The 243,793-nt window shown below is 43.4% G+C and overlaps 1 protein-coding gene across 1 annotated transcript; it reads right to left on the bottom strand.

Annotated features, from left to right (window-relative positions):
* Nucleotides 1-418: 418 nt before the first annotated feature.
* LOC146067773 (one cut domain family member 2-like) lies at nucleotides 419-130,697 on the bottom strand. Its single transcript, XM_083179204.1, has 2 exons — nucleotides 129,399-130,697; nucleotides 419-2,752 (listed from the first exon to the last, which is right to left on the bottom strand). Exons 1-2 carry the CDS (start codon nucleotides 130,426-130,428, stop codon nucleotides 2,460-2,462), a joined length of 1,323 nt encoding a protein of 440 aa, XP_083035330.1. The 5' UTR covers nucleotides 130,429-130,697; the 3' UTR covers nucleotides 419-2,459.
* Between the last annotated feature and the right edge of the window lie 113,096 nt (nucleotides 130,698-243,793).

Genomic DNA, 243,793 nt, shown 5'->3' with positions numbered 1-243,793 from the left:
CTGTATATAAATGACATTGTTACATATTATTTTGTGTTCACTTTCACAGTACAATTTGTACCTTTTCTCATTTTATAAACACACTACAAAATAGTTATATACTATGGGTGAAATTTAATAGGATGAGTGATTCAGAAAGTGAGAGATTTGGTAAGAAATCTCCAGGTTTTTTTAAAAGAGGAAATCATTTCCACTGCAAAACCAGTTTGATTTTGATGAGTAAATGATTGCGGCTTTAAAAACACTGGAGATTTCTTACCAAATCTCTCACTTTTTGAATCTCTCATCCTATTAAATTACACCCAATATGTTTAGTGGTTTGTGTACCCATATTTTATTGAATTGTAAACAAATCTAGTCAAGAGAAAATGAATTCAGGCTTCTATGAAAACTACACTGAAAAAAATTCTTATACCCAAACAATCCGGCTTTTTTATTTTAGTAATATTAAAAATGTCAGGATCTGATTGGTTGATTTGGGTGACAACATATTTTGCTGTGCACCTATTTTAATAAATGATAAATGTATGTTTTTCTGTGCCTAAGATTGTGCTCTAATCAGCAGTTGTATAACATCACCCTGTACAGTGACAAACATTTGTATATCACTAGATTATGTTGCAGTATGAGGACACTTTTAGAAATAGAAGATAAAATTAAATACAAAAAAACCCTGTGGATAACCAAAAATAAACATATGAAACACATATTTCAGAAAAGTGCATTTCAGCACAGACCAGGCAAGGGGTGGGGGGAAATCTTTGGTATCAGTGTGATATTTCTAATCACAGAATGAAAACTCAAGTGAGGTAGCCTTTTCTATGAGGTTCTCACTAGAAATGTCTTTAATGTCATTTTCTTACAGCTGGAGCAGTGTACAAGCAAAACGTCATTGGCTTGCTCCAGGAACCAATACTTTCATCTCTTTGTCTGGTTGTCACATCAATCTTCATGTTAATATCATCAGTGTCTTGAATAACTTAAGAGAACTTTAAAAGAGAATTTTGTTTTCTCATGGGAAAGATGTATATACATATGCATTTTGGAGTCAGATTTTCCATCTTTCTCTATTATTATTTTAATGTTTATCATCCTTCTATTTGCAGTTTGGTAATCAGTAGTAATCTGATGTACTGTGTATAAGAAGAAAACAAAATAAAGCAAAAAAACCTATTCAAGTACTGTACCTTTCACCAAAGAAGGTTGATTTTTACTTCTTCATTTTCCATGTTTTTTTATGTTTCATTGTATATATAGTATATACTTTTTTTTTCCTTCAAGGTGCCTACTTGCCGAGTGCACAATTTACCTTATCTTAAAATGAAGAGAAGAGTTTGAAAACCCACAATTGAGATTTTTTTTTATATTTTTATATATATATATATTTATATTACCCGCATCATTTAATAAAGTCTGTTCATGTTTTATTTCAAATGTAAGACCCACCGCTCACCTCAAAGTGGTAAAGATGATTAAGATCTCTGTCATCTATGACTAGGACAGGGAATTAGGCCAAGAGGGAATTTTTTAAATGTATACTTTGCCTATAGAATCCAGCCTCAAAGAAGAACTGAAAAACGATGAGTCCTTTCTTGTAACGCATGACCTTAAGGAGACCAGGGGTGAAATTAACCATTTCTTTGGTATAGTACCATCTTCCATGGAAAGCTTTAAGGCAGTTGTTGTTGTTGGCACAAAAATTACCATCATCTTGCACTGAAATCCACCAGTTTGTTTTCTTTTTGCTTGAGCCCTGTTTTGTATTATTGTTGTGTTTGTTTTATGAAACAAGAGAACTGAAAATCCTTAAATCCTTAAATTATTCTCTGTACTCATTGTCAGTTTTAGAAAAAGATCTGAAGTTATTTCTTTGCTGCTCATCTTTTCCATTAAGTAATAATAATTGAAAAATCTGAGATTTCGAGGATGAATGGATATCAGGAGATTTGTCACAACCCTATGAAAATGTGCTTGTACAACGTTTGACTTGTGAAAGTCATATCCATATAGTCTCCCCTCCTGATTTCATCCATTCAGAAATTTACATTACTGTTGGGCCTGTACTACCTCTATTTGAAATAAACTGATATTTTATGTCTTAAAAATTCACTTGGTGCCTTTTAACGTAACACAATTGCATAATTTTTTTGGTAGTGATTTTTATGAAATACATGTAGCCATCCATGGTTCCTTTTTACTTCTTAGCTTCTGTAGAGCATACTTAATAGTATTGAATATGGTTGTTTTGTGATAAAAAATAAAGTTGTTTTTTTAAAAGGCAGATTGTAAATAAAAACAAAATTACTGAGCTATGTTTAGGTCATCAGGAAATATGATTTTATGATTGCTACCTAACTATTTTATTTATGTCTTCTTAATCTTTCACTGTTTGTTTTTTGGTTATGTATGGTGGTTGCAACTGGGAATTTCATTTCATGATGTAAAGATTTGGAAACAGCTCATGCTTTGGAGAAAGTGCTAGTGGACGCTGAAGACATTCCAGGATTGACTCCAGGCTCTTCTTGCCATCGGTTCATGCACCGCCGGCGTGCATTCATGAAGAAGTTACTGACCGTGTTGAGCTCTAAGCCGAGTTGCTGGGAAATTGTTATTTGCATCTCTTTTGAAGGACGCTTATTCTCTTTAAAGATGGCAATTAGTGTGCGTCGTTGAAGATCTGTAAAAACAAGCCGCTGCTTCTTAGGCTGAAGATTGCGGTCCTTTTGTTGTTCTTGTTCTTTGCGTTTACATGCTGAAAAAAATATAAAGAGAATCAGATATAAGAGATGTGATATTGAGTGTTCAAAACACTTTCCTGGATTTAAAAAAAAAAAAATGTATGTGAAAGAGTTACAATATCACTGTACAGATAACCTTTAGTTCTATAGAGTCATTGTTTTCGCTCAGGTCATGATGTCCTTCATTCTTTTGATTGGCTACCTTTATAATTATATATATATATATATATATATATATATATATATATATATATATATATATATATATATATATATATATATATATATATATATATATATATATATATATATATATATATATATAGTCCAGGAATCCACACACAAGGTGTAGAAAGGAGAGCACTCTCCAATCACAAATATAATTTTGTGAAAATCCAAATGAGTTAAATAATGAAATAAAGAGACATCACAATCCTTGGAGGTAAAGGTGATATAATAGTATGATAGCCCCGACGTTTCGGTCCAAATCAAGGACCATTATCAAGGAGCATTGTCATCAAAGTATACAGGTAGTCAGCGATGAGGTAATCTCTGCCTTGTAGGACAGGACAAGATCAGCTAGCTGATCTTGTCCTGTCCTACAAGGCAGAGATTACCTCATCGCTGACTACCTGTATACTTTGATGACAATGCTCCTTGATAATGGTCCTTGATTTGGACCGAAACGTCGGGGCTATCATACTATTATATCACCTTTACCTCCAAGGATTGTGATGTCTCTTTATTTCATTATTTAACTCATTTGGATTTTCACAAAATTATATTTGTGATTGGAGAGTGCTCTCCTTTCTACACCTTGTGTGTGGATTCCTGGACTATTTTTAAGTACCAGCCTTTTGGCCGGTGCTTTTGGTTGGGCACCCCACTGTTGCTACTTTGGGTGAGAGTGCGGTCATTTGTATCTGTATATATATATATATATATATATATATATGAGACAGGTAGTTGGTCTGGCACTCGTGTAATTATCCAGGGGTATTGCTGTGGTGCCTTCTCAGGTAACAAGCAAAGTTGCTCCAATATAATAGTGGGAAGGAAGCGGCACTCTCCAGACTGGTTTCAGAAGTATAAAAAGCCTTTATTCCAAATAAATAAAGGCTTTTTATACTTCTGAAACCAGTCTGGAGAGTGCCGCTTCCTTCCCACTATTATATATATATATATATATATATATATATATATATATATATATATATATATATATATATATATATATATATATATATTCCGTTAAGCAATTTTTTTTTTATGAGAGCAACTACTGGTATTTGATGTAGATATGCAATAAGGTCACGTCATTTTGATAAGTGGTCAGGTTGTTGAAGAATAATGCATCAAAGTCATGAATTTTTTTCAGCCGAAAAAGCACTGAGTGAGGGGTGCACACTTTTTCTGTTTGGTTTGAAACTTGCAGCCCTACCCAATATTTTTCTGACAAATTCAGTTCTTTCTAAATAATGTATCACAAATGTTTATTGCATCCCAAAAGCATACACTTTTGCAGTAAGCTTTTAGGCATAAATTAAACCGTCAGAATACAGTAAACATTAGAGCAGGAATGGGGAACCTTTGGCTCTCTAGCTGTTGAACTACACATCCCAGCATGCCCTGCTACAGTTTTGCTATTTGGCCAGCACTGCTTTGAAGGCAGAGAGGACAGTGCCGGATGAGAGGGAGAGATTGAAGAGATGGTCTAGATGGGAACAGGAAGAGGGAGAGAGGAAAGAGAAGAGCGGGCAGGGAATTGAGTTAGATGGGAAGGTGATGGGGGGGGGGGTATGAATGAGGGCCATGACATCCTCACCAGATACATGGGAGAAAGATGTCAGAGTGGGTAAGAGGGAGGAGGAGGGATTGTAGGGGAGAAGAGGTGATTGGTTGGTCTGGTGGGATGTGATGTTCTGAAGTATGGAATCAATTTTGGATGCAAACTAAGTGTCAAACTCAACAGCAGAGAATGAGGAGGGGAGATAGAGAAGGCAGAAGAAGTATATCTGTATGCACATGCATGTGTATATGGGATGTGTTCAGAATCCCAAGAGACAGGATGTGGCAGTCACAATATCAGCACTGGCATCCCGACTACAGTCAGGAGACTGGCATTGGAATGCTGGCATTTATTAGGGTGCTGCCACTGTTGTCCTGTCTGCTGGCATCCCAAACGTAAATTTGCGGGGATTGGTACAGATTGAGCATTTATAATCATTGCTGGCGTATCATCAGCCATCTGGTGGCTGGGGCCTGGAGCACAGGTTGACATGCGAGCATCTCACACGTTCGCGGGTCCAATGCCTGGAGCGACATGCCTTAATGGTTAGGTAGGGTTATACTGCGGGAAGGGAGGGTTAGATACTTAGAAGTTGGGGTAGGGTGGGACTGAGTTTGGAGGACTAGTGATATGCAAGGGTAGGGTACGGGGGTTAGGCAATAGTGAGGAGGGTTAGGGTCAGGCCGGTGATTTTTGTACACAGGAGGCTGGCTTTACACCTGTAAAAAACACAAGTATAATTAAATTCGCCACACGCGGCACGCTCGCACGTGCAATTTTACAAATACCTTCCCCATCTGTATGTGTTATATGTGATTTTATATTTCGCTTGTTACTATAAAATCAATTAAAAGTTAGATTTTAGGACTCTATTTCTTCCACTGGTGCACCACACCAAGACAAATCTTTTTCCTCTCCTCTCTTTGTGAATTATCCCATTTGTCAGTGGTAGCACACCCCTGAATTATACGAGACACAAGGCTGTCATAACTACAGACGGGGTCACCCTTGTATCTACCCAACACAATTGTAGGATACACGACCTTGTGCGATTGTACCCAAAACCCATTATCTTTAACTATGTCAATTATCCTATTCATTGTTATGAACCATTCACCAACTGTTATTTTATTGCAGAACTATATATATATATATATATATATATATATATATATATATATATATATATATATATATATATATATATATATATATATACATAACAATGAATAGGATAAGGAAATTGACATAGTTAAAGATAGTTATGTCCTCCATGGTGCAAGCCACGTCCCATGGCAAAGGCCACACACCCTATGTAGACCACACAACATTACCAGCATTGAACACATCTCCTGAAGCAATGCACAATAGGCCCCTTTAATATTTCAGCTCCTGGCACATGTGGACATTGATCTGGCACTGCCTGTTTGGGCTTATATTGGGAAAACCCTTCAAAAATGTAAGAAGAGGCTTGTTGGTCAGCATTATGTACTGCCCTTGTAAGGGGAAATAGTGCACAAACTGTTGATTTACATTTTGTGGAAATTAGACACAATCTAGCAACTCTAAATTACCATTTGATTGATCATTTCCCCCTACTTCTTTACTCATGGAGGGGACAGAGGTTTGATTCTGTTAAAGAGAGAAGTCCAAGTGATCCATTAGTTAGATATGATTACTCCCTGTGGTCTTCACAAAATGATACTATTACCTGGTTTTTATTGATGATAAGTATTATGTATAAGCAGCTGTAACAGATGTAATACAATGTAGATTTATTGCTGCTGTTGATATTTTGCTACTATTATGTTTTTCTAGTTACAGTATATGCTAATAACTTCCGTGTTATATGGTTATATTTTAAAGTGTATAGCCTTTATTATGGTGGCTGTCATGGTGTTTGTAACAGTCACTGACTTGCGTCAAGCATATACGTGGTGACATCATATTTTGCGCCCCGGACCAGAGCTGAATTCCTGCTTGCAAAGCTGTACACATGGGTGCTACAGAGGTAAAAAATAAAATCTTTGTCAATTTTTTGTGTCCTCAAGACAATCATAAGGTATGTACACGGTAAAGACTTGGCAACTGCCGATATCAAATTGATATTGGCAGCTGATGGGGTAGCGGCATCCCTGGGACAGCATGCATGGTGTGTGTGTGTGTGTGTGTGTGGGGGGGGGGGGGGGGGTACAGATCTTCAGGATCGAATTTGGATCAAGTGCCGCATAGCATGGTAGGATTTCCACTATTTGCTATGCAATTATGCAATTTTGACTATATAGTAAAAATCTGTGGCACAAATCGCACCATTTGTATACAGCATTACAGTGATTAAAACAGTGATATTTTGACACTGTTAGAGTGCACGGTCTCATAAACATATCCACAACAGACCAGAAAAGACCATCACACCAAATTTAATGTAAAATAAATATTATTGATTGCCGTTATTCATCTCAGTATAGGTCAATGGTTCTACCGTCACAAGTTAATATAGTGCATTGTAAACAAGCAAAATAGGTGTAAAAAAGCATATGTTCAAAACTCAGCATCATAAATACAGTACTTGCAAATTTCTTCATAGGAACCAATTTCAACATTTAACAAGCACGTACTCGTGGCAAATCTACCATAAACATGTTTTGGTGCAATTCCTGCAAACTGACTGCCCCATGAGGAATTTGCAGTCATGCATCGAAACAGTCTGTCAAGCTATTTTGGTCAGGAAATAGGTCGTTTTTCGCAGCATACTGTACATAATCTTGGTAAGGTAAAGCAAAATTGATTAATATTTAGTTGGCCAGCCTTTGGACTAGAGCACAGCCACAGAGCTCAGGCACTGATGAAACCAGGTTCTCTAGAAGTGTGGAGAGATGAATCTATGCTAGGTTGTAATAAGAGCTTCAGTTAGCTTCCTTTATGTTGTGGGCTTCTACTTTAAGATCTCATACCCAAACGTATGTCACAAATTTGTCTTTTTGTTAAGATTGGGAGTCTCAAACCAGTTCAGTAACCAGTAATGTAAAACAAATCTTCAAAACCTTTGATCTGTGGCATTGCGCATTGTCACGTTGAAATACATAATTTTTTTTTTATCTGGAAACAACACTTTAACAGGGGAAAACATTCTTGTATCAAGTGTTGTGGTTTGTTTTGCCATAGTAATAATTTCTTGTACAATGTGATTTGGAGATGAATTCATATAGTGTGGCGAGCGCAGCGAGCCACCGAGCCCGAAGCATGGTGAGCGGATGCGGAATACATGTCACGTAATCCTGCTGTGCTCGCCACGCTTCGGGCTCGGTGGCTCGCTGCGCTCGCCACACTATATAAAGTCAACTCCACGCTGACGTGGATAGTGGGGGTATGAAAAGGTCAGGAGGACGCGTTCCGCTGCGGTCGCCACGCTTCGGGGTTGGTGGATAGTGGGGGGATGCCTAGAATCTCATTGCATCTTATAGAAGTGTAAAGTAATATAGTAAAGTAAATGGCATCGCAGGGGCGAAAGCCAACCGATAGTGTAAATTATGATACAGTGGAATAAATTAAGTGTTTAGAATAATAGGCAATTACAAATCGATAAAAGATCATATCAACACAGAAGGGTGAACAGGTTTTAGGAGAGAGAGAGCAAATGAAAACAGAAACCCCCTACATCTTATGAGGGCAGACAATCATGATCAGTGAAGTCTGAGGGGATCAAGTTTAAAACATTGAAAAAAATTATTTTATACCTCGAATATTGAATAGGATGTATACCAAACCAGTATTCCAGAATCTCACAAATCAGGAGTAAACAGCCTATGGTGAATGATATATACAACTAAGTTTCTATCATAAATACAGATACAAATCCAGAGAACACAATGGGGTTGCTTACATACCGTGAAATAGAGTACTTCTATGAAGATAGTTAGCTCAAAATGAGCTCAAAATATATGGCCTTTAGTCCAGCCAACTATATATAAATAATTATTTTTTTTTAACAAACGACCTTCCACCAGACAAGACTCTGACACAGTTGTGGGGAACAGAAGTCTGTTTACTTCCACAGCACATGAAACAGGTATTTTCCACAGCAAACTGACCAGGTTCCTTAACCAGGCACTGGTCCACAAACAGCATACACGATCACAGGCTCCCTGTCTCTAGCCCACTGGCCCACCACCCTCCATCACCTGGCCACTTGCTGGAATCAGGAGCCCTGAGCCCTTGTACTAACGAGCTTTAAGAAAGTTTAACACATGTGCTTGATTGCTGGAAGTGCTTGCTCCTACACCTGGACTGGATCTGTATGGATGGGATCTCAGGTATGAAATTGCAGGCTATTTCTCATAGTCTTAAACCCAAGTAGTTTTGGCCTGGAAAAACTAAACAACTGTGCTTACATTCATCATATTTAGTATTAACCCTTTAAGTGCCAAAATCTCTGTAAGAGATATGCAAAATATCCACTAAATATGCCAGCATCGCTCACATTTGTTAAATAATAAAAAAAAATTGCCAGCATTCCTTCTTTGGGGATGCTGGCATTGGTATTCAGTCCACTGACATCCTGACCGCCGGTCATCTGTATGTATCCCATGTGATGCACCACTTTAGTCACTTTAGTTAGACAAGTTGATCAGTTGGATGTTTGATGGAAAGTTGGTATGGTGTGTGACTAGTCTTAGATTAGTCTTCCCTATTAGCAAAGTTCTTTCTACGGCAGATAAATAAAACCCAATGGTGCTTACATTTTGTCTGCCTAAATCTATATTTGCTTACCAAAAATATTAGGCTAGGGCCGGCTCTGATTATTATTAAATACAAATCTGGAATATAGTTCAGTAAAAGTTTTTAGAAATCAGATCAAGTTTTTATAACTAGTGCTCTATCTGTACTTCTTTTATACCAAAAAGGCAGGTCGCACCCAAGATTTAAGACCCGGCTCTAAGCCAGGTGTGCCCCGGCTCGTGACCCCTTTTAGACTCACCAGCCGACTCTGCATAATGCCGGGGGGTCACCAGGGGCGGATCCTAGGCTGGTGCTGGGAGATGAGAGCATCTCCCAGCATGGCTTTTCCAATTCAGTGAATGGGTCGCATTGACCCCGGTTACCTGTACACTGCCCCACTACTGGGTCCTCACCATGTTCCACCCTGGTCAGAACATGTTTTTTTTTTCAGTGCCCCATTTACACCGGTGCTGACCCGGGTCCACATTCAAAAACCCGGGTTTTTACCTTGATGTAATAGGTGTATCACTGAATAGAAGAACAAAAGACTTCTGTAGAACAAATATGTTTTTATTGGCAATCTTCATTGAGAGTTTTCCCTCTAATGATAATCATATAAGGCATTGGTTTCCAAACTGTGTGCCGTGGCACCCTGGGATGCCTGGGAGCACTTAAGGGATGCCTTAACTGACGCTAAGTATAACATAAATATATGTTACATATTTATTTCTAAATTTTTCAGTAAGAAACTTTTTGATACTAGGGAGCCATTATTTAAAAAAAGTTTGGGAACCACTGATATAAGGACTTATGTGATGTTTTCATGACTGTGTGTATACCTATGCTCTAATTCATGGATGCAGTGTGTGCGGTCAAGAGGGGTCCACTCTGCACATGCTACAACAATTTATTCTGCACCTACCTTTTCCAAATCCAGCAGCAGTAGCACTACAAAGTCACCAGGAAATTGGTGCCATTTTCTTAAGCCCCGTACACACGGGGGAGATATATTGCTCAGCCATATATGGCTGAGCATATATGGCTGAGCAATATATTGCTCAGTTTCTCCTTCTCATCAGCGACCAGAGATGGTCGCTGATGAAAAAGAAACTGCCGGGGGAGCCCGGCAGTGGTAATCAGCTGGTCGCAGGAGCATGTTCCTGCGACCAGCGATCACTACAAGGGTAAAAACGGGAGCGCGCACTCGGCGATATATCGCCGGTGCACACTCCGATAGTGGGCAATATGGTCGCTTAGCCCCCGTGTGTATGCACCTTTAGGCTTTTGTGCATGTGCAGTAAGCAGGGCCAGCGCTACCCGCTCAGCACAGCCTGCAAAGCAGGTAGGCGTCGGCCCTTAGAGGCGCTTCCTCCCCTCCTTCAATACTGTAGCTCCGGGCTGCCAGCTGCTGCAGCCTGCGTGTCAAAGAATATGACAGGCAGCGGCGCCGGCAGCAGGCTTAGCCCACCAGAGAACTAGACGGACGGAAGCTCCCCACAGCAGGGCCACATGTCCCAGTCCTGCTGAGTGACGCTTCCCGCCTCCTGTCCGGCGGACCTTGTTGGGTTACAGTGCTGGCACTGGGAGACCTTGCGATTCCCTTCCGGAGTGTGAAGCAGGGCAGGTGAGGTGACATAATGACGTTCTCGCCGCACACACATGCCGGTTTTTAATGAAGGCTAACTCAGAGACGCAGGACACACTGCGGGAGCCAGTATACATAGTCAGAGACGCCACGCTGGCAGGCACTGTTGTGTGACAGTATGTATAACAAAGGTACATGCCACTGTAAATAAAGGGGTAATTACCCAGGGCCAGAATGGTGGTCCACTGTACTAGTTCCTGTGGCCTTCCCCCTACGTGAGAGGCACCATCTGTATCAATACAGACTTGGCAGCTGGCACAACTCTAGGCATTATATGCAAACAATACAATGGTTGGCATTATGGCTAAGGGGTGCTACTATGGGCATTATGTGCAACTGTCTCTACTCTGGGCATTATGCATAAGCAGCACTTCCCTGGCCATTATACATAAGCAGGGCTAATCTGGGCATTATGCGTAAGCGTCTTTACTGTGGGCATTATACATAATTTTCGCTACTCTGGGCACTACGCGTAAGTGGCACTGCTGTATGCCTTTTACATAAGCAATGCTATTCTGGGCATTATGCATAATTGTCGCTACTATGGGCATTATGTGAAAGCTGTTCTACTGTGGACATTATGCATAAACATCGCTATTGTTGGCATTATGCATATGTGGCGCTACTGTGGGTATTATTTGTAAGCGGCATTACTGTTTTTGTTATGTGTGAGTGGCATTACTGTGTGCATTTTGTGTATGGGGCACTACTCTAGATTGGTTGGTTGTTTATCACTCAAAAACACAGAGAAAGAAATGTCCTTTTGTTTAGGTGCACCAAAAGATATTAAAAATGAGCTTTCATTTGACAATTTTTTAAAAACTGCGAAAATATTAAAACCTACATACAAACAGTGATAAACGTCAGACAATACTGGTGTTTAAAATAAAGGTGGTAGGCAAGTGGCACACTGAGTTTTACTTGATAGTCAGGTATTAGTATGTCTCTTAACAGCGTGACACATGGGGCCTTATTCTGGTCTGTGTGTACTTTCCCGCACTCTTTCGGATGGCGTTTTTTAGCCGTCTGCGCATGCGTGGGCAATGCTATGCGCATGTGCCACGCAAGGTCTCCGTACTTGTTCTCACTAATACCGTACAGAAATGTGCACCGCATTCACTCGGGAAATATGGGCGGATTATGGGCTTCATTCGGAACTACACAGGGGCGTAGTTTCAAAGTGGGCTAAACTGGGCGTAAACATGGGTGTACACGAGGGAGTGCACTTATTATGGTACGCGTACATTCAGACAGCACGCCGAATGCACGCAAACAAAAAGGCAGGAAACATGCGGTCTTCATAAGCAAGTATTGCTTTGCGGACATCACTCGGTCATGCGCTAGGCATTCGGAACGCCCAATCAGTACGGGCGCAACTCAACCAATTTCAGCTGAATACAATGCACTCCACTCCTTTACTCATTACTCATTAATTACACTCTTCTCATTGCATAACCAATGGGCGTAAAGGGGCAAGAAAGAATGTTTTGAACTTAGCATGATGTAAGGGTTAATCTAAAGTGGTAGTAAAGTGTTTAATTATCAATTTGAGAAATAATAGATGACCAATAAAAACAATCCCTTTTTAATGAGGTTGCCTAATTGCATAAGTGGGTCATGTTACAGATTTCGGTGTTCAGATAATAGTGGTGAATTGTGCGTAAATACACCGCATCGGTGCGTACGGGCAGGTTCCCGTCTGTTCTGACGCGGTAAGACCGTGCATACGCTGTAAGACCGTGCAGAATATGTGTGTGTCCACCGCACATGCAAAGGTTTGGATGTCGTCCGTAAACACGCCCTCTTCTTAAAGAGTGAGTCGGTCCGAATGCGGAGGACCGGTGGGCGTTTTTTCCAGGGGACACCCAGTGCTGCACCCCTAAGTGGGGAATGTGTGTTACTGGTCCTGGCAGGGGGTACTGGAGCTTGGGGAGGACACTCCATGAGCTGGAAGGGGTGCAAGTGCAGGCTCAGGTGGGCAGGGGGGATGGCTATGCAATATCGGGTAGGTTAGGTGTCCGGATGTGGTGTTGGGTAGGGAGTGTGTGCCTGAGACCTGGACTCAGTTGCAGGCTCCTGTCCGTCACTACTGCGACTCCCAGTGTCCGGTCAGTTGGCTGTTTGGTGCCGCGGTCTCTTCACTGGCTGCCGCCGGCAGGGTCTGGCACTCCACACTCCATCTTCTGCCAGGGGGCGTGCTAGTGTAGGCGCCACGCTAGTGCGGGTGCCACAGCTGCCCATCCGGTCTTCTGGCTGCCACTCAGGTCTGCTCCCCCTACACGCGCCGTCCGTCTCTCCCTCCTTCGGCTGTCGGCAGGGTCTAGCTGCTCCTCTTCCCTCTCAGGCTCACCGTTCAGGCGACCTTCTGCATGCGGCTCCTCCCCCCCCCCCCCCAGGCACTACTACTTCCGGCCTCCCGTCCCTTCGCGCGCCCTGGCCTGTTTATCAATCCAGGGTCAATAGAAAGGTGCAGCCGGACGTCACAGCGCCGACCAAACGCCTTTGGCGCGACTATTCAGGCTGTCAGGTCCTTCTATTATGCTAAGTGGGTTACTTAGCATCCATCTAGTGTTGGTTCCCTGCAGGGTACCTCGAGGCACCCCAGGCTGGGGTGCCACATAACCCTCACTCGAGTATAAGCTGAGGTGGGATTTTTCAGCACAAAAAATGTGTATAGGGGGGTCCTCTATTTTTATCATTAATCTTGTGCAACTGGCATTCCTTTCTTGTTGTGTTGTTTATCACTCTCTATTTTATCACTTTTGAAGCTTAGTGCATCTGGCGCAGTATCTCTCACACACACTATGCACACACACTATGCTGCCAGCAAGAGAGGAGGGCTCCAAGACAGAGACTACATTGAGACCCCCTCCTCTCTTGATATTTCCCTTTGTGAGTTAGACATAACTGTATATAGAACAGTAGATGACAGCATTTAACGTAACTCAACTGCAATAATCATATTTACATTAAAAATGTTATTTAATTTTCTCAAATGTAAGACTGCCCATTACTATATCTATTGCTCCTCCCTTAATTCCCCACATTTAACACAGTTACAATCTATTTGATTTTTTTTGTACGGAAGAAAATGTATTTACATTATCCTCACCTACTCACTACCCACAATGCAGTTTGTTCCTGCAGGCAAAGGATTGAAAAATAAAACATCCTTATTTTCATAGACATCAGTCCAAGCCAGTGGTTTTAGTGTACTTAGGTACACATATAAAGAGCTGTCGAATTACAGTACATATGTTTGTGTAAGAAAATATATTTTGGATTATAAAAAGGTCTTTTCAATGATCAGTCATTGTTCCTGCATTTTGCTGATGCTGCACAACCGATTTCTCTCTCCATCCGTCTTATTACAGCTGCGTACAAAGAAAATCAATCACACTTCAGCCAGATATACTTACAGAAGAATCTGGGATGTGATGCTTGCATGCGTACATCTGCTGATTAGCCACGTGAAGCAGAACAAAATCACATATTAATCCATATATTTAGCTTCCCATATTTGTAATACTGTGGTTTACATATGCAATTTTTTAATATTTGTAATACTGTGGTTTACATATGCTATATTTTTTTACTGTATATTACAAAACCAATCTGACAGTCTATCTAGTGGTATATACGTGTTGTGCATAGCTTTGATCAAACATTATGACACTATAGAGATACAGGTCCTGATTGCTGATTGAGAGATGGGTGCAGTGCCTTAAAAAGTGATAAAGTACAAACCATACTTGCCTACTCTCCCGGGATAACGGGAGGCTCCTGAAAACTAGAGATGAGCGGGTCCGGATCTTTCAGTTCCGAACCCACCCGAACATCGCGATCCGAGGCGGGATCCGAGCGAATTCGGGAGTTCCCGCCTAATTCCGGACCGAAAACGAAGCAAAACGTCATCATTGCGCTGTCGGTCTCTCGCGGGATCTGGATTTTATATAAGACACACGCGCGCCCCGCCATCTTCACTCCATTATAGGAGAGGGAAGAGGGTGGTTATGCTCTGTGCTCTGTGCTGTGCACTTTTGTTTGGTGCTGCAGTGCTCACTTGATTAGAGTTTGCATGCAGGGGCTGCGGACTGTGCACAAGTCCAGTGTACAGGGGCTGTGTTCAGTGTGACAGGGGCTGTGTCCAGTGTACAGGGGTTGTGTCCAGTCTACAGGGGTTGTGTCCAGTCTACAGGGGATGTGTCCAGTGTACAGGGGTTGTGTGCAGGGGCTGTGTCCAGTGTACAGGGGTTGGGTCCAGTGTACAGGGGCTGTGTGCAGGGGCTGTGTCCAGTGTACAGGGGTTGTGTCCAGTGTACATGGGGTTATGTCCAGTGTACAGGGGCTGTGTACAGGGGTTGTGTCCAGTGTACAGGGGTTGCATCCAGTGTAAAGTAAGAGAAATAAATAAAAGGGTACTTCTGTACAATCACAGCTCCCACGATGGGCATCGTATACGGAAAAATCGCATTGCATGCGATCTGATGCGACGCAATGTCATTTTTCACTGAAATTATGGACATGAGTTGAAATCATGTAAAATGCACCCCAAATTAGAATAGAAAGTGTGGCGAGCGCAGCAAGCCACCAAGCCCGAAGCGTGGCGAGGGGACGCGGATACCTGTGAAGCCCGCGAGGGGACACGGATACCTGTGAAGGTATCCGCGTCCGCTCGCCACGCTTCGCGCTCGCCACACTTTCTATACTCAACTCCACGCCGACGTGGATAGTGGGGGTATGAAAAGGTCGTAGGACGCGTACCGCCGCCGCTCGCCACGTTTCGGGTTGGCGTTGATAGTGGGGGTGGTACAGTGTGAAAAATGACATTTGGGGTGCATTTTACATGATTTCAAGTCATGTCCATAATTTCAGTGAACAATTACATCGCATCGCATCAGATCGCATGCGATCTCATGCAATCGTATGCGTTGCAATCGTATGCGTTGCGATCGCATGCGATTTTTAACAAAAATGCATAAAAACACGGTACAATTGCATCGCATGCCATCACATGCCACTACATATGGCATGCGATGGCATGCGATGGGAGCCGTGATAGTACACAAGTACCAATAAAAGTAATAAATAAAATAAAAACACATTATTGGAGAGTGATGGAGGAGGAAATAGTGGGAGATCAGCAACCTGATAGAAGTGCTGAAGCTGCTACCACTAGTCATGACAATGATTGGTTTATTAAACTGTGCATGTCCTGTATAAGGGTGGGTGGGAGGGCCCAAGGACAATTTCTCTTTTTTTGGGGTATTTTATTAAACTGCCACCCTGTCTGCCCCTGCAGTGCCGCTCTGCTTCCAAGATGTGCCAGGTTGGAAGTGTAAGGTCCACATGTATGTGATGCCCACTGCTGTCTCTTAGCTCAGTCATCCAGCTACCTCGGTATAACCTTTTGGCCCAACTACAGTAAATGAAAACAATTTTGTGAGCTGTGAAGTGATCAAAATTGACTAGAAATGAGTGGAAACTAATGTTATTGAGGTTAATAATACTTTAGGGGCAAAAACAGGCCCGAGTTCTGTTATTTTAGCCATTTTTAGCATTTTTTCATAAAATTCCAGATCCAAAACCAAAACCCGCAAGGGTGGTTTTACCAAAAACAATCCAGATCCAAAACATGAAGGGAGATCCAGATCCAAAACTAAAACCCCGAAAAAGTGGCCGCCGCACATCTCTACTGAAAACCGGGTCACCCTCCTGCCCCCCAGGAAGGTAGGCAAGTCTCCCACTTTCCCCACGCAGCCCCCTTACCCGCTGCACCAAGTCCGGGATTTTACGGGTCCATAGCAAAGGGGTGGGGCTAAAATTACAAGAATTACATAATTTTGCATCTGCGGTAAGAAGCCCATAGGCTTCTGCAGGTAATGGCCAGCTTTTGCCGGCAATTCCCTCTGCATCGCTGACACTGCGGAGGGGCAATAGACAATAGAGAAATGTGGTAAAATCCTTGATAAAGGGTTTTTTACTGCATTTCTGGTTTAGAGCATCCCACCAATTGTCTTTATTAAAAATACAACATGTAATAATGAACATGAGTTAATACTACACAGTGTATATTTCCAGATTTGTAAACACTACTGAAAAGTCAGCTTTTTCATCATCTCCCTATTCCCTCTGTTTAGTTATCAGTTGCCTAATACTAATAGTATTTACTGTTGATATTAGAACTTCAGGAATAAACTTACTTTCCATTTCAGGCAATTGTTCATGTTCTGTCTTTGTAAATGTGTCTTTATATATTGATTTCCCTATATTCAACTAATGCCTACCAAGTGACTTCTTGTATTTGACAAAAGCAAATTTGGCAGGTTTTATTCCAAATATCTCTTATTACTTAATTTAGCCACATGGTTTTCTTTTTTATCGCAAGAGCTCCTGCAGCCATAAGATACTTGTTTAATATTTAAAAAAAAAAAACGAAAACATTTCTTAGCTGATTCCATTGGCAGCTCCTACCTGCTTGTAGGATGGAGCCTGAAACTACCCATGCCCATAAAGGAGAAGAGGAGACAATCAGGTCTGGCCAGCCAGGTCCCTGCATCTGCGCAAAGAATCTGTGTGGTGGGGCTGTGTATTTGCAAAACACTGGCTGCTACGGACTGCATCCGCTGTGGTTTATAGAAGCTGGGTAGGGCTGAGGATAATCTAACCCTTGCCTGGCAGTCTCGGAGGGAGAAAACACCTTACCCTGGGGCTGCCTGTCATATTTGTGATATTACTTACAATAGGAAGTCGCTGCCAGTCGCAGCAAATCCAGTGCAGTTATGGCTCAATGAGATGGTGAAATTTACTGGGAGGGCTGCAATATAGCCCATAGGCAGGGCCGGCGCTAACCGCTCAGCAAAGGATGCGGTGCAGGGAGGCGCCGGGCAGTAGAGGCGCTCTTCCTCTGCACCCTGCTTGTTACTGTGTGCTGCTGTGTGCTGACTGCCATTGCACCTGTAACACTGCCTGATAGGCAGCAGCGGCGCCGACAGTGAAACCCCTCAGTCCGGCAGCTGATCTCCTGTCCCTCCCTCCCAGCAGCACAGCCGCAAGGGGTTTCTGTGCAGTGTGTGACTGTGTGCACACTCAACCTGAATCTCTGTCCAGCGAGGGGGGGGGGCTGACACTGCAACCCCCCCAGCTACATTCTGTTCCTACACATGAAGACAAGACACTCTTCTCCTGCACTCCGGTTACTAATCCCTCCCCCTTCTACATGATGATGCACGGGGAGCTGCTGCTAGACAATCACAACACCGAAAGTTTAACCTTTCATACCCTGGATTTCTACAGTGAGGTACACGTACACACACACATATATATATATATATATATATATATATATATATATATATATATATATAATATATAGAGGTAGGTAAGCCCCACACTCGTAGTAGAAATATTAGCGGCACTCACAAGACTTGGTTGCAGGAAAATTAACAACTTTAATCCGACATGTTCCGGGGATAAATCCCCGTCATCAGGGAGCAAAGTACAACTGATCACAGATAGCATATAAGTACAAAGACACGCCCCAGGATACACCTCCACCAATCAAGACACTGCAGGCGTCAGGCACCACCACCTGTCGCAGCACGCATATGAACATGTCCATCAGCCCGGCACCACAAGCAAGACGCCCCAAGGCACCAGCAGCGCAAGCAATAAATTAAAAATACTGGCCAAAAGGAAAGTACAAGTATATTAAAAAGATACACCCACTGCAACATTTGTAACAACAATACAGTTACTGTAGTTTAAATTACAATAAATTCATAAGTAAATGCTTCAATATATAACAAAACAAATCCACAGACTGATATACCTAGATCATAATAGATAAACAAATAAAGTTGAACATAGAATACGTGCATTATCGAGGTGGACATCTCACAGGAAGCAATGTAAGCCCAGTTTCTCATTTAATCCTTTTGGGGACAATGTATCCAATTTCATTATCCATCTATTCTCCATGCGAAGCAATAATTTACTTCTATCTCCTCCACGTTTTAATGGGGGTAAATGGTCAATTAATTTAGTGCGCAAACTGGCCATGATGTGCCCAGCTTGGGCACAATGTCGGGTTAATGGCTGATCACTGGTGCCAGTAGCAATAGCTGCCCGAATGGCTGTTCTATGATTGTCCATTCGTATCAGTTTTTCCCACATAAAGATAACCGTAGAGACAGAATATTACATAAACCATAAATTTAGTGGTGCTGGTGATGACATGATTAATGTAGAACGTCCTTCCAGTGTATGGGTGCACAACATGGTTACCCATTAAAAGGGAACTACACGTCGTGCATCCAATACAACGGTAACTACCATTTGGTTTAGAAAGAAAATGTAGTGTTTTGATGTTAGTAGTAAATTCTGACACATCAATTTTGACCAAATGATCACAGAGATTTAGGCCACGTGAATAAGCAGGCATCAGTCTGGAATTTGAAAGTGCAGGGATATCCTTATCAGTACTAATAATAGGCCAAAACTTTTCATGCGCTTACTGATGTCATTGCTCCATGTACTGAACTTGTTGATCCAGGGAACCACACATTTGTCAGAATTCATATTTGATTTCCTATTATCAACCAGGCAATCTGATCTATCAATGGGCAATATGTTATCTTTAGCAATCTCCAAATCTTTCATCACATAGCCTTGTGCAACAAAATGTAAATAATTTTGTCCAAGGCTGCTACAGTCTCTACAGGGTCACTGGTAATACCCTCAACATTTGCAAATACGGTAGACCGCGTTGCAATTATAAAGGATGGCAGCTGCTATGCAATAGAACTGAGTTACGGTCAGTTTCCTTGGTATACAAGCTAGTGCCAATATTCCCATTAGAATGGTAAATCTTAACATCAAGGAAATTAACCGCCTCAGTGCTGGCAGTGTATGTAAAATTTAATGGCATGTCCAGTACAGTTATGCCGATCAAGTATATCAGTTAGAGTTTGTAGGGGCCCAGCCCAGACAAACAATAGATTGTCTATGAACCGAACAAATTAAAGTAAATGACTGCTTGTGATTAATGGAGAAAATTAATTAGTCTCAACCGCCCACATAAAGCTATTGGCATACGATGGGGCCACATTCGACCCCATCGCACAACCAAGCAACTGGACATAGTATTGATCATTAAATAAAAAATAATTCCTGTTGAGTACCAATTTTAACAAAGATAGAAAAAAAGGTATAGATGTCCCTTTAAATCTTGGATTATCAGTAATCATCCTCTCCACCGCATCCATCTCTGCATCATGGGGATGCATGTGTAGATGCTGACAACGTCAGCACTGACCAAACACAAATCTTGATTAACAGCTCCAATGTCCTGCAATTTAAAGAGGAAGTCATTGGTGTCCTTCAAATAGGATGGGGTACCCTGGACACAAGGATTCAAAAGGCTATCCAGGTACACAGAGATTGGTTGAAATAGGGACCCCTTGGCAGGTATTATAGGTCTGCCAGGAGGGTCATCCAATCTCTTGTGCACCTTGGGTAGCATATAGAATAAGGGTGTCACTGGAAACTGTACTGATAATGCTTTACATAATTCACTTGAAATGACACCATCATTCAATGCTGCATTTAATATACCACCAAGTTCATGTTTATAGATAGGCATAGGATCACAATAAAGATGTGCATACACATTAGTATCATTTAACTGCCGCTGATAATTTTTAAAGTATTTATCAACAGATTGTAAAACCACAGCACCCCCCTTATAAGCAGAACGGACTACTATGTCCCTTCTGCTTTTCAGAGACTTTAAAGCCACCTTCTCCTCATAGGTCAAATTAGAGTATTGCAAATCATTGCAAGCATCGGGGGCTGTCAATAAAAGTCTTGAAAATGTCTTAATTGATGGTGATATAGACAGAGGGTCGAATGTAGATGGTTGTGCAATTTTACGCGCAATGATTGGGGAATTTTATCCTTTATACCGTTGGTATAAAGGAAAGACCCTTAGATAACACAGATTGTTCAGGTACAGTCAAGGGAGTATCAGATAAATCCCAGTTGGACATTTATCGTGTCACGTTGGCGCGACCACTCCCTTTGACATTGTCAAGTCAGATGCTTGGTTCCATAGGGAGAGGTATCAGCAGTAGAAAGAAAGAAGTAATAATGCCACTGTATAGGTCATTGGTACGACCTCACCTAGAGTATTGTGTTCAGTTCTGGAGGCCATATCTCCAGAAGGATATAAATACATTAGAGATTGTACAAAGAAGAGCAACTAAAATGGTGCATGGCCTACATCACAAAACGTACCAGGAAAGACTAAAATATCTTTATATGTATACTTTAGAGCAGAGAAGGGAAAGGGGGGACATGATAGAAACTTTCAAATATATCAAGGGTTTTAACAAGGTACAGGTGGGAGACATTCTTTACAGGAAGAGGAGCAACAGAACACGAGGACATGCACTGAAACTAGAGGGAGGAAGGTTCAGGGGAAATGTGAGGAAGAATTACTTCCCAGCTGATGAAGCCGCTGACCGAGTAAACAGGCGGAGAAACGCGTATTTGGGAGCCTCGCATATAGCAGCCCGGAAGCAATCCAGCCCAGTGCCGCAGTGAGTGTACACACGGTATTAACTGTGTAAACAGCCTAAAGTTCCATTGGACGGACACCACCTGGAGCCGGTCCCTTTCATTAAAGGTCGACCATCCAAAGGATTACAATTCAACATCTGGCTCAGATAAAGGGAGGAAGTCCAATAGGACACTGCAGTATGAACCTGTGAAAAATCTGTTCACTACCAACGGCCCTTGGGACTGGTAACTATATAGCCTCAACTTTCGAAATTGCCTCTATGATATGACTCAATCTGAAAAATTAAGCCTCAGAAAGCTAATTATCAGCTTTGCCTAAATATCGATACTGTATGTTATGTGTAGTATGTTATGTGTGTCTAGGTAAATGTCATTTTTATGATGAATTATATGTATTTTTAATAAATTTATGCTTATTCCAATTGGATCTGAATGAATAATTGTGTTCTTTAGCTAAGCAGCGCCACCTAGGGATACCAGTTCGCTGGTGCCCAATATTTATCTATCTTGTTCTCTGAGAGGTACACAATTCCTCTGAATAGGAGGCTGCAGCTTGGTTAAAGGACTAAAAAATAATAATTTTGTTTACATTTATCTACTGTGGGAACCAGCGCTTTTGAGTGTCCCTAGTGGCCACATCTATATTACTTCACAGAAAGAGTAGTAGATAAGTGGAATAGCCTACCATCAGAGGTGGTAGACGAAAATACAGTAGTACAATTGAAACATGCTTGGGACAAGCATATTGATATCCTTACAAAAAATAATGGTTTGAGGTAACATGTTTAAAAAAAGGGGCAGACTAGATGGGCCAAGTGGTTCTTTTCTGCCGTCAAATTCTATGTTTCTATGTATAATGTGTTATAGGCATTGCGGTGTTTGACATAATGTGTAAAAGGCATTACAGTGTTTGGCATAATGTGTAATAGGCATTACGGTGTGTGGCATAATGTGTAATGGCATTACAGTGTGTGGCATAATGTGAAATAGGCATTACGTTGTGTGGCATAATGTGTAATATGCATTACGGTGTGCACTATCGGCGCGCACTATCCCTGTTTTCATTGTGTGGGGGTTGGTCACCAATTCCTTTTCTGGCACTGGGCACCAAAGTGTCTAGATACAGCATTGCTGTTACTGGGCACATTATAAGTATAAGAGGCACTACTACTATGGGCATTATACACCCTTTTTTTCAACATGCGCCTTCAGAAAGCAGTATCTCTTTGTAAAGTATGGGAGGGAGCAAAGTTATAGTTTGCAGGAGGGTGCCAAACACCCTAGCATCAGCCCTGCCCATAGGTAAAATGTGTCACTGGAGGATTCTGTTACAGACTATGGTATAGATGTAGCAGGCATTGAAAAGTGTTTCCCATATATCAGAAGTTGACCATGTACCATCTGCCCAAATAATCTTACAATTTAAGAAGTTTTGGGAAAACTTGATGTATAAGGTATTTGTTCAGTATGATCCAAAATAGGCCCTTTCAGAAGATCACCTTGCTCACATTTTGCACAACAGTACTCATGCTTGAATGGATGCTCAAGAGTGCATACACAGCACAAGATCTATTGGGTACATTTAACTATAAATATGGCACATAACTGTTGGCATAAAAAAACTGTGGGGAACCTCAGGCCCGGGGGCCGTATGCGGCCCTAGTAGCCAGTCTGAGTGGCCCTCCTACCCACCCGGCAGCTTTTCTGGGAGTCAAGTACAGGGGAATTCTCGTGAGAGGTCGGTAGTTCTTACGAGATTCCTCTTAATTAACAGCAACCGGAGACTGACAGTCCTATTCAGCAGCAGCTGCCGGAGCGTGGGACGGCTGCAGCAGGACAATTTGTAAGAGACATTTTTACATATGGCCCCCGAAGGATTTTTCCACCATACAATTGGCCCTTGGCACCCCTGCTGTACAGAGATAAAAGCGGTATTCAATCCTGGACGCTATTTGTCAGAAATGCTCGGGGATTGTCGAATTCACAGACGTTTTTCAACAATCTGCTGCTGTTCGCACGGACATGCCCACTTTCCACACTCGACAGCCAGAACATTGAATTCCTACTGTCGAGTTACAGTCCAACTGAGGGGAAACACGCCAAAATTCCAACTGTCTGGACGTTCTAACAGTATAAATCCCTGATTGAATACCCCCCTTGGTTTGTGCGTACCTGAATTAGACCTGTCTTTGGTGCAAAATATGCATCTGAAAACAGGCAAAATTACACTTGAAGTCTCATCTGCATTGCCCGAAATTTCCAGTGTCATGTCCTTGCTGAACCTAATGCTTTAATACAGTGCAGGTTTGAAAAATACATTTGCAATCTCTAAACCTCTAACAATCTCTAGTAAAAACTGTGGACTGCATCACACAACAAAACGTCTGTAACAGCAGAAAATGGTACAGTAATGCTGCCCATCCTGTGCGCTGGTTCGTGTCCAGTGAACTCTAAACATGCAAAATATTAGAAAACAAAATGAAACTAAAATTGCGACACCAGATGATGCTACTATCAATATTAAAATCCATATGCAGGCCATCTTCATTGTTCATTGTAAAAACCCCAGCAATTTTTATAACAACTCAAAGGAATACCCTTTATTTGGGTTCTTGTTTTATAAAATTGCCTTCCCTTCCTTCCTCTTTGTTAAAAGTATCATTGTACACTTTGTCCATTGCACAGTTCTGTGTTTATTGAAGAGTTCTTGACAATGAAAGTCAATGAGTCTTGAGAATGGTGTGCTGCATCCTTATAATAGGGTGGTAATATGCTACAAGTCCCCTAGACAAATAATACCTCCCATGGAGATATCTATGGACCATTTATAGATGACCTGATGGTTTTTTTCTATCTGCTCTGCCAGATTCACCAAGTCACTATTATATTCGCAAAACCACCTTCTGCTTTCTTGTTTTCAAAATGTTAGCAATATTGCTACTGCATTTGTCTGTAATATAACTGGCAATTTTCGACACATTTCAGTTAAGTGCAGGCGATTTGCTGAAAATACAATGACTTGCTAAATGCTTTCAAAAGATTACCCACTGTCCATAAGTGGGTAGTTTAACCACTGCAGTCTGTACATGAGTGAATATACACAAAGAGGTGTTTTCTTTTTAATAACCATAACCAGACCCTTATTCCTTTGCTTTTTAAATATATTGATTATGTTTTTATTTATCCCGCTGGAGAGGGTCATTCCCCAGATTCAGGTTTATTATCATTTCTATCTCTGGTACATAAAGACATTTGGAAAATGGCCAATGTGTATACTTCAGACAATATATTTTGTTCACTATTTGTTTCATTATTGGTGCTTTTAAGTAAAAATAAAGTGCTATTTTTGGTTTTGTTTTTTATTTGTTTTTAATGCCTGCATTGTACTTATTAGTTAGCCATTGTGTAAACATTTATTTTGCAAAACAAACATCATCTTGGTGCTGTCATTTGAGTCTAATTTTGTTTTCTAATTTTTGTATTGTTCAGTATGATGTATGATGTTAGACTGCTTAGATTTACTATCTGAGATAACTGAGGTTTTTTTTTTTGACTGTTGATAGGTGTAATTTGGAAATTACTTAGCTGTTGTCCTCCACTATTTAATGATCTGCAATTTGAGAACGTCTCATTTTTGTTTTCTCATCTTTACAGACCACAGACCACATTTTTGTCTCTGTGTCTCCGGAGAGTGATTTTCCAATGATGGCAGAGAATTTGCCTGCAACGCATTTGTGGTGTCGTCTTAAAGATCCATTCTATTGACAGGCTTGTGGGCCCAGCCAGCCATGTGTGTGAAGATAGATTTTCCTATCCCACACTGTTCTGTTTACAAATGTCCCCAGATTTTCAAATGTGGATTGCTCCTGGTCTATAACATAACTTATCAAGTGCAGACAAGCTTGAGATTTAATAGAGTGTTCTTCACTCATCCTTTTCATGTACTTCTTGCACTGTATGCAAGACTTTCCAGTCAACCTTCTTACAAAAAAAATCAATAACACATTTCTTAGAATATAAAGTATAAACATTCAGGAAATGTTATGAACAAAAACCATTAAAAAAATCAGAAGGTACACCATAAATGATAATAAGTACATAAAACATAAATACTACATCATTATTTATAGCTCAGTATATCCGGTACTTTCATATTTAGGACAAAAATAATCCATATTTCACTATTAAAAACAAATGTAGTTTTTTGTGACAAAATATGTATTCAACTCAATAGCTAATTCGTCTGTAAAAATTCTAATCCCACAGCTGGAGCATCAGAACTGAATAACTATGGCAAGAGTGTCAACCTTTTGGTTTTTATTAGTTTTCATTGTACTATGTTTATTTAATACTAAGATTTTTATCTAACACATTACACTTTATGAATTCTAAGGGGCTGGATATGTTGTTATCTAAAGGGGCAGGGAGTTAATTCAGGAGTTGATGTATCAAGCAGCTAAAAAAAAGTTGATTAGTGGACCAGTGGAGAAGTTACCCATAGCAACCAATCAACCTATAATTTTATAGAACGTACTTGAAAGTTGAATTAGTTTCCAAGGACAACTTCTTCATTGGTCCAATTCTCCATTGTTTTCACTGAATACACCAACCCCTTATGAAGTGCAGCTATCTGTTATAAGTGCAGCCTAGGGGATGGTCACCCAAAACAATTGAGTTAGCTTCCATTCGCTATAGAGAGAACCTAATTTTCTCAAACAATGAAATCACTGCATTAGAAATAGCATGCTTAAAATCACATAATGTTTAATGCTTTTCAGCAGAAGTGGACATATAATTATAATAAGTAATGGAGATTGTGAGGAATGTGTTCAGCTCTTTTAGCTCATAGTCATCTGTGTTTTAAGAGCGTTGGGGGCTTGAGTGCGGATTTCCATGCTGGCACATATGCATTAGCTATAGCCAATCAACCAGAATAACCCCCAAAGACTCTTGTAGTGTGCCATTGTTTGTAGAATCTATGGACAGACATGGCTGCTGCCAACATTTCTAAGCAATAGCAGCAGTCATTAACAAATATTAAAGCTATACCTACACAGATTGTTGGGCCTTCATAAATAGACCCCTATATCTTAATGGAGAATTATGATCACATCTATTGATTGCCTCAAGTTTTAAGATGTGGTGTCTTATGTTTGTTAAAACTATTTTCATTATTCCTATTACTACTACTACTAGTACTACAGCCACACACCACAGTAACTCATAGGAATGATGCCTCCCTCAGGATATTGGCAGCTAACTTTTGTTAGTATAAAATAAACCTGAAACAAAGCTTATAGGAGCAGATAACTGATAAGACAATCAAACTTTTCCATTATCAATACCTTTACAATTATGTAAAGAATACAGTTGCCAATGCCATATTCTCAGAAAGCTGACCAGCTAAATGAGCCAAACATTTTCAGAAATCATAAAGCAATCAAGATTGCAAAACAAAGCACAATTCCTTCTTTGTGAAGATCCCTGCATCCATTAACAGGTAACTCTGTGGTCACTGATTATTTCCAAATACTAATTTATAAACTTAGATAGAGTCATTATTGATTTACAAATTGTGGAAGAAACTCCCAAACGCATGGCCAGGGTAATTGTATTTGGATACAAAGACAACAAATGAATTAGCTTTATAGCCTATAAAAGCTTTTCTCAAACCTGAACTATGTTTTATGTACTTATCTGTATTTTTTCTCAATATTAGTCAAACCATCCTCACCCTTTAAATTTCTGAGAATTCTCCTACTTGAACCCATCCATCAACTTGGGCCTGGTACTGACCCCTGAGTCATCCTGGATCAGCATAACCTCGGCTTTAGGCAGCAAAAAGTTTTTATTACTTTTAATACCTTTTCTTCCAGGCTTTCTGAAGTTGATACCAACTGGAGAAAGAAAGAGACAGAAAGAGAAAGAAAAGGCAGTGGGGCAGACAAATTGAGGGGCCTAAAATATCTTCATAATAAAAGTAATAGACAGTCTTCCCAGCAGCGTAACAAATATAGGCTTTCTGTTACTGGCATCAGCAGTCACTCAATGTCTCTCTGTATCCCGTGCCTCTAGGGACTGTATATTGCCTGTTACAGTATATCATTTTCTATATTATCTGCATTACATGTTTAGGCTATAGTTTATTCCTCTCTGCTTTACCCATGCCCTGACAAAATTAATACTATGAAATGGCTGCTGCCTCTAATCGTACAGACATAGAAAATAATATATAGCAAAGTGTAGTCACTGAAGATGCTGTAAAAAGGTAGTTTTTTATTTATATGCTAACCATCTAAAATATATATATATTTTTTATTATTATTAAATTCATGTATTGCATGTACTGCAGTCTTATATGCATGTTTTTGATTAACTAATAGTCTTAATATTATGTTTTTTTTTTCATTAGCTAAATTAAATTGAGCCTGGTTTCAGAGTTTCTGTCATACTACACTGCTATAATATTTTTTATTCTTATTTATATGCTCATGTGTAACAACAGATATATAACGTAGATTATTCCAACATTGTTAAGCTGGGTACACACTAGGATCTATGATGTCCCATCCGGCAGATCAGACCAACATATAGTTTATCTTGAAGCATATCGGCACTGTGTATTCCCAATGTGCAGAAAATATCTCCAACGATGCATGCTACAACATCCCGTGATGCTCCGCGACCCCTCACCCCCCCTCCCCGCTTTGTCAATTTACTGAGACTGGGTCCCAACGCCTTTATAATTGGCTGGGGTAATGCAGACTCTATTGTGTAACCAGTTTAAATCATACATTTGTAAGTTACTTTGTTTTAGTTAATCAGTTGTTCATATTACTGCAAGCCATTTATAAAGCTTATTAACAAGAACACCATATCCCTCTATGTTGAAACCTAGAAATCTCAGAAATTCTATCTTCTCTTTCTTTCTTTCTTTCTTTCTTTCTTTCTTTCTTTCTTTCTTTCTTTCTTTCTTTCTTTCTTTTTCTCTTTCTTTCTTTTTCTCTTCCTTCCTTCCTCTCTTTTTTGTTTCTCACTCCCCTCACTCTCTCTCTCTTAGTAGTTCAAGTGGTGGGGAGGGGGCTTTTTCAAGATTTAGCTATGGGGCTCAAAAAGTTCTAGTCATGCCTCTGATAGTATGTAAATAAATATTGTACCAATCTATGTATTTGTATAAGAGATAGAATAACATGATATCTTTATTTATAACAAACAGTGCAAGTGCAAATCCCAACACTTCCTGGTCCCTACATAACATGCCAAGTTTACTCTTACTTTATTTATTGCTGCAGAATAACATATGTCTTAGCATCGTATATGGTATAAATGCATGTTAGTTGAGCAAATATATTTATTGTGACCTTTTAGTACTTTCAGACCAACCCATGGTGCTAGAATAGTAATCGAGAATAGATGACCTACTAGTTATGTTTGCACACATTTAATATGTGAAATAGTGATTGAGTAACAAACATAAAACGTCATAACAGATAAAATAGATTAGTACACTCAGCTTAGCTTTCAACAGGTTAGATATCACTGGGATTTGAGGATAACTGCAAAATAATCAGACACATTAACAGTCACCAAATAAATTACATATTTTTACATGTCTCAATGTAGGTTTGGTGATAGTATGACTTATTCATTGGAGTTTTCCCTTTGTGCAGCCAGATATGCTTAGTGTGCTTCTAAAAGTCTTTCTTGACATTATCTAAGTGAAATACTGGAGCAAAAATTGCAATTTTACAGCACAGACCCTTGAATGGCCCTGGTTGTTAAAATGGTATAAGACAGACTCACTGAAGTCCCTTATGATTTTAGAGTAGTGACTCAGGCAACTAAGACACTGGGCAACTGGGTTCTGATATAATCATTGAAGAGTTACAGATGATAAGGTTAGATGTAGGGGTGTACATGGCGTGCGATTTTGGCAGGCAATTTTGTCTAGATAGTTAAAATTGCATATAAGGTTATCCAAAATAGCAGAGTGTTTCCCCTACAGCCTATAGCGATGCGCAGCCCGCTTTGTCAATATCAATTAATAAAATGGACTGTGCAGGCAAGGCAAATTTTACTAAATCAAGGAACATAGACAAAATCTTCAGTGCATCTAGTCAAAATCACCAATGAATCTGATCAAACTTGCTTAGTCAATATAACTTAAATATGGGCAAAAAATGCATTGTGTATACATGCCTTTTGTCTAACAGTGAATGAATCCCCTTTAAAAAGTAAAGGCGCAGAATAGGCTCTGTGGGTCAAGGTATACCAACAGAAGGTCTGATTGGGATCCTATTCCCCCTAAAACCAGGCCAGATTCCAACTAGAACACATCAAATTGGTTCCATTCCTATAAATGCAAGGGGTGTCCGAATGCATAACTGGTCAGACAAACAACAGACCAATAGAATGTATATATAAAATCTACACCGAATAGCATCATTCTTTTTTTTTCTTTGCCATGTAAACCTCTCTCTCTCAAGTAGCAGGCAGTGTATGTCCCGAAATTGCCAATTGCTTTTGTCTGGAAGAATGGTAAAGACAGTGGAAGACAAAGCTGCAGTGAACCAAGGTTTCGGGAAGATTCTCTGCAGCCATCTGAGGATGATCCTGCAAGATCCATTAGCAAAATCGACCTGGGTATAACTCTAACTCAGTATCACTGTGCTCTGCAGAGCATTAATGTTAAAATGTACATTACCATGAACAAATGAAAGGCAGTTTGGTTATCTGGACAACCAAAAATATGTTGTTATGACTCTTTCCCTTTTGTCCATAATGTAGGGGGGTCCGCAGGAGAAAAGACACCTATGCTGACTTATTTTGGTAGCAGGCTCCTCCCTTCTGCATCCCAGGATACTTCAGTTAATTTTAGGTGCCCACAGGAGTGGGTGCTGTGCAGACTGCAGCTGTTTTCTTTTGTTTTTTTTTCTGGCATAAGATAGATAGGATATTTTTTATTTTATTAACAATAGTTAGTGCAGGTTTTTTGCCAGTGTGGGACTTCTGTTAGAAGTCCCTACACACTGAGAGCGCAGCAGAGGCTGACAGAATCACGTCCTGTCAGCACTCTGTGTGCAGAGGGAAGCGGGCTGCTCCCTCTACACAGCGCGTAACCTCCGCTGAAGAGAGGTTCTCCTGGTCTCTGGGGGGTTCAGAACCGGATCCCTACAGAGGGGGATTGTAGGGGACGACCCCCCCCGATGGTGGCTGCCATCTTGAAGGGCTTATGAGCTGAAATCCCTATAAGGGAGGTGAAGCTCATTACAGGACGTCCAGCTTTGCTGGACCCCTCCAAGTGATCACTAGAAAAAGGGGAGGCACAGGAGGTAGGAGAAACACCACAGGGCACAGCTGAAGGATGAAAAGGCGCCTTTTTGACTGTATCCCCCGGAGAATCAAGAGATTGGTCTATGCCTGCTGCTGGTACTGGCGCCATTCCTCCCTGCTGCTGCAGAGATCAGGCAAGGCTGAAAGCTATCTTTTCACAGTACAGAAGGAAAAAGTTTCTCCATTTGGACAGCGCTGTCCACGCTGATCGCTGAGATCTCTGCAGCAGATAAGTACACTTGTGCACTGTGATTGTATCAAGACTGAAGGTTGTAGTCCTGCTGCTGTGAGTGAGAGAGCGCCTGTCTTGTTAGTTCACTGCAGGTTTTGTGGTGTCAAATTTACATGTAAACAGATGGACCAAGGGGATTTTTGCCCCTTTGCGAGTCTGTCCCCAGTGGAGTGCAGCCCCAGAGGCCTGAGCAGTCTGAACCTGCATGGGCAGCCGAGTTGGGAAGGTCTATGAATGCCTTAGTTAAGGCTTTAGATAGACAGAGAGATGACCTATTAAAATCTCCTGGTTGGTTTTCGTCCTCATAGACGTCTGGGGGATCTGTGGCCCCATCTCAGGAGGACCCGTTGATGTTGCAAGTCATGCAGGACACTGCTCAGGGTGTCCATAAATTAAATGCATTCATGGAGCAGTTTACCAAGTCCTCTAAAGATATTTCTCCTAGACACCCTTTATCCACACCTGCGCTGTTAAATATTGATTCAGATGAGGAGGGAGTGTATACAAAGGATGCCACTTGGGACCAGTCAGAGGAATTTGAACCTGCTGTTCCTTGAATTGAGGATTTGATTAATGCAGTTAAGCAGACGTTAAACTTGTCTGAGGAGGATAAGGTTGCTACACATTGTGTTTTTAAGAAGGTTCGCCGGGATACTGTGATGTTTCCTTCGTCTGAGGGTATGGTTTCCTTGTTAGGTGAGGCTTGGAAGTCTCCTGACAAGAAGCTTCTTATGTCAAAGAAGTTTGCTAACATGTATCCAATGCCGAATCAATATGTAAAGTTCTGGTAAAAAAATCCCCTTAGTAGATGAACCTGTGGCCAGACTTTCAAAGGCGACGGCATTACCAGTTCAAGGCGGTGCGGCCTTTAAAGATCTGATGGATAAAAAGGTAGAAGGATGCCTTAAGGCGATATTTGAAGTAGTGGGTTTTACTCTTCGCCCCATTATTGCCTCTGCTTGGGTCTCCAAGGCTATGATCAAATTGGCTTAGGCCTTAGGAAGTCAGCTCCAGCCTGATTCGAAAGCTTTCACACTTGCAGGGAAGCTCAGGTGTGCGGCGGAATATATCTGCGAGGCTGGGGAAGTTAGGGCTAGGATGGCATCAAAAGTATCAGCCACTTCTATATTTGCAAGAAAAGCCCTCTGGCTTAAAGCTTGGGAGGCAGACGGCGAACCCAAGTCTCTTGAGACATTGGCTTTCAAGGGAGAGCTTCTGTTTGGATCAGAGCTTGAAACCATCATTAAACAGGCCACAGGTGGGAAGAGTACTTTCCTTCCTACTACTTCAAACCATTCAGGAACCAAGTTTTGGGTTTTTGAGCTGTTCTTTCGCTCCTCCTTTCGAGGGGGGTTGCCAACAGAGGACAGGCTGGGAGAGGTAAGTTCCCAGCCAGTAAAGGAAGGGCTCCCAGATCCTGTTTTGGGGCTTTTGCCAAGAACAGGGATCCAAGGGAGAGAATTAGTCCTCTGCAAGATGGGGTGGAGGCTCCCCGTTCTGGGCTCAGAGTGGGGGTCACCTCCTGCAGTTTCGGAACAAGTGGAGCAATGCCACTTCGGATCCCTGGGTTTATACCATAATTTCCCAGGGTTACAAGATCAATTTCGAGGGTCTCCCTCCAAGAAGATTTCTCCCTACTCCTTTGCAGCTAGAAGCCCGCATGCAACAGGCTCTATTGGGAGCAACAGCGTCCCTTATAGAGAAATGGGTACTGGTCCCGGTACCTCAGGAGGAGAGGAAGTAAGGATTATATTCAATTATTTTCCTGGTCCCCAAACCAGACAGATCCTTCCGACCTATTCTAAATGTAATATCTTTAAATCTGCATCTTTGGGTGGATCATTTTCGCATGGAGTCTCTTCGGTCAGTGCTGTTAAGCATGGAACCAGGAGAGTTTCTGTCATAGGTGGACATCCAAGATGCCTATTTGCATGTACCTATCTTCAAAGAACATCAGTCGTTACTATGGTTCGCGATAGGGGAAACCCATTTGCAGTTCCAGGCTCTGCCGTTTGGTCTAGCCACAGCGCCGTGGGTCTTTGCAAAATGGATGGCGGTCATGGCAGCAGCCCTCTGGCTGAAAGGAATTGTAATTATCCCTTACCTCGATGACCTTATATTCAAGGCAGAGTCAGCCGATAGATTACAGGATCATTTGGCGGTTGCGACAAAGTTTCTTCGGGATCAGGGCTGGTTACTAAATTTACCGAAGTCCCATTTGATTCCCACTCAGAGACTTCAGTTTCTGGGGGTAATTTTGGACACACACTTGCACCGTGTGTTCCTACCAGAATCCAAGGCAGTGGACATTCGTCATCTGTTAAGGTTGATTCTGCAGTGTCCAAACCCCACTGTTTGGCAGGGAGTGAAACTTTTAGGAAAGATGGTAGCAACTTTCGAGACTCTGCACTTTGCGAGGTTCCACTCGAGAATTTTTCAGTAGAACATTCTCTCGTGTTGGTCAGGGAACCCAAAGACCATGAAACAAGAAAGGTTGTTACTGTCTCAGGAGACAAGGGAGTCATTGATTTGGTAGACGGATCTAGAAACGCTGCAGTTGGGATGTTCCCTTTGCTCATGGGAGTGGCTGGTTGTGATGACAGACGCCAGTCTCAAGGGCTGGGGGGCAGTGGTCTTGCATTTGAGACTACAGGGTCTTTGGTCCAGAGAAGAATCCAGTCTGCCAATCAATATACTGGAACTCTGTGCTGTTTGGAACACTTTGCTGCAGGCAGAAGATCTCCTGAAAGGATCTCCAGTGTGAGTACAGTCGGACAATGCCACGGCTGTGGCTTACTTAAATCATCAAGGCGGAACTTGCAGTAAGTTAGCATTGCTGGAAGTCTCGAGGATTTTCAGGTGGGCAGAGGTGAACATTCCTGCCCTATCGGCCGTGTTCATTCCAGGGATCCGGAACATAGAAGCAGATTTCCTCAGCAGGGAGAAACTGTTGGAGGGGGAATGGGCGCTTCATCTGGAAGTCTTTCAGGAGTTAGTGTCTCGCTGGGGGTTCCAGAAATAGACCTGATGGCATCCAGGAACAATTGTCAGGTGACCAGGTTCTGCTCTCGGACCAGGGATGCGACAGCTTGGGCAGTGGATGCCATGACAGTGCCATGGCATTTCAACCTTTTTTATTTGGTTCCACCATTCCCCATGATTCCGAGGGTACTAAAGAGAGTAAGCTCCCCCAAAGTACAAACCATTCTGATTGCACCAGACTGGCCCAGAAAGGTTGTGGTATTCGGACATACGGAGGTTGTTGATGGACTCGTGGCACCTTCCTCTTCGGCAGGACTTACTCAGACAAAGACCATTTCTACACCTGACCTAGCTCATCTCAATTTGACGGCCTGGCATATGAAACCTCCCTATTAAGAAGAAAAGGTTTTTAAGAAGTGGTCATCCAGACTATGCTTAGGGCTCGAAAGCCAGTATCGGCTGCAAATTACTATCAGGTCTGGAAGATCTATATCAGGTGGTGTGGGCATCAGAGAATACACACTTCCAGGTTCAAGTTATCAAGGCTGTCGGATTTTCTTCACAATAGTTTTTCTGCAGGGTTCAGTTTGCAGTCTTTCAAGGTGCAACTTTCTGGGTTGTCTATTTTCTTTCAGAAGAGGTTAGCCCTGTTACCTGAAGTTCAGACTTTTTTACAGGGAGTTATGAAGATTAAACCCCCATATATGCAGCCGGTGGCACCGTGGGATTTGTCTTTGGTTTTGTCGGTGTTACAAAACCCTCCTTTTGAACCTTTAAAATCAGCCAACCTTAAATTTGTTTCTTGGAAACTTGCCTTTTTGATGGCTATTGCCTCTGCCAGACGTGTTTCAGAATTAGGAGCATTGTCATGCAAGGCTCCGATTTTTCATGAAGATAGGGCTGTGCTTCGAACAGTGCCTAAGTTTCTGCCTAAGGTACTGTAGTGTCTTCTTTTCATTTAAATCAGGACATTGTACTCCCAGTGTTTTCCCCTCCTGAAGGGGCGAGGAATAGGGACAAGTTGAAAAAGATGGAAGTTGTTCGCACCTTGCGAATATACGTTGAAAGGGTAAAGGATTTCCGCAAAACAGATTTGCTTTTAGTTCTGTATGATGTACATAAGAGAGGGTGGCCAGCTTCAAAACAGACCATCGCAAGGTGGTTAAGATCAATAATTGCTTTTGCCTACACTAATGCTGGCCACACATCAGACCAACTTTCCTCCAACCATCCAACTAGTTGCTTGGATGGAATAAAAATCTGGTACTGGATTGGAGCACATGACAATCAGAAATGTGCTCACAAACCCAGAAAAATAGACAAAGACATTCAGTCAAATTGTTTAAATCAAACAGGTTCAACTACAGTACCGTGTCTGAGTGACAGTTTTTGTCCTTTTCCAGATTTTGGGAGAAAATTTCTGAAGTAAATATTACATTTGCTCCCATCCAGTACCATATTTTTATTCCATTCAAGCAACTAGTTGGATGGTTGGAGGAAAGTTGGTCTGATGTGTGGCCAGCATAAGGTAGGTACACCGGTTCCTTGTCGGATAAATGCCCATACCACCGGGTCAGTTGCCTCCTCTTGGGCTGTGCGTCATGGGGCTACGGCGGAACAGTTGTGCAGGGCTGCCACTTGGTCCTCTGTTCATACCTTTAATAAATTCTTTAGGTTCCATGAGTTCGCGTCAGAGGACGTTTCATTTGGACAAGCAGTGATGAGAACTAGTCTAGTCTGGTCTAAGCGTACCCTCCCAAAGGACCAGCTCTTGAACATCCCAAGGTCAAGCTGTGTCACCAGGATGGATGAAAGATAAAAGGGGATTTTTGTATGAACTTACCGCTCGGACCCCTTTCTCTGAGTCCATCCTGGTGACACAGCGATCCCTCCCTTACGCTCAGTGAATTATACAGTTCATGTTTTGTCATGTTATTGGTTATATGTATTGTGCAAATAAGATGTTCAGGCGTTGTACTGAGCGATGTATCCAAGTGTGCTTTACAAGTTGAACTGAAGTATCCTGGGATGCAGAAGGGATGCAGAAGGGAGCCTGCTACCAACAGAAGTCAGCATAGGTGCCTTTGCTACTGCGGATCCTCCTATATCCCAAGGTCAAGCTGTGTCACCAGGATGGACTCAGAGAAAGTGGTTTGAACGGTAAGTTTTTACAAAAATCCCCTTTTCTACATGAACTCTCATTAACCATATATATCAGTGTACAATGTAACTAGGGATATCCTCCTGTTTTCCAGTCTTGATCTCCTGAACGGAACAGTTGGAAAAAAGCAAAAACTTACTTCTGGTTCTACCTGTGATATTGATTACAAATGCCTAAAAAATCACTGTGAAAGTAAAAAAAGGTGGAAGTATGGATGCCGCCATTCCATGTGCTGTATTATTTTAAATATAGACCAAGAAGCCAGAAAGTGTAAAGGCAAACTTTAAATACACCAATAAATCCTCAGGTTGTATCAAACAGTAAAAGCTAAGAGTCAAAGCTATTAATTAAATAGCAAATCAATGCTCTTTTATTATTTACAAACAGCTGAAACTATAGCCCAGGAATCTTCAGAGCGTATTTACATAGTTAACAATAAAAGCATTATAATTTGTTTATAAATGTTTGTAAATAATGCACATTATTTTATTTTTATCATCCGTGGTTTATTTATTCAAGAAAATATGCGAAACTAATATTGATTGGTAGTGTAGGCTTCAATGAATAGTCTGTCTTGGTTTATTTTAAAAGATGCATTAAACAATTGAAGCTTACATTATATTTAGACATTTTTTTTTTTATTATTTTTAATTTTTATTTACACACTTTTTGATTTTTGATTTTATGATGTTTATCTTATATCTGTGGCATACATCATTTATTTTGTATTCCATATTTTAATTTAGTTTTAAAGTTAAAGTAAATTAAATTACATTTTTAAAGGTAATTAATCCTAAAAGGGGTGAAACTACTGTAGTATAAATAATTAATTTGTAGAAGATTGATTATAGCTGTGCATTTCTATGGGTTTTAAAACATTTGTATAATTTGCACAATTTATATATGTTTTCCTTGGAAACAGTATCTCAGTAATATGCACAGTTCCAAACACTACAATGTAATTTCCAGAAACAAATGTGCACTGAGAAGCATGAATGTAAGGAAAACAGGCATAGGCTGAGCCTAGGAGAGTGGTAACATTGGGACAGATAAAGTACCAGCCAATCAGCTCCTAAGTGCCATGTTATAGGCTGTGTCTGAAAAATGACAGACGCAGACTGGGTACTTTATCTCTCGACAAATCATCAGTCTACAAGGCTTGGTACATCTCCCTCATACTGAGGTAAAATATATTTTATTCAAGATAAATACATTGATTCAATGAAAGCTAACTTACTGATAATATTAATAAGTAGAGATGATAAGCTCAGATCTACTTGAATTTACCCAGATTTACTCGGCTCTCAAAACAGTGTTTTGGCTATCGGCTCTCAAGGTTTGGATAGCCAATAAAATAATTCTGGGTAATTTTGAACTTGTGCTCATTTTGTGGAAAAAAATCTCGAATTATAAGTATATTTATTAACCAAACTACTGACCTAAATAAATGGAAAATATACTGCAATATTCCCTCTATCGACCAATCCTAAACTTGTTTAACATTATTAGTGTTAACACAGAAGTGTGTGTCCTTACAATAAAGTCATTCATATTCTGGACTGGTCTTATAGTTGCTTTTAGTAAGAGTTAAAAAATGTTGGGTCCCTTCTAGGATATGCTAACCATATTGGTGTCAGAGGTGGAAGGGAGGGAAGTAGTGTTGATGTACAAGATCTCACATAGCAGAGTTTGGAAAAAGAACTCCTGTAGATGAAAGATATCTAAACTGATAGAACTGGAATATCAAGTAAGTGTGGGGGAGTTCTACTCTAAATGTTATTAAAATGGGACTTACTTCTTTTAGTTCGATGCAGCCTCCGGCACTCCTGCCACGCCCGTTGGGGTTTGTACACTCCGGTGCCCTCCTAAGGGACTATAGTGGACCCAGTAACATGCAGAAATAATCCAGCGGCACTCGAAGACTTTAAGCAAAAAAGCAATGACGTGTATTATCAAGCAAACACTTCAATGTTTCCCCTTCATCAGGATGATGAAGGAGAAACTCTCCCCGAAACGTTAAAGTGTTTGCTTAATAATACAGTTAATTGTTTTTTTGCAAAAAGTATATATATATAAAGCAAGGTGTGTGTTGAACTGGCACTCCCCCAGCTGGTCAGGGACCCAGGTGCCTTCCGGAACAGTTGTGCAGGAGAAGCATATGTGAGTCTGATATATATATATATATATATATATGGACCTGAGGAAATTGATCAGTAAAGATCAATGAAACGTTGTCTGAACGCAGTTGTCTAAAGAGTGTTTTTTCAAAGTCGCGTGGAGTGCTACTCCCATCCCCCTTTGCCTGTATTATCCATACCAGGAGTGGGCACCCAGCGCAGGTGATTTCTACACAGGGAGAGCCGGATCCCCACCCAATTTGTATATATATATATATATATATATATATATATATATATATATATATATATATATATAGGAGTAGGCAAAGAAGCAGACAGCGGCACTCTGGGAATTTTCAAAAACGTGTATTAGTGCATACTGCACTGTTCACCTTGACAAAGGGGTACCTTATGCCCCGAAACGTTGGTATGCTATTTTTGCATTAATATACTTTTTTGAAAATTCCCAGAGTGCCGCTGTCTGCTTCTTTGCCTACTCCTATATATATATATATATATATATATATATATATATATATATATATAAGACTCCCATGTCCATTATTTTGTTTTAGCATGCTTAAATTAAACGAAGGGAATACAATAGTAAAAAAAGCTTTTATCTTGGACTGATTTACAATTGGTGGCAAATGCAGATACAATGACACCACAAACAGGCAGCAATATTGTACTGCACTGAGCCTTCAAATCATAACGACCCTCCAGGGGTATATTGCATTGTATAATGCTTTATAAATGAATATAATAATAATCTCACACATTTCCAGCAAGATTTTTTTTAAAGCTGCCAAACTACTGTGCTGTTGTTACTATGGTGAAGGCCTAGCTCAAAATCAATAAATATATTACATTTTTTATTAATGCAGCCAATCTGCAATTTACTGATAGCTATTTTTCCCAGTAAGGTAATCACAGCATTATCTTTGCAACAAGAATTTTAGGCAGATTGGAAATCTACCAAAATGAATTTGGATTCTACAGACAATAAACAGACATGTGATATATATATATATAAATCTAATCAATATTAAGGACTTATAAGAGGGAAACATAATTCAGAGAGAGGTCATGCTCTTTGAGTCGGGCACTCTCACAAGGAAACAGGGAGGGGAGACATATTCCACAGAAAATATAGTTGATTGTGAAATAGTCTTCACTCTAAGCGGAAAGAGACTGCAAAGAAGTCCAGTCTATCTATCTATCTATCTATCTATCTATCTATCTATCTATCTATCTATCTATCTATCTATCTATCTCTCTCTCTATCTATCTCTCTCTCTCTATCTATCTATCTACTGTATGTAAGTAAAGTTAAAATGTTTTTTAGTCACATATCCTATAGCAATATATATATATATATATATATATATATATATATATATATATATATAACTTCCTATTTATCTATTTATCGATCAATCTATCATTCTGTATATCCATCTTCTGTCAATCTTTGCAAACATATTTTAGAAAATGCAAAACAAGAACATGTACTGTATGTGTGTGTGTATGTATGTGTGTGTGTGTGTGTGTGTGTGTGTGTGTGTGTGTTTGTGTGAACGTGTGTGTGCATGTATCACAAATGAAGACTTTGCTTTATCAAGCTCCTGACAAGGGGGAAGGGTAGTGAGGAAACGCAGAGAAAAGCAAAGAAGAGAATCAATAATGCCTAGGCCTGTCAATTTTATTGATACCCCCTGGAGAAGCGTTAACTACATGTTTGATATTACTGGCACACTGGACTGATAATTACGTGTCTTGGGGTTGTTAAGACTTGGCCAGAGATAATGAGATATGGGCATCCTGAGAAAGTCGTTCTAGAGGCGGGAAAGAGAAGGCTTTATTTCTGTCATATATATGGGAAGCTAATTATTTTATCTAGCATCAGAAATATTAGCTGCTTACATATGTATCCACAAAGTATGGCAGTATTATCGCACTGCAAAGAAATTACCACTTTGCACTGACATTGTATATTCCTGGTTAAGTGTTGTGGAATATAATGAAGCGCACAGCTATATAACTGTTTGACAATTAGATTTCAGTGTTATGATGATGGGGGTTATTTTGATTCACTCAGAAAGGCACAATCACTCTGTAATGGACAAAACCATATGTACTGCAGGTGGGGCTGATGTAACATGTGCAGATAGAGTTAGATTTGGGTGTTTTATTGTTTCTGTGCAGGGTAAATACTGGATGCTTTATTTTTACACTGCAATATAGATATCAGTTAGAAGTACACCCCCCCACACCCAAATCTAATTGTCTCTGCACATGTTACATCAGCCCCACCTGCAGTGCACATGGTTTTGTCCATTAGAGAGTGATTGTGCCTTTCTGAGTGATACAAAATAACCCCTGATATAAAGAAGTCATCATTAAGCTGTTATTAAACCTAGAAAGGCAATATTTAATAAATACCTGCACAGGGCCGGTGCAAGGGTGTCTGGTGCCCTCCTGCAAAATCTATATTTGCGCCCTTCCTCTCCTAAAGGGACAGCGCACAAAAATAAAGGCTGTGTTATCAAGGAATGATCATAGCCCAGTTTAATTACATCTTACAGTGCCCATGATTCAGAATACACCACATAGTAGTGTCCCTTGTACAAAATACCCGCAGTAGTAGTGCCCCTTAAACACCATGCCCACAGTGGTGCCACTAAAATACCCACAATAGTCCCCTTTATACATAACACCCACAGTAGCGCCCATTACACATAAAATGCACAGTGGTAATGCACCTTATACACATAATGCCCTCAATAGTAGTGGCGTAAGGTGTGAAGAGAGCAGAAGAGGAATAAGAAAGGGGATCCACGAGAAGGGGAAATGTGAGAGGAACAGTGAGTTGTGAGGGGAACAAGGGAAAAGTGGCTGCTGTTGGAAAACGGACGGAGAATAGAAATGATAGATGGGGTACAAGGAAAAAAGATAGAAGGGAGAAATCCAGATGCTGGGCAGAAAAAGGGTAGGATGGCCATATACTGGGCAGAGAGAGGGGGAGGGGTAGCCATATGCTGGGCAGAGAGAGGTGGGACAGATGTGGGGAGAGATGATGGGGAGTAAGTGGGGGGACAGATGTTGGGTAGAGGGGGCAGTTGCTGGGCAGAGAGGGATGGGGGAAATGTGATATGCAGAGAGAGGGGAAGAGATGATGTGCAGGCTGAGGGGCAGATACTGGGCAGAGGGGCAGATGGGGACAGATGCTGGGGAGATACTGATAGGGGGGTAAAGATTATGGGCAGGAAGATGGGAGCAGATGCTGGGAAGGTAGAAGTGGACAGATGCAGGGGAGAGGGGGGCGGATGCCAGAAAGGGGCAGATGCTGGGGAGAGATTGGGCGTGCAGTTGTGGGGAGGGGGCAAATGCTGGGGAGAGAGGGATTGGGGAAAGATGATGGACAGGGAGAGGGGTCCAGATGATGGACAGGGAAAGGGGATGCAAATGCTGGGCAGATAGAGGGGGGAAGATATGCTGGGCAGAGAGAGAGGGGGAGATATGCTGGGCAGAGAAGGGGGTATGCTGGGCAGAGAAAGAGGGGGAGATATGCTGGGCAGAGAGGGGGGATATGCTGGGCAGAGAGAGAGGGAGATATGCTGGGCAAATATATGCTGGGGAGAGAGAGGGGGAGATATGCTGGGCATAGGAGGGGCAGATACTGAGTAGGGAGAGGGGGGACAGAAGGTGGGCAGGGAGAGGGGAGACATATGGTGGGCAGGTAGAGGAGGGGAGCAGATGCTGGGCAGGGAGAGGGGGACAGATTGTAGGCAGGGAGAGGGGGGGACAGATGGTGGGCAGGGAGAGGGGGACAGATGGTGGGCAGGGAGAGGGGGACAGATTCTGCGCAGGGAGAGGGGGGCAGATGGTGGAGAGGCGGGACAGATGGTGGGCAGGGAGAGGGGGGACAGATGATGGGCAGAGAGTGGGGGGCAGAGAGAGGGGGAGAAATGCTGGACAGGCAAGGGGTGGTAGAGGTAGAGAAAAGCTGCACAGACAGTGGAAGCAGGGGACACACTCACAGACAGCCTCAGGTCCATGCTCTGCCTGTGAGATCCTCCGTGTTCCATGGAGCTCCTCCAATCGGGTTCTCTCATATTCAGCATGTGCCGAGCTCCTCCAATCACAGCTCGGCACATGCTGTCCTGGCCCTGATGATGACATGAGTGGGGAGGGGCTCGGCACCGCAGTCACCAGAGGAAGGTGCAGGCCAGGACATCCCCTGCTGCTGTAGTGCTGCTATATCACGACGTAAGTTCTCTCTCCCCTCTGCTGCCAGCGCTGCTGCTTGCTATGCTATACACTGTAACTGACAGGCGCAGCAGCAGCTGGCAGCACCTTACATCACTGCACACAGTGGCAGAGGCAGGGAAAGCGCCTAAACAGTCCAGCGCCTACCTGCTTTGCAGGCTCTGCTGAGTGGGTAGCGCCGGCCCTGTACCTGCATATACTTCACCTGTTACTATGCCTGTCAGCAGGGCCAGACTGGCCATCTGGCCCTTCTGGCAAATGCCAGAAGGGCCGATGGCCAGGTGGGCCGAATTTGTGCTCTGCAAACGGCCACCAGTCTCCGACTGGTCTGCAAAAACATGGCCACCGGCCTCCTGCACTAAGGACATTTCTAGTGCAGCAGGCCGCTACAGAGGGGGCGGCCTTCAATGGGGTGACACCCCCCGCGGTCATGTCTGAATTGGAAAAAGTTACCCAGACTGCATACCAAGATTGCATCCACCAGCGGCTGCTTGTGCGCGGCCATGGCTGCTCCACCATGGACCTTTGTGGAGCGTGTGAGTGACAGCTCACAGCTCCAGTATTCCACCAATCTCTAATACTTCTGCAGGCCAGGCAGCAGTGTGTGCGGGGACTCGTCTAGGAATAACATGTGCAGCTTGTCACCAGTAAATGCGGGTCCCAGCATCATCTGGAACCACCAGCACAGGCTGCATGAGAGGGATCCCGGGAACTGGAGGACTGCGCTGGAGGAATCTGCAGTCAGAGTGCCAGGTTAGTAGCCAGTAGCCACTACTCCCCCCTCACAGCCTGACTCTATCACCACCCCCCCCCCCCCCCTACAGCATTTACTCTAACCAAACCAACCAGCCTGTGGTGTCCTGTGATTATACAGGCTGAGCAACCTGTGGGGATCAGCATGTCGGGTCCAGTTATTATTATAATACAGGGGGAGCAGCCTGTGGGGTCCAGATTGTGTCATATTCTGGAATTGGCTTTACGGTGTGTTCCATAACGTGTAATGCCTCCTTTCCATGAGACCACGGCCCCCTTTGGCTGCGCGGATTCACCGCGCAAGGGTCCCGCCTACTACGGGTGGGCCTGTGGGTTCAAAATGCCAGGGACGATTTCTGGTCCCAGTCCAGTCCTGCCTGTCAGGCATCTTTAACACTACTGTTTATGTCGAATACTTAGCTTTTTGATGGTAATTAACTGAACTTGAGCACTATTCTCAGGCCAGAGAGCATGCTACTCACCTATTGCACAATCTTAATACATCCTTAATACAACAAGCAATTTCTCCCCTCCCCCCCCCCCCTTTGCAATGAGCATTTAACGCCCTCTTGGCAACGAGCAATTCCCCCCCCCCCCCCTGGCAATGATCAATTCCCCCCCTTTACAATGAGCATTTAACTCCCCCTTGGCGACGAGCATGCAACCCCCCTTGGCATCAAACATGAAGCCCCTGGCATCGAGCATGATGAAGCTCCTGGCATCAAGAAAGAACCCCTAGCAATGAGCATGTAGGTAAGCAGCATTTATGTGTTAAATATATAACATTATGGTTTGTTATATTGCATGTAATGGGCATCATGATGTGTGGCACAATGTGTAATGGGCATTACGGTGTATGGCCTTATGTGTAATTGGCATTACAGCGTTTACTAAAATGTGTAATGAACATAAAAATGAATAGTGCATTACATAGAGGATAAACTGAGTTATCATGTACAAAAAAAAATGTTCAAATGTGTTCACAAATATAAAACTTATAGCCATGGAGGCATTACTTTTCAATCCAGTCTCGTACATGCCTCAGTTTCTCTCTAGGGGCCTTATTTTGGTTCATTCTTTCTGACAAAATCCTTCTTAGATGGGCAAAACCATGTGCACTGCAGGTGGGGCAGATGTAACATGTGCAGAGAGAATTATATTTGGGTGTTGTTTTACTTCAAAGTGAGATCTATATTGCAGTGTAAAAATAAAGCAGTCAGTATTTTCCCTGCACAGAAACAAAATTACTCACCCAAATCTAATTCTCTCTGCACATGTTACATCTGCCCCCCCTGCAGTGCACATGGTTTTGTCCATCTAAGAAGGATTTTGTCAGAAAGAATGAACCAAAATAAGGCCCTAGGTCACTAAGCTATATAATAGAGAAAACGCAATCCAAATTTATCCACTGAATAATGCCAGAAACAACAGACAGATAAACAGACAGGCAAAATTTTTGAAATATATAGAAATATGTTTCTATGTACAGACACAACCATTAGTTTTATTATAGGAATAGATAGACAAATTGTGACAAATCTGTAAAAAGCATAAAGAACCAACTAAAATACATAGATATGACATATGAGTTTGTTTTGGCAACTTTTAGCTAGTGTATTCTTATGAAGACATCAGTTTTTGCAAACAATTCAATGAAAAGACTGAAGTAAACTGTTTGGAATAACGTAAAGTATACAGCTCAATTGTCTATGAACTAATGCTTCAATATATCTCAATGAAAGCAAGGTTTAGTAGGTAAATTGAAAGAAGAATCCTTACATGATGACAGAGTAGGGTCTAGTTACCGCTCTTCGAGTCACAGCATCAATACCATCGAGCAATCCTGACAGAGCAAACCAGACAAGCCAGCTGCAGTTGCCAGGCCTCTTCAGTGGATAGAAGAAAATGAATTACAAATACTAAAAATCTAATGTGGTGAATTATTGTACTTCTTATGGCTGATAATTATAATGGAGTGATAAAATTTTAAAGCATATATTATAATCAGTTATTATTTAGCAGCTGAAAATGCCACAAATATGATCCAAGCCATATTCAAAGGATTATAGCTCTACCACTACATAATCTTCAGAAACATTACTGCCATACAGTATATGGGCCGTACAATAGCACAAGTTCATATGTTATGTTGAACTCTGTAACTTTGCTAGAATTACTATCCCCAAGACTATAGCCAGTATGTCAATCCCAGGGACAATTGACGCAATGGTCTATGGGGATCAGCTGTCTTTGGGGGGCAACATGGAAGGAGGAAAGATAGACAGCTGTGATCAGACTTTTGTAGGCATTTGCTGCACTTCCTTTATTGCTTCCCAAAGCCAGAAAAAGCTAAGACACGAAGCAGAGCTTTCCCCTTCATCCAATAGCATACCACTCAACATGACACATTCCAGAAGTTACACAATGCTCTTTTCCTGGACGTTCTTGCAAGTGACAGTTGCAGAGGTGTGGCTGAAGCAAAGTCCAAAATTCAAATAGAGGAGCCACCCCCCAACTGCCAAACAACAAAGTGTGTGGCTCCCCTATGTTAATTTTGGACTGTACTACATCCCATCCTCTGCAACTGCAACTGAAAAGGAAGTCCAGGAGCAGAGCATTGTGTCCCTCCTGAAATGTGTAATGTTGGCATGTATGCGTAAGTAAGAATGTACTGTATGTGCCCGTGAGTACCTCCTGCAGAGGAACATGATAAAAATACCATTAATATATTGTATCATCACTAACTGTGTTGCTTCCTTTACTGGGCTTCATGTCTAAGCTCCAAGACAGTATAATAGAAAGTGGCTGGGGGACATGATGGTGTTGCTAAGACAGTGCATCCAAGCACCCTGTAAGAATTTCTGCCACTGCCTGGTAGTATCATAAGGGCCTGATTCAGACCTGTTTGCTAGGCTGCATACATTTGCAGCCTAGTGAATAGGTCAGCACTGCCTCATCAAATGCCTGTTCCCCTGTCACCCACTCCCCCTTCACTAGAATGCGAGGAGATGTGTTTGCTAGCGAGGGATTTGTATGAGAACTTCCGCTGAATGTCCAATAAAGGGCCGGTGCTGAAGTCATGTGATGTCAGCCACCCGCCTCGTACAGGCATTGACCCACCTGCGTTCCCAGGGTAATGCTCAGCTCTTCCATGGGGATGCCCAAAAAATGGGATATTCTTATGATGTTACTGGTTAGTATAAAATGTTCTCCAATAAAGTTTTCGTTACATAATAATGCAATGTTATTTTTACTACAACAGCTATGCTTCCATAGCAGATAATGTGATTAATGTATATATAAGAGGGTATAAACACATTCATTGTTGCACAAAGTTCTGTAAATACATAAGTACTATAATTGTTTACACTAGTTTAATTATGGCTACCTGGTATGTGTTCCTTTATCTTGTAGACAAACCCTTATTCTCACACACCTTTCTCCAGGCACCAGAAATGAGGGATTAATAACTTGACTTTAAGGACTTGTCTGCAACTTATCAGCTAAATGAGTCTTCTCAAACTAAACCAAAGGTCACTTTCTGCAATTCCTCCATACACTACTAGCTCTCACTCTCCCTCTTTCTCTCTCTCTCCCCCTCCCCCCCCCCCCTCTCCTATGGTCCTCATAAAAAAAAACATAGAATGTCAAAGAAAATAAGAACAGCTTGTCCCACCCATTTTGCTCTTAGCTCCAATTAAAGCTACTATTGCGCCCTCTGCCTTATTCATTCAGGATTTACTTAATTGTACAGGTTTTACCTCCCGACAATGATTATAAAGGTTTTCCTGAACAAACAGTTCTCTAAGGATCCTGCTGCCAACAACCAATTTCTTTCGTAAACTTAGTGGGAACAATATATATTACTTTATCCATGCACAACTTGCAGTCTCTCTTTGATTTTTAAGTACTTGGGCTAGGTAATAATGGCCTAATGTCGGAAATAGCACAGATATCTCCTGCAAAAGGTTAAATAGGGCAACTCTTCACAATCTTATAGGGCAACTATCTGGGCCTTATGTGCCATGATCCAAAAAGACATAGATTGGTTTCATTATATGACACCAGTTTTCAGATGTTGTCAACAGTCTTTGGCAATATAGATGCATCCTCACAGAAGACATTCCCACATCATGCTTCATCCAGAGCTGCCATCACAAGTTGAAGAGCACTGAACTGACAAAATAGGCAGGGCCCCCATTCACCTTCTCAAAGCCCTGCCATCAGACTTCTGGTATTCGCCGCACTGACCAAACTACTCTATTTCACTTCAAGGGAAATGGGAACTTCGTTTATAACAAATTATGCTTGATAGACTCCAGGGGTGAAATTTAATAGGATGAGAGATTCAGAGAGTGAGAGATTTGGTGTAAATGATTGCCGATTTAAAAAAAAACTGGAGGGGTGACATTTATTGAGATGCAAAAATGTGATTTGTGCGATTTTTTTGACATAAACGGGCAAAATCGCACTTTCAAAAATTTGCATTTTTAATGAGATGCGGAAAAACGTTTTTTGCCGTGAAATCACACATTGTGATTTTTAGTCGCGCCGGAACTCGGACTCAGATGTTTTCCCATTGAAAATTATTCAAATCGCATATTTAATAAGATGTAAATTCGGGAAAATGCGTAGAAAAATCGCCACACATGCAGACCAGGTTCTGACAGGTGAATTGTCCAGAACCCTGCACAGATCATTGAGATTTTTTTTTAAATGGCGTGGGGTCCCCCCTCCTGAGCATAACCAGCCCCGGGCTCATTGAGCCGGACCTGGTTCTAAAAATATGGGGGACAAAAAGCATAGGGGTCCCCTGTATTTCTGAAACCAGACCCGGATTTTCCTGTGGCTTTATCCTGTGCAGATAACAGCTTCTTTGGCGCTGGCTTTCTCCTGCGCAGATAACAGATAAAAGCCGGCTTTCTCCTGCGCAGATAACAGCTGGCTCTGCAGGAGGGAGCCCAGCGCTGGACCCTGGGTTGGTAAGTATATTGATGTAAAAGTGACCTGTTTGTGTGTGTAATAAAGTTATACTTTTCTGTGTGTGTGTCTTTTATTTTAACATTCTTTTTACAGGTGAACTACAAGTCCCAGCGGGCCCATTAATGCCCCGCATGCTGGGACTTGTGGTTCTCCAAGTCCCAGTATGCGGGGGGAGGCCTGCTGGCACATGTAGTTCACCTGTATAAAGCTGATGTTAGGAGAGACTGGTTTAACCCTATCAGGCCGGCGTCCAATGCCCTGGGACGCCAGTGACAACCCCGGGCTTCCGCCCTGGATGGGTGAAGCCTGGGGGGGACCCCTTTATTGGGGGGGTCCCCACACCTCCAGGTACCACTTCCTAGGCTGATCAGCCACGGTGCTCATGTTTCAGCCTTTGAACCTTATGTAAAAAGCATCCCCCGGCTGTGGCATGACACGGCTGTGGCTGGTTATGCTCAGGAGGGGGGACCTCATGGCATTTTTTTTTTAACACAAATTCGCACATTTCCTCAAATTCGCACATTTTCATGCCTAAAAATCGCACATTTTCATGCCTAAAAATCGCACATTATCGCACGTAATCTGACTTTTTTGCCCTCATTAAATATGCGAATTCACGGCAAAAGATGCGATTTTAAAAGTGCGATAAGGTGCGATTTCAAAATGTTACTAAAAATAGCATCTTATTTACTGTTACCTGAGATTTCTTACCAAATCTCTCACTTTCTGATTCTCTCATCCAGATTGGAGTCCTGAAATTCCCTTCTAAAGGTGGCACTGACTCCATCCTTCGCCGAAGTATTTTATAAAATAACAGTGTCAAACGTGTGCATTATCAGGTGTATTTAAAAAAATTTAAAAAGTATATATTTGCAGCAATAATGACCAAAGTACCTGCAAAGCTCTTTATTAATACACAACTAAGATAATAAATATCTGATTTTAATGGGGGTATATTTCCTGAAGGACGATTTTGATCGATTTTTTTTCAATTTCAGTTCTTAGCAGATGTTGGGCTTCCAGTGTTAGAACACCTAGTTACTAACATTTAAACATTGATTTAAAAAAAATATCTGTTAGTAAATGTTTAATCGATCTGAAACTGATCAAAATTTGGTAAAACATTTGGTAAATACAGTATACTCCAGTGACTCCAGTGTGCCCAGTGGCATAACTACTGTCTACTTGGGGGAGCAAGCGGCAGTGGTGTCTGTGTGGGCGCACAGAGCAATAGCGAACAGAGCTGGCTATTGGCTACTTTTTGGCAGGGGGGAGTAAAATTTATAGTTACCCCACTGAGTGTGCCTTTATTACACTTGCTGTAGTAGAGGAAATCTGCCTACTAGATAGTTTATGGGTTGCAGTGTGTGGCACATGCTTAAGAAGCAGTATGAGTTTCAGCAGCTCCACTTGTTGGGCAGAACACAGAAATTAAATGGATTTGTTTGCCTTTAAAGCTTTACAAAATTGTAATAAAAAGGTATTAGAAAATAACTAATCTAATAATGAAATTGGAGGCATTACTACTGGTTGAATTCAGGTTCATTCACAAAACACATTTGGGGCCTGATTCTGGTTCACTTGCAAAAGCAAATTCTCTCTCTAACTGACAAAACCATGTGCACTGCAGGTGAGGCAGATGTAAAATATGCAGAGAGTTACATTCGGGTGAGTTATTTTACACTACAACATAGATATTAGATTGAAGTACACACCGCACCCCAGTCTAAATCTCTATGCACGTTACACCTGCCCCACCTGCAGTGCACATGGTTTTATCGATTAGCAAACCAAATGTGCTTTGAGAATGAACCTGAATCACCCCTAAGTGTCATTTGTACTGTAGCTTATATTACAAACAAAAAGAAGAGCTACATGGAGAGGAACATGCCACCCTGTGATGCACTACATTAAACTAGAGATCAATGCAGTGCAATTTCAGACCATTATGTTTTAAGAAGTTTGTAAATGAATGAATGTGATTCAGGCTATATATAAGGACTTTACATGCTACACACAGAAACAGAGGGCCTAACTCATGGTTGAACACAGATGAATTACATTAGAACTGCTAATCATTAAGTGACATTGCTGCCCAGGAAAGAAGATAGAAGCCTAGGGGGGACTCCTTTATTGGGGATCCCCACTCCCCCAGGAACCCCATCCAGGGCTGACCAGCCAGGGGGTGATATGATGGCTAGGGGACCTAGTATAAAAAGTGTTCCCCGATGCGCATTCGCATCTGCGCACGCATCTGCGTTCCTTACACACTCACTGGTGTGTCCTGCGGCGCAGGCCCCTGTCCTGTGTCATCCCTGGGTACTCTCCATGGCAGGATCTGAGTGGCATTTCCCTAAACTCTTGCCAGTGTCCCACGCTGGTCCCAGGCTGGGCTCACGCCACATGGGCGCTGCCATGACACCTGCAATCACATGACTCTGTTGTCCAATGATTCTCCTGTGACCTTGAGACTGACCTGTGCATTGACCCATGTGACCAAAGGTGTGCACAGTTATTTCCTGGACTTAATTGCTGCTGCGGCTTGCAGCCAATCACAGGCCACAGGAGTAACCACTCCTCAGCTTTCCAAAGCTCCAGGTTCCTGTCCAGAGTCCCTGTGGTTAGGATGCCCATACACTGCTGCGATGTCTCTCAGCAGTGTTTGGACACCCGATACCCTGGCAAGCTGCCAGGACCTTCCCGGTGGCAGGGACGCATGCGTCCCTGCTTTCCGCCTCCCTCGCCGCCAGGAGGGAGGTCCCAGGAGGGAGGTCCCAGGATGGGTGGTCGGATGGGCAGCACCACCCGGTCGGGTCCGATGCACACAGGACAGCGCATCAGACCCGACGGCATGTCAGGGAGAGGCAATTTGGTCCGATTTAATGGGCCGATTGGTCGCAATCGGCTGAAATCTGACCAAATCGCCTCAGTGTATGGGCACCTTGACCCTGTGCAATCTGCTTCTGCTATCTGCTGATGTTAAGGCTCCCTGGTCTCTCCACCTGCCAGGTTACCTTCCTTGCGGTGTACCATCTCCAGCTCCCAAGGGACAGAGTACTACAGCAGAGTTTGCTACTGCCCTTAATGGACCATACCATCTTCAACTCCCAAGTCGACTCAGGCGTCAACTCTGCAGTTCCTGTATACTCCATGTCGGTTCCCAAGCAGTCAACTGTCGACACGACACGGCTCCCAGGCCGCCAACTCCCGTGTCGACTCCCAGGTCATCGACTTTCCTCCTGCTCCCAGGCCATCTACAGTCCGCATCGACTCCCAGGTCGTCAAAACCCTTCCGGCTCCCAGGCCGTCTACAGTCTGTGACGACTCCCCGGTTGTCAACATTCCTCCGGCTCCCAGGCCGTCAACCTCCCTCCGGCTTCCAGGCCATCAACACTCCGTGTTGGCTTCCAGGCCGTTGATTGCTCATCAACTCCCAAGCCACCGTCATCTCTCTGGCCTCCCAGGCCAACGCAGATCAAGTTCCAAGTTCCAAGCTCACTGCCACTAGTCACTATCAATCTCCTGTGACTGTTAGCTATGGGGAACTCAGGTCAGAGGGCCGCAACCTCACCACCGAATGCATCACAGTCCAAACCTTCTTGCGGGGGTCTCTGGTGAAAACCGTTGGACCGTCATCTCGTCAACTCCCCACCTAGCTGTGCTCGCAGTGCCAGTAATACTCATATGAACTGTCCATATCTAAAGCCTCCCGTGTTCCAGTTCCCAGCATCCACCACTGGCCCACTGCTGTGATTTGGTGAAATTTTTTTAGCTGCCTAAAAAAATCGTACAATGTTAAATGGTGCAATATAGTTAGATCAGTGTCCACGGGTTTCTCACCCTCATTTACATACGTAAGTGGGGAAACACGTCAGTTTATTCATCTTTGGCTCACTGTTATATTTACCAGTGGATTGCAATCCAGATACAGCAGCACGACCCCAGTGACTCTGGTAGTATCTGAATCAACACCGTTCATCACTGGCGGCTGTACACATATCTCATCATTATACAGTAGTTTAACTTTTACACAAACAATTAGGTTTGTGTACAAGTACAACCAGGGCCGGTGCTAGGGTGTTCGGCGCCCCCCTGCAAACTAAAAACTTGCGCCCTCAATGCCTGCTGAAGGCACATGATGAAAAAACACATAATGGGCTTAGTAGCAGCAACACCATATGTAGATATGCCCTGTGTTAGAAAATGAATTGGTAGCCACCCACCCCACCCGCACCCCCCCACACACACACACAGACACCAAAACCAGTAATAGTGTGCACCGTAGGTGCGCGGCAAAATTTACACCGTAATTTACACTGTAAATCCTATTACACATGATTGCCACACACCGTAGTGCCCATAACACATGTCACACACCATAATTCCTATTGCATGTTATAACCCACTGTAATGCCTATTACAAATTATGCCACAACCGTAATGCCTATTACATATTATTACAAGCACTCAGCAAGTGGTTATTACCAGACAACCTACCCCTACCCCCTTTCCCAGCAGTTTTGGGGTTGGTGGCAGACAGCCCAGTACACCTACCCCAGGCAGTGAAGAGAAAGCAGGGCTGGTCCATGCTGTAGCTGCAGCTCCAGGGGTGTCCAGCGCATGTCACACAGGCAGCGCAAAGCACAGCAACATTGCAGCTGCCCCAGCGGTGTCCAGGCTATTGCTGAAAATACTGGTAACTGGGACACTCGCGGTGGGGAAGACCCGATTAAGCGATAGCCGATGCGGTAGTCAGATCTGCGTTGTTGCTGTGCTTCCGGCACCGCTGTCTCTATGACAGGCGCAGTACAGGAGGCCCCGTGTCCCGGCAGAAGCAGAGTGGTAGTGCAGGGAGAAGCTTGAGCGCCTCTTCAGTCCGGCGCCTCCCTGCACCGCAGGAGCCGCTGAGTGGGTAGCGCCGGCCCTGAGTACAACTCTGTATCAGCACCATTGTTTGCCATTGAGATCTTTCATACTTATGTTATACTTTAGTCATATTTGCCGTAAAAATCTATGTTTATATTTACCATATATACTCGGGTATAAGCCTACTTTTTCAGAACATTTTTTATGCTGAAAAAGGCCCCCTTGGCTTATACTCGAGTGAGGGTCCCACTTGAGTCAATAAGTTTTCCCAGTTTTTTTGTTGTAAAATTAGGTGTCTCGGCTTATATTCGGGTCGACTTATACTCGAGTATAAACAGTATATGTATAACCTTACATAATTTTTAACAATAAAAATATAGGGGGTATTCAATCTTGATTGCTATTTCTGCTGGGGGAAATACTGTATGTATAGTATATTATGTTACTACATACATTGCATATTTTGTTACTGTACATATTACACATATTTTTGACAGAACTAATCTGAAGCTTGGCAAATTACACATTGATTACTGAATACTGGCTCGATCTATTACTGCACACAATACAAGATTTAAAGGTTTGTGAGTCAAGAAATGTGATTCATGGGTTGTTGCGAGGACGCAAAGCCTTTTTTTCTCACCAAAGGACTTGGATATTATAAGTCCCCAAAAGTAGCAGACATTTGGCTTTGGTCTATACTATCAATTGGACATCTTTTTATCTCAAATATGGCTCCATGCGTAAAATAACCACAACGATAATATTTTAACCATTGTCAATGTGCGTTTGGCATGCCATCAATATTTATCTCATGATTACTTGTCCTCACATGCGGTGGCTTTTTCAGCAACAATACCTTTATGCATATTACACATGAGTGTGAGTTGGGTAAAGGTTCAGCTCATTATGGGAGTGGTTTTATTACAGCTTTAATACTTCTGAAAACTTCCCTAGATCTGTTCGGAGACTTCCATAGGATTTCTAAAGGACAGTTTTAATGATATTAGTTATCTTTCTGTATCAATTGGACAATATTGGACTTTGTTGATGTCACTTGATAACAGTGACACAGATACAGATAAGAAGACATGTCCCCTCACTACCATTATTTATTTAGACAGGTATTTGGAATAATATATATTTACACTTTCAACCTCGAGAGGGCCTAATATCTCACAAGCCCTCCTGACCACAGTCTAACAATATATCATGCCCTATCATGCCCTTAGCTCATGCTACCTCCCTCTTGTACGCAGAGGCACTAATATCAGCTAGTAGTGAGAGTTGGATAGGCTATAGGTTTTATAGATCAAACCATAAAAGCAATTATCTGGGTACTGTTACAGTTTAAGTGCAGATTTGTATATTTTAGCAATGTTAGTAAATGACCAGGGCTAGCTCAAGGAGTGTTCGAGCAGAGCTGCCGCATGAAAGCACCACCCCTTATAGGGTCAGTACAGCTGCCAACACCCAAGACCGTAGACTGTCATGGGTGTTTGCCTTACTTTTAGACATCGTAGGGAAAGGGTCCATTACTTGATGTGTTTCTTACTATATATGGATGGATTATGATTTCTTACTGTTGCAATAAGTGATGATAAGGTATTATAAATATAGGGTCTAATACCTAATAATAAATATGCCACCTGGTGTGAGAGAGAGAGAGAGAGAGAGAGAGAGAGAGAGAGAGAGAGAGAGAAGGTATTAAAATGTATGTATAATAACCATTTTCCACCAACAAAACACTCTAACTATTCAACTTCCCTTCCCAACCACAGCAGGGCAGAAGCTGCTGCAGCAGCCAGAGCAGGTCTCCAACTATCCACCTACCCTACCCAACCACAGCAGGGCAGGAGCTGCTGCAGCAGCCAGACCAAGTCTGGAAATATCCACCTTCCCTTCTCAACCACAGCAGGGCAGAAGATGCAAGATGCTGCAGCAGCCAGAGCAAGTCTCTAACTATCCACCTTCTCTTCCCAATGACAGCAAAGCAGAAGCTGCTGCAGAAGGCACAGCAAGTCTCCAACTATCCACCTTCCTTTCCCAACCACAGCAGAGCAGGAGCTGCTGAAGCAGCCAGAGCAAGTCTCCAACTATTCACCTTCCCTTCCCAACCACAGCAGGTACAGAAGATCCCGAAAACCCTCAATGAATAAGCAAACAATCAAGAGAAAAAATAACTAAATGGGGATCAATCCCACATGAATTTCACAATGATATCTACAGTGTTCATTTCACAGACCACTCTGCCGATAAGTCGCTTATTAATTTCAGTTTGTGAAAAGTTTTATGAAGTGAAAATGTTTTTAATTGAATGGACATTTTAGTGGGCCTTTAAGAGTCCACTTAAGGAAGTCTGTTTATTGTGTTGTATTAAGAAAGTCATAAGCTTTCCAATGACATATCACAATGCATGAAAACAACAGAAATAGCATGGACCCTTATGACAGCACCCTTAAGGGCTTTTCCGATTAAACCCATCTTCGAACTCAGATTGTCCCTTAAGATGGTAAGGTAGTGTACAAAGTTTGAAGACGATTAGTTAAAGCATTCAAGAGTTATTGTGGAACATCTATACACACACACACAACACACACACACACACACACAATCATAGTTAACTTTTGATATTATATTTATATTATATATATATATATATATATATATATATATATATATATTTACACACACATGATCTACAAAATATTACTTAGTAGTATATTTTTATAGCATTTAAAAGAACATTAATTGGATTTTTACAGATCACTACTATTTATTTCTGTTTTTTTTTGTAGCCTTCTTTAATATAAAGATTTTAAAGCATTTTCCTTGAGAAACTGAACATACCGTTTTCGGCAAACTTAGGCTGCGGTCCTCTCAATAGGTTCAACTATATTTGAATGTAAAGCTAGATAGATATACAAATAATGTATCCACTTGGGTTTATGCTACTGACCATCACAAAGGTTAAAATCTCTGACATTCATCTGCAGAATCTGCCTGTTTCCCAAAGCACAGGAATTCTGCAGGTCTTTAATGAGTCAACTGGATAGGTCTATAAATCGCCATCCCCCTGCCCACCACCCTTATTTTGATGTACTGCACATCCTTAGTTGTCTGTGTAATAACATTTTCCAAGAGGTGGTTGGGGAGTTCTGTTTGCTTGATCACAGTTAAGGCTGAGGCTATGCTGGATACTGAGTGAGGATAGAGAGGGGGTGGGTTTGTCTCTCTGCAAAGCTTCGGTAGAAATCAATACAGATTCAGTTCAAGCCAGCTATAGATCAGGTCTCTGAGCAGCTGGCTGTATATAAAACACAAGGAAAAAAAAAAAAATCAGAAATCAACATATTTAGTCTTTAGCTCTCTTTTGCAAGTGTTCACTTTCTTAAAACCATGCTACATTTGTGCTTTTACACACAAAATTGTCTACTGATTAAAATGTATATTTAAATTTTGATGCAAAATACACCTTAGTAAGTTATTCATATCATAGAATGTATAGACACAAGTCAAAACCAGTGTTGCCATCAAGAGGAAGCACTTGGAAGGGTGCTGGCTGTAGATAACAGATGCCCAGATCACGAACAGAGGTACTATATTCACTTTGTATAAAAGTGTATATCAAAAATACGCATTCCGCCAGAGGTCTCACGCAGAATAGGAGACCATGCAGCTATGTAATCCACACACACTGCAACAGCTGTGGCACATCCAAGAGACACTGGATCTGCACCTAGCAGCAAACCTTCCCCTCTCTCACTCACTGTCCTTTTCCCCCACCCCCTTCTCTCACACTCCACCCTTTCTCTCTCCCTCTCTCTCACCCACTGCAATACCCGGTACCCATCTCCTGTGAGCCTAGCTCCCAATTTTTCCCTCTTTCCTGTCACTCTCTGTCCAAGACATCAACTTGTGGCCTTGTGGGCTGATTTTGAGCAGCCAGTTCGGATAAGTTTCAGCAGCAGCACTGATCTGAGGCGAGCCCTCTCCCTCCTGGGCGTCACCTTGCATAATTTGAATATGATGTCCATAGACATGCGCATGGGGGTGCCGTGAGTGCACAGGCACCTCCTAATGACCCCCCGCAAGATTGCCGACGTCACCGTACATTTTTTTTCTTACTAAAGTTCGGCGCACCCCCTGCCGTGGACGTTGCACAGTGGGGGAGGGGCGGGGGCGTTGGAGATGTTGTTTTTCCGGGAGGGGGGGGGGAACGATCTCTCCCCGGCACTGCTTCCCAAGCACTGTCAAAGCCGTCACAGCAGCCGGCGCAGGCTGCATGAGAGAGACCAGGGCCAGCCGCTCGCTGCAGCAGACCTCACCTCATCCCACCCAGCTCCTGCGCCATGATGTACCTATCAGAAGGGGACCTGAAAAGATAGAGGTGATGTGTGATATGAGGATGGGGGCAGAGAGGGAGTTATGGTTATGGGATCATGGATGTGTCCAGCCAGTTCCAGTGCGCCCAGTCCGCTGCCCCATTAAGTCAATGGCAAGTGCAGTGCTACTGTGCTCCAGGCTCCAGCCCTGTCGCAGATTCCTCCTGAGCCCTCCGAGCATGTAATCCCCCATGGCATCAAGCATGAAGGCCCTAGCATCAAGCTTTAAAGCCCTGGCATCAAGCATGAAACCCATAGCAATTAAGATGTAGGTAAGCAACACTTATGTGGCATCACATGTAATAGCCATTGCAGTGTGTGGTATAATATGTAATGGGCATTACAACATGTGGCATAATGTGTAATGGGCATCACGGTGTGTGTGGCATAATGTGTAATGGGCATCACATGCGAGGTGTAATGTGTAATGGGCATCACGGAGTGAGGTGTAATGGGCATCACAGTGTGAGGCGTAATGTGTAATGGGCATAACGGATTGTTTTGTAGTATGTAATGGGCATCACGGTGTGTGCCATACTGTGTAATGGGCATTACGATGTGAGTCATAATATGTAATGGGCATAATGGTGTGTTCCATAATGTATAAAGGGCAGTGTAATTACTCCTTTTTGTGATGCCACGCTTTCTTTCCAGTAGGCCACACCCCCTTTTCGCTGCACAGCTTCGCCGTGCAAGGGTCCCGCCTACTACAGGTGGGCCTGTATGCTCAAAAAGCCAGGGCCGATTTCTGGTCCCAGTCCGGCCCTGGTTATGAGGCCACACCCACTGTTTCGGAATCACATGCAAAAACAACCTTTCCTGTCATGGTACTCGGGGGGAGTACCATGACAGGAAAGGGTGTTTTTACACGTGATTCCGAAACAGTGGGTAAACCTAACCAGGCTCAGATCACATAAACCTAACCAGGCTCAGATCTAGGACAAAATTACATGGGTGCTGTTTGTCCTAGATCTGAGCCTGGTTAGGTTTATGTGAATGTTAAGTTTTTGTGTATTTTATGTACAGTACATAACATTTTGCCATAAAGAAACATTTTGTAGTGATATTTCATTAGTGATAATGTTACCAGTAATTGTGACTATAATATGATTTATTGTGAAATTAAGGTACACGTAAGTCTAATTTAATTTATTGCAATGATATTACTGCTCCATTCAAGTTTTCACCTTGGAACAGGTAGATTTATTATTTAAGTCTTGTGCACATACAGACACATCACAATGAAGACAGCTGCAACATCTGTATACTGAGGTAACTGAGGCTGGGCTAGGGGATCATATAACACTCACCCACACAGCCCAAATGTTTGAAACTGGTTTACGATTTACACACCAATCTATGTCCCAGCGCTGTTGTATCTTTGCCCACAAAATGCACAGCTTCGACCCCTCTATAAGGTATAATTAGGACAAAAACAAACTACAGTTATAAGCATAAACATGAGTATTCCAGTAAGTTTAAAGTCCAGTGTAAAATTGCACTTTGTTAAGGTGAAAGCCTCTCTTTTGTGAGGGGTTGGCAGCTAGGGGATGACATGACAGATGGCATTTTACTCATCCTTTTGGTAGCAATAGCTGATACCAATCCTTGTGTTGGACAGTCTGATGAGCAAGTCACTGATGGCTTCTGCAGCTGCCTCTCTATCCAGACGGGGCAACTCATATTGGAAAGTAGTTTTGAACCCATTATGCATGCACTAATATTGGCCAAAGGGCTACAGTGAGCTGACTGGCTAAGCTAAGCAACAGAACAGCAGCCTATATACGTGGCACAAGAATATAGTGGAACAGCAGTGGCAGACAGTATGGCAGTTTAATAAACTATGCAACCCTGTATAATGCATTGCCATTAGAGATGTGCAGTTTGATTTTTCTGAAATATGAACATGCCTGAAATTAGGGGTTATAAATTAAATTGAGACACAGGGTGAAATGTAATAGGATGAGAGATTCAGAAAGTGAAAGATTTGGTAAGAAATCTCCAGGTTTTTTAAATGGCAATCATTTACACTTCAAAATCAAACTGGATGTGCAGTATGAATGATTGCCGCTTTAAAAAAAACTGGAGATTTCTTACCAAATCTCTCTCTTTCTGAATCTCTCATCCTATTACATTTCACCCACAGTTTGGATTCATTTTCAGGCTCTGATTGGAATCAAGAACTGACTTTTGTCAGTTCAGAACTCACGAGAACTCTTTCACCAAGAGGACACTTACCATTCCCTCACCCTATCAAGCATAGAACCAATAAATAATGTTATTTGTTAATACACACTCTCCATGCTTAATCATTTCTGGCCATACACACCATACAATCGACAGATCACCAGATAATCGGTTTCTATTAAAACCAGTTAGAGCGTATAGTGGGACACCACACATCCAATAGTTACCTTAGTTACCAGTGAGTGCGCAGTTCATACCCATCCTCGCTAGTTCACCAACGGGTATAAACAGAGCCCTGAATTTGCTGCACAACCCCACATTAAATTGAGTACAGCGCAATACCACCCCCATCTCTCAAGACATTTTTTTAAGAACCATGCACAGATCTCAATGATCATCACCAAAAATCGTCAGGTCAAAATTTTTGCTGCAAAAAGTGCGATTTTTACCACAATTTGTGCAATTTTGCTATAGCATAATAGGTGTTTTAAGAGAGGAGGAGGCCCAGCTGCAGCCTCCTCCATCCTTGCCCCTCCTCTCTGCTGGAAGTGGAGCTGCACAGTGTTATAGAGGGCTTAGACTCTATGGTGGCAGCCATTTTTCTATAAAATTTCTGCAGCACAGAAAGGTAACTGTGCGGTGTGGGCCCCTAGGGACTTAGGAGGCCCATATGCTCATATGCTGCATACACTGCACCCATTATAAATACATTACTGACTTGTCATGCAAGACGTATGCATAACCTCTTGAGCAGTAATGCTAAACCTGACACTTTAAGGGCCTCGAGTGTGGTCTGCCAACATTCCAATAGACTGCATTAACCTTAATAAGCAACAAATGAAAACAATATAGACACACAGGCCTCCTCTCCAATATGCTAATCCCTTCCATCTTCCTTCTGCATATCTGGGCACCCGTGAATAATAAAATTATTTTTGAATGAAATAATATATGTGTAGTTATTTTATATAACACATAAACAACTAAAGAAAATCTCTCAGTGTTTAAATCTGATCTGTCAGAAATGTTCTCACAAAAACAATGCTTTGGAATTATGTGTAGGGACTGACAATCAAACAAGTGGAAAAAAATATTTGTAAGATGTGTTCAGAATAGATTGTTTATTCAATAAAAGTAGTATGTACAAAGGGGCAGAATTTAAATTTGCAATTAAATTCAAGGTCAATTAAGAAAAATGGCCTAAAAGCTTTTAGATCAAAAATGCTGCTTAAATGAATTAATTAGATGGAGAATGGAGTGCTGACTGCTATGGCAGCTATAATTCCAAATGCTAAATGGAATATTTAATTTCAATTCTGTTCTGTAGAACAAACCTGTAGCTAAATACCCTAAATCCGATAACAGTTTAAAAAAAATGGTACTTGTGAGTTATCCGGACGCCCGATTTCAAAATCGGGTCGGATCGGGCACATCGCATCGCATCGCATGCGACCATCGGATGCGATGCGATGCGATGACCCGATTTTTCCATAGGAATCAATGTTAAAATGGACTGAGTCCATTTTAACATGGAATTCAATGGGAAAAAGGGGTCCTTTTCATACCCCTACTATCCAAGTGGGCATGGAGTTGGATATAAACCTGTGGCGAGCGTAGCGAGCCACCGAGCCCGAAGCGTGGCGAGCGTAGCGAGCCCCGCGAGGGGACACGGAATACCGTCCCCTCGCGGGGCTCGCTTCGCTCGCCACGCTTCGGGCTCGGTGGCTCGCTACGCTCGCCACAGGTTTATATCCAACTCCATGCCCACTTGGATAGTAGGGGTATGAAAAGGACCCCTTTTTCCATAGGAATCATTTTAACATTGATTCCTATGGAAAAATCGGGTCATCGCATCCGATGGTCGCATGCGATGCGATGCGATGCGATGCGATATCGCATCGCATCGCATCTGATTGTATGCCTTAACTTAAGGCATACAATCAAAAAATCGGGCGTCCAGATAACTCACAAGTACCAAAAAAATAAAATAAAAAATACAGCTTTACATCTTGAGTAATCAGACAAGCATAAGGGCAGATTTACTAAACCTTGTGAGAGTGATAAAGTGGAGAGAGATAAAGTACCTACCAATCAACTTCCAACTGTCCCTTTACAGGCCCTTTACAAAATTACACTTTTGGGTCTGTTGATAGTTTATCTCTTTCCAGTTTCCAGTTTATCACTCTCAAAAGCTTTTATATACAGTATATAGCTTTAAAATCTTTCCCCTTCCTCTGTGTGAGATAACTACATCAGGTTTCATTTGATTTATGCCCCTTTCAGACCGCACTTTTAAAACGGTAAATTGCCGTTTTTTTACCGTTTTAAAACGGTAATGTGTGCGGTCTGAAAGGTCCAGTCCCACTTAACCGGTTAGAAAATGCCGTTTTTTCTAACCGGTTAAAATGCAGGGTCCTACCCGTTTCTGAACCGGTATTTTAGCGCAAAAATCGGCTCAGAAACGGTATTTAGGACCCAGCCAATGAGCTGGGTCCTAAATTCAGCACAGTGAATACTTAATGAGCGCTCATTAAGTATTCACAGCACTGGAGCCCCCCCCGCGCGTGTCGACACCCCCCGCGCGCGTGTCGACGCCCCCCGCGCGTGTCGACGGCCCCCCCGCGTGTCGACCCCCCGCGCGTGTCGGCGCCCCCCCCCCCCGTGTCGACTTACCCCGTGCCGGTATCTCCGTTGTGGTTCCCGGCACTGCAGCTCAGTATGCTCGGAAAGCACTTATGAAAAAAGTGTCTTTCAGAAAATGGCTGCCCCCCATACGGAAGACAGTTTTTTTAAACAGGGTTTCCTATGGGGCAGCCATTTTCTGGAAGACACTTTTTCCATAAGTGCTTTCCGAGCATACTGAGCTGCAGTCCACAACGGAGGTACCGGCACGGGGTAAGTCGACACGGGGGGGGGCGCCGACACGCGGGGTGGGGTGGGGGGGCGTCGACACGCGCGGGGGGCGTCGACATGCGCGGGGGGCGTCGACATGCGCGGGGGGCGTCGACATGCTCTCGGTCGACACGCGAGGGGGGGCGGGAGCTGCACGGAGGGGAGGGCTGAAGGCTGCACTGGCTTTGACCCTGTATTTGGAAAGTTTCCAAAAACGGGTCTGCCAGTGTCAAAAAATCGGCACTTAAACGGTAATATACCGTTTAAGTGCTGCGGTGTGAAAGGGGTTTTATCTGGCAGACCCGTTTTTGGAAACGTTTCCAAATACAGGGTCAAAGCCAGTTATGCGGTCTGAAAGCAGCATTAGTCACTGGTGTGGCCAGAAGTACTTGACGTTGAGGAGCATATGTATTAAGCCTTGTCGAGAGATAACATGGAGAGGGATAAACTACCAAACCAAACAGCTCCATTGCAGTTAGGATCGGATTGACATTACCAGGAGCATGGTAACGCCCTGATCAGCAACCTGTTACCCCTGGTTGCGGTGTACCAGGGTTAAAAAATAAACCTAAGTAAGCTTGTTCACCGGGCACTGTCTATAGCTGCTGTTCGTGCAGGGTGTGTTAGTACCCTCTATTAAACATGAATATGAGAAAGGAAAGAGAACAGTGCTTGGTTTTTATGAGTATTGACACCGTTAGGTGTTTATTGATAAAATATATTGTATAAAAACCAGTAACTCCTGAGGAAGGTGTGGGGTTGCCTTAAAGCGTAGAGCCCATGGAGGGAATTTACTAAGATTCAAGGTCTATTTCAGAAGGGATGTAGCTATGAGAAACCAATCAGATACTAATACTGTAGAAGGTGCTAAATAAATAAGAAGATTCTGGTTGGTTGCCCATAGCAACATCCCAAGTGAAATAGGTACTCGCATCAGTAAATTTCCCCCCTCAGTCTTCTATCTATTGTTCCGGACCAGCAATATTGTGAGGGGTCATCTATCACCGTCACCATTTGCTAATTTGCCACCTGCGAGGACGCCTTGCTAATAGAAATAGACATTTGCAGGTGGACCATATTATCAATAACTAATACACCTCCTCCTGCAGTCTGAACAGCTCAGAAACGGTATTTGCTACAAATGATAACCACACTTGATCCCCGCCAACTAGCAAGAAAAAAACTTTTAAAATGACAATGTATGGCTTTCTATGGGTGAAACTGGTTGAATCTGAAGGTACAAAAATGGTATTGAAACTGCAATATACCTTTACAACATGCAATATGAAAGGGGTTTAACTGGCTTTTGACACATTTAAAAAAATGTTTACAAAAACGAGTTGAAAGCAGGTTTTTGCAATGTGAAACCAGCTTCAGAGAGGTACCCTACATTGTCTGGCCAGGCATGTTTTATTTTGTTTATACTAATATACTAGACTGTAAGGCTACTAATGGAACAATATTTATCGGACTGTGAAACGGTTAATTCCGAATACTAACAAATACTCTTTACTAGGCATGAGGTGCTGCACAGTCAAAAAAGTTAACATGATACTGACAGACAATTTTAAGTGTTGCTAATGCATAGGATTGTTTATATGTTTATGTATTTTCACTGGCCAGTAATATATATGGAAAATTACATTTACTGTACATGTATTATATATCTCCCCAGCACATTGTTATATATTTGTATATCTTGTTTAAGTTTTATTGAGGACTGAGCATTCCTTTTTATGAAATGCTGCAGGGGAACGAAGAAGAATTATATTTAAAATTTGATTTAGTTGGATTATAGTTGCTGGATCAAGCCCTAGATCAGGGGTGGTAAACCAATCAGAGGCAATGAGCCAAAGAATATGTTATGCTAAGAGCCGATATCATGCAGAAAAAAATCGGTATGGTCTATCTCTCACAAGGCCATGCCCCATTTTTAACATCCAATTAACAGGACTAGAAGGGGTGTATAAGTGACTAAGGGCAGTATTCAACGTGAAAATTTCTCCGTGCATGGCGAGAGATTTTTTCTCTCGCCATGCACTCGCCCTGTTCCGGAGGGCTCGCTGCCTCTCCTGCAATATGGTTAAGACTCGCCGCCACTCGCGGCGAGTCTTAACCCCTGCAGCGGAAGAGCGTCCGCGGCAGGGAGCTGGCAGGGAGCCGGGGGACGGTGGCAGCCAAGGAGATTAAAGTCTCCCTGGCTTCCCCAGAACATATGTCGAGGGGAGGTGGGCTCCCTGGGACCCAGGCAGCACAAGCTGCCCCCCCGCTATAGCCAGCGGGGGACCCAGTATTCACTGCACCCGATCGTGCATATGTAATGATCGGATGCAGTGAATATATGAATATCTAATGAGCGGCTCGAGAGCTCCGGCCCCCTGCTGGCTGCTCTGTGTAAAAAAAAAAAATGTAAAATATATATTTTTTTTAATTAAATATATATTCATGTGCTATAAGCACATGAATAAAAATAACATGCCCCTTCACAGTAAAAAAAACCTGATTTTTTTACACCAAAAAAAAAAAAAAAACCTTTTAGTTTAAAAGTTCACATTCCAGTTCTCCATGAAAAGATGGAGAATTGCTACACGGAGAGACACGGCGAAAATCACTTAAAAAGACGGCGAAAATATCACATTGAATAGGGTGGTTCACTTTTGGAGAGCAAAATGCTCCTTCCAACGCGAAAACAGCACAAACTCGCCATAAAACACTGCAAATTTTTCTCATTGAATACTGGCCGAAACCAAGGTCTCTGTCACTTTAAGAGGCACTGTCTTGCTTGGGCTAATAATCAATCACTTGTAATTTAGACAAATACATAAGTTTATTAAAATAATTATACTAAAAACATACCAGAGAAGTGTACTTCATAAAGGAAAAAGAAGAGACATACAAGACTCACAGCATATAACATATACTACAGGCAATATTTCATTTATGAGGCTTGATAGTGGCTCAAATTAAATAGAGGCTTTTGAACTGAACATGAAAGTTCTTTTGTGAGGCAATGAGAAGTTTTCAATATATTTACCAGTCCTGCATTAAAACAATCATCTCCTGTGGCTAGTAAATGGATAAGCGCTTTTCCTCAGACCCTTATTTTAACAGGGTAATGTCCAAATCAGGATCTCCATTACATTAAAGGGACTGCACTCCGGACAGATGGTTAATGGGATTGCAGCCACACTGTAGGAGAACCATAGGCACTTATTACCGCCAGCAAGGACTGGTAGACTGGAGCTCAACTCTGCAGCTTCCTCAGTTTGAGCTGTAGTCATAACATGTCACCTATTTAAAGCGTGACGGGGTACGCTTCCAAGCCTCGTTTTCATTTCTAGCCACAGGAGATGACTGTTTTAATGCAGGACTGGTAAAAATATTGAAAATTTCTCATTGCCTCACAAAAGAACTTTCCTGTTCAGTTCAAAAGCCTCTATTTAATTCGAGCCACTATCAAGCCTCAGAAAAAAAATTTAAATATATTGCCAGTAGTATATGTTATATGTTGTGAGTCTTGTATGTCTCTTCTTTTTCCTTTTAAATTGTTATGAAGTACACTTCTCTAGTATGTTTTTAGTATCATTATCATTTTAATAAACTTATATATTTGTATAAATTACAAGTGATTGATTATTAGCCCAAGCAAGACAGTGCCTCTTAAAGGCCCTTATTCTGATCGGTGCGGATATATCCGCGTGCGTTCGGCCTGCCGATGTTTTGTGTCTGCGCATGTGCAGAGGCGTCTCTGCGCATGTGCGAGCGGGGCGTACGGCCAAATCCCGCATGATATGTGAACACTCCGAACAGGGGGTGGAGAGGGGCGTAAAGGGCTATTTGGGCTCATTACCATATGCATACGCCCCGCGTTTCATGGGAGTTCCCATGAAAACGCTGGGCGTACGTATGGTAATGCGGCCGTGACGCACGTGTAGGGGGCGGACATATGACATCGCCGGATGTCAGCTGCCCGCCCAGATCCCTGCTTTTGCACGGAAAAATGTCCGTGTGGTCTGAGGTTGCGGGTGCTGGTGGAGCACACGGTCCTGCATTCGATGGTCTGCGACCATCGAATGATGGGGGAGGTTCCCTTCGATGGAGGAGGCGTATTCTGTGAAAACACGTGCGGTCCGTTCGGCCAGCTTCTTACCGCATACGGACGGATTTGGCGATCCGTATGGAAGGCGGGGTTTCGCACGCACGGTCCTGGCCGCATAATCGGCTCCGGCCGCACCGATCAGAATAAGGGCCAAAGTGACAGAGACCTTGGTTTAGTCACTTATACACCCCTTCTTGTTCCTAAAGGCACACATTCTTTTAAAGTGGCTGCAGCCTTACCTGGTGCAAATATTTGAATTTCCAAATGATTCAATTATTGGATACAGTTTAAACTTACCAGCACTCCTACGTGACCTTAGGGCCACTTTTTTGTTAATTAACAGGACTGTCCTGCTATATTCAGGACAGTTGGGAGGTATGCACTTATGCTATATAAAACCATCTAGCACCATAAAAATAGCAGCCCATTTATGCTTTGAATCATCTTTATTTTAATCCGGCAACCCATTTAATGTATATATAATACCTTGTGACACATTTATTTAATCTTAGCAACCCAAGCACTACAAAACGCCAAATGAGACATTACCATATTATTTTTGCAGCACTCAATTGCAGGCTAATCCTAGAGCTGCAGTGATTGATAACTTACAAGCCTAGGACAGAAGCTGGTCCAATAGGATGAATCACTGGAGGGAGCAGCATAAACACATTACTGAGGAGCTGAAATAAAAATGGCCACTAAAAGGGTCCTCCCTGGCATCTTCTTTTATAATTTCATACAAGCAAGAGGGCTGGGATTGCCAAGGTGGGAAAGGCAAACCTCACCTCAGAACTCAGCGGTGTGTCAGCATGGCATGGGGGCAGTTGTAAGAGCTGACAGCCACTGTTAACAGAGATGACTGATCCCAATCGGCTTAAACCCGCTGTGTGCCAGCTCCTGCTCCTGCAGCACTGCCGCTTGCCTCCTCTAACTGTATCACAGTTTTTCCAGACAAGGTCAAGTGGCCCTTGTTCTGTGTGTTTGTACAACAACTCAAAGGGAAGAAGTCAATGGAGTTCTGCAGTACTGTTTATATGCAAACAACAGCTGCTGAAGTGACTTCTTCAAGTCTTCACTCTTACAGTCAATGATGAAGAATTGCTAAAAACAAGAAAACAGGAATAGCACTTTTGATAAATGTTCCATTAATTTAATGAAACTACTAATTAATCATAGAAATCAGAAAGCAGCTGACTATGCACAAAGCATTGGCTATGTTGAAATGGCTTTAGAACCTTTTAAAGACTCACAAGGATTTAAAGACTACGATTCCCTTGTTAATAAAAGAGTTGAAAAATTTGAAAAAGAACTAGTAAACAATAAGAAACACAAGTTCATTGAGACTTTGTCTATCAAAATTAAAATGCATACTCATTATAGGAACTTTTTTCGTAACTACACCAAAATGAACAACACCAACAAATTGTTTTATTTCTGTCAATTTCAATCTAAAAATATCAGACAAAAAGTAACAGACAATCCACACAGGTTAAACTCAGTGTCATGCTGATGAACGCATTTAAAAGATCATTATCATTTAAACAAATGTTACCCTCTATCCCCATTCTATCCAAAAATAAGAGACAGATTTGAGGAGGAAAAGGAGAAAAGAGCATACAAAAGAAGGGCAAAACTCCAATAAACGCCAAAGATATCTTCACCTTGTTAAAAGAAAACACAACTCAGGCGCTTAGCCAAGGGCCACCCCTGAATTTAACATATACGATAATTTTATCGAGCTCAAAAGGTATGTGAGAACTCTTTTCCTTTTTAAAAAAAACTCTAAATCTCTAGAAAATCTGTTTATACTAGTATGTATCTTCCAAATACAGCAAACCAGGGAGATCGTAGATCTCTTAATTCACTAAGGGAGGAAATTCATTTTTCAAAGACACTTCTGCTATTTTTGATATTAACATCTGTTGTAAGGCTCATTCTGTAAATTTTTTGTGCAAAACCTCTCCTATACGCATGAAAGCTCCCTTTATTGACTGCTTTTATCATCTTAAACCTAAAAAGTTTCATGAAGTAAGAAGTAAGAAATATTTTAGGGCAGTGGTTCCCAAACTGGGTGCCTTGGGGGACTTGCAGGGGTGCTCTGGATTGGTGGTCCATGACCAATTCAAATTGTTTATAACCATATGTAATAGATAAATTGTGGACAAACGGAAGTGAATCCTGCTAATTACCACATAACTGACCCTAAGGATGAGATATAAACACTTTTTACTTAAGTTTATATTTTTCTTCTGATTTTATCAATGAGAAACTTTTGCCCTAGGGGTGCCATGAAAAGAATTCTGATACTCTGGGGTGCCGTGATTCATAAAAGTTTGGGAACCACTGTTTTAGGGGATGGCAATGTGTATGAAATTTTTCACCAGTTTTGGCTATCTATCAATGAGCTACTGGGAGGAGTCTAGGATATGGTGTGAACTGGGGGCGGATCTCATGACTTACTGCATAGATACATGTGTTTTTCATAAGGAGGTGAGGGAAAGAGAGCCTCCTGAATTTTTGCAACCAACATTTGCAATGCATTTGAAATCAAATTAACTTTTAATATCAGAGGCCAAATGTAATAGGGTGTGAGAATCAGAAAGTGAGAGACTTTGTGAGTGTTCTCCCATTTTTTGCAATGTAATTGATTTCCACTTAAAAAAATGGTAAAACTCTCCCAAAATCTTTCAATTTTCTGATTTTCACACCCTTTTACATTTAGCCCCAAGTGTGAATTTTTTGGACTTGACTATATACATAAAAGGTAATGGTATACATTCTAAATATAACCAAATTATTAGTAATTATTTTATTATGATGAGTAGCAACCAACACCCCAATCGGCTTAAAGTAGAACTGGGAAATCAAGGATTAGAAGAAATTGTACCAGCAAAGTTTATAGAACAAGTCCATGAAAAAAGGAACATTTTGTAAATAAGAGATATGATGAAAGAGAGCTTAGTAATACTCTGAACAATATTATACAAATAGAATGAAAGGAACTGCCAACAAATAAGAGAAATAAACAATATAGGCACTGTAATGTTTTGATGTCCGATCCTACTTTTATAAATATTCTACTTATGAAACCCATAGAAATTTATAAGAATGCTCTAAATCTAAACCAATTTTTAGTAAAGAGTACAATCCCACCTAAGGGCTTGACATTGATCCAGATAAGAAGAACTAAAGCTTTTTTGCCACTGCTGGTTATGTGTAGGCTGTACAAATTGCAAACATACAGTAGGAACACAATTTATACATTTGGTATCCTGCACTACAGGAAAGGAATATAGGATCAAAAATTTGATACATATAATAGCAAACATGGCTTTTATTTACTAGGAGCACCTGTGGAATATTAGCAATGGTTTTGACAACCATAAACAGTATGTTATTTGGGAAATTCTCACTATGGGAATTAAAAAAATGTACCTTTAAACTCATATTGCAGCCACGGTTTCTGTAACTATGTAATAAGCATTTCCCTGATAATTTATTTGTAGTTTGGATAATTTAAATTGTCAAAAAACCAACAATATTCATTAGATGCCTGCAATGTTCATCTTTTATTAACTTTCTAATGTCAGGGTCTGTAGAAATGCCTTCCTTCAGTTTTGCATCGGAGAGGTTAGGGAATTTGTAGAAAAGATATTTGAACATTTCTCCATGTTTTTATCAGTCCTAATTTAATATGAAGAGATGGAAGTAAAAGTTTATTTGGATCTAGTAAACTGTATTTGATTACACATTTTTTTTTCAAGCTGGCCAATTGCTTTTTTGACAATGTAATTTTTTGGCTCTGCTATCCCATTTACAGAGAAAACATGGCAATTTGGCAATTTAGTGTAACCTTGTTGCTGGCCCAGTACCGTGCATACATTTTTAAGATCTCCACATATTAACCAGTTGTATCTTGCATATTAAATCAGTTCCAAAACAGTTTTCAAATTTTCATATGTTTCTTTAAGATAGATTGAATGTGCTAATGGAATTGACGCATATGTGTTCCCATTGTGAAATAAAACAGCTTTTCGAAGAATCTGTGAATAACAGGTTGTATTCAATAGCAATTTTTTGCCTTATGCCATTGATATCTTTGCAATAAATTATATTGTCCTCCTTCATAAAAAAAAATGTGTAAATTCCTCTTCTATTTGTCAATACCAAAAATATTTATTGTCGGGATCTAATAAATTGTTTTCCTTCAAATGAGATCCAAGCTGATCGACTGCATCTTTGGGGAGTCCAAGACCCCTCACCAATTTTTTTAGTTGGTTTTGTTTCAGCAGTCACGGCATATTACCTACACATTCTGCACAAACTATTTTGCCACTCTTCGATATCATCGGATTAGGTTTGTGACTTTTTTTTTTTTATCTTTTTATTCAGCACAGTCAATATATGATACATATGTGAACATGGATGTAGTTTGTACATTAGAGAATAGAGAGTTTCCATACAAATTTCGGTACATCAATAACAATTTTTTGATTTACAAAATAAAAATTCTTACTTTGACTTCTTAGTGCAATTCATCTCATGTCTGCTGTTACATATCACATACAGATGATATATCAAGTGTTTAGTTGCTCATGTATCGGTTGCAAACATCAGAACAAATAAAACATAACAAAAAATGACAATATAATAATGCTCTCTCCCCCATGACCCCCACCCCCTCGCAACTACTTCGGCACTACTGCCCAAGATCTATTGGAGGATCTTCTGCCAGAGACCGCAGTAGAAACCATGATGTATGTTTCATGCTTTCCTGAATCTGCCTCCTAATATATATGGACAATGTGTTGATATAACTTTCCCACATTTGAAAAAAAAATTCCACTCTAGACTCCTTGCTTAGGGTCGTTTCCACCAAGTCCATTCTGAACAAATGGAATAATTTGCATTTAAATAATGGAAGAGACGGAGCGGATGTGGACGTCCACTCTTGCAGAATTGTTTTTCGGGCTGCTGCACTGATGGCCAGAAGTAGCCTTCTACCTCCTTTGCTTGCTCTTAAGTTTGGTGGGATTATCCCTAGTATTACCCACTCAGCAGTCAGTGGTACATAATTCATTAATTGAGATTCCACATACCTCCTTATTTGATTCCAGAATCCCCTTACTACCGGGCATGTCCAAAAACAATGGTAGAGATCAGCCTCCAGCTCCCCACACCTGTAACATGCGCTGGTTTCTTTGTTACCCATAAGATAACTCCTATGAGGAGATATATACGCTCTGTGATAGATATTGAGGAACATTTCAACATACATAGTTGAAGATATTGTCGTACAGGATTTGGTTAGCGCCTCAACAAGATCTTCTACTTCATAATCTGGAAACTTTGAGGTCCACTGCATCAATCCCGTCCCTGATTTGGAGTAATCCAATATAGTCCTGAAGTGCTGATAGTAACGAGTTATAGCCTTTTTTTCCAAAGGACCTTGGAGCAGCATAGTATCTATTGGATTACTCCAATCGCTATTAGAGAACCGACGGGTAACCGAACTAAGGTAGTGTTTAACCTGTAAGAAGGCCAAGGGATATCCCGCTAAACAAGGATATTTTTCTACCGCCTCCGTGTATGTCAATATTTTTTTCAATGGTCGATCCACTAGGGCACTAAGTGTGGTGATCCCGCCTGCCCTCCAAATAGGTTTGTGACTTTTTTATAAAATCACCTGTTTCTAGTTTGTTTTTCTATAGTATATTGTCAACAAATATAACAAAATACATCTACACGATTTTTATATTGTCTCAATGTCATCTTCAATTATTGAAAAGGCACAGATGAAAACTCGAGCATTAAACACATGCGTTCGTTACAAAATGCGTAGACGCACTGCTTGAGGCTGTAGTGGGGAATAGGCCAGGGGGAAGTATTATGACGTGAACTGAATCGCAGCATTCTATACCACTGACTGAATTCATTTAAGACAATGTTTTATACTAAATGTAGGCAGAATACATATATTGCTTTAATGTATATGAAAAAAAATTACATTCATAAATATATGTCTTGCAGAAAAACGTGATACGATATGTAAAATTGGGAGTAATTTTCATGTCCAACATCCAAAAATCTATAAGTATCACATAAATTCATTAAAGTAGCCCTACATTAACTAATTAGAAAGATTGTATTGCTGTTTTTTATTAATTATTTATATTCAGGACTATTATTAATTATTTGTATTGGTGACTGATTATTATAAAAAAAATGGATTACTTATGCTGTTTGACATTGAAGAAATATTGGAATATGTTTTTAATATGGATTAAGTGATCTTTAGAACTGAAACATTGGTCCCAGTGCTGACACTGTTTATACTTTTTATGTTTGTGTGTATTTTAGAAGATGCATTTAGATAGAAGATTGAACTTTGCTGTTGTGAACTATAACAGCAGGGATTTAATGGAGCGCAGGGAGGATTTTCTGTAAAAAGCCCCTCAAAGGAGGATTTTTTTAGTAAAAACACACTCAAGTGTTTTGGTTCTGTTTCAGTTTTAGGATTTCTTTCAAATTTAGAAAATTCTATAATTTGGGCCAATTTTTGTCCCTACAGCATTGTTAACATCATTAACCAGGGGACGCTCCAGAGGCTGCAGCACAGTCCAAAATTCAAATAGGGGAGCTACACCTACTGATAGTGAGTCAGATGGGAATGGCAGTTGATGGCAGTTGCTGTGCCTTCCATATTTGTATTTTGGACCGTGATGCACACCCCTCCCCTAAACTCGGGGGGGGGGCTTCCCCTGTCATTAACATTCATTTTCCATAAACTTTGACTATCTTACTGCTCACAAAAAATGCAGCGAGCTGGCTGAGTACTCTAAGTGACAGCTTTTTAAAAGAGTACAGCACATATATGACATAGCGGCAGACAGCATGGCTGTTTTAATAACCTATATGACCCCATAGAATGCTCAGATTAATCAATGACTAAATAAGACCAGGCGTGGCCTAGCAAGGGAACTCAGAGGATGTGCCTAGTGGGCCTATTATTGAGCTATTAACCGGGAGCCAGCCTTTAGAGACTTGTCTGTGTGTCTCCTGCTGCCTGCATCACACTTATGGTATGCAGCTCCACCGATGATTGTGGCCTTCCTCAGTTCAGGAAGCAGTAAACTTGCTTGTGAGCCTCTGGCTGCCTGCCTTTTACTTCCAGTGTGGAGTTTTAGAAACACTGGCTGTGGCTCCGGAGATCGGGGTCCATTCTGCTCCATAACAGCCTGTGGACACTCTCCCTTTGCTTTGGTCAAGTGTTAATCAGGGGTATGCCATGCCTCTTCCCACTCATACTGCCTGTAGCTGCCCTTTATTTATATCAGTGCATATTTTCTTCCCTTCATTGCTATCCACACTCTGCTGTGTTACATATTTTGAGCTAAGATATTTACCAAATGTGATCATGTTTTTTGTTTTTGTGTACTCCCCTCCTTCATCCAGGGTTACTGCAGCTAATGTGTTGATGGAGACACTGTCCTACTCAGAAAGTAACCTACATCTCTCATTCCTCCCCTGTAACTCCAGTGTCTGTTTCTGAGGGGAAAACCTTATGTAAGCAGTACTACAGGCCTCTGGAATTGACTCTGACTTTGATTGCCCCTCACAGATAAAACCGTTTGCCAAAGCTATCTGCTCACCTAAGATTTGACAGCAGCTATCCATGAGATGAAAACAGAATACTCTGACATTGGAGACCACATGAAGAAACTTGAACACAAGATAGAATAATTTGTGGCTTCACGCAATGATCTTATTAGTGCTCATGATCAACAACATGTAGACTTAAATACTTTTTAAATATTGCTGATATTGAGGACCATTAACAGGATAAACAGCATCAAAATACATGGGATTCCTGATTCTGTCATTGCTTTGAAATTATTGGACTACACCATGTCTCTATTCCGCAGATTTCTACCTAATGTGGCTGATAGAGACCTACTTACAGACCAAATTCATCATCTTCCTAGACCTCGATCCATCCCCTCCTCTCTCCCAAGGGGAAACTCTTATGCATCCATTTTTTCACCACTAAAGAATGCATCTTTCAGGCTGCCATATCTGCTGGAGATTCGTATATACTTGATGGACTACAGTAGTTCCCCGACATCACTGAATTTACTATTTTTAAGCAGAGATCATTTGCCCGTTTTATGGCAGCCCTTCATGCTCACGATATTCAATACCAATGGGGACTTCCAGTGAACTTGCTTATGACTCAAGATGGCTCAACCCATGTTGTGGCCTCCCTGGAGGGTGGAGTTCAGTTGTTATCAGACATGTACATTTCTGTTCAGTTACTGTCCCAACCTAAGAAAAAAACCTCCATCCTGAACCAAGTGGTCTAGAACTTGAGGTGACTGAGGGACAGATTTATTAAGCTAAGTGAAGTGATAAACTGTCTGGTTTTTATCACTGGCGAGTCAGCTCCTAACTCTGAAGTTACAGGCTTGGTTTGAAAAATGATAGGTAGGAGCTGATTGGCTGGTGATAAAAAACACTTTATCACTTCACCGAGCTTAATAAATCTACCCCTTACTCTGAGCCAATGTGTGACCCCCTTTGGACTTTATTATACTGTGTTCTTTGCTTTAAATTTTTCTATTTGATGCATGAGTTGCCGTGATGTGACCCTTATGTTCTGATTTTTTTACCTTTCTGCCACTGTTTTCTTTTGTATTATTCTCATACATATTCCCTTACTTTATTGTTTTTTATTATATCATTGCAATATGTTGCTCTTTTGATTGTTATTTAATGTATAATGTGTTTGTTCAAGATATGCCAAATAAGATGTTTCATTTGCTATTTGGGTAGTGGCACTATGCCACCTTTTTTTCCCACTTTTACTTCTACTATTGCATTTTGTTCTTTTCTCTTGCAGTAATTATGCAGGCCCAATATACATTGTGGTTGTTAACCGTTATATATGGACTAATATGTAGTGTCTCTCTGTTTCGTGATTTCTGCTACTATTTTTTCTTCCCGTGGTGCGTATTGTATAGTTGAATGTTAAGGGTTTAAATTCCCCTCATAAACCCAGGTTGGCACTGTCCACCTTCTATAAACAGAAGGCTGATATAGTGGCATTACAGGAAAACCCATGATTCCTCCTTAGGTCCTCCAGTTTTAAAAGCCCACAAATTTACTCATGGTTATTTAGTAAATTACCCGTTTAAAGTTTAATTTGTTCTTCATTCTCACTGGGCAGATAAAAATGGACATTATGTATTTTGGACTGGTATGTCGGAGGACAAGATAGTTACTATTTTTTCTATGTTTCCCCTTAACTCTGATCAAGAGTCCTTCTTATGTACGTTTTTTTCCATAATCTCTTCGCTCTTCGACTTATATGATATTTGGTGATGTCAGAATCTATCAGGTTGTGATTATACATACTTTTCACAACTTGTATTCTAGAATTAATTTAATGTTATCTTTTTGGTAATAGACTTGGCAATTATGTGTGCTACAGGCAAGGAACAGGATCACATATGTTTTTTTACCCAACTACTAAAGTTTCCAATCCCTTAGATACAGCAAGTTATTAATCCAAATGATATGATCTATCTTCTGATCCCATACACCTCAACCTTCTCCTGCATCTATAAATTCTTTCTTGATGAATGTTGATCTGCCCTCACTAACAAACAAACAGTTGGAGTTGTTGAATGCTCCCTGGTCTCCTACAGGGGTGGCAATAAAATCACCTCCCAAGATATAAAGCTCCAGTTCCAGATGGTTTTAACAACAACTTTTAGATTTACTTTCAACATCTACTGACTCCTCCTTTGCTGTTGTGTTTACAGAAGTAACTGCCCTTGGCACATTGTCGAATGAAAGGTTGGAGGCCCAATTAGTTACCCTACCCAAATTCGGAAAAGACACAATCTATTGCCACCTCCTTGCATTACTTAATGGTAATGTTGATCTACTATATATGCTAAACTAATTGCTACTTGTCTTAATGTGTCCCATCTTTAATTCATCTTGACCAGTTTGGGTCTGTGCCCGGCAGACAGGTGTCTCAGACAGGTGTCTCACAAAACCCGCAGAGTATTTAGTCTTATAGACTCCCAGTTGATAAAGGCCTAATAATGCTTTCGCTTGATGTTGACATTTTTTTGATTGTTTATGTTGGCTTTACATGCAGGAAGTTCTAATGATCTATCTCGATAGTCGAATACTGTCCTCTTTATTGGCACTATACAGCTTTGAATCTGATAGGGTGTTTGGCATTTGTTTTCTGTAAGGTACTTTCCCTATTTCCAGTGGTATGCCAGGACTGTCCTCTTTCTCCCCTGGCATCAGATGTAATGATAGCTCTCATAAACTTTGTCTGTTTGAGGACGATGCCCTCTTATTTGTTACTGACTCTCTTTCCTCACTCCCTTGTTTGCATGACATTCTAGACCAGGGCTGGGCAATACCGGCCCTCCAGATGTTAATGAACTACACATCCCAGGATGATTTGCATACGTTTTGCTATGTGGCCATGCTTAAACTGATGCAAGGCATGCTGGGATGTGTAGTTCATCAACATCTGGAGGGTCGGTGTTGCCCAGCCCTGTTCTAGACCATAACAGTGTACCATTTTACTACAAATGAAATACGATGAGGACAGACACCCTCCCGATCAATCTCACTAGCTCTGTCCCGGACCTTTTACCCATATAATTGGCAAACTGCTTACATCACTTACCTGGGATTTAACTTCCCCTCATCCACTTCCTCTGTTTTTGAAGTAAACCTTCATTCTCTTATTGAACATCTAATGTCCTTAACCCAATTTTGGCTTTCATATGATACTTAATGACTAGGGTGATTAGCTGCTTTGAAAATTCCACACGGTAACGTTTATTTTTCCCAAAACATATCTGGATAAATGTAACTGAATATTGTCTAGATATTTGAAATAATAATAGCTGTTATCTAGTGACGAAATGCTCCAGCTGCCTTAGGAACCCACAACTTGGACTCACCTTCTATTTAGAAAATTGTGTGCTTGCCTGGCAGCAAATAATAATAATAACAAGCAACATTAGCTGGTAAAGTATGGGCTTGTGGGAGGGAAAACTGAAAACCATAAACATTTCCACCAAAATTTTCAGTATTATACTTTTATTATTATTATACTTAATTATGTTTATTTGCAGCCAGGCAAGCACACATAATAATAGTAATAATAATAATAATAATAATAATAATAATAAAGAAGAATAAGAAGCCATCTTGCAAGGATGGCCTTGCAAGAGACAAACAATACAACCAAAAAGTACAGTATCATACAATGATAGTTTTCAATTATTCTTCATTAGTAATATATGCTACCAGTCAGGTACACACAAGGAAGGATAATAAGAAGCATGAGCTGGTAAACAATGGCATTATGAAAGACAAAAGACAAGACCATTAACAATGCCCCCAACAATGTAGTATTATACTACTATTATTATTATTATTATTATTATTATTATTATTATTATTATTATGTATTTGTATTATTCGTTGACAATCAAACACACACAAGTAAGGATTGTAAGAAAGAATGGCCTTGCACGAGAAGGAATATCATCAACAATGTCCCAGTAAAATACAGCCCATAATGAAAAGGATGATATCATTTTCTTTGGGACTTCCAGTCAACCCATATGTTGTACATTACAAAGGACATGCACAGTTTAGCAAACCAAGCACTTCATCATCACTTTTGGGGCTGAAGTGCTTGTTTTTTTTAGCCTCACAACACTGTCAGCTTAAAGCAGCTAACAATGTTGTTGTTAATAATTATCATACTTGATAGATGTCACTATAATCCTCATCATTCACACAATATTAGCACATCCCCACTGGAATATACCATTACAAAAGTCTCTGTACTTTGTTGTTAAACTTATCAGAAAATGTTTACCTCATAAAATGTTTGGCACATTTTAATGAACATCAGTTTCTGGCTGAAACTTAATGCCAACTAGAGGGTGGGCCGCTTAAGTACACTAAAGTGAGTTTGTACAAGATGCTCCATATTTACTTTTTCTGGCCCAGATGCTAATTTGTACTTAATCATTAAAGTAATCATTCACCATTCTAATATTCTTTACTGTATCAGATTGAATCATTGTAGACTGGTCAATAATTGTCGGATTTTTTTTTTTAGCCTGACAAGATGTTATAATGTTGTTGTTTTTCTCTGGTGCACTGATCATCACTAGTGTCCTGGAAAAGGTCAGTTTTTTCCTGGCAACAGCAATTACAGTAGAAACTAAAGCAGAAGACACTGTCTTGTCATGTGCTTCTTGAACTGACAACTTACTTCTACTAAGATCTGTGACTGTTGGAAAGAAACATTACAGGATCAAGCATGGTTGCCAAATGTAGTGATCCAGTTGCAAGATGTTGCAAAACCTTTAGTCCTGGTAGTGTCTTAACACATTACATTGGTTAAATTTCAAATGGTTTCAATAGCTTGCATAAAACAGAGAATATTCTTTACAGTGACGAATTAAGGAAATATGCTTTAGATTATGGCATTGCAAACTCTCGTTGTAGCCACTGCAATCTTTAAATATAAGTGCCAAAGTCATAGTCAGCATGTCCTGTACACACTTGCCATTTTTTAGGATATTCTGAAACACCAAGTTGATTGTGTGTGCAAAATATGGTACAAAATATTTGAAATTCACTAATGCCATACTGTCCATGCTATTTTATGAGCATTGTCATAAATGACAAATCCTGCACTGAGTCCTAGCAGGGTAAGCAATTTTGCTATCACTTTGGTGAGTTTTTCCAACAGATTGGCACCAGTATGCCTCTTAATGTAGCCAGTGATACAGAAAATAGCCTTCCTGTGAATGAACTAGCATTGTGTGTTAGGAGCTTATTCTGATCGTAGCGGCCAAACGTGCGTACGTTCGCTATTAACGTACGCTATCCGTACGCGGCCGTTGGAGTTAAGTCCACCCACAAGTCAGCCGCATACGTACGGCCAGAAACAACGTCAAAGGGGAGTGGCGTACAATTGTGCGTACGCCAACGTACACGGACGGGCCAGCCCTTACACTCCGACAACTGGCGTACAATTGAGCGTACACCACCGTTTACGGACGTCTCTCGTCCGTCTTCCCACCGACTTCTTGCGGCTATCTGAGCGTACGCCAGCTTGCACGGACGGGTCCCTATTGTTTTCAATAGAAAAGTCAGCTTATGTCACCGCTCGTGAGAGTGAGCGTACGTCCGTGTACGCTGACATACCCTTCACATATATGGACCTGCAAATCTTGCCTTTCAACTATAATTATGAAAATTAATTAATTGATTTAATTAATTAATGTGCAAAATAGTGGCCATGGGCTTAAAACATTGCTGAAACATCCTTTGTAGGTGTTAGATGTGGTTTATGTTATTGTATCCTAAATACAAAACTTATGTTTGTATTAGAGTGAACACGTTGACACATGTCGACTTGTGTAGATTGAGTGTGCTACTGTGTAAAGTCTATGAAAGCACGTAGTGAATGTGTATAACTGTTTAACAAATACCTACCTTAGCATATATAAGCAGGTCTTAAAAAGATTCTTACCTTAAATTAAACAAACCTTTAAATGTAGAGAAGTATAGAAAGATAAGCTTCCAATGTGTTTGAGTGCTGTGTGTGGCTTGCAGGTAGTGAAATCATGGTTTGGACTTAATAGACTGCAGCATTGGTTATTACATTCAGGTGTATGTGTTTGGTAGTAATCAGCGTAAATTAGCAAATCCAGGCGCACGCTGGCATGCGGTATCTGTAGGGGTGGTTTGAGATGGCGGTTGGCGGCCGCCTGTTTTGTGTCCGAAATGAACGGTGCTTTAGTCGATCGTGCGGTAGTAGCACCGCTCATTTTTGGTGCACACCCCCGTGTACGCCCATATTTACGCCCATTTTCCCTCATTATTTTGGCCGCTCCCCTCATCACGCCCCTATGCCGCCCCCAATGCCCGTACACTCGCGTATAGGTTTTTTCGCACGTTGAGACCCGTCCGTAAGCGTTGTGGTGTGTTCGCGCCTGCGCATTAGCGAATGTACGCATGCGCAGATCATAAAAAACCCCGGGACGTACGCGTACGGCCCGGCCGCACCAACCAGAATAAGGCCCTTAGTACCTGCTACTGAAGATGATACACCCACCCAGTGGGCTGTTACAGATATACAATTTTAAGCTTGATCAATTCCACTTGTCCACATATCTGTTGTTAAGTGGTTAGTCAGTAAAATGGCATTTTTAAGGCCAAGAATAACTTTTTTAACATTCTAAGAAAGATAAGGAATTGCTGCCCTGGTAACATTGAATTGAAATGGAATTTGGTAGTAGGGACACATGACCTCAACTAATTGTCTAAATCCAGATACACTGTTGATGGACATTGGATTCAGATCTACTGTAATGCCATCATGGCTTCATTCTTCCACTGTACAACACTATGGTTGCTGTCCTTCTTGGATTCTCTTGCAAATCCTGGTTTTACTGTCAATTAAGGTTTAAAACTATGGGCCAAATGTAATAGGGTGAGAGTTTCAGAAAGTGAGAGATTTTGGTAGAGTTTTCCCATGTTTTTTAAAGCAGCAATCAATTACACTGCAAAACCAGGTTGATTTTGCCATGTAATTGATTGCTGCTTTAAAAAACATGGAAAAACTCTACCAAAATCTCTCACTTTCTGAAACTCTCACCCCATTACATTTGGCCCTATGAGTCTTCTTGGTCCCTTTTTGTAATGAATATTCACCCACAGCAGCAGCAGCCCTGGCACACAAGGATTCTTCTAGGGAGGCATCAGCCTTTGAAAGCTGGTTGCAGGAGAACAACCTCTGATCATTAATAAGAAGGATGCTGATGGTGTTGTTAGTGCATATTGCTGGTCCAAACTGATAGCAGCTGATACTGAACTGCTTATTTATTTATTTATGCTAGCACTGCTTTATATTATAGATATGGTTATGATTTTATGATGTTTTAACTAACCATAAGGCTTGATAAGTGCTTGATATAAGCATGGTGTATCTGAAATAATTTTATGTTTTTATTGATGGCTGGTATACATTGTTATTTTGGGGCTAATTCAGAGTTGTTCAGATGGGCTGCGAATTCGCAGCACATCCAAAAATTAAATGATCACACACAGTACACTGTGCACATGCGCAAGCCATCAGCCTGAAGGCAGGAGGCAAAGGCTAGCCTTCTTTTTCTGCTCGCAGGGTGATTGACACTCTGCTACCATTTGGGGGTGTGTTACTGCCATTTTATGGGAAGTTAGTGGCCTGATTCTCACCATGGCTCACTCAGCTCTGTGAGCAAGGGGAAGATCTTTCTATCGTGAATGATTTCCCCCCCTGTGCGAATGGCTGCATATGTGCTTGCAGCCATGCACAAGCCAGGGAAGTGCCGGGGCGTACATTCAGCAGTGTGGCAGCTACCTGCTCACTTCGAACACTTGCAGCACAGCACACAGGTCTGAATCAGGCCCATTGTGTTATTAAAATGATATTAAAAGTAATTAAACAGTTGTTGTGTTCCAATTCCAGCAGCTCTGTTTTGATTGTATATATAGAGAGATATGTGTGTATTATTATTGATTTTTAAAGGATGTTTAAGGTTCACAGCTCTACTTATTTTGGCCTCACACAATGGAACAGATGCCTTGAGAAATGTCAGGGAAAAAATTACTCCTTATGAAAGAGGAAGATTGTTTGGTTTTATGCCATGTATAGCAATGTATTTCTTCACATCACCGACAAGAACTGCTTCCACTGGTGGCTGACTCAAATTAACACAAACAAAATGCTTCTTTAGAATTTGATCAACTTGTACTTGTTCAAGACATTTATTATCAACATCCTCATTAGCATCAGAAACTCATCATCCTGTTGCTCTTCTAGAGAGGCATTGTCCATTTCTATGTGTAAACCATCAACATCCTTACTTTTATTACTACTCATAATCACATTTGCAAAGGGTTAAAAAATTGAGGAAGGAGGCTCCTCTAAGAATACAGTATATAAATCAGAAATCTCAGACTCATGCACAGTGGTGTAACTACTGTAAGGCAGCCCCAGCAGCCACTTGGGGGAGCAAGCAGCAGCAAGGTCTGTGTGGGCACCGGCACCCGTTCGATGCACTGACATGCTGCTGCCTGCCACTTCCCACTGACTGAGCAATGGAGGCGAGTCAGCCGCAGCGCGGGTGGGGCTATGGCAGAGATGAAAAATTCCCCCACTGATCCAATTGACTGTACACAGAGCCGGCTATTGGCTACTTTGTACAGGATGGGCGGAGGGATGGGCATGCTAGGGCGACCTGGGATGCGTTGCAGTCAAGGAAGGCAGCAGTGTATGCTGTTCTCTCTTCCTCTCTCCTGCTTCAGCTTCTCCATTATGCGTGTGATGTCGTCACGTCACCTGCTGGGGAAACATGCTGAAGAGGAGCCTGGAGGGGGTGTGGGGGGGGAGTGTCATCTTTTCCCTCACACTCCCCAAAAAACAGCACACCCTTTGCAATTAATAGAAGTCTTTGACCTTTCCCAATACCCACAGCACCTCCTGCCAAGTTTCCCTCTCCTCTTCATAATAAGACCCCCCCCAATCATTCACTCTCCCCGGCCAGTACACATACACAGACCCCTTCTTTTATTACTGTATGAACGCTTGAAAACTTGCCTTACTATCATAGATGCCTCAAACGCTCCTTACCACAGACTTGTTGCTCACACTTGCTCTGGATTGCTGCGCAAACTGTCAGTCCTGGGACAGGTCTCGGAGCTCAGCATGTATCCTGCACAGTGGCCGCTGGATGGCTGTGCAGGCAGCCTGCCAGTCCTGGGAGAGGTCATGAAGCTCAGCATGCCTCCCGTTCGGTGGCCGCTGGATTGCTGCGCAGCCTGTCTGTCACCCTCTGGGACAGGTAACGAAGCACAGCATATCTCCCGCCCGTTGGCCGCTGCTGAACCAGAGCTCCATCCCTTTCCTGGAGCTCTGCTCACTCTTGTTTAATGTGAAGCAAAGTGTCTGCTCCTCACTGCTGCATGCAAGGATGCCCGTTCGGAGCTTAGCTCTGATCAAGGCAGCCAGCACCGCCCACCATCCAGGTGCCGCTGGCTCTGACTAGCAGAGAGGACATGGGACAGGGGGACAATGGTGCAGATGCACCCAGCAGGGCTAGAAACCCTGCGGCATTACTTCCACCCCTGCTAGCACAATCACTGCTGGCTGTGTGCTCTGTAGCAGCCGGTGGGAACCCCTGCAGGAGCAATGCTGTCCAAAAAAAAAAAAAAACTAGTGCTCGAAGTGAAGTGTCGGTATGTCATACCGTTGTATACCGGCCCACATATATATATGTATATAACGCATTTCCCCGATAATAAGACCTACCCCAAAAATAAGCCCTATCCTTGATTTTGGACACTGGTCCAAAATAAGCCCTACCCCAAAAATGAGCCCTATGAAAATTTCCCTAAGCCGAGTGCATGCACTAACTTCTATAACCCCATCTCCACCCCGCTAACCCCCTTCACTGCCGCCTTGCTTTTACAGGCTTCTACTGTACCGTAGAATCCGTTGCAGCTCCCGGTCCCTGGGATGCACTGCGCTGTGCGTGACATCACTGTGCACATCACGTGGCTGCTGTACACGGAGGGAGCAGTGGCACAGGCAGAAAACATGAAGAAGAACTGGAAAGTGCTATATTGTCAGTGAGGAGCAGGACTCGGGGCATGTTACTTTAAAAGGAGGAATGGGAGCTGTGTAAGAAGGACTGGGGGCATGTTACTTTATAAGAAACCCTAACCCGAAAATATAGTGTTTTTTGTTGGGGGGAAAAAATAAGACAGTATTATCGGGGAAACACGATATATATATATATATATATATATATATATATATATATATATATATATATCTATACCAACTCAGCCCGCACTCAATATACTCCAAAGCAGCTTGCTCCGGTGCCCGAATCCACAGTAACAGATACTTTCCCAATCCCCAAATGGAAATGAATGAACGGCACTCAGAGTCAACTGATGAATAGAGATGAATTGTATTCAGCAATACAGGGTTATATATATACATATAAGAGCACTTACCCCCCTCTTGCAAGCGAGGATGGAACCGGCACACGGATTTGTAGGTAAAGAAAAATATGTTTATTGTACACACATAGTTGCACAAACAGACAGCTGTTTCAACTACTTCTTAGTAGTTTTCATCAGAAAATCATCAGAAAATCATCTGATGAAAGCTACTAAGAAGTAGTTGAAACAGCTGTCTGTTTGTGCAACTATGTGTGTGTACAATAAACGTATTTTTCTTCACCTACAAATCCGTGTGCCGGTTCCATCCTCGCTTGTAAGAGGGGGGTAAGTGCTCCTATATGATATTTTATGTTCCTGGCACCGGAGCCCTTCTACATCCAAGTTGAGTGCCATCCTGTGAAACAAACGCTCTATATATATATATATTGGGCCAGAGACCCCGGCACACATGTGTAATGGCTGCCACGGCACTGAAGGGGTTAAGCCATTTTGGACAAGGGCACTTTGTACACTTCTGGAGGACGGACTTTAGCAGTCTTTCTGATGAGGAAATGAGATGCTAAACAGCCTTTTTGTTAACAGAATGTCTGTGAGTGACCACTGCACAGCAGGAAGCAGGCTTTGTGACTGTAGTTCCTGTGTAAAGGAAGTGAAGTGGGTGAAGGAATCAAAGGCCATAACATGGGACACACTGATTGACCGGATCTGCAGGGAGCAGTTCTACCACAGGTATGCCCAAGAAGTGAAGGAGTGGGTGCTAGATCGGGAGTCACCCAGTGTAAAGATGGCATCCCAGCTAGCAGACAAGTATGTGGCAATTCGGTTACAGGGGCTGAAAAGCCCAAGTTGCAGCCAACTCCAAAGGACTGTATCACCAGGGGATACCCCTCTTCAGCTCATCGCCCCCCGAAGCAAGCACCTTCCAACCTGGGTGCTCTTGGCCAGGAATCGCCCCGAAGCATCCCTGCAAGTAATCAGGGATCATCGGAGCCCCGACTGGTCAAGAAGTGCTACAGCTGTGGGAAAATAGGACATCTGAGGATGAACTGCCCCACACCACTGGTACCCCAAACTCGCGCAACTAATCCGAGTGCTGGCTTCCTTGCTTAACCCATGGAGATGAGCCCACAGAGACTGTACCACCTCCAGCCAGTCCAATGGAGTGTGGTGGGAAGCAGGGGGACTCTGCGGAGAGAGTAAACTGCATGGCCAGGCGGCCTCTACAAAAGATGTAATGCACCTGCAGCCAGTCCAAGTGGGGCCCCTGCAAGCAGAAGGGCTGAGAGACTCTGGGGCCTCAATCACTGTGGTGAGCCCCAGACTTATTGATTCTGCTGCAGTATTGCAGGGTCACACTGCCAAAGTTACAATGGAAGATGGAATGGGGCAAGAGGTCCCCATGGCAAGGATCTACCTGGATTGGGGAGCTGGACAAGAGTTGCAAGATGTTGCCGTCATGGATAGCCTCCCAACAGATGTAGTTCTGGGGAATGATCTTTGTTGTGGAATCATTATCACATATGCTAACGCCATCATCTGGAGTCAAGCTGCCAGACTACAGTCCTTACCATCGACACCAGCACAGCCCAGCCCAGAGGAACAGACTGCAGCGACCAGACAACTGCCAGCACAGCCAACCACAACATCCACCTGCCCAGAGGAAAAGACTACTTCGGCTAGATCAGCGCATCTACCCAGCATGCCTTTTGCCTCTGGTGTGCCTACATCCCCTAACAATGCAGAGGATGTGTGTGCCAGCTCGTTAAATCCTGTGGGGGTGCCCAGAGATACTCCTTTTTCTAGTGGTTTGCCAACTCCAGCGGTGAGTATGAGTGACCACACTGACCTTTACATGACTGACCCCAACCAGAATGACCCTAGAAATCCCAATCTAGATCCCCCTGTAGAGTGGCCCCTTTTAGGAGAAAGTGAGGGCCACTGGCAGGAGGTTAGGGAGGTTCAACTCTCTGACTCATCCCTGGCAGGAGTTAGGTGCTAAGCTCGCAGTTGCCTTGATGGGGTGGGGGCAGGGAGTTTGCTCTGGTGGAAAGGGTTCAGGCCCAGGGTAGTCAGGAAGGTAGAAGGGAATACACCAGACAAGATAAGTTCCCTGAGACATAGGTCCTTTGAGGAGAACATGAGGGCAGGTCTGACAGTTAGTGCCCGGGAGAAGTGACAGAGGTGCAGTGCTTGGGGGATAGTGTGGGAGGAGACAGGGGTAGGCCTAGACCAATGAAGGTATAGGCGACCAGAAGCTGTCCCCTGCCCACAAACCCCAGACCGACAGGTACTGACCTTAGAACCTGTAAGGACGGACCGGTTGTCCTGGACTCTAGTTAAGTAGTAATGCCCCTTACAGTAGAGGCTAGGAAGGGTCTTCCCAAGACAGTGGACTGTACATCTGCTTGGCATTCCAGTCACTGAAGGAGGCTCTGGTACCAGCTCCAGTGCTGATGATGCATATTTATTACCAGAACATTGTTGTAAGGACTATTGCGTCACTGCATGGACTGGGAGCCATACTGAGCCAGAAGGAGCTGTATGGGCAGGAGCATCCTGTGGCTTGTGTGAGCAGAATACTGCTATGGTGGGAGGTGGAGTATGCCACAATTGGGACACACTGGGTGCCAATTGTGTGTGCAGGGGACCAGCTTTGGCACAGATGGTGCAACTAGTACCCCACAGTGGTGAAGGAACACCTGCCTGATGAAGGTTTGCAACCTACCTTGGGGGAAACAGACAGACTGCTGTGGTCTTTCAGTGCCAATCAGAAGCGGCCCACTGCAATCTGGAGGAACTGTCTAGGCTGGAGCTAAAGTCCCCCAGGTACACCCCTGTTGACCCAAGAGACTGCGGGACCAAGAGCCAAATCGTTGGGACATGGTGCTCTGGTTTCCTGCTTGAATGGGGAAGGGGGTGTGGCCGGAGACCCCAGCACACATGTGTAATGGCTGCCACGGCACTGAAGGGGTTAAGCCATTTTGGACAAGGGCACTTTGTACATTTCTGGAGGACAGATCTTATCAGTCTTTGTGACGAGGAAATGATACGCTGAACAGCACTTTTTCTAACAGAATGTCTGTGAGTGACCACTGCACAGCAGGTAGCAGGCTTTGTGACTGTAGTTCCTGTGTAAAGGAGTTAGTAAGGAGCCCCAGCACCAAGGTATGTCCCTGCTGCTTCATTTTTTGGCACGGTGTATGTGATGTCTTGCCTTCACTGCTGCTGGAGTGAAGAAGAGCCTCCCATCAGAGGTGGTAGAGGCAAATACAGTAGTACAATTTAAACATGCTTGGGATAAGCATATTGATATCCTTACAAAAAAATAAGGATCAAATATGGTTTGAGGTAACATGTTTAAAAAAAAGGGGCAGACTAGATGGGCCAAGTGGTTCTTATCTGCCATCAAATTCTATGTTTCTATGTTTCTAAGAGCCACTAAGAGGAACAGGCATAGTGAAGACAAGGTGATAATGGGCTGAAGAGACACAGAGAGGAGGGGAAGCTGCTGGAGGGACACAGAGCATGGAGTTGCTGGAGCAAGATGAGTAGTGAGCTACTGCAATTACAGAGGCAGAGATGTATATGAAGGTCACTACTGTGGGATTATGTGTATAAAGGGCACTACCACCATGGGAATTGTATAAAGGGGCACTAAGTGGGCATTGTGTATAATGGACATTACTGTGTGGCATAACATATATAAGGGATACCACTGTGTAATGTAACATAAATAAGGGACAATAATGAGTGATGTTTAATGATTAAGGGGCGTTAATCTGTGTTGTAATGTGAATAAGGGACACTACAATGTGGTGAAATATGAATCAGGGCCACAACATGGGTGTGACATGAATAAGATTGCGCTAGAGTGTGACATAATTTTAGTTGGGTGTACTATTGTGTGACTTAACCCATACTTGTAAGACCACTGTCCATATATGAAGTATGGGATGTAGATCACAAATTTACAATTTGCAGTGGGGAGCCAAAATCATTAGCACTGGTCCTGGCTCTGCTTAATGGGGGAGTTCAGCCACCTCTCCAGGACCACTTTAAACCCTGTGCTCATTCAATTTCTGCATTCTGAAAAAAAGTGAAAACACCTCCACACAGTGGGTGAAATTTAATAAGATGGGAGATCTATTTCCCATGGGATAGTGCTATGGGCAACCAATCAGATCCTGTCTATTATCTTCTAGAACAGAGCTGGGCAACAGGCGGCCCGCGAGATGCACAGGTCTGGCCCGCCGCACTGACCTCTATCACTATGACAAGCGGCCCGACTAGCTGAGCCGCTTGTCAATTAACCGGCAGCCACGGGCTAGAAGAAGTGCACAGTGCTGCCGAAGCCTGACTGCGCCCACCGCGCACAGCATTACTGGGAGTGTGGGAGGCAACGCGGCGGCTGCTTCCCCGCCATTGGTTAGTGTGACCGCGTCCCCGCCCACACTCCCAGTAATGCTGTGCGGGGCGGGAGCGGTCGGACATCGGTGGCACTGCATTTCTTTTAGCCCTGCGGCGTGACTGACGACTGCCAGCACCGGCAGCAGAAAGTCCATGATCCTCCTGTCCTGGCTCCCCTCGCTCAGGCTCCCCGCTGACTGATGGGTGATGTTCTGATAGGGATGTAAAGGAATTGCAGTGATTAGGGGCGTGAATGGAATGTGTAGTTATTTTGGGTGATGAGAGGGTGCTCGCTAATAGGGGGTACAGTGGTGGGTAGGAAATGAGGGGGTGTGATGGGAATTTGCAGTGATGGGGATACTATGAGGGATTGCGCAGTGGAGGGATGCAATGAAGTAAGAAGCTGCTGCTGCCAGCCTATATTATGATATGTGATAGTGTGTGTGTGTGAATATATATATATATATATATAGAAAATGGTTTCTCCAAGGTAGAGACACAGGCACTCGCCACTTTATCCAAAAATCACTCGAATTTTTGGTAAAAATCAATAAAGTTTATTATTCAAAAGGGCCAACAAGGCAAAGTGGTAAGACACATCACCAAACTCCGACGTTTCGGTCCGTCAATAATGGACCTTTATCAAGGAGCCTAATAGAGCACAAAACACAATGTAAACAACAAACAGAAGCTCACACATGTTAAAGTACTCAACAGTGATGAAACAGAATATACAATTGCATGGATAAACTTACGTTTTAGGTGAGGTATAGAGTATAGAAAAGCCATCAAGGGGCTGCATGCAAACCAGCATGGAGCAGGGTTGGTAAACACTGTAGAGCGCTGGTTTGGTTTAAATAGCCCCAGAACGGATATTGGCTGCGCTGGGTCCCGCTGGGTGATCCGGTAACGTCACTTCCTGTGTGACGTTACCAGGAAGAGAGTAAGGGCTGGTGAAGCGCATAGTGCCGGAGGGCGGAAGCGGCGCTTCCGCTGGTTGGAGCGCGACGTACTGCGTGCGTTCCAGCCTGTGGAGGAGGATGGGCTTACGCATGTTAGCCGGAGGCGTGTCACTGATGGGGCTGAGAGCTGTTGATTGCTCTGTACGGCACCCGGCGTGGGAGATAGACTAGCGGGGATGACGTGTCAGTCCCTTGGAACGCATAACCCGGAAGCTTGCGTTTCAAGGTAGACAGACAGGGTGGATAGTCTATGACGTGCCTGTGGTTTGGAACGCATACCCGGAAGTATGCGTTCCAAGGCAAAATGAACGTGACAGAAGCTATATGTTCCTGGGCACGGCGCTGATAGGCACTGGTGGGGTTAGCCCACAGTGCTGGTAAATGAGGACGTCATGGGGATGTAACCTATTAGGTGTACATTTAGCGCAGATGAGCGGGTTATCAAGTACCTGGGTCAATAGCAGAGATCTATGCCTCATTAGGTGAATGAAAATTCGTTCTGTTTGGGGAAAAACTAAATAAACCAAACCCATATAAGAGAAATTAAAGAGAATAAAGGCAACCAGAGTAGTATATAAGGTCAAAGCAACACCACTGTGCAGTTATAATATTAACACACCGGTGGCTAAGTAGTGCTGACTGTAACTAAGGAAAGGTGGTATAGAGCTATAGGTGAACCCCAATATGGGGTATATGATCGCCCTCTGATGAGGGGGGCACAGAGCAGAGCTAAAGAGAGCAGAAGAAAGACAAAACAAGGAAAGACACAAGTGGAAGATATGTGACAATACAGGATATGCTTATTTCAGAAAGATGTTAAGGGGGTTATTTTCATTGAGGCCTCTCGGGGCCAATGTCCCAAGTTCATATATCCATCGGCTTTCTTTCTTTTTTAGTAGTAGTCCACGATCACCTCCCCGTGGTGGAGGGGGGACCCAGTCAATCAATCGACATCGTAGGCTAGCAACCTGATGTCCAGCCGAAAGGAAATGTCTAGGGATAGGTAAGTCAGTTTTCCCAGTTTCCAAGGCAGCACGAATAGAATTTCTGTGGTTGGCCATACGTTCCCTGAACTTCCTGGTGGTCATACCAATGTATGCCAAACCACAGGGGCAGGTGAGTAGATAGATAACGTGGTCTAGAAGACAGTGTAAACGAAAACGGATTTTAATAGCCTTACCCGATAGGGGATGTGGGAAAGATGGACCGGTCAGCATTGCATTGCAGGTGGTACAGCCGGTGCATTTGTAGCATCCAGGGCGTTGAGTGGAGAGCCAGGTTGAATTTTGCTTGGGTTCTGGTTGAATCGTTGGTCTCATAAGGAGCTGTTTCAGATTAGGACCTTTTCGATATGCCATCATAGGCTTTGCATGGCGCTGAAGTTTGAGGTGAGGATCGGAAGATATCATCGGCCAGTTATTTTGGATGCTCCTGTTGATGGTGGGGGATGCATGATTGAAAGTGTTCACAAACGTCATGCGGGGACCTTTCTTGCATTGTTTGTCATTGTTGTGGTTAAGCGCCATTTTGGTTCTAGCTTTCTTCAGACATCTGTGTAGTGTTTTGTTTGTGTATCCACGTGCCTTGAAGCGCTCGGTCATGGCCTCCAGTTGTTCTTCCATTGTCTCAAGGTTGCTATTGTTACGTATCACACGCATGTATTGTGATACCGGCAGGTTCTCCATCAAGGCCGGCGGATGCTGACTGCTTGTAGTCAGAAGGGTGTTTCTATCAGTCGGTTTCCGAAAGAGGCTTGTTTGTAGATGGTTGTCGGTAATGGAAACATATATATCAAGGAAGCTGATGGAAGTCGAGTTGATAGAGTGAGTGAAGCGGATCGGGTGGTCCAAGGCATTGAGTGTGGAGATCATCTCCAGTAACTCGGATTCGGTGCCTTGCCAGATCAGGAAAATGTCATCGATGTAACGCTTGAATATCAACATTTTGTCACCGAATCTGGGTAGAATGAACTGATCCTCGTATTCTTGCATGTATAAGCAGGCATACGATGGGGCCAAGTTGGACCCCATCGCAGTCCCTGCAATCTGCACATAGTATCTTTGTTGATGCATGAAGTGATTGCATCTGAGGATCAATGTGGCAAGTTCGACGAGGAAATCAGTCGGTGGATTGAGAGTAGATCGAGAGTCCAATTTTTTCCGCAGTACCCTGAGGCCATCATCGTGCGGTATGACAGTGTAAAGAGAGCTTACGTCCATTGTTGCGAGTAGGGGTTGGTCAATGAGGCTGATGTTCTGCAGTTGAGTGATGAAGTCACTTGAGTCGCGAACGTATGTATGCCCAGCCGTCACCAGTGGTTGCAAGAAGTGGTCGACAAAGATTGCCAGAGGTTGGAGTAGGGAGTTACGAGCAGAAATGATAGGCCTGCCCGGGGGATTGGTGTCTGATTTGTGGATCTTAGGTAATGTGTAAATGATGGGGCAAACAGGGAAAGGTACAGTGAGGAAGCTGTGGTTATCTTTGGAGATCCAGTGATGCAATAATCCTAGGTTCAAAAGGGCGTCAACCTTACGCTTAAATCCAGGGATTGGATTTTGGGGGACCTGGGTATAGGTCTGGGTGTCGGAGAGCTGACGTAGTATCTCAGCATTGTATTGTGTCCAATTCTGGATCACAACCGCGCCACCTTTGTCCGCCGGCCGGATGACTACCTCTTTGTTGCGTTTGAGTGTAGTCAGGGCTGTGCGTTCCATATCTGTAAGATTCTGGTAGGCTGGTTTCTTCTGGGTGTTCTGAATGTCAATCTCAATCATCCTGGTGAAGGTCTTGATGGATGGGTTAGCGGAGACTGGGTCGAAAGATGAAGGTGGTTTGAGTTTAGCAGTAGTGGGAATGGAAGCGGTGGTCGTGGTGTCATTGCCAAAGTGTTCTTGGAGTCTCAGCTTCCTGCCGAATTTATATAGATCGACAGTTGTTTCGAAAGCATCAAAATGGCATGTTGGGACGAACGAAAGGCCCTTAGAGAGCAAGGAAATCATTGAGGGAGTGAGGGTCATGTCAGATAAGTTGAAGATCAAATCTTCGCCTGCTTGCGTATTCTTTTTCCCAGTATTACCTCGGCGGGGGTGTGGTCTCGGCCTCTTCCCTTTCCTTGCCGGTTGTTCCTGCCTCTGGGTGCAGACGGGCCGGATTCTAGAAAATCCGATTGTGTGCCTGATTGTTCAGTATCTGAAGCCGACGTGGATGAGCCAGTATTGAAGTGATAGGGATTCCTCTGCGTCTGTCGTCTGCCTCGGTACGGGCCCTGTGTGCGGCGGGTGCTTTGGTCACCAGAGAGCCAACGATAAACGTTATGATTCTGATAGTCTGTGGTGACTGTGGCGAGTTTGTTTCTTTTAAAAGATACAAGGTCCCGCTTGTATTCCTCAATCTGGACCCTGAGCTTTTCGATTAGATTGCAGCTCTTGTCGTTTTTAATAGTTGCCAGATGGGCAATGCCAAAGGCGTCGATGTCGGTTTTAACCTTCTTCAGTTCAGAACCAACCTCCTCAACTACCAGGAGTATTAAGTCGAGGGAGCACTTGTTGAGTACTCCACACCATCGGCTGCAGAAGGTCGGGTTATTCCGGCCGATGGTGGGGACGTTGGCCACTCGGAATCCACGTGGGATATATTTCTTGCGGTGGTAGTCGGACAGGAAATGTCCGTGTAGGGTGAGGTCAGTCTCTCGTTTCTTCAATTTCAGAAGCCTCAGATACAGATCGTTCGGTGATTCGGTTGGGAGAGCATCAAACTCTAGGTGATCAAATAGGACTTTATCGGCGTCGTCATCGGTTAATGAGACGATGCCTAATTCAGCCTGGGATAGCAGCAGTTCATCCAGGAAGCCGATTCCGCCTGTAGCCATCACAGTACGGGTCCCGGGGTTTGTTGTACGGAGCAACAAGATATTTTGGATGGTACGAGATACAGAGTAATGGGATGTAACAGCAGTTATTACATTTGATGATACATGTACAGAAAAGATGAAATGAAAAGCAGAAGAGATAATACAGATAGATGCTCTGAAGCCAATCCTCTGGTTACAGAGGTGGTGATCATATATAAACACTCCAATGTGTATTTCCAATGATGCACCAGATTAACTGGGTTGCAAACTGGGTGGGTGGCAGGTCAAGGATGCCTGAGTATAACCAGAGGTATCCAATAATAATGTCAGGTTGAAGACCGCACTCTCACTATAGAGGAGATATGTCAGCGGTGGGGTGTCCTGTGATGGGGTGCAGAGATTACTCCGAACTCCGATAGATAGAAAATGGTTTCTCCAAGGTAGAGACACAGGCACTCGCCACTTTATCCAAAAATCACTCGAATTTTTGGTAAAAATCAATAAAGTTTATTATTCAAAAGGGCCAACAAGGCAAAGTGGTAAGACACATCACCAAACTCCGACGTTTCGGTCCGTCAATAATGGACCTTTATCAAGGAGCCTAATAGAGCACAAAACACAATGTAAACAACAAACAGAAGCTCACACATGTTAAAGTACTCAACAGTGATGAAACAGAATATACAATTGCATGGATAAACTTACGTTTTAGGTGAGGTATAGAGTATAGAAAAGCCATCAAGGGGCTGCATGCAAACCAGCATGGAGCAGGGTTGGTAAACACTGTAGAGCGCTGGTTTGGTTTAAATAGCCCCAGAACGGATATTGGCTGCGCTGGGTCCCGCTGGGTGATCCGGTAACGTCACTTCCTGTGTGACGTTACCAGGAAGAGAGTAAGGGCTGGTGAAGCGCATAGTGCCGGAGGGCGGAAGCGGCGCTTCCGCTGGTTGGAGCGCGACGTACTGCGTGCGTTCCAGCCTGTGGAGGAGGATGGGCTTACGCATGTTAGCCGGAGGCGTGTCACTGATGGGGCTGAGAGCTGTTGATTGCTCTGTACGGCACCCGGCGTGGGAGATAGACTAGCGGGGATGACGTGTCAGTCCCTTGGAACGCATAACCCGGAAGCTTGCGTTTCAAGGTAGACAGACAGGGTGGATAGTCTATGACGTGCCTGTGGTTTGGAACGCATACCCGGAAGTATGCGTTCCAAGGCAAAATGAACGTGACAGAAGCTATATGTTCCTGGGCACGGCGCTGATAGGCACTGGTGGGGTTAGCCCACAGTGCTGGTAAATGAGGACGTCATGGGGATGTAACCTATTAGGTGTACATTTAGCGCAGATGAGCGGGTTATCAAGTACCTGGGTCAATAGCAGAGATCTATGCCTCATTAGGTGAATGAAAATTCGTTCTGTTTGGGGAAAAACTAAATAAACCAAACCCATATAAGAGAAATTAAAGAGAATAAAGGCAACCAGAGTAGTATATAAGGTCAAAGCAACACCACTGTGCAGTTATAATATTAACACACCGGTGGCTAAGTAGTGCTGACTGTAACTAAGGAAAGGTGGTATAGAGCTATAGGTGAACCCCAATATGGGGTATATGATCGCCCTCTGATGAGGGGGGCACAGAGCAGAGCTAAAGAGAGCAGAAGAAAGACAAAACAAGGAAAGACACAAGTGGAAGATATGTGACAATACAGGATATGCTTATTTCAGAAAGATGTTAAGGGGGTTATTTTCATTGAGGCCTCTCGGGGCCAATGTCCCAAGTTCATATATCCATCGGCTTTCTTTCTTTTTTAGTAGTAGTCCACGATCACCTCCCCGTGGTGGAGGGGGGACCCAGTCAATCAATCGACATCGTAGGCTAGCAACCTGATGTCCAGCCGAAAGGAAATGTCTAGGGATAGGTAAGTCAGTTTTCCCAGTTTCCAAGGCAGCACGAATAGAATTTCTGTGGTTGGCCATACGTTCCCTGAACTTCCTGGTGGTCATACCAATGTATGCCAAACCACAGGGGCAGGTGAGTAGATAGATAACGTGGTCTAGAAGACAGTGTAAACGAAAACGGATTTTAATAGCCTTACCCGATAGGGGATGTGGGAAAGATGGACCGGTCAGCATTGCATTGCAGGTGGTACAGCCGGTGCATTTGTAGCATCCAGGGCGTTGAGTGGAGAGCCAGGTTGAATTTTGCTTGGGTTCTGGTTGAATCGTTGGTCTCATAAGGAGCTGTTTCAGATTAGGACCTTTTCGATATGCCATCATAGGCTTTGCATGGCGCTGAAGTTTGAGGTGAGGATCGGAAGATATCATCGGCCAGTTATTTTGGATGCTCCTGTTGATGGTGGGGGATGCATGATTGAAAGTGTTCACAAACGTCATGCGGGGACCTTTCTTGCATTGTTTGTCATTGTTGTGGTTAAGCGCCATTTTGGTTCTAGCTTTCTTCAGACATCTGTGTAGTGTTTTGTTTGTGTATCCACGTGCCTTGAAGCGCTCGGTCATGGCCTCCAGTTGTTCTTCCATTGTCTCAAGGTTGCTATTGTTACGTATCACACGCATGTATTGTGATACCGGCAGGTTCTCCATCAAGGCCGGCGGATGCTGACTGCTTGTAGTCAGAAGGGTGTTTCTATCAGTCGGTTTCCGAAAGAGGCTTGTTTGTAGATGGTTGTCGGTAATGGAAACATATATATCAAGGAAGCTGATGGAAGTCGAGTTGATAGAGTGAGTGAAGCGGATCGGGTGGTCCAAGGCATTGAGTGTGGAGATCATCTCCAGTAACTCGGATTCGGTGCCTTGCCAGATCAGGAAAATGTCATCGATGTAACGCTTGAATATCAACATTTTGTCACCGAATCTGGGTAGAATGAACTGATCCTCGTATTCTTGCATGTATAAGCAGGCATACGATGGGGCCAAGTTGGACCCCATCGCAGTCCCTGCAATCTGCACATAGTATCTTTGTTGATGCATGAAGTGATTGCATCTGAGGATCAATGTGGCAAGTTCGACGAGGAAATCAGTCGGTGGATTGAGAGTAGATCGAGAGTCCAATTTTTTCCGCAGTACCCTGAGGCCATCATCGTGCGGTATGACAGTGTAAAGAGAGCTTACGTCCATTGTTGCGAGTAGGGGTTGGTCAATGAGGCTGATGTTCTGCAGTTGAGTGATGAAGTCACTTGAGTCGCGAACGTATGTATGCCCAGCCGTCACCAGTGGTTGCAAGAAGTGGTCGACAAAGATTGCCAGAGGTTGGAGTAGGGAGTTACGAGCAGAAATGATAGGCCTGCCCGGGGGATTGGTGTCTGATTTGTGGATCTTAGGTAATGTGTATTTCTGCTCGTAACTCCCTACTCCAACCTCTGGCAATCTTTGTCGACCACTTCTTGCAACCACTGGTGACGGCTGGGCATACATACGTTCGCGACTCAAGTGACTTCATCACTCAACTGCAGAACATCAGCCTCATTGACCAACCCCTACTCGCAACAATGGACGTAAGCTCTCTTTACACTGTCATACCGCACGATGATGGCCTCAGGGTACTGCGGAAAAAATTGGACTCTCGATCTACTCTCAATCCACCGACTGATTTCCTCGTCGAACTTGCCACATTGATCCTCAGATGCAATCACTTCATGCATCAACAAAGATACTATGTGCAGATTGCAGGGACTGCGATGGGGTCCAACTTGGCCCCATCGTATGCCTGCTTATACATGCAAGAATACGAGGATCAGTTCATTCTACCCAGATTCGGTGACAAAATGTTGATATTCAAGCGTTACATCGATGACATTTTCCTGATCTGGCAAGGCACCGAATCCGAGTTACTGGAGATGATCTCCACACTCAATGCCTTGGACCACCCGATCCGCTTCACTCACTCTATCAACTCGACTTCCATCAGCTTCCTTGATATATATGTTTCCATTACCGACAACCATCTACAAACAAGCCTCTTTCGGAAACCGACTGATAGAAACACCCTTCTGACTACAAGCAGTCAGCATCCGCCGGCCTTGATGGAGAACCTGCCGGTATCACAATACATGCGTGTGATACGTAACAATAGCAACCTTGAGACAATGGAAGAACAACTGGAGGCCATGACCGAGCGCTTCAAGGCACGTGAATACACAAACAAAACACTACACAGATGTCTGAAGAAAGCTAGAACCAAAATGGCGCTTAACCACAACAATGACAAACAATGCAAGAAAGGTCCCCGCATGACGTTTGTGAACACTTTCAATCATGCATCCCCCACCATCAACAGGAGCATCCAAAATAACTGGCCGATGATATCTTCCGATCCTCACCTCAAACTTCAGCGCCATGCAAAGCCTATGATGGCATATCGAAAAGGTCCTAATCTGAAACAGCTCCTTATGAGACCAACGATTCAACCAGAACCCAAGCAAAATTCAACCTGGCTCTCCACTCAACGCCCTGGATGCTACAAATGCACCGGCTGTACCACCTGCAATGCAATGCTGACCGGTCCATCTTTCCCACATCCCCTATCGGGTAAGGCTATTAAAATCCGTTTTCGTTTACACTGTCTTCTAGACCACGTTATCTATCTACTCACCTGCCCCTGTGGTTTGGCATACATTGGTATGACCACCAGGAAGTTCAGGGAACGTATGGCCAACCACAGAAATTCTATTCGTGCTGCCTTGGAAACTGGGAAAACTGACTTACCTATCCCTAGACATTTCCTTTCGGCTGGACATCAGGTTGCTAGCCTACGATGTCGATTGATTGACTGGGTCCCCCCTCCACCACGGGGAGGTGATCGTGGACTACTACTAAAAAAGAAAGAAAGCCGATGGATATATGAACTTGGGACATTGGCCCCGAGAGGCCTCAATGAAAATAACCCCCTTAACATCTTTCTGAAATAAGCATATCCTGTATTGTCACATATCTTCCACTTGTGTCTTTCCTTGTTTTGTCTTTCTTCTGCTCTCTTTAGCTCTGCTCTGTGCCCCCCTCATCAGAGGGCGATCATATACCCCATATTGGGGTTCACCTATAGCTCTATACCACCTTTCCTTAGTTACAGTCAGCACTACTTAGCCACCGGTGTGTTAATATTATAACTGCACAGTGGTGTTGCTTTGACCTTATATACTACTCTGGTTGCCTTTATTCTCTTTAATTTCTCTTATATGGGTTTGGTTTATTTAGTTTTTCCCCAAACAGAACGAATTTTCATTCACCTAATGAGGCATAGATCTCTGCTATTGACCCAGGTACTTGATAACCCGCTCATCTGCGCTAAATGTACACCTAATAGGTTACATCCCCATGACGTCCTCATTTACCAGCACTGTGGGCTAACCCCACCAGTGCCTATCAGCGCCGTGCCCAGGAACATATAGCTTCTGTCACGTTCATTTTGCCTTGGAACGCATACTTCCGGGTATGCGTTCCAAACCACAGGCACGTCATAGACTATCCACCCTGTCTGTCTACCTTGAAACGCAAGCTTCCGGGTTATGCGTTCCAAGGGACTGACACGTCATCCCCGCTAGTCTATCTCCCACGCCGGGTGCCGTACAGAGCAATCAACAGCTCTCAGCCCCATCAGTGACACGCCTCCGGCTAACATGCGTAAGCCCATCCTCCTCCACAGGCTGGAACGCACGCAGTACGTCGCGCTCCAACCAGCGGAAGCGCCGCTTCCGCCCTCCGGCACTATGCGCTTCACCAGCCCTTACTCTCTTCCTGGTAACGTCACACAGGAAGTGACGTTACCGGATCACCCAGCGGGACCCAGCGCAGCCAATATCCGTTCTGGGGCTATTTAAACCAAACCAGCGCTCTACAGTGTTTACCAACCCTGCTCCATGCTGGTTTGCATGCAGCCCCTTGATGGCTTTTCTATACTCTATACCTCACCTAAAACGTAAGTTTATCCATGCAATTGTATATTCTGTTTCATCACTGTTGAGTACTTTAACATGTGTGAGCTTCTGTTTGTTGTTTACATTGTGTTTTGTGCTCTATTAGGCTCCTTGATAAAGGTCCATTATTGACGGACCGAAACGTCGGAGTTTGGTGATGTGTCTTACCACTTTGCCTTGTTGGCCCTTTTGAATAATAAACTTTATTGATTTTTACCAAAAATTCGAGTGATTTTTGGATAAAGTGGCGAGTGCCTGTGTCTCTACCTTGGAGAAACCATTTTCTATCTATCGGAGTTCGGAGTAATCTCTGCACCCCATCACAGGACACCCCACCGCTGACATATCTCCTCTATAGTGAGAGTGCGGTCTTCAACCTGACATTATTATTGGATACCTCTGGTTATACTCAGGCATCCTTGACCTGCCACCCACCCAGTTTGCAACCCAGTTAATCTGGTGCATCATTGGAAATACACATTGGAGTGTTTATATATGATCACCACCTCTGTAACCAGAGGATTGGCTTCAGAGCATCTATCTGTATTATCTCTTCTGCTTTTCATTTCATCTTTTCTGTACATGTATCATCAAATGTAATAACTGCTGTTACATCCCATTACTCTGTATCTCGTACCATCCAAAATATCTTGTTGCTCCGTACAACAAACCCCGGGACCCGTACTGTGATGGCTACAGGCGGAATCGGCTTCCTGGATGAACTGCTGCTATCCCAGGCTGAATTAGGCATCGTCTCATTAACCGATGACGACGCCGATAAAGTCCTATTTGATCACCTAGAGTTTGATGCTCTCCCAACCGAATCACCGAACGATCTGTATCTGAGGCTTCTGAAATTGAAGAAACGAGAGACTGACCTCACCCTACACGGACATTTCCTGTCCGACTACCACCGCAAGAAATATATCCCACGTGGATTCCGAGTGGCCAACGTCCCCACCATCGGCCGGAATAACCCGACCTTCTGCAGCCGATGGTGTGGAGTACTCAACAAGTGCTCCCTCGACTTAATACTCCTGGTAGTTGAGGAGGTTGGTTCTGAACTGAAGAAGGTTAAAACCGACATCGACGCCTTTGGCATTGCCCATCTGGCAACTATTAAAAACGACAAGAGCTGCAATCTAATCGAAAAGCTCAGGGTCCAGATTGAGGAATACAAGCGGGACCTTGTATCTTTTAAAAGAAACAAACTCGCCACAGTCACCACAGACTATCAGAATCATAACGTTTATCGTTGGCTCTCTGGTGACCAAAGCACCCGCCGCACACAGGGCCCGTACCGAGGCAGACGACAGACGCAGAGGAATCCCTATCACTTCAATACTGGCTCATCCACGTCGGCTTCAGATACTGAACAATCAGGCACACAATCGGATTTTCTAGAATCCGGCCCGTCTGCACCCAGAGGCAGGAACAACCGGCAAGGAAAGGGAAGAGGCCGAGACCACACCCCCGCCGAGGTAATACTGGGAAAAAGAATACGCAAGCAGGCGAAGATTTGATCTTCAACTTATCTGACATGACCCTCACTCCCTCAATGATTTCCTTGCTCTCTAAGGGCCTTTCGTTCGTCCCAACATGCCATTTTGATGCTTTCGAAACAACTGTCGATCTATATAAATTCGGCAGGAAGCTGAGACTCCAAGAACACTTTGGCAATGACACCACGACCACCGCTTCCATTCCCACTACTGCTAAACTCAAACCACCTTCATCTTTCGACCCAGTCTCCGCTAACCCATCCATCAAGACCTTCACCAGGATGATTGAGATTGACATTCAGAACACCCAGAAGAAACCAGCCTACCAGAATCTTACAGATATGGAACGCACAGCCCTGACTACACTCAAACGCAACAAAGAGGTAGTCATCCGGCCGGCGGACAAAGGTGGCGCGGTTGTGATCCAGAATTGGACACAATACAATGCTGAGATACTACGTCAGCTCTCCGACACCCAGACCTATACCCAGGTCCCCCAAAATCCAATCCCTGGATTTAAGCGTAAGGTTGACGCCCTTTTGAACCTAGGATTATTGCATCACTGGATCTCCAAAGATAACCACAGCTTCCTCACTGTACCTTTCCCTGTTTGCCCCATCATTTACACATTACCTAAGATCCACAAATCAGACACCAATCCCCCGGGCAGGCCTATCATTTCTGCTCGTAACTCCCTACTCCAACCTCTGGCAATCTTTGTCGACCACTTCTTGCAACCACTGGTGACGGCTGGGCATACATACGTTCGCGACTCAAGTGACTTCATCACTCAACTGCAGAACATCAGCCTCATTGACCAACCCCTACTCGCAACAATGGACGTAAGCTCTCTTTACACTGTCATACCGCACGATGATGGCCTCAGGGTACTGCGGAAAAAATTGGACTCTCGATCTACTCTCAATCCACCGACTGATTTCCTCGTCGAACTTGCCACATTGATCCTCAGATGCAATCACTTCATGCATCAACAAAGATACTATGTGCAGATTGCAGGGACTGCGATGGGGTCCAACTTGGCCCCATCGTATGCCTGCTTATACATGCAAGAATACGAGGATCAGTTCATTCTACCCAGATTCGGTGACAAAATGTTGATATTCAAGCGTTACATCGATGACATTTTCCTGATCTGGCAAGGCACCGAATCCGAGTTACTGGAGATGATCTCCACACTCAATGCCTTGGACCACCCGATCCGCTTCACTCACTCTATCAACTCGACTTCCATCAGCTTCCTTGATATATATGTTTCCATTACCGACAACCATCTACAAACAAGCCTCTTTCGGAAACCGACTGATAGAAACACCCTTCTGACTACAAGCAGTCAGCATCCGCCGGCCTTGATGGAGAACCTGCCGGTATCACAATACATGCGTGTGATACGTAACAATAGCAACCTTGAGACAATGGAAGAACAACTGGAGGCCATGACCGAGCGCTTCAAGGCACGTGGATACACAAACAAAACACTACACAGATGTCTGAAGAAAGCTAGAACCAAAATGGCGCTTAACCACAACAATGACAAACAATGCAAGAAAGGTCCCCGCATGACGTTTGTGAACACTTTCAATCATGCATCCCCCACCATCAACAGGAGCATCCAAAATAACTGGCCGATGATATCTTCCGATCCTCACCTCAAACTTCAGCGCCATGCAAAGCCTATGATGGCATATCGAAAAGGTCCTAATCTGAAACAGCTCCTTATGAGACCAACGATTCAACCAGAACCCAAGCAAAATTCAACCTGGCTCTCCACTCAACGCCCTGGATGCTACAAATGCACCGGCTGTACCACCTGCAATGCAATGCTGACCGGTCCATCTTTCCCACATCCCCTATCGGGTAAGGCTATTAAAATCCGTTTTCGTTTACACTGTCTTCTAGACCACGTTATCTATCTACTCACCTGCCCCTGTGGTTTGGCATACATTGGTATGACCACCAGGAAGTTCAGGGAACGTATGGCCAACCACAGAAATTCTATTCGTGCTGCCTTGGAAACTGGGAAAACTGACTTACCTATCCCTAGACATTTCCTTTCGGCTGGACATCAGGTTGCTAGCCTACGATGTCGATTGATTGACTGGGTCCCCCCTCCACCACGGGGAGGTGATCGTGGACTACTACTAAAAAAGAAAGAAAGCCGATGGATATATGAACTTGGGACATTGGCCCCGAGAGGCCTCAATGAAAATAACCCCCTTAACATCTTTCTGAAATAAGCATATCCTGTATTGTCACATATCTTCCACTTGTGTCTTTCCTTGTTTTGTCTTTCTTCTGCTCTCTTTAGCTCTGCTCTGTGCCCCCCTCATCAGAGGGCGATCATATACCCCATATTGGGGTTCACCTATAGCTCTATACCACCTTTCCTTAGTTACAGTCAGCACTACTTAGCCACCGGTGTGTTAATATTATAACTGCACAGTGGTGTTGCTTTGACCTTATATACTACTCTGGTTGCCTTTATTCTCTTTAATTTCTCTTATATGGGTTTGGTTTATTTAGTTTTTCCCCAAACAGAACGAATTTTCATTCACCTAATGAGGCATAGATCTCTGCTATTGACCCAGGTACTTGATAACCCGCTCATCTGCGCTAAATGTACACCTAATAGGTTACATCCCCATGACGTCCTCATTTACCAGCACTGTGGGCTAACCCCACCAGTGCCTATCAGCGCCGTGCCCAGGAACATATAGCTTCTGTCACGTTCATTTTGCCTTGGAACGCATACTTCCGGGTATGCGTTCCAAACCACAGGCACGTCATAGACTATCCACCCTGTCTGTCTACCTTGAAACGCAAGCTTCCGGGTTATGCGTTCCAAGGGACTGACACGTCATCCCCGCTAGTCTATCTCCCACGCCGGGTGCCGTACAGAGCAATCAACAGCTCTCAGCCCCATCAGTGACACGCCTCCGGCTAACATGCGTAAGCCCATCCTCCTCCACAGGCTGGAACGCACGCAGTACGTCGCGCTCCAACCAGCGGAAGCGCCGCTTCCGCCCTCCGGCACTATGCGCTTCACCAGCCCTTACTCTCTTCCTGGTAACGTCACACAGGAAGTGACGTTACCGGATCACCCAGCGGGACCCAGCGCAGCCAATATCCGTTCTGGGGCTATTTAAACCAAACCAGCGCTCTACAGTGTTTACCAACCCTGCTCCATGCTGGTTTGCATGCAGCCCCTTGATGGCTTTTCTATACTCTATACCTCACCTAAAACGTAAGTTTATCCATGCAATTGTATATTCTGTTTCATCACTGTTGAGTACTTTAACATGTGTGAGCTTCTGTTTGTTGTTTACATTGTGTTTTGTGCTCTATTAGGCTCCTTGATAAAGGTCCATTATTGACGGACCGAAACGTCGGAGTTTGGTGATGTGTCTTACCACTTTGCCTTGTTGGCCCTTTTGAATAATAAACTTTATTGATTTTTACCAAAAATTCGAGTGATTTTTGGATAAAGTGGCGAGTGCCTGTGTCTCTACCTTGGAGAAACCATTTTCTATCTATCGGAGTTCGGAGTAATCTCTGCACCCCATCACAGGACACCCCACCGCTGACATATCTCCTCTATAGTGAGAGTGCGGTCTTCAACCTGACATTATATATATATATATATATATAATTTTGTGTGCGGCCCTCGAATATTTAGTGGAAGTGTGAAGCGGCCCCCCACCCACAATAATTGCCCACCCCTGTTCTAGAAGGTGCTAAATAAAAAAGAAGTAGAATCTGATTGGTTGCCCATAGGAACATCACATGTGAAATAGAACTCCCATCTTATTACATTTCCCCCAGCATGTTATACGTGGCATGAGATTCTCATGGTTTTTGTTTGGCTTGTTTTTTTGTTTTTCATTTTACTTTTAACATTCTGATTATTTGTTCTTCATATATGTGTTAAGTAACTTCTGATAGTAATGGAGGTATGGTTTGCCTTTATTTCAAATGACCAGGGCCGGACTGGCCTTGTTGCACTTCTGACAAATGCCAGAAGGGGCGACGGCCCGATAGACTGGTCTGACCACATGGCAGACACAGAAGCTAAGGCTAACCATTCCCCTTTTCTGCATCCACAAATGGTGACTACATTGCTAGGGCTCTTTTACAGCCCTAATTAATCCCTGCAAGTGATATATATACACACATATATATATATATATATATATATATATATATATATATATATATATATATATATATATATCAGTCCCAGGTCGGATGTCACTCAGAGAATGTACTACAGCACCTTCATGTAAGCTATTTTTTATTTTTGTTCACTTTGTACACTTTTGAAAATAAACTCCTTTTAAATTGTAATTGGAGTTTCTTCCTTTATATTTACCACGTGGCACAGATGATTTTGGACCCTGTATGAACTATGGGACATATTGCTGTGAAAGGCTGAATTGAATCTCCGGGCAATATCCTGGTAACCCAAGGACAGGAGTTCCAAACATCATATATTGATGGGCACATTATTATTCTTCTCACGGTACGCATAACTATATATTCACCAAAATTGGAAACCCACTTATCACACTAGAGAGCGCTGTTTCTCGCCCCTTTTTTCCAGTACACATTTGAGACGTCACAACAAACGCCTTACGGAGAAACTTAGCAGCCACCTATACACAGGATTGTGATATTGGAAGAAGACTCTTCGCTGAAAATCCTTATTGGACTGTTTTAAATCAGAACATCTTTGGGTAGAAGCGCTATACAGTACCCTCTATCTATATATATATATATATATATATATATATATATATATATATATATATATATATATATATATACATACTGTATATACAATAAAAATGAATAAAATTCAAAACAGTGGTTGGTATGTGTATATTAGTGTGTGAGTGTGTGTACTACATTATTTAGCCTATGAGTTCCACTAGGCAAGGGCTGATGTGAATTAATAGCACACGACAATATGTTTGCACGGGCGTGTTATAACACCCCGACAGTCGGGTTTCCGACAGTCATTAGTGGGAACCCAGACAGCAGGGGGAGTACAGCAAAGCCCCTTGCACTGCGCTCGCCACGCTGCGGGCACAGTGGCTCACTACGCTTGACACCTATTTTATTCTACTTCTATGGGGATCATGGACCCCCCGAGGGAGAATAGCCGCTGACTGTGTGTTTTAGCAGTGGGGTTTCCGACATCGGGGTAATGACTGTCGGAATCCTGACTGCTGGTGAGTCCTCCGGCACTCGTTTGCACTGTACTGTATTTGTTATAAAGAAAGGTTAAGAATTACAAGATGATATGTTTACAAAAATGCTGATTTCCACCACCTTATATTATTTTGGATTCTAGTACAAAATTAAGTTTTGTTCCTTGTATTCTAGGATAAATGTAATCTCTAATGTAGCATTCAGGTGTATTTGGGGCAAATATAAAGCAAGCATTGTCATTTTCAGCTCAAAAACTGCACTTGTCTTGCGTAGGCTTTATAAGGAACATATTTCAATGCCATGTTTCTCCACATAATCAAGTGCATCTTTGTTTGTGTCTGGACTTAAAATGGTGGAGATATTGCTATAAGGTGGGTTCATACACATTGTGACAAATGATACATGTAGCACAAAAGACTGCCACACACCTTCGCACATGCATGCAACTCCAACTCAAGAAGCTATTGCCTCAATAGTCATCAATGTCCTCTTCTACTATATTGGGCTGATGGCTCTGATAATGTTCTGTATTAATCAAAGATTTGAGCCCATGTTGGAAGACCAAATGATGTTATGTGGCTGCATCCTGGAAATAAAACAATTCCCCAGATGTGTCATTCATAATGTATAGGTGTTTAACACAGATGTAAAATCATATTCCCCCCAACCCTGTGCATATCAGGAGTCTGAAGAACAGAAAAAACAGGCATTATGAATTAAAGATTTCCAATGGTAAAAAATCAAAGGCACATGCTGAAGGGAAACTAGATGTAAGATGGCAAATGAGAATTTAATTATTTATTGTTTTGTCATTTAATTTGTTACAATATTCCAACAAATATCCATTCTGGAGACATATAGGCCAGGACTTATCACAGGTGGGAAGTTATCATTAAGAAATGAACCTGTTTATGCACACGTTGCTAAAAATGGCCGTACAAGTGCATCATTGTTAAAAAAATAAAAGTACTTAGCTGTAAATTGCATCTATAGGTATTTTCTGTTTTTTTTTTTTCATACAATATACATACAGTAAGGATAAAAAGAAATCTAACAAATAAAATAATTGTATTCAATATATATATATATATGTATCTGCTATGTTTATCATACAGTATTTATAATTCCCTGCATTGTAGAAAGACCTTTGAGAGATGCCGCTGAGGGCATATACAAGATACAATTTACATGAAACCACAAAAGAAAAAGAAAGGCTAGATCATTTCACGTGTGCAGAGACTGAGTGATACATTTAGCGTCTTGCATGGAAAATGCAAATGAAATGATGGGAATAGAATCCCATGGGGGAGAGAGTGGTATGGAAGTTATGCTCTAAGGTGAACACGCTTTCTGGAAATACTGTAGAACTTTCTGCCCAGGGAATAGCTATAAAAGACAGCTCAAGGTTACTAGAAAAAAGTTGTGGAAGCGTGGGGGATGGAGGCTGGTACTATGCACACCCAACATGAAGATGTTCTTGCTGCAGAAAGGCAGAAAATTAGTGAGAAAATAATACCATGTAAGAAATTATAAATCCATAACGCCTTTTTGTTTTATTGTGTCATTAACCGATCTGTATAATATCTGCCAATGCAATTTTGCTGCAGGTAATGATGACAAGTCACACACGCTTGCGACAGTAATGGTGGTGTCATACAGTCGCCTTGTACTTAAAAGTGCAATATCTAATTTAAATCATTCAATTCTAGAACTTCTAAAGCTGTCACACAAGAACCTTAACCTCTCAAGCATTGTATAAAAATCGTATTTTATATTTCAATATTCCTGGCTAGGAATTTTATGTGTCTTTAAAAAAATGTTGAGATTAAACAAATCACCACACTTCTTTTTTGTGGTGTAGAAAAATAAAATTTAATAAAGTTAGAAAAAAGGTCCAATGTACTATATAACTAAATATTTTAAATGCAAAGAAGATGAATGTATTTAAAATAAGAGTATGTAATGCTTAATTATATACAAATATATTCACAATCAATAAAAATAACTCTCTTGGGTATATACAAAGGACACATGGTCATCCATTGATATTAGTGAAAGAGGAGATCCTCTTTAGTAACAGAATTTACCCTTCATAATAAGCACCACTTAAAATATTGGATTTGCTTTATAAAGACGTTGCATTGGCAAATTTGAGATTTGTTTGTTTACTTAAACTTAAAGTGTGATGATTATGTTTAAAAACCTTGCTAAAAACACATATACATATATATATATATATATATATATATATATATATATATATATATATATATATATATAGACAACAGGATAGCGGCACTCCACGGGCTTCACTCCAGTCGGAAAAAATACCAGCACACCAGGTATTTAAGTCAAAGCGACGTTTCGGATTTTACTCCTTAATCATGCAAAGAACACCAACCACAGACGCTCGGCCGGTGGACGGGGTGAGCATGACGCTGTGTACTTCTGCTATTTAGGTGAGTTAACTGTATTGCTCTGTGGTTGGTGTTCTTTGCATGATTAAGGAGTAAAATCCGAAACGTCGCTTTGACTTAAATACCTGGTGTGCTGGTATTTTTTCCGACTGGAGAGAAGCCCGTGGAGTGCCGCTATCCTGTTGTCTATAGTATTTCCATTGGTGATTGCACCCCGGCCAGTTGTTGTCTTGGAAACGGTCTGCCAGTTCGTCAGTATCTATATATATATATATATATATATATATATATATATATATATATATATATATATATATAGACCCAGGGTAGGTGCGGCACTCAGCTCTCAAGTAAAAAAACGACAATACAGTGTCACTGTATTGTCGTTTTTTTACTTGAGAGCTGAGTGCCACACCTACCCTGGGTCTGTATTCGCTGGAAATCAGCTGTGAAGGCACCAGCGCCAGCTCACCCCCGATCAGCCTGGAGTGCCGGTCCCATCATGTCCTGTATATATATATATATATATATATATATATATATATATATATATATATATATATATATATATATATATATATATATATATATATATAAAAGCAGAGGGAGAACCGTCACTCAGGGCTTACTTTGGCTGCACTAGCAACAACTTGCTCTGTTGCCATAAGACAGGAGGCTGCATGAGACACACAGCCAGCAATGTAGCAGGTGAAGGTACAAAGGCACTCGGAGACTTGATAAGGTGAAAAACAAAAACCAAGGACCAGGTTTATTCCATAAGGTGAGAAGCCTTTCTACGTTTCGGGGGTCAAGCCCCCGTCGTAAGGACACTAAGGCTGGTATGTAAATATATATATATATATATATATATATATATATATATATATATATATATATATATATGAGAAAAATATAGAGTGCGCTCTGTGATGTCCACTATCTTTTACATAGAATTTTTGGTAGACAAAACAATTTAAACTTTGTAAAAAAAGAATTTTTATTTTTCAGACACAAGCTTCATGTTTCAGTACTTCCAAATCCAAAATATATATATATAGCGATGTAATGTCCGGCACTCCCCGCTTTCTTGAAGCTCCTGTGCCCGGGTGCCTTCCCCTGTGGTAGACTCACCACCAATACAATATGGAAATAATGGGCGTCATTCCGGGACTTGCGTGGAAAATCAGTGGAAGTTTATTTTTCCTTACGGTCTACGCCGTTTCGGGATAAACCCTTCGTCAGGACCAAAGTATGGAACAAGTGCACTTGTTGGTGGTGAGTCTACGGCGTAGACCGTAAGGAAAAATAAACTTCCACTGATTTTCCACGCAAGTCCCGGAGTGACGCCCATTATTTCCATATTATATATATATATATATATATATACACACAGCATGTATACCGGCACTCCTCTTTTATAGCAGACCTTTGCAGGTAGTTAGTATGGCCGGGGTGCCTTCCCAAACTTTTTGGATATTCAGGCTGGTGTCCAAGCAAGGATCAGACGGGCTTCTCAACGTGCATAAAGTTTCTATTGAACCATATTAACATTTCAAAGCCTCTAAAAGGGCTTTTTCATCAGGATAACGTTATCAGGAAACGTTGATATGGTTCAATAAAAACTTTATGCACCTTGAGAAGCCCGTGGAGTGCTGCCTGGTCCTTGCTTGGACATCACCCTGAATATATATATATATCTGCATCCCTCTTGAGAAAGGGGTAGTGACCCCGAAACGAGCCGTTGAGGCTGATGATGCAATAAAGAAAACTACTTTTTACCGCAGTGCCGTGTTGTCTCCTGGTTCCTGGGATTCTTGCATGCTGTTTATATTTACAAAGGCACGTGGACTATTTGTTACATTGTGGTGAGTGCCGAACCGATACAAATATATATATATATATATATATATATATATATATATATATATATGTGGGTTGGATGCTCGGCACTCAGGTACTCCAGTTAAAGGTATTCGGATGCCGGGTGCCTTCCCCAATGAGATAGATACATGTAGGGTGGCAGGCGGCACTCTCGGACCTTCAGATGCGTGTGAGGTGTCTGAACAAAGACCTCACAGCCAAGTATAGGGCTTCACTCAGATCAAAAGAACTGCAAACCACACTGCAGTGGATAAATCAATGGGGCCAGATGGGATACATCCAAGGATACTAAAAGAGCTCAAAGGGGAGCTGGTAAAACCAATAACAGAATTATTCAACCAGTCACTAGCTACTGAAGTAATCCCAGAGGACTGGAAAACAGCGAATGTAGTCCCACTGCAAAAAAGTGGAAGCAAATAAGAGGTAAGCAACTATCGACCAGTGAGCCTTACATCAGTAGTAGGGAAATTGATGGAAACACTCTTAAAAGAAAGAGTTGTAGAATATCTCAAAACCAGCAATTTACAGGATCCAAAACAGCATGGGTTTACTGGGGGAAGATCATGTCAAACAAATCTTATTGACTTTTTTGACTGGGTGACTAAAGTAATAGATCAAGGTGGGGCTGTAGATGTACCTTATCTAGACTTTAGTAAGGCTTTTGACACTGTCCCACATCGCAGACTGTTAAATAAACTTGAAAGCTTGGGATTGGATTCTAAGATAGTTGAATGGATAAGAGCATGGTTGCAGGACAGTACAGTCAAAGGAGGGAAAGGTTACAAGTGGAGTACCCCAGGGATCTGTACTTGGACCGGTGCTTTTTAATATCTTTATTGGTGATATTGCAAATGGAATTGAGGGTAAAATGTGCCTTTTTGCAGATGACACAAAGGTATGCAACAGGGTAGACACACCAGGAGGGGTAAAACAAATGATTGATGATCTAGGTAGATTAGAGGAATGGTCAAGAGCATGGCAACTACAGTTTAATGCCAAAAAATGCAAAATCATGCACTTGGGTTGCAAAAATCCAAAGATTAAATATAGTATAAATGGCACTATAATGGAAACTACTGAGGAAGAGAGGGATCTAGGTGTCACTATTTCAGGGGACTTAAAGGCAGGTAGGCAATGTAACAAAGCAATGAAGAAGGCAAGTCAGATGCTTGGTTGCATAGGGAGAGGTATCAGCAGTAGAAAGAAAGAAGTAATAATGCCACTGTATAGGTCATTGTTACGACCTCATCTAGAGTATTGTGTTCAGTTCTGGAGGCCATATCTCCAGAAGGATATAAATACATTAGAGACTGTACAAAGAAGGGCAACTAAAATGGTGCATGGCCTACATCACAAAACGTACCAGGAAAGACTAAAAGATCTTAATATGTATACTTTAGAGCAGAGAAGGGAAAGGGGGGACATGATAGAAACTTTAAATATATCAAGGGTTTTAACAAGGTACAGGTGGGAGACATTCTTCACAGGAAGAGGAGCAGCAGAACACGAGGACATGCACTGAAACTAGAGGGAGGAAGATTCAGGGGAAATTTGAGGAAGAATTACTTCACAGAAAGAGTAGTAGATAAGTGGAATAGCCTCCCATCAGAGGTGGTAGAGGCAAATACATTAGTACAATTGAAACATGCTTGGGATAGGCATATTGATATCCTTACAAAAAAATAAGGATCAAATATGGTTTGAGGTAACATGTTTAAAAAAGGGGCAGACTAGATGGGCCAAGTGGTTCTTATCTGCCGTCAAATTCTATGTTTCTATGTAAGGGCCATGCTGCTCAATGCATCGGCGGCTGCTGGATCGCACCGTGTGTACACACTTTAACACTAAAAACACTTTAACCTTTAGTTATGCCCTTATGCCTTTTCAGTCTCTAGTGAGGCTCAACAGCCCAAGCGCTAGTAGCAGATCCAATGGTGAGCCACTTTAAAATAAGAACATTAGCATCGTTCAACATTCAATGTAGACCAAAAAAAAATTACAATTAATTTAAACATTTAAACCAGACTGTTTGAATTGCAAATAAAAAAATTGGGCTGCAAAGTGTCAACACACACATATGTTTGACATTATAAACATGTCATAACCCTGTCAACATCCCAACTATACACATTACATATATGCACACCAGGCTTTCTGTTAGTAAGTGTGTGGAAGGATACTGAATTACATTATCGTGATTTAAAATATATTAGCATTGTATAGCTTTAATTAACCAATGGAATAATTTACAACTATCAATTTTTATCTAGTTGGCTTATGAGTATGCATTTTACTTTAATGTGACTGCTTATACATGTGCCTATGGTTGTAAAGTTAACCACTTAGTTTAGCAAACAAATCCTAACTACCCTTATGCCATGACCCTTGGCACTGGAGAACTCTACCCGCAGGTGGGTCTACAGGTTAGTTCTATGGAAGCGTTTTGGGTTCAGTTTGATATGATTCATTTACACTGCATGGAAAATAAACCATTTTTATTGCTGTCCAAATCTCAGCTTTGGAATATGAGAGGTTTTAAATATAAAATATTTAAAGTTGGTGTGGATTTAAAGTGGAAACCCCTATAAATGGTTGGCTTAGTAGATCCACTTATACAGGAAATAATAAATTGATCTGAGTATATTATTTGCCCTTAAAGAGCAGGTCGTAAACCATAACAAAGACGTATTTCTCTTTATCCAGAAACATATCAGATTTATCCATGTTGGCCCAGTAGGTAGCTGATGTCTAGAATTTATTATTGACATCAAAAGTGTTAAAATATATGATGAAAAATACATAACTCCTGCTACATTTCTGTGGATAATGTTACAAGTGAACAGTACCATGCAAAGATATACAAAGCTCCTTTTTTATGTATCACTTAATAGTAAAATTAACTATTATATAGGGATTCTTTGTTTTCTGTATAACCTGATCACAATGTAGTCAATATATTTAATGAAATCATACAGAAATGACTTTTACCAGGGTCACAGAAGATAAACCATCTTTCACAGATTAAACACACAATTGAGATCTCTATTCTTCATATAAGATTAAATGTTCCATTCTCTAAGTTGTGTTTCTATTTTAAGATTTAATAGTAGAAATGACAGCAAGATTAGAACAAAAATAAAAGTTTGCATAAGCCATACTAGATGCATAAAAGAAAACCTTAAAAAAAAAAATCATAATCTTGAGACTACAACGAATATACATTGCTTATCTTCTGAGGAACAATGGAAGGTCACTCACATGTAAAGGTGTAGCCTGAAATATATTGGTCCTCCAATTAGTCCCAGGTGCAAGTCAATATTGGTCCCTAGTGGCTCAATAAAGATAAATAGTGAAAACATCATAGAACTGCATTGATGTACACAGTAAGTTTATAGTTATGGGTTAGTCCATAAACCTCTTCATTTCCGACAATAGCTCTTTCAACAACCCACAATTGGACTTTTGGACACTTTTTCTAACTTTATTATATTTTAATGTCTACACCGGAAAAAAAAAGTGTAGTGTGTTTTTTTAATCTCACAATTTATAATAGGCACATAAAATTCTTGGAGAAGAATGTAAAATATAATATTGATGAAACCCCTTGGATTCTTCATTCGTACACACACTTGGGGCTAGATTCAGCGGTGAACACAACTCACACTGCAACTGCTTCTTTGGAGGCAGCTGCTTTGCGATAACATGCCAATGCCAAATGAGACTCCTCCTGTATCTGACCTTCAGACATATGAGTAACCTTCTGCTTACTCAGGATGTCCGAATATTTCCATTTCAGTATCGCTGCCCATCGCCCCCACTGTAGAATTCTTTAGAAATAGACTCAAAGAACTTAAATAGAAATGTACTTGTGATTTTCTATAGGTATGGTCCCATCCTGTCTCATATAGCTACTATACAAATAACGTGTATGTTAAGGTTTTCATATATGATCTGGTCTCAATAATCAATCCAGTAGCTTATTGTGTCAAACACATAGAAGAAAACGTAATAGTAGTGCAGTTGCCCATTTATTTTCATGTGTATCTGATTTAATGGGGAATGTTAGTAGAGGCATATATATACAGTAGAGCCAATTAAAGTGCACCTGACCACCACCTTTTCTAACAGGGTTCTGATCAGATTATTTATTGGATAACAACATTTAGGGTTATGATCATAACTCTACGTTTTGGTAGAGGAAATAATCCCAGGCAGACAGTGGCTTATTTATAATGGGTGCAATGTGCACACAGGAACCTGGGTCCCAGGAGGGTCCGCACTGCGCACACTGCACCCATTGTTTAACACTTACCCCTCCGGAGTCACACAATAAAAGCAGCAGCGCTGTCAGAATTGCCAAAAAAATGGCCATGGCGCCAAGAACCACACATTTTTAGTGGAGTCTGAGCCCCCTAGTACTCAGACAGGTATGGATCATTAGGTCTACAAGAGAATGGTCGACAAGCATTGGGTCGACACCATTAGGCCAAATGCAGAAAGGTCGACATGGGTCTAGGTTGACAGGTCATTAGGTCGACAGTCAAAAAGTCTACATGGGGTTTTTCACCGTTTTTTTGCCTGAATTCGACCCAGTCAACATGGACACTAGCCCTATGTCGACCATTCTGCATGTCGACCTAATGGTGTCGACCCAATGCTTGTCAACCCAATGCTTGTCGACCTAATGACTGTATCCCAATCAGACACTACTGTGCTGTGCACGAGAGCAGTGCTGCATCAGCCAAGAGAAAGAGAGGAGGGGGCCTCCTCTTATCTTAAAGTGCCTCTGTAGGGACACCACATCTAGACCGAACCAGGTAACGGGTTTTGAAAAAATAGACAGGTTGAACTTGATGGAGGTACGACTTTATTTAACCTTACTTACTATGTTACGATGGCGGGACGGTTTACCCACATTTTCATGACCAGATGTAGCATGCAAGAAGAGCATACGTATGCTAGATTTCTGTGGGATCACAAGCTGCCCCCATCATCTTGATACCTCAAATAATAACTGTGACCATAATCTCAAAACTCAAAAGTCTAAAACAGCTTACTTGGTTTGGCTGTACATAGGAAATTAGGAAATGGGAATATAACTGAATGCTAGCCTAGATGAAGGGTGTGGTATGCAGGCCAACAGTCAGGATTCTATACCGACATCAGAATCCCGACGGGGCTTCCATCATTATGTAGCCAAAAATGTGGACACGTGTATTTAAAGTAGTTTTCCAATAGAATGCTAACAGACTGGCAGTGGATTATATGCAAACCTGCATGTCTGCTACAGAGACATGTATTTAACCCTCTAAGTGCCAAGTAAATATGTTATATTAGGTGTGAAAATCCCCAAGCAAATATTTTTATTCATTATAATGACATGTAATGTTTACCTTATATAGGAAATATAGGGCCAAATGTAATATGGTGCAAGAATCATAAAGGGCCAGATGCACTAAGATTCAAAAGAGATAAAATGGAGAGTGATAAACAGCCAGCCAATCAGCTCCTACCTGCCATGTCACATGCTGTGTTTGAAAAATATCAGGCAGGAGCTGATTGGTTGGTTGTTTATCATTTTCCATTTTATCACTTTTGAAGCTTAGTGCATCTGGCCCAAAGTGAGAGGTTTTGGGAGAGTTTTACCAAAGTTACAATAAAGTTAGTATAATCTGTTAATCCCAATCTTTAAACTATATTTTACATAGTACGGATGTTTTTTTCCATTGGTTTCATATATAGAACCCTAATATAGGTAAATTGTTTACCAGTTTTAGAGGGAACCAAAGTGTTATATCTGTACATTGCTGTATGCACATACCATTGGATATGTAGGTTAATGGGATTGGATTTATATGTATGATTACTATTAATATTATTGTTATTGTTTATTTATAAGGGTTCTGCAGCACCTAACAATACATAAATGAGCAAAAACAAAACAATGGCTAATGGGGCCCACACACAGGGATGTTTTCTGAGCGTTCTGAGAGATTCTAGATCGCTCAGAATGCTCAGTTAGCAAACAGCGATGTGTCAGCACTTTGTGCTGAGCGATCTTTAAGGGCCAGTGTTCTCCAGTGGATATTAATCACTAGTTAGATCGCTTAGAAAATACCCTGAAAACACCCTGTGTGTGTAGGCCCCAATAATGTTCAAGGCAATTTAGGACAAGTACATGATAATTAAAGGCAGTTGCATTAGTGGACAGAACAGGGGACACGGTTCGTTGACATTGCATGGAGTAAAAAAATAATTTATATATGTGTGTGTGTGTGTATATATATATAGAGAGAGAGAGAGAGAGAGAGAGAGAGAGAGAGAGAGAGAGAGAGAGAGAGAGACAAGGGACTGGCACTCCAATTGACCAGATGAGTTGTAGCTTGCTGGGGTGCCTCCTTTAGGACTGAATGCACACCCCATATAGAAGAAATAGAACAATAAGCGGCACTCCTCAGATGGTCAATGATGGTGAAAAGTAAAAGTCCTTTATTAGGCCAATGCCGTTTCGGGGTTATACCCCCATCTTCAGGGACAAACAAGTGACTTGTAAAAGGTATAAATATATAAAAGGTAAAAAGCACATGAGGAGAGAGGGCCCTGCTTGTGAGAGCTTACAGTCTAAAGGCAAATGCAGGGGGGGGGGTTCTGGTTGCACAGAAACCCCCATCCTCTTGGCAAGTGTTTCTTTCGACCCGCTCACGATGATGCGGGGGGAACGACCCGCTCACGATGTGCACCGATCCGATGGTGACCCGCACCTGGGAGTATGGTTGTTTCCAGATCCTACCTGCTGCAGGTAGGATCTGAATAACAACCGCATTGGATCGGTATCATCCACACCAGGACAGAAAAGGGCCCAATCATCACACAATCAACATCCAATCGGTCGGAATTGGATCTAGATTGATGGGATAGGATCCTTGTCATCCTGGTGTGTACCCAGCATAAGGGACAAAGCAGAGCTGCTGCACATGCCCTGTGGGAGCAGCTTATTCTACCAAGTGTGGTGTGTGTGTGTGGTGTGTAAGTTTGTGTGTGTTTGTGTGGATCTGAGCCCTCAAATATTGCATTGCATAACCTCTCTTTCTACTGGCATCTTTCCCTCACCTATACTTAAAAAACAAAACCTGGACCCTTTATCTCCCACAAGCTACCGCCCTATCTCTCTTCTCCCATTTACCTCTAAAATACTAGAACGGCTGGTTTACAGGCGTGTCACCAGCTACCTGTCTGACCACTCCATCCTTGATCCCTTCAATCTGGCTTTCGCCCACTTCACTCCACTTAGACTGCCCTAGTGAAAGTCACCAATGACCTGCTGTCAGCCAAATCCAAGGGTCACTTCTCCCTGCTTATCCTTTTGGACCTATCTGCTGCCTTTGACACTCTGGATCACCCTCTCCTCCTCCACACACTCCAAAACATTGGCCTCTCTGGCAAGGTCTTCAACTGGTTTTCCTCTTACCTCTCCAACCGTTCCTTCTCAGTCTCTGCCTCTGGATCCACCTCACCACCTTCCATCCTTCCTGTCGGGGTCCCTCAGGGTTCCGTCCTCGGCCCCCTTCTGTTCTCCCTGTACACCTCTTCTCTGGGTGCACTCATTAACTCCTTTGGCTTCCAATATCACCTCTATGCTGATGACACCCAAATCTACCTATCCTGACCTGTCCCCCACTGTTTTCTCTCAGGTTTCCAACTGCCTCTCTGCCATCTCCTCCTGGATGTCTGAGCGATTTCTAAAGCTGAATATGGACAAAACCAAACTTATTATCTTTCCCCCACCCAGAGCTATGCCCCCTACTAATATCTCTATCACTGTTAACAACACCATCATCTCCCCCGTTCCCCAACTCCACTGCCTGGGTGTCACTCTCGACTCCTCCCTCTCCTTTGCACCCCACATCCAAGCCCTGGCCCATTCTTGCGATTCCAGTAACGCAACATTGCTCGCATCAGGCCCTTTCTCTCACAAAGTGCAACTAAGCTGATCATCCACTCATTGGTCAACTCATGGCTTGACTACTGTAATACTCTCCTCACCTCAATAAAAATAATGACAGGACCCCAGCAAGGTACTGCAGAAGGTCATCACATCAAATGTGTAGTCAGCAGACAGCACATACATAGCAGTATTGCGGAGGCACAACATTATTTGAGAAGTCTTAACTAAGGATTCAAGAGATCTTTCAGACTCCTTGAATCACTTACTGAGATTAGAAAAGTCATCATCCTGATGGTCAGCAACATGGAGTCGCGATCCCATGCTGAGCAGGTCGGGACCCACTTTGGGGTCATGACCCACAGTTTGAGAACCGTTCCTATAGACCATCTGTACTGTTAAATATTAATACTGTATTCCATACTCTATCCAGTGTATAAAAACACAAATTTTCAGGGCTGTTACCACTGCCCCAGACTCCTGTACTTCAGGGCCGGATAAGGGGGGGTGGGGGCCCTCAGAGGGTCAGTACTCCTGGGCGCCCTCTATCAAGGCCAATTGTGGTGATTAATACTGTGGAAAGGGCTGAGCCAAGCATTTCCAACCCTTTTAAGAGCCATCCCATTGTGAGCTGCTAGGACATCTATAAAATGCAAGCATGGTTGAGCTCTGACAAATGTCCTGGGGTCCTGTGTACTTACAGATGGAGTACTTCCCATCTTGGCATTCAGCGCCATATCGATGGCGAGAAGGGGACGCGCGCGCACGAGAGGCGCGCGCGTCCCCTTCCGACAGCGCTTCCAGACACTCCCCCGGGTCACCGTTGGCTTGTCGGCGGTAACCCGGGGTCCCCGCCGCCTGCCCGCACCCCCCCTAACCTCCCCTAACCCTGTCCGTCTCCCTGAGGTGGAGACGGACAGGGTTTCCGTCGCGCTGGCGACGGAGACTGAGACGCGCGTGGACGTTCTGGCGATCCGCCAGCAAGGATGTAGCCTGCTACATCTGTATATGCAGACCCGGCGACAGGGGTGGTCAAGGGGGACAGTTGTGCCAGCCTCAGTGATCTGAGGGGGCCCCAGAACATATTGTGCACCGCCATGCACTCGGATGCTGTTATTTGCCCACAGCCATCTGTCAGCTCCCCTACATGCAGTGACTGTCTGGGAGCACCAGAGGAGAGAAGTGCAGAGAGATGCGGCTGCTAAGGGCTCTGCACTGGCTGTCTCTGAGTCCAATGCCCGCCACTTCCCCTGCACTGAGACGCAGTGCCGGCGCCTACACGAAATAGGGGGATGTACCTTGTGCCCCATGGACCGGCAGGACAAGTCACAGTGACCTGCCAGCAGCTTCACCTCCCAAATCCCTCACCTTCACGCGCAATTAACAAGATGTACTGCTGTCAGCTGTCAGACCCCAGCGGAGAGAGTGGGTCAATTACAGTACATACCTTTCACCAGTGCATATCCATTCCTATTGAGTATATTTTTTATATGGGCTTCCTCTCCCCACCCATGTCCTCTATCCCTGGCACAGGCCACAGCCTGTCACCCCACACTCCTTGTCCCCACTCATCCTGTCACCCCAAACACGCTACCCCTGCCCTGCTTCCGGTGGGGGCCGGGGACGCATGCGAGCTTCCATCCACCTGAGCTTCCATCCCCGGGGGAGAAGGCAACACAGGACAGGGTGAGGTGACCACACACACACAACCCCCCTCCCCCGGCAGGGACGGGTACACCGCCACGGCCCCGGCACGACCACTGCGGTGCACGGAGGAGACGGAACAGGAAACGGCACAGGACACAGCAGCAGGAGCACAGCTTGGCACCCGGCAAGTCAACCAGAGGCTCAGGACATGGTACAGGACCCGGCTGCAGGCGCACAGCTCGGCCCCCGGCATGACCTCCAGAGGCGGCGACCCCCATTGGCACCAAGCAGCAGTACCTGGCTGCGACAGTTAAGGAGATCCAGCCCGCAGGCCCCAGCTGTAGTACACCAGCATTAGCAGATTGTGGGAGCCCCCCCCCCCCAGCCCCTCCCACCACCACCGCCCATGCTGGCTCTCCCCTTGCTGGTTCTTCTACAGGAAGATGGCGCCGTAAATGGCTGCCTAGAAACTGTGCACTCAGCCATATGTAACCGTGTGTCTCCTGTGTGATAACTATACTGTCCCTGCTTATATTGTTACCTATCTGGCTGCTGCAGCGACCAGTGGCGCCGCTGATGGCTGCCTAGGCACTGTGCAGCTCAGCGGGCATGTGTTCCCCACATGTAATGTCCTAATGTAATGTATGCAATGCCCCCCCCCCATCATCCTTGATTGATGCTGCACTGTAATTCCACAAAAAAAATCCTAGTATGCGCAAGCATACTTGGCCAATAAAGTTGCTTGTGATTCTAATCTTGCTCACAGCCTGTCACTCCACACCAGGGGTGGTTTGGGAATTGAATCCAGCCCGAGAAAAATCTTGCAGCAGCCCGGGGGTGGTGGTGTATGTAATGCAGTGTATGTAATGAGTGCAGCCGGTCCTCTCCCCTCACCTGCTGCTGTTGCTCAGGTCTGGTTCGGTGTCTGGCCACATCGCCCCAGCTTTCTGCTCGGTGTCTGTGGGAGAGAAGGACCATGGTTTCAGATGCCTGGCGGAGCTCCTGCAGTGAGGCAGAGGGGGAACGGGAGCTGCTGGGTGCCTGCTGCAGCCACACTTGACGTCTCAAAAACCTCAAGCATGCGCATGCATGCGAGCAGCGGCAGCAGTAGGAAGGAGAACGGAGCCTGTGGGCAGTCGATCACGAGCTCCGCAAAGGCCCATGGGAGCTGCTGTGCGCTGTTGCGCATGTGCAGCAGCCCTCCCGCGGCCATTTTGGATTTGGGCAAAGTGCTGTGGCCACTACCCGCTGTTGCACAGTCCACGGCCGCTACCCTCTGTTGCGTGGTCCGTGGCCCAACCAGCCCAGGGGGGAGTGCGGCCAGCCCGGTTTTAATGAGTTTTGGGCCAGCCCATGGGAAATGGCCCAGTTTCCTGGCAGGTCAATCCGCCCTTGCTCCATGCTCCTTATCCCCACTCATCCTGACACCCCACACATGCTACCCTCACCTTCTTGCTCACAGCCTGTCACCCCGTGCTCCTTATCCGCACTCCTCCTGTTACCCCACACCCATCAGTGCCTAAACCGTCCTGGAGACGGCAGCTCACAGGGGTGCAGTGTTGCAGCGCAGTAAGGGTATTTGGGGAGTTAGGCCCCAGATATATAAGTGTATGGGGCCCTAAGATTTCTATTGCCGGCCCTGCTTATATGGCATATAGTTACGCTTAGAAATCAGTCACAAATATTCTTTTTTTTCTTCTGCACAAAGAACTATATGGGCCAGGGCCACCTTAATACAATCACTGAGCAGCTGAATCTATAGCTTATCTGCAGAGATGCTGTCTTGGTGCACATCCAGGTATAACACCTCAAATGTACATATAGTGGTGGCATAAACAGGCATTGCTAGGTTCTATACTGCAGTAAGACTACATAGTCATCAATCACAATCAGCCTCATAATTTGTTGGATACATGGATTATATTTGATGTAGATAAATCCTTATTTACTGATGTTTAATGAATTGATTGCCTACATGAAGCTGTGTTTCCCTTTTTGCTGTGTTTTCATATATACAGTACATGGAAAAATGGACTGGAAAAGGAATTGCCACAGACTCATTTTTGTGGATACAGTATTGCAATATACACATAGGAATCACTGGTGCTCATTGTTTGTAAATTTCTCACATTGTTTTTGGACATTCATATAAAATCTCTACCTATTGCAAATATTGTATAACATTTTTAAAAATAACAATGTAATGGTAATGTCATAGTAATGGGTACTTCGCGTAAAGGCGCCCAATCTTTTGATCGTAGTATATCTTATTTAATCGCATCACATCGCATGCAATATAGCGGTATGCGATGCATACGATGCAATTCAATTTTTAATTGTACAAACAACCTGATGGGTGCTTTCAATGTTAAAGGCACCCCGATTGGCAACGCCACCCCCACTATCAACGCCAACCCGAAGCGTGGTGAGCGCAGCGAGCCCACGAGGAGCAGCGGTACGTGTCCTCCAACCTTTTCATACCCCCACTATCCACGTTGGCGTGGAGTTGATTTTAGATAGTGTGGCAAGTGCAGCGAGCCACCGAGCCCGAAGCGTGTGCTCGCCACGCTTCAGGCTCAGTGGCTCGCTGCGTTCGCCACACTATCTAAAATCAACTCCTCGCCGATAGTGGGGGTAGATTTGCTGGCATGCAATGCTATGCGATATTTCATTGTACAAGCATTCCATCGCACGCATCGCACACCACTAAGTATGGTATGTGATGGGCGCCGTGCTAGGAAACAAGTACCTAGTAATGTAATAGTAATGTAATAGTAATGCCTTATTAAAATAAGCATTTGTACACTATATGGAACAAGGACCTGCATTTCTTCAGATTTCTTAAATACTATCTAAAATGAAAATGATCAACAATAAAAATGAAGAGGAAATCAAACTTCAAGACTTGAATATAAATAAATTGACAAAATTGTACTACAAACACATTATGCAGATTATGTGATTCCAGGTGTAGGTGTACAGTATGGGGGGCATTTACTAAGATGTGTATTTCCCTTCCCTTCACATGTGATGTTGCTATGGGCAACCGATCAGATCCTGTCTACTATCTTCTGAGGGTGCTAAATAAATAAAAAGTAGATTCTGATTGGTTGCCCAGAACACATCACATGTAAAGTAGAATTCAGATCTTAGTAAATTTCCCCCTATTATAGATGTCACAATATTAAACAGCATGCTACCTGCTATGTAACTATATAAAACCTGTACAGTACTGAATAGCTGACCTGCTGTCTTTCTTAGCATACTAATAAATACCCTATGACAGTAACTAAGCATAATATCAATGGTGACAACCAGAGGACCTGCATGATAAAGGAAAGCCAAGTCACGTGGGGACACAGTGACATATCCACTGCACAAAAAACTTTGCTTTCTTAAAAATATGATATAAAGTATTATACAATAATAATATACATGTAACATAGGATTGTATCTAATGAATCCATGCTTTCACTCACTGTACTGATGCGACCTCGGTCCATCCCCCACAGCACCATGGCACTCACTTTTTAAAAACTAAAAGCATTCAGATGCAGATCTGCTCTGACAGATTAAGGAGAATGGGGAATAATTCCAATCAATAGTGTATACATATAGGTTTACATAGAATGGGCTGGATTTATTGTGACAGTCACTCACGTTGAAGGGGCTAAGAAATCCCAAACACACACCACAGGGTCTTACCCGAACGTTACACTACATAATCTCAACAAGTGTCCTGTCCCGTCATTTTGTATCGCAGTGTATGTGTATTACAGCGAATGGGGTAATGTTGGTATATGTAATGAGAGCAGTATCTGTAACTATAAATAAAAGAGACAATTACAGTAATAGGAGATATAAAACATTTATTTTAGACAAGCATTGGAGATATTTGCTGCATCAGAGCTTTTTTTTTAGCAATTAAGATCACATTCTTAGTACACTCTAATGATGTGTGTGTGTGTGTGTGTGTGTGTGTGTGTGTGTGTGTGTGTGTGTGTGTAATAGAGAGAGGGCGATACAGTAGATGGATAGGCATATTGATATACTGTACACACATTTTACACACATATACAGTGTGACATACACACACACACACACACACACACACACACATGTGAATATATATGTGGCTGATTCATATATACTGTAAGCATGTGGTGTTTGTGTATATGTGCATAGAACCTATGAAAGGCTTGTGTGTATCCTATGAAATAGTTTTGCATAGACTTGCAGTCTAAACAATATTTGAAGAAGCCAAAGATTAAATCGATTCTCTTGACTGTGATGAATTAAGGATAGTAATTCGAATTTATTGATCCACTTCTTGCATGCCTCTCCCACCCCAAACCAATTCCTCTTTCCATATAATTACCAGTTTAAATGTGATCAGCGAATTGTATATGCAAGAGAGTATGCAGATTTCCCCATACCTTCCCTATAGCGCAGTTTTCATGATATTCCTTTACAAAAATATACATCTAAAAAAATTACATCTATACATGTTTGTGTATAGCAATATAGGATCTGTGATGTGTCTCTGTGAGCACACATCAAAACATTTTACAGTACACGCCTTTGTAGTATATAGCATTCGGTCATGTCTTTGTATATAGATTTAGTGAAAATAATTAATTCCACATCTGTTCAAAACCTAGCATAATGGGACAATTCACCCTGCAAAAGAAAATAATTTAATGACATGTAATATCATATAACATGTCCAGTTAAGATGTGTAGCTTGTGTAATGCGGATATACAGAATTGCTACTTTCTGCACTTTTATCCATTTTGGATGGGTCCTGGATATTTGCTGTGTGTGTGGGGGGGGGGGGGGGGTAATATTAGCCACAGTGTTACAAAATATTGCAACAGATGTCTATAAACAGATTACGCAGCCCTCGCTGCAGATTTATATTTCCAAACAGTGAGCAGTCTAGTAGGCAATCTCGTACAGCCATAGTTAATTATTAATATGCGGTTAATACATTTGTTTTTTATGAAGCATTGATTAATATATTAGCAAGGCATATTAAACGTACATAGGGAAATGTTGGTCAATTCTGTGGCAGCAACCCCAGAGCTGATTACACACATCCAATAGCCCAACAAATGATGTGTGTACATGTACTGCACTGTACATATAATGTCGTTAAATACTGTGTAAAAAAATATAAATACCTCTATTTGTAATTACTATAGACATGAGAATATTGGCTTCGTGTAGTTCTGTAGATTTAAATATAGAGTACAGATATCACATTAGTGGTCTCCAGACGAGTTTTATTTATATTTGTAAGCAAGATATAAAACTGAAACTGCTCAATTAGATTGAACAAGAGAGGTACTTAAACAGCCAATTGTGGCAGTGTTTAAATCTTTATTTACCAGAACCTTGTAAAGCCAGAACAATTTGCATTCTATTAACTGCTTTTCAATAGGGCATTGACTGGAACTAAAGGATGCCACTATCCTGCCCTAATTACAGCCATCTGAATTACACTAAATGCATATGAATACAGAATACACACGTTGCATCAATTTAAAAGATTAAGAGCAATCGGACCATAATCTGGAGCTAAGAAGGAAAAGATAGGACAAAAAATGGACCAAGCAACAGGGGAATGATAGGAAAAACGAGAAGAGCAGAAAACTGAGAAATCGCTTTACATTACATTGTGCTACAATTATATGGTAAGAATTCCCAAAGCTGCTGTCCATAAGGGATTTGCGCAGCTGAATATCAAATTATGACCATATACAATGACCCCATATTGTAAAACATATCAAATAAGTATTGCTGTAACATTCTGGGCCTCCATTGCGGCCATGGGACACATCAAATGTTGCCTACAGTGTACCATACCAAAATATAAGATGTATACCGATTCATTTAAATTGCGCAACAAAAATGTTAAATAAATAAATAAACAAACAAAAAATGCAGCAAACACATGGGATAGAACCGTCTTTATTTGTAAACAATACTAGTATCCTTGGGAAAAGCTGTTGTCAGACATTTGCTATTTATACAGTGACATATAAGGATATACTGTATGCATCTCCATGCATACAGTATATCGCCAACCTTTTTTGAAAATCCAAGTTTTTATGTAGGTTTTGTGATATAAATACAGATTTTAGAAATGTCTATTTTTTCTATCTGGATATTTTCTATGGCCTGCGTTTACGTGTCGCATTCATCACAGTAGAGATATTGCATACATATAATTAACTGAGAACACGCACTGATATACATGTATGTACAATCATCTCCCCTATATTATGTGCAATACAATAGAAAGTTGGGGGGAGGGGTATAACGGTGAGAATGACTAGATAGATAGATAGATAGATAGATAGATAGATAGATAGATAGATAGATAGATAGATAGATAGATAGATAGATATGTGTATACAGTAAAACCTAAAAAAGAATTAATATGAGAGAGCGAGAGCGACAGAGAAAGAAAGAGAGGGAGAGAGAGAGAGAGAGAGAGAGAGAGAGAGAGATGGAATGATCAGGACTGTGACTAGTGCTGTGATGAGATAGAGTCGGTGGGACAGAGGGACGAATCCCTAGTGGCCTTGTCTGTGTGCTATAGATAATTGATTGGATCTGCCATTTGTGAGATGAAGAGGCCTAGCACGGATCGATAGGCCTGCGAGCAGCTGAAAGAGAATCTATGAAGGAGATTCTGTTTTCCTGACACCCCCACATTTATGTCTCCCTATATGACAACCCACCAGGACTAATTGTTATTTTTTTTTTATAAAAATGTCTAAAATCCCCTCGGTGTATTCTCTTCCATGATACCAGCAGCCTGCAGGTACAGTGCCGGCCAGGTCACTGACTACTCTGTCTCTCCCTGCACACAGCTCTGTCTAGTGACAGCTTCTCTTTGTCAGGTATCCCACGTGCTTGTGGCCGTATGCCTATAGCAAGTAGCACGCTACTGACGGTTTCTATTTTACTTCCGAGCTACATCTTTAGTATTACTTATGTATTAATTATGTATTTAGTAAATGTGTCACTTCATTTATTTACTGAGTAATTCAAAACAGAAGAGCCCATAGTCTCATACTAATCACCTGGTACAGTAAATTCGTACACCTTACACTCATTTCCTTTCCATAGTCAATCGAGACCCTATAACCTGCTTTCCCAAGGTAGACTCACTTGTCGAACACTTCCACTATACAATCACATTATTGCTGCCCTTTATGCTGCATTGTAGTAAGACCAGTTGCAGATCTTAAGATGTCTGTTGTGTTTGCAAACTTGCATGCTGTGATGCTCCCCAGGAGACCTGTCCTGCCCAGTTGCTGTCTTTATATGTTGTGCAAGTGTAGTGGATATCCCAGTGTGACCCCCTGCATCCAAGGTGACAGAACAAAAGCGAGTGGTCAGCTCGGCAAATGATGTGAATAGATTGATAATAAAACGACGATTGATCATTTAACCCTTGCAAGAACTGGATCCCATGCAGATTGCCATATTGTGCAGCGATGCAACTTCCAGGTCCTTACTGACAAAACAAGTTTGAGAAGTGATCATTTTATGAGTATGAATGAGGTGTAATCTGCTGTTTACAGAGTTACCAGGGAAATCATTACCATTAGCACAGGTGATAACCGACCATATTTTACAGAATCAGTCCCAGGATGTTATTATTACAAACTCTACAGTATTGTGTTGGCTCCTGCATGACATCCTTGCTATGTATTATCAGTTTAGGTCTATAATATATACTTTGCTGCTGACAATAGTTCATCCTGCAATAACATGAAGCAAAATATCTACCAGCTGGCAAATGGGTACGATCATAGAGCAACTGTATAGCATTGTAATGTTGTCTAATGGCTGAGACGTGGCAGGTGGTCTTTCCAGAACAGATGAAAGTATATATATATATATATATATATATATATATATATATATATATATATATATATATTAGCAATAAGTGGGGCCACTCACCAGTCTCAACGTGATTCAGGTAGTTTTAATCAGGCAGCATGGCAGAAAAATCGACGTTTCGGTCCGCCTCTGGGACCTTTTTCAAGGTATAAACTGTATATAAACTTTAGGCCAGTTTGGCAGAACTTTATTCACTGCCAATGTCAGAGGAAGGCAATTTTATTTACTGGACCATGGGATCAAATACAGATTCACTAATCTGGAGTAAACATGACTGCTTATTACAATAAAGTACTGTTTAGTTGCAGTAAATATCTCTTCGGGCTATAATAGTATTGGGCTCAGTTTTGAATATTGTAACTGTAAATTGTGTAATACATTTGTATAATGACTGCCCAGGGGTCAGGCCACGCTGAGTAAGTTTAGTGTCCTTTGTCTGTTCATACTGTGATTGAATTATATAATGATTCAACTACAGGTAATGATGGTCAGGTTGTATTATGAACACGTGCAGTGAGATGGATATGCTGAGTGTAATAGTATACTGTGTTCTACAAATGTGTCAGCATCATATTCAATGACCAGGTCACATATAGCATGAGTTTTATCGCAATTAGTTGAAAACTCAATTGAATTGTGTGTCGTTGCCCATGCTGGTATATGGTATTTGTAGAGACCTCTGTGAAAACATTATTTTATGTTCCCGATGCACAGAATGTGTAGTGTATAAGTTTACACACACACACACACACACACACACACACACACACATATTTGTGAAAACAGCCATATAATAAAAGTAATATGAATCATGTCCCCGAATAGTGTATACACACTATTTCTTCAGGGGCTGGGGGTGTGTTAGTGTAAAGTAGTAACTGTGCCCTTACCTGCCAGCCTCAGAGCAGACATTCTCTGGAACTCAGGTTCTTGTAGCCACTTCCACATTCTCCGGAAGGTCTCCCGCCCAGACTTAAGCTTACTCCAAGGTTTTGGATTCCTGAGGAGGTCAGAGAGTGTACCCTGAGACCTGCACAAGATCCTTTGAGCAAAGATGGCTTGGGGTATGCTGTATCTCTTCAGCTCGGCAGTGATCCTTTGAGCAACCTCTTTAGTGTTAATCTCCTCCACTTGACCATTGCCACCAGCCTGAGAGCCAGAAGTGGATGCTTGTCTATCCCTTTCACTAAGGATTGAGCCATTGGATGAAGTGTGATGGTGCCCATGTGGATGCATTCCATTCAGAGTAGGCATCATGCCAGTTCCCGGACCACCCAGGCTCCTTGACAGGTGGTCATCACTCCTGGATAACATGGCAGTATGGGAGTCGAATCCATTCGGTGGTAACATTTTGTCATTACTTAAATGTCCACCCGGGCCATACGGGCCCAGTGACTGCTGTGAGTTGTGCAAAGTGCCCAGGCCATTGGATAGGGGCGACAGCGACTGGCCCATGGTCGCCATATCTTTGGGATAGTGGCTGTAGATATTGCCCATTGATGTTAAACCCCTGTCGTCCCTCATCAAGGTAAAGCTACCACTCACGTTCCCAGTCAACCTCTGATGGTGGTGATGGTGGTGATGGTGGTGGTGCGGGTGATGGAACTTGTCAGATACCGTGGAGATGGGTGGCAGGTGCTGGAGGGGGGTAAGGGTAGTGTAGGTGCTGCTTAGGCTCATGCCCGATGGGGACTCACATGACATATTCATGGCAGGGTGCAGCGGGCCAGCCAAGGTGTGCTCTGCTCTGTATTCCCCTCCGTCCAGGATGGAAGCCATACTAGTCACCATAGCAGGTCGCCCGTGAGAAACCAGATTCCTGTGGGAAGCCTGTCTGCTGTGCGTGGAGCTCATTAACTCTCCAGCCTGGGAATGGGACATACTGTGAATATTCCCTAAATTCTCCATTGTAAGTTCCATCTTCCTCGCAGGTTTGCTTGTGTTTGCCCCCTCCTCCTCCTCTCCTTTCTTCTCCTTTTGCTTTCCAGGCTAATTCAGATTCAAAGCTTTGCCATCGATTACCTTCCCCTTTGCAGTCAATCCTGCATGACTTGATGAGCTCTCCCTGCTCCTCTCTCTCTCTCCCTCTCTTCCTCTCCCCCCTCCTTCCTTTGGACACAATGGCTGCGTGTGATTGCTGGCTGGAGGTCCTCTCTCACTGCCCAATTGATGGTGCTAGTCCTGGCTTTGTGGTGTGTGTGTAGTGCTGAAAAGCTGCAGATAATATTGGAGCTCAGGCTCAGACCTCCTGCCAGCCTCAGTCTCACAGCAGCACAGCCTGACGTCAGCATCCCTCTGCACATCGATAAGTACCTTTCTCTTTTCAACTCCTGGTCATCACACAGTGCAGGCACCTAGGACAGGGCACCACGACCAACATCGCAGACAAGTGCTGTACATTACATTCCCAAAATTGGAGGCAAATATTGATAATAGCAGCTCCACTTGTCTGATTGCCTTTACCCCATCACACCATCTACGTTATGACAAATGAGTTCGCTTCTGTGTCACTTTGATAGATAAGTGATATATACCCTATAAAATAACATTTTTAAACATATGTAGAACAACAACACTGGTTTCAGTATATATATGTATATATATATATATATATATATATATATATATATATATATATATATATATATATATACAGTCGGGCAAAAAAGTATTTAGTCAGCCACCAATTGTGCAAGTTCTCCCACTTAAAAAGATGAGAGAGGCCTGTAATTTTCATCATAGGTATACCTCAACTATGAGAGACAAAATGAGGAAAAAAAATCCAGAAAATGACATTGTCTGATTTTTAAAGAATTTATTTGCAAATTATGGTGGAAAATAAGTATTTGGTCAAAAACAAACAAGCAAGATTTCTTGCTCTCACAGACCTGTAACTTCTTCTGTAAGAGGCTCCTCTGTCCTCCACTCGTTACCTGTATTAATGACACCTGTTTGAACTCTTTATCTATATAAAAGACACCTGTCCAACACTTCAAACAGTCACACTCCAAACTCCACTATGGCCAAGAGCAAAGAGCTGTCAAAGGACACCAGAAACAAAATTGTAGACCTGCACCAGGCTGGGAAGACTGAATCTGCAATAGGTAAGCAGCTTGGTGTGAAGAAATCAACTGTGGGAGCAATTATTAGGAAATGGAAGGCATACAAGACCACTGATAGTCTCCCTCGATCTGGGGCTCCCCGCAAGATCTCACCCCGTGGGGTCAAAATGATCACAAGAACGGTGATTAAAAATCCCAGAACCACACGGGGGGACCTAGTGAATGACCTGCTGAGAGCTGGGACCAAAGTAACAAAGGCTACCATCAGTAACACACTACGCCGCCAGGGACTCAAATCCTGCAGTGCCAGACGTGTCCCCCTGCTAAAGGCAGTACATGTGCAGGCCCGTCTGAAGTTTGCTAGAGAGCATTTGGATGATCCAGAAGAGGATTGGGAGAATGTCATATGGTCAGATGAAACCAAAATAGAACTTTTTGGTAACAACTCTACTCGTCGTGTTTGGAGGAGAAAGAATGCTGAGTTGCATCCAAAGAACACCATACCTACTGTAAAGCATGGGGGTGGAAACATCATGCTTTGGGGCTGTTTTTCTGCAAAGGGAACAGGACGACTGCTCCGTGTAAAGGAAAGAATGAATGGGGCCATGTATCGTCAGATTTTGAGTGAAAACCTCCTTCCATCAGCAAGGGCATTGAAGATGAAACGTGGCTGGGTCTTTCAGCATGACAACGATCCCAAACACACTGCCCGGGTAACAAAGGAGTGGCTTCGTAAGAAGCATTTCAAGGTCCTGGAGTGGCCGAGCCAGTCTCCAGATCTCAACCCCATAGAAAATCTTTGGAGGGAGTTGAAAGTCCGTGTTGCCCAGCGACAGCCCCAAAACATCACTGCTCTAGAGGAGATCTGCATGGAGGAATGGGCCAAAATACCAGCAACAGTTTGTGAAAACCTTGTGAAGACTTACAGAAAACGTTTGACCTCTGTCATTGCCAACAAAGGGTATATAACAAAGTACTGAGATGAACTTTTGTTATTGACCAAATACTTATTTTCCACCATAATTTGCAAATAAATTCTTTAAAAATCAGACAATGTCATTTTCTGGATTTTTTTTCCTCATTTTGTCTCTCATAGTTGAGGTATACCTATGATGAAAATTACAGGCCTCTCTCATATTTTTAAGTGGGAGAACTTGCACAATTGGTGGCTGACTAAATACTTTTTTGCCCGACTGTATATATATATATATATATATATATATATTTAGAATATACATATAGATATATACATTTATTATACATGGAGAAATAATATATAACAGCGCCATGTTATTTAAATATATTAATATGTTTTAAAAATAAAAAGTAGGGGCTGTAGGACCCCACGCCTCTATATTAATGGCCTGCGGTGGGAGCTCGCTAACTATCCCATAGATACAAACTGTGGCCATGTCAGACATCTGTCCCTCTGTAGAACCCATGTGCATCTGGGTGTTATGTTTCAGAAGGGGTTAATTGTTGACAATAAGTAGACCAGTCACTGTATTAGTGTGAAAGGTATATAAAACTGACCCTGCATACAGCCTCAGTATTATTACAACACGTCTCAAGTGCCAGGTATATACATTTCCCTAAGCTAGTACACTAATCTTTCAATAGTCAAATTAATGATCAGCTTGTTGTTGCATGAAACCCACTAATCCAGGGGTTCCCAAACTTTTTTGAATCACGGCACCCTAGTGTATCGGAATATTTTCGCGGCACCCCTAGGCCCAAAAACAATGAATTAGATTGGGTTTATATGCGATTTCTAGGGTCAGTTATGTGCTAAAGGGCAGGATTTGCTTCTGTTTGTACACATTTTATGATTGGCAGGCACCAGCACTGGTTTTGCCCATAAATAATGAACCATAAATAAAGTGAATTGGTCCTGGACCACCAACCTGGGGCACCCCTGCAAGTGTCCCGAGGCACCCCAGGGAGCCACGGCACACAGTTTGGGAACCACTGCACTAATCCATTAGCCGGAGACATTGGCTGCACGCGGGGTTACATTTGTGTAGTGTGCGTGTGTCCCTTGTAGTCATCACAGCTCTATCATATGACACACTGCACACTCCTGCTCCTGCAGGCAGGGCCTTCTTCCCCTATGCACCCTACTGTATTATGCACGTCCACTCCACACGTTTAACGTGTGTGTATGTATGTATATATATATATGTATGTATATATATAAATATATGTATGTATATATATATATATATATATATATATATATATATATATATATATATATATATATATATATATATATATATATATATATATATACATCAGTTTGAAATTGGCATTTCCTAGTTATAATACATAGAAAAACCCGTCTTTATCCTGGGACACATCCTTTGGCAAGTTTGACCATTTTTAACCACCTTAAGTCACTGTAATAGTTCGACAAATATTCATAGTCCGCCCATAGCAAATGTCTGTATAAGGTATAACCTGCGTGTAATATGCTTCCACCAGCCAGGAAGATGCATGCACAATCAATTCAAACCTCCTTTTCTATGCCTACTCAGCAGCAGGATTTGTATAATATTTTGTAACTCAATCTGCCTCCTTCTGAGACTACAACTAATATTCAAATTGATATTGAAAAATTTCCAATAATTTGTGTTTTTCCCCTAACTCCTTTAGGTCAATAGAACGCAGGCTAAAGAGTAACATTGAGCAGACTGAAATCTATAACTCGCCATTTTACAGCATCAGAAGCTCCAGCTGTAAAGAATACGTCAATACCACAAGGCTCTATCACTGGGATACCCAAAATACCACTAAATCTATCCATAGAGTTTATTTATATCAAATAATTGCAATTTTCCAATGCGATGAAGGAGGAGGTGGAAAGCTTGAATTATTTGAAATTGTTATCGAATTAGATGAATCTGTCTCTCCTATTACAAAATGTAATTTATAATGGAAAGGGAAACATTTGATTTTCCACAATGAAATGGATTTTTGCAACATTTGATATGGTCAATCTACTCTGCCTAAGCAGTATTAAGTTAAGTAGATGGAAGAGATGAGATCTAATACAAACAAACACTGGATGTATAATGCAACAGACAGATCTCATAAGATTTCCTTGTCTCTGCTGGTTATGAGCATGAAAATCATGTATAGTATTAACACGCGCAATAGACTCTTGTTTACAGTCAGAGTCAATTGTATCACTTTCACCAGTGTGTGTGTGTGTGTGTGTGGGGGGGGGGGGGGTATGTATGCATGCTTGTATGTATGTATGTATGTATGTATGTGTGTGTGTGTGTGTGTGTGTGTGTGTGTGTTTATTATGTATGGTATGTATGTATGTATGTTTGTATGTATGTATGTATGTATGTGCGTGGATAGATAGATAGATAGATAGATAGATAGATAGATAGATAGATAGATGGATAGTTATATGTATCGTTATATAATTATATGTATACACAAATAAACACGTAATCTATAATAAAGTCTAAAATCTACATTTAAAAAAAAGCTGCACATATTTACACTTTTACATTGTACGTCAATTGTAAATAGAAATCCACCACCTAATAAGACGTCTTTCTCCTGTCTTCTTATGACCCTTTTTTCACGAGTTTATAGTGTTAGCCATCACTTCTGATTTTGCATGAATCTAATGTTAAGCTGTGTTCTAGTAGTGCACTACCATATGACTGCGAGCACAAGGCTTCTGTCCCCACCACTCGTCAGAGTAAAGTACCTAATACCCTTTTCACATTGCAAAAACCTGCTTTCAACCCGTTTTTCTAAACGTGTCTTAAAACTAGTCAAAAGCCAGTTAAACCCCTTTCATATTGCATGATGTAAAGGTATATTGCAGTTTAAATACCGTTTTGTACCTTTCAGATTCAACCCGTTTCACCCATAGAAAGCCATACAATGTCATTTTAAATGTTTTTTTCCTGCTTGTGGGCGGGGATCAAGTGTGGTTATCATTTATAGCAAATACCGTTTCTGAGCTGTTCACACTGCAGGTGAAACGGCTCCGAACCGTGTAGGATCCTCCTTTTAACTCGTGTCAAATTGCCGGTTTTCTGTAACCGGTAAATTGACAATGTAGCTTTCACATTGCTGCTGGAAACGTTTTAAAGCACTAAAAAAACGGCAATATAACGTGTTACAGCTGCAATGTGAAAGGGGTATCACACATAAACATGAGTATATTCAGCGCATTTGTGCCACTTTGTACAGCGAAACCCGATACCATAAAATCATCTATTTCTGTTCAATGCATTGTCCACACACACACACACACACACACACACACACACACACACACACACACACAACACACACACACACACACACACACACACACACACACACACACACACACACACACCACCTCCTGTTGTCCTGTCTTGGGTTTTCTGTATTTATCATGAAAGCTTGATTGGTATTGAAAAACATTTAAAAAGTGCATATCCTTGAAGGTACAGAGTGTTATTATCTAAAAGCCCGATCCTTGATGGGTCTGTCCACATAATATTACTGAATTGTTCATAAAACATCTCCCTCTATCAGCCAGATCAATATGATTGGGATGGAAATGAAAGCCTCCCTCTGTGTGCAGTTCATAGCAAATGTGAAAAGCAGCTAGTCATGGCAGACAGGTGCACTGCAAGATAACATTTTAAGGAGACAAAACAGACTTTCTACCAGGTGGGGTGGCGGTGCATTGCTAAAAGGGGGACACAGGGACCTTGGAGGAATTTTGAAACAGTATCTTTCCAATCCAGTACAGAGTAATCCTGGGCTCAGATAGAAGAGGAGAATAAGCACCAGCATATCCCAAGGCTCTGGGGAAAGTTTCTCCTCAGATTTACGCAGAAAATATAATTAAAATCTATGGACTTTTAAAGATTTCCTGGTCAACCTCAAATCCTAAACTAGTCACAGGTCTTATTCAATAGGAGCGTGTGTTTGTTTACGGATTGGGAATGGGGCCAGATATGCATTAAATGTACATATGTCTGAATACATATACAAATGGATAAAAAAAAGCAGTATACTACATACATACATATGTGTGTGTGTGTAGAGAGAGTGACATATATATATATATATATATATATATATATGTGTGTGTGTGTGTGTGTGTGTGTGTGTGTGTGTGTGTGTGTGTGTATGTGCTTGTATGTCTATGTGTGTGTGTATGTATGTCTGTCTGTTTATCTATCTATCTATCTATCTATCTATTATCATAATATCTCTCACCCCCTGTTTATATTTATCACAGAACCTCAGCTCTCCGCATTTGGCCTGATGGCAATCCATAATTTGTCTAGCTCTGCTAAAATGAATGGTGCTCTTAATTTTGCTCCAGGACTGTTATTAATTGAACATCCCTACTGGAGCTTGGAAAGAGGTCCTTTTAGTAATTAGTAAAATATAATTGAGCAGTGCTAGCGTGAGTTCCCATTCTGAGACACCCCATTGCTCCTTGTTAATCAATAAAATATCATTAAGCAAAAGGCAGGGAAATGTGCTGATATACAGAGTGGGGAAGAGAGACATTAGGGAGCAGCAATGTGGGGGAGGGGGACTGGGGTGCGTAGGGGATACAATATAAACGCATCAGAGGAGAGTACATGGCCATAGGTAATGGAAGAAATAAATGTTATGCAAGTACAAAAAATAAACAAAAATAAAATGTAAATAATGCACCCCAAAATGATGCTTTATATGAAGAAACGTAGCATCCTACAGGAATTTTGCAACCTACGGTTGTCTTTATGGCTTCTGCAAATACATTTTGTAAATACTGTTACGTTAGCTGCTATCCTGTAATATTCCCTACATATTTTATTTACATTTCTACCATTCATTTGTTTTTCCTCCGTAAGTCCATTTCCTGACTCCTGTTTTTGCCTGACTGTCCTATCCGAATATGTCTTACCCCTCTTCCTTTTCTTTTCGTGTGTGTGGTTTTTTAAGTCTTTACTGCCCATAGGGCATTTATTGGTTAAATATCGATTTACTGATTTGTACCATTACAACAATCCATGCTTTGAAGTTTTAGAAATGCAATATGTCTTTGTATACCTATACAGGAAAAGTCTATTGCAGTATTCACATCCATCTGCCAATTTATAAATCATGGAGATCTAAAGAACTCAATGTTATTGGCAAATAGCAATTATTTATTCCAGGTAAGGTCACCAATATGAGGTTACCTATATATAAATATATATATGTACAGTGTGTGTGTGTGTGTGTGTGTGTGTGTGTGTGTGTGTGTGTGTGTGTGTGTGTGCGCGTGTGTGCGTGTGTGTGATTCCCTATTTAAAGGTCATGTAATACTCATAAAGGAAATCATAACATGTACGGGCACATGCGATTTCTTGTCTACTGCTGTATATCAGCAATTAAGGGAAACATTCAGATGAACATAACTTTGCATAAAAAGATTGTTTTTCCCACTACCACCAAACTTGTAAACCTAATTTAATACATGGTCGATTTTAATGCAATTGTATTTGTAACCCGGCTAATTTGATATGTTTTGCAAAATGTTGAAGTCTATAAAATATACAGTTCCATATTTAATTAATAAAAGCTTTTAGCATAATAAATCGTATGTTAAATCTAGTCTATCAGTGTTAAGTGCGATTTAATTAAAAGAAAAACACTTTTTGTCCTGGCTCCATATATTTCGGCTAAATAAATGACATAGGAAGTGAAGTGTGGATGTTTATTTCACCTTTTTCATTCGACAGCTGCTTATTATCGATTCCTCTTACCACTCTAATTTTCTTCTTTATCACTCATTGCTTTTTATCCCTTCTCTCTTTTCCTGTATTCTATTCTCATTTACATGCGTGTACTATATGTATCTTCTGCCTAAATGCCATTATTTTCTCTTCTGGGTTTCGGTCTTTTCTCCATCCAAATCCCTCATACCACAACCTGTGTGTCCTCACTGCCAGCTGTTCATTGGGTAAATAGGGAGATCTTATTTGACTTGGCAAGTGCCCCCAGCATGAATGCATGTAGTAGTGCGACCCACATGCAATGGCGTGGCCGCCGTTTGCTATACAGGACATAGTGGCAGCTGAGGAGTTAACACGAGTTTTTGAATTCAACTATTTTTAAGTGGAACTGTGTGTGTGTGTGTGTGTGTGTGTGTGTGCGTGTGTGTGTGTGTGTGTGTGTGTGTGTGCTGTACAAGACGTACTGTCACTGACAGAGAGCAATCCATGCGTTTAATATTAGCCACAGAATATGATCATACAAATTACAGGCAATAGGCGGGCAATTTATTATTATAGTTAATGTATTGGGAAATGCAATTTAGTATTGCCCACTTACTTGGCAATTATGTTAAACTCACTCATCCTTTCATAAAAAGGAACGAAATACAATAATCCTCCTTAGCTCTAAATATCCACAATCTGTTTGGCATGTGTGATTGTTTGATTAAAAAAAAAGTATTTAACCCTTTGAGTTATGATTATTCATAACTTGATCACTTCCTGCTCCTGACTCTGCCTTTATTGTCTACTGCAATCTCACGTCTCTTTATCCTCCCTGTTTGATTCACCCTCTTTTTCACTCTCCTTAGTTCCTCTCTCGCCTCTCATTGATCTATGAAGTCTTATTTAAAGCCCACGTTACTTTCACACATTTAAATCCTTGTCTGGGGCCATGAGAGTCGATGAGTTGAAATTGCCTGGGCATCCGCGTCAGTCCTGATTGCTGCAAAATCGAAAGAATCTATAGGGGGGAAACATCTAAATATTGGGACAGCAGATAGGTATTAGTGAAAGAGAAAACTCCCTTTGTTAATATTCCTATTCATATACAACGTGGCTACTTTATATAGAATCGAACTATTATAACGCAGTTTAGTGAATAGTCTGCACTTTTCGAAGAAACTAAAAGAACAAAGAGCGTTTTTAAAAAGAAAGTAGGTGGTATAAAGCAATCCATCACAATGCAAGGTACAGATGAAAGCTACAGACTAGAGTATTCGCTAGCCAGAATAGAATCCAGATATAAACCAAACCAAAGGATTTAAGGCATAAAGATCTTCTCCGTTATACATACTAGTCTTCTATACTGATCCTACTAGTTCATACATTGTATTATTTTCTGGGCAATAAAAAAAAATTAAGAACATGCCTCGTGACATATAAACCTGTTTACATATTAATATATTAGCATTTAAAGTATATATTGCGTAATATATATATATGCACATTTATATCCATGTACATTGTTACACTTTTTCACTTATGCTGTTATTTAAATATATATATATATATATATATATATATATATATATATATATATATATATATATATATTATAACAATTAGCGCCACCAACATTAAAGAAAATGCAGAATAAAAAAGTATAAGAACAGCATTATGTATATGAATCATTAAAAATGCCTATCTATCTATCTATCTATCTATCTATCTATCTATCTATCTATCTATCTTTATGAAGCACAAACCTTTCTGGATTATTTCGTCCGTACCCGTGCATATTTGCGATACCCAGAGAAGATAAAGCAAAGATCATGTGTTTCCTAACACAGTACAACAATATTTTCCGTAGAATGATCAGGACAAAAGGAAAGTTGTTTTGAGGTTAAAAAAAAATCAATTAGACTTTGCAACCTTATTTAATTTGCAATTTATTTGAAAAGTTAACAAAAGCACACCCCTGATTGTGTACTTTATAGTGTGCAGTGCCAGTGCTGTTGGGTAGTAGAAATTCAGGAAATAGAACATACTCAGTTACTCTGACAAGTAACTTGTAATTTATTTATGTCTGTCGGTGTCTAAAATAAAGAAGCAGAAATAATAATAATAATAATAATAATAATAAAAAAATAAAAAAATAACTTTACATTTTAGCATGTATCTTTAAATGCCATATAGTGTATTCTCTTACAAATAAATAGTTATTAGCGACTACTTATTGCAGTATTCTTTAATGGACCAATGAAATGTATAATTACTATGGCAAGATGAAGATAGCTTTACTCTAGTTATGAAAATCCTGAAACATTAAAACTAAAAACTGACACATATACATTTCTACAAACACACACACACAAACTTTGCACTTTAAATTACAATAAAACCCAAACTCATATAATTCAATAGATCAATATATTTGAACAAACCCCTGCAGGTACTATTTGTCCACTGTCAATGCCATCTTAATAGTTTTCAAGTGTGTGCATCTTATATGACGCATTATGGAAGGTGAACATATAACTTGTCTTGGTTGTTATTTTTCTTTTTTTTTTTTTGGGGGGGGGGGGGGGGGGTCAGAAATAATTGGAAAATGCATTGATTTTGCACTGCGATGATTGTTTTAGAGCGAAAGCAGAATAAATTAACTGCATCAGCAAAAAAATCCGTTTACTTTTAGATCTGTTTAACTCATCAATAACCCTAGTCCAGTTTATTTCTTTACATTAAATGACCCCAATCAGATGATTGTAAAACGATGCGATTTCTGTTTGTTACCCTGACAAGGATCACCTACACTGTATTCCCTGTCCCTACTGTAATGCTAGCAATAATTATGGATGGACATTATACAGTACAGTAATACAGTTTTAAAACGGTGTATAGATTGCATCGACTGATTAACAGTAATCTTTGGCTAGCGCGCTCCGATAGCTGACTGATTTATTTGTAATGGGAGCACGGATCCTGGACCTCTTAAAAGGATTTAATGTCCCATATGATCCCTAGCAGAGGAAAGGGGATTCTGGAGTAGGTGTCAGGAAAAGGAAAGATTTATAGGAGTTTGACATGTAGTGTGCATGCTATAAAGCTGTTAAAGTGGGGAAGGGTTTAAGTGTTAGGGAACAAGCAGCTTTGTCTCCAATAAGTGACAGATTTAGGGCTATTTATCACTAGTAGGACAGCGTCGAATAATCTACAATCAACTTATCTGGTACTTTCAACTATACACCTTATGTACAGAAAGGCATAAGGCAAATTTGTAGCAATGCAAACAGGTATAACTATGACAGAGGTTTTATCCATCCCCTCCAAAAGCCCAGTCATGGAGGAAGTCTATATATCCTGTATTACTGTACACGTTACTCATCGTCATCTGTATGAAAATCCCTTTCATTCATTAGTCTCATCAAGAAGCAGTTACGCTGAAGAAAAAAAAAAAGAGTTAAATATTCAAATAAATCTGGTTCATTCATCATCACATGCTGCGAATCTGACAGCCAATTAGGCTGCTTTAGACTTAATTAGCTGCATATTGCAGTATATGGGTGACCCGAAATGCCACCAATCCCGACCGATCTGATTAGGATCTTGACCGTGTATATGATTATCGTCTAAACTTGTACAATCATCCAGCTTCAACATGCAAATGTGCAGTAATCCATAGCAACCAATCAGAAACTCTTTTATAACTTTATAGTGAAAAACTGCACTATGAAAAAAAAGTGTGACTGGTTGCTAAGAGCAACTGCATACTTGCACATTTTGCAAGGCAGGGAATCTAGTCCAAATTGCATACAATAATTGTACTGCCGCATATGGGCACCTTTAGAAACCTATATGCGAGCTAATGTTACACTTTTGCCTATTTGGTTACACTATTGCTGCTAAATAGGCAAGATGTGAAATTGGTAACTATGACGTAGATTTATTAAGTGATACAGGGGCAGATTTATTAAGCTTGGAAAAGAGATAAACTGGAGATAAAGCGGAGAAAAGGTAAAAAAGGAGATAAAGCACAGCCAATCAGCTGTGTTTGAAAAAGACAGTTGGGAGTTGATTGGCTGGTGCTTTATCTCCCTTTACCTTTTCTCCGCTTTATCTCCAGTTTATCTCTTCTCCAAGCTTAATAAATCTGCCCCTCAGTGTCTGGTTTATGTCACTGGCCAATCAGCTCCTACCTGTCATTTTTCAAACCAAGCCTGTAACTTCACAGTTAGAAGCTGATTTGGCGGTGATAAAAACCAGACACTTTATCTCTTTACCGAGCTTAATAAATCTGCCCCTATATTAAGGTGCATACACACGGGGGCGATTTTGTATAATATCGCCGGAAATATGGTCGCTAAGCGACCATATTGCCCACGATGGGAGTGTGCGGTGCGCGCTCCCGTTTTTACCCCTATAGTGATCGCTGGTTGCAGGAACATGCTCCTGCGACCAGCTGATTACCACTGCCGGGCTTCCCCGGCAGTTTCTTTTTCATCAGCGACCATCTCTGGTCGCTGATGAAAAGGAGAAACTGAGCAATATATTTCTAGCAATATATTGCTGAGCAATATATCTCCCCCGTGTGTACGGGGCTTAACAAACATACTGCAATAATAACTTGGTTACTGATTCTAAAGAATTGGTTTGCAAAAACAATGTACACCCTAAATATACTGTATGGTGACTGGATTAAGGACAATAGGTCTGTTTGAAATATATGCTATATAAATTATACACAGTGACTGGATTGTAAGCGCTGCAAACGAGACATATTGTGAAGTTTGCCCACTTTGCACTTCAAGGCTGTTATCTGCTATTCCTGAGCACTTTGCTTTCATCCTGTGAATAGCAATGAGGCATTTCTTGCTCCTCTTTCTTACCAGAAAGTTTGCTTCATATATCTGCAGTATTCACACTGGCATTATCTTTATACTGTAAGACTACATTGGCTTCACTGTGACTGGCAGTGACTTCCTATTGGAAGTCCGACCTGCCAGTCATCCAAGGTAGTCCAATTGAGAGGTGTTCCCTCCCTCCGAGATGCCTCTATGGGTTGCAATGGCTAAGCAGCCCATAGAAGATGGGGGCCAGCACATGCACAGTACGGAGGATGCTACTGCGTAGCACCAGATGATGGTGGAGTTAAAGTTTCTACTTGCTAAAAACTTTGGCTACAGGGATGTGTTTTCCCCTGTCAGAATAAACTGAGCGACTCATCTATTATGATGACCCCTCTGTATTGACAATTAGTAGAGTTGGGCATGGAATACCGACAGTGAAGATGCTGGCTGTCAGAATATTGACATTTACATCACGACTACCTAAAATTCTAACAGCTGAAGTCTACTAAGCTAACCCTAACCATGCAGGGGGGGGTCAAAGGGGACACCTGTACCGGGCCTCAAGCTTGTGTGGGGCACCAAGGTTCTTAGGTGTTCAGGGGCTGTAAGCATAGCTGCTGCAGTTCAGTGCCTAGCAATGGTTTATAAAGGCACCCCCCTGGTTCCTGTAAGGATACTTACTCTGACCCTCCTCTGGTATCAGTGAATATTATTTATGTTGCTTTTGTAACAATAAAAAAAAACACATTCAATATGCAGTATACTAAAAATGTTTTGCTCAAGGCAGGGGTTAGGGGGGCCGCCAGAGATATTAGTGTTCCGGGGCCCGAGATTTCTGTTGCCGGCCCTGTCGCCCACAGCCTAACCCTAACACTCCCCCGCCACCACCTAAACCTTACCATAAACCTTCCCTATGCGCAGGGCCTGGGCCACCACTTGGCAGCCTTAGGCATTTGCCTAGGGCGCCGGCCACTGGAGGGCGGCCACTTGGGAGCAGCCCTAGGATGAAGGTGAAGGTGAGTGTTCACGGTCTCCCTCTCTCCCTCTCTGCTCTCTCTTCCCCCCCCCATGGAGCGACGCATCTCCCGCCGCCGCTGCCACCCCATGGAGAGCCCCCCCCGTGGAGTGAGACGCGTCATGCTGCTCCCTCCCCCCCCCCGTGGAGTTATTCTACGCCCGCCGTAACTCTATGCCCGCCGCATCTCCCACCGCCTGCACCCGCTTCCATCTCCCGCCGTCTGCACCCCCCTTCCATCTCCTGCCGCCTGCACCCCCATCCCCGTGGAGCAGGAGGGTGCCGGGGTGCCCCTCGCCTGGGGTGCTCCGGTGCCTAGCACCGGCCCTGCCTACGCAGAATAACCCTCCCCACGACCTAACCTTAATCCTCCTTAGCATGTACATTGCTGGTCCTGGCTGTTGGGATACATTGTGAATTCACTGCTTAGGCTAATACTTTCTCATTTAAACCACTTTCCCACTTAATACAAATTTAGTATAGTTATCACAACGACTGAAATGTACCATCTAATGATACTCACAATGAGGCACTTGCTAAAGGGGTTATGTCCTCCAGCCAGCTGTTTCACTGTCACAATATTGCTTAGGCCATTCAGAGAGAAATTGTTTCAGTGTTGTTGCGAATTATTGGATTAGACATAAAGTACTTCTTCAGGCACAATTTTCGTGTAAATGATTGGAGATCACAATAAGTTTTAAACTTGTCCGGTTTGTTATGTGGTGCGAATTTTAAACCTTTTGATAGTACTATCTCTTGTTATCTTGTGAGTGTGACATTGCTGAGATTGAAGATCTGTGTTGTTGTGTGCTGAGTCATTGTGTCTCGCTGTTTGTTTGTGGTTGTATTTTTGATTTTTTTTTGGTGTCCCCTCCTCTGCAACCTCTCCTAACTCTATGTGTCTTTTCTTGCTGGTGCCCTGTACATGGTTGTGGGATGTGGTTGGTAGGCAGGCCCTGCGGCCTGCCTCTGTATCTAAAAAAAATTCTCCCCATGAATTGACTGGTGTGTATGGGATAGGAGTGTTTGTAGTGGTGACGGTAACTGTGTTGTTTTGGGGTTCTGTGCCTACTGTGACGATGTCAACTGCACTGTCGGTGATTACTGAATTATATTGTCTTTGTGTGGTGATCCACCCTTGGTCGAATGACAGTCTAGCTAGGTCGTCATAGTTTTCATGAATAGAAAAAGATGTGTTATTGGTTGTGTCCAGGGTGTCGTTGATATTCTGTCTGAGAGGATGTCTGAGGTTTGTTGGTCTTGTGTAGTTTTGACTTAATCTGTTGGTAAGTGAGTCCTGTGTTTTTGTAGAGAAGTGGTTTGTTAGAGTTGTTATGTACGTATTTCAGTAGTGTCTTGCGTGGTCCAGATGGATGTCTGTTTGGAGGTTTGTTTTTTGTCATGTGACGTGGTGATTTGTTTAGATTTGGTCTGGTATCTCGGCGCACCTTGACAATTTTTTTGGTAATTATGTCATTCTCTGTCTTGGTAAGTCTCTGTTTGGAAATCCTCTGTATTTCGTCGTAACCTGGTTCTGTCGTGAAAGGCTCTATGAGTGTATGAGTTTCATTAATTTGGATGGCTAAGTCATGTAAATGGGAGGCATTCCTCTGTATAAGTAATTTAATGAGGTCAACTGAACAGTTATGTAATATTGTGTCCCAATTTTGTTGGAAGTTGATGTCGTCCAAGTAGTGAGTGGATGTCTTTTTAAGTTTGAGGCCCTTGGGGACTATATTGTGTTGTACATACCATTTCAGAAAATGCGTGTCCCACCATGTCTTTGTTTCTTTCTGAATGAGTTTTTCTAGATGTTTTTCTAGATGTCTATAGTTCTGACGGTGGGAGTGACTGAATGAATGATTCGATGTTATGTCCCTCAACCACTGCCCTCTGTAGCCTGTTGTTCCTTAAATCAAGTATCCCCATGTGTGAGTGGTAATAAGCTGCTTACCAATGGACCCAGAGAAATTGGATTAGAATTGGGTAGGTTGGCGCTAGAATTACCCTTGTTCGAAGGGGCTGCAGGACGAGAGTGGTCCAAGCTCTGAAAACAATGCAAATCTATAAAATTGGTACTACAATCACCTTCTTGGATGCTTGATATGACTGGCCTTTCTCAAGGATGTACAGATAGTGTGCCAGAATAGAATAAGTAGGATAGATGACCCCTCCCCTCTCAGCCTGATTGGTGCCTGCAAAGTTCATTCATGCCGGAGCTTTGCTTTGTTTGGCTGTGTTTTAGAGTGTAGTGTAATCCTAATACATAAAGCTAATATAGCACTATGGTAGTCTGTGCACACAGTGATACTGTGGTGAAGATCTGCCTAAGGACTGTTAACATAATTGGCCATTCTGAAAGTCTATGTTGAGTCCCCCTGGATGTAGGGTATTCTGGTTAAAATCCAGTACATTTCTCTCCTACTGAGCATATCATTGTAGTCACACCCTCTCCAATTTCTGGAGGGGGATTCAATGGCTGTGAAGGTGAGACCGATGGGATTAGAATCATGTAGTTGTTTAAAATGTATGGATATGTTGTGTTTATCATAACCGATTTTTATGTTGCGTATGTGTTCATAAAGTCTGCCTTTTAGTGGTCTGATAGTCCTCCCTACATACTCAAGTCCACAGGGGCACTTCAGCAGATAAATGACCCCCTTGGTTTCGCATGGTAGGTGTTGTTTGTAGTGGTAGGATTTATTTGTGGTAACAGATGTCCAGGTGCTGTGTCCCTTAGTGGTGGTCATGCTAAGGTTCTTGCATCCTGCGCACCTGCCACAGTGGAAGAAACCTTTTGTGTCAGTAAGTCTGGTATGTACGCTGAGTTTGGGTTGCAGGTGATTTTTCACTAGTCGCTGTCTCAGGTCGGTTTGTCTGATATGTGATGCCGTAATTCGTGGTCCTGCCTCAGTATGTGCCAGTGCCTCTGGAGTATACGTTTAAGTTGTTGTGATGACTGGTTGTACTGCGTTATAAATGTCACTTCTTGTGGTCCCTGTTTAGTGCTAGTGTCCTTGTTGATCTAGGTGTCATCCCTGTCCAGTGCGGCTATCTCCTTGTATGCCTTGTCTACCAATTCCTCATCGTATTGTTTGACTAAAAATTGGTCTCTAATGTCACAAGCCTGTGCCTCAAAATCTTGTGGTCTGGAACAGTTCCGTTTTAGACGACGGAACTGTCCTTTTGGAATCCCATATAGCCAGGGTTTGTGGTGTCCGCTGGTATACAAAATATAACTATTCATGTCGACTGACTTTCTAAACGTTTTTGTCTGTATAGTGTTGGAGTCGATAAAGATCTCTAGATCAAGAAATTGTACTGTGCTCTGGCTGGCTTGCATTGTGAATTGTAGGTTTCTATCGTTTGTGGTAAGGTAGTCCATGAATTGTGTGAGAGAGTTGTATGTGCCCTTCCAAATGAAAATACAGTTGTCAATGTAACGCCGCCATAGGATCAAATTAGACGACCAGCTACGCTCACCCCAGATGAAGTCTTCCTCCCACTTTGTTCCTGTGTAAGCTGTTGTGATTTTTCTAGAAAGTGTCTGGTGCTCGTCAGTCCTTGTTTGTGTTCGATTACTGTGTACAGGGAAGTAACATCACTGGTAGCTATCCTGTAGTTGTCCTGCCAATCTATGGTTTGCCTCACGGGTATTATTTAATCCTCAAGTTTAATACAAATCTCTTTCAATCAGTATATTGTTACCATATTGTTACCATCATTATTGCTACACACCGATTGCAAGCATATCATGGGACACTTGATACTGACATTTTTCTTATGCCAGCCCCCTGCCTTTTCCAGGCATATATAATTAGTTGAAAGTATTTACAAAAATAGAGACACACCCATGAGCAGACCACCCAAACAGAACACTGGTCACGCTACCTACATTATTAGGTGCTGGCCGCAACCCCTATTATTGCGCATAATAGGCCCTTGATCATTTTCAGCTCCAGGCCCATTTAGACTTTAATCTGGCTCTGCTTCTCTGGATAGCCATAGTGAGCCAAGAACTATTGTTCTCAGCTGCAATACGGTACATGGAACAATACAGTAGGGGATTAGCAGAGTAATCATATTAAACTTAATCCTATTTAAGGCCATGACTGAGGTGATGGGTTCGATTCCCACCCTGGCCCTAACTTTGCGGAGTTTTTATATTCTCCCCATACTTGCGTGGGTTTCCTCTGGGTACTCCGGTTTCCTCCCACATTCCAAAGATATACTGGTAGGTTATTTGGCTCCTAACAAAATGAACCCTAGATTGAATGTGTGTGTGTACATGTGGTAGGGAATATAGATTGTAAACTCCACTGGGGCAGTGACTGAGGTGAATGTTCAAATATTGTTTGTAAAGCGCTGCGGAATATGTATGCGCTATATAAGAAACTGTTAATAAATGAATAATAATAAGATGAGGGAGGCTCTATCTGTACACATAGAAACATGCATACATATATTTATCTATATAAGGGTGGGGGAACCAATATTTATCTTGCCTACGGGCAACTGGGACAAACTTATGGCACTGGATCTGCCATTCTATGTTCTGCTTGTTTTATGCCTTAAGAGGATAGTGGAGTGGATACGTGATGGAAAGGATTGGGGGCAATCAGCATAACAAGAAGGTGGAGATGTGCCAAACCCTCTAAAATGCAGAAGTTACCTTTATCAAATAAGTATTTTCTAGCTAGTGTCAGTCAGGAGCATAAAATGACCACTGGTGGAATGCAGTCATAGGGAGCCAAATTTAGAGATGTGACCTACCGCTGTAGAGGTTTGGGTAACCATGAGAAAGTGTATTGTCTGAGCCCCCTTCTAAATAAATATATACAGGTTGAGTATCCCTTATCCAAAATGCTCGGGACCAGGAGGATTTTGGATAACGGATTATTCCGTATTTTGGAATATTTTAATATTTCAATGATGTATTTTGAAGTATCTTGCATTTATGCTGTATAAACACATAATATACACACAAATATATTTTATTACCACATAAAATACACACAAATATATTTTAATTGTTCAAAAAACAAGGTTTCAAAACGTGAAACAAAATGTGTGTACTATCTCAGCACTGAATTTGAATGCCAAGCAATCATTGTCTTGCACATATATAGTGCCAGTTACATATCATGTCCCCAGTGATGCTGTTACAAATGTCCCCAGTGAGTTTTTAGCAAAAAAAAAATTTTTTTTTCACTTTCTGGAATGTCCGTATTTCGGAATAATTCGGATAACGGATATTCGGATACGGGATACTCAACCTGTATATATATTAGAGATGTGCGGCGGCCACTTTTTCGGGTTTTGGTTTTGGATCTGGATCTCCCTTCGTGTTTTGGATCTGGATTGGTTTTGGCAAAACCCACCCTTGTGGGTTTTGGTTTTGGATCTGGATTTTTATGAATAATGGCTAAAAATGGATAAAATAACAGAATTTGGGCCTGTTTTTGCCCCTAAAGTATTATTAACCTCAATAACATTAGTTTCCACTCATTTCTAGTCAATTTTGATCACTTCACAGCTTACAAAATTGTTTTCATTTACTGTAGTTGGGCCAAAAGGGTATACCGAGGTAGCTGGATGACTAAGCTAAGAGACAGCAGTCGGCATCACATACATGTGGACCTTACACTTCCAACCTGGCAGAGCGGCACTGCAGGGGCAGACAGGGTGGCAGTTTAATAAACTATCCCAAAAAAAGAGAAATGCTCCAAACAGCAAATACAAAGTGGTATGAGCCTTGTCATGACGGTTGGTAGCAGCTTCAGCACTCCCACTATTTCCTCCTCCATCATCCTCCAAAAATGTGTTTTTATTTTATTTATTACTTTTATTTATTTTTCTTACTTTACACTGGACACAGTCTGTCACACTGGACACAGCCCCTTGGACACTGGTCACTGCCCCTGGACACAGCCCCTGGACACTGCCCCTGGACACAGCCTGTCACCCTGGACACAGCCCCTGGACAATGGACACAGCCTCTGGACACAGCTCCTGTACACTGGACACAGCCGTCACACTGGACACAGCCCCTGAACAATGGACACAGCCGTCACACTGGACACAACCTCTGGACACCGCCCCTGGACACAGCTCCTGTACACTGGACAATGGATATATGTCACGCTGGACACTGGATATTTGCCGTCACACAATGGTTAGATGTCACACTGGCCACTGGATATATGTCGTCACACTGGACACAGGATATATGTCGTCACACTGGACACAGGATATATGTCGTCACACTGGACACTGTATATATGTCGTCACAGTGGACACAGGATATATGTCGTCACACTGGACACAGGATATATGTCGTCACACTGGACACTGGATATATGTCGTCACACTGGACACTGGATATATGTCGTCACACTGGACACTGGATATATGTCGTCACACTGGACAATGGATATATGTCACGCTGGACACAGGATATATGCCGCCACACATTACATGTCACACTGGACACAGGATATATATTGTGACTTGTGACACTGGACACAGGATATATTGTCGTCACACTGGACACTGGATATATGTCGTCACACTGGACACAGGATATATGTCGTCACACTGGACACAGGATATGTCGTCACACAGGACACAGTATATATGTCGTGAGTGACTCGTGACACTGGACAATGGATAAGATATAGGCCGTCACACTGGACACAGCCCCTTGTATTACTGCAGCCCCTGTACACAGTGTACTACTCAGCAGCACTGCAGCCCCTGCGTGTGAGCACTGCAGCACTGAGTTAGTTAGTTAAATCACAAAAAACACAGGGTTCAGGGCTAAATAAATCACAACAGGGCACGGGCCACAGGACAGCCCCTGGACAGTGGACACTGCAGCCCCTGCGTGTGAGCAGTGGTGTAGTTAGGTGCCATGACGCCCGGAGCAAGGGCATGTTTTGCGCCCCCCCTCCCCCCCAATATGTCATAGGTGAGGCTCCTGCGCAGTGAAAAGTTTGCACAGACCAACATTATACCACACACCGTAATGCCCATTGCACATTTTGGTGAACTTTGTAATTCCAATTACACATAAGCCCATACATGATGCCCATGACATACTATATAACACTCCGCAATGCCCATGACATACTATATAACACTCCGCAATGCCCATGACATACTATATAACACACCGCAATGCCCATGACATACTATATAACACTACGCAATGCCCATGACATACTATATAACACACCGCAATGCCCATGACATACTATATAACACACCGCAATGCCCATGACATACTAGATAACACTCCGCAATGCCCATGACATACTATATAACACTCCGCAATGCCCATGACATACTATATAACACTCCGCAATGCCCATGACATACTATATAACACTCCGCAATGCCCATGACATACTATATAACACTGCAATGCCCATGACATACTATATAACAATCCGCAATGCCCATTGCATACTATATAACACACCATAATGCCCATTACACATTTGACACATAAGTGCCACTTACCTAGATGCTCAATGCCAGGGGCTTCATGCTTAATGCCAAGGGGCTTCATGCTCGATGCCAAGGGGGACTGAATTTGCTCGTTGCCCAGGGGTGCAGCGGCCCGCTCCCGGCCGCTGTGCAGCAAGGTGGGAGGATGGGTGCAGCAGGGTGGTAGGGTCGGTGGGTGCAGCAGGCTGGGAGGGTTGGTTGATGCCGCAGGGTGAGTGGGTGCAGCAGGGTGGGATGGTTGGTGGGTGCAGCAGGGTGGTTGGGTGTGTGCTTGCAGCAGGGTGGGTGGGTTAGTGCAGCAGGGTGGGTTGGTGCCGCAGGGTGGGTGGGTGCAGCAGGGTGGGACGGTTGGTGGGTGGCTGGGTGCAGCAGGGTGGGTGGGTGTGTGCTTGCAGCAGGGTGGGTGGGTTTGTGCAGCAGGGTGGGTGGGTGGCTGCTTGCAGCAGGGTGGGTGAGTTTGTGCAGCAGGGTGGGGTTGTGCAGCTGGGTGGGTGGTTGCAGCAGGGTGGGTGGGTTTGTGCAGCAGGGTGGGTGGGTTTGTGCAGCAGGGTGGGTTTGAGCAGCTGGGTGGGTGGGTGTTTGGTTGCAGCAGGGTGGGTGGGTTTGTGCAGCAGGGTGGGTGGGTGCGCGGGTAATGCAGGGTGGATGCAGCAGGGTGGGAGGGTGCACCTTACCTCACCCCTTCCCCTGCTGTGCTGTGCTGCGTCGCGTCCACCCCTCCCTCCTCTGGGTCCGGGAGAGAGACGCGCACTGCTGCTATGTAAAATTCATATCTCTTGCTGGACCGCTAGCCAATAGGCGCTCGCGTTCCAGCAGCCACCAGTTGATTGGCTTTTGGAGCGCAAGCGCCCATGTGCTAGTGGTCCAGCGGGTGTTGTTACAATTTTACATAGCCGCCGCAGCAGCACGTCTCTCGCGGGGGAGAGGGCAGGGCAACGGCGGAGGTGGGCGAGCGAACTCGCTACGCCTCTGCGTGTGAGCACTGCAGCACCTAGTTAGTTAAATCACACTACAGGGCTCAAGCCTATAAACAGTCACTGACTCTCAATACAAGTCTACAACACAGGGCAGTGAGGGCACAGGGCAGGTCACAGAGCACAGCACAGCACAGGGCAGTGAGGGCACAGGGCAGGTCACGGAGCACAGCACGGAGCACATGGCACGGAGCACAGCACAGGGCAGTGAGGGCACAGGGCAGGTCACGGAGCACAGCACGGAGCACATGGCACAGAGCACAGCACAGGGCACACGGAGCTTCCCAACCACCCTCTTCCCTCTCCAAGATTGGAGTAAAGATGGCGGGGCACGTGTGCGTCTTTTATAAGATCCCGCTCCTTACTAGAATCCGATGATGACGTTCGGCCTCGTTATTGGTCCGGAATTCAGGCAGGAACTCCCGAGCCGACTCGGATCTGACCCGGATCCCCGATATTCGGATCTGTCGGATCTCAGGGATCCGGACCCGCTCATCTCTAATATATATATATATATATATATACATACCCTCCAACATCTGAAGGGCTAAAATCGGTAAACAGGCAGTAAGGGGGCATGGCCACAAGTAAAGTGGGCATGGCCACCCACTTTTCGGGAATTTCAAATAAAAAGTGAGCGCTTATATAAATATTTAAATATTACATCTCCACACTTCTCTTGACTGTTATCCATCGTGACGCACCTGCTGCAGGCTGCAGCTCATGTCACATGGTGGCTTGGTGGGCTTCTGGCATATTAAAATAAATAATTATATTTAATATACTTATTTAATAAATAAGTATATTAAATGTACTTATTTAATATACCAGCAGCCACCAAGTGACATGAGCTGCAGCCTGCAGCAGGTGCGTCACGATGGATAACAGTCAAGAGAAGTGTGGAGATGTAATATTTAAAGTATTAGTACAGCCAGGCCTGAACCACCTAAGTTGCTGCCGTGCACTTACAGTGTGCTGTGGCAGGCTCCTCCGATGCGAGATTATCCCAGCCCAGTGTCACACGCGCCGGGGCTCTGAGTCCCGGCTGGCCACCGCAAGCCTGAGCAGCAGTGGCAGATTGGCGCCAAGAGCGAGACTGAGCTGAGGCCGGACGAGTCCTACTCCTCCCATGAGTGGTGCTCGGTGCCGGCGCGTGACGTAATGACGCACGGCACCGGCCGCTGCTAAGCTCTCTTGGGAACGCCGGGTGAGAGGGGGTGGAGGGGATGAAGTCGTCGGCGCAGCACAGGGGCCCGGGAGCCAGGAGGATGCGGTGCACATGAGTAAGTGAGGCTGACGCCGGCTGCAATGAAAAAAAAATATTTTTTTTTTTGTACATTCGGTACAATTATAATTTGCCGGTACAGACTGTTAAAAAACGGTACTGTACCGGCAAATTCGGTACAGTTGGAGGGTATGTGTATATATATATATATATATATATATATATATATATATATATATATATATATATATATATATATAAAACATACTGCTAGTACATGGTTATGTACCAGATTAATAACAACAATGTACTGCAGAGAACAATCCACAGGGCCTGATTTAGACCTGATCACTGGGCTGCTTTTGGAGGCCTGTGATTGGGTATATGCTGCATGGCAAGAGGGAAATCCTGCAGGTCTTGCAAAGATTATCTGGATCGGTATATAGCTGAAAATCCATTGGCAAGTTATTCATTCTCTACCACATGTATATATTTTAATTAGAGATGTGCAGACTCGGATTCCGAAGATCATCATTCCGAGCCTGGTTCCGAGCAGCGCTCTGAGATTCCCGCCTGACTCGGGTCCGTCCGCGTGGTCGGAACGTCATCTCCCGGCGCCGGATTTCGCGAGGCTTTAAAAGCGGCTGCTGCGCCCGCCATCTTCACTCCAGTCTAGTAGTGGGTTGGGAGAGGGTGTGTTGGTGCTGCTGCTGGGGCTTAAACTTGAGCTTGACCTTGAACGCAATATTTTTTAATCGCTTGGGCTGTCTCTCAGTGCTGCTGTGTAGTCTAACTGTGTACTTGTAGTACAGGTCGAGTATCCCGTATCCGAATATCCGTTATCCGAATTATTCCGAAATACGGACATTCCAGAAAGTGAAATTTTTTTTTTTTTTTGCTAAAAACTCACTGGGGACATTTGTAACAGCATCACTGGGGACATGATATGTAACTGGCACTATATATGTGCAAGACAATCAGTGGCGGATTCAGGGGGGGGGCACCCGGGCACGTGCCCCCCCTGTCATTTATTTTGTAGCTGAGGACCAGGGCTTTCCAACGAGCCCAGCCCCGTGTCTCTAGCCCCCCGGGAACCGGAGATATCGCCTGGCAAACCTGTAACGTTTTTTCCCTATAGGATAATATGGGACCCGTCAATTCCGACCCCCACCCGGTTCCGACAGCTACCATTTCCCGCCCTGGCATCACAGAAGCTTGTAGTTGACATCATTCAATTCCAAATCGCTGGGCCATCAATATGATACCAGGCTGGTCCAAATCGGTCAATCGGTTCCAGAGATATTGCGTGTAAACCGATTTTTTTATTTTTGAAATGTAATGTTCATGATTTTGAGGGCAGATTACTCTGGAACCAAACGTTCCAGTTTCACTGGACCAAAATCATTCAAAGCCCACTCAAAAGTTCTTCAATATAATACTTGTCTCATGTAAATGGGTCAGTTGGTTCCGAAGATATAGCTGGTTAAATGAGATAACTGGTTAAAGGGGGGAGGGGTGGTTTTCTCTCCCCCTCATACCAGAAAATGCAGGGACTAGGCTGGTGTAAAAGGGGCCAACCTGGGAATGCATTTTCTGGTGTGAAAGGGGTATTATTTCAAATAGCCGGGACCTGCAGTGCTCTGAATACAGCCAGGCTCTGCCACTGTCAGTGGCTATCACTTCTGCCTGGCAGCGGCTGTCCCCCATTTACCATGAGCATGTATTCCCCCTTGGCAATGAGCATGTAATCCCACATGGCAACGAGCATGGAACCTCTGGCAATGAGCATGGAACCCTTGGCAATGAGCATGTAGAGAAGCAGCACTTATCTAGCATAATTTTTAATAGGCATTATGGTGTTTAGCATAACACATAATGGACATAATGGCGTGTAACTTAACGTGTAATGGACATTATGGTGTAAATGTTTAATGCGCGCCTTTGGTGGACAATGTCCCTGTTTATGAAGTGTATTGTGAATTTTGGCTTAATCTGTGTGGCATTATGTGAATTCTGGCTCAATCCATGTGGCATTATGTGAATTTTGTCTCAATCCGTGTGGCATTATGTGAATTTTGGCTCAATCCATGTGGCATTATGTGAATTTTTTCCCAATCCGTGTAGCGTTATGTAAATTTTGGCTCAATCCGTGTGGCATTATGTGAATTTTGGCTCAATCCATGTGGCATTATGTGAATTTTGGCTCAATCCGTATGGCATTTTATGCATTTGGCTCAATCCGTGTGGCATTATGTGAATTTTGACACAATCCATGTGTTATTATGTGAATTTTGGCTCAATCCGTGTGGCATTATGTCAATTTTGGCTCATTCCATTTGGCATCATGTGTAAGGGGCAAGTATAATGGTGTCTAGTATTTTGTTGCATAATGTGTAGAAGTTGTATATGGTGTTGACATGCCCCCTGTTGAGTGGCCACACACCCTTTTCTGGAGCGCGCCTTTGGCGTGCGCACCACTACATCCTTCACTTTTGTCGCCATGGTGGGCCTGCGTACTTTAAATGCCAGGGCCTATTTTTAATTCCATTCCCACCCTCTCTCTGCCGCTATCTTAGCATGTACACTGGCACCACTAACACCGCCCCTCCCCCACCCAAACCCTTTTTTATCATGGTGCCCCCCCTGTCATTTTATCCTGGATCCGCCCCTGAAGACAATGATTGCTTGGGATTCAAATTCAGTGCTGAGATCGTACACACATTTTGTTTCACGTTTTGAAACCTTGTTTTTTGAACAATTAAAATATATTTGTGTGTATTTTATGTGGTAATAAAATATATGTGTGTGTATATTATGTGTTTATACAGCATAAATGCAAGATACTTCAAAATACATCATTGAAATATTAAAATATTCCGAAATACGGAATAATCCGTTATCCAAAATTCTCCTGGTCCCGAGCATTTTGGAGACGGGATACTCAACCTGTACTACTACTGTCTCCTCTGTGCGGTCTACCTCTGGTGTGCTGTGCTGTAATTAATTATTTTATTCGCTGGGGCTGTCTCCCTCAGTGCTGCTGTGTACTCTGTTCTCCTCTCTGCTTAGGAGAACAGTCTAACTGTGTACCTGTAGTACTACTGTCTCCTCTGGTGCTGTGCTGTGCCTGTAATATTATATTATATATTAATAATTAATTAATTATATTATATATATATAGTCCACTGGTGCTGCCTGCACTGAATCTGCCAGTTTTATTTAGTTACTCAGTCCACTGTAGCCACTGGCAGTGCTACTGCCTACCTAGTGTACCTACCTAGTACATACTAGGCTACTATATCTCATTTAATTAAAAAATAATACTTGTGCTGTGTGGGACTGTAAAAAATAATTCCATGCTGCTGGTGCACTGACGTGTGCCACTGAGTGCCACTGCCAAGCAGTACCTAATATAAAATTAATTATTACATAAATTCTGCTGGTGCACTGCATAAAGCTACTGGTGGTGTGTAATATTTTGTGGTGACCACTGGCAGTGCTACTGCCTGCCTACCTACCTAGTAGTTTATTTTCTCTACCTACTAGGCTGCTATATTATTAATAATTAATTGAATTATATATAGTCCACTGGTGCTGCCTGCACTGAATACTGTGAATAGAGGTTGCCAGTATTATTTACTCAGTTCACTGTTGCCACTGGCAGTGTTACTGCCTAAGTGTACCTACCTATTAGTACAACTACATACTAGGCTGTTTTTAATTAAATGAGACTGTAAAAAATAATTCCATGCTGCTGGTGCACTAACGTGTGCCACTGAGTGCCACTGCCAAGCAGTACCTAATAATAAAATTAATTATTATAAATTCTGCTGGTGCACATACTAGTATTGCTGACGTATCTACCTGTCTTGTGCCTAGTACTGTCTTATCTACCTGTCTGGTGCCTAGTACTGCCGTATCTACCTGTCTGGTGTCTAGTACTGCCGTATCTACTGCTGCAGTGCCACTCTGACATGAGCCACGTGTTTGTGCTGCACACTTGTGTGGCTTAGCATAGTTATCCAGTTACCTCGGTGCAACCTTTTGCCCTAAAAACAATATTGTGAGGTGTGAGGTGTTCAGAATAGACTGGAAATGAGTGGAAATTAATGTTATTGAGGTTAATATAGCGTAGGAGGAAAAAAAAACCAAAATTCTGCGATTTTAGCAGTTTTTATGCTTTTTTAACAAAAAATTCAGAACCCAAAACCCAAGAAATCCAAACACAAAACACTTAGGAGGTGTTTTGGCAAAACCCATTAGAACCCAAAACCTCAAGGTAATCAGAACCCAAAATCCGAAAAGTGGCCGGTGCACATCCCTAATTTTAATGCATGGGTCGATGATGAGCTCTCACACCTTGGCCAAGATCTCATGTGCACAATGAATGCGCTCGGGCTCACACAAGTCATCCCCTCTGCTACACATAAAAGTGGTCACACTCTTGATCTGGTCTTCCAGATTGGACTAGAAGTATCTGAGCTAAAGATAAACCCAGTCACATGGTCAGACCACCACTCAATATGATTCTCAGTCGCAACCCCTCAAAATAGATCTTTGCCCATGGAATTGACCATATATCGCCCAAGGAGGGATATGACTCCTCAGGTTATGGCAGCTAACTTGAACCTCTCGGCAGTGATTGGGACCTGTAAAGATCCATGTTCCCTAGCCCATTTTTATAACAGGGCTGTGACCGAGGCACTGGATACTATAGCCCCAGTGCGTATTCGACCCTGCAAACCACACCATCACGCTCCCTGGTTTGACAACAGTATTCGTGATCTCAAGAAAAGGGGTTGTATACTTGAAAGATGATGGAGGAAGACAAACCTGGCAGAGGATAAATTAAATCTAATCAAACACATTGGAATATACCAATCAACAATCACCCGCAAGAAAACAGAGTTCATTTCAAATGAGATCATGACAACAAAAAATAGGCCCGTTCAGCTTTTCCGTACAGTGGAGATGCTTTGCAAACCAGCATGCCTGCAGCCTGATGTAACCCTCTCGCAGTCAAGATGCAATGAGTTTGCTAAATTCTTTGCAGATAAAGTATCTATCATCCGGGCTGGAATCCCCACAGTGACACCAAAGGAGTTCCAACAGACCAAGCCTGCCAGTTTAAGACACCTGCCTTCATGGGACATCTTTGACCAAGTGGATGTACAATACATTGCTGGAATTTCCAGACTGTTGTGTCCCTCATCCTGTGATCTGGACCCTGCCCCAACCAAGCTTCTTTTAGGGTGTATGGAAATAACCGGCCCTGCATTTGCAAAAATAGTTCAATGCTCTTTGCAGACAGGCGTTTTTCCTGAACCACTAAAGGAAGCAATAGTCAGACCACTTCTTAACAAATCTAATTTAGACCCTGACTACATGACCAACTACAGGCCAGTATCAAATCTTCCTTTTCTAGGAAAGGTTATTGAGAAAGTGGTTGCAACTCAACTAGAGACCCACCTGTCAACCCATGACATTTATGATCCAGTCCAGTCAGGGTTCAGGAGAAGACATAGCACAGAAACATCTCTGGTATGTGTGCTCAATGATCTTCTAAATGCAAGGGATAGAGGAGACTGTTCAATCCTAATCCTTTTGGACCTCTCTGCAGCATTTGACACCATTGACCATGGGATTCTAATTGAGTGCCTGAAGAATTTCTGTGGCCTGGGTGGCACAGTCCTTAGCTGGTTCAAATCATTTGATGGCAGGTCACAGAGAGTTTCTTCGGGAGTATACTCTTCACCACCTTTTTGCAGTATACATGCTTCCACTTGGTGACATAATCAGACGTCATGGCCTGGTCTACCACTGCTATGCAGATGATACCCAACTGTACCTGTCCTTTGCTCCAGGCACCGATAACACAATAACAACCTTAAATGGCTGCCTAGCTGAGCTCCAGGAGTGGATGAGTGCCAGTTGGCTGAGACTGAACCCAGATAAAACAGAAGTCCTGATGATAAATCACAGGACAAGACAGCAGCATAGCCAACTGACAGGTCTTAAGCTGGGAGGCACAGCACTAAAAAACTCTGATCATGTGCGGAATCTTGGTGTTGTCCTGGATAATGGCCTGACACTTAAACATCAGGTGTCAGCCACAATCAAATCCTCATTCTTTCATCTGAGAAACATAGCCAGAATCAAGCATTTTATTCCCTCAGAAGACCTGCCTAAAGTCATACATGCATTTATATCATCACGACTAGACTACTGCAATGCTCTCTACCTGGGTTTTCCAGCAAAAGAATTGCACCACTTGCAGCTGGTACAAAATGCAGCCACCAGACTATTAACTAACCAGCCCCGCTCCAGCCACATAACTCCCATTCTCTATGCCCTTCACTGGCTACCTGTAAAATGGCGAATCATTTTCAAGATTGGCTTACTCACTTTCAAGTCCCTACATAACCAGGGCCCAAGGTTCCTGCAGCAGCTGCTGATCCCTTACTTTCCTACTTGATTACTACGATCCACTGAAGAAGGACTACTTACAGTACCCAGAATCTCCCTGAATTCATCTGGGGGTCGAGCTTTCAACTTTGCTGCTCCAACTCTGTGGATTTCTCTTCCTCGCACAGTGCGAGAAGCGCCCACTGTAGAATCCTTTAAAAAATAAAAACACTGACATCTACTATTAAGCTTGTTTTGTATTTCGAGCTGTAAAGACAATGGTGGAGCACTTTGAGTCCTATTGGGAGAAATGCGCTATATAAATATCATTATTATTATTATTATTATTATGTACATGCACACACATTCTACGGTTAAGTTTTTTGGGAGCCAGTTAACCTACCAGTATATGTTGGATTGTGGGAGGAAACCCACGCAAGCGCGTTGAGAATATACAAACTTGGCACAGTTAGCGCCATGGTGGGTATCAAACCAATGGCCTCAGCGCTGTAAGGCAGTAATGCTAACCGCTACACCACCCATGCTGCCCAATATTTGGAAATAAGTTGTCTTATAGATCTTGGAACAAGACCAACAAATGTGGATACAACTGCAACATTTTTCATTTTTGATAACTAGTGGTGATAACTGACTTTAAAATGCAAATGTCCAGATATCCAGCTGTTTTGGCATTGACAAGACGATGTACTTAAAAATTATCAGAAATATATAGGAGATCTAACAGGCTTCACAACATACCTTTGTACTCTACCGGATCCTGCATAGGACTCATGATTTTGGGGAAGTCCACCGCACCCTTGTGGAGTGGGCAGAATGAGGAGAACAATAACTGGTATATGCATTCCATAAAGAGGGGACAGGGTCTTGTGACCTCATTCAATGTTAATCGCATCATTTAGACCATGTTCCCTGTTTAAATATGCGTGATTTGTGGCACTATACTGTGAATGGGCAGGGACTAATGACGTGAGTTCTGTAGCCCTGTCCACACCACAGCCCACCTACTTGTCTTCTACTGCCTTCCTCAAAAGAATATTCATGGTTAGTTTGTGCAATGCACGGATACCATTTGTCCATGTGCAGAAGCATCACGAATACATAATTATCGGTACTTATAAGTTAGTTGTGCGCCCACTAAGCTATTTGCTTAGTTTTCCGCGTCCCCTCGCGGGGCTCGCCACGCTTCAGGCACGGTGGCTCGCTGCGCTCGCAACACTATATAAAATCAACTCCATGCCGACATGGATAGTTGGGGTATGAGCGTAGTAACTATAGTGGGCGCCCAACTACCATATAAGTACCTAATTATCTTTAAAATATATATTTTTAAATAACTCAAAAGGTTTTACTGTACAAATATTTATTGATCAATGTGCTTGCCATACACTTTATGCACACTTGCAGAAAAACATAGCTGTTTGATGTTGCTGTAATTATTGTATTAATATTTAGATTTTTCTAATGACCACTATTAGTTATTTTTTCTTTGACTTGATGAGTAAATATAAACATTTTATTAGAGAAGAGATTGAGGAAAGTGTTTCCATAAAATAATGGGGGATTTAAATATGGAAGATACCCTTTTTTTTCTCCTGGTCAATTTGGCAGAGGGAGAGGCAGAACAGCATGAGCTGGTCAGACACAGATAGGGAAGCCAATCCCGGGGCATTTTTTCAATCCCGGGATTCGGGATTGAAAAATGCTCAATCCCGGGATCCCGGGATTGGCTTTCCTAATAAAAAAACGCCCTGGCCGCCCCGCATTTACTTACATTTGCAGGGGCGGCCGGGTTGATGGGTGGGAGCCGGGATGCCGGGTGGGCAGCTTCATCCGGCCGGCGGCAGGGTAGGAGCCGGGATACCGGGGGGGCAGCTTCCTACTTCGGGAGCCGGGTTGCTGGGTCGGCTGGCTGGCTAGGTGGGCGGGCGGCTACTTCATAATGCGGAGTTGCTTGCTTGCTGGGTGGGCTGGCTAGGTGGACGGGCGGCTTCATCTCTGCCTGCCTGCCTGCGCAGCGTGACCTCTCGTCACGCTGAGAGGTCACGCTGCGCAGGGTTGCTCTGCCGGGTATGGGAGTATCCGGGCAGCGGCTGAGCGAGTGCTCAGACGCTGCCCGGCATTAGACTGTGCATGCGCAGTCTAATCCCGAAAATCCCGGGATTGGAAACTCCAATCCCGGGATTGAAATCCCGGCGTTTTGGGGGCCAAATCCCGGGATCCCGCCGATCCCGATCCCGGGATTGGCCACCCTAGACACAGAGGATGGATCGGCAAGAACCAGAAAAGATCCACATTTTACCTGATAAAACCACCAAGAGATCCTTCTTTGTAGCTTGATATTCTTGATAAACTCAAGGTTCAAGGATAATATGGCGCTGTGCAGCCTGGCGGGTATATGTTCTCTATGTGCCAGTACTGTCCCTGCTTATATTGTAACCTACCTGGCTGCTGAAGCGACCAGTGGCGCCACGGATGGCTGCCTAGGCGCTGTGCAGTTTGGCGGGTATGTGTTCCTTGTGTGATACTGTTCTGTACCTGCTTTTACTGCTACCTACCCGAGCTGGTGCAGCGACCAGTGGCGCCGCAGATGGCTGCCTAGGCGCTGTGCTGCTTGGCGGTATGTGTTCCCCGCATGTAACGTCTCAATGTAATGTATGTAATTCCCCCCCCCCCCCTTCATCCCTGCTGATGCTGTACTGTATATCCACAAAAAATTCCTAGTGTGCGCAAGCACACATGGCCAATAAAGTTGATTCTATTCTATTCTATTCTATATCTTTTAATAATTTTTGCCCTTATTCCCAGCAACAAAAATTTTACATTCACCTGAATGTAGCCCAGATCAGATTCAGGGACAGGGGCTCACCCATGTGAGGTGATAAAAATGAAACAATCAGATAAGCAATCATTTTCATTCCATATCGTCAGCAGGGACTTTTCTGAGCATACTTAATACGCAGACTATGCATGTGTGTCATACATTACCAGGAAGGGTTCTGCAAATGACTAGCCCATAGGCTAATTCACTCACCTTTTAGTAACCTATGGGCTACTACATCCAATTGGGTATAATCTCTGAAATGCTTTAATTCCAGTGCTTGGTAACTTTGATACTTCCACAGCCCCCATTCAGGCATCCACCAAAAATGGGTGTTTTGGGGGAATATCCACAAATATTATTTTCTAATAGGCCCTTCATAGAGATGCATGGGGACAGCAATTTTGTTATGAAAAGCCAACAATACTTGTAGATGAAGCATAACAAATAAGCAAAAGTGAAATTTCTGCATATCCCTAAAGATTTTTTTAACAAATCAATGATTTACAATATATGTCTCAAAAACCTGGTCATGAGCATTGGTTATGTTAATGTCCAGTGATTTATTAGATTTTTTTTTCACATTGAAAAGTTCAGGTTATGATGTTTTTCAATTGGTGTCATACTGTAGGTATATTTGGTAGTATTTTTTCATGTACACAGGTGTTAACATCACCATAACTAAAAAAAATGTGAATGTTTCTTTTTTCATTGTGACATTTAAAGATGATAGATAGATAGATAGATAGATAGATAGATAGATAGATAGATAGATAGATAGATAGATAGATAGATAGACAGTCTAGAGCTCCCAGCACTTTTTTATGTTTACAGCTATATGGCTCACTTCATTAATTGGTGTTAGATAAAATACCCTTCAATTAATTAATCTGGTGCACATAATAATTGCAATATTAAACTGAACTTTAAAACTATTTATGAATATTAAACTGGAATTTTGGTTGCAGAGCATTTTGCACTAGGTGGACACAGTCATGTTGATTAGTATGTACAAACATTCATATAGACACACAAGCACATTCATAATTAGACGTATTAGGTTAAACCCACTCTTCTGCAAAAAGGAGGGTTAATAATATTATTTGAAACTCATCATCTCAAGTAAGAGATAAAAAATGTTTTTGCATGACGGGATTTATTTAGAGTTTATGTTTCAAGCAGGGGAGGGGATTTTCCTGGAAGCTTTGAGAGGGCTGAGGGGAAAGAAGTCTGTGGTGAATTGGAGAGAAAACCACTCTACTATTTCAGTTCATTCGTTAACATCTCCAAGATATGATGCACATTGCAGGCAAGCAGGGGGTTAACACAGTCCAGTAACTGACAGTTACCAAAAGGAGGAGCCTTCAGAACCTTGTTTCTTCCTGGAAAATCTGCACAGGTGTCAGACATCTCCCCACTTGTGTCTGTCTGGCACAATGCAAGGTCATCCCTTTAAGCTATTAGTTATGCTGTATATTAGGATTTATTAGAAAATAATAGAAAAAAGACATGCAATATTGCTTTATTATTTAGAATATACTGCTCTCATATTCAATATACTTTATTGTAGGCAAAGTATTCTTTATCAAACTATTAATTTAAGTATGTTAAGTTACTGTATTTATAAACAACAAATGTTATTGTTATTGGTAATACTATTTGTATAGTTTTTTTTATTTCCAAAACTTTCTGTAGCTCCTTCTAGGGCTTATTTATACTCATTTATACAATATCTCAGACATAAGCCAATAACCTGTGTTTTTGCACATGAATCCTGCACACTATCAGGGTTTTTCATGGGACTTGGATCCCAGGTCTAGGACCCATCTTATGTCTCAAAAAGTGTGACCTTGGTCTAAATGACCTGATTCTTGCCTAAAAGAATTTGAATGGCCAGAGACAGTAGCGCTTGGAGTTGGCAACCTCACCAAAAGCCTACTGTTTGGTGGAAGACCCATGTTACTGGAAGACCCCAGTACAATGTGAATGGTGATGACCCGGGAATAACCCAGGTTGTCATCCATGTATGAAAGGGTTAGCCCAGCTTAAACCCATGCTCTGTGTCCCAGTCCTAGTCAAGTTGATTTTATGTCTGAAAGGAACACTTTTTGGGCCTGATGTAGAGGGTAAACGCTACTGAGAATTTATGCTAATGCTGCAGTTGATGGGCTGAATACTGGGACGCCCTCTGGCTGTGGCTCTAATCCTCTGTGGTGAAGAAATAATCATACCATTGAGCAGACTTTGGCTGCATCATCGGCCACCCGGAAATAAACTTTGTAATGAAAGCGCAGTCCTTTTAAATTCATACACCTGTGTATTCAGGCAACTGGACAGCACACAGGATCAAGGCTGAGACTTGATCCTGTGTGCTGTCCAGTTGCCTGAATTTTTGTGTCTTGACAAAGGCCGGTGGGGCAGTAATGTCAACAATATGTTCATATCTTCAGTGATGTTTTAAACTTTTTTCTTTAACATCTTTTTCAGTGAGTTCATTGGATTTTATATTTAACTTTATATATATATATATATATATATATATATACACACACTTATTATTTCACATGGCACCTGATGGAAGAAAGGAATAGTGTCACAAGCCGCCGCCGTGGGACACGGCGGGCAGGGAACTCACCCCTCCATGTCTGCCAGCAGCTGGCTTGTGTGCGGCTGCTCTGGGGGTCTGGCGGCAGGGGACTGGAATGCGGTGGTGTCCGGCAGCAGGGGGAGCAGGGCGCGCGCACAGGAGATGGTTTAGTGTCTGGCGGCGCACCATCTTTGTTGTGGGCAAAAAATGAATTATGCCAGGTTGGGAGTTCTTCCTGCTTCCTGACATCCAGCCAATGACAGCCTTCTCCTGGGTATATAGGAGGGCTGTCTGGGCTGTTCCCTTGTCAGTACAAGTTCTCCTGGCCATCCTAGTGCCTGTTGCTTTCCTAGCCCAGCTATCCTGCTCTGCAGCCGTCCGGTTCTCTTTGCGGCCGATACTGTCCGACCCAGTCCTATCTGGCTGATCCAGTCCTACGACTCCTCACGGGCCTGTTTCCCTGCGTCTCCTGCTTCTTCAACTACAGTCTTCTCCGTGCTTGTTTGGATCCGATTATTGCCTCCACCAGTCACAGTCTTTACAGACTCCCGTCATCTCCGGAGGTCCTAATTTCAGCAAGAACTTATTGCTTTCCTGTTAATTTGATCCTTCAGTTACCCTCAAAGAAGTATTTGAGAATTCGATGTTCTGTTTCCATTAATGCATAAATCAATCATTAAACCTGCTCGTTTTAACCCTACCTCCTCCGACTCCTCTGCTACTCCTGTGACCCACACAACTCCATCAAATCCACCATCCGTGACAGAAAAGTACTCATGGAAAGGAGACAGTGAAGAAGGCATGTTTGCTTTAACCTTTTGCAGTCCAATTGGCTCATCATTGGATCTGCTACTAGCGCTAGGGCTGTTGAGCCTGACTAGTCGTGGACCTGAAAGGATTAGTACTGGTAGTGTATACCAGCATTTTCAGTTATGCTAGCTTTGATAAGCCCTGTAAATGATGCAGATAATGTTCATCATGAACATCATAACTTTTTGCTTCTCTCTGATGATTTCTAAAACATCACAATGTAATTTCAAATAAATAGCTTTCTTTAGGAGACAGGGGAGTGAAAGATACAGGAGCCAAAATATGACCCGCAAATACTCTCATCTATAGCAATTTGCAGCCTGTGATGTTTCCATTCTCTTACTTCCAGTTGGCAATCAAAAGCAATTTGCAAACTGTATTTGGCAATTTCAAATAAAAATATTGTTACATTTTCAACACAGCTCTCCCTCATATCCTACACATGTTAATACAAACCTATATCTGATGTCATAGTCTGTGTACATTTAATATATGTTTTAGTTATTATTTTTTTTTATATTTATAATAATGAGAACTGAGACACCCCCAGAATACTGAAAAAATAGTAATTGTTAAGGGAATTTATTTATTTAGCAACTCAGTTTACCTTTGATACTATTATAGATAGTATAGATATGAGAAAAGTAGGGACAGGGATTCTGTAACTTGGTACAATTATTTAAAACGCACATTTTCTTGAAAAATATAATCATCATCATAAAAAGAATCTAAACATGTAACATAAAAGCATACTTACTGACTTGGCTGTCCCCTCCTTTGGAGCATAGTGGGTGTGGCTGGAACACAGGTGGGCTGTCTGGGGGTATGGTCGTATCATCATGGCTCCACTTGCAGCTCTACTTTGCAGAGAAAACAAGCACTGGAGTCCGGGGCAGGGCTACAATGATGTGATTTAGCACAAATCGCAAAATCGGATTCCTTTGACCCACCCACATGTGCTCTATTATGGGTGGGGCATGTAGCAGGCTGAAGGGGATGTCATAACCTCATTAAAACACCCTACTACTGGTAGGATCTTTACTAAGTCCCAGGATATTGCTGAGCAATTTCAGGACTACTTTGTGTCCTTATTTAGCTCATCCCCAGTGAGTGAACACACCTAAAACAATTTTTTTACTAACAAAGCTTTGCCCCCACTGACTTAGGACCAAAGAGATAGATGAATGGGACAGGTCACAATAGATAAAATCAATTTTGCAATCTCCCACTTACCCCATGTTAAGACCCCGGGTCCGGGCGGCTTATCTGGTGACTACTATCGCCTACTCCAAACACATTTAGCGGCAACCCTGCTAGAACTCTTTTGTGCAATTCATGAAAGGGGAACCTTTGCCTCCCTCTTTAATGAGGCCTACATCACACTTTTACCAAAGCCTGAAAGGGACCCTACTTTACTTTCCTAATTCAGAGCAAAAAATTATGGCAACAAGGCTTCAAACCATTCTCCCGGACCTTTTGGCAGACTCTTAAATGGGTTTTGTCCAGGGTCGCCATGCTGTTAAGGCAATAAGATCGGCATTTGCTGCTGTGGTTTCATCCAGCCAACCCGGTCCCAAAAACGCTATGCTTTTAAGCCTTGAAAAACGAGGATTTGACACTACTTTTATAGATTTTGTACATTACATATACAACAGACCTTCAGCATCTGCTGATAATGGAGTTATTGGCCTTTGCTTCTATCTTGAGAAGGGTACGCGACAAGGCTGCCCTTTATCTCACCTCTTGTTTAATCTGGCTTAGATCCCCTCCTGTGCACCTTACAAAATTGGTCTGTGTTCCAGGGTGTTGAGATAGGTAGGCAAGAAATAAAACTCTCAGCATTCACTGATGATATCCTGCTGTATTTATCCGATCCCGAACACTCCCTCCATCTTATACTTAAAATAAACCAATTTGGTTTCATTTCAGGTTTTCGTATCAACCTAGACAAATCTAATGCAATGATACTCAACCACACAACTATCCCTTTTAACTGGATGACTCAATTTTCCATAACATGGAATATGAACTATATTTCCTACTTCGGAATCAAAGTTCCCGTACCATTGAACGTCTTTATACCCTAAATATAAAGGAGGCTATCTCTACCCTAACAAAAGATGTGAAGGGTTGTGAGAATCTTCCCTTGTCCTACTTGGGGAGAGGAAATTTATTAAAAATGGTAGCTATACCTAGACTGCTTTATCCACTGCAAACGCTCCCCCTATTATTAACAAAGGCAGATACCAAATTAATAAACATGATACTCTGTAGATTTATCTGGAATGGTAAATGCCCCATATTGCCATGAATAAACTGATCCAACCAAAATCAAATGGCGGTATTGAGGTAGCAATATACAAGCAGGCAGCCATATTACGTCAGTTAAGATACTGGAATCATAAAAGAATCCTTAGACCAAAACTTTATTCCACATATTGACCTCATGCGCTTTCTACACCAATATGATCAAGACGTACAAGATGACATAAAAGAAACCAGAACCCAAGTTTGAATCACCACCATTCTTTATACCTACCCTTATTCAAAAACCTGGGGTTCCTGGATGGCATGGCTGCTCACCCCTTCACACTGTGGAGGGGGTTAGGGGTTGACACAATTCGGTCAATGGTCTCTATTGATGGCAAACATCTTCTGACATTTTCAGAGCTGTCTATGAACTTTGCTATGATTAGCCCATATCCCACAAACACGTTTCTATATTATATTAATCATATTATTTTCTCACATTTCTCTGACAGCGATTGGAGTAATACATTGGACACACTTCTGTCTTACCATGTTCCTACGGCTAAAGCCATCTCCATACATTACAATATTCTGAGGAAAATACTGGATTATTCTAAATTGAAGGGTGGCATGTCCAATTGGTTGTTGCATTTTCCAGCTCTGTCAGTGTTGGATTTGGACAGAGCCCTTCGATTTTCTCGTGGGGCCTTGTCCTCTAGCATGTACACTGTATTATTTCTTAATACATTTCACTATGCTTACCTGTCACCTCTCAAACTATTCCAGCTGGGGATGTCGGAATCCTACCTATCACCAAAGTGTTGTCAGTCCGAAGTGGATTTATATCATTGCCTTTGGAGTTGCCCCATTGTGCAATATTTCTGGCATCTTGTCAGAAAATATGCTGAGACAAAACTCATAAATGATGTACCCTTTACCCCAGAGTGGGTGATTCTGGGGGTATTTGATCATGTCTTGAGGATGACCAGAGAAAGTAAAAACTATTATTGGCCCTAAGTGCAGCTGGAAAAAAAAAACTATATTGCAGGATTGAAGTGACAGTTCCCCACCACAAATACCACTACCACTAATCCAAATTGAATTTCATATTTAGGATGGACTAGGTAGAAGCCATAATAGACAAGGGAAAGAGGGTTGAAAAATTCTTCACGTTATGGGACTCATACATACATACATTCCCTTGCACTTCCCACACGACACCAAATACACAACAGCCTCAAAAATACCACTTGGTATTTAATCAAGATGGCAACACAGGACCAACCGGTTATAATGTCTTAGGTTTGGAGTGGCGACCACACAGGAATACTGTCTATATACCTAATACACTTGTTCAATCATGGAAGCTATAAGAATTCCAACTTTGACTGTTGTTATACTATGATATCTTAAGTCTATGCCTTATATGACACATGTTGACAATCTTGATTACCATTGAAAGTGATTCTTTATTGTATGTTTTATCCATGGTGCTTTAATAAAAAAATATTGAAAAAAAAAATAATAAGATTCTGTATATCTAGATATTAGGTTTAACAACTGCAGTGCAGAATCCCAGTTTGATCCATATGGATGGGATACAAACTAGTGAGTACGCGTAGCTTTATAGCACACCTAATAATTTAGCAGATAATCCTTGAAGGTGTATACTTACTGTATGTCCTGTAGCAAACTGTATTCGATTGATAAGAATTGCAATAACCCATAGCCCAGGGGTGCCTGGTGCAAGAGTCAATAGCACAGCACTACTCTGGCTTACTCACAATTTACTAATGCGTATTATCTATCCTATTCACTTTATTTAATAAAGTGCTATTTATAAAGCTGTATTTTAGAGGTTTACTGAGTAAACTATGTTTAAATTAATATGTTTTAGCATATTTGTTTAGTATATATTTCTGCTAAGATTTCCTCAATACTGTTGTAGATTAGAGCGTTCTTCAGTAGCCTGTGTTGACTGTATGCATTAGAGTCAGTGCGCATGATCTTCCCCTAGTGCCAGCTTCTGCTGGAGGAGGTATCTGATGACACAGTTCCTGTGTAAGTGTCACACTGCCCGAGTGGGACAGAATGGACTCTGTCGTGTGGTTCTTCCAGGGAGAGTCAGACTGCACGGACATGCAGCCTTTGGCCTCTCGCAGTGTGAGAGACTTCAACTCATTTAACCTGCCAGACGATTTACTACAGCTGCTGCACAAGTACTGTATTAGCCTGTCATCTGTGTGTTACTGCTGAACATCTTCCCTGTTTTTAAGCTGTTATCTTTGTATGCTAAATAAATCAGCACTTTGGTTAAGTATTGTACTGTGAATTAATAGCACTATCAAACACTGCCAACAGGTTTTGGGCCCAGATAAAAAACAAGGCACAATAATCCTTTGGGTGCACACTGGAGCAGCAATGAGTACAGGGGAATAAAGGTCACCCAACCTTTGGCATGAATATCCAAAAATACAAAAAGTGTTGCACCTGTCGAACGCTGCGCTCACAACCTAATACATGTATACATATAAGTCCGTGGGTATTTTTTATAATCATCTCAACTCTTATCCAGTTGGTCATTTCTTCTTTTTGTTCTTTTTATTCCTTCGTGTTTGGTGTATATGAAAGAGAGAAAAAAACGGATATAGTGTAGTACGTTCTTATAATTCTATTGGCGTATGTGACTACCACCTGATAGAGATGTGGTTTGTTATAAACAAGGATAGTGTACCCTACTCACACCAAATGAGATAGGGTTTTTTGGGGGTACAATCGCACAAGACTTTATCATTTAGAATGTAGGAGGAAGATCTGCGAAGCGTACGCCGGCCACACAGCCGTGCGGTCGCTTCACACGCCTACCTCCTTCTGTGCCTGATTATAGTCCTTTTTAGGACTCTTACTTACAAAATTCCGTGTCCGTTAATATCAGTCCTTATCAGGACTCTAATGTTGTTATTTTACTGTATGTGGTGCCCGTGGGACTCCGTGTAGTACCCACAGTAATTATCGGATCTGCTGCGCCACTATACTTATGACAGTAGGAACAATCTGTATTCAGCGACCTAAACTGAGTGACAGTGTATACATTCATTATCTCCTGCGTCACTCTGGAGCTGATTACCGAGTATTACACTAATTAACCAGCGATCTGATTAGTCCAGAAACGCTTGGATAATCGACTGTACAAGCACCAATTAATTGCACAGTGTGTACCTGCACACGGTCAGAAATTAAAACTGGGTGGAAGCCTATACTCTTAATAACCTGAGCGCTATCTTGAAGCCTACTGCTAAATATCATACTACCGTACTGCCGATCTGAGCAGCCCAGTACTGACCAATATACTAATAAAACAGCACCAATTTATTGTATAGTGTGTATGTGAAAAATACTATGTGCATTAACTGTCACAAAAAATAAAAAAATAAACAGCAGCAAATAAGTGGATAAATTGTATAAACTATGTATCTAAATCTCAGTGTGTATAAAGGAGTACTTTGAATAAATAAAGGGGACAATACTAGTGATATAGTGCTCTAACTGATACGCACGTACCTAAACGAATAAAGAGGGGACCCTTTGGGATATTCCTTTCCCCCCCCCCTCAATAATAAGACCATATAGGACGTATTCACACTAAAAACAAGCCGAATCTATCTATAAGAGGGGACCCGGCTGGGACATTATACCCCTCTAACATTGTATCAATCTCATAAGACCAATTAATCGGTCAGTGTGTAGATATATAAGGATAGTTACGGCACTGAAATTCACCAACCTATGTGTATAAGTAAATCCTACCAGTCTCCTATGTGAGAGGAGACCCGACAGGGATATTAAACTCCTCCGGTCTGAATGTGCAGACCACCTTGATATTTATGTATGAACGAGATAGTGCAATAACCAACTTAACTGGAAATTTATGTGAAGAGGGACCCTGTAGGGGCATTACTTCCCCACACCAATCCTAGAGGTGCACTTACTCTTGTCCCACAAATCCACACGCAAGAAGAACATACACACCGGGAGATTTAGAAATTGGATCAATTCCAAACTTCAATAATATGATAATTCTTTCCTTTTATCCTATACTTTATTCAATATAACACTGGCATATCTCCAAGAGGCACCACTCTACTCAGTCAATTGACAGACACGGACAGGCACACATATAAGGATCACCCCATATCAATACCTCAATAACCCCACCCGCCGTTCCCTGTAATACAGGCCTCTGGAGCCATCAGAGACGGTTTAAGGAAATTAAATAAGAGGTAATAATAGGAGAAGTGACCAATTAAATAGGAGGTATAGCGTGTTAAACCGCACGTGCACCTTTTAAATCACTGTATTCACCGTTTAATGTTTTATGTCAAGTTTGTATATTTCGCAGTTTTAAATGAACCAATTAAAAGGTATTTTTTATGAGTCTAAAATTAATTTCTTTTTTGGTGCACCACACCTGTGACAATCCCTACCCTTTCTTAATCTTTGCTCACACCAAATGAGTGCATTCCACTTATAAAGGTTTATTTGAAAGTGTACAGGTGTCGTACCGAGACTCACATGGGATGGATGTGGAAACCTCACATAAAGGTATCTATTCCCCAAGCCAGGTGTACCTTCAACAAGGGTCTTGAGTACTGTGATTACAAGTACAAAAGGATATGGACGGGGATGTACCCCACTTACACAACACAATGCGATTTCAATCCTATAAAGGTATCTTTATGGGGTCATCAGACCCAACACTCCTTCCCTCGTTGACATGTCAGTGTAAAAATCCGAAAAAAGTACAGTCGGTACTTATAAAAATAACAATACACAATTAAAAACTTGGGGTTGCGATCAAACGAAACTATCTGCATAATAAGGGATATCGGCTCAGGACCGTGAGTTTGAAAGGCGCACAGAAATAAAAGTGCAGCAGATTAATTAAAAATACATTTTATCAAAACACAAAGAGGATGCACAGTATAGGGCAGAATATGAACTTTGCAGAACTGAAAGTTTCAGAGAATTACACAACGTGGAAATTCACCATGAAGATGTAGCTTAGGCGGGAAAAGTTGTGGAAAGTCACAATTGTCCCAGAAACAGATCCAAACCCTGATGAGGTGGACATCGGTACATAGGTTTGGCCATGGAACAACACGTCTAATCCATTATCAGTGGGAAAGTGTCAGCAAAGGATATGTGGCCAGCCCTGCAAATGGCGTATGAGGACAGAGGTCGGATGAGGATAAGCTTGAGACCCATCCTATTTAGTACAAAGTTAAGTGCCTGTAAATACATGAACGATTATATTGATGCAATATTGTCAATAGCTCAGCAGTTGAAGTCTGTGGGGGCACAGGGTGACGACGAGGAAGTGGCGATGGCGACAAGAATTCAGTTTCCTGGTGGTTGCATTGGAGTCTAATGATACTAAGCTTACAACAGAAATTGTGAGGGCCAAGCTTCTCACTTGCCTTATAAAAGCCAAACCATGGCTGCTTTTCACATGGATGAGATGATGGCATTTTGGGCTGTTACTTACCTGAGCACTGGCAGTAGCGTAGAAAAAGATGCCAGGGTCACAAAACTGAACATGATCAGCAGGTTGTACAGGTACCATAGAGGCTGCAGAGGCCTCGTTTATATAATGTGTGTTGTAACATACACGCAATGCCGGATTATGAGGTCATGCAGATGTTCTGGCTTGATCATACCAACATTCCCCGTCTGTATGACCTCATTAAACAAGAGCTAGAACCTGTAACAGGACGCTCACGTGCTGAACTGATTTTTATTTGCAAGCTCTTGGATGAAGATGGGGCAGGCAGCTGACATCCTGTGCCCTTCCACGTACCCATGGGAACGCCCAACGTTTTCATGGGGATTCCCATAAGCTTGGTTTGTATGTCATATAGGATGATGGGATATAATAACATACTGGCACATACCTCTACTGTTCATTGGGAAACATCATTATCATGACAACACAATAATGTAGCATAAACAGAAATTATACAGACAAACGTCATTACACTTATTTTTGTTCCATAGTAAGAAATTAATAGTTTATTTTATTAATTGCAAACATATGCAGCCAACACAAGAATTTTATCAAATATTTTTCTAACTTTTAGGGGACGCCTAGGCGGACTTAATTTTTTCGGCCCTTTGCCTCTGGTGCTTGCTGGTTTGGAAAGCTGTGTTTCCTCCCTTTGGCTTCTACTGGATCTTCTTGGTAGTGAGTGCATGGGGTGCTTGTCCCTGCTGATGTGCTAGGGCCACCATTATTTTATTATTTAATAACTGTTTCTTATATAGCGCATACATATTGCCAGGGCCGGCTCTACCACTAGGCAGCTTCAGGCAGCTGCCTAGGGCGCCAGAATCTAGGGGGGCACCACCAAGTCTGCCTATCAAAAAATCAAGGATGCCTGTGAGGATCCTTGTTGTACTTAATTCAGGTGGTTGCTGTGGAACCTCTACAACCTCACCTCCATACTTCCTCTTGAGGCATTCTTCCCTATTTTGCTGCCTTCTCTTCCTGTACTCTGTTGTGGGTGGCAAAGGGGAGGGTGCTGGGGGCCTCCAGAGAAAGCAGGGGTCTTGCCCACCTACCTGAGGGGCTGGGAGGACCACTCAATTTTGGGAGGCTCCCTGCCATTCCAGAATGTTAGGCAAGTATGCATTAAGGGGTTGGAAAATGGTTATTGGTGGCAGTATGGGGGAGGGGGGGCAGCAGTAGGTTGAAGTTTTGCCTAGGGTGCTGATTAGCCTTACACCGGCCCTGCATATTGCGCAGCGCTTTACAGAGAATATTTGAACATTCACATGCCATGACCTCAGTGCTGTGAGGCAGTAATGCTAACCATTACACCATTCGTACTGCACCATGTAGAGCAACCAGATTTTGGACTAATTGGACCATGGTAGAGTTCAGTGCTCATGTGCCCTGTGCATGGCTTTCTATTATCCTGTGTATCGGTTGATTGGTTGTGGTGTTGGTTTCCAGTATTTAAACCCGCCTATGATGCTGGGCTATTTGGTCTTGCCTATTTTCCAACATGATGCATTCCACATTTCCCTGATGGCGACTGACTTACCATGTGATGTGCTGGGGACTCAATGCTTTTAGTCTTCTTTAGCAGCAGGGTATAGGAGGCTGCTTGCTGTGCGTCCCATGTTTTGCCAAAGTTAGGATTAATGGGGACATGTGGGGGGGAAGGAGTTAAGGTTAGTTGTGGTTATCTAGATGGTGGTGGCATTCTTACATGATCATCATCATCTTGGAGTGGCGATAATGGTATGGGTCCTTGACTGAAGTAACTGAAAAACACTGCTTTAGCATGCCCCTTACATACCTCAAAACAAAAACATTACATGCACATGGAATTTTACATCATGCCAAAACTGTGCAAAACAACTATTCCCATGTCACCATTTGCTAGGCTAATCACACTGCAAAAAATATATAGAAAACTACACTATTTAAAAAAATATGCCAAAGAACAAACATCACTGGCCAAAAAAAACACACAAATAATTATTTACATAAACCAATGACAAATATATTGTAATCAATCACATGAAACCCTAACTACAGTACAAAGACACAAAACATTACTTAACATCAGTTCAGCATAACATGTAAACAGCGGTGTAGCTACGTGTCCCAATGCCCGGAACAAGGGCATGTTGTTTCCGTGAAGTGACGTTGAGAGTGAGGGTGTAAGATGACAGGGGGCCGGGTGAGCATAGGCGAATCTAGGGGGTGGTCCGGGGGTGTACTGGACCACCCATCTAGCCCCCTGGGAACCGGAGATACTGCCAGGCAAAGCTGGAACGTTTTCCCTATAGGATAACATGGGACCCGCTAATTCCGACCCCCACCCAGTTCAATGGCTGCCAGTTCCCCCTTCGGCATCACTCGAGGTTGATCTCAGTTGAACCCAAATCGTTGGGCCTTTAATCTGATACCAGGCTGGATCCATATTGGTCACTGGCGTAACTACAGCACCGCAGCCCCCGCGGTCGCGGGGAGGCGCTGGGTAAGTGCGGGCGCCGGGGGGCTGCGGTGCTATCGTAATGCCCCATCCCCCGCAGCGTTACCTATATTCGCTGCGGCGGTCCCGGCTCCCCTGGCTTCATTCTGCTATTGCGACGGGCTACCATAAAATGTCCGCCCCCATATAGCAGCCAGTTCTTTGAAACTGTCTGCTGTATGGGGGCGGCCATTTTGTGAGGGTCCGTGTTTCAAATCAGAATGAAGCCAGGATGGGAGCCGGGACCAGCGCAGCGAATACAGGTAAGTATGCGGGGGTTGGGGGGGCATCGGCGTCCGGAGTGGTGGTGGGGTGAAGGGGGGGGGGGGCGCGTGTTTTATTATCGGCGGGGGGGCGCCGAAATGATAGTTACGCTGCTGATATTGGTTCCAGGGATATTGAGGTTAAACCGTTTTTTTATTTTTTATTTCTTAAATGTAATTTTCATGTTTATGTTCTTAGAGGGCAGATTTCTCTGGAACCAAACAGCCCAGTATCACGGGACCAAAATCATTCGAAGCCAACTCAAAAGTTCTTACATATGATACTGGTCTCATGTAAATGTGTCAGTTGGTTCCGAAGATATAGCTGGTTGTAAAAGGGGGGTAGGGAGAGGGGAGTGGTTGTCTCTCCACCTCACACCAGAAAATGCAGGGACTAGGCTGGAGTATAAGGGGTCAGCCTGGGAATGTCCCTGCATGATCCTGGTACCAGCTGTGACCTGCAGTGCTCTGAATACAGCCGGGCAGCCCCCTGCTCTCTGCCCAGCTGTCAATGACTGTCACCCCTGCAGCTTCTGCTACAATTCTTCTCCCTGCTTTCACCTCAGCCCGCCCCCCTCCCCCTTTAATCATGTGGTGCTGGCGCCCGGCGTGCTCCCCCGACATCACGCACAACAACAGTGCGCACAATATTTCAAATGTGCACTCGGCTAGAGGTGACATCAGGAGGGGAGTGTGAGCGTGCTCTGCGTTGCGCTCTGCTCCTCTCCCCACAGAAGCAGCTGCACCGCTCTCCATCTCTCCCTGCAGCAGCAGTGAAGGCTCATATAAAAATTTACAGTAAGTGGCACTTTTGGGGGCATTGCTTAAGGGATGCTACAAGTGGCGGTATGTAGGGGCATTGCGCATAATGTGTGGCTTAATGTGTAAGGGGCAATACGGTGTGCAGCATCATGTGTAAGGGGCATTATGTGTGCAGCATCATGTGCAAGGGGCATTATGTGTGCAGCATCATGTGTAAGGGACATTATGTGTGCAGCATCATGTGTAATGGGTACTATGGTGCGCGGCATCATGTGTAATGGGTACTATGGTATGCGGCATCATGTGTAATGGGTATTATGGTGTGCGGCATCATGTATAATGGGTACTATGGTGCCATCAAGCAAGAACCCCCTAGCAATGAGCACGTAGGTAAGCAACACTTATTTGGCAAATATGTAATGGGCATTACGGTTTGTTATATAGTATGTAATGGGCATCATGATGTGTGGCACAATGTGTAATTGGCATTACGGCGTGTGGCTTTATGTGTAATGGGTATTACGGAGTTTGCTAAAATCTATAATGGGCATTACTGTGTATGGTCTAAAGCAGTGTTTTTCAACCACTGTGCCGTGGCACACTAGTGTGCCTTGAGCTGTTCTCAAGTGCGCCCCCAGATCTAGAGATGCCCAAACCAGTTTACAGCCACCACTAGTTCAACTGTTATTTACTGGTCTCTTCTTTTCATGTAAAGGGCCAATGTATTTTATTTTTGTTACCTGTAGGGACCAGTGTTATTGCTTTTTATATGGGGGCCAATAGGTTTGGTTTTTCCTGTGGGAGCCAATGTGTTTTGCCCTGTGGGGATCTCATGGTGTGCCTTGGCAATTGTAATATCTTACTTAGTGTGCCGCAAGGTAAAAAGGTTTAAAATCACTAGTCTAAAGTGTAATACCACACACCCCTTTTTGTGATGCCACGCCCCCTTCCCACGAGGCCACACCCCCCTTTTGCAGCGCGACTACGCCGCGCAAAGGTCCCCCTTCTATTGTGTCTAGTTCTGGGACCACCTATAACCATAATTCTAGATTCGCCTATGCTGGTGAAAGAGGGTACGGTGACAGGGTGAGGTGAAGGCATGAGGTGATGGGGTTAAGGTGACTGAGAGAGAGAGAGGGGGGGTAATGTGACAGGTGAAGTGGCGAGGAGGAGAGGACGCAAGTTTAATTCTCACCAGTGCCATTCTCTCCTGCTCACATAGCCGCAGTGAAGGCTCTCCTGACATGTGTTGACAGCCGCTAGGTCCCTGCTCCTGCCACCGCAATGAAGTGTCTCTTTGCAAGCATCGGCAGCCGCTGGGTCCCTGTAATCACAGCCACAGCGGCGGATCTGATAACAAGTGCCGGACTGCTGGCAACACCATCATATGCTACTGCATTAGCATTTTTTTTTTTACAAAATAAAATAAAATATATAACCTGTGCATGGCGGGCCACTAAGACCAGCTCAGCGAGCCACGGGTTGAAGACCCCTGCTTTAGGGAGTGTGTGTCCTGACTCCTGCGCCGACCAGCCGTGGCTCACACAGCCTATATTGTGAGCCACGGCTGGGCGGTGCAGGAGTCAGGACACAGAAGACAACGGGCGGCAGCGGGAGCACAGCGGCACACAGAGCGGGCGGCAGTGGGAGCACAGTGGCACACAGAGTGGGTGGAAGCACAGCGGCACACAGAGCGGGCGGCAGTGGGAACACAGCGGCAAACAGAGTGGGTGGGTGGGCAGCACAGGTGCATTTTGCGGTGCACAGCTCCTATTAACTCTTGGTGCCCGGAGCTTGTGCTCTGCCCTCGCTATGCCCCTGCATGTAAAACACATATAGAGCATACACACGGTGAGATAAGCCCTATTTTTCGATTCAATATATCGAAGCATAATCGAATAGAAAATTGAATGGGCATTGAATGGTTTTTCTACATTCGATGCACATTCGATCCCAATGCGTGCTCCTGTGTAGTGTAAATCGAATAGAAATATAGGGTGACATTTAATGTGATGCAAAATTTGATTTGTGCGTTTTTTTCTGCAAAAACGGCCGAAATCGCACGTTTTTCTGAACTCGCATATTTAATGAGATGCCAAAAGTGTCAAAAACCGCAGATTTTGCCACGATTTTTAGTAACGCCTGAACTCGTATCCTGATGTTTTCCCATTATAAAGTATACAAATCGCATATTTAATGAGATCACCACACATGCAGACTAGGTTCTGACAGGTGAATTTGCCAGAACCATGCACAGATCATAGAGATCTGTGCATGGTCCTGTCTTAAAAAATGTTTAAAAGTAAATAAAATAAAAAATTGGCATGATTGAGCCGGACCTGGTTCCAAAAATACAGGGGACAAAAAGCGTAGGGTCCCCCGTATTTCTGAAACCAGCCCCAGACACTTGGACTGGTCCTGGTTCCAAAAATATGGGGGACAAAAAATCTGGGGGTCCCCCATGCCACAACTTTTTACATAAGGTCCCCCGGCCGTACCATGAGCACCGTGGCTGATCAGCCTTGGACAGGGTACCTGGGGAAAAGGGGTATCCCCAGGCTTCAGCTACCCAGGGCTGAAGCCCGGGGCTGTCACCGGCATCCCTGGCCATTGGACACCGGCCTGATAGTGTAAAATCATTTATACATACATTGCTTTATACAGGTGAACTACAAGTGCCAGCAGGCCTCCCTCGCATGCTGGGACTTGGCAAACCACAAGTCCCAGCATGCGGGGCATTAATGGGCCCTCTGTAAAAAGAATGCTAAAATAAAACACACACACAGAAAGGTAGAACTTTATTACACACACACACCTCAATTTTACACCAATATACTTACCGACCCAGGGTCCAGCGCTTCCCTCTCTCCTCCAGAGCCAGCTCACCCACGCACTGACACCAGGGTGAGCCGGCTACCTCCGGCACTGATCACCATGGCCGCCGAGAGAGGGGGGGAGCGGGTACATTTTACCTGGGCCCGGGGCCTATCAGGGGGCCCGGGGCCGACAACTCACAACATAACTTTTTTTTTTAATAGCTGGTGCGAATGATGTGACTCTGAGTAGCGGGGTCGGGAGCGCGGGCGGCGCCGGTATATCAAGGGAGGAGAGAGGGCGCACGCGGGCGGGGAGCGGGTGTGTACAGTGTGCTGCTGATCCACAGTCAGGAGACTGTCTTGCTGTGTGTGCCGGCAGAGACGTTACACTGCCGCTGCGGAGCTTCCGTCAAGAGACTCCCGCGAGATGAGATGATGTCATCATCTCGCAGGTCACCGTCTCCTGACTGTGGATCAGCAGACTGCACAGGCCAGCAGCTGGGACCGGATGCTGCAGTCTGCTGCCTGTGACAGGACACCAGGAAGGGGAGGGTCGGTGCGTGCGGTGTGGAGCCGGAGGAGCTCAGAGGCTGAGCAGCTCAGCCTGAGCTCGCTGAAAATTTCTCTGAAAAGTCAGACTGACCCACGCTACTAGTAAGTGCATGCACCATTTGTCTCCTGGCTGCCTGTGCCTGACTAATAATGTATGATTTGATTTACCAGTATATAAATTAATATATATATATATATATATATATATATATATATATATATATATATATAGTGTGTGTGTATATGTATGTGTGTGTATAAATATATGTATGTGTGTGTGTGTGTATATATATATATATATATATATATATATATATATATATATATATATATGGGTGAGGGCGGCACTCAAAATAAAGACATCACAGCATCATGCGTGTGTATTCAGCGTGTGTGAGTTCCGGCTTTCAGGTGCCGCGAACCCGTAAGTGACGTCTGCTGAACATCCGGCAGAGGGGATGGCGGTGCCGGACGGCGAGAGAACCAGACGCGGGACCCTGTGGGTACTTATTGGGGTAAGTGTTCACTGTTGATTGTTGATTTGCTTCTCTCCTGTGTACCTGCTGCCCTGAGGATAGGGGTAACCCTGAAAGCGCTAGGCGCTGAATACACACGCATGATGCTGTGATGTCTTTATTTTGAGTGCCGCCCTCACCCCTGGATTATCCACACGTTGACCACTACACCCGTCTGGTAGTGTTTTCATTTTGAAATCCATGAGAGTGCTACCCAATTCTCCACCTATATATATATATTGGTCTAAATCCATTGTCCGGAGTGCCAAACAAAATTTTGGAATATATATATATATATATATATATATATATATATATATATATATATATATATATGTATATGTATATGTTTGCGGTGGGCCGGCACTCACTGGTTCCATGCAGGGGGGTAATGCAGCTTGCCTGGGTGCCTTCTCGTGTATACCGAGGTTCTCCATGCTCCTGTGAGTGGGTTCGTCTTATGTGCTAAACACGCCCCCAACATGCTGTGGCCACACACCCCCATGGGGGCCCTGGGGAATTGTTGTACCGGGGCCCAGGATTTCTCTTGGCAGCCCTGCTGATCACAGCTTCTATAGCGCTGTTCCAGCGCTATAGATGCTGCTAGCGTGGTTGGTCGATGCGTCTCCATAGAGACGTATAGCTCAGCCCAGATTGGATGAGCTATGTGTCTCCATGGAGATGCATCGAGCCAAGGACGCTAGCAGCCTCTATAGGGCTGGTACAGTGCTATAGAAGCTGTGATCAGCCCTGGAGGAAGCGAGCTCACCCCGCTGGCCCATTAATGCCCCACATGCAGGGACTTATGGTTTGCCAAGTCCCAGTATGCGGGGGAGGCCTGCTGGTACTTGTAGTTCACCTGTATAAAGCAATGTTATGTATAAATGATTTTACACTATTAGGCCGGCATCCAATGGCCAGGGAGTCCCCACTCACCGAGTACCCCATCCAAGGCTGACTAGCCACGGTTCTCATAGTATGGCCAGGGGACCATTTGTAAAAAAGTGTCTCCTGGCTGTGGCATGACAACGCGGGCTGTTGGAGCCCGGTGCTGGTTTCAAAATACGGGGGACCCCAGATTTTTCGTCTCCCGTATTTTTGGAACCATTACAGGTCCAAGAGTCCGGGGCTGGTTTCAGAAATACAGCCCTACGCTTTTTGTCACCTATATTTTTGGAACCAAGTCCGGCTCAATGAGCCCGGGGCTGGTTATGCTCAGGAGGGGGGACCTCACGCCATTTTTTTTCCTTTTTCTTAACACAAAATCGCACATTTCCTCAAATTCGCACATTTTCATGAGGAAAATCGCACATTTTCATGACTAAAAATCGCACATTATCGCACTTTTTTGCCCCGAACACGTCACCCATAGTCTTGGCAGCCAAGACTATATAGTGGAATAATAATAGTAGATAGTGCAAATCTAATCTAGATACAGATGGGTCTTCTCCCATCTTGGCAGGGGATGGCGCTGGCGTCGCCAGCCGCCATCCCCCGCCAGCGCCATGGCAATGGTGAGAAGGGGACGCGCGCGCAGGAGAGGCACGCGCGTCCCCTTCTGACGGCGCTTCCATACGTTTCCCCGGGTCCCCGCCGGCTTGCCGGCGGTAACCCAGGGTCCCCGCCGCCTGCCCACACCCCCCCTAACCCCCCCTAACCCTGTCCGTCTCCCTGAGGCGGAGACGGACAGGGTTTCCGTCGCGCTAGCGACGGAGACTGAGACGCGCGTGCGCGTGAGACGCACGCGCGTCTCAGTCTCCTCGCTGGCGTGGCTGCTGGCGGGTCGCCAGCGCGTACGTTCTGGCGACCCGCCAGCAAGGATGGGACCTGCCCCATCTGTAGTGCAAATCTAATGTGTTCACTGCAGCATTCTATTCGATGTCCATCTCTTGTCTGAAGCCAGTGTTGATCTAATAGCAAATCTAAATGCAAATCAAATGTACATCGAATGGAAAATCGAATGGTTTTTCTACATTCGATGCAGATTTGATCCAGAAATAGTGGTAATCGAAAAGGAGTAGAAAAAACTTCAGAGCAGGTTGAATAGTTCATATATAATAGAAATCGAATCGAAAACGGAATCGAACCGTGTGTACGCACCTATACACTTTTAAGCAAATACTGAATATTACATATCACAATGCATTATAATAGTGCAAGTGTTAAATGGCCTGGTCGCTCACGAATCAATTGCTCCAACAGGGGCGACCACATCATCTGGGATTAAATTCTTCAATGATGTCTCATATTCGTAATAAATCGCCACATAGATAGGATTAGCTCCAGAGCAACGTGCAGACTTGGCCTCCCTGGCCATTTATCCTTGACAAGGCGTTTTATATGATGAAACCTTTTCCTGCAGGCAGTGGTGTAACTATTAAATATGTGCCCCATGCTGCTAAATTTGGCAGCCCCCCAAGTAGGGTAAAAAAAAATCCCAACCCCCTTACCCCTCCGCATCATGCCGCCCAAACAGGTCATGGTGGTGATGCATTATTTCGGTGACCATTGCCATGTTTTCCCTGTTTTGGTAGTGACAGGTGCACACCGACCCTAAGTAGCCTGGCGAGGAGCCACAACACTCTTCTCCCCACTATCAACTGGCTCCTCCACTACCAGCTCACCCTCCCCAACCTGACTATCCTCTGAATCAGACATACTAACAAACAAAACACAGAAAATTGATCACAAACAAATAACACACTCCTCACCTTCTCACACACACACACACACACACACACACACACCCCACATGTACACACAAACCGTGACAGCAGACAGAAATAAAATATAAAAAAACCACAGAAAATTACCACAAACTTGAAACTACACAAGACTATACAAATACACAAGACAACTAGCAAACAAAATACCACTACCAGAAATCAGAAAATTACGAATTACACTGATTATTATTTATTTATTATTTATTAACAGTTTCTTATATAGCGCATACATATTATGCAGCACTTTACAGAGTATAGTTGAACACTCACATCAGCAGAGGCGTAGGGAGGGCAAAGCCACCGGAGCTCATGCTCCAGGCGCCGATTGGTCGACTGGCGCCACCGGCCCGCCCCCCCATCTCCGCAAATGATCCCTGCCCCAGTGGCGTCGCTTCCAGATCCCCGCTGTCTAGGCTGACAGCCGCGGCCGCCTGGGCAGTGTAGCAGAAGAGGACAGCTGAGCGACGGCTCAGCTGTCCAATAGTGTTTGAAAAAGCAGCCTGCAGCTCAGTCACTGGGTGAGCATGCAGACTGCATTGAAGAAGGAGGCGGGATCCCAGAACGTAAGAGAAGCCTGCCCAGTGCCCTGCACAGTGAGTGAGAATTGAGGGACGAGGTCACGGTGTGCTGATCAGCTGAGAGAACTTTCAGCTTTCTGCGTGTACAGCTCCACAGCCTGTCTGCCAGCAAGCAACTCAAAAGTAAGGCAGGCTGTATTATGTTTTTAGTATTTTACTTGATTACTGGATATATCTATATAGATATATCTATGGATTGTGTCCCACACACACCTACCCTGTCATCTGTTGCTCCTGTCCCCACTCACACTCACCTTGTCACCTGTTGGTCCTGTCCCCACACACACTCGCCCTGTCACCTGTTGGACCTGTCCCCACATACACTCGCCCTGTCACCTGTTGGTCCTGTCCTCGCACACACTCGCCCTGTCATCTGTTGGTCCTGTCCCCACACACACACTTACCCTGTCATCTGTTGGTCCTGCTCCCACACACACACACTTACCCTATCACCTGTTGGACCTGCCCCCCCCTCCCCTGTCTTATATAGCGCAGCAGATTCCGTTACAGTTTCTTATATAGCGCAGCAGATTCCGTTACAGAGTCTTATATAGCGCAGCAGATTCCGTTACAGCGTCTTATATAGCGCAGCAGATTCCGTTACAGTGTCTTATATAGCGCAGCAGATTCCGTTACAGTGTCTTATATAGCGCAGCAGATTCCGTTACAGTGTCTTATATAGCGCAGCAGATTCCGTTAAAGTGTCTTATATAGCGCAGCAGATTCCGTTACAGCGTCTTATATAGCGCAGCAGATTCCGTTACAGAGTCTTGTATAGCTTAGCAGATTCTGTTACAGTGTCTTATATAGCTCAGCAGATTCCGTTACAGTGTCTTATATAGCGCAGTAGATTCCGTTACAGTTTCTTATATAGTGCAGTAGATTCCATTACAGTTTCTTATATAGCGCAGTAGATTCCGTTACAGTTTCTTATATGGCGCAGCAGATTCCGTTACAGTTTCTTATATAGCGCAGCAGATTCCATTAGTGTCTTATATAGCGCAGCAGATTCCGTTACAGTGTCTTATATAGCTCAGCAGATTCCGTTAGAGTGTCTTATATATTTCAAATGTAACATGCCAACACAAGTTAGCCACGCCCCCAATTCATTACCAGGCGGGCGCGAAATATGCCCTTGCTCCGGGCTCCATGGCACCTAGCTACACCGCTGCACATCAGTCCTTGACCCAGTGGAGCTTACAATCTATATTCCCTGTACACGTGCACACGTGCACACAGACATTCTAGGGTTCATTTTTTTGTTTTTGTTGGAAGCCAATTGACCTACCAGTATATTTTTGGATTGTGGGAGGAAACCGGAGTACCCGGAGTAAACCCACGCAAACACGGGGAGACAATACAAACTCCACACAGTTAGGGCCATGGTGGGTATTGAACCCATGTCCTCCTCGCTGTGAGGCAGTAATGCTAACCATTACACCAACCGTGATGATTTGGTAGCTTTGTAAATGATATGTAAATGGACGTACATTGTACAACAACAATACGTCCAAAACCATTCAATGCCATTCGAACACAAATAGGATTGACATCGAATGAAATACAAACTCTTAGTTAATTTACCCCTCTGTGTCCACCTCCGAATCACCCGGAATGCTTTGGGGGGGGGGGGATTAATGGAGCTAATGCATGCGTTCAGTTGTAATTAATGGCCAAATCTGTCTTTAGTTTCACCCACAGAAGTCTATTATTGCACTGATGAATCCTGAAATTAGCATTTGCTACACAATTTTTATCATCTAAAATGCATTCATATTTTCAAGTAAATCCCAATGGATTAATAATGTGCAAGTCACTTTATCTAATTCTGATCTAGTCTGAGATTTAATGAAGTCGACAGCAGAATTGACATGTGCATGAAGGAGAACGATGTCAATACCATTTCTATCCAGAAACTCCATTGGAATCTGATTAGCACAGATCTTGTGGGACCCAGGTCAGGATAAGAGGAGGTAGAACAGAGGGAACTGAAGGAGGCATCATCACCATATAACCTCTGGGTGCTGAGAAGAATGCATGTCACAGCGACAGGGAGAACTGCTTGAAGGGCACCTTGAAAAGTACTTTTAGAGGTATATATATATATATATATATATATATATATATATATACATACATACATACACACACACAAACATATGCATACATACAATAACAAATACCTTGGGTGCGCTATTATTTATCCTTTCTCACCAATATTGGATAAAATTCATACAACAGACCAATTTGCCAATTTATATACTTTATATAGATTTTTTCCCACTATGATGATTTTATAAAATCCCTAATGGCTGGTCTATAAATTCTTTTTTTTTAATTAAAATCACCCAATAATTACATTTATTAGTAAGTTTTTAAACCTGATTATTTGATTCTTGGCATAAAAAAGTTTACAATTTCTTAAAATACAATAACATATATATTTATATAGATCTATATAGATATAGGCTATGCAATAAACTTCTTCACTTTTCTACAAATTGCTGCAGTGACGTATTGTTCCTGGTGACTCTGCGGATATCTGGTAACCTTGCTCTCTATTGTATCTTTACAAAGGCACTCAGCTCTCATCAATACTTTCGTGGGAAGTGCCGGTCCAGTGGCTGTATATATATATATATATATATATATATATATATATATATCACTGGAAAGCGGCACTCACGTCTAACCAAAAAGAAGATAACTGTAGTCTGTAAATATTAATCAACGTTTCGCTAAATTTATTAGCGTCTTAAAGATATGACATGTACATTAAAAACGCTCACCTTAAATAAGGAGAATCACCCATGTACAGTGAACGCCGGTACCCATCTCCACCTCCAGCCACTACGTCAAGGGGCGGGGCTTCACCTCGGACTCGGCGCTATCATCATGATGTCATAGCGCACAGAGCGCTAGAGGACAAAGTGTATTGTCTCACCACCACCATACAATGTAACACCTCTTTCACATCGCACTTTTAAAACGGTATATTGCCGTTTTTTTTTCCATTTTAAAACGTTTAAGGCTGCAATGTGAAAGTGCCAGAGTTGATTTACCGGTTAAAGTTGACCGGTATTTCAACATGGTTAAAAAGCAGAGTCCTACACGTTTTAAAGCCGTTTTTTTGGCAGTTTGAACAGCTCTATTTCAATGGCTTGAAACGTGTCCCTTGGGGGTTAAACGGGTTGAATGTTTGAATGGTATTAAATGATTTTTAAAACGGTTTTCACCAGCAATGTGAAAGGCTCTGACCCGTTTTAAAGTCCTATTTAAGAATACCGTGTCATTACCCATTTCTGCAATGTGAAAGCAGTATAATGTAGCAAAGCGTCACTAGGGGAAAAACAAGGAAAAATAAATGTACAAAGTTGCAGTAAAGTTACAACATATCAACATAATGTTACAGATCATATGTCACATAATTCCAATATGGGTCAATAGTAAGTAGCGTTATCTAAATATCACAACAATAAATGTGTGTGTCTATAAGAAACATGCAAATTATATGTTTTTGTTTAACCCTTTAGTTCTAATTACATCTAATTGATGAATCCAGTAATTTTCTTTACGTATCAATGCTTGATTTCTATCACCACCCCTTCTCATGGGTGGGATATGGTTTATCATTCTATATTTAATACAGGAGATATAATGTTTGTTTTCAACAAAATGCCGAGCCACAGGTTGTTTACTCGTGCCGGTATCAATTGCAGCACGGATCGCAGACCTGTGGGCCGCCATTCTTTCCTTAAACTTACATTGGGTTTTCCCAATGTAAGTCAAACCACAGGGACACATACTGTAATTTGATAGATGACGTGTGTAGAGTTACAGTCTAGGCAGTGTCTGATTTTGTATAATTTCCCTGAATGCGGATGATAAAATGAATCGCCTGGTATCAGATATTTGCATGTAGCGCATGCACATCTGATACACCCCATTTTAGGTTGAGAAAGGAAATGTTCCTTTTTTGTTCTACCAAGACCCGTCACATCAGCTTTGACCAGATGGTCTCTCAAACTTTTGTTTCTTTTGTAGCAAGGCATTATTTTGTGATCCTGTAGATGTAAAGCTGAATCACTAGTGACTAATGACCAGTTCTTCTTCACCACATTAGTAATCGCATTGGATGAGGAATTGTACCTGCTAACAAAGGGCAATTTATTGGTCAAAGGTTCCTTGAGTCGTTTTTTTAGAAGCTCTTAGCGAGGCATTGAAAGTACCTTCTCTTTGTTTTTCTTAAGGGAATTACTATCATAACCGCGGTCTTGAAATTTGACTATAAGATCGTCAATCTGATTGGTGGCCTTATTGATACTATCATTAATTCTACGGGTCCTAATCATTTGGGAGAATGGTAGACCGAGCTTCAGTTTCTCTGGGTGACAACTGGCTCTATGCAATATTGAGTTCCTATCCGTTGGTTTTATATACACGCTGGTCTGTATACAAGAATTCACACATCTAATCGATACATCCAAGAAATTGATTACACGTTGATTCGTGTTCATGGTGAATTTCACCGGACTATTTGATGAATTATGATTATTAATAAAAGACACAAGTGACTCCTCATCACTGGTCCATATGATGAATAAGTCATCGATAAAACGGGAAAAAAATATAATCTGGGCACTGACAGACCTGTCTGAAAAAAAGATATCTTCCTCCACCATGAACATGAAACAATTCATGTAGCTAGGGGCCACGGAGGACCCCATAGCACACCCGAGCAGTTGCAGATAAAATCTGCCGTAAAAAAGAAATCAATTTCTTGGATGTATGGATTAGATGTGTGAATTCTTGTATACAGACCAGCATGTATATACAATTAAAAAAATCCTATGAGTGCCGCTGTTTGTCTTCTATCATCTACCACTACTTACCCGGATGGTACCAATGTGATTGAACCATTGAGCCGGAGCGGCTTTGTCTTCAGGACTTGTGCTCTGTAAAAGGTGCAGAAAGTGCTGTGTGCTTTATGCACCTTTTACAGAGCACAAGTACTGAAGACAAAGCCGCTCCGGCTTAGAAACGTCACGTCGACAAATGCTTGTAATCTTCTGCCTCTAAGATAAAAACAGGATTTATTCCTTAAAGCTGATTGAGTGCCGCCTGTTCATTTGGGGTCCCCACCAGGATCCTTACATGGACATTGATTGCTACTATTTCAATATGAGGAAGGCACCCCAGCATTAACCCCTTTGATGAGAGTGCCGGACAAACCTTGTGCTATATATATATATAGATTCTCCAAGTCTGCCGGCACTCAGTGATAATCACAAATACAGCGGGCCCCGGTGCCCAATAGCAAAATACTATAAAACATCCAAAAATAATGGCACTCCAGAGGCTGTAGTGTATCCTGATGAAGGGGATCAAACCCTGAAAGCTTGTTTTCTAATACACGCTTTTCTCTGCTTATTATCTGCCTCTGGAGTGCCATTATTTTTGGATGTTTTATATATATATATATATATATATATATATACATATACATATATACTTACAGGGGCGTCAACAGCAGTGTAGACTCCTGGGCATAACAATGTATTGGGGCCCCTACCGATCCTCCAGCAGTAGGGGTGGAAGAAGATTTGATGTCCCGCGGGTTGTAGAGGGTATTATATCAACCGCTCAGCATGTAGGGCCTGGAACAGTAATTTCCACTAATTACCCCTTTACTGCACAGATGGTGGGAGATGAGGTGGGATAAGGGGGTATTGTGCTGAATGAAGGGGCCCTGATACATAACTTCCAGGGTGGTAGAGGGTGTCTAATACACAGAGGAGGGGTGTATAGTGGAGTGTCCTTATTATTCATAATTTTCTGGTGGGAGGACAGCTTGCTTGACTGCAGATATCTCCAGTTCACGGAAATAGATTTCTTAGATTTTAATGGAATTAAAAACTAGAGAATCCCACCTACCAAATGGTATTGAGCACTAGGGGATCAGATTTCAGCAGGCAGAGCAATCCGCCAACGAGAATATAAAACTACATACCAGGTGTGTGGAGCTGGAGCAGTAAGCAGCTGCTGTAAGGCTGATATCTGTGGTTCTGGGAACAGTAAAGACAAGCTACTAGTGTCCATCAAATGGGGAGAGTCCCAGCTTTTGAAAAGTCAGTCTAAGTCAGACAAAACCTGAAATATCTGACTGGGAAGAGCAATTAACAGGCTTGGATGGGGACCACTGCTTTGAAGTCAGATATCTCCGGTTCCCAAGGGCCGATTTTTTAAATTCTTGTACATAATGAAAGAGGGGACCCTCAGCCTTAGACTCCTGGGGAGTTTCTGGGTACTCAGAAACCCCCCCCTGTGTGCGCCACTGAATAGAGAATTCGATTCTTAGGGGAAAATTTACTAAGAAGGGAGTTCTATTTCACATGGGATGTTGCTATGTGCAACCAATCAGATACTATCTATTATCTTCTAGATGGTGCTAAATAAATAAGAAGTAGATGCTAATTGTTTGCCCAAAGTAACATCTCATGAGAAATAGAGCTCGCATCTTAGTGAATTACATTTTCACTTCAGAGTGGACATCTGTAAAAATTTGTTAGCTGAATAAATATAGTAAGTAAGTAAGTTTTATTTATATAGCGCACTTTCTCCAACAGGACTTAAGGCGCTTTACAGACATTAAAAATAACAATGCACATACTGTAATAGAAAGGGTTATCAGTACAAGGAACAGGCAACAATGGCAGTAGAGATGTACATCACACATACAGATATGCACAAGACGGATTCTAATAAGGGACACGAACATGGGGAACATATTTACCAAGCTGTGCAGTACCCAGGCAGCCATTCAGCGGCGCCACATGGTGATTGCACAGCCAGTAACAGTACTGATATATATACTAGATGTACTCTAATGAGCGACACAGACATGGGGAACATATCATTACTGATCTGTGCAGCACCCAGGCAGCCAATCAGCGGCGCCACATGGTGATTGCACCAGCTATTACTGTACATATAGAACACAAAAGAACAGTACAGGGTACACAGAACTAGACATAACACAATTAAAGCACAATTGTTAGTACACAATACAGCCGAGATATAAGGAAGTGAATGAGAATAGATGCAGGTATAGATTGTAGAAGAGTAAGAGCTGTAGTTGAAATACAAGAAGAGTGCTGTGAGAACAGGAGGGAGGAGGGCCCTGCTCTAAGGAGCTTACAATCTAGAGGGAGGGGGAGACAGACAGGTGACATGAGGTGCAGGTAAGGAGACCTGAGGCAAGAAGTGATCATGGCAGGGATAGTCAGGACACGAGGCAGCAGGTAAAGAGAATGGACAAAGTAGTCCTCTCTCTCCTCCTATCCTCCTCTCCCCCCTCCACCTGCACCCTTGACCCCTAACAGCTTTGCACAGTGGGCCATGCCACAACACACCCTGCTAGGGGCATATTGGAATGCAACCTGTACATTTTCATGAAATCATGGATATATATTGGAATGCAACCTGTACATTTTCATGAAATCAGTGCCTCTTAAAAGCATGTCTTAACTCAGTTCCCCATGTTGCTCGGTGCTTGCTGGTTCCTTGCAAACTGTTAGATGTCACATTGGTGGAGATGAGAACTGGAGTGCTTGGATCTGTGCTTCCGCTCCGCAGTCTGCCTGATCGTGACAGCACCTACTCCTTTAGGAGTGGACTCCAGACACTTAGAAATTAAATATTCAAATGAGAGTAGGAGCATGATTGTCTGCTGCTTTGGTCCAAGTTCTCTCTTCTGGACCATGGCCCTGACACAGTGTGCTGGGGGTGGGTGGCAGCCGCTCACCCTGTATTCATCCAGGAACCCGCCAATGTAAGTCAGTCTCCACTGACTTATATTTGCGAGCCCATGAGAAATCATTTGATTGTCTCTGACATCGAATGATTTCTCCTGCTGCAGGCAAATGCGAGGGGATGTGTTTTCATAATAGCGGCTAGGGTTTTTTTTTCGGTGGCTTGGGAACTCTGGGACTCTGTAAACTGCGATCTTCGCAGCTTACCAAGTCAACTAGCATCAGGCCTCATATCCCTTCCAGTCAATAAGATACTGGAGTTTACTCCGATAGTAGTGTGCACCTAAATTCTTCCTAATCTCAAATTCGACTCCACGTTTAGAGTGAACTTTATTGTGTAATTAATAGCTGAAGGTATTAGGAACCCATAGTGATTAAGGTAAATTGACTTTAGAAGTTACTGGTTTAATCACCTCTAGGAAGGGAAATTAACCAATAAAATGAGAAGTCATCTTCAGAGTCGGGACACGAAATTAGGATTTTGAGTGGATACCCAGACTTGATCTCCGACCTTTAGTGCAGGAATAACTCTTCCTTTCCGGTCTGCAAATTTTGTATAACAGGTGGAAGCTTTCTGGACTGCAGTTTGAACATTCCTCCAGATGTTTGAAAAATATTGTAAAGAAGAAATTACTGCTGGTAGATTGGTGGCTGGCAGTTTAAAGATTTCCAGTAGATGGCTTCCATAAATTATGAAAAAAAAGGAAAGGCCTAACTAGAAGAATGGTACGAGTTGTTGTGAGAAAATTCTGCCCTAGGTAGAATTTCAGACCAATTGTCTGGCAAAGATGAAACATACAGGTGAAGAAAAGTTTCCAGATCCTGGTTTACGCTTTCAGTTTGACTGTCTGTGGATGGTAAGTGGTTGAAAATTTCAGCTTTACTTGAAAGGTGGAACAAAAAGCTCTCCAGCATTTGGCTACAAACTGAACTCCTCTGTTGGAGACCAGAGAAATAAAAAAATGGGCCCATTGAAGCACTATTTTCCTTAAATGGGACTCTTTTACCAACTGGTGGGGAGTGAGGTTGATGGTAGCAAATACTGTGGTATCTAAAATAAACTGTTTTGTGAGTCTTCTTCAAAGATTAAGAAAGGGCATCTGCTTTATCATTGTGAGCACCAGGTCAAAAAGAAAGCTTGAAGTTGAATTGAGTGAAAAACATAGCCCAAATCAGTGGCAAACGCAGGATTTTCATAAGGGGGTTTCCAGAGGGGCGGAGCAAAGCACGGAGATGGACACTTAGGTGACCCAGTATATGCTGGTTCAGTTAAAGTATTATAGATAGACCAAATGTATATAAATATTAATAATAATAATACAAATATATATATATACATATACATACATACATACATACATACATACATACAGGGGCGTCAACAGCAGTGTAGACCCCTGGGCATAGCAATGTATTAGGGCCCCTACCGATCTTCCAGCGGTAGGGGTGGGGGAAGCTTTGATGTCCTGTGGGTAATATTATATCAACCGCTCAGCATGTAGGGCCTGGATCAGTAATTCCACTAATTACCCCTTTCCTGCACAAATGGTGGGAGATAAGGTGGGAGATAAGGTGGGAGAAGGGGGCATTTGGCTGAATGAAGGGGCCCTGATACATAACTTCCAGGGTGGTAGAGGATGTTTAATACACAGAGGAGGGGTGTCTAGTGGAGGGGACTATTATTCATAATTTTCTGGTGGGAGGATAGCTTGCTTGACTGCAGATATCTCCAGTTCCCGGAAATAGATTTCTTTGATTTTAATGGAATTAAAAACTAGAGAATCCCACCTACCAAATGGTATTGGGGACTAGGGGATCAGAGTTCAGGAGGCAGAGCAATCTGCCCACGAGTATACAATACTACATACCAGGTGTGTGGAGCTAGAGCAGTAACCAGCTGTTGGCAGGCTAATATCTCTGGTTCTGGGAATAGTAGAGACAAGCTGCTAGTGTTCATCAAAGGGAGAGAGTCACAGCTTTTGGAATATAGCCTCAGAAAAACTCTATGTCAGACAGAACCTGAAATATCTGACTGGGAATAACAATTAACAGGCTTGGATGGGGACCACTGCTTTGAAGTCAGATATCTCCGGTTCACAAGGGCCGATTTTTACAATTCTTATATCCATGGAAAGAGGGGACCCTCAGCTTTCAGCTGAGGGCCTTTCGACTCCTGGGGGCGTTTCTGGATACTCAGAAACCCCCCCTGCGTGCGCTACTGCAAATGGTTAATCTGAGATTCAGGCATTGGGCTTTCTGTAAATGATCTGTGTAGAGAGCCAGTTTTATGGCCAAACATTATTTTTCCCCAATAGTATAATTTCTTTCTGCAGGAAGAAATTTCTGGAGAAGAAACCACAAGGAGGAAGAACCCCTTCTTCTATCTCTTTAAAAGAACAGCTCCTAATGCCTCCAAAGATGCATCGATTTCCAACACAAAAGAACGACTCATGTCTGGTACAGGAGCCGATATGATGGCCTTTTTAAGTAATTGTACAGCCAAAATTACCTTGGGAGGTCAATGAATAAGATTAAAACCTTTTCTAGTAAGGGATGTGAGGGGAGCTACGATAGTGGAGAATCCTCTGAAGAACTTGCAATAGTAGTTTGCAAAACCCAAAAAAGCGTTAACCACCCTCAGGGTAGGGGGTAAGGACCAGTTTGAAACAGAACTGAGAACATCTAAAAAATGCATTTCTACAGTTTGCAATATAGATGATTGACCCAAAGCCTTTAAAGAACTTTGACATGAGTGATGACAGTTTAATCTTAAGATAATATTAGAATGTCATCCAAGTAAACCACCACAGATGTAAATATATTCCATGGAACTTTTACAGGCTTGCTTTTATATATCTTATGTATTACAGCATTTTTTTGAAGTTAGATTGGCATAATACTCTGTACACTTTATTGACATATCCAGTACCTCAGCGTAAAGTAATCTCGATTCATTATAACTTTTTAAGACCTATACTGGATAATACAAAAATTTCAAGTGGTATGTGTCATTGCAACACTTTCCATCCTTGACATTACCCACTCTGGAAACAGGCTTGGAGTTCTTTAGAAGGACATTGATGGCTAGTATGTATACCAAATTATTTTTGAATACTTATCACTATACTTATCTGTCCCCATTGAGACGTTTCCATATGGGATCCACTGACAATCATCTCTATCTCAGTTGCTACCAAGGGGAAGCGAATGTTTACCATTGCCTTTGGGCATGTACCATGGTGCAATATTTTTGGCATCTATTCTGCTGCTATGCAGAGGCCAAACTAAATAACCACTGTTTCGTTCACCCCAGAATGGGCAATCCTGGGAATATTTGACCCAGCTCAAAGGATGACCCATAACAGAAAAATACTTTTGCTAGAAATCAGCGCTGCTGGCCGAAAGACGATTTTACCGGGATTGTTGGACAGTGCACCTCCACAAATACCATTGTTTTTAACCAAATGTAATTTTATATTTTGAATGGACTGTATGAAAACATTGCTACAAAAAGAGAAGAATGTGTTTTACTTATTTTTCTTGTGGGAAACCTATATAATCTCCCCATTTTAGTTAGACAAAAAAATTTATTACTGTTTTAAAAATTCTACATGGTATCTTACTAAAACAGTGGCAAATGATCTGCTAATCAATTTATATTGATTGCCTTCATTCTCTATACCCCAGACTACGGAGCCATTTCTTTATTATATGATTGAAACCACTGCTATGCAGACTAATTTCACACTTATAATTTACATGGTAAATTTGGATTCAGAAATTCACTTATTTTTGACATTTACTATCCCGAAAATATGGCAATTCGTATTCGTATTGATAGCACATCAATACGAATACGAATTGCCATATTTTCGGCATAGTAAATGTCAAAAATAAGTGTATTTCTGGATACAAATACACCTATTTTTTTACAAATTTCCTTGGGTAAATTTTCCCCTTTATGTCTATTGCATGCTTCTATGTAACATTGTTGCTTTTGATTCCTTATGTTATTGTTTATTCTTTATGTATTTTCACTACATTATGCCTCATTAAAAACTCATTTTTGTAACAAAAAGAGGTCCCTAAAAATCTTGTTTATGAAATGTTGAAAGACGGCTGGGAACGTAACTTAGACCAAATGGCATTACCAGCTATTAATAGCTACCATCACAGGTATTAAAGGCCTTCTTCCACTTATCAAAGCTCTGCTCCGGATAAGATTATATGCTCCACAAAGATCTAATTTGAAAGAAATGGTGGCTCTTTGATTTTGTCAAAGAGTTAAAAAATAAGTGAAAGTGGATAACAATTTTTAACTATGATTTCAATAAGACCTCTGTAATAAATGCAGGGCATCAAATTCCCATCCTTCTTTTTTACAAAAAAAGAAACAGCATCTGTGAGTGAAGTCAAAGGCTGAATTAATCCTTTTTCAAAAATGTTGGTCATATAGTAGGACATGGCTTTACTCTTAGGAAAGAACAATAGGTATATGCGGCCGTGAGGAGGTACTGGAGTTCAAATCAATAGGACAATACCATTCTCAATGAGGTGGTAGGAGATCAGATCCCTGCTTTCTAAAAACTGTAGAAAAAGGATAGGGCACTGGAACTTGGGCTGGGCACTTAACCCCTCTCTCAGAGCCAGAATTGCAAAGGGGAATAACCTTGGATAAACATGATTGAAAGCAGGTTGGACTCCAGGCGGCAATGTGCATGGCATGCCAGTTGATCTGTAGACCATGTTTTTGCAGCCAGAGAAACCCTAACACTAGAGGGAGAAAAACCTTGGGAAAAATGAATAATTATATCTATTCCATCTGCAAGGCCCCTACCCCAGGTTTAAGGGGCTCGGGGGGGGGGGATTTATCAAACAATATTTGCTGTTAATTCCACGAATATTAGGTATCACTGTAATCTACTAAAGGGAGACTACAACAGCAACAGGAATCTCTGATCCCTGCTGTGATCCCCCCTGCAGTGCTGTATCCCCCATAGGTTTCTATGGGGGATGCAAAGCTGCCCGATGTATCAACATCAGGCAGCCCGGCTTTGAATCCCTGGGCTATCGCCATTCTGAGATGGTGATATCCCATTGTAGCCTATGGGCTCCTGATCGCACTGCCGCGGGGGAAGTGTAGTCAGCGAGGTCAGCGCTAACCATGCATGGGCAAACCCCCCCCGACTTCTGGCTGAGCGCAGCGCAGGGACAGGCTCCTTCCGGAGCCCTGTCCCTGCAAGCGGGGGACGATACATCCCACCATAAGATCGCATTTTACAATGCAATCCTGGGCGGTAATTTTCCGCCCAGGATCAGTGACAAATGGGCCCCTTAGTACTTGAATAGATAAAACCATTAGAAATATAACTTCAGTCTACTTTAGACAGACATACAGGATGTTGGAGGGATTTGAGGTACTGAGAAACAAAGTCAGCTGTGTGACAATCCTTCGGGTGCCCCAACCCAGATCATCAGTGGGTAGTCCCCTCCAAAGCCCTACAGGCTTGCACCCCAATACAGGGGGGCGGACACCCACCTATTTCGAAACAGCGCCCAGTGACTACCAGGCATTCTCAGGCCTGGTAATGCCATGCCGGATGCAGGACTGTACTATTTCTCTAAGGGTGTATGAGACAAGCAAGAAATGCAGACAGCTGGCACCCCCCACCCCCCCCCCCCCCACCCACAGCAAACATCAGCCAGCTGAATGGGCTGTGACCTCATAGCCAACAACAAGGGTCTGTTTTGACTACCCATCTGGTCCACCTCCTTATCAGTACAATTACCTGGCTTTTTTCTACCTGGGCTGTTTACAGACTACCAGGCACCAGCCCAGCAAGGAGCCAAAGAACTCCAGGGACCTTGTCTAATTCCAGGTTTCCAGCAGCAGCCAATCCCTAAACAGAACACGGGGTCATTTACCTCAGAGGATCCAAGAATCAACCAATCCTGACGCAGAACTCAAGGATAAAATGGGCTGAAAACAGCAGCTCTGGGTTGAACATTTTGCATCTATTCAAGTTCCCTGACCTTAAGAGGGAGGGGCAGATGGCAGGAGACTGAGGTCCCTCCCTCCAGACCTCACCAGAACATCAGCATCACCTTCAGGGCCAGATGCAAGTGTTTGCATTTGGCACATCAGGGCCCCTCCAGCACCAACAGGCCAAGCGGCCGTGACTCATCACCTGCAGGAACAGCAGTCTGCATTCGGCCCTGGCTCAGTGGAGCCAGTTTAGCAACCAGCATTTTGCAGAAGCCTCTCCCCGTGCCATGCCCCAGCTCAGACACTGCCAAAGGTGACTTTTTGACTGCTAAAGGGGGGAAGTGTTCATTCTGTGTGGTTCTTATATATTGTTAGTGTGTGCTGGGTTATATAGTAGTGCTACCTGTACTGTGTTAGCCATGTGGTTATGGTTTTCATATGTACTGATAATCTGGCTCCAGTACCGAAAATTTCCCAATCAGCTGCGACTAAATTACCTGAATCCCCACAGTAACTGCAGAGATTTTATTGCCTTTCCCTATGCCGTAGGTAATTTTTGTTGCAAAGGAGATTAATTCATCCAACCTATTTGGAAGACCTTGAGTGGCTGAGAAGACCCCACTGGGAGATGAGCCCGCTATACCTGGCAGCCAGATGCCCCGCCATGAGTGAAAACCAGTGAGACTGGACAGGTAAATATAGCCAATTCCACTAAGCACTGTGCCTGATCGTGACAATAGGTATTGGTAGTGTGCAATACACAAAACAGGAACCAAATTCCATCTAAAAGAATGTGCAGTGTTTCAGTGCCAGAGATAGTAATATATTGTTGTTCCTTGTTTATCTTGCCTGTCCGGTCTTTTGTTTTGTGTCTGTCTGATTCCAATTCTGTATTTGCTTTGCCTATCCTACTGTAGTGGCACCCAAGTACCTGGTGGACCGCCAGGGAAAAGCAGCTGTTAGAGGTGAAGCTATAGCACACAGGCGGCTTTAAGGACTGCAGGGTAAGAGCAAAAGCTCCACCTAGTGGCCACCATAACACTGTACTTGTCTTGGTGATCAGCAACTAGTGTAGGCATGTGTGAGGCAGTATTTACAGGAAGTAAAAACATGTACCAAGTTTCATCATTCACAATTTTATGGTGGGGTATACAAAACAAGAGCCATATATTAATATTAGATTTGAAAATTAAATATAACAAATAAATGTATAATAGACATAAAAGCATCCAAGACATGGGAGAGAAAGACATTGTGGAAAGGAAACACATTATGGGTAGTGTCACTGGTGTAAACAGAAGGAATAGGTGAGACAAAATAGGTATATTGGTTTAGGGGAGTATGAGGACATCCTGAGAGAGGACACATGCGGTTGACCAGCGGTGGTGATACCAGTGGTCAGAATACTGAAACTGGAATTCTGAAGGTGGGTATCCCAAGAGGGGTTCGGTAACTATACTTACCATCCCCATGCCTCCAATAATCGTTCCTTCCCACAGAATAACCCTAATACTCCCTGCTAGTGCATAACCCTAACCTTCATATCAGCCTAAACCTAACCCTCTCACCCCACAGCCTTATCCCCCTTCTTAGTCCCTAAGCCTCCCTCGCTGTAGCCTAAACCTAGGGTGAGATTTAATAGGATGAGAGATTCAGAAAGTGAGAGATTTGGTAAGAAATCTCCAGTTTTTTTAAAGCGGCAATCATTTACACTTCAAAATCAAACTGGTTTTGCTGTGTAAATGATTGCCGCTTTAAAAAACCTGAATATTTCTTACCAAATCTCTCACTTTCTGAATCTCTCATCCTATTAAACCCCCCCCCCCCCTCCTGCAGCCTAACCCTAAGCCCCCGGCTAGTGCCTAAGCATAACCCCCCTCCCCCACCCCAGCCTAACGTTTACCTGCCCAGATTATTGGGGACAGGATGGAGGCTGTTCAGATTCCGGAATCTTCATTGATGGTGGGATTCCGATCCACATGATTTAGTTGAAACTGTAGCCATTTTCAACAATTTTCCAACAATGCAGATTTTACTTTTTACAGAAGGGAAACTTCATTGGCGTAAAAACCAGCCAACTGTCCACATAATTGAATATACCACAAATGATTAAGGAAAGTACCGTTTTTGTGGCAATTTGAATACCCTCATGGGCTTTGGGCAGGTCTTGCTGCAAAAGTGCAGTTTCTGTGACAAAAACTGGCCCTTAAAAATTAACTGTTCCACCAGATACAAAATGCTCTGCACCTGGATTTCCCACTTAAATTATGAGGCCAAATGTAAAGTGGCAATCATTTACACTGGAGAAAAAAAACAGGTTGATTTTACAATGTAATACCCCTTTCACACAGAAAATGAAATACCCGGGTGAAGCAGTTCCACCCGGGAATTTCATTAAATACACGGGTCCTTTTTCTGTGTGAAAGGGCACACCCGTGTCGTAAATCCTGTGTCTCCGACCCGGGAATTGACCAGGGTCGAGGACACGGGATTTATGACCTGTGTTGACCCTTTCACACAGAAGATATACCTGTGTTATTCAGCAAATTACCGGGTAGAAATTTTCAACCCGGTAATTTGTTCTTCTGTGTGAAGGGGGGTCAGGCTGCTCCGGGCAAATTGACACGGCATTTGAAATGCCGTGTATTTGCCGGGATTTTCAGACTTTTCTGTCTAGGAAAAAATGGGGGTCAAGGTGACTGTGTCTGCGCACTATTTAAGCTGTATGATGCTCTGCTGCCTTCTGCTGACCGAAAAAAGAGCAACACTAACTCTTTCGGAATGCCAAGAAATTTGTGTTTTGGTCAACAGAGGTGGCGCAAAGAGCAATACGGCTGATATGAAGAATCTGGACCCGTGAAGGGATGAAATTAACCAGAAAGTATTTTATTGTACATATACACAAATTTTAAAAAGTGCAAGTGCAATAAAGTGCATTTGCATAAAAATCATATACACATGGTATGACAATAAATACCATAACATAAAAAAAGCAAAATACCATATAAGGCGTCGGGGGTGGGTAACCCAATTTTGATCTCACCGTTGTTCGTGGGTGCGGTGGGCTTGGTGCTTGTTATAGATGGTAAATCCCGGGGAAGCAACGGGTTTGCACCACCGCACAGGCTTAATCAAAACGAGGGTCCCAAACGTATATTCTCCCGTCAGTGTATTGGCATCCAGCGTGACATGAAAATAAAAACCAGAAAATAAAATACTTTCTGGTTAATTTCATCCCTTCACGGGTCCAGATTCTTCATATCAGCCGTATTGCTCTTTGCGCCACCTCTGTTGACCAAAACACAAATTTCTAGACTTTTCTGTCTGAAAGGGGTATAACTGATTGCTGCTGTAAAACTCAACCAAAATGTCTCACTTTCTGATTCTTACACCCTATAACATTTGGCCCATGATTCCAGTTGCCTTGGTTGAACTAGTTAATGCAAGAGATGACTGCAATCATAGTGCAGTTTCAGAGGACTTTGCATCTGGTGGGTAATGTTGAAGGATATGTACACATACTTCCCATGTACCATGCACTGGTTGGAAAAAAGCAATAACAAAAAAAATCCATATAATTGTTTTAGGGAAACTTATTTATAAATAATGAGGATTGGTGCAAACAATTGTATTTTCTTGTCTACTAACACGAATACTTAGGATTCGCTACCACTATTTGTGATGAATTAGCTGACGTTAATCATTGCAGCAGTGGCCACACATTTACAGCCCTGGAATTCACACAAAAGTGCTTGCTGCCCCATAGGGGCAAAGGTTGCTGAAATTTAAACTAGGGATGGACATCAGTTTCCAAACCATTAATGTTTTTAAACCGGTGGTAGTGTTTTTAATATTCGATGGAGTCTTTCCAATGTTTGCTGCCATCGAATGGTAACATTTTCTGGTGTTGCAATGGTTACACATGGTCCCTCCCCCATTCTCATCTGAGATTTTTTTATCAAATTGTTTGATGCGATGGTTAGTTACCATTGCATCGAAAGATTCAATGGCAGAAGCCCAGTCATAATTTGATGTTGAGCTTCCGATGTCCATCCCTAGTTTAAACTACCTCTTAAGGCCCATACATACTGGGCAATATTTTAGCTGAAACACAGTTTTGCCAGTTGAGCTGCTTTCAGCTTGGCGATGAGCAGTGAAGCATGATCCCTGGTATTACCAGCAGATGAGCGACAGGGTGGACGACCATCCACCCCGGGGAAAATCTTTTCGACGGGCAAAAGTGAGTGAACGCGCTGAGTGATTTACAGCCCAGTGTTTTTTCCCCCAACATCGCTGTTCATACACGCTAGGCAAAACACCCAGGGGGTTATTCTGGTTGACTCGTTCGGATGCAAACTCGCAACCTTGCGGGTCAACCAAACCCCTCATTTGCAAGGTGGATTTGCAACTCAGGGCTTACGAACGGATGTTACACAGTAACATCCATTTGCATTCTTGTGTTATCTGCCCCCATCATTCGATGGTTGGCGACCACCGAATGATGGTGAAGGCTCACGAAATATAAAAGTGACTCTAAAGTCACTTATATGTGTGGATACTCGGGGGGAAATGGGCAGGCAACAGACATCCGGTGATGTCAGCTGCCCGCCCCCCCGCACCACGTCATCAACTATTCATTGACTATTAGCATAAGAATGCCCAGCGTTCTCATGGGAACGACCATGAAACGCTGGGCATTCCCATATGCAGCCACCCCATGCCTCCCCCTGCCCAGAGACCACAAGGTTGGATGCGTGCACCTAGCAAACAATCTGTTCGCCTTGGCCACACGCACCCAGCGCATGCGCATACAAGAAGCATCAGTCCCAGTGCGAACAAGTGGCGACAGCGAATGGACCTGAATAAAGTCTCCAGTGTCTATGCACCTTTAGTTTCAGAATATGATCATCGCTGCCATGTGTCATGTATAATTCCAGGGGTGCTTATCTTTTATTTAATTAAAAGAAAAATAAGTTTGTTTTATTTTAATTAAAAGAAAAATAAGTATTTTGCAAGCTAGGTTTTCTAACATGGAACCATTTACGTTAATACATAAGAAGGTACACTGAAATTGGCTGATTATTTTTTTTCCCTTTTTTGCAGCAAAATACTGGACTGAATACAAAACAAACCCTTTGCAGAGGTAATTACTGACAAATGATTACTGCAAATTTAAAGTGAAGGGATCCTGTCACCCCCGGGCTTGGTTCTTGCCTGACCCAGCACTTTGCACAGACACAGACATACTGTGCCTGCTACTGTGCTGTGTCTATTACTGTGCCACCCTGTATCGCTGCCATTGCCATAGCGTCCCCGCCCGTGTGCATGTCTGTCCCATCACGCTGCATTACGCTCTTTCCATTATTATGAGAAACAATCTCCAAACCGGCCGCATTCCCCCATCAGTCCCATGGCAGGCAGGGAGCGGTGGCCAGGCGCGATAAGGCGCAGCTCGATACTTTGATAAAGGCTAACCTAAAGATTACATTGATTTCTTGGTCTTAAGCGGAGACCCCAGAGCCAATGTCCGAGCAGGACACCAAGCGCTGCGGCCGGCTGCTGACCACTCGGCCGGACACAGGAGGTGGGAGCCGGTCACAGCGACGCGCTCCCTCCCCGCAGCCCCCGCTGTTGCCTGGTAACCGCAGCCCGCGAGAAAAGAGATGGATTTCAGATAGAAGCAGAGAGGACGGATCAATGGAGGAACAAGTACCGCAGTGGTCGAGTAAAAGCTTCTCCCCTGGCAGTATATTGATCCAGCCCTGCCAGAGCCAGCAACTCAGCTCCAGCAGCCACAAAGCTTCTAACATGCCTCCCTAAACCACAGCAATCATCCGGCCAGTGTAGCAGGGTATAACCTCCTGGCTGTACACTACTATCAGGGCACGACATAGTGCTGCTGGGTAGCTAAATCCCAGGAACATAGATGATGTTGGTTGTCTGGGACACAACAGTGGTTTTTGTAGTTTACATAATATAAAGTAGCAGTTTCTATTTTTTATGGCATCAGTCTAACATTAAACAAAAACACTGAATAAGAACCAGGTTATGCCTGTTGAGTGTATTTTATGGTATTAGGTATAGGGCAGTGGTTCCCAAACTGTGTGCCGTGGCTCCCTGGGGTGCCTTGGGACACTTGCAGGGGTGCCCTGGGTTGGTGGTCCAGGACCAATTCAAATGATTCATGATCAATTATTTATGGACAAAACCAGTGCTGGTGGCTGCCAATCATAAAATATGTACAAACAGAAGCAAATCCTGCCCTTTACCACATATTGGAACCTAAGAATCCCATATAAACACAATCTCTTGTATTTTTGGGGGGCCTAGGGGTGCCCTGGAAAAATTCTGATACTCAAAGGGTGCCGCGATTCAAAAAAGATTGGGAACCCCTGGTATAGGGTATTAGGGTTAGGGGTTATGGTATTAGGTATAGGGTATTAGGGTTAGGGGTTATGGTATTAGGTATAGGGTATTAGGGTTAGGGATTATGGTATTAGGTATAGGGTATTAGGGTTAGGGGTTATGGTATTAGGTATAGGGTATTAGGGTTAGGGGTTATGGTATTAGGTATAGGGTATTAGGGTTAGGGGTTATGGTATTAGGTATAGGGTATTAGGGTTAGGGGTTATGGTATTAGGGGTTATGGTATTAGGTATAGGTAGGGATGCCAATCCCGGGGCATTGAAAAATGCTCAATCCCGGGATTCCCGGGATTGGGCTCCCTAATTAAAAAAACGCACCAGCTCCCAACTAATCCCTCCCCATCCCCCCTGCCCTGCCGTGTCCAGTTACACATCATTGGTGATAGGCAGCAGCCGGATTATGGACCATCTCTGGTCTTTACAGCAGCAGGCTGAGTCGGGTGTCCCGCAGCAACAGGGGTCATGGCGACGTCACAGAATACAGAAGACACGGCAACGGCATGCCAGCGTCTGGGCTGCGCAGTGTGACCCTTGACCTCACGTCACACTGCTCTGTGCACAGCCGTGCCACCGGGGGGACAGTAGCAGCAGCCGAGCAGCACATCTGAGCTATGTAAGGTAGGGATGGCCATCTGCACATCCCCCATCGATGATTGCCATCGATGGCTTCGGTACTTGTGGAGTATCACGGCTCCCATCGTATGGCATCGTATGCCATATGTAGTGGCATACGATGGCATACGATGCGATGTTTTACAGATTTTTGACCATTTTTGCTCAAAAATCGTATGCCATCGCATGGCATCGTATGCCATATGTAGTGGCATACGATGGCATACGATGCGATACAATGTTTTACAGATTTTTGAGCATTTTAGCTCAAAAATCGTATGCGATCGCATCGGATGCCATACGATGGCATCCGATGCGCACCCGATTTTGCACTGAAATGCATCAGAATGCATTGAAATGTGTATTAAAGTAGTGAAATGCCCCCAAATGCCATTTTTCATAGTGCACCACCCCCACTATCAACGTCAACCCGAAGCGTGGCGAGCGGCGGCGGTACGCGTCCTACGACCTTTTCATACCCCCACTATCCACGTCGGCGTGGAGTTGAGAATAGAATAGTGTGGCGAGCGCAGCGAGCCCCGCGAGGGGACGCGGATACCTGTGAAGCCCGCGAGGGGACGCGTATAGCTGTGAAGGTATGCGTGTGCGCTCGCCACGCTTCGGGCTCGGTGGCTCGCTGCGCTCGCCACACTATTCTATTCTCAACTCCACGCCGACGTGGATAGTGGGGGTATGAAAAGGTCGTAGGATGCGTACCGCCGCCGCTCGCCACGCTTCGGGTTGACGTTGATAGTGGGGGTGGTGCACTATGAAAAATGGCATTTGGGGGCATTTCACAAGTTTAATACACATTTCAATGCATTCTGATGCATTCCAATGCAAAATCGGGCCGCCCGCAGCGACGCCGCTGAACACAATGACTCTGCACAAGCAGTGCGCCCCCAACTTTTACCATCGGAAGCCATCCTTCGATGGCATATAACTATTCGACCATCCACTATCGATGCCCAAAACATCGAGCACTAGGTCCCAACCATCGATGTTTTGGGAACATCGATAGGCGATGCTCATCCCTAATGTAAGGTGCTCAGCGGCTTTGAAAAAAGAAGTGATTTTTCCATAGCCGCAGTAATCCCGGAATCGGCCTCCCTAAGTATAGGGTATTAGGATTAGGTGTTATGCTATTAGGTATAGTTTGTTAGGGGTTATGGTATTAGGTATAGGGTATTAGGGTTAGGTGTTATGGTATTAGGTATAGTTTGTTAGGGGTTATGGTATTAGGTATAGGGTATTAGGGTTAGGGGTTATGATATATGGTATTAGAGTTGTTTTAGCAGTTTGGGTTAGGAGTGAGGGTATTAAATATAGTTTGGGGGACAGGGTGGGTTAGGGTATTAGACATAAAATATTAAGGTTTGTTTATTAGTTTGGCTCAAGGTCTTATGTAGGGTACACACCAGGACGACCCGCTCACGATGCACATCGTGAGCGGGTCGTCAGTGTCTCGTCCGACCCGCTCACGGTGACGCGGGGGGGCACGACCCGCTCACGATGTGCACCGTGAGCGGGTCCGATCCGATGGCGACCCGCACCCGGCTGTATGGTCGTCATTGAGATCCTACCTGCAGCAGGTAGGATCTCAATAACGACCGACCGACCCGCGGGACCGCGCATCGGATCGGTATCGGTCCACAGCAGGTCAGAAAAGGGCCCAATCAGCACACAATCTACATCCAATTGATCGGAATTGGATCTAGATTGTGGGGATCGGGCCCTAGTCGTCCTGGTGTGTACCCAGCATTAGGGTTAGGGGATATGATTAGGCGTGTTGAGAGGCTGATGGTCAGGATTCTAACTGTCAGCATAACTACAACAGACGGTACTACGACAGGAAGGCGAACGCAAAAAGCCTCTTGCGGTTTTGCTGCCCTCACCACACTGTGGGTTCAGTGGCTCTCCACAGGTTCTTTTCTCCCCCTATGGGGGTAATGGACCCCCACGAGGGAGAATAACAACTGTCAGTCAGGATCCTGACTGTTGAGCAGTTGAATAGCTGGGATTCCGATGTTGGTATACTGGTCCTTATTCAGATCTGATTGCAGTACAAATTTGTTCTCAAAATGGACAAAACCATGTGCACTGCAGGAGGGGCAGATGTAACATGTGCAGAGAGAGTGGGGTGGGTTGTATTGAAACTGAAATCTAAATTGCAGTGTAAAAATAATGCAGCCAGTATTTACCCTGCACAGAAACAAAATAACTCACACAAATCTAACTCTCTCTATACATGTTACATCTGCCTCACCTGCAGTGCACATGGTTTTGCCCATTTTGAGAACATATTTGTACTGCGATCAGATCTGAATAAGGGCCACTGACCGTTGGGATCCGACAGTCAGGAAGTCATCCGGCACCCTGATTAGACAGAGGTTTGGGTTAGGTATTAAGGTTAATGTCTAGGTTGAATACACTGCTATAGTAACACACAATGGCGTATATGGGTGTATGAAGCATCATTATAGTTGGGAAGCGGTATCAGCACTATTTGGGCTGATAGCAGTTCCCCCCATGTATTAATGTGATGGGCGGTGCCCAGAGACAGGGTTTTATAGTGATCCTGACATTTTCTGTACTGCTAACTAAAAGATAGCATGCCAGTATGTGGGGGCAATACCTGCACCTTTTTGACAACTGGAGGTTTCATTGACCTATCAGCCACATGGGTTCCGAACTGCTGCCGGAGGGGGAGAACATGGGTCCCACTGAGTGCCTGTACCCCCACCCCCCTGGCAGCAGCACTCAGTGGGACCCATGTTCCCCCCCTCCACACCCATGGTCTGCCCTGGGGGCAGCACTGAGCAGGGAACAACCTCTACCAGCTACTGCCCCACAGGCAGCAGCACCAAGCTTGTATCTGCCAGCTGCCTTTATTGGAGGACACGTTCCTGCAGAATTGAACTTCACTCACAGCAATATTGCTTCTCTTCCTGCTTGTAATTTCTCCCTTAGCCTCTTACTATAGGATTGCATATGAAATGAGATCTGGACGGGATCTACCACCCAGGATTGCATTGCAATATGCAGCCCTATTGGTGGGATGTATGTCTTGGGGGGGGGGGGGTTGGGATGGTGTTTAGGTTTAGGCAGTCTGAATTCAACTCTGTTCGATAAATGGAAATGCTGCAAATTTGCAGCCCGCTCCAATGGGTTGGAGTTGGTCTCATAGTGCGGTGGGCCGATGTGGTCATTCGAACTCTTGCTGTATATCCTGAGCAGAATGAACATTTGACATGTATAAATTTGCTATCGTTGTACATTATAGAAAATCCTTTCTTCACAATTAGGAGACATTTCTTAATTTTAAGCATTGCTATTTTAAATCAGCATACTGGCCCTTATTCTGATTGACGCGGACTTTACCGCGTACTTACGGATCGCGTCTTTATGGCGTCTGCGCATGCGTGGAGAACGCTACGCGCATGTGCCACGCCTTGACTCGGTACCAGTTCGGCCAAATCCCGTCCAAAACTGTTCACCGCTATCAGTCGGGAAATAGGGGCGTATTATGGGCGTCATGCGGAATGACACATGGGCGTAGTTTCAAAGTGGGCAAAACGGGGCGGAAACATGGGCGGACACGGGGGAGTACACTTATGTTGGGGGGCGTACATTCGGAAACCACTCCGAATGCACGCGATCAAAAAGGGCAGAAATGTGCGGTGTCCACAAGTGTACTATTGCTTTGCGGACACCACTCGTTCATGCGGTAGGCGAACGTACGCCTAATGACTACAACCATTAACACCTGAACCCAATAGAATCTACTCCTTTACTCATTACTCACTAATAGGCCGCTTGTCAGTGCTTTAATTGAAACCATTGCACTTACATTGCTGTAAGGGTTAATGTGTGCAATGCATGTGTTAGGCATGCTTGTAAGGATATATTGGCATCTAATTGATTCCAATTCCAAATAAGCTGTTTTTTATGAGGATAGGTAATTGAATAAGTGGGTCATGTGATGTATTGCAGAATTGACATAATAGTGGGTTGTTTGGCGTAAATACTCCGCTTACGGGCGGTAGCACCGCTTGGCTCCCGTTCGGATGCGGTATTCCCGAGCATACTCTGTAATACTCTGTAATACCGTGCCGAATCGGAGTGTTTCTCCCGCACACGCATGCTTTGTATGTCGTCCGTAAACACGCCCTGTTCTTACAGAGTGAGTCCGTCCGAATGCGGAGGACACGTGGGCGTTTCGACGGACGATGGCCGCATGCGGCAAACCGCCGTGGCGTGCGGACCGCTCCGTAAGAATGCGGGAATTTCCGCACAGATCAGAATAAGGGCCTCTGTAGGAGAAGTTATGTCCAATTATGTGAAATTAAGTTAGGAGGTATGAGCATGCAGGGCCGTCGAGAGGTATGCCAGCCCGGTAAACTTTCGGGTTGTGGCCTAATTGCAGGAAGCGTCACCCCCCCCCGTGTTTAGGCCACGCCCACAAAACATTTAAGGAGGGAGTGTTATTGTTGCCAGTACACATCTACAGGATGTGCTGTGCTGACAGCAGGCTCACCATGAGCTCTTACGCTGTCAATGAGAGGCTCATGCTCAGTGGCGTAACTATAAATTTTGCTCCCCCCTGCCAAAAAGTTTGTGCCCCCCCCCTAGGCTCCTCTCCAGCATGTTTCCCCACACGCATAACGGAGAAGCTAAAGCAGGAGAGAGGCAGAGAGACCAGCAGACATTTCTGCTTCCCCTGGCTCCGACACATCCCAGGCCACCCCAGCACGCCCATCCTGTACACCATAGCCAATAGCCGGCTCTGTGTACAGTCAATTGAATCAGTGGGGGGATTTGTCATCTCTGTCATGGCTGTCTCGCCTATGGTGCTCAGCCAGCAGGCAGCGGCAGACAGCAGCATGTCAGTGTGTCGAGCGGGTGCTGGCGCCCACACAGACCCTGCTGCCGCTTGCTCCCCCAAGCGGCTGCTGGGGCTGCCTTACAGTAGTTACGCCACTGCTCATGCTGAGCCTGCTGCAGCACATGCTGTAGGTGTGTTCTGCCCAGGAGGGAAGAAGGGGGGGGGGGTGTTCGGACCAGGGCCCCGGCCAGGCCCCTCCAGAAAGCCCAATAATCTGAAGTCAAAGCTCCCCATAATGGCCCTGTGAGCATGTCACAGTAATTAAACAAACACACTAGCCCCCACAGTAATTAAAAAACACACTGGCCCCCACAGTCATTCCAAACACACTGGGCCCACACAACAATTAAATAACAATACACTGGCCCCCTTCCTTGACTTTCATTTTCTTCTTCCTCCATCAGCAGCGGCCAGTGGGAGTTGGCACAGCAGCACAGAGCTATGAGGAGCAGCATTTGTCTGACAAATTAACTGCTGGTGGCACACTAGTGGTTAGGAATCACTGCCCTATAGATATTTGGTGGTATGATTTCTTACTTGCTGCAGCAGTAGTGGGGTGGTAGCAGCAAGTACTCTAAAGGCCCCCATACACTAGCCGATTTTGGTCCGATTTCGGCCAGATCAGTCGGATCTGGCCGAAATCGGACCAAAATCGGCTAGTTTTGATGTCCCCTCGGATCCGATGCGCGGTCCCGTGCGCATTGGATCTGCGTCGGGTGGTCGGACCTGCTGCACTTCCGACCACCCGACTTGGGACCTAGTGGGGCGGCGCGGCGGTAGAGGGAGCAGGGGGGGCTGGGGACGCTGCGGGGGACACAGGCGGCATAGAGCCGGGCAGGGCGAGCCGGCCGGGAGCTGTCAGTAATGAATAAAAAAAAAAGCCCATACAATGAATGGGCGGCCTGTGATTGGCTGAGCGCTCTCTCAGCCAGTCAGCAATTGGCTGAGAGAGCGCTCAGCCAATCACAGGCTGCCCATTCATTGTATGGGCTTTTTTTTTTTATTCATTACTGACAGCTCCCGGCCGGCTCCCCCTGCCCGGCTCTATGCCGCCTGTGTCCCCCGCAGCGTCCCCAGCCCCCCCGCTCCCACCAGCAGCCCTGCTCGGTAGCCTTCCCCCCCCCCCCCCCCCCTGCTCCCCGGGTTTTTTACATGTGATAAATCGAGACGATTTATCACATGTAAAAAATGGCACATCAAGTGCCAATCTAATCAAGCTCCCCCGGGGAGCAGCAGGGGAAGCTCAGGGGAAAGTCGGGGGGCGACTTGTCCTAAGGACAAGTCGCCCTAGTGTATGGGGGCCTTAAGAACCACATGAGGTTTCAAATGTTCACATTGGTGTATGCTCAGTCATCACTTTGAGAACAGGAGCTGTGGCAGTCAATGGGTAAGTTAGGCAGAAAATTGTTCATATATTGATTGGATCAAATTACAGCAGCCAGTTGAGAGCCTTGACAGTTTGATAGAGCAGTGGCCCTGCTGCTAATCTTTAGCTTTACAATCTTCCAGGTCATCTGTTCAAAGTTAAGTAGCACCTATGTGATCTTCAGAGGGAAAAACTTCTAGGATAAAAAAGCTTTATTTGTCAGAATTTGATGGGCCTAGTTTCAGATAATCATAATTGTTGTTTGTCCAAGGCAGCTTTGTTGCAGCGCTTAAATATATTAAAGGAAAAACTGCAGAATATTCTAAATACAATAAAATATACTGCAAAAAAATGGTAATAGTAATGTAATATAAATGCTATTATATGCATACTAGCAACCTACCTGCATTGCCCATGTGTATTCCATATTTCATGCACTTTATTTGTTACCAGGTTCTTATATAGCACACACATATTCCGCAGCGCTTTACAAAGAATGTTTGAACATTCACATCAGTCCCTGCCCCGGTGGAGCTTACAATCTATGTTCCCTACCACATGTACACGCACACACAGACATGTAGAGTTACTGTATATACTTGAGTATAAGTCGACCCGAACATAAGCCGAGGCATCTAATTGTACCACAACAAACTGGGAAAACTTATTGACTGGAGTATAAGGCTATAAAACCAGGACACCACAGGCTGCTCCCCCTGCATAATAACAGGACACCACAGGCTGCTCCCTCTGCAGAGCCGGCCCTAGCCTAAATGACGCCCTAGGCAAGATTTTGGCTGGTGCCCCCTAGCACCACCACTAGTTCCGCCTCTGACCCTGCTCCCCTTTCCCAGCACCATCAACCCTCATCATAGCAGTCATCATTTTGGTGCTCCTACCCGCAATATTTAAAAAGAAGCAGTGCACAAATTCGGTGCGCAGCCCAAACAGGGGTGTGTTCTTGCTGGGAAGGGGCATGGCCACCCAATAGTACCCCCCAATTCAAATTATGCCACACAGTAGTGCAACTTTATTCACATTATATCATGTGATGGTGTCCCTTATTCACGTTACATCACACAGTAATACCACTTTACCTTATGTACATTACTCCTCACATTATTCACATTATATCCTTAGAAAAAAATCCTGAGAAAATATTGTATTTTAAGCACCTCCATGGCCACACTGCAACCCAGCACAAAGCAGTGTGTGCTGGGCAGAGGAGAAGAGCTGCAGCTGCTGCTGCCACTTAAGGGGAGGGGGCCCGGGGCCCTCACTGGGCCCTTCCATCAGACTTTGGCCTGGGTAATTTGTACCCCCTAACCCTTTCTCTCGGCACCCCTGATAATACCACACAGTAATGCCCCTTACACATGACACACGTTATTAATGTCCTTATAACCATAATGCCCCTTACACATAATGCCAACCTTTATTAATGCCCTTCATACACATAATGACACACATAATGCAGCTTACACATATGTTGCACATTATTAATGCCCTTATACACATGACACACATAATGCCTGTTACACATATGTCGCACATTATTAATGCATTTATACATGACACACAGAATGCCCCTTACACATATGCCGAACACTATTGCACAGCCAACCCACCCGCAGACAGCACTCGCACAGCCGCTAACACTGTGACCTCTGCCTCTACATGCAGATACAGCCTCACTCACACACAGAATATAGGCATGCTGCATATCATTTTAATCAACAGAAGCTGCTGATGCCCTAGTTGCAATTGCCTAGTTTGCCTATGCCTAAGGCCGGCTCTGTCCCTCTGCACTGGACACCACAGGCTGCTCCCCCTGCACAGGACACCACAGGCTGCTCCCCCTCCAGAGGACACCACAGGCTGCTCCCCCTGCATAGAACATCACAGGCTGCTCCCCCTGCATAATAACAGGACACCACTGGCTGCTCCCCCTGTATAATAACAGGTCACCACAGGCTGCTCCCCTGCACAGGACACCACAGGCTGCTCCCCTGCACAGGACACCACAGGCTGCTCCCCTGCACAGGACACCACAGGCTGCTCCCCCTCCACAGGACACCACAGGCTGCTCCCCCTGCATAGGACACCACAGGCTGCTCCCCCTGCATAGGACATCACAGGCTGCTTCCCCTGCATAATAACAGGACACCACAGGCTGCTCCCCCTGCATAATAACAGGACACCACAGGCTGCTCCCCCTGCATAATAACAGGTCACCACAGGCTGCTCCCCCTGCGCAGGACACCACAGGCTGCTCCTCCTGCACAGGACACCACAGGCTACTCCTCCTTCATAGGACACCAAAGGCTGCTCCACCTCAACAGGACACCCCAGCATCCAATCCACTGGGGGGCTGCGGGCAGCTGCAGCTGAACTGTTTCAAGGAGATAGAGGGTGTTACACACCGCCGCCCGGGATCCACAGCACCCGGACGGACGGCGGATGCAGCACAGAGGGAGGCGGCAGGGGACATTGCCGGGCAACGTCCCAAGCCTCGCTCTAAAGACGGGCGTCGGGGCATTGCCAGGCAACATCCCCGAACTTCCGCCCGGCGGACGGGAACGCGCGTGCCTGACGTCACTCAGATTTTCAAATAAATAGCCGGCGTCTGCTGGGCACAGACGCTGGTTATAGCTTATTGCTTCTTCTAGCGTGCAGCTTGCATATCCGGTCTCCGGCGGCTTTTTGTCCTTGGTTTCTTCACCTGGAATTCTGCTTCCAGTGGGTTCCTGTCTCCCAGCCTTCCGTGGGTGTCCTCCATTGGATCCAGTCCCTGGTCTAAGCCTGCATCTGACCCACATTCTCCATCTCCCCGTGGGTCACGTAAGTGCTCCAGTGGAGCCCGGTCATTCCTTTCTTTGCTCTGTAAGCCCTCCGAGGCTTTGCCCCTCCGTGGGCCTTTTGTTTATATACCTCCTGTCTTGTTATTTCTTTTTGGTTCCCCGCAGGATCTTTCCCCAGCCTGCCTTTACTAGATTCATTTAGGCAGGGATTGCCCCTTCCATTCTGGTCCCTGTTTTGTGGAGTCACTGTTTATGTGGTATATTTGTGTGGAGACTCCTCTCCGTCTTTGTGTCTAGGTCGCAATCCCGTCTTTGGCCTGTTGCCGGCAGTCAGGGGTTATTTTCCAGCTAGGCCCAGTAGTTAGACTGTCCTCTTGAGCTACCCCTTGGCGATCACTCACCTCTTGTCTGTACTTAAGACCTAGCTGCATCGGGGTTGGAGCGGGCATAACTCGCTCCTTCGGACGGGCCACAGGTGAAGCCTAGCTCTGCAGGGGTTTGCCATCTGCCCGGGGGACTCAATAGAGTTAGAGTAGGATTCGCTGTGGCCATCCTAACCGGCAGTCCCGGCTACGGGCTCACGCCTGACCTCCAGACTCAGAGATCCAGTAGTATCTCCCTGCGCCCAGGCGGGCATCGTAACAGAGGGGGCGCCTCTCAACGGCTCCACGGGGGGGGGGGGGGTGGGGTGTTTGGGGGTGGGCTGCTGCTGACCTGCTCCTGCGTCCAACCATCTGCCGATGACTCCACGGAGCTGACCAGCTCCACTCTGTAGTGGCCAGGCCTCCTGCACTAGACATGTCCTCAGTGCACGAGGCCAGCAGCCATGTTGCCATAGCCGCAACCATGTTAAAAGCAACTGACGAGTATAAGTCGAGGGGTGCTTTTTTAGCAAAAAAAGGCTGAAAAACTCGGCTTATACTCGAGTATATACGGTAATTTTGTTGGGAGCCATTTAACCTACCAGGACAGTCCACAATGATACTGTATTGAGCGTCCCTGTATACAATATTTGTTGTTTTTCCTGTAAAACTTTGAATGCAAATATACACCTCTCAGCCTGTACTGAATAAGGAATAGGCTATGTAAAGTGTGTGTGAAAAGCACCCAGGTCCACCCCTACTTTACGTAGAGTCTGACCTTGTGACTTGTTAATTGTCTTAGCAAAGCAGCTGTTTTCTGGAAACTGAAATCTCTTAAACTGTATGGAAAAGTTATTGGGAATGAGAGAAATTCAAATAATACATTTTCACCTTTACCGCATAATCATCATATCAATATAGTGGCCTCTATGTTTCTTTAAAGAGATTTAATTTTCAGTTGCATCCCAATTTAATGGCATTATGGGCCCTAGGCAAACAATGCACTGGGGCCCCTACTTAAGTAAAAACAAAATAACTTCCTGCGGTGTCTCTCCACCTGCTATCAGCCATCCAGCAATTAGCCTGCTAACAGCCAGTAACTCTATGGCTGCAGGCCGGTAGAGAATGTTCTGATGTTGTGAATTACAGCTTACTGGGCAGCTGCCCAGTAAGCCCATGCGTTAAGATGGCCCTGCTGATGTTGCCAATACATTTTTGTTGTTGTTATTGCTCAGCTTTTACTTGATGGATTGAAAGGAAACAAAGTGCAGATTATTTATGTTTCCACTACAAAATGATGCCCTATAGCCCTCATGAAAATTGGTACAGCAGTTTTCATATAGAGTTCAGAGACAGTTGGGGAAGGGGGGGGGGGTGGTCTGGTGCTTTATCTGATGCTGAATACTACATTACAGGAGGGACTGTATGACTAACAGGAGACTATGGAGAAGGTTTGCCACAAAAACCTGAGTTATTGCCAGATTCAAATGGGTCATGCGTAAAAGGTTCATGCTGGCTCCAAGTTACAGGGTAATCCAACCCAGCTAGCTACCCAAGTCCTCCGACCGTTCACTGCATACTTGCATAGGAAGAGGCACATTCCCAGCTTTTGCAGATTTTCTCATCTCCAAGTGCGGGCAGAGGTAAGCCTCGGCATTAGCCTGGCTCCAACCAGTTGTGTAAATGGTGCAAGCCACTGTGACATGGCTTGAAACCTGTGTCCTGGGTTTAGTTTAAGTGTAAAGAGATGTAATTTGGTGTAAGAAGCTGTAGAAGAACCAGACATGGTACCCAGTAAAAGAGAGGATGAAATCAATAATTCCATCACTGTCCACTGTCCATCACTTTTTAAATTTTGTTCTGTAATGACAAGCTCTCTTAAATTAATTAATTATAAGTGTTGTTGTTCTTTATCTACAAAATCAAAGAAAATGTGCTGTTTTTATAAACAGGCAAAGGAGACAAAGGACATTGCAGCATACATTCCTACAGTTTACAGAATATCAAAAATTCTAAAACTTTTCTTTGCAATAACACTATGGATCTGATTCCTATTTCATTGCAAAAGCCAAATCTTTCTGCAAAGACACAAAATAACTCAGCCAAATCTAATTTTCTCTGCACGTGTTACATTTGCTCCACCTGCAGTGCACATGGTTTTGTCCATTTGTTAAAGATTTTGCTTTTGCGATCAACTCTGTTTCTCTTTAAAATAGTAAAGAACTTAAGCCTTTTTATCTTTTTCAAAAAACATAGTACAGTAGTAGGATTTCATTAAAGGGTAAACCGCTATGCAGGTTTACAGACCATAACATTTTATGGAAATATAATTTTATTGCTGCCTTTTAATGAAATGCTAAGATCTGATACTAATGCTCTGAAAAGGTTTAACCGTGATTCATTTAATATCTTATATATAAATTAGATTGTACATGCTAAATATTTTGAGAATGATTAAAATAATGTTCTGTGTCATGCACATTATATTCCATATTCTGTAAAACCCTTACTTAAAATAAAAAGAAAAGAAAATATGATAGTATAGCCCAGGGTTCCTCAAACTATTTTGCTCTGGGACCCCATCAGACAATAAACATAATTACAGGTCCCCAGGAAGTTGATGCAGAAGGTCATCACATCACATGTGTAGTCAACAGACGGCATATACATGGCAGCATTGTGGAGGCACTAAATGATATGAAGAGTCTATAATAACAGACAATGCAACAGATTTTTTGAATTGTTGACTGAGATTAGAAAAGATAACCAGCAACATGGAGTCACCACCCCATGATGAGAAGATAGGGACCCACTTTGGGGGTCCGGACCCACAATGAGAACCGCTTGTATAGCCTATAAACCTATAGTCGATTATAATATGTTAAAACTTAAAATGGCCGTCTGTATTTGGTATTACTGTATATTTTAATGTCATTTTTTTCATTTCAATAACTTTTACATTTTGTCACTTGGCAATCATTAACCCTTTCAGCTTTTTTCCACTTCATATTTAATAGATTAAATGTCTTCTCATAGTAAACAAAAGAGGGGCAGATCCATCTAATATCTGATTTATTTACACGCAGTGAAGAAATACATTTTCTTCAATTATTAACCAGCGAGGTGTGAGGCGCAAGTGAAAAATTAAATTACCCCCTGACCTTTAGAGACTTTGGTTTATTGTTTGATCTGTTTTTTCTTACCACACATGTACATTTATAGAATTGGTACTATATAGATATATAGATAAATATATGTCTATATATACACAGTATAACAGATTATATATATATATATATATATATATATATATATATACTTTATTGCTAGATGATTAGCTGTCATGTGTACTGTGTATATATACAAACAGCTGGCAAGGAAAAGGTCTCTAACTTCCAAACTACAAAGAATAAATTAATTCTCTGGAAAATTGTGATGACTAATTATAAGATGTGATGATAATTGCATGTTTAAAAAACATCTTTTTTATTCCTTTGCTTTTTCTACAAAGTACAGAATCTATGAAAATATTACTTATACATAATATAAACAAGTCACAGAGAAGACATGAAATGGACATAATATATGAAAGAAACATGAATATAGAGGGAAACGAGTGTTAAGTGACCCAGAACAAAGATCAAAAACCTAAGAAAAATGATGAGGGAAATATGCTAATACATTGACTATGTAAGAGTGAAAAGGGAGAGAAGAGACTCTGAGGACTCTAAGACAAAAGCTGAAGGGCATCTGAAAACATTGTAGATGGAATAAAATAAATGTGGGATTAATGTATTTCCCAAATGCCTTTTTATTTTACACACTCTAACACCCATAATGCTCCTTTATCCTCCACTTATGATGTACCCCCTGCTCTCAGCACATCCCCCACAACACAGCAATAGCACAAGATGTACCAGCAAAGTTATTAAGGCAGAACAGCTCAAATCAATATCTGTATTGAGCAGTCTTCAAGCTACGTTAAGTTTTGCGAATTTAAGGCAAAACTGGAGGTCTTGCGTAATGTATAGTACAAAGGATTACTCATACAACCCTTCATAAACTACAGTCACAAGAGTGCAACAAACTCCCACATGTGGGAATACATTGGCACATTATGTACATAAATATCATATAAAATATTTCATGATGACTTCCCTGATCTTAACTCAGATCAATAAAATTACTGTATTAATTTAAAATCTGAGAGCAGAAACACATTCCTGTTTCTCACACATTTACATTATTTCTACACATGTGCCTGAATTGGGCCACAAACCATTATGTCTCAACCATTATGCAATTCCTTCAATGACTAAGCGCAATAGAGTCTAGTGTTCAGACTCTATTGCGCTGTGCAGCAGGACACTACTGAGACTGAGAGGAGGGGGCCCGGATGGAAGAGGCTGCAAATGGGCCTAATACTCTCTTAAAGCGCCGCTGAGTAAAAACAATTAGCCTACTATACTCTGAGTTATTTTGTTTGCAGTGAAAGAATATTCTCTCAGCCACCCAGGCTATATATTTTATTTTGTACAAATTGTGATGTTCCTCTGTGAAAAGCTTAATAGGATTTGTAATGCAATGTATCATTTGCATCTGGATTACCAGAAGTAGTAGCACTATGAAATATAATTGTAATATTGGGCTTGGCAACAAAAGGGATGCCAGGTGAAATGAGAAAACTTACTGAAACCTTGGTGCCCAGGTTTTTGCTTTAGAGAAATCTATAATTTGTTTTGTGAAGTGTAACAAATGAAGTGTACAGAATTCTTGCTGACTGCATACAGGAGATTGTTACCGTCAATGCAGAAACAGCATTAAAGGAAAAAAAAACACCAGGAAAGAAGCATTCATAATATAAAATACAAGGGATTATTTGAAGATACATTTTTGGAGAAGGGGAGAAGTAGAAGGGTTTAGAGGCCCATTTATCATTCAATATTTGCAGCTAAATCCCGAAAACACTAGTTTTCAGGAGTTAGCCGCAAATATTAAGTATCCCCACAAATGTATCACGAGGGGCCGCAGCTGGAATCTCTGATCCCTGCTGCGATCCCTACTGCACCTCCGCCGCCGCATCCCCAATAGGTTTCTCTGGGGGATGCAAAGGTGTGCAATGTATCAATATCGGCAGCAGCGCTTCGCATCCCTGGGCTACTACCATGCTGAGATGGCAGTAGCCCATTGTAGCCTATGGGCTACACCGCGCAGGAGCGTAACTACAACCTCGTGGGCCCCATAGGAAAATCCTGGAAGGGCCCCCCCCCCCTCCATTGTCACTACAATGCCACTGGGGGGAGGGGGTGTTCTAAAAAATAGAGTGGGTAGAGTGAGAGATAAAGGGTGCCGGGAAATAGTAGAGAAAGGGAGGAGTGTGAGCAGGAGAGAGGAAGAAAGGATCAAGAATGTGAGTGTCAGGGAGAGAAAGGAGGAGAGACAGGGGGAGAGGGTGTCAGATAGAGAGAGAGAGACAGTGCCAAGTGTATAGGTAGGGGGGAGAAAGAAAGAGTGATACTGTTAGAGAGGGAGAGGGAGGAATGAAGGAGAGGGAAAAGAGGTGGATAGAAGAGAGATAGAGGTGAAAGAGACAAGGGGCAGAGAGAGAAAAAGATGTGAGAAATCGGAGGAGTGAGAGAGGGTTGAGAGAAAGATGGGACAGGGAGAAGACAGCAGGAGATGGGGGAGAGAGAATGTGGCACCCCAGCTTGGGGTACCCCGTTTTGCCCCAAGACTCTCCGCTGTGAGCTTTAGGTGGTTGCTAAGCAACCAACTCACCCAAGGAGAAGAACCCAGCAGCCATGGAGGGAGGTACAGAGGCGCATGATTGGCGCCGTGACGTGACATCAGCTCCCTCCGATTGAGCCCTGTGTGATGGACAGCGCAGAGAGCAGGAAGGTGAAGATGCGGAGACGTGGTGAATGTCAGAAGAGGAGGAGGAGATGGCGAGTAAGAGAGGAAGAGAGGAAGGAAGAGAGCAGCATGCAGGGACCGCCTGCAACAGGAGCCGGGAAGAGAGCCAGCAGCCGGAGAGAGAGAGGAGAGGACCGGAGCAGTGGTGAAGAAGATGATCAAGGGGGTGCCCCCGCAAAGCCCCGGGCCCCATAGCAATTGCATCCCCTGCACCCTCGATAGTTATGCCACTGATACCGCACTGCCACCGGCGCAGTGTGGTCAGTGGGGGTCAGCACTAACTGCACATGCACAGACCCCCCACTGCCTGGTTTACCACATAGCAGGGATGGGCTTTTTTTGTGGGGGATGATACATCCTGCTAATAAGATCGCATTTTACAATGCGATCCTATCAGCAGGATCCCCTGCAACAACACTCAGGGAGGAAGCAGGACGGATGTCCGGGTCCCATTTCTGCTACCATGCTCGGTTTAAAGTGAGGAGTGGGAACTGACATTCTGCCCCACTTCAACACTACTTCCGTCCTGGGTCCCTCTTTCTTCCCATTTCCCACAAGTGCACACAGAAAGAAGCACTGCAAACAAAAGGACAGCAAATTTAAAAGGGTGCATGTGGATTGCCTGCTGGGAACCCCCCCCCAGCCACTAGACCATATAGCAGTGACATCTCCTGTGCCCTCCATAGTTACGCCACTGAGTGGATGAATAATCTCCTATGTAGGGTACACACGAGAACATCCACAATTTTTTACAGTGAATACATGGGCCAAACAGGTCAGGGACCAGTACATGGCCTATATTAATGGAGAGGGGGTTGTCGATTGGCAAGAGGAATCCATTCAATAGGCAACAAACTTGAAGATTGTCTGTACTTAGCAACACAGACTGTGAACTCTCATCCAGATTCACCATCATGTTGTCTGCCTCATTGACCTCCATAACCACTCCAGTCCTCTATGACTCCTGGCTGAGGGTGAATTTTTTTGTTGATCGTCGCACCAGAGGGACGTTTGGTACACCTGGTCGGCTCCGACACCTGATCTTTTGAACGTATCCATCTTTTTGTGTTCTTTAAGGAACATTCTGGATACATTTGCGTACTCAATCCACATAGGCCTCTGGGTGGAATAAGCCAGTTCTACTATGCCTTTGGACCTTTTCAATTTATTAGAATAGTCCTTGTATTTTGTGCACCAAAAACATTCATATGAGTGGCACTTCTCAATGAAGCCCTCCACTAATTCTTACTACTTTGCAATAACCGACATGTTGACTGTAAAAAGAAAAAACTATGGGCCTTAATCTGCTTTGTGCGGTCCGTTCCGAATTCTTTCGGAGGGTGCTTTTTAGCTGTCTGCGCATGCGTAGGCAACGCAATGCGCATGTGCAACGTAGTGTCTCGCCAATACCATCCAGAAATGTGCACCGAAGTGGCTCGGAAAATATGGGCGTAACATGGGCGTCATGTGGGTGTACACAAGGGCGCGGTTTCAAAGTGGGCAAAACTGGGTGTAAATCTGGGCTTACACGTGGGAGTGCACGAACTGTGGTAGGCGTGCATTCGGACAGGACACCGACTGCAAGCGAACCAACACGCATGAAATATGCGGTGTCCATAAGCAAGTTTCAGTTTGCGGGGAGCACTTGTTCATGCGCTGTGGGGTCCCTTGCGATGCGGTGCCAGCACTGGACTTCCGGGTCTGTGACCTGGGAGTCCATCTGCGCATGCACAGAGTGACGGCAACAACGGGGGGCATGCCGGGAGGGATCTGTGACGAATCCCTCACAGTAGCGCTGCGGTAAGAAGCCCATAGGCTTCAACAGGTAATCGCCAGCTTTTGCTGGCAATTCCCTCCACAGTGCTACCACTGCAGAGGGGCCATAAAGCACACAGAAATGCGGTAAAAACCCTGATAACAGGGTTTTTACCGCATTTCTGCTTTAGAAAATCTCCTCCATAGACTGCTGTGAACCAGCCTCAGGTCACATGACTTGGAAGCTGCTAGAACTGGTTACAGCTCGCTGAGGCAAACTGTTAGGACAGTAACGTAGAGTCTCCTGATGGAACAGTTGGAAAAAAGGGAGATGCGCTAGCAGAGCGCCACCTCAAGTCACACTGCGGCTATTATCTGTGAGAGGGAAGTGAATTTGGTGACTGGCAGCTGGGAGAGGTGGCACTGAGGTGCTTCTAATTGACAGCTGCAGATTGGAGGATGGGCCTGGAGGTGCAGGGAAGCAGGCCAGTGACAGCATTTACTGCAGAGGTATAGACAGTACAGCTCGCTGTGACACAGACAAAGTCTGTCATTTACAATTACACTGCATCGCTCATACCACAGGCAGAGGAGCAGGTGTATAGTGATTATGCCAGGGACAGAGACACTTTTTTTCTCTACACAGTATAAGTGGACAGTTCATCTAGATGCATGCAGCACCTTCACCATTGCAGGCAGCCACCATTTATAGACTACTGGTACAGGAGGTGGCAGGACTATGCGGAAGCAGTGTGGCTAGGACTGACAGCTTTCACTAGAGGGAGGGTCCCTAAACTGCACACCCTGGACATATGAGGTGCTACCTGCTGAGACCTGTAGTGCAGCAAGCAGGAAGAGGAGTTTGCAGGTGCACACTAAATGTAAATGCTAGACCTTTTAATATTATTGCTATATTGCATTTCTGAGGTTATTAGCATAATGATGGCCATTATTATCGGCTTGTCCACCACGTCCAGGTTACCTCAATAGGACAAGTCCCTAACACTACTCTGAGACAGGTCCAGGGCACAGGGCCCCCCAGGCCAGCCCAGCAGAACCACCCCATGGCACCACATTAGTGTGAAATGGAAGTGATAGCAAAAGGGATAGGGGAAATTATATGTGATAAGACTTACCTAGGTAAGAGGTAATAATAAATGTGGAGGGTGCTACATATATATTAAACAAACTAAAGGGGTGATGGAAAGTGCACGATATGATGCCATGGAGCAGCCCAGCAACAGCAGCCCAAAGAGCCCTGCGCCCCAAACACAGTCCCACAGACTAACACTCAGCATATATGTATAGTAGGACTTACCCTCATAGTGCCAAGCTGAGGTGTGCAGTCTTGAATGTTGGACTCCAACCTAATTAAAAACAATCTGGGACAAGTGGTCGGGGTGCTAGTTAAGGAGGAAGGCGTCTCTAGTTCCTTCCAGTGTGTATGAAGACACAATATATAGTACATAGGGGGAGGGGCCCTAAACTGCACACCCTGGACATATGAGGTGCTACCTGCTGAGACCTGTAGTGCAGCAAGCAGGAGGAGAAGTTTGCAGGTGCACACTAAATGTAAATGCTAGACCTTTTAATATTATTGCTATATTGCATTTCTGAGGTTATTAGCATAATGATGGCCATTATTATCGGCTTGTCCACCACGTCCAGGTTACCTCAATAGGACAAGTCCCTAACACTACTCTGAGACAGTTCCAGGGCACAGGGCCCCCCAGGCCAGCCAGCAGAACCACCCCATGGCATCACATTAGTGTGAAATGGAAGTGATAGTAAAAAGGATAGGGGAAATTATATGTGATAAGACTTACCTAGGTAAGAGGTAATAATAAATGTGGACGGTGCTACATTTATATTAAACAAACTAAAGGGGTGATGGAAAGTGCACGATATGATGCCATGGAGCAGCCCAGCAACAGCAGCCCAAAGAGCCCTGCGCCCCAAACACAGTCCCACAGACTAACACTTAGCATATATGTATAGTAGGACTTACCCTCATAGTGCCAAGCTGAAATGTGCAGCTTTCACTAGAGAGCAGGACATTATACCAGCTAGAGCAAGTTACACCTTGAAATTCTGCCATAGACAGCATTGAGCTTTGACTTTAGTCACCAACCACTAAGCAAGAAACACTTTTGTACAAAGGCCCGGCCCCTCATTCTGCGATGCTCACAGCTTACCAAGTCCCAGAGGGCACACCCAGTGGCGTAGCTACGTTTTGGGCGCCCCCCCAGCCGTTAGGGGGGGGGGGGCGCCCTCCCCGCCCCGACAAGCACCCCTACCCCCTGCCCCGCCGCCCGTGCAAACCCCCCCCCCAATCCCCCACAGCCTTACCTATCACGCTGGTCCCGGCGGCTCCATTCTTCTGCTGAGGACCACCACAAAATGGCCACCCCAATGCTATATGGGGGCGGGCATTTTGTGGTGGTCCGCAGCAGAAGAACGGAGCCGCCGGGACCAGCGAGATAGGTAAGTCTGCGGGGGATTGGGGGGGGTTTAACTATAGCACCGCAGCCCCCGGCGCCCCCACATGCACAGCGCCCCCCCCCCCGCGCGGTGGCGGGGGCTGTGGTGCTATAGTTACGCGGCTGGGCACACCCCTCTGAATCCCCCCCTCCCCTCCATGTCCCACCGCAACCATGCAAGGAGATGTGTCAAAGACACATCCCCTCACATGTCCCGCTGGCGGAGAAATCAATCGATGGTCGGTCACCATCTAATGATTTTTTCAGGCCACGCAAATATGTCAGTGGAGACTGACTTATATTTGCGTGGGCCTGGCCGATGACAGGGTGGGTGGCTGATGTCATACATTATATTGGTGAAAAACTTTTCTAAGTACTATCAGTAGAGAAAAGGCTTCACAGTTTCATTCTGTTGTAATAAAAATACTGAAAGGCAATTGTGTAATTATGCTGCTTTCACTCCGCAAAACCTGCTTAGACCAGGTAATTAAAACGTTTTTTTACAACGGGTCAGAGCAAGTGTAACCCCTTTCACACTGCATCTAAATACCTGGTCTAAAGCAGGTTTGCGGTGTGAAAGCAGCACATGGAAGTGGTTAGTAAATAAAGGTTACTACAGAAGTCAGGCATTCGTTATATAATACATGTTACACCTGGGTATATATAATCTGGCTCCTCTGCTACAGGAATGGCTCCGGTGGTCTGAGTGTCAGCTCTGCGGGTCAGCAGACAGTGACACCCGTAGTCCCGATCCCAGTCTCTCCAGTCCAGGTGGAAGCGGGGAGCACAGAAATCCCGGCCGTCCTCCTATTCCCATCCCCGGTGTCAGCAGCACATGTTTCCTCTGCTGTCTGTCCCCCAGCACTAACCACACGAACCGCGGCAGCCTCTCCTCATGTTTCCCAGCTTGGAAGCGCAGCCTGCGAACATCGTGTGCTCCGAGAATGCAGGTTCCTGGGAAGGCAGGTGGGAGGCGTATGGGCTGCTGTAAGGAGGTAATGTTACACACTGCGTACCTCGCTGCTTCTGGGCACACATCACAGGTACCCATCCCCCGGTACCTGAGGCAGGGGCAGGGTACACTGAGCATTAGCTGGTCCCCTCTGAGCCAGTGCCGTGCATATTTAATGAGCCGGCCGCTCCTTACATATGCACATATGTAATGAGCGTCCGGCTCATTAATATGCACGGCACTCGGGACCAATAGTGCTCACTGCTGCCTAAGTAACGTTTCAGACCTGTTCAGACCGCAAAAAAAATAATGGGTCTGAAACGTGTAGGACCCTGCTATTATACCGTCTCCAAAAACCATTTTTTTGGAAACGGTATAATCACTCTGCACTAGGGAAGCCAATCCCGGGGCTTTTTTTCAATCCCGGGATTCGGGATTGAAAAATGCTCGATCCCGGGATTGGCTTTCCTAATAAAAAAATGCCCTGGCCGCCCCGCATTTACTTACATTTGCAGGGGCGGCCGGCGGCCGGGTTGATGGGTGGGAGCCGGGATGCCGGGTGGGCAGCTTCATCCGGCCGGCGGCAGGGTGGGAGCCGGGATACCGGGTGGGCAGCTTCCTACTTCGGGAGCCGGGTTGCTGGGTCGGCTGGCTGGCTGGCTAGGTGGGCGGGCGACTTCATAATGCGGAGTTGCTTGCTTGCTGGGTGGGCTGGCTAGGTGGACAGGCGGCTTCATCTCTGCCTGCCTGCGCAGCGTGACCTCTCGTCACGCTGAGAGGTCACGCTGCGCAGGGTTGCTCTGCCGGGTATGGGAGTATCCGGGCAGCGGCTGAGCGAGTGCTCAGCCGCTGCCCGGCATTAGACTGCGCATGCGCAGTCTAATCCCGAAAATCCCGGGATTGGAAACTCCAATCCCGGGATTGAAATCCCGGCGTTTTGGGGACCAAATCCCGGGATCCCGCCGATCCCGATACCAGGATTGGCCACCCTACTCTGCACCTTTCAGACCGCACAGATTACCGTTTTAAAACGGTTTAAAATCTGCAAAATACCGGGTTTTTTTTGTGCGGTCTGAAAGGGGCATTAGTGGCTGGGAGTAATGTATTTTGAACTGTATTGTATTGTGCATTACAAGTAAAACTTGCTTATGTATTTAATAAACATACATATAAGATTGCATATAAAGCATGCTGAATTGTTTCAAAACATATTGATAGTTAAAAAATAAATAAACATAAAATATACAGAATTTAAAAATAACATGCATTTGTGTGTTTATAGTCATCAGTGCCTTCTGATCCTGACTTGTCCAATGTAAATTGGAAGTCCCACAACATAGTTTGTTAATGGGATGTGCAAGAGTCTGTTGGTACCAACATATTTGTAGATTCTTCAAGTAGATGGCAAGGTGGCGTTCCTTTGGTAAAATGGCAGGAGCTGTATGGTTGCAGCAAGCTGGATATGCCGGTCTCACTGGATGCCCAATTGGTGAAGATAGGTTCCCAGATGCACAATCTCAGAGGTAAATAAAGATGAAGTAGGAATCCTAAGTTGTCAGCTGAGGCAAAGATAGTGGGTGACTCAATCAAATAGCACCTAATCACTGACGCGTTTCGTTGTACAAGCAGCTTTTTCAAGGTCAATTCTTCATATTTTATGTTTATTTATTTTTTAACTATCAATATGTTTTGAAACAATTCAGCATGCTTTATATGCAGTCCTATACAGTATGTATGTTTATTAAGTATGAAGGTATTTTAAATTCATCATATACAGTTTTCATTGTTCAAGCGCAGCATACAACCCTCTATTTCTCCTGTTCTACCTTATTGTTCTGAAAGGGCTTTACACCCCTTCTAATTGCTGCTGCTCAAGTAAAACCACTATTTTCCCCCAAGCGCCCCACTGATATCTTGATATCAAACCTCTGCTACCAATTTTTCCTTATGACTAAAACATTGCCACCTGTCTCATGTCTTTCAAAACTACTGTCTGTTGCATGAGCAAACTAGGTCACAAATGTATTTACTGTTTTCAATGCATACTTGAAAAAAGTGTCTCCCTGGTACAAAAATAATTTCTAAATAAATAAGTAAATAACATTGATTATAAATACTGTGTCCCCGTGCTAATTATACCAACAGTGCCCACATACTGTTTAAAATATTTCATTCCATATTAATCATAACAGCTTTGCACCCATATTGATTATAGCAGCATTAATGCATATTGATTTCAACAGCAGCGCCTCCATATTAATTATACTAGTGGAGTATACATATTTATTGCACCAGTAGAACTCGCATTGATTATACCAAAATTGCTCCAATATTTTTCATGTACTCCTTGGTAATTCCCTGCATTTGTCAGGTCTCTGAACAGGAACTGGGATGTACTCTACAAGCAGCAACAATAAACCTTTAGAAGACCCCTCTGTGCATTGGAAAAGATCTAGCATTTTTAGTGCAGATACAGGTAGGAGATATTGTATCGCATAATAATGTTCAACTCAACACAGTAGCACACGCAGGGGGGGTTTCTGAGTACCCAGAAACCCCCCCAGGAGTCTAAGGGTCCTACACTGAAAATTGAGGGTCCCCTCTTTCCATGGGTAGAATAATTTTAAAAATCGGCCCTTGGGAACCGGAGATATCTGACTTCAAAGCAGTGGTCCCCATCCAAGCCTGTTAATTGTTCTTCCCAGTCAGATATTTCAGGTTCTGTCTGACTTAGAGTTTTTCTGATGCTATATTCCAAAAGCTGGGACTCTTCCCCTTTGATAGACACTAGTAGCTTGTCTCTACTGTTCCCAGAACCAGAGATATCGGCCTTCCAGCAGCTGGTTACTGCTCCAGCTCCACACACCTGGTATGTAGTTTTATATTCTCGTTGGCAGATTGCTCTGCCTCCTGAAATCTGATCCCCTAGTCCCCAATACCATTTGGTAGGTGGGATTCTCTTGTTTTTAATTCCATTAAAATCTAAGAAATCTATTTCCGGGAACTGGAGATATCTGCAGTCAAGCAAGCTGTCCTCCCACCAGAAAATTATGGATAATAAGCCCACTCCACTATACACCCCTCTTCTGCATATTAAACATCCTCTACCACCCTGGAAGTTATGTATCAGGGCCCCTTCATTCAGCCCAATACCCCCATCTCCCACCCCATCTCCCACCATCTGTGCAGTAAAGGGGTAATTAGTGGAAAATACTGATCCAGGCCCTACATGCTGAGCGGTTGATATAATACCCCCTACCACCCGCGGGACATCAAAGCTTCCCCTACCGCTGGAGGATCGGCAGGTGCCCCAATACATTGCTATGCCCACGGGTCTACACTGCTGTTGATGCCCCTGTATGCATATATGTATGTATATGTATGTATATATATATATATATAGAGGTCGTGAGGACCGGCACTTCGAGCATCCAGCAGATCAACAGATAATTATATGTATATGTGTATATATATATATATATTTATTATTATTATTAATTATCATCATCATCATCATCATTTATATACATTTTGTCTATCTATAATACTTTAACTGACCCGGCATATACTGGGTCACCTAAGTGTCCATCTCCGTGCTTTGCTCCGCCCCTCTGAAAATCCTGCGTTTGCCCCTGCAACATGGGGACAGATGGATATCATTGATGCCAGGGCTATGGGGCTAATGTGCTGAGCGAAGTAGTGTAGCACACATCGCTCAGCACACATTGGTGGCACAGATGCGATGTACCAGTAATGTGTGCTGAGCGGTCTGTGTGGACCAGTGCTCTCGGCTCCGTGCATCGCCATCATTGTGGAGCCTACACACGGAGCGATCCATGCTTCATTTCTAAGTAATAGAAATAGGGCTACAATTGCCCTATGTGTGTGCCGCATTAGAAAGCCCTTTCATTTGCTACAATATGAAAGATTGGGAATCACCTTTTCAGCAGGTGCACAAAGGAGAGGGCTTCTTGGTTTGAACATACCTGGTTTTGGTACCTGTGAGAGCACAGTCACAGCAGGCAGGGGCTCAGAAATTAGTGTAGTTGGATACATTTCCAGGTTCATAAACACTGTATAAGTGGGTAGCAAAGTAAAGTTCAAGTATTCGTACCAAAGTCCTGTTCATCGGTCTAAAGCCGTGTACACACTGGGCAATTCTAAATGATTTTGACTACATTGTCAAAATCGCTTAGAAAGTTGGCCTGAACCGCCCCGTGTGTACACAGTGGGCGATTTTGATATGTGCACAAACAAAAACAAGGAACATATAGGGTGAGATTTAATAGGATGAGAGATTCAGAAAGTGAGAGATTTGATAAGAGATCCCCAGGTTTTTTAAAGCGGCAATCATTTACACTGCTAAACCAGTTTGATTTTGCAGTGTAAATGATTGCCGCTTTAAAAAAACTGGAGATTTCTCACCAAATCTCTCACTTTCTGAAACTCTCATCCTATTAAATCTCACCCATAACCTTTCTGGCGCTCTTGTCTCCAGAATTATAACAATCCTCTCACATAAGGGGTACCATGTAAGGGAAAAAAAATCACTGATAGTGAAGTACATTTTTTAGGAGTATTTAACAATTTATTCATATACAATCCAACATAAAATCTATGAAAATCAGCACAATTTTAATATGTAACATATCTAAGATAGGGTTGGAGCATGGATAATTACCAAGAGTAGAGGGAACTGGGTGTAAAGCAGTTCCACAATAGCATATGATCACAGTCCTGATATAATCATCAGCTGGATCGCCTGCTCCCCATGTCATGGCTCCTCCGTCTCCTGCCCCCGGATAATTTGCAAGTAGTTTCAACTTTTGATATGTGGCCCAACAGTGTCACTATCGCCTGGCGGAATAGACACTGCAGGCAAGAATTATTTTGACCAGACAATGAAGTATCTGGCTGTACATGCGGGCTGCTGCTGAGGATGGCCGATGGCTTATCTCCATCCGTGACATCAGGTCTGGCCCTGCTTTATAGTGCTAGTAAGATGGAGATCTGAGTACATAAGAGATTACCAGTTACGTGCACATGTGCTGTTTGATTTTCACAATGCCATGGACTCAGGATTGTATTTTCTCCACCAATACAGTTAGAATTCTAAGGATATCCATTTTGAGTCCAGATGGTTAACCCCTTACCGACGCAGCATGTTTTTGCCTTCCTGACAGAGCCTTTTTTTTCAAATCTGACAGGTATCACTTAAGTGGGGATAACTTTTTTTTGCTTTTACTTATCCCAGTGATTTTGAGATTGTTTTCTCGTGACACATTGTACTTTAAGTTAGTGCTAAATTTTGGTCGATACAGTTTTTTTTTTTTTGTGAAAAATACCAAAATGTCGTAAAAAAATTGAACATTTTGCAATTTGCAAAATGTTACATTTTCTGCTTGTGAGACAAATAATCATACCACTCAAAATAGTTAATAACTAACAAAGACCATATCTATACTTTATTATTACATCATTATTTCAACCTGCTTTTAATTTTTTTGGACACTAGGGGGCAGCAGAGTAAAAATTATGCACATCACACAGTAAACGCTGCTTTTGGCTGTTCACGTTTGAACAGCCAATCGCAGCGATCGTCCATGGCGGGGGGCATCGCTGCCCCCCCTGGGCAATGAGGGAAGATGTCTGCTGTCAGGGACAGCAGACATCGTCCCTCTGTCACCGCGTCTCTAGACGCGGTGACACTTTGAAGTCATGACGTACATTTACGTCATGTGTCGGGAAGTACATCCCGACCATGACGTAAATGTACGTCAAATGTCGGGAAGGGGTTAAATCGAATTGACTACTAGTTACCTTAAAACCTCGGCTCTAATGGTAATTTGGGAAAGTCTGAGTTAAGCGGAAACTAAAGTTCTGCTTCAGCATGGTCTAGAGCCTAGAATCAGAAACACTGTCTACTGACCACCCACAATCTTGATTGTGCCTTTATTTTATCCTTTTGTTTTATCAAACAGGCATTTTATCCTGTATATAGAATAGAATAGAATGAATTTTTTGTGGATTACAGTGCAGCATCAAGCAAGTATGAAATGAGGGGGGGGGGGGGAGACATTACATACATTCCATTGTGACATTATACACATTACATTGAGAGCATTAAGACATTACTTGCGGGGATCACATGCCCGCCGAGCTGCACAGCGCCTAGGCAGCCATCAGTGGCGCCACTGGTCGTTGCAGCTGCCAGGTAGGTAGCAATATAAGCAGGGACAATACAGTTATCACACCGGGAACACATCCCCACCGAGCTGCACAGCGCCTAGGCAGCCATCAATGGCACCCACTGATCGTTGCAGCAGCCAGGAAGGTAATAATACAAGCAGAGACAGTACACCTATCACAATGGGAACACATGCCCGCCAAGCTGCACAGCGCCTAGGCAGCCATCCGCTGTGCCACTGGTCATTGCAGCAGCCAGGTAGGTAACAGTATGAACAAAGACAGCACAGTTCCTAGGCAGCTATTTTTGGCACCATCTTGAAGGCCTCACCAGGCCATCCTCTAGTAGGGAGAGCCAGCGTGTGAAGCGTGGATAGCACAGGCAGCGGCCGGGGGGGGGGGGAGAGTCAATGAGGCTGGGGCGCTGGGGGGAGAGTCAATGAGGCCAGGGGCCTGGGAGAGTCAGTGAGGCCTGTGGCCGAAGTTAGGCCCTCTCTGGCCCAATATCTGGAGCCATACCTTCTTCCGGGCAGCTGAGTTCACCCAGTAATCTGTGGGGCCGGACAGGCTTCCCAGTCCTTCTTAGGGCTTTTAGCCAGGGCCTGCTTGCCTGGAGTCTCCACTGCAGTGCTGGGCTCATCCACTGTAGGCCTGGATCTTCCACTGGGGCCCGGGATTCCCTCTCTGCTCCGGCGGTGTGGCGGCCGGGGGTCCTGCTGGCACGAGGGACCGGTAGCAGGTCCTCATGCCAGTGGTAGCGCAGCAACGGTTGTCATCCTGGGTGCCATGGCTGTTGATGCTGTCCGTCTTCTCCTCCATACTCTCCAGCCGGGGGATGCCGTGACCAGCACCGGGGGAACCTCCATGCTTTCTGTCTCCCCCGTCCTCCCACTGCTCCCCCTGCCACCCACGCCTTCTACGGCCCCACCGGAATACAACATACTGCTTATATATTACAATATGTTTCTTTGACCATGCTACCAAAATAAAACCCTATCTGTTCTTTAATAAGAGAGAATTTACTTAGATAAGAAGTATGGAATAAAACAGTGATTCTTTCAAAAACACCAAAAACTTTGTGGATTCCTGGGATGCTCTTTTTTCAGTGGACCTTTAGCATAGGAAGAGTTAATCGTGGAGGCCCACTCAAACATTTTAACAAGCAGGATGGGGTACTGGTCTGCTAGATCAGCTGATTTTTATCTTGCTTAATCCTTGTTAACTAACATCTTTGGCGTTGATTGGTTATCGATGCATAGAGTAAATACAAAGAGATAAGAGACAAGAAAAAGGCAAAAGAATTAAATATGGTAATTTCAATCTAAAGATTTTTAAATCAAGACATTTTTAATTTGAACCTGAGGATCAAATTCAGCTTAAAATATTAAACGGCATATTGGAACTTTTTTTCAGATAGCTGTAAATTCAGAAGGAGAAATTTGCATGATGGCACGATGAAGTTATGTTGCAAGGGGATGGGCGAAAGAGAGGGAGGTACAATTTAAAAATGTGCAGAAATGATTAGAGACTGTATAGTGGCACATTCCAATTTGGGATCATTTACGGAGCATTTACTATAGATATCAAAGTGCTAAAGTTATTGTGTGTAAATACAAATAAATAATTATATTTATTTAATGTAATTAATTATTAACATTTATCTTGTAAACTTTGGCACCACCAACAAAGGATAAAACTGAGATGCGTGTTCTGTACAGTAAAATGTCAGGATGTCATCATTCGGTATAACACAGCAAAGGTAAAAATCTGAAAATGCATTATTTAGGCATTATCTCTGAAGGTATGAGCAGGTAGTGTTTTTAAGAAATTGTGTCATAAATGTGCCATATTAAGGGCCTGATTCAGACATGTTTGCAAGGCTGCATATCTTCGCAAATGCCACCCAAACCACTGAACGTCCGGAGAAAAAAACCCATACAAATCCACGCATTTGCATGTGAGGGGATGTGTACGGTTACACAACCCCCTCATGCGACCAATTGGTGGAGAAATCAAAATGACCATCACAATGATTTCTGCAGCCTTTGGTCTGAAAAGTTAGTCAATACTTACTTTTCAAATTGCCACTGATCTCCAAATTCAGGACGGGCGCTGACACCATGTTAAGTCAGCCGCCCAAAGCAGGCATTGACATGCCTGCATTCCAAGGGGAACGTCCAGCATTTTTATGGGGACACGCATAAAACATTGGGCATTCCCCCTACTGCTGCCCCCTGCCAGCTTCTCCTGGAGCAAACGGCTTGGCGAGTGTGGAATCACATAATCGTGCACGCGCAAATCCCGAACATTGGGGAAGGGGCCGAATTTGGACCCAAACAAACAGGTCTGAATCGCCTCCTAAATGTATATTAACCCAACAATTTAAAGGGACTTTCTCACTGTTTATAATTTAGCATTTTAATTTTTAAAAGTTATTACAAACTTTTCATGCATGGAACAATTATTAGGGCATATGTATTAAGCCTGGAGAAGAGATAAACTGGAGATAAAGTGAAAGGAGATAAAGCACCAGCCAATGAACTGTGGGGTAGATTTATTAAGCTTGTGAAGCGATAAAGTGTCTGTTTTTTATCACCAGCCAATCAGCTCCTACCTGTCATTTTTCAAACCAAGCCTGCAACTTCACAGTTAGTAGCTGATTGGCCGGTGATAAAAACCAGACACTTTATCACTTCACCGAGCTTAATAAATCTGCCCCTGTGTTTGAAAATGACAGATGGGAGCTGATTGGCTGGTGCTTTATCTCTTTTCACTTTATCTCTACTTTATCTCCAGTTTATCTCTTCTCCAGGCTTAATACATCCCGCCCAATAATTGATGATTCCCAATCTTGAGAAAATGTTTAATATAACTTGCTGAAAGTGGCCAACGCTATCTGTCATCTAATGGTGTTTATTTCCACCTATAGTTTCTACTTTTCCCTTTTTTCTTGTGGACTCTTTTAGATGAGAAAAGGGGTTGTTCAGAGACGAACAAAAGGCAGAACAGTATAGGTTTTTGGGGCACACTTGTAAAGAATGGATGAAAAAGATGAGAATGTGTGAATTAAGATTTAACTTTTATTACACCAATTAAAAAGGAGGGGAGACCTATATAACCTATACTGTTCTGCCTTTTGTTCATCTCTGAACAACCCCTTTTCTCAGCTTGATTCATGAACAACTTTGGGAGCACCACCAACCTGTATAGAATTTTACACATAACAGGTCGTATGTTGGTATACATAATATATTACTAGATTAAATCAGGTACTTGTGTACTACCACTGCGCCCATCGCATCGCAGACCATAAGGCATGCGATGGCATGCGATGCGACGCGATTGGCACCCGATGGTATACAATTTAAAATTGTATACCATTGTATATGGCACAATGTACAATGCCATACAATGCGATGCGATTTAAAATTGTATAAGCACCCTAATGGGGGCTTACAATGTTAAAAGCACCCCCACGCCACCACCACTATGAACGTGAACCCGAAGCGTGGCGAGCACAGCGAGCCACCGAGCCCGAAGCGTGGCGAGCGCAGCTTGCCCCGCAAGGAGACGCGGAATACATGTAAAGTAATACGCGTCCGCTCGCCACGCTTCGGGCTCGGTGGCTCGCTGCGCTCGCCACACTACATATAATCAACTCCACGCTGACGTGGATAGTGGGGGTATGAAAAGGTCGGAGGACACGTACCGCTGCCCCTCGCCATGCTTCGGGTTCATGTTCATAGTGGGGGTGGCGTGGGGGTGCATTTAACATTGTAAGCCCCCATTAGGGTGCTTATACAATGAAACATCGTATAAGGGGCTTATACAGTTTAAAATCGCATCGCAGTGCATCGGGTGTATGCCATGCGATGCGATTAAAAGTTGTGCAACCAAATATCGTGGGCGCCGTGCTAGTACACAAGTACCTTAAATCACAAAATAATTTTCGCCTGTGACGATCCCCCTCCCTTTGTATAAGGACTCTTTTAGATTACAGCTAAGCATTTCTCTTTTCATTCATTCATTATTGGAAATTACAACCATTTAAAGACCTCAGCACTTATCTGGGACACTTAGGTGCAATTGAGGAACTGTCAGTGTCAATGGACTGCGGTATGGTAATGTCATTGTCACAAGAGTGATTAGCAAACTGAGTAAATGAGAGACGCTGAGGGGTGATAATATGGAAATGGTGCACATACGGTCTGTGCCTGTATGCTAGTGTAGGAATAAATGGCTTACAGTAAAGTATTTAATATGGGCTTCTATTGCCATATAAACTGAATATATGCACTAAAACATTGAACTGAGTGGACTCTTTATTATCTCCATCAATCTAAAAGTCACCATGTTCTTTAATTTGAGACCAGTATAGTGGAATTTGTCAGGGCCATGGGTTAAATAAACTGTATTAAGTTAAGAACAAGGATGATGGCTCATGTAAATGCCTGTGGGTCTCACAATTGATGAAAATAGCGAGATTAGTGCCCCAAAATACTTTATTTCACTTCATTCCACGGAAGTTTACATCAATGCTCAAGTCAGAAAAAATGTAGGACCTTGCTAGCCTTGTTGGACTGAGCATGGGGCCTAATTCAGAACTGATCACAGAGCAAATTTGTTCTCAAAATAGCCAAAGCCATATGCACTGCAAGTGGGGCAGCTGTATCATGTGCAGATACATGAATGCCCCGCACGCAGGCGGCGACGGCAGCAGTGTGCTGAGCTACATGCATAAGTACAGATCGCTCAGCACAGGTCACTCAGCGCTGTGTGCTGAGAAATCTGTCACGGTCAGTGTTCTCAATTGAGAGAGCACTGACTAGATTTATATTGCATGCTGTATAAATCTAGTCAGGCAATAGCGATGCACAGGACCAAGGGCAATACAAACGGAGCGATCCGTGCTTCATTGCTAAGCGATCTAGTCAGATCGCTTAGAAATGGGTCAGGCAATAAAATCTGGCATTTATTGAAAGCTTATGAATATGCTGCGCTCACCACACTTTATAAAATCAACTCCACGCTGACGTGGATAGTGGGGGTATGAACAGGTTGGGAGGACGCGTACCACATCTCCTCGCGGGGCTCGCTACGCTTCGTGCTTGCGTGGATAGTGGGGGTTTGAAATGGAGGCATTTGCCAGTATGTAACATAGAGCACTGGCAAATACATCCTTTATTGTGCATGAGACACACTTGCAAACCGCACCCCCCCCCCCCCCCCCTTTGTACCAAACCCCTAATTCTGTCCATCTCCCTGAAGCGGATATGGGCAGGGTCGCCGTACCCTGCCGCAAGAATTACTGAGACGCTCAAGTGTATGAATACTGTAACCTGCATGGATGAGACAAGGTTGTTTACTCACAACTGGCCACACGTAACAATACGTAAAAGATGACACACAAATGATGTACCTAGAGTATGGTACAGAGATGTAGGTAATATTACTGATCTCGTAACAATACGAAGAATGGTATAAGTAGTGAATCTGATACTCCACCAGAGATGACAAAGATGAAATAATCACCCTGATGTATACAGATCCCCCACTAAATAAATGTGTGGTGTTTTACACAGTATATAATCTGGAACACACCAGATGGAGTAGTGTGTTACCAGATTTGATGAGACCGACTGGAAGTACCAGAACCGACTGTGTCGGCAGAACCACCAGCTCCACTGAATCGCTCAGCTGCAGGCTTACCTGTATTGACACTAAGGAGTAATGACAGGGAGAACACACCACTCCAAAGCTCACATACAGGTAAAGGCTGGAACTCTCTGCAGCTGTTACAGTTCAGTGTTCTAGTCTCAGGCTGAAAATCCCTCTCAGAGAACAGACTAGCAGGATTAGTGTAACAATTTGTACACAGAGAAACTGGCTGACTAAAGTCTCACAAATTGCTTCTCTAATACTGCTAACTGACTAGACAAGATTTCAACTAAGTACAGGCTGACTAATTAATCACACAGGAATAATCACACAGGATAAAGCTGACTGACTACAGACAATTCTGACACCTTGGGGGAAATTTACTAAAGGAAATTTGTAAAAAAATAGGTGTATTTCTATCCAGAAATATACTTATTTTTGACATTTGCTATCCCGAAAATACGGCAATTCGTATTCGTATTGATAGCACATCAATACGAATACGAATTGCCGTATTTTCGGTATAGTAAATGTCAAAAATAAGTGTATTTCTGGATACAAATACACCTATTTTTTTTACAAATTTCCTTTAGTAAATTTCCCCCCTAATACCCCTTTCACATCGCACTTTTAAAACGGTAAATTGCCGATTTTTTGTCATTTTAAAACGTTTAAGCCTGCACTGTGAATGCACCAGAGCCGATTTACCGTTTAAAGTTAACTGGTATTTCGAACCGTGTAAAAAGCAGAGTCCTACACGGTACCTTGCCGTTTTTTGAGCAATGTGAATGTGTACAATGTGTCTGAAACGGTATTTCAGGCAAACAACACAAGGTACAGAGCAGTGATAGGCTGTCCCCTTCAATGTTGACACTCTGGCTTGAAACGTGTTCGGGTTGAAACGGTTTCACTGCTATGTTGAATGAGACTTAACCGGTATTTAAAACGGTAATCTGCGGCAATGTTAAGGCTCTGACCCGTTTTAATTACCGTTTTAAAATACCGGTTTTTAAAACGTGTCGGCGATGTGAAAGTGGTATAAGTGAAAGCAGAAAATATCAGCAGGACCTGTTTGCAGCAAAAGCCTTCCTGAAATACCCTGCCGCCGCCCACACATTTCCTGGTCTGATGTCAGAGCAGGATGGTGGCCTGATCAGACCAAAGTTAGCTCCAGCATTGTGGTCGCATCTGGGTTGCCATAGCAACCTGATGTGACTGCCGACGGCAGCTAACACGTGGGGACACTGGCCCTTATTCTGATCGGTGCGGCCAGATCATAAATATGCGGCCAGGACCGTGCAGGCGAATCCCCGCCTTCCATACGGATCGCCACCTCCGTCCGTACGCGGATATGTGGCGGTCCGCATGAAAGTGGACGGGGATACGCCTCCTCCATCGAATGCAGGGCCGCACGCTCCACCAGCGCCCGCCACCCTAGACCACACGGACACTTGTCCGTATGAAATCATGTATGGGGGCGGGCAGCTGACATCCGGCGATGTCAGATGCCCGCCCCCTACACATGCGTCACGGCTTCATTACCATGCATACGCCCTGCGTTTGCATGGGAACGCCCATGAAATGCGGGGCGTATGCATAGGGTAATGAGGCTAAGTAGCCCTTGACGCCCCTCTCCGCCCCCTGTGCGGCGTCTAAAGAATACGTACGGCGAAACCGCTTGCACATGCGCAGAGTGACCTCTGCACATGCGCAGTCGAAAACCATCGGCGGTACGACCGCATGCGGAAAAATCCGCACCGATCAGAATAAGGGCCACTATGCTGTTTATGCTAGGCAGCCATTGGGCTATGCTGACACCATAGCTTAGCCGCACTGAAAACGTAGCTTAGGCTGGCACCATGATAATACACAAGTACCGCAATTTATTTTCCAACCCCATAGTTCAGCACTACAACATGGAAGAAGTAGCACTGTTGCAACAGTTGTAAATAAAAAGAAGGGAAGAAAATACAAATAAATATAGTAAACAAGTAGAACAGTACCTGAGCTCAAGGCCTGACTCAGCCACATCCATATCCATAAAAGTTGATTAATTATCTTGCTGTTGGACAACTAGGATAAGTATAAAGATCCCAAAACAGACTAGTGGTGCTGTTGAGCTTAGCATCTAGACTAGAGTCTAGCTAAAATATCTCTATTGCATTCTAGAATCTAATACAAATTGGTATTTAGATTCTACATTTCTCAAAGGTTGGCTCTTATGCTTCTCACTCAATTTACAGCAATTTACAGCAATTTAGTTTCTCACTCAGTTTACAGCAACTGGCCAATCCAGATGTGAGATCTGTGGATGCTATACTGAATGTTTTGATTCCAATCTGCATTTAGACCATTCTTTATTTCTGAGCCCTGAAGTTGCTGTTTCTTCTTTTGGAAATGGACTGTATTTACTACAGTCATTCCATGTTAAATTAAATTAAATTTTCTAAATGTTTTTGATCTCCACCCACTTCCTGGCTACAGCTGTTTCAATGGAGGCTGTGGATATTTAAGGTAGGGTGTTATTATGCTCAGTGTTGGTTATACTGCTCACTGAATGTAGAGATACTTGTGCATATTCTGCTACTTTTTTTATTTACCGTTGCTGACTCAGATTTCTCTGACCCTCATTTGATTATTTGTTGTTACTAATTACTCTCTGTGTCTGCCCACACTGAACGTTATCTGCCGCCTACCCTGAACTTGGACCATAACTGATACAATACCAAACAAGAACACCAATATTGTCCCCAGGCACTGATCTGATGACCTTTCACATAATTCTCATACAAGGAGAGGTACCCAAAAGAGAAGAGAAAGGAATACAATAGTGTGATACTGTTAGTTAAAAGTCCAAAGATAAATGATGCTGACATGGTCCGGAGACAGCCGGAGAGAGCGGATTGTTATTCATGCCTTTATATCAGCATTATTTTGTAGATCTAACCACTCGGTGGCAAGATCATTTTTTACAGTTATTTTGTTAAATAATAAAACTGTATTGCACTATCCTTTGTTTTGTATTGTCTATGGACCATCCCTATAACATGAGCTGAGACTGCTGATGTACTGTATGCAAGCATTGTCTACTTTATGTTGACCATTTTAAATGGTACGGGTCACATCATAGAAACTCACCATCATTTATCTTTGGCTGTTTAACCAACAGCATCACACTATTGTATTCTTTTCTCTACTCTTTTGGGTACCTCCCCTTGTATGAGAATTATGTGAAAGGTCATCCGAGCAGCGCCTGGGGACAGTATTGGTGTTCTTCAGAACAAATGAGGAAATGCAGGCGCTTGACCCGTATGTTCCGTAGTGTGATTTTTTCTCACGTGAAAAATAAACAGACAAAAATATGTGTATCAGTAACACAATCTGTGATAAGGTGATAGGGTGAAATGAACCCAGGGGAGGAAATCATACCGCAACTCACTCTGCAGTGCAATGTGACAGATATATAGCGGTTTCTTTTACATGTTCACCACTGTGATGGATCAGAAATGTGTACCCACAAAGTGCCAATAAACTCAGGTGCATACCGTACTCACTAATAATTCAGGAGTTTTTAAGCATATAAAGGTTTCTTTCAACTTTAATATCAAGATGGTATCAGACAATCAATAGCAAGAATGGACCGAGTCACTTTGTACCGTACTCACTAAAGGTGCAGATGTAATACACATATCATGGTATCTTTGTGGAGCAGGTCCCTTTAACACTCCTCTCACAGCCAGTTCCCACAGCCAGGTTTTTTGCCAAAAAACAAAGGGGATGACCGGTCTTAGTAACGAAATATATTAAAACTGTAAAGTGGCCCAATGGCCATAAGCCACAAATACAGAAAAAGATTAAAGAATAAAAACAAAACTCACTTATCTTCCGACATGTTTCGGCGGTCTAAGCCGCCATTTTCAAGGATAGATAGTGAGTCAATTATATAGTGTTTAAATAGCAGTATGGAGGAACCGTTTCCGGTTCAACATAATTATGGTGAATGGGGCTCATAGCTCAAAGTGAGCTGACTGATGTAGAGATCTACAGCCAGCCTTAGTGGCGAATATGTCCTGATTGTATTTATATCTGTTGTTTTTCCCATGTTAGTTTAGAACCTATTTTGTATTGTATATTAGTCTGTATATTTTGTTATCTGCCTCTATATCTCTGTAACCCCCTGTTGTCCGTTAGGGACATAGGGGGAGGGGCCCTAAACTGCACACCCTGGACATATGAGGTGCTACCTGCTGAGACCTGTATTGCAGCAAGCAGGAGGAGGAGTTTGCAGTATGCAGTCCCGTTAGGGACAGAAATATATGGTAACGGGACTTTATCCCCTTGTTCTGGAATATATACCGTCTTGGCTTTTATTCGCAATAAGCGGAAAGGTTTAAAAGGAAATAATACCTGATTTTGTACTTACATTTGAGTACTAAGTACTGCGAAGAGATACCGCTTGAATGGTATTGGTATAGTATGTTTTATACACGGACAAGGTTCGCTACGCTTCGTTCACCTGTAGCTAGGAATAAAAGTTTATAGGTTTATGTATACAGTATGTAAACTGCGCACTTCACTTATTATCCATCGGTTTAATCTTATATAGACATTGATAAATGTCAATATTATCATTATTATTAGGGCTAGGGATACCTTACATTGTCAATATTACCACATTACATCAGTGTATCATTGAATATCGTTATGGTGACTGTCAACAAGATGAACCCAGTCAATGTCAACATAATATACTAAAGCTGGTTTGGGAAGGCAGCTCTACGTCTAGTCATTAAGCCATACTTGCCCACTCTCCTGGAACAGCCAGGAGGCTCATGTAAATCGGGTGGCACTCTAACGACCTCCCAACACCACCACCATCACCAGGAGAGGTCTTTCACATCCACTCATGCAAAGGGAGCAGCCATGAAGTAGGCAAGTATGAATTACTGCACTATGTACTTTCTGTAGAATGCATATTTCACTACCCTCTCCAGGCGCAAGCAGTGTCAAAGTCTCACAAATCTTTATGGCTTCTCATGTGTTGTATGGTATTCTGGATGTACACATAGGGGCTGATTCTCTAAATAGAGAATTCGCACATCGAGCGATTATTGAACGACTGCACATGTGTACAATACGCATTGATCATGTGCAAAGGGGAAATAGAGACAGAAAATGTCTATGGATTTTCAAACTTGCAGTTTGACTGACAGGAAGGCATTTAGGGGTAGTAACCTGATGCTTTCTGGGTGTTTCAGAAACAATGCAGGTGTGTCTTTTAAAGAATGGTCTACGGCCCGCGGGCTGGATGCGGCCCACGACCCGATCCAGACTGACCCGCTGCTCTCCACCTGTGCTCAAACCTCACCTGCCTCCTGAGCAGCCCAGAGGGAGATGCCACAGTGTCCCCGGCGGTGCTGTGTAGACTCGAGTGTGTACGTAGTGCAGGTGTAGCCATGATGTGCAGGATGTGGGTGGCTCGGGGTAGGCACTCCTGTGTGTGTGCGCATGTGCAGTCCTGTGGAGCCACCGCTGCCTGTGATCAGCCTGTGCATACAGGCACGTCCCGGTGCATGCGCAAAAGGCTC

This window comes from Crinia signifera, chromosome 1, assembly GCF_055691185.1.
Source record: "Crinia signifera chromosome 1, ASM5569118v1, whole genome shotgun sequence".
Classification (NCBI taxonomy): domain Eukaryota; kingdom Metazoa; phylum Chordata; class Amphibia; order Anura; family Myobatrachidae; genus Crinia; species Crinia signifera.
The sequence above is the reverse complement of the archived record's forward strand: the minus strand, read 5'-3'. Positions and strand labels throughout refer to the sequence as shown.

Bases quoted from the DNA above. Each gene is read 5' to 3' on its own strand.
- LOC146067773 (XM_083179204.1), bottom strand. From the start codon at position 130,428: ATGGAACTTACAATGGAGAATTTAGGGAATATTCACAGTATGTCCCAT. The intron at 2,753-129,398 runs GTAAGGGCACAG...TATTTTTTTCAG, and splicing joins GTCTGCTCTGAGGCTGGCAG to CATGTAAACGCAAAGAACAA.